The 288,358-nt window shown below is 43.2% G+C and overlaps 5 protein-coding genes, 2 non-coding genes and 1 pseudogene across 17 annotated transcripts; 7 read left to right on the forward strand and 1 right to left on the reverse strand.

Moving 5' to 3' along the window:
• Positions 1–11,069: 11,069 nt before the first annotated feature.
• Positions 11,070–121,867, reverse strand: CX3CR1 (C-X3-C motif chemokine receptor 1). 3 transcript variants are annotated; one of them, XM_074406059.1, is made up of 4 exons: positions 117,076–121,867; positions 38,148–38,304; positions 36,902–37,287; positions 11,070–12,756 (listed from the first exon to the last, which is right to left on the reverse strand). In XM_074406059.1, the coding sequence occupies exon 4, from the start codon at positions 12,745–12,747 to the stop codon at positions 11,689–11,691; it is 1,059 nt and encodes a 352-aa protein (XP_074262160.1). In that variant the 5' UTR covers positions 12,748–12,756; positions 36,902–37,287; positions 38,148–38,304; positions 117,076–121,867; the 3' UTR covers positions 11,070–11,688. The 3 variants fall into 3 exon arrangements, with proteins under 3 accessions (XP_074262160.1, XP_074262161.1, XP_003930934.1); XM_074406060.1 differs by lacking the exon at positions 117,076–121,867 and having other exon boundaries at positions 38,148–38,823; XM_003930885.4 differs by lacking the exons at positions 36,902–37,287; positions 38,148–38,304; positions 117,076–121,867 and adding an exon at positions 25,033–25,204.
• On the forward strand, positions 78,506–83,561 carry CCR8 (C-C motif chemokine receptor 8). The gene is made up of 2 exons (XM_003930884.3): positions 78,506–78,683; positions 81,298–83,561. Exon 2 carries the CDS (start codon positions 81,312–81,314, stop codon positions 82,365–82,367), a length of 1,056 nt encoding a protein of 351 aa, XP_003930933.2. The 5' UTR covers positions 78,506–78,683; positions 81,298–81,311; the 3' UTR covers positions 82,368–83,561.
• Positions 97,970–99,156, forward strand: LOC101035795 (putative elongation factor 1-alpha-like 3; annotated as a pseudogene).
• Positions 121,868–121,884: 17 nt separating the features above from the next.
• Positions 121,885–136,963, forward strand: SLC25A38 (solute carrier family 25 member 38). 4 transcript variants are annotated; one of them, XM_074406061.1, is made up of 8 exons: positions 121,885–122,293; positions 123,549–123,709; positions 128,796–128,917; positions 130,138–130,222; positions 131,145–131,324; positions 131,561–131,729; positions 134,467–134,633; positions 136,147–136,963. In XM_074406061.1, the coding sequence occupies exons 2-8, from the start codon at positions 123,626–123,628 to the stop codon at positions 136,267–136,269; spliced, it is 930 nt and encodes a 309-aa protein (XP_074262162.1). In that variant the 5' UTR covers positions 121,885–122,293; positions 123,549–123,625; the 3' UTR covers positions 136,270–136,963. The 4 variants fall into 4 exon arrangements, with proteins under 4 accessions (XP_074262162.1, XP_039317889.1, XP_003930931.1 ...); XM_003930882.4 differs by lacking the exon at positions 123,549–123,709 and having other exon boundaries at positions 121,887–122,293; XM_074406062.1 differs by lacking the exons at positions 121,885–122,293; positions 123,549–123,709 and adding an exon at positions 124,930–126,843.
• A 7,939-nt stretch (positions 136,964–144,902) lies between these two features.
• Positions 144,903–151,721, forward strand: RPSA (ribosomal protein SA). The gene is made up of 7 exons (XM_039461790.2): positions 144,903–144,985; positions 146,117–146,282; positions 147,125–147,243; positions 149,732–149,977; positions 150,690–150,818; positions 150,941–151,106; positions 151,459–151,721. Exons 2-7 carry the CDS (start codon positions 146,150–146,152, stop codon positions 151,551–151,553), a joined length of 888 nt encoding a protein of 295 aa, XP_039317724.1. The 5' UTR covers positions 144,903–144,985; positions 146,117–146,149; the 3' UTR covers positions 151,554–151,721.
• Positions 146,907–147,057, forward strand: LOC120360886 (small nucleolar RNA SNORA62/SNORA6 family). The gene has a single exon (XR_005577287.1). It is a non-coding gene; the product is annotated as a small nucleolar RNA SNORA62/SNORA6 family (small nucleolar RNA).
• On the forward strand, positions 150,029–150,182 carry LOC120360885 (small nucleolar RNA SNORA62/SNORA6 family). The gene has a single exon (XR_005577286.1). It is a non-coding gene; the product is annotated as a small nucleolar RNA SNORA62/SNORA6 family (small nucleolar RNA).
• Positions 151,722–199,245: 47,524 nt separating the features above from the next.
• MOBP (myelin associated oligodendrocyte basic protein) lies at positions 199,246–258,683 on the forward strand. Of its 6 annotated transcripts, none has more exons than XR_012519265.1 (7): positions 199,246–199,380; positions 211,099–211,178; positions 230,490–230,699; positions 230,909–231,199; positions 243,360–243,583; positions 254,331–254,414; positions 254,523–258,683. XR_012519265.1 is itself a non-coding variant. In XM_039461788.2 (5 exons), exons 3-5 carry the CDS (start codon positions 230,494–230,496, stop codon positions 243,397–243,399), a joined length of 492 nt encoding a protein of 163 aa, XP_039317722.1. In that variant the 5' UTR covers positions 199,246–199,380; positions 211,099–211,178; positions 230,490–230,493; the 3' UTR covers positions 243,400–245,944. The 6 variants fall into 6 exon arrangements, 1 of the variants encoding a protein (XP_039317722.1); XR_005577245.2 differs by having other exon boundaries at positions 230,909–231,160; XR_005577243.2 differs by having other exon boundaries at positions 230,909–231,154; positions 254,498–258,683.
• The last annotated feature ends 29,675 nt before the right edge of the window (positions 258,684–288,358 follow it).

A 288,358-nucleotide genomic window follows, 5' to 3' on the forward strand; every position in this document is an offset into this window, starting at 1 on the left:
GGGAGACGTCTGGTGAATACCAGCGTGGCGAGCAGAGGATTCAAAGAAGGGTAGTTACCGGCTTACTGCAGGGAGCTGAAAGGGGAAGAAAATCCAATAGAAGGTGGCATGAACAAGTGGGAGGCTTTGTGACTCTTGTGCTAGGAAGTCCTGAGCGGGCAGTCCTAAGTGGCTGCAGCACCGTGACACCGTCACCTGGCGCCCAGGCACCTTAGGCCTGTTTGCTCTGCCATTTGCTATGGTTTGAATATGTCCTCTCCAAAATTCAGGTGTTGTCAATGTGACGGTGTTGAGGTGGGGATCTTTAAGAGGTAACTGGGCCATGAGGGCGCCTCCCTTGTAAATGGGATTGTCTCTTATGAGGCTTCATACAGCGTTTGGCTAGCTTGGCTCGACTTTCTGCTGTCTGCCGTGTGAGGACATGGTAAGTAGGGCCGCATCAGACCAAATGCTGGTGCCTTGATCTTGGAATTCTCAGCCTCCAGAACTGTGAGAAATAAATTTTTGTTGTTTATAAACATTCTAGTCTGTGGTGTTCTGTTATAGCAGCACAAATAAGTGGTCTAAGAAACTATTCTTTTATTAGGAAAAAATAGCAAATTGTGGTTTTAGATTTAAGAGATAAATTTAATTCAAGCAAAAGATTCATCCTATAAAGATGAGTCATGAGGACCAAAGAAGTGCATTTTTTAGACATGCTTAAACATAGCCCACAGGTATCAATGCACTGTTGACTATAGCTACTCCCACACCTTCAAGCTACCTTTTACTTAGCCAGATGTCAAGATTTTCTCAGTGAAAACTTAATCACCGTTTTTCTGGCAGCATTAATCTCACCCCAACAAGCCTTTAGTATTTGAGTAATATTTTGCGCCATCTGAATGTCAGCAGCTGAATTTACCCAGCACATGCCATGAAACCCAAAGCCATATGTTTCGAAGGGCCCACTCAGGTTCATCACAGAGCAGAAGGACACCTCATGCCTCCTCAGCTCTGTGTCCTTCATATTCTGCTTCAGTGCAAAACTGTGTTTATGAAAAAGCACGTATAACTTCAGGTCCTACTTCAGCCCCAAGATAGGTTCAAATCGGTATGTGTAGCTTAGGTGCTGCTGGGGACCCCTGTGTGCATGAGGCCTCAGGCTGTACATCGTCATCTCATTCTACTCCTGAAGAGGGAAGAGAAGTCAAGAGTCCATGGGAAGGTTCCTAGACACTAAAAGTAAGGTCACCATGCTGATTTCATGCACAAAAGAGGGGAGACTAAGATGGAGGAGCATGAGCTCACCTCAAGGTGAAAGACAGGCCAGGGACACTGGGTTGTGGGCATGGGCAGATCGCAAGGTCAAGAGATTGAGATCAGCCTGGTCAACATGGTGAAACCCTGTCTCTACGAAAATACAAAAAAAAAATTAGGGCCGGGCACGGTGGCACACACCTGTAATCCCAGCACTTTGGGAGGCTGAGGTGGGTAGATCACTAGGTCAAGAGATCGAGACCATCCTGGTCAACATGGTGAAACCCCGTCTCTACTAAAAATACAAAAAATTAGCTGGACATGGTGGTGCGTGCCTGTAATCCCAGCTACTCAGGAGGCTGAGGCAGGAGAATTGCCTGAACCCAGGAGGCGGAGGTTGTGGTGAGCCGAGATCACGCCATTGCACTCCAGCCTGGGTAACTAGAGTGAAACTCCGTCTCAAAAAAAAAAAAAAAAAAAAAAAAAAAAATTAGCTGGGCATGGTGGTGCACTCCTGTAATCCCAGCTACTCGGGAGGCTGAGGCAGGGGAATCACTTGAACCCAGGAGGTGGAGGAGGTTGCAGTGAGCTGAGATTGTGCCACTGCACTCCAGCCTGGCAACAGAATGAGACTCCTCAAAACTTCTCAAAAGAAGAAGAAAGAAGAAAGAAGAAAGAAGAAGAAGAAGAAGAAGAAGAAGAAGAAGAAGAAGAAGAAGAAGAAAGAAGAAGAAGTAGAAGAAGAAGAAGAAGAAGAGGAAGAAGAGGAGGAGGAAGAATTACAAATGGGGCAAGGAAAGCTTCCTGGAAAATCACCAAGAGCAAGGCTGACATTGTGGTGTATCTGGAAAAAACATAAACAAGCTGGTCCAGTCGACTCTGATAGAGAGAGCAGTGGGGCCTTGGGGGAGGGCCCCTTGACTTTGGGGAAGCTAGCTGTGTCCTCTGGGGCAACAGACAGAAGAAAAGGGAAGTGAGCCTATTCAAAGCCCCTCTGTGGGCGATGCACTGTGCTAGATGCTCTCACTGCCATCTCTTATTTTCTCTTCAATTCTGAATATAAATATTACCACCCCACTTTTCTGAGTAAGCTACAAGGCCCGAGCTAGTTAAGTACTTTCCAAAGACCAACACTCCGAGTGCAGATGTCTAACCTTCAAATTCAAAGTTCAGGCCGGGCGCGGTGGCTCAAGCCTGTAATCCCAGCACTTCAGGAGGCCGAGGCGGGTGGATCACGAGGTCAAGAGATCGAGACCATCCTGGTCAACATGGTGAAACCCTGTCTCTACTAAAAATACAAAAAATTAGCTGGGCATGGTGGCGCGTGCCTATAATCCCAGCTACTCAGGAGGCTGAGGCGGGAGAATTGCCTGAACCCAGGAGGCGGAGGTTGCGGTGAGCCGAGATCGCACCATTGCACTCCAGCCTGGGTAGCAAGAGCGAAACTCCGTCTCAAAAAAAAAAAAAAAAAAAAAAATTCAAAGTTCAGGCTCATCAGCATCAGAGATAGGGTCTGAGGAGGGGCCAGGGCAGATCCCTGAAGGCAAGAGAGTGGCAAAATGGCCTCAGGGCCCTCCTGGTCTCACTGAAGACAGTAGTCGGGGAGTCTGGACTCCACGATGGTCACCTGTAGTACTTGGAGGAAGAGGGTAGTCTGGGACAGGTGTTCCCTTAGACCAGGCTTAAGAGTGATGACCTGGGCTCCTTAGTTCTCTCAAGGTTGTTCTGACACTGTTTTTAGGGTTTGCACAAGGTATTTTCAATTCTTTTTTGCCAGTAAAGGTACAGGAGGTTTCAGAGATACCCTCAACTCTTAATTGCTACGATTACTGGATCCTTAGATTGGGCATTTTAAAAAAATGCTTCCTGGTATAAGGTTTGGCACTGTCTTAGCGGTTCATGCCACCACAGGTAAGATACCTGGATGCCCTGATGAAGTAGCCAAACGGAGTGCGATCAGTACTACAAAGAGTTGGCATGGACATGGATTGCCTATTATTTTCTCCAGCCTGTATCTACCTGCCTGTACTTGGAGTACTGATGCATTAACGCAGTGTTGCTGCTGCCTCTGATCGGTTTATATTCATGGCCATGAAAAGTATGCTGTAACTAAAAGTCATTTCCTTGACTTACAGGTTTCAATGACATCTGGCTAATAGTCTCTGGGCAGCCGTCTTCAATATTCCATTAAAATGCTAATGAATACTTAGGAAAAGATGAAAATGCTCAATAAAGCCACAGATGAAGACTGAAATTGATTGATTCTCTTGTGAGAATCAAGGAGGAATCTGCATTCCATATGGTAGAGCCATTTAAAAAAAGAAACCACTGTGGGTTTTGCCGCACATGCAGCGCCAGGGAAAGTGGAGCATCTAGGGTGACTCCGAGGTTTTTGACCAGCGCAGCTGGAAGAATGAAGCTGTCGTTACTGAGATAGCACGAACTGCAGAGGAGCGGGGTTTGTGACGAGGGCCAGGAGATGCTGATTATACATCCCAGGGAAGCTGCTAGGGAATTACATATACACATCTGGACTTCGGAGAAGTCTGAGCTGGAGAAAAAGGCTTGGACCTTGTCAGTGTGTAGAGAGATGGTTTTGCGACTGGCTGAGATTTCCAGAGGAGGAAGGAGAGAGGACAGAAGAGAAGGGAGGGGAGGGGAGAAAAAGAGGGAAGCTGGAAGGGAAGAGGAGAGGATAAGTCTGGAGACTGAGCCTGAAGCCCGTGAGGCGTAGAGGTTAGGAGGCAGGAAGGAACCCGGAAAGAAGACTGCAGAGGAGCTCCGCTTGTGGGAGAACCGTGAGAGTGGGGTCTCCAACGCTGACAAGAAAAGGTGCATCAAGAAGGAAGGAGCAATCCACTTCGCCTAATTCTGCACATGGGTCGAGTAAGGGGAGGCATGATTACGGATCATCAGATCTGGCAATGTAGAGAACACGGGTGACTTCGACAAGGGTGTGTCTGGGGGAGGGGTGAGAAGAAAGTTCGAGAATGGGAGACAGGGAACTGGGGAGAACTCTTGATTGCCTCTGCATGGACAGGAGATGTGGAGAGAGGAGGCTCCTAAAAATGAGAAGTATTCTGGCCTGCTTGCACGCGGGCCAGCTTACCCAGCGGGGAGGAGAGATCTATAAGGCAGGAGAGAGGGGACAAATGCCGGGGGTGGCGGGGTGGGGGTGGTTGGTGAAGGTAGGAGGAGCTGGGACTTAGTGTGCAGGTGGCAGGTTTGCTTTAGATAAGCACAGGCAGGATTCTTCCACCATGCGAGGAGGGCCAGCAGGGTGCACTGGCACAGCTGCAGGGAGATGGGAAAGTGTGGTTGGGGAGGCTGTGAAACTTCTTTTCTGGTTCTATTTCCTCAGTGAAATAATGTTTCTTTTTGTTTTTGACAGAGCCTCACTCCGTTGCCCAGGCTGGAGTGCAGTGGCACAAACTCTGCTCACTGCAACCTCTGCCTCCTGGGTTCCAGTGATTCTCTTACCTCCAGTCTACCGAGTAGCTGGCATTACAGACCTGCACCACCATGCCCAGCTAATTATTGTATTTTTAGTAGAGATGGGGTTTCACCATGTTGGCCAGGATGGTCTTGATCTCTTGACCTCGTGATCCACCCACCTTGGTCTCCCAAAGTGCTGGGATTACAGGCATGAGCCACCGTGTCTGGCCTAATAATGTGCTTTCAAAGGGAGACTCATGTAGTAGAGCTGGAAGCGTAAATGAGCCTTTTAGTATGAGGCTTCCCAGTCTAGCTGCTGGGCGTCCTCCTCCCCAAAGCAAGGGCACCTGGACATGCCAAGGAGTTCTTAGAGCTGGAACTCACAGACTTCTCTGATATAGGTTGTCCACAAAGTCACTACGGTTTGAACTTTTAATAAATTTCACTTCCACACAAAGTACAAATAATTTGTGAAATGCAATCCAGAGAGAATTTATTTAAATAAAGTTGCTAATGCTTGATTTCGTTCTTTCTTTTATTTTATAGGTGTGAGCTCCAGAGTATGCTGAGGGAGCTATGGGCAAGTGTATCCAAAGTGACGGTGGATGCGTTGGAAGTCCAATCAAGTGTGCTAAACCTGGAACCGAGTGTCTCTGATGCCTTTAGCAAGTTGTTCATGTTTTGTACAGAAGCAGATGTTTTGAACATTCACACTGCACAGGGCTTTCTGGTTGCTCTGCTCACCTCCATTTCTTCCCCTGCTAGGAAGCCCCTCTCTCCCCAGCACCAGTGTATCCACGTCTTGCTCTTACCTGGTGCTGCGTGGCTCTGATGGTCTCTTCTGTGTCCCCTTAGCCCGGGTGCAAAGTAGTCTCTCTGTTTCCTTAAAATAACTGTCTTATGATGTTATTGGTCCCTTTAAAAAAAAAAAACCCTCATCCCTCTTCTTCTCCCTCTCAGCCTTGCCATGCCCTTTTAAGAACAGAAGTCTTTTCTTTCTGCCTCTTACAGTCAGTGGCTGGTTTGTTACCCAATAACAATATCCTAACTTCAAAGATCAGGAAGGTAGGTGGTGCTAAAGCCAGGAACTGGGAGTCTTAGACAGCCAGCAACACAGTGTCATCTCTCCGGACAGGAAATTTCCAGTAGCCAGCAAGAGACTTACAAATACTCAAATCCATTCGTCTACTCATTCCTTTCATAGGATCAGAGATATGTGCAAAGACTTATGTTCATCATAGTGCCATTACTCAAAGTGAAAAAGTGGGAGTAGCACCCATGCCTGTCAGTAGGGCTTGGATGGATAAAGTCTATTATTGAGTCCTATGCAATCACTCAGAATCATGTTTGAGTATAACAGATGAGAAAATGATCATACTATAATGCTAATTGGAGAAAGAAGATATAAAGCTGTGTGTATGTTCTGATCTCAAATCTTTTAAAAATAAAAATGTGCTTATGTTATATGTTTAACTCTGAAATTTGTCTTTTTAAGAATATATTATGGACATAGCTTTAGGCTCATATTTATAGAATGGACTAATTCTTTTAAATTATACAATATTTTATTTTATGGCTGAACTGAAGTTTACAGAACCATTTCCTTATTGATGAAATTCAAGTGCCTTGAGGTTTTGTTCAGTTTTTAAAATTGTAAATGGACAATTTATGATTGTATAGAATTATGGAGTAAAAAGCATCATTTCAATTTATGAATACAATGTGAAATAATTAAATCAAGTTAGTTAACATATTCATCATCTCAAATATTTAATATATTTTGTGGTGAGACCATTTGAAATTTCCTCTCTTAGCAATTTTGAAATGTGCAATACTCTATTATTAACTAGATTCGCCACACTGTGTAATAAAACTCCAAAAACAAAAAAAGCAACATATTCCTTCTGTCTAACTGAAATTTTGTGCCCTCTGACCATCAGCTTTCTCTTCTCTCCCCACCTCCAAGCGTCTGTAACCACCATTCCACTCTCTGCTCCTATGAGTTTGATTGTTTCAGATTCCACATATAAGTAAGAACAGGCAGTATTTGCCTTTCTGTGCCTGTCTTATTTCATTTAGCATCCTGTTCTCCAATTCCATCCATGTTGTGGCAAATAGCAGAGTTTCCTTCTTTTTAAAGGCTGAATAGTATTCTATTGTGCATATATACTACATTTCCCTTCTTCACTCCTCTGTTGATGGACACTTAGGTTGATACTAAAACTTGGCTATTACAAATAGTGCTGCAGTGAACATGGGGGTGCAGGCATCTCTTTAACAAACAGATTCCACATCTTTTGGGTAAATACTCAGAAGTGGTATTGTTGGATCATCTAGTAATTCTATTTTTAGTTTTTGAGACACCTCTAAACTTTTGTCCATAATGGTTGTATTAATTCGTATTTCTACCAACAGTACTCAAGCGCTCCCTTTTAGCCACATTCTTGCTGACATTTATTATCTTTTGTCTTTTTGATAAAAGTCATTCTGACAAATGTGAGATGTAGCTCATCATGACTTTAATTTCCTAATAATTAGAAATGTTGAGCATTTTTCCGTTTACCTGCTGGCCATTTTTATGTCCTCGTTTGAGAAATGTCTATTCTTAAATATTTTTTAAAAAATATTATGGGCATGGAAGAAAATAACCTCACTGTTAAACCACAGTTATCTCTGGGAGGTTGAATATTGTGTAAATAAAAAATTTTAGTTTTAAATGGTATATTTTTCATATTTTCCATAATGAGTATCTTTCTTTTAGAATCGGAAAAAGATACAAATAATTTAAAACACGCACCTTGAAAACCGAACAATCTTACCTAGTATGCAAAGAAATACAGACTAAATGACATGTTTGTATCTATCTCAGTAAATAGGAAAATCTGGAGTAAAAGAGTAATTTTCCTGCTGAGCATGTTCTGCGGTTGCCAGCGCTGCTGGGTGTGTCTGGAGGAGCTCTCACTGTTGCCTAACAACGTGCTGTAATAGAACAGAAATAGAAACATCACACCACACATCCCTCAGAAAATGACCTGGCCCTTGGCCCTCCCGTGGATGCTGAGTGTGTTGAAGAGAAACTGGATATTTCTAAATTCGCTAAGATCCACTTTTCTCACTTGCTGTCAGATCACACTACTCTTAAGTGGCCCCAGATTTTGTTGCCAACTCAGCAAGTTAGGCAAACAATATGACAAGTCATGTGGAATCTGAAGTGGCCCCCCTGGGCCAGTGAGTTCGGTGCAGGTGGGGAAAATATTAGCTATGGAGACAGGACAAATGCTCCAATTTTGAAGGCACACATGGGCATCATCTTGGGCCCAGGTGCTACCCAAGGTGGACCTCTCCGTCAGGCTGCTATGCTCCCATCTGTCGTTATTGGACTTGGTGGCCAGAGGTGAACTCTCTCCCTGGATGCTCAGAGACAGCATCTCAGAGAGAGGTGAACGGAAAGACCATGAGACCCTGTACACACTCTAGGTGCAGTGGATTACAAGGGTTGATAGTTCTTCTTAGTAACTGAAGGCATATATGCTCCAGCTTTCTTGATGGCAAGGTCCCTGGGAAGGAGACACTCCCTTAGAATGTCACTAAATGAGCACAGAATAAGCATGAAGTGAGTGGAATTATCTGTCCACATGCAGATTGATTCTGTTAAACTCTGCAGCCACCTTGCGGGCTGCTCTTCCCTGCCTCATTCTCTGCCTGCAGACCTTCCTTCTGTGCTCTCTGCTCTTAGAGGCCCGATTGCTCTGTATTTTTATCAACATGAGAAAGGAGATGGTAGACTGTGAATCAAGGATCTGCATCTCTCTGCCCAAGGTGGCACCTTGGGCCACCTCCTGACCCTCTCTGGGCCTCTGTTTTCTAACCCACAAAGTATGGATTTGGACCCAGTTATCTCCAGTCATCCGAGTCTGCGAGTCTGCTACTAAGAAAAGTAAAAGGCAAGAGAGGACAGGACAGTATGCATGGAGTTGCTGGGAGAAGCTCAGTCTAACAAAAATAACAAGTATAAAAATAATCGCCACCGTGAATTTGAGCTTGCTTCACCAGGTCTGCACTGTGATCTTTGCAGGAGTAATCTTACTGAATCCTCTGCACCAACCCTAGCAGGTGGGAACTACTTTTATCTTAATTTTTCTGATGAGGAGACTGAGTCTCAGAGATGTTAAGTAACCTGCCCAAAGCAGAGAGTTAATATGTCGGGATTCATCCCAGATTCCTCTGCTCTTGGGAGGCCCAGAGCTCAGAAGCAGGAGTGGATCTGATTCAGGTGTGCTCTGAGGGCCGACTCTCCTTTCCAAAATGCCTTCTTTTGTTTAGACACCAACATCCTTGCTATTTTGGGGTTTTCAATATGAGCTTCCTTATTTTCTCCCTATTCTGTCCTATTCAGCAAAATGAATGAATAAATAAATATAGGTTTCTAATGAGACAAAGTTAATTTTCTTCTAGAAATGAAGGTGTTTGTTTCTCTTACTTATCAAGCCAAAATAAATATTTCCTCTGTATTGAAAGTCCAGAAATAGGTTAAACTTTAATTAGAGTCTCATGGTTCAACAGTTGGAATGAGGATCAGATAATAATGAGGAAACTCGTGAACACCCTGAGGAGAACCAGCGCCCCCTCCGTTGGATGTGTTAGCTCAGCCCACACCTAACAGCTCAGCTCAGAAGGTTTCTACCACCCACTCCACTTCCAATGCCTTTTAATATCCGCACAAAGTCTTCTCGCATTGTGAGCTCCTCATGCTCTCACACACTTCCTTTACACGTGCTGCCCTCTCAGGCTGGAATGCCATTACCTGGAGAACTCCTTTCCCCTGAAGACTCAGGTCAGAAGTCACGTAGCACTCCTGTGCTACTAACGCGAAGCGTGATTATTCCTTCTCTTCTCTTCTGCATTTAAATGTTAAGCTATTGAGGGAAGAGGCTTGGCCTCATTGTCTTTGGAATAGCCTCGTCTGTGTTCACATTTCATATATAATGCAACTCAGTAAAGGTTCTGTAATACATGATTTTCATATGTGTGTATCAAAAGCTAGCATGTTCCCATGTCCTTTGGCTCAGTTATCCCCATGGCAATGAATTTATCCACAGGAAATAATTGAACAGGAGAAAGAAAGTTACACAGATGGAACTTCTATAAAATATGTATTTGCTAAACATTGGAAAAAAGTTAAATGTTTATCAGCAGAGTCAGGGTAAGTAAATTGTGGTACATGACCTTGAAGAAACATGACTTGTTCTCTCATTCATTATACAAACATATAGACTGCCAAAGAGCTATCGGATGTACAGCAATTTATCAGATACCACATCTGCCTTCAGTGAGTGCACAGTCCGGTAGAGTCTTCTAAAATAATTACCAAACTACACAGAAACTGAGCACTATTTGTGGTCTAATGTTAAGAGGAAAAAAATGAGATTATAAAACCATCTGTACATTATGATTGCAACTCTAAACATGTAAGAGTGTGAACAGGGTCTGGATGAATAAATGCAGGAAGGACAAGATGACATTTTCTTTAGCATGATCACAGTAGTTTTTCAAACTTTAAAGTTTTAGATTGTCCCAAACCTTTCTAGGAAGAAAAAAAAAAAGCTGTTCCCGTGGCCCTGGCTCCCCAGGTTGGCAGTGGCATGAATGACAGGATATTTTTCCAGAGGGGCAGGGGTCTGCCACAGGTGATTGGGAGAGAATATTCAAGACAGTCCAGGAGAGTCGCTTAAGGAAGGCTATCACTTGGTAGGCTTGGGAGTGCTCACTGGGTGCCATTGTAAGAACTGACCTCTTCTGTGTCTGGGCTACGTCAGGCAGCCGCACCTGACGCTCCTCCAAGTTTCGTCAGCATTACCACTTGGGCATGGTGCAGCAGCGCCAGGTGTGGGGATAGCAGAGGTCTAAGAAGCAGACAAAAGCGTTGGACCTGTGAGAGTTGGTAGCTAGTTCCTCATGCTGGAAAGGGTGATCTCTATGCAAAAGGTACCTTATCCTTCCTCTACAGACAAGGAAACTGAAGCTTGATTGGCCTCAAGCTGCCCAGGGGGCCACTGACAGAGTTGGGGTTGGAATCCATCCCTTCTTATCTGGGGTCAGAGTTCTTTCTATTTCCCCTACTGTCCTGGGAGCAGATGGAGATGAATGAGGTCGTATGGAAGAGACGGGCTGATAGGATGGGTGGAGTCCTTTGGGAAGGAGGAGGCAATGGGGAATCTGTTGGTGGGAACCCATGGTGGGGGTATGAGAGGCCAAGCATTTGAGTTTGGACTTGATGCAGTAGGCAGCGGGGAGCCCTTGTACGTTGGGGACATGATGGAGGAGGGCTTGATGAAGAGGAGGCTGGTGTGATCAGGGGAGAGACTGGGCCAGGCACATGGTAAGGGTGATGTGTGGCATTTGTTCTGTGTAATCAGAATAGCATCCACCCACCCAACTTCTTGGAAATATGTCTTTCTGCTTCTCTATTCATGAGATTGAACTGGAAGCTTCCCTCTTATATATCCCTTCCCCATGGAGAACAGCACCTTCCAGGATGAGCACTTGATACAAACTTGGCCTATCAGAGCACTTCCCTGGGAATTTTGCCTTTGTAGCCAGAGAAGCATGGGTGTCCGTCCCTCTCTGGTGATAAAATTGTGTCATGTAAGTCTGGGGAATCTATAATGACTAAAAGATTCAAATGAGGGAAGGGTTCAGGCCCTGGTTTCCCCTCACTTTGAGAGCTCAGACACCCTTTTGCCTATGCCACAATATGAACAATATTCATCACCCCCTTTTAACTAAACTAGTCTGAGTTGAATTTTTCTCATTTGTAAATAAAAAAGTCCTGACATTTGCAGTAAGAGACATTCACATTTTGAGCATGATTCTCAAAAACACTCTAGGGTTGTTTTGTGTGCATTGGGGCCATCATTTTGTGCTTGTAAGAAACAACAACAAATATCTTTCTTCATTATCCAGCATCAGATTTAGGAACTCGAGGTTCTCTGTAGACACAAGGCTTTGTGAGTCCCGTCAGAGGAGGGACACACCTCCGTCACTGGTGTGGTAGGTAAAACTGCTGCTCAGAACACTCCCCTGCCTGCTCCTTTGTGATCTAGCTGGGGACAAACCAACGTGGACTGAGCGTCCACACAGGACGGCCAGGCATTTCCCATACAGGTGGTAGAGGTATCTTCTGAACTTCTCCCCAGCAAACGCATAGATGAGAGGATTCAGGCAACAATGGCTAAACGCAACCGTCTCGGACACACTGAGGGCCAGCTTCAGCTCCTTCCTCAGCTCACAACTGGGAAAGAAGTCGTAGAGCTTAAGCGTCTCCAGGAAAACCATCACGTTGTAGGGTGTCCAGAAGAGGAAAAACACGATGACCACCAGAAGGATCAGTTTGATGGCTTTGGCTTTCTTTTGGTTCTTGCAGGAAAAGAGTGTCTGGATGATTCTGAAGTAGCAGTAACTCATAATGAGCAGGGGGAGCAGGAAGCCGAGAAGATTCGCTTCCACGTTGCGGAGCACAGGCCAGATTTCCTGGAGGACCTCGGGGTAGTCACCAAGGCATTCGTTTTCTTTCTCCTTTGTGAACATGAATTGAGGGGCTGCCACCAAGATGGCTGCTGCCCAGACGCCTAGGCTGATGGTGACACCCTGCTGCACGGTCCGGTTGTTCATGGAGTTAGCTGCCAGGACGATGGCCAGGTATCTATCAATGCTGATGACTGTGATGAAGAATATGCTTCCAAAAAAGCCGATGAAGAAGAAGGCAGTAGTGAGTTTGCACAAAGCATTGTGGAGGCCCTGTTCACTTATCACATAGTGAGTCCAGAAGGGCAAGGTGGCTACAAACAGCAGATCAGACAAGGCCAGATTCAGGAGGTAAATGTCGGTGACACTCTTGGGCTTCTTGCTGTTGGTGAGGGCAAACACCACCAACAAATTTCCCACCAGGCCGATGGCAAAGACAAGGCAATAGAATACGGACAGGAAGACAGTCCCAAAGGCCACGACGTTCCCAATATAACAGGCTTCAGCAGAATCATCATACTCAAAGTCTTCTGGAACGGAATCAGTGGGCATGGTGAGGGCCTGGATCAAAAAGAAAAGCAAGTAACTGTGTTAGTTCTCAGGGAAACGAAGTTAGAATTCTGTGTGGTCCATATGTTAGACAGGCAGGAAGAAACAAATATAGGCTGGGTGCAAACTACATTTCCCAACTTCCCACTTGCCATCTTGTTTAATCCTCACAGCAGTCTTGGGATGAAACAGCAACAGACTCCTTTGACAGGAGAGGAAACTCCTTTGACTTGCCCAGTGCCATGCAGTAAATGGCTCTGTGGGCATTTGGCTCTGGGCTTTTTTTTTTTTTTTTTTTTTTAATGAAGTCTCACCGTGTCACCAAGGCTGGAGTGCAGTGGTGCGATCTCAGCTTACTGCAACCTCTGCCCCATGGGGTTTAAGCAATTTTCCTGCCTCAGCCTCTTGAGTAGCTGGGATTACAGACTTGTGCCACCACGCCTGGCTGATTTTTGCATTTTTAGTAGGGACGGGGTTTTACCATGTTTCCCAGGCTGGTCTTGAACTCCTGACCCCAGGCAATCCACCCGCTTTGGCCTCCCAAAGTGCTGGGATTACAGATGTGAGCCACCGTGCCTGGCCAGCTCTAGGCTTTTTGAAGCTTGAGACAGATCCATATTTCTTTGACTGTCCAAAGTCTCTCCAAAACCTAGCTAGTTTGACCACGGTGTGGATGAGCAAGGGAGAACTATGGGCAGGAGGGGAGCGGTGAGATGGGCTGAATTAGGGGTGTAGCCGCAATTCACACTTCCAGCCCAAACTTCCCCAAAGCAATTCTCCATCCTCTTCCTTTATTTCCACCTTTCCCCCGCTCTGGCCCCTCACTTCTCCATGAAGCTAGGCCTGGAGAAAGAAGTATCAGACCCAGAACCCTGGGCAGGACAGCACCCAGAAGCCCTCACCTTTGTTTTTTGAGAACCATTTCACTTCCTCTTCTCCTTATAACCAACAAGTCCTTCTCTTTCTTAGCAGGTATCAGACAGAGTCATTCACTCTAGAGGAACACTGTGTTTGGGTTGCCCAGGACTTTCCTGGTTTCAGCCCTCAGAGTCCCACCTATTGGAAACCCCCCAGTCCCAGGCAAATCAGGACTGCTGGTCATCCTACAACTCTAAGTGAGGAGGAGGGGTTGGCACCATTCAGGGTTCTGTGGTCATAGAGGGGCTGCCTGATCCAAGATGGAGGCTGGGGCTCGGTTAGTCTGCTGTGCTAGGCTCTCGGTCACGAACTTCCCTACCATTACCAGCCTCATACTTCATTGTGGTCTGGTCTTCCCCACTATTCTTATCTCCTCTTTCTCTCAAGTATTCAAAAAAGAGGACGTTTCTGCACAGACTGCACTCCCCTTTTCGCAGCCATGACTTGCTGGTCATTCCCTGCAGAGCCGGCTGGGAGGCAGCCCTTTCACACTGCTCCTCCTCCCTGTGACACCACAGATGGGTCCCCCAGAAACCCTGGGGCTGCTCAGAACGGGCCTCCTGGGTGCCATTGCCTCCCTCCTCACCACAACTTACAGCAAAGCTCACGTTTTAACTGAGGGAGTTTTCACGCCCCACTACACCCTTTCCATGATGGTTTCACCCAGGCGTGTCTCACCAAGATCAGGGCCCACCCAGCCAGGGTGTCACTTCTCCCTTCCCAGCCTCTGCTTCAAGCCCTGTATCTCACCCAGACTCTCCCAGGGTAAGTGGGCCAGGGCTTTACCCCCCGAGCTGTCACAGGGCGTGGAGAGTTCTCAACCCCAGGGCAAGTGTGCGCCTTCTCTGCTTCAGGCTGCAGTGCCCTTTTCTCAGAGAAGAATATCTGGCTGTGGTATTAACTAATAATATTTAAATCAAATGGTCTGATGTGGCTGGTACACAGCTGTTTTTGAGCCACATCCACATCAGTTTCGTACAACTCAAGCTGATATGTGGGGAAACAGGAATTGGTACCTCCTGCCTGTAGCTTGTCCCAGAGCATGATCTTCCCAGACACGCTGCTGTAGGAGGAAAACTAGGCAAGTCCTAGGTGGTTCTAGGTTAAAGACCTGGAGCTAGCGACTTCCTCCCTCCCCTTGCCCCAGTGAAAAGAGCTGGCAAAGCTGACTCAAGAGGTAGCCAAATCCAATAAAAACCGCCCTGCGTCTCCTTGTGCCTGTGGTCAGTCCTTCAGCCCAGGAACTTCAGCGGACTCGGGCACTCCCGAGATTGAATTCTGCAGCTGTCCTCTCTGGCCAAGTGATGGGTGAGCTTGGACCATCTGAGCCCAACAGTCCTTGTCTGCAAGATCGGGATCAATCCTCGTGCCTGCCCACAGAGCTGTTTTAAATGTAGCGCCTGGCACAGTGTCACATACAGCAAGCACTTAATACATGTTTAGTTTGTTTCCTGCATTATATGAGGAAGAAGCAGCCCTTTGGATCTTTGGAATCATCGAGGCTGCCTGTGGGCTCCTATGTTTCACCTCTACCTGGGTATCCTGGGAATTTGGTCTTTAAAGGTCACTTTATATATTTTTTTCCCTGAAATGAGACATGCTTTCTTTTCAGATTATTCTGGAGGGAGGGGAAGGAAGCCACCCTTTACTGAGCTTTTACTGTCAGGCTCATGGCTCTACTTGCATCATTATTGATCTAATCTTTTCTGCAAATCTGAAAAAAAAGTTCTATATTGAATTCACCTCCCTGCTGAATGGCTGTGGGGATATTTATGATGAGAGGAAGAGGAGGAGTGGGACAAGAATGTGTGAATGCAGGGAAAGTTAGAACTTTCCAGCAACGGACTGCCTGGTTGAGTGGCAGAAGGGTCCCAAATCAGGCTGTTTGCCTGACTGGGTGCCTGGGCTCGGGGCTGCCACCTGCACAGGGACATCTTCTCTAATTTGCACCAAGTCTCCATATAAGCTGGGGTTGGTTCTGGCTTGTCAGGGAGCTCATGGAAAGATCAGCCAGGACAGTCTAAGCCAGGAAGGGGCTTGTCTTCTCAACAGGGAAAATTTGCATAAGACTTTGATGGAGCAGGTCAATGCATCCTCTGCAGATGGGATGCAAATTCAGATATGCTCTTGGATGGAGGGCTTTGCCTAACTCTTGGTAACATTATCTATTGAGAGCCAAATGGCTGGTTATGGGCATCCATCTGGCTTGGGACTGCAACCTGCCATCCAAGGGGTCTGCTCAGCGAGGGCAGAGGAACACTCTGCAGCCCTCATCCTGGGTCCCTGCTGTCTCAGAATCCCCAGTGAAGACCCTAGAATCGCTGTGACTCCCACAGGAGTCTCTCAGTGCTGGCACAGTGGGTGGTCACCCAGCATGTCGTGGTCCCTGCTGTGAGCCATCCGGACCACACAGGAAGGAACAGGACAGATATCCCTTTCTATGAGTTCCCCTGTGACCCTGAGGCATGGCATGGGTCATCGAAGGACATTGTTGATCTTCATGGTCACATTTCCATTTTGCACACATCATGCCTCACAGTGGGCACAGCTGGGTGAAGTACCCAGCCCAGTCCACAGCTAGAAGCAGGGGGAACATGACTGGAGCCAAGGCCTGTGCTCTTCCCACTCTCCCTCAAAGAAGAAGGAGACTCAGGCCCTGGGCTTAAGGGCCAAATCCTGGCATGGGAGAAGAGTCAAGGAAGCAATGACTACCAAACAGTTGAGCCCAAAATCCAGTGGTTAAAAAGGCATCAAAACAACAGCCTCAGCTTCCTCTAAAAAGTAATGTCTTTGGTTTGCTGAGAGCATAAGAATAAAATTACATTAAATTGCTTATTGGGATTTATCCTAGACACACACACACACACACACACACACACACACACACACACTCCAGCAAGTGTGTACACTGTCACTGCAGCAAGCCTGAAACATAAATGAAGGGAAACAACCCCAAAGTCCATCACTAGGGACAGATCAAAGTACAATAAATCTAATTAATGGGACAACAAACAGCTGCTTAAGAACACGGTTTCCAGCTCTTAGAAACAGGAAAAACAACAAAAACAGACAGATCTATATATTCTGTTAGGGGACAAACTCTAAGACACACTGGTAAGTGAAAAAAGCTAGGTGAGGTACCATGTACACATAGTACGCTGCCATTTGCGGGAAAGAATGATGTGTGTGTATTTTCTATAATTTATGCTTTTCTCCCTGGAGGGGAAATCTGCAGGATACTGTAGGCAGCTTCTCTCCAAGCAGAACCGATAACAGTAGACCCAGCCTCCTTAAAAGAGACTGGTCCATGATGCATCCCTGAATTGGCTGGGTTTCTCCCCTCCGGGCTCATAATGCAGCGGGCTGACCCTCAGGGACTGGTGAGTGGAAAGTGGGAGGTGGGATATTATTTGCCCTTCCAGCCACCACTAGGTGGTCCTCACTGCTAGACCCCCAAGAATCTAGCTCCCATCAACGATGCTGAGGAAACTGGGGTCATTTTCTCTGGAGAAGAAAAGGCTGAAGGCTGAAGGGTTAGCCTACTTTCTGCCTTCAAATAGATGACAGTGCTTTTAGGAGCCACATGTTTCACAGAAGCCCACACATTTCAAAGCCAGAATGTCTGAGAGACCCTGGGCAGGTCACTCCGCTCTGCTTCAGTTTCTTGATGGATGAAATTAAAGTATTGGACCAGACCACTCCTAGGGGCCTTGCCAGCTCCTGCATGCTCAATTTTTCAGCAAGAATCAAACAGTTTTTTTTGTTTGTTGTTTTTGTTTGTTTGAGACAGGATCTCGCTCTGTTGCCCAGGCTGGAGTCCAGTAGCACGATCATAGCTCACTGCAGCCTTGAACTCCTGGAATCTAGCAATCCTCCCACCTCGGTCTCCCAAGCAGCTGGGAGTGTAGGCGTGCGCCACCATGCCCAGCTATTTTTTGTAGATATGGGGTCTTACTATGTTGAGCAGGCTGGTCTTGAACACCGGGTCTTAAGAGATTCTCCTGCCTGGTCCTCTCAAAGGGCTGGGATTACAGGTGTGAACCATTAGGACTGGCCAAGGAAGCAGTCTTAAAGAACAACATGAGTCCTAGGTCAGCAAAAGTGTGAGCTATTGTCAACAGAGAGGCTGCCAGCAGCCTGCCCAGGGAACATGAGATTCCCGGGGCACTGCCTGTGAGCATTCAGATGAGGCGCTGTTTGCAGACAGAGTGCTGGAGCAGTTGATCAAGTCTTGGCAAATCTCATTTTCCTTGTACTAGTCGGTGCCCAGACCCCTGACTGTTTGGGAAGCCAAGTTTTACCAGGTCCTTACGGTTTTCTCATTTACGATGGCAGCAATTTTTATAACACACACTCCTCGGATTGCAGAGAGAGCTGAGGCTGATGGGGAGAGGGATGCTGAATTCCATGTGAAGGAGCTGTAAGGAAACATTTTACACCCCAACTCCTATGCAAGTAAACGGAGTGACTGTCTATTCCTATAGCAATGAGCCCACCTAGAACCGCGTGGCGTTATCTACCCACCAGGTTTTCACACAAGCCAATGCACACCCAAACCCCGCCTCCAAAAAAATAAAGAAATAGCAACAGCAGAACCCTGTTGGGTTTAGTAAGTTCCCCTTTACAAAAGCTACCATTATTTTGTGTTTGACACCCCTCCCTTTCCTTCCCTCTTCATAATACTTTATGGTATTTATTTATTTATGTCAAAGTAAACTGTGAAATTTTGAAGGGAAATACTTCATCACGTTTTTAATAATCGAGAAAGAGACGGACTTGTTAATTGTTTAATTATTAATTAAGTTGATATTTTTGAGCATCTGTACCATATTTTAGTTTAAGGATAAGTAAAAATTAAAAATAAAAGTCTTTAATTCTTCTTGTTAAAAATAAGGAAAGAGATCTTCTCACCTCCTTTTTTTCTCAGAGCATTTACTTTAGAAAACTTTCTTTCTTTCTTTTTTTTTTTTTTTTGACACTGAGTTTCATTCTTGTCACCCAGGCTGGAGTACAATGACGCGATCTCAGCTCTCTGCAACCTCCACCTCTGGGTTCAAGTGATTCTTCTGCCTCAGACTCCTGAGTAGCTGGGATTACAGGCACCCACTACCACACTCAGCTAATTTTTGTATTCTTAGTAGAGACGGTGTTTCACCATGTTGGCCAGGCTAGTCTCGAAATCCTGACATCAGGTGATCCACCCACCTCAGCCTCTCAAAGTGCTGAGAATACAGGCGTGAGCCACCGCACATGCCTAGAAAACTTTTAAGTACTTTCTCCTCTCTTTGAATGTAAATAAATCCTTTTGAAACTTGATAGGTTTTTTGTCAGCTTTTTTTTTTTTTTTTTTTTTTTTTCCTGAGACGGAGTTTCACTCTTGTTACCCAGCAGGCTGGAGTGCAATGGCGCGATCTCAGCTCACCGCAACCTCCGCCTCCTGGGCTCAGGCAATTCTCCTGCCTCAGCCTCCTAAGTAGCTGGGATTAACAGGCACGCGCCACCATGCCCAGCTAGTTTTTTGTATTTTTAGTAGAGACGGGATTTCACCATGTTGACCAGGATGGTCTCGATTTCTCGACCTCGTTATCCACTAGCCTCGGCCTCCCAAAGTGCTGGGATTACAGGCTTGAGCCACCGCGCCCGGCCTAAGAGCTAGGCTAGTCTCTTCCAAGGACCTGGGCATCGTCTCTTTGACATATAAACAAACAGAAGGGAAACAGTATTCCTGTCTCCTACTTTCTGTGGGAAGGTAGTAACCTAAGTTAAGAGCCTTGCTCCGGGCTGCAAAATTACCCCTTGTCTTAAAGATAAATTTGTTTCTCCTCTGGGTAGAGCCAGTTAGCTAACATGAGCAGTTACTGTAATTACCGGCTAAATTTAGAGTGAAGCTTATATGACCAATGGTGCTGGCAAGACCTCTTACCTGAGGAATGGTAATTGCTTGTCTCGATAACATGTATGTAACAGGTTGCATCTGCTTGGCTGTATAAAAGGAGATTTCTTTCTGTCCTTGCAACCTCTTAGTAGACAGCCGGTAATGCACAGCTCATTTTGCTTACTGCTTATTCAATAATAAAACTGTTCTTTCTCTACTACTTTTGTGGAGAGAATTTCTGTGTTGAAGGAAGATTTTGTTAATTACATTTCACCAATACTAGGCACTGCGCTAAATTCTGTAGAGGCAAAAGTGTTTAAGATACAGTACCTAGAAGTGTTTATTATTGTTAGTAATAGAACATAAGAAAAGTTACAGGAAGCTCAAGGATTGGACCTCTGTATCTGTCTCCTTAAAAACTGGGGGAAGGTGATCCAGAGGCTATCACATAAAAAAATTAAATAATAATAATAATAATAAAGCTGTCATTTAAGCTGATGTTTTAAGGGTGGGGGAAGTCTTCCAGGTTGACCAAGATGGAGGTGGCAGCAAATAGGGTTTGAAGGCAAAGGCACAGAGGGTCTAAGCGTAGGAAGGTTTCCTGGGGCTGAGACCAGGCAGAGGGAAGTAGAAACGGAAGGCAATGAAGGTGGTGGAGTTGGGAGGGGCCCACAGGCTCCCGGCAGTGTTCAGGAAAGGCAGTTTAGGCTAGTGCAGGGCTTCAGGGAAGGATGCAGAGAAAGCCAAGGCTGAAAAGGCAGATGAGGACCAAAGAGAGGCGTCTCAAATTCCACACTAAGAAACTACAAGGAAAAATGATGAAAGACTTTGAAATAGGCACAGCCTGAAGATCAACGGGAGTCCTTTCTAGTATTCTATTCGGGGCTACCTCCCCCTTTTATTGCCTGAGTTAATTTTACAGCACTGTAGATTATAGAACACAGACAGCAGTGCCAATGACTCTTTCTCATGCAAATACAAATTGTGTCCGGTGGACTTGCACTGAATAAGTGCCCTGTGGATAAGGACCAATTTTGCCTTTTTCTGTAAATTTGTCTCAGTATTTCTGGAAGCATCTCACCCATGATGTTGGCGTGGCTGTAAACTGCTCATTCTCGTTGCTGCATAGGATTCCACTGTGTGACTAGTCCATCATTTATTATCATTTCTACTGCTAATGCACACATAGGTGGCTTTCAGTTTGTTGTTAGTTTGGACAATGTTGCCGTGAAAATTTCTGTGTGTGTACATCTCTTACAACATGGATGCATTTAAAAAGTTTAGTGTTGGCCAGTGTGGCTCATACCTGTAATCCCAGCACTTTGGGGGGCCAAGGCGAGTGGATCGCTTGAGATCAGGAGTTCAAGACCAGCGTGACTGACATGGTGAAACGCTGTCTACACCAAAAATACAAAAATTAGCCAGACATGGTGGCGGGCACCTGTAATCCCAGCTACTCAGCAGGCTGAGGCATGAGAATCACTTGAACCCAAGAGGCGGAGGTTGCAGTGAGCCAAGATCACGCCATTGCACTCTAACCTGGGTGACAAGAGCAAAACTCTGCCTCAAAAAAAAAAAAAAAAAAAAAAAAAAAAAAAAAAAAGTTTAGTGTTGAGTCAAAAACCAAAAAGTAGTCCTACTGTTTGAATCCAAATATGAAGATCAAAAATAAGCAAAGCTAAACTATATAGTTCAGGGATATTTAAATTGAATCGAACTACATGGAAAAGCAAGGAAGTAATCACTATAAAAGTCAGACTTGTGGTTCTTTGTGGGAGAGGAAGAGGCTGTGGTCAGGTAGGGACATGAGAGAGGCTTCTGGAGTTCTCTTTCTCAGCCTGGATGGCAGTAATGTGAGAAATTAAATCTAACACTTTGCTAACCTGGAGTTTATTGCAAAATACGACACACTGGAAGGAGACTTTCCATTTTCTCCTGAAGCACACTTTAAGGGAAAAACAAAGGTGGTCTGGAAGATGTTTAAAGACATTTAATAGAGCCTTTCCTCCCTACTCATGATCTAAAGACACGTAATATAGCTTTTCCTCCCTACTTACAATCTAAAAAGCTGCACTTCGACCAAACAAGATGAAGTGGTTGGAGCATCAGCTGTGGTCGGCGTGCCGTGAGGATCCCACCTGCACAGCAGCTAGCGGATTCCCAGTCCCTCAGAGGACAGGTGGGATCAGGGTTCAGCTAGAAACCCCAATTTTCCCTTGGCTCTTCTGGGCCAAGTAATGATGCCAGAGAACCTGACCTATTGGAATTCCTGGGCTGTGCTGCTGGGAAGGAATCAGAACAAGTCCTGGAAAAGGCAGCTAAGATCTGGATTCTGCCATTCTGGTTCCACTCCCTCCCATGACCGGGACCTGCCATGGAGCAGCAAAAAGTCCCCTCCTTGTTCAGCTCCTCCATTACAGGTGCTGGTTCCAAACGTCTCTGGACTCAGGACTCTGGGTCAGAGGCTGGGGCTGGGGAGGAGGAGTTGGATGCCTGGATCCTGGGAAGGAGTTTCTTTGAGGATAGGGTCTCTGGCTAGGGAGGACCGTACCTGACATTGCCACTGTGGCATAGCTGCCCAGGGCCGGGCGGAGTTCCTCGTGGGCTGAAGTGGGGTGGAAAGGGGATAGACGATCGTCCTGACTGGGTCAGCTCTACCACGTTCTTTGCTCTCCTGCCCCTACAGCTCTGCGTTCTTCACAACCTCATTCAATAGTAGTCAGTGTTTGTCAGGTATCCAAACGTTCTGAGCCTCAGTTTCCCCATGATAAACAACATATATCGTTTCTTGAGCACCGAAGGTATGCCAGGCAGTGTGTTTGGGACATTCTATACCATGCTCTTAATCCTTGCAGAAAGTCGACACACCCATTACATGGCTTCAAAGGCTGATGGACAATCTCCATTTTAAAAGCAGGAAACAGAATTAGCAAGTGCTGTGCACAGTTACCACGTGCAGGACTTTATTCAAAAGCCAAGCTGCCTATGTCCCCATCTGTGGAGCAGGGTTCAAGGGCAGACTTTGTGGAGACTGGCACGTGGCTGAGGGATAGGAGGTGCTCCCTTCTTGGAGGTGTGGCAACTGCCAGGTCAGTCCGAGTGCTAAGAAGAACCACACTGAATTTGGGCTGAGACTCTTTCCGGCCCTGCCTTCCTTTGTGAAAATAAAGCCAAGCAAAGAGGAAGATGAAAGAATCCCACCCTAGCCTTCCCGATCTCATTCATCATTCCCAGGGGTTTTGAACTCTAACCCACTGCCCCCATGCCCAGCCCGCAGCGGTCCCCAAGGCTCTGCGGCACAGGTCCACCCCAAAGCGCCCTCGGGGCCTGCAATGAACTGTGCCCCCAGCAAGACAAGCTTTCTTGCCTGCTTTCACATGGTTCAATTTTCCTTTCTTTGGCTCCATTTTTTTCTGCCTCAAGCTTTCTACCTCAAGTTTGAGAATGGGAGGTTGGAAAAAATCCTACAATGTTTTAGCTGTTCTCTGGACTGAGCTATAAACTCAGAAAGCAAGGACTGCAGGCTGTGTGAGGCCCTGAGTGCCAGAGGTGAGGTGAGGGAAATAGCGACAAGCCCGGGGGGTCCTCAGCTGGGCCCGGTGGGTTTCCCTGTCTTGCACTCATAGTTTCTTTCTGAAGACCATGTTTTTCACCCACACAGACCTGAGCCTGAGTGTCCTCACAATGGCTATGACAGCATATATCAAAATTGAAAATTGAAATTATGCTAGCAATTTATTAATTAAAATAGCTTTTATTATAGATTCAATATACACTCATTATAAAAAACTCTAGATGGTACGAAAAATGGAAGAAAAAGGGAAAAAATCCATAAAACTATCTGCAATGCAATTTCCTGGAATCAACCACAGCAAGCTTTCAACTTTTCTCTATCTAAATTTTATATACATGTTTTGTATTTATATTAAGTGCATTTATAGTTATATTAAAATGCAGATACAATTTTAAAAACTCTTTTTTTTTTTTTTTTTGAGACAGAGTTTTGCTCTTGTTACCCAGGCTGGAGTGCAATGGTGCGATCTCGGCTCACCACCAACCTCCGTCTCCTGGGTTCAGGCAATTCTCCTGCCTCAGCCTCCTGAGTAGCTGCGATTACAGGCACATGCCACCATGCCCAGCTAATTTTTTTTTTTTTTTTTTTTGTATTTTTAGTAGAGACGGGGTTTCACCATGTTGACCAGGATGGTCTTGATCTCAACCTCGTGATCCACCCACCTCGGCCTCCCAAAGTGCTGGGATTACAGGCTTGAGCCACTGCGCCCGGCCCTTAAAAACTCTTTATTACTAAATTTTCAAATAAAAAGCAACTTTTCGGCCAGGCGCGGTGGCTCAAGCCTGTAATCCTAGCACTTTGGGAGGCTGAGGCGGGTGGATCACGAGGTCAGGAGATCGAGACCATCCTGGTCAACATGGTGAAACCCCATTTCTACTAAAAATACAGAAAATCAGCTGGGCATGGTGGCGCGTGCCTGTAATCCCAGCTACTCAGGAGGCTGAGGCAGGAGAATTGCCTGAACCCAGGAGGCGGAGGTTGCGGTGAGCCGAGATCGCACCATTGCACTCCAGCCTGGGTAACAAGAGTGAAACTCCATCTCAAAAAAAAAAAAAAAAAAAAGCAACTTTTCAAATAAAAGCAGTGAGACCCTCCTTGTACCCATCACCAGAGTTCAACAATTAGCAACTCATGGTCAATACTTCCTCAGCTTCCCACTTAATTTCTCTCCTAAGATTAATTTAATTTCACCCATAAACACATGTGTGCATCTCTAAAATATAAGGACCCTTTTTAAAAAAACAACCTTTAATACAATTTTTCATCTCAAAAAATGAGCAGCCAGGTGTGGTGGCTCACACCTGTCACCCCAGCCCTTTGGGAGGCTGAGGCGGGCAGATCATGAGGTCAGGAGATTGAGACCATCCTGGCTAACACAGTGAAACCCAATTTCCACTAAAAATACAAAAATTTAGCCAGGCGTGGTGGTGCGTACCTATAGTCCCAGCTACTCAGGAGGCTGAGGCCGGAGAATCACTTGAACCCAGGAGGTGGATGTTGCAGTGAACCGAGATTGTGCCACTGCACTCCAGCCTGAGCGACAGAGCGAGTCTCCATCTCAAAAAAAAAAAAAAAAAAAAAAAAAAAAAAAAAAAAAATTAACAATAGTTCCTCAACAGCATCCAGATGCAATTTTATATTATGCTCTTTTCAGTTGGTGTAAAATCATGAGCTTTTCTCCACGTCTCTAAACTGTAGTTACAAATGCTTCCAATCTTACTCCATCAGGCTGAGTGTATTATAAATAATCCCATCACTCCCTGCCTCCCACTCCTCCATCCCCTTGGACATATTTAGGCTGCAACATCCCCGGGATGACGGCTTCCGTTGCCTCCACATAAGGGAGATGAGCATTACTATCCTGCTGACTGTGCACGGCTCCACCCCACCCCCAGGTACCCAACTAGTCCTGTGCACCTACCTGGCGTGGACTGCCAAGGGAGCCTCTAGATGTGCCAGTCAACCACCCTGTCCTGTGCAGACGCTACCAGACACGAGTATTTCCCTTTTCCTCCCTCTAAGGGCATTTTATTTGCAAAGTTAGCCAATAGTATCTGGTTTCCTGTGAGGGAGACTATCTTTAGATGCCACCACAGCCAAGCTCACAGACTCCAGGGTGGAGGCCAGCTGTCAATGGGAGGGCCTGACTTTACAAACCTGGAAGACTTGGACCTCAGGGAAGACTGCAGAGCTGGAGGGAGAGAGGTGTCACTTACCCCAGCCTGGAGGTGGGGGCAGGGAGCAGACCCTGCAGTCAGCACAGCACAGTCAGCTCTCATCAGTGGGGAGCCTTCAGGAGCTGGGAGAGCTCCTGGGGCCCTCAGCTTCCCTGTCCACAAGTGGGAGCCCATAGTACTCACTAAACTACATTGGGGCACACACAGCTCTTCTTCTCAAAGTGTGGTCCCAGGCACTGGGAGCTTATTAAAGACAGCGCCTCAAGCCCTGCCCTGTATCTACTGAATTAGAATCTGCATTTTAGAGAAACCCTAAGAAAACTGCTATGCAACCCGAGTCTGAGAAGCTGCGGTACTGAAAGCGTCTAGTGAGCATCTTGCACCTGGTGGATACTCGATAAATGTTTTTTCCTCACCTCTCTGCCCCAAGGCATTTCCTGGCTCCCTGTACCCATCAGTCAAGCCTGGATCACTTGCCTGAGGACACAGCTGTCACCCAGGACCTGGCCTCGGCTCCTCTCACAGTCTCTCCCCTGCCCCTCCTGCCCCGCAGTGGGGCGCCTGGTGGGCTCCAGCGTCCAGCTGTGCTCCTGCACCCTGGCCTGGCCAGCGTGGCCCTTTGACTGCAACATGAATCTCAGCCGCCACTGCCCCCACCTTCCCATCACTTCTTACTTGCCCGGCCCCTCCCTGCGGCATGGCAAGGCACGTGCTGTACAGTTCTCGGCCCGCTGTAGGCCTCCAATACCAATACACCTTCATTTGGTGGCCCATGACTCCCTTGAGTCCCCTCTGGCCCATTGCTGCCCACATCCCAGCCCATGCCCGCTGCTCTCCTGGCTCTAGTCGCCGCGGTCTTCTGAGGACAGGGGGTGCTTTGTGTACTCCCCACCTTGCCCCTCCTCGTGCCCCCCAACCCCAGGACAGAGCTGGGGGCTGCAGTGCAGTGCCGAGGGCAAGGCGGGCTGCTCACTGCCGAGGAAGTCCATCGGTTTCCCTTCTTTGTTCCTGGCCTCAGTGTTTGACCACCTTTCCCTGCCTTTGGCCAGAAGTCTGCAGGACTAAAAGCCGCTCCCCATCCACTCTCTGGCACTGGTCCCTCCTCACCCCACGCCACCCCATGGCACAACTCCTGGGGTCCACTCAGCAGGGCCGGCTGCCCCAGCCCCTTCCTTGCCTCTGACTCCCCTCCTCTTCTGAGGGCTCCTTTCTGGGATCTGGCTGAGATTCTCCCTCTCTTCCCATCCCACACTCTTGAGGACAGTCTCATCCACCCACGTCAGTGACACGAGGTCACAGCTCTACCTCCAGTGGGGCCTGGATAACTTCCCAACCCCACCCAACCTTCTTCGTTTTCTGTCTTTCCGCTCACCATTTACCCCACTGGCCGTTCTGCACCCAGAAGCCAGAGAGCTCTTCCTGAAACCCAAGTCCGCCAACTGAAGAGCCTGCAGGGGGGCCGCCCCTCTCACTTCCTACTGCGCTCGCTTCCACTTCCCCACACTGTGGTGGGCTCTCTTCCCTTCCCAAGTCACCTGGCTGTCCTGTGCGGGATGCCATTCTCCCCTCTTTTAAAGCTAACGAAGAAGCCTTTATGCTCCACAGCTGCTGGCAGCAGGTAGGACTTCCTGCCGGGCAGGCGTGAGCACCAGCGCCCAGCGCCATTGCCCTGTCCCCCAAGCCCCAGAGTGATGCCATGGCTCAGGCAGATACCTGTGCATGTGTGAGGGGTGGGGAGGTTAGAGGAGGGAAACGCTGAGCTTGGGGAATGGACCGTTTTATAGCAAGCAGTAAGCATGTGTGTTATTTGGCCCTGAGTGAGATGTCAGCTGAGCCCTCAAGGTTGCTCACTGCAAGCTCAACCCTGCGGAATGGACCACGTAAAGAGCGTGAGTGCCTTGCGTTCTTGACACCCTCACGGAGATGGAGAGAGCCTCGGCAGCCTTCCCCCTCCCTCCACGCCTCCTTGGGCCTCTGTAAAGCAGTCTCCGGCTCTGTGCTGGGAACGCTCTCCTCCCTGAACTCTTGTTCACCCCTCCCCAGTACTCTCACCCTGTACACCCTCATTTCTGAGGCCCCCGACTTCATCTCTCTTTCTGCCCAGCCCCTTTGGCTTAACTCTCTGTTGGAGCTGACCCTTGCTCACAAGTTCTTGGCCATTCTCCATTTCTCTTCCAGTTGAGACATTACATGCAGAGAACAGTCTGGTCTCTGCTGAACCGAGAAATGAGAGTGTGGTGGGCTAGCTCAGAGGAAGGAGGCCAGGCAGAGAGGCTGTGAAGATGGAGGGACACCCTGGACAGTGAGGGGCTCACACCACGCAGGTGAAGACCGGAGACTTGGTGTGAATAAAGCTTTGTGGGAGTGTGGGGTGGAGAGGCAGATAAGGGAAGTAAGAGCGTGATCCATCTCAATTGTCAAGCCAAGGGGCGTCCACACTCTTCTGTGGGCTCTGGAGACTTTGGGAATATGAGCAACCGTGCAGCACTGGGTCTGCCTGAGGCATTGTTTTAAGTCCTCTATGTACATGAACTCATATAGTGTCCCCAGTGATCACATGAGGCAGGTGCTAATTTTTTTTTTTTTTTTTTCAGACAGGGTCCGGCTCCGTTGCCCAGGCTGGAGTGCAGCCACATGATCACAGCTCACTGCAGCCTTGACCTCCCGGGCTCGAATGGTCCTCTCACTGCAGCCTCCCAAGTAACCGGAACTAAAGGCCACCACACCCAGCTAATTTTTGTATTTTTTTGTAGAGACAGAGTTTCACCATGTTGCCCAGGCTAGTCTTGAACTCCTGAACTTGAGCGATCCTTCTGCTGCAGCCTCCCAAAGTGCTGGGATTACAGGCGTGAGCCACTGTGTCTGGCCTCAGGTACTACTGTGACCCTCATCTTAGGTGTGAGGGGTCTGAAACAAGGAGAAGAAGTTACGTAACTTGCACAAGACCACACAGCTCATGTGTGGAGGGCCAAGATTTGCACTTAGCTTTGAGGTTTTACAGTCTATGCTGTGCATTCCCAGTGGAGGCGGTGCTACTTCCAAGGCTGTGAAAATTGGTTCTGAGGGTTCTTGTGCTTTATGTATAAAACGCAGATACACATACAGTAGCTAAAGCAATAGCATATCTATGTAATAAAAGTCCATGGTAGAGGGAGGCAATGAAGAATGTAATATGTGTGGGGCATGGTGGTTCATGCCTGTAATCCCAGCACTTTGGGAGGCTGAGGCAAGTGGATCACAAGATCAAAAGTTCAAGACCAGCCTGGCCAACATGGTGAAACCCCATCTCTACTTAAAAAAAAAACAAAAACAAAAACAAAAATTAGCTGGGCATGGTGGCATGCACCTGTAATTCCAGCTATTCAGGAGGCTGAGGCAGGAGAATTGCTTGAATCCAGGATGCAGAGACTGCAGTGAGCCAAGATCGTGCCACTGCACTCCAGCCTGAGCGACAGAGCAAGACTCTGTTCTCCCCCGCAAAAAAACGATGTAAGGTGGTTAATGGGTACAAAAAATAGAATAAAAAAGACCCAGCATTAGCAAGCACAACAGGGTGACTATAGTAAAAAAGATTAATTTACGGCTGGGCACGGTGGCTCAAGCCTGTAATCCCAGCACTTTGGGAGGCCGAGGCGGGTGGATCACGAGGTCAGGAGATCGAGACCATCCTAGTCAACATGGTGAAACCCCGTCTCTACTAAAAATACAAAAATTAGCTGGGCATGGTGGCGCGTGCCTGTAGTCCCAGCTACTCAGGAGGCTGAGGCCGGAGAATTGCCTGAACCCAGGAGGTGGAGGTTGCAGTGAGCCGAGATCGCGCCATTGCGCTCCAGCCTGAGTAACAAGAGCGAAACTCCGTCTCAAAAAAAAAAAAAAAAAAAAAAAGATTAATTTACATTTGAAAAGAACTAAAAGAGTATAATTGGATTGCTTATAACACAAAAGACAAATGCTTGAGGTGATGCATACCCCATTTCCCCCGATGTGATTATTACTCGTTACATATCTGTATCAAAGCATTTCATTTAACCAACAAATATATACCTGCTCTCTACCCCCACGCCACACACAAAAGAACATAATATCTAAAAGGACTTGTTGGGGAGTGACAATGAAAAAAAAAAAGTTGAGAAACCTTTGTCTAAGATTTTTTTTTTTTTGAGACAGGGTTTCACTCCCATCACCCAAACAGTGCAGAGGTGCGATCCTGGCTCACTGCAACCTCCACCTCCCAGGTTCAAGAGATTCTCACGCCTCAGCCTCCCGAGTAGCTGGGATTACAAACACCTGCCACCACGCCCGGCTAATTTTTGTATGTGTAGTGGAGATGGGATTTCACCGTGTTGGCCAGACTGGTCGCGGACTCCTGACCTCAAGTGATCTGTCTGCCTCGGCCTCCCAAAGTGCTGGGATTATAGGCATGAGCCACCACTCCCAGCCAAGAAACCCTTGTCTAAGGTCTTAATCAGACCATTCTACTACCTCCCATTTTAAAGCCTGGGGGTTAAAGGGTAACATGACAAAAGCAGTCTCTTCAGAAAAATAAATCAACGGGTGGGTGTGGGGGGAACTGCAGGATAAAAGGGAAGGAAAGGACATATATCAAGTGCTTCTCTGCACCAGGCCCTGCATGAGGCACATTGTCCATGATATCTCTTTTTGACTTTCACCTTCAAGTTAGGGATTATTTTTTCAGATGATGAAATGAGGAGAAAAGAGCAATGAATCCTAGGCCACATAACTGAAAAAGGGTCAAGTCAGGATTTGAACTTCCTGCCCAAACGCAGGTGGGGAACAGCGAGAGGGCAGCCGAAGCAGTGGGTGGCGGAAGACAGAGAAGGGACCTCGCTAAAGGAAAATGCATAGAATTGTAAAGAACCAGACATGTTGAGGGTCAAGTGAGAATCCAAAGGCTGTGTTGCCATTGACAAGTCAAAAGCCACATGCTAGGAGATTTCAGAAACAGAAAAAGTCTCTCTTTCCTCTTCTCCCCTAAGAGGACAAAAGATCTTCTCCTTCTAAGAGGAGAAAAGATCAGACTTAGAAAATTGGAGGCCAATAGACAATTGGAGGTGGCTCATGCCTGTAATCCCAGCACCTTGGGATGCCAAGGTGGGAAGACCACTTGAGTCCAGGAGTTGGAGACCAGCCTGGGCAACAAAGGGAGACCTCATCACTACAGAAAATTTAAAAAAAAAAAAAAAAGCTGGGCGTGGTTGCACCGACCTGTAGTCCCAGCTACGGGAGGCTGAGATGGGAGGGGCTTGAGCCCAGTATTCCAGGGTGCAGTGAGCAGTGATCCTGCCACTGTACTCCAGCCCAAACGAAAGAATGACTCCAACTCTTAAAAGTAAAGAAAAGAACAATGGAAGGCTGGAGAGGAGTAAGTCTAGACAAGTCAGTGCCATTTACTACCTCATTCTGTCCTAACGTTTACATTTAACATCATCTGCTGCAATTTCTCAGGTTTGTCTCATGGATTCTGCTCGACAGGGATTAAAGCACTTCCCCTTTGGAACCATAGCAAACAGGATCTGGCAAGGAACTCCTGGAGTACTTAGGATAATTTTTTTTTACGGCATCATTAAACTTGTGCTTTGCAATACTTAAAAATATCTGTCTGCAGACAGTATACGTCATTTTTTAAATTAAAAAATAAAAAAATCTGCTTTCTCACCAAATAATGGCATGTGTTGCTACTGAAGTGGAACTTACCAATGGAAGAATAATGGAAGATGAATAAATGAACTAACAATCTTGAATTTTAAAATATGCCTGTTTTAGCCCTTTGAAATACACAGGTAATTCAGATTAATTGCTAATCATGTCTTTATATTGTTTGCTGATGTTCTGGAGGATCTACTTTTAAAAATAGAGAAAATAGGCTGGGCGTGGTGGGTCATGCCTGTAATTCCAGCACTTTGGGAGGCCGAGGCGGGTGGATTGCCTGAGCTCAGGAGTTCAAGACCAGCCTGGGGAACATGATGAAACCCCGTCTCTACTAACAGTACAAAAAATTAGCCAGGTGTGGTGGTGGGTGCCTGTGACCCCAGCTACTTGGGAAGCCGAGACAGGAGAATTGCTTGAACCCAGGAGGCGGACGTTGCAGTTAGCCAAGATCACACCATTGCATTCCAGCCTGGGCTACAGAGTGAGACTCTGTCTCAAATAAATAAATAAAGAAATTTCTAAAAAGAAGGAAAATAATAGTTGTCTCTCACAAATGTCTTTAAAACAGCCTTTTCTGTCCTGACTATACAGATATATAATGTTCAATACCTAGGAAAATAAAATATCAGAACTCCTGAGTCTATATCATTGGCCAGATACTGAAAAATAAGCTGTTTTTCAGCTGGCCAGGGTATAAGTGCTCCTATAAGATGACCTTACACGTGGCATCGTGTGATTATAGAAGTGACAGGTAGATTTCCTAAGCTACTGTTTTCAGAATTTTACTTATTTTGAAGCAGGAACGGAGGGAACAAACCTCTCGAACACCGAACTGAGGAAGGAAGTGGCTTTTTATTCAGCCAAGAGCTACGGGGGGATGCAGGCTCATTCACCGAGCTCTCTGAGCTGCAGCTTCCTCCCGTTTTACAGGCTTACAATGCTAACGGGAAACTGAGGCAGAACTATGTCACTGTCCATTTGCTGGATGTCCAACCTTACAATCTTTTGGCTTCAATTATTTGCTAATTCATATGCAGCGTGAGCAGGAACCAGAAGGGGAGGGGACTTACAGAGACAAGACAGAAGCAACAAGCTGTTTGTTGGCAGAGGTGTTTCCAGGAGGGAGCCTGATCCGTGGAGACGTGGGGGCGTGGCAGAGACAGCGTTCATTTACGGCTCTTTCAAGGTTAACAGATAGCAGAGATGCTGGTAACTAAAGAAGGAGTCGTTTTCCCAGCTCTTTGGTATATTATTTCATTTTTTTTCCCTTCTTCACCCTCCTTCCCATCTGGAAGGGGGAAGGGAGGAGGTGAAATTGAAGGAGGCGAGGGGGGGTCTCCCCTCTCGATTTCAAAGGGTAACTCCAACGACAAAAGCCCAGGGACTTAATAGTGTTGTACAGAGTGAGGAACATGTCCAGAGGCAGGCTGGCACTCGCTGACACAAATGCAGCAGGTTCACTGACACGAAGAGACTAACAACAGGTGATCTTACGGGAATTTGGGGGCTGCAACAAATGCTGTTTAATATAAGACGATAATTGGACCACAAATGAAGCTGGCAGGTGGGATTCTGGGTCCCAGTGTAAGCCAAATTAGCTTCTGATAAACTCCCTCGGTTGGACAAACTTGAACCAAGAATTTTAGACGTCTCAGGCATGCTTTTTCATCCCTTGGAGGATTAAGTAATCCTTCACTTGAACTGAAACTTGTTTCAAAAGTACATTACAAGATGTGAAGACAGCAAAGGCTGTGAAAGAAGCACTTGGCCATCTACTTTCTTAGCGTTCAGAATATCCGAAATAAGCAGATACTTGGCTGCTATTGTCAATGAAAACTTGAACAGTATGAAACTGTAGCTGTGGCTGCAACTGAATGCAGGTGACGCCAGAAGCCCTCCCGTGGGTACTTTTAGAGATCTCTATTCTTTTACAACAACAAAAAAATTGCTGTGCTAAGTAAAACAATTCAGAGCCAGCTCCTAACCTACTTGACTACAACAAAATATCAGTTTGTTTCTGCTCGGTCTAGTTGCCAAAAGACTCTATGTAATTCACAATCATATTTTCATCTGTGTTTGAAGGTAATGAAGACCTGCGTCTGGATGTGGCTGTGGAAGGTATTTATTTGGCTGTTTACTGTGGTGCAGCTGTAATCGGTAGAGCAAGCGACAGACCTCAAGTGGCCGTTTGGCCGGGAGGGAGTGCTTGGGGTCCAGCAAGCAACCCACTCATTCACTCAGTACACTTGGTGATGGAGCCTGCAGTAAAGCTTCTATTGAGAAAGACCACATGTAGACGCTGTGCTCAGTCCGAAGCTTCTGACACTCTACTCAGTCAAGAGACTTCAGATTATTTTAGTGCCTTCAGTGCATTTATTTTTGACAAAGTTGGAACATCCTTGAAGCTGAATTGGGCACAAGGAGGTATATCTTTTAATAATTTGAATGGGTTTAATGGAAGGTTCATTTATTCTCCTTTCAAAAGTGTTTTAGATCAATGATCAAGATTTTATAAATACAATGTCAACTTCATTTTACCCGCACACAAAAGAGGCTGAGAGGGATACTTCCTTGAAGCCAGTACCTAGTGTATATTGTAAGTGTATGTCTGGGTTCCAGGAAGAAGCTAATGTTTGTTGAAATCACACATTCCCATCATGGCTATAATTCCTGGGTTGTGACATTTCACCAAAGGAAGCAAGTCAGGATGTGAATTAAGCAACGGTTGTCATATTCAAAAGCTCACGTATGTGTGTGTGAGAGAGAGATGATTTAATGGCTTGTTTTTTTTTTTTTTTTAAGTAAGTGAAATCCATCTGTGATTCCTATGTGAAAATGTGTCTGTCATTCTCTGGGAACCTAGCTTGGGTTGAATTATTTTTAAGCCTCAATATGTTGAGGCAGAAGTCCTAAAATGCTCATTGCAGACTAAAACAGAAGTGCCCCTTTATTCCCCAGTGAGCCATCACTTGCCCCATTAACTGTTTAATACTTACTGGTCATTGCTACTATTGTGTGTCACTCTTGTACACAAGCCTTGCGTCACCCGACTGCTGCTCGCTCACTCACGTGCCAGGTATTTAGAAAGCACACGTTACCTGCCTACCTCCTGCTCAGGGCTGCTTGTTGAGGATACAAAGATTAATAGGGCAGGGTGTCTGCCCTTTCCCTTGATGGTCTTCATTTGGCCTCCACTCTTCCAGGTAGCTCAGGAAACTTAAGGTAACCTACAGTCATCAGAAAGATACAGGAGTGAGCTGCCCTGCTTCTGTCCCCTGAGCCCTGTCTCCCCCTCCTGGTGTCTTTGGTTCTCTTCAGAAACAGCTAGTAGAGCAGCCAATCAGCAGACATGGCCCCACTTGGTGGGCAGCCCTTTGGCTTCAGAGCACCCCTCTGATTCACGGGTTTTGCTCACAGCACTTGGCTTTGCTGACAAAGATGTCTGTGGTCGCTGCATTTCTCTAGAGGGAGTGGTGTGTGCAGGCGGGTCTGCAAGGCTTTGGGTTACAGTTTTGTGATGAGACAGCCGGCCCACAATTACCTGCAGTCCCACTCTCATGGTTCAAATCCTGACCCTGCTACTCTCAAGCTGTGTGGCTTAGGGTAAGTTATTTCTCTAAGCCTGTGTTTCCTTATTGTTAATATGAGGGTAAACTTATGGGGCAAAGTTGGCATGAGGATTAATGCTGACATGTATAAAGTACTGTGCATGGAGCTCCAAGTAAGGTATTAAGGGTAATAGAAATCTGTTACGGAGATACGCAGAAGGATCAATCCCTTCCAAAGAGTCTTGGTGAATGCATTCATCTGGGCTGGACGTGCCAGGAGAGGGATCAAGTTGTACAAAGGGTCAAGAGGGTAAAGGAGCCTCCCTCATTAGGGGGGCCTCTCAGAGAAGCCCCCTTCTAGGATCTCTGGGGCTTTGCTGAAGCGCAGCTGTCCCCCCAGAACTCACTGCACTGCCTCTGGTCGTGGTTCCCTCTTACTCCACGTGCTTGGCAAGAATTTCTGAGTGACAGCTCCCTTTACTTGAACCTGTCCCTCTCCTCTCCTGAATGGCCTTTTTACTGTCCTTAGATAAAAATTAAAATCCAAGTGTATGGACTGAATTGTATCTCCCCAGCTCCCATTCATATTTTGAAGCCTTAACCCACAATATGACTGTATGTGGAGATGAGGCCTCTAAGGAGGTCGTTAAGATTACATGAGGTTAGAAGAGTGGGACCCTAATTCGATAGGACCGGTGTCCTCATCAGAAAAGAGACAGCAGGGATGTGCGTGCATCAGGAAAGGACGCCGTGAGAGGCGGCGTCTGCAGGCCAAGTGCGAGGCCTCAGGAGAAATCAAGCCAGCTGACACCTTCATCCTAGACGCCCAGCTTCCAGCCTGTGAGAAACACAATTCTATTTTTTAAGCCAGCCAGTCTGTGGTATTTTGTTATGGAAGCCCAAGCAGACTGACCCCCAACTTTCATGTCAATTAATCAGGGTGAAATTCTTTCTCATAGTGTGTGGGCTGAAACCATGAGGAACATCTAGATTTAAAAGTTAGGTTTGTTTAGCTTACTGCAGCAAGAGAAGACACGCACCAGAGGAGCCAGGGAGGTGTCCTTCGGGGGAATGGGGCTTGTACTGGACATGGTCTAAGGGAGGATTCGGGAAGCGGAGGCAGTGCTGCATCAGGTGCTGTCAAAAAGCACGGGCAGTTGAGTGACTAGGAGTCTTAGTGGATTTTATCTGGGAGGACTGAAGTGGGCTAGAGTCATCAAAGCGAAAGAAACAGCAGTCCCTCGTGCTGATCAGGGTGGGGATGTTTAGCTGTGTGGTTGTGGAGGGGTCTTGTTTCAGCCTTTTCCAAACATGGTCTTGGCGTGTGGGAACATCACAGTCTGGCAGCTGACAGGCAAGTTTTCATTTTCTTCTTTCATATTAGGGAGCCCATGTAGTACAATCTGCCAAATGTGAATGTAAAAGGAAAATAAAATCTTAGGACCTTAATTCACTGTGACAAAGGGAGAGATTAAGCTGGAAGCTGAGTACGCAAGAAACTGCCTTCCTTTTGCTCCTAAGCAGACAGCCACAGAGAAACGGTCAGATAGATGGCCAGGTGTCTCCACAGGTAGCTACCTTATGCTTACTTTATTTTAGGTAAACATTTACTGAGCACTGGATAAATACATAATTGACTTTTTTTTTTTGCTCTTACCACCCAGGCTGGAGGGAGGGCAGTGGTGTGATGTTGGCTCACTGCAGCCTCCACCTCCTGGGTTCAAGCGATGCCCCTGTTTCAGCCTCCCAAGCAACTGGGATTACAGGCGCCCGCCACCACATCCAGTTAATTTTTGTATTTTCGGTAGAGATGTGGTTTCACCATGTTGGCCAGGCTGGTCTCAAGCTCCTGACCTCAAGTGATCCACCCACGATGGCCTCCCAAAGTGCTGGAATTACAGGTTTGAGCCACTGCGCCCGGCCCATAATTGACTATTTTGAAACTCCCCCTTTTTCACTTGCAACATGTGGATTCAGTCATGTGACCATACATGTGACCATACACCCCCTCTTTCCCCTCCCGCCCACTTGTCCTCTTCAAATATTGAAGCCCTCAAAATCCTCTTGGAAAAAAGCACAGATCACACGTTGTTCTTGGGATTTTATGTTCCTTTTGTTGGGGGCACATCCCTAAGCTGGGCAAAATAATTCTCTAAACTGATTGAAACCTGTCTCCGAATACTTTTTGGTTTACAAGGACAATGAAAAGAACAGTTAGGAAATGCATGTGCAGCGCACGCCATGGTTTACAAAGCACTCCCACAGGCACCGGAAGGGATTATTTTCAACTCTTCCTTCCAGGTGAGGAAACTGAGGCCCAGGGAAGTTAGAGAAGCAAGTCCAAGTGACTCAGCTGGTAGGTTGGTGGGAGGACCACCCCAGGTCAGCAACTTACCTACATGCAGTGTTTGGAAACCAAGGCCGTTTCTCTAAGGGCCACTGAACCTCGAGCAGATGCCTTCAGGGTCTGCAGACGTCCTTTCCAAAGGGCCTTCTCCTGGGCCTAGGACAGCAGCAGGGGTGTGGGAGGGAGGGCTGAAGGAACGGGCCCATGGAATAGTTCAGGCGAGTGGAAAGCTTGGGGCGCTCCCTTGTGGTAATCACATGAACTGCTGCTCCAGGTTGGGACCGAGACAGGTGCGGGCGTCAAGGTCGCCCCGCAAGGCAGCAAGAGCAAGCGCCAGGGATTCGGCACCCATCTGGGGTCAGGCCCCGTGCACGCGATGGTCAGGGACTCCTTTGACCCTCAGCCCGCTGACCTGAGAGCTGGGTATTCTCAGCCTGTGTGAGAGAGGAGGAAACGGAGAAGAAGGCAGAGTTTATCCATGGAAAGAGTGCTGGAGCTAGGCGGATAGACGCCGTCCAGCGGCAGAGCCGCTGCTGTCAGGCGGAAGCCCCTTCCCATTTCTTAGTTCCTCGTGACTTGCTAAAGTCAGACCCTCAACTAGACTGTAGCACTGAGGAGCTGCTTCTGACTTTATAAAGGGTCTCCCGGTTTTTGTTTTGTTGTTTGAGACAGAGTCTCGCTCTGTCACCCAGGCTGGAGTGCAGTGGTGCGGTCTCGGCTCACTGCAACTTCTGCCTCCCGGGTTCAAGCGATTCTCCTGCCTCAGCCTCCCCAGTAGCTGGGATTACAGGCACATGTCGGGCTATTTTTTTTGTATTTCTAGTAGAGACAGGGTTTCACTATGTTGGTCAGGCTGCTCTTGAACTCTTGACCTCAGATGATTCACCCGCCGCGGCCTCCCAAAGTGCTGGGATTACAGGCGTGAGCCACCACGCCCGGCCATGGGCCTCCTGGTTTTACAAGGTTGTTTTCATACTCGTCATCTCTAATAAACCACACAGAATCCTGTAAAGCACGTTTTTTTAAGGGATGATTGTCTCCACTTGAAAACCAAGACAACAGAGGTACAGAGATAATAACAGGTAAAACATAGTAATAGACACCGTTTATTAAATGTTTGCCATGTGCCAGTGCTTTCTGCTTGCTATGTTGTTGAATCCTCCAACAACGTTAGTGCTATCCTCACTTTACAGACGAGGATAAGGAGGCTCAAAAAAGTTGAGTGTCTTTCCCAAATTACCCAGCTCAGGACCGGGAGCCGCAGTCTGACTCTGTAAGCTGAACTCTTGCTTACCACACTGTGCGGACAAGTGTGACTCATTCTAGGCACCAGTCTGGTAAAGGATGGGCACAAACTGGCATCTGTCTGCTTTGACACTGTAGACAGTGTTCTTCCCACCACATCACACAGGTTCAGATGTCCTCTTTCAGTATCTGGAGGGAATGTCATACTTAGAAACAAAACAAAACAAAAGACCAGTTACAGTCAGTTCTTTGAGGGAAAAATGTTGGAAAGACTAACGGGGGAGACTCAGGGCACCGGGAGGGGCGTGCTCTTGTGCCACTATGAGCGAGAACAAAGGTCTGGGTCAAGCTCCAGGCCAAGCCTCTGACCTCACCCGGCTGCAATTCACATCAAGCTGCTGCGTGTGCCAGCTGCTTCCTTGAATGTTGTCCTAAAGCACCTCTGGCAGGTGACTGAAGCCTGTGCCAGTGAACCAATCTTTCCGAAGCAGTGGTTGCAATATTATGGTAGTCACTGGCTACTGACCCCTTGAGATATGGCTAGTCTCAGTCAAAATGTGAGACAAATGTAAAATATTTGCCAATTCTTTTTTTTTTTTTTTTTTTTTTTTGAGACGGAGTTTCGCTCTTGTTACCCAGGCTGGAGTGTAATGGCGCGATCTCGGCTCACCACAACCTCTGCCTCCTGGGTTCAGGCAATTCTCCTGCCTCAGCCTCCTGAGTAGCTGGGATTACAGGCACGTGCCACCATGCCCAGCTAATTTTTTGTATTTTTAGTAGAGACGGGGTTTCACCATGTTGACCAAGATGGTCTCGATCTCTTGACCTCGTAATCCACCCGCCTTGGCCTCCCAAAGTGCTGGGATTACAGACTTGAGCCACCACACCCGGCCTATTTGCTGATTCTTAATGACTCAGTATTTAAAAAGAAATGTAAAATGTCCCATTAATTTTTATGTTAATGATGCGATTATACTAGATAATATGCCTTCCATTTAATAAAATACTTTATTAATGTTAACTTTACCTATTTCTTTTTACTTTTTAAAATTTATTTATTTATTTATTTATTTTTGAGACAGAGTCTCGCTGTGTTGCCCAGGCTGGAGTGCAGTGGCACACTCTCGGCTCACTGCAACCTCTGCCTCCCGGGTTCAAGCGATTCTCTTGCCTCAGCCCCCTGAGTAGCTGGGATTACAGGCACCCGCCACCATGCCCAGCTAATTTTTATATTTTTAGTAGAAATGGGGTTTCACCATGTTAGGCTGGTCTCCAACTCCTGACCTCATGATCTACCTGCCTTTGGTCTCCCAAAGTGCTGGGATTACAGGCATGAGCCACCACACCTGGCCTCCCTTTACTTTTTAAATCACTACTAGGAAATTTTAAATTACCTACATGGGCCCGGCATGTGTAGCCACTATGAACTCATTTCAGTTTTCAAACTCCCAAAGCTTCCTCCAGCCTTGGCCCCTTCCCCTCCATCCTCACTACTTAGGTAGCTCCTTAGGTGGCAAGTCTGTTCTGCAGAGACCTCCTGGGACCCTCTAAGCTATATTAGGTCCCCCACTCTGTCAGTCTCTCAGTCTATTATTTCTTCTTTGTGAAACTGACCATACTTCATCACCACCCTTTTGTGTGTGGCTGTGTGTTCAATGTTTGTCTTCTCTACTAAACTGGAGCATCATGAGGGTAGGAATGGTGTCTGTGTAGCTGCGTCCTGGTGTTCACACAGTCGTTCTCACAAGGATTTGTCCAGGACTCCTTGCAGAATTAGGAGAGAAGCTGCCACTGGCTATCATCCAATCTGAGCCAGGCGCTCTGCATGCCTTATCACTTCCCGAGGCAACCTTCAGGGCAGCACTGCCGCACTTCTGCTGTGGAGCAGCCCAGCGGCTTGGGAAGGGAAGCCACGTGCCCAGAGTCTCCTTGCGGGGGAGTGCCCGGGTGGGACTGGAAGCCAGCCCTGGCTGCTTCCCACCCTGTGTGCCTCCCTCCTTGCCAAGGGTACCCCCGTTTTCAGGTCCCATCTCAGAGAGGCGGCACTCATCCTGGCCAGCCTTGACTCTGCTCTGTTCTTTGGGAGATCCCAGCTCAGAAGACTATAGGCCAGGTGGGTGATGGGTGGAGACGCTGAGTGCATGGGCGGGGAGCACTGAACCCCAAGCTTGGAGTTGGTTCCAGCCAGATAGGAGCAAAGGAGCTGGCAGCAGGTCCGTGCGGCCTCGCTCCTCCCAAGTGCAGCCCTAGGGGCCCCACACAGTGTGCTGAGGTGCCTGCCCTCACCTTCCACTTCCTCAGGGGAACCAGTCCGCGAGAAGAGTATGGGATGCGTGAATGACTGGGCTGGCAGAAAGCAACCTTGACGGGCTGGAATGTGAGCAAAAATGGCTCCTCGATGGCAGAAGAGCAAGGACCTGGCTTGAAAGGGCTTCTTTGAGAGGAGACTGAAAGGGATGTTCTGAGACCTACTGACAAGGAGAGCCAACCACTTCACGAGGGCCCCCGTCTTCCTCTCAGTGGGAGCCTACACAGGCCCACTCCGAATCCACACGCATCTTAGAACCCGCTGAGCAGGCCCTGCAGTCCTGCCTTCCTAGTCCCCTCCCTGGCACAGAAACACTCGAGGAGACAGTCATGTGGACTCCAGTCGGCCAAAACAGCAAAGAACCGCAGCGATCTGCCAGATACCGAGGGAGGCAGAGACCCTCCCAGAGGAGGGGACACAGGCGCAGAGAGGCTAGAGGCCCCGGCCAGGAGAAGCATGGAGCCCCGAGCTCCACAAGACAGGCTTCCCAGTGTCCTGGGTAATGTCTTGGGACCTGCTCGTGTTCTGGGCAAGGGGTAAGGCAGCCAGACGGGGGAACAACACCTGACCCTGTGCTGTCTGGAGTTATCACTGGAGGCCCAGAGGGAAAAACTGCATGAACCGTCTTGAGAGTTTCTTGAATTCAGCTTTGCACATAAAACTCCTGTTCCAGAGCTAGGCTTTGGAGATCCCACACAGTGAGTGACCAGGCAACAAAGGCATGTCCACTCAGGTGACACCTAGGCTGCAGGGCCAGCCAGAAAGGCCTTTGGAAACCCCCTCTCATGGACAGCCGGCACACAGAGGCTTCATGAAACTCCATTTGCTCAGGGTCATTGATTATGAACAATGGGCAATACTGGGGTTCAATGTATGACTTCATCTGGAGTTTCACTTTGAGTGAATAGCACACTGTATGTGTTTTCTTTTCATGGTGAATAAGAGCTATGCACGGGTTGACTGGGAGGCGGAACTGACAGCTATTTTAAAAACTGCTTTTTAGTTATTCTTTCAACCCTTCTCACGGCTGTATGCAAGGGGCAGGTTCTGGCTGGAGTGCTGAGCCCTGATGTGCCATGCCTCAGTTCCCTGCTCTGCACAATAAGAGGAAGGGGCCATGTTCTTCCCTAGAGCTTCTCCAGCTCTACACCACTGGCCTGTATGCCCTCCTTTTGCCAGATCACCTAGTTCTAGGAAACCTAGGATATTCTCTTGTAGATGCACTGCATGAAGTATTTATTGAGCTAGGCTGAGCGTGGGATGCAGAACTCTGAATTCCAGAGAGTCAGTCTGGAAGCCTCTGAGACCCCAATGCCATAGCCTGGGAGGGATAGAAGACTGGCCTGTGGAAAAGAAAGAGGGAGAGAGAGAGAAAATAAAGGAGAGAAGAAGCAATCTCCAGATAGTAAAGGTGCAAGAGGTCTAGCGTCCCCTTTTCTGGTATAGGACAACTAGGATACTGGATAATTACTCAAAAATACCTTTTAAATAAATGATTGGTTTGGAAGAAAGGTAAGAAGAATCTTCAGAGGACAGAATGGAAAGCAGGTGGGAGAAGGGAAGGCTGGAGCCTGCATTCGCCCTGGGCCCTCTGTGGCCGCTCTGGCCGGGAGCCTGCTCTTCACGGGTCATGTGCCTGCAACGTGGAAGACAGATACGTTTTGGGCTAGGAAAGGTGAGATTCTATCTGAAGCCCACACAAAACCATTATCTCCAAAGGGCATCTCCTTTTATGGGTGAAGTAAGAGCTCCACCCCTCTCTCACTCCCACACAGAGGGGAAATTATGTGATGATGCCTGTATTGGGTTTTTCTACTCCAGTGAGTAGAAAAAAAGAAAAGTCCTCTCCAGAACTTTCAGCCACAAACCTGTGTTCATGAGTATTGGGGCTGAATTTTACACTGCCTGTGTGGCCAAAAAGCCAAACACAGAGGTCCCAGGTTGGAAGGACCCCAGAACACTGGCTGAAGTAAAGGCGAGTCCCCTCGGGAGAATGCACTTTCCAGCTGGGCCTCAAGGAATAGCACCGTTTCCTCCGGGGCTTGCTTAGCTCCTTCCCTAGGCAGCAGAGGCTGAGGCAAGGCCTGCATGGTGATGCCATGTTGGAATGTGCAATTCAACGGGAACAAAGTGAAGGAAGAAGGGAAGTGAGGTGGGGAAAGAGGGAAAGCAAACACTGGTGCATTCCTGAGCTGGACATCGCTACAGCGGGAAATGCAGTGATTACGTAGGCTCTCTGCAAAAGGCCCGTGGAATGGCCCAGTGCAGTCACTTACACTTGTAATTCCAGCACTTTGGGACAACACAGTGAGACCCCATTGCTACAACCAGCTGGGACAACATAGTGAGACCCCATTGCTACAAACAATTTAAAAACTAGCCAGGTGTGGTGGTACACACCTGCAGCGCCACTTACTCAGGAGGCTGAGGTGGGAGGATCACTTGAGCCCAGGAGTTTGCGGCTCCAGTTAGCCATGATCATACCGCTGTACTCCAGCCTGGGTGACACAGTGAGGCCCTGTCTAAGAACCTCAAAAAGCCCATGGCATCACTGCTTCTTGGAACTGTTGGCTGTGGAAACACAGGACAACAATTTATTCCTCAGCCCTTTCTCTTCTCTTAGGTCTCTTTGGTCAACATTTTCTTTATGGAGCATTAACTTCCCTGAACTTTTGCGTTGTGTTACCTGGGCTCTCTAGTTAGCCACTAGGAAAATCAGAGCCTCCACGGGTGCAGGCAAATCAGGCCTAGAAACCAGAGCTATTGTGTCTCCCAGAGCTGTGGGAACAATGGAGGCTGTGCCAAAGCCTAGCCATCACCCCTGGGGAAATGAGACAAGGGAGGTGGAGGCCTAGACCTGACAATCCTGGAGACCGCATGAGCTACCTGGGAATGCCGTGTCTGCAAGCAAAGCAAGCAGCCAAGGTTCAGAAGGCGAGCAGGGCTGGGCGGTCCTGGGGAGGCACTATACCTATGCCTAGTATGGATGTTGGCAAAACAGATAACACACTCGGGAAAATTCAGGGATGGTTTCTTTATAAAGAGCTATTTATAAAGACATGGGCAAGTCAAGGAACTGCAAGGACCAGTGCAGTAGCTCAAGCCTCACAGTAGTAACTGTACTACTACTGTGCCACTGGTGGTAACAAAACAATCTGTTGCCACCTTTAGGCTTAAAACGACAAAAGGACACTGCTGGGTGCTGCTGTCAGGACCCAACTGTAAGCCACTGGCATGACCCTGCTGCCCCCAGTAGCAGAGCTGCTATACATTTACAAGTACCTGGGGAACAAACAGGCTACCCTGACTGCATCTGCCACTTGCAGGTGAAACGTGCAGTCTCCAGCTACCTGACTATGGCTGCTGCCACTGAAAGCAACCCTGTCCATCCTAGTAGCAGGGCCACAGCTCAGCCACTGCTGCCCCATTCTGAGCATTTTGCCAGGGATCTGGAATCACCTCATTCAGCACCTGCACACACCACCAGGGGCCTGAGAACCCACTGGCCTGGCCCAGCACCATACCCCTGCAGTGACCAAGCATGTTGTCTGGGGGTCTGGGGATTACCCAGTGCCATCCACCATCATTGGCACCTGAGCATGCACCCTGGGAAGCAGAGAACAGGCCAAACCCAACTTGCTATCATCACCGCAGCTGATACCACCCCATGTGCCACCTGTTGGCCTGAGCACTTTCCTGCACAACCCATCTCAGCCACCACCAACACCAGTGCAAATTGTTTTGGGAGCCTGAGAGTTGTCCTACCACTACACTGCAACGGCCTATACCAGGCGTCCCCAAACTTTTTACACAGGGGGCCAGTTCACTGTCCCTCAGACCGTTGGAGGGCTGCAACATACTGTGCTCCTCTCACTGATCACCAATGAAAGAGGTGCCCCTTCCTGAAGTGCAGCGGGGGGCCGGATAAATGGCCTCAGGGGGCCATAGTTTGGGGATGCCTGGCCTATACTATGCCTGCTGCCAAGGAGCCTGAAGACTTGTCCACCTGCCCAGCCTGCCACTGCAGCTACTGGCACCTAAGAAAGCCACCTGGAGCCCAAGAATCAGCTCACCTGGACCCAATAAAAACAGTGCTGGTATATGACACTCTGGGGCCCAAGAATAGCCACACTCAGCCTGCTACTGCCCCCAGTGGGGCCTGACAGACTGGCCCACCTGTTTTCTCCAACTCCAACAAAACTTCACCACAGCCTCCAATAACAACTGCACCCTAAGCCACTGAGAAAATCACAGACATCACGAATGATGTTTACAGCTGAAGAAATCACGTGACTACACTACTGCACACACTCAGAATCACAGCCAAAGTACCTTACACAACCAGCACAACAGGGACATTTTGAGGAAAAAGTCCTCCCCTATGAAAGGAAATTCAAAAGGTTGGAAAAAGTGACTCCTGCATCACATGCACAGATAACAATGTAAGGACACAAGGAACATGAAAAAGCAAGGAGAAAAGACACCTCCAAAGGAACACAATACTTGGGCAACATATTCCAATGAAAAAGAAATTTATGAAATCACAGAAAACAGTTCAAAATGATAATGTCAAAGAAGCTCAATGAGATGCAAGAGAACACAGATAAACCATACAAAGAAATCAGAAAAACAATTCAGGATGTAAATGAGAAATTTCACCAAAAGATAGATATCATAAAAAAAGAACCAGACGTAAATTCTGAAACTAAAGAATTCATTGAGTGAAATATACATTCAAAAGATTCAACAGTACACTTGATCAAGCAGAAGAAAGAATGTCACCTAGCTAGAGCAATTAGACAAGAGAAAAAAAATAAAGGGAATTTAGATTGGAAAGGAGGAAGTCAAGTTATCCTTGTTTGCAGAATATATGATCTTATATTTGGAAAAACCTAAAGACTTCACCAAAAAAAAAAAAAAAAACTATTAGAACTGATAAACAAATTCAGTAAAGTTGTAGGATAGAAAATCAACATACAAAAATCAGCAGCATTTCTATATGTCAACAGCAAACAACCTGAGAAAGACATTTTTTAAAAATACCACTTAAAATAGTCACAAATAAAATTAAATACCTGGGAATTAATTCAGCCAAAGAAGTGACAGGTCTCTACAATAAAAACTATAAAGCACTGATGAAATAAATTGAAGAGGACAGCAAAAAATGGAAAGATATTCCATGTTCATGAAGTAGAATAATCAATATCATTAAAATGTCCACACTACCCCAAACAGTCTACATATTCAATGCAATCCCTATCAAAATACCAATGAAATTCATCACAGAACTAGAAAAGAGAATCCTAACATTTATATAGAACCACAAAAGACCCAGAAAAGCCAAAGGTACCCTGAGCAAAAAGAACATAACTGGAGGAATTATATTATCTGCCTTCAAATTATACTACAGAGCAATGATAACTAAAACAGCATAGTAGTGGAATAAACACAGACACATAGACCAATAGAACAGAACAGAGAACCCAGAAACAAATCCGCACACCTACAGTGAACTTGTTTTTGACAAAGGTGCCAAGAAAAGACACTGAAGAAAAGACAGTCTCTTCAATAAATGGTATTGGGAAAACTGGATAAACATGCAGAAGAATAAAACTAGACCCCTATCTCTCACCATATACAAAAATCAAATCAAAATGGATTAAAGACTAAGTCTAATACCTCAAACTATGAAACTACTATAAGAAAACATTGGGCCATGCATGTTGGCTCATGCTTGTAATCCAGAACTTTTGGAGGCTGAGCCGGGCAGATCACCTGAGGTTAGGAGTTTGAGATCAGCCTGACCAACATGGAGAAACCCCATCTCTACTAAAAATACAAAATTAGCTGGACGTGGTGGCACATGCCTGTAATTTCAGCTACTTGGGAGGCTGAGGCAGGAGAATTGCTTGAACCCAGGAGGCAGAAGTTGTGGTGAGCCGAGATCACACCACTGCACTCTGGTCTGGGCAACAAGAGCAAATTCAAAAGAAAGGAAGAAAGGAAAGGAAGGAAAGAAAGAAAAGCAAGGAAGAAAGAAAGAAGGAAGGATGGAAGGAAGGAAGAAAAGAGAAAGAAAGAAAGAGAGAAAGAGAAAGAAAGAAAGGAGGGAGGGAGGGAGGAAAAAGAAAAGAAAAGAAAAGATTGGAGAAACTCTCCAGGACATTGGTCTGGGCAAAAAAATTTCTTGAGTAATACCACTCCATAAGCATAGACAACCAAAGTAAAAATGGGCAATGATCAAAAAACCACATCAAGTTAAAAAGCTTTTGCTCAGTCAAGGAAACAATCAACAGAGTGAAGACACAACCTACAAAATGGGAGAAAATATTTGCAGAGTACCCATCTGACAAGGGATTAATAAGAAAAATGTATAAGGAACTCAAATAACTCTATAAGAAAAAATTTGATAATCCAATTTAAAATGGGCCAAAGATTTGAATGCACATTTCTCAAAATAAAACTTACAAATGGTAAACAGATATCTGAAAAGGCACTCAACATCACTGATTATCAGAGAAATCCAAAACAAAACTACAATGAGATATCATCTTACCACAGTTGAAATGGCTTTTATCCAAAAGACAGGTAACGATAAGTGCTGAAGAGGATGTGAGGAAAAGGAAACCCTTGTACACTATTGGTGGGAATGTAAATTAGTATAACCACTATGGAGAACAGTTGGGAGAGTCCTCAAACAACTGAAAATAGAGCTACCAAATGATCCAATAATCCCACTGCTGGGCGCATGCCCAAAAGAAAGAAAATCAGTATATAGAAGATATATCTGTACTTCCATATTGTGGCGCTATTCACAATAGCCAAGATTTGGAAGCAACGTAAGTGTCTATCAACAGGTGAATGTGATACGTATACACAATGGAATACTATTCAGCCATTAAAAGAACAGGTGAATGTGATACATATATACAATGGAATACTAATCAGCCATAAAAAGAATGAGATCCTATCATTTACAGAAACATGGATGGAACTGGAGGTCATTATGTTAAGTGAAATAAGACAGGCACAGAAAGACAAACATCACCTATTCTCACTTATTTGTGTAATCGAAAAATCAAGACAATTGAATTCATGGAGATAAAGAGTAGGAGGATGGTTACCAGAGGCTGGGAAGGGTGTTGGGGGAGGAGGGAGGTGGGGATGTTTAATGGGTATGCATAAAAAAATAGAAAGAATGAATACCTGCTATTTGATAGCACAACAGAGTGATTATAGTCAAAATTAATTGTACGTGTAAAAATAACTAAAAGAGCATAACTGGATTGTTTGTAACACAAAGGATAAATGCTCAGGGAGATGGATACCCTATTTCCCATGATGTTATTATTATGCATGGCAAGTCTGCACCAAAATATATCATGTAATCCCATAAATAGATATGCCTACTATGTTCCCACAAAAATTAAAAATAAAAAAATTTTGGCTGGACACAATGGCTTATGCCTCTAATCCCAGCACTTTTAGAGGCCAAGGTGGGCAGATTGCTTGAGCCCAGGACTTCAAGATCAGCCTGAGAAACATGGAGAAACTAGCCAATTCCAGCAAACCTGCAGCAGAGAGGCCTGACAGTTAGAAGGAAAGCTAACAAACAGAAAGAAACAGCATCAACATCAACAGAAAGGACATCCACACAGAAACCCTATCCAAAGGTCACCAACATCAAAAACCAAAGGTAAATGAATCCACAAAGATGAGGAAAAAGCAGAGCAAAAAGGCTGAAAATTCCAAAAACCAGAATGCCTCTTCTCCAAAGGATCACAACTCCTTGCCAGCAAGGAAACAAAACTGGACAGAGAGTGAGTCTGATGAATTGACAGAAATTGGCATCAGAAGATAGGTAATAACAAACTCCTCCAAGCTAAAGAAACATGTTTTAACCCAATGCAAGGAAGCTAAAAACCCAAGCAAGGAAGCTAAAAAAAGGTTAGACAAATTGCTAACTAGTATAACCAGTTTAGAGAATAACCAGTTTAAATAACCTGATGGAGCTGAAAAACACAGCGCGAGAACTTCATGAAGCATACACAAGTATCAATAGCCAAATCAATCAAGTGGAAGAAAGGATGTCAGAGACTGAAGATCAACATAATGAAATAAAGTGTGAAGACAAGATTAGAGAAAAAGTTATGAAAAGGAATAAAAAAGCCTCCAAGAAATATGAGACTATGTAAAAAGACCAAACCTATGTTTGATTGGTGTACCTGAAAGTGACAGGGAGAATGAACCAAGTTGGAAAACACTCTTCAGGATATTATCTAGGAGAATTTCCCCAACCTAGCAAGTCAGGCCAACAACCAAATCCAGGAAATACAGAGAACTCCATAAAGATAGTCTCAAGAAGAGCAACCCCAAGACACATAATCGTCAGATTCACCAAGATTGAAATGAAGGAAAAAATGTTAAAGGCAGCTTGAGAGAAAGGTCAGGTTATCCACAAAGGGAAGTCCATCAGACTAACAGTGGATCTCTCTGCAGAAACCCTATAAGCCAGAAGAGAGTGGAGGCCAATATTCAACATTCTTAAAGAATTTTCAATCCAGAATTTCATATCCAGCCAAAGATTTATAAATGAAGGAGAAATAAAATCCTTTATAGACAAGCCAATGTTTAAAGATTTTGTAAACACCAGGCCTGCCTTACCAGAGCTCCTGAAGAAAGAACTAAATATGGAAAGGAAAAACTGGTATCAGCCACTGTAAACACATAACAAATTGTAAAGACCTATGAAGAAACTGCATCAACTAATGGGCAAAATAACCAGCTAGCATCATAATGACAGGATCGAATTTACACATAACAGTATTAACCTTAAATGTAAACGGGCTAAATGCCCCCAATTAAAAGACACAGACTGATAAATTGGATAAAGACTCATGACCCATTGGTGTGCTGTATTCAGGAGACCCATCACACATAGGCCCAAAATAAAGGGATGGAGTAAGACTTACCAAGCAAATGGAAAGCAGAAAAAAGCAGAGGTTGCAATCCTAGTCTCTGATAAAACAGATTTTAAACTAACAAAGAGACAAAGAAGGGCATTACATAATGGTAAAAGGATCAATGTAACAAGAAGAGCTAGCTATCATAAATATATATGAACCCAATACAGGAGCACCCAGATTCATAAAGCAAGTTTTTAGAGACCTACAAAGAGACTTAGACTCCCACATAATAATAGTGGGATACTTTAACACCCCACTGTCAATATTAGACAGATTAATGAGACAGGAAGTAAGCAAGGGTATTCAGGACTTGAACTCAGCTATGGATCAACTGGACCTAATAAACATCTATAGAACTCTCCACTCTAAATCAACAAAACATACATTTTTCTCAGCATCACATCACACTTACTCTAAAATTGACCACATAATTGGAAGTAAAACACTCCACAGCAAATGTAAAAGAATGGAAATCATAACAATCAGTCTCTCAGACCACAGCGCAATAAAATTAAGAAACTCACTCAGAACCACACAACTACATGGAACCTGAACAACTTGCTCCTGAATGACTACTGGATAAATAATGAAATGAAGGCAGAAATAAAGATGTTCTTTGAAACCAAGGAGAATGAAGACGCAACATACCAGAATCTCTGGGACACATTTAAAGCAGTGTGTAGAGGGAATTTCATAGCACTAAATGCCCACAAGGTAAAGGAGGAAAGGCCTGAAATCAATACCCTAATGTCACAATTAAAAGAACTAGAGGAGCAAGAACAAGCAAATTCTAGCAGAAGACAAGAAGTAACTAAAATCAGAGCAGAACTGAAGCAGATAGGGACATGAAAAACCCTTCAAAAAAATCAATGAATCCAGGAGTAGGTTTTTTGAAAAGATAGATTGCTAGCCAGACTAATGAAAAAGAAAAGAGAGAAGAATCAAATAGACACAATAAAAAATAATAAAGGGGATATCACCAATGATCGCACAGAAATACACACTACCGTCAGAGAATACTATAAACACCTCTACACAAATAAACTAGAAAATCTGGAAGAAATGGATAAATTCCTGGACACAAAGATTAAACCAGGAAGAAGTCAAATCCCTGAGTATATCAATAACAAGTTCTGAAATTGAGGCAGTAATTAATAGCTTACCAACCAAAAAAGCCCAGGATTCACACCCAAATTCTACCAGAGGTACAAAGAGGAGCTGGTACCATTCCTTCTGAAACTACTCCAAATAATAGAAAAAGAGAATACTCCCTAACACATTTTATGAGGTCAGCATCATCCTGATACTAAAACCTGGCAGAGACACAACAAAAAAAGAACATTTCAGCCCAATATCCCTGATGAACATCGATGCAAAAATCCTGAATAAAATACTGGCAAACTGAATCCAGCAGCACATCAAAAAGCTTATCCAGCACGATCAAGTCAGCTTCATCCGTTGGATGCAAGGCTGGTTCAACATATGCAAATCAATAAACGTAATCCATCACATAAACAGAACCAATGACAAAAACCACATGATTATCTCAATAGATGCAGAAAAGGCCTTCAATAAAATTCAACACCCCATTATGCTAAACATTCTCAATAAACTAGGTATTGATGGAACGTGTCTCAAAATAATAAGAGCTATATATGACAAACCTATGGCGAATATCATACTGAATGGGCAAGAGCTGGAAGCATTCCTTTTGAAAAACAAGCATAAGAAAAGTATGCCCTCCCTCACCACTCCTTTTCAATGTTGTATTGGAAGTTCTGGCCAGGGCAATCAGGCAAGAAAAAGAAATAAAGGGTATTCAAATAGGAAGAGAGGAAGTCAAATTGTTTCTGTTTGCAGATGACATGATTGTCTATTTAGAAAACCCCAACATCTCAGTCCAAAATCTCCTTAAGCTGATAAGCGACTTCAGCAAAGTCCCAGGATACAAAATCAGTAAGCAAAAATTACAAGCACTTCTATACATCAATAATAGAGAGCCAAATCATGAGTGAACTCCCATTCACAATTGCTACAAAGAGAATAAAATACTTAGGAATACAACTAACAAGGTATGTGAAGGAACTCTTCAATGATAACTACAAACCACTGCTCAAGGAAATAAGGGAGGACACATACAAATTAAAAAAATGTCCATGCTCATGGATAGGAAGAATCAATATAGTGAAAATGACCATACTGCCCAAAGTAATTTATAGATTCAATGCTATTCCCATCAAGCTACCATTGACTTTCTTCACAGAATTAGAAAGAACTACTTTAAATTTCATATGGAACCAAAAAAGAGCCCATATAGCTGAGACAATTCTGAGGAAAAAGGAAAAAAGCTGGAGGCATCATGCTACCTGACTTCAAACTTTATTACAAGGCTACAGTAACCACAGCAGCATGGCACTGCTGACATAACAGATGTATAGACCAACGGAACAGAACAGAGGCCTTAGAAATAACACCACACATCTAGAACCATCTGATCTTTGACACACCTGACAAAAATAAGCAATGGGGAAAGGATTCTCTATTTAATAAATAGTGTTGGGAAACCTGGCTAGCCATAGGCAGAAAATTGAAACTGGACCCCTTCCTTACACCTTATACAAAAATTAACTCAAGGTGGATTAAAGACGTAAACATAAGACCTAAAACCATGAAAACCTTAGAAGAAAACCTAAGCAATACTATTCAGGATATAGGCATGGGCAAAAATTTCAAGACTAAAACATCAAAGAGGAGGTACAAAGCTAAAATTGACAAATGAGATCTAATTAAACTAAAGAGCTTCTGCACAGCCAAAGAAACTATCATCAGAGTGAACAGACAACCTACAGAATGGGAGAAAATTTTTGGAATCTACCCATCTGACAAAGGGCTAATATCCAGAATCTACAAATAACTTAAACAAATTTCTATTTTAAAATCAAATTTTATAACATATTATATTTAGACTTCTAAAAATAGCTAAGGATTTTTTAAAACTTAACTTTGCATTATGAGTTTATGTCATTGAAAATTTTATCATACATGTTATCTCATACATTCTCATACATCATACAGGAGTCTCTAACTTTATTTAACTGCTTCCTTACTTTGGAATTTGAATTGATTTTTTTTTTTTGCATTATAAATAATGTTGTAAAAATACATTTAATGATATATTTTTGAATATGTTTCAACAATTTCTTGAGATTCCTGGCTTTAAAATAATTTAATGAATCAAAGTAAATACTTGTTTCTAAGATTTTTGATATTCCCTATCAAATTGCTTTCAGAGGCCAGGTGAGGTGGCTCACTCCTATAATCCCAGCACTTTGGGAGGCTGAGGTGGGCAGATCACCTGAGGTCAGGAGTTCAAGACCAGCCTTGCCAACATGGTGAAACCCCATCCCTATTCAAAAATATAAAAATTTGTATTTTTATATAAATTTACAAAATTCGGCCAGGTGTGATGGTGGGCACCCATAATCCCAGCTACTTGGGAGGCTGAAGCAGGAGAATCTCCTGAACCTGGGAGGCAGAGGTTGCAGTGAGCCCAGATCACACCACTGCACTCCAGCCTGGGTGACAGAGTGAGACTTTGTCTCAATAAAAAAAGGCAGCGGGGGGTGGGGGGGAATGGGAACCAACAACAACAACAAAAAGCACAAATTGCTTGCAGAAAGCCTTCAGTAGTTTTTGCTCTCACTGGAAGATCTAAGACTCTGCCAGCACTGAGTATTATCAACCCAGGAGGTTCAACATCTCACAAGTCAGAGTTCCAGGAAGGAAAAAAAGAGAAAACGAAAGAAGAAAATTATCAGGGGGCAGATGCGGTGGCTTCAGCCTGTAATCCCAGCACTTTGGGAGGCCGAGGCAGGTGGATCACTTGAGATCAGGAGTTTGAAATCAGCCTGGCCAACATGGTGAAACTCCGTCTCTACTAAAAATACAAAAAATTAGCCAGGCATGGTGGCAGGCACCTGTAGTCCCAGCTACTGGGGAGGCTGAGATTATGCCACTGCATTTCAGCCTGGGCAACAACAGCAAAACTCTACCTCAGGGGAAAAAAAAAAAAAAAAAAGGAAGAAAGAAAGAAAGAAAGAAAAAGAAAATTAGCAATGATATTGGCCTGAAAAATATCAAGTTGCCATTTTTATAGGTCAAAAAAAAAAGTTAAATATCAGCACTTTCATGTACGTCAACCTACTATATTAGCGGAAAGATTTGTCAGAACCAAAGGGCATGAACCACGAGCTTGAAAATGCCAAATGAATAAAAGAAGAATCACATTAAGGCACAATATTATGACATTTCAGAGCACTAGGGATAAAGGAAAGATCCTGGGGAATGCATCGGAATCAGGGGGGTGAGGCAAGGGAAGACAGAGAGAGAGAGAGAGAGAGAGAGAGAGAGAGAGAGAGAGAGAGAGAGAGAGAGAGACTATGTTACCTTAAAAAGGTAAAGAATTCTAATGCATCAGACATCTCAAAAGCAAAATGCCAGTAAATGCTTGAAAACACTGGAGCAATGTCTTTACAATTCTAGAGAACCTAGAAGTTGCCCAGAGAATTATTAGCCAAGTGCAAGGGTAGAATGAAGGTTTTTCAGACATGTAAGAACTAAATGAAACTACCTCCCAAGTGTCCTTTTGTAGGAAGTTACTGCAGGGTGTGCTTCAGAGAAACAGAAAAGAAACCAAAAAAGCAAAAGATATAGGGTTTAAGGAACAGTAGAGTTCCAGCCCAGGAGAGTAGAGAAAAGGAAAAATAAGGATAATAACTATTACTTAAAGAGCAGATTAGGGTGGAAGAAATGAGGGCCAGCAGGGCCTGATTCAAGGGAGGAGGGCGGAAGAAACCAAAAGCACATTAGGCATATAGAAAAATTACTAGTCTCTGACTGGGCAGACCTGCAGAAACATTGAGAAAAAGTAATTGTAGACACAAAAAAGACTAAGCAAATAATTTAAAGTGAGATAACAAAGGGAGAACAAAAAGTAGCTTAAGAAAGGAAACAATACTTTTTGTGCTATAATCATTCTGAAAGTGGGGAAGGGTAAGAGAACTAAATCCTCAACCATCTCAATAGGTAATCAATAGAAAATAAAAGTTCTGAGCTGAAAAATGACATGGTAAGCATACTATTTAGAAATTTTGATGGTAAATCCCAAAAGAAATAAAAGAGCAGAAAGTGCTATTGGTCATCTTTTCTGGAGTGTGGAACTAGTGTGGGAACTGGGGATAAGAAACAGCTATATTTTGTTATAAAACTTACGGTACTGTTTAATTTTTTATATATATTACTTAGAAAAAATTTAAAATTTAGTACAGTTTAAAAATCCCCTGCTTACCCCTTTTTCCCACCTTAGAAAAAGCATGTGAACTAACCTTTATGTACTCCACAGGTCAGTCATTTTTATTTCTGTGCTGATGTTTATCTGGAAATAAAACTGTTTTGGTGTTCTCAAAGAACTCTCTGACTCATACCTGGAGATGTATCAGCACATCTGACCTCAGAGATTTCTAGATCTGCCCCATTATTACAAGAAATAATGTAAAGGATTTTATAATTTTCCTCTCCCTTCTTTGAATTTTCTTTCTGGCATTTGTCAATGGCTGGAGAGAAGGCCTGTTTCACACCAGAGATGGGGCATAGGGTTTTGGTAAAAGTATTAGGATATTACAGCTATAATAGGGTTGGCTAGGGTAAGGGTTCTCATCTACAACAAGTCCCCTAAACTCCCCTAAAACTGTAATTGCCCAATGGGCTCTTCCTGCCCACTGCACAAACAAAACCAGTTCACTGAGACCATGATCTTACAGTAAAGAGAGTTTAATTGACTTGAAGCCAGCCACATGGGAGAGGGAGTTATTACTCAAATCCATCTCCCTGATGGCTTGAGGCTTAAGGTTTTTCAGAGACAGTTTGGTGGGTAGATGTAAATGAAAAATACAATTCGAATCCCCCAAGCCACTGGATGGACCCTTCCTCTCAACCAAGGACATTCAAAAGTAAACGTGAAACACTAGTGCAGGCCATGATGGAAATGGGTGGTTGGACATGACTCATTATTCCCTCCTTCCTTTGGAAGTCAAGCACAGCTGACCAACATTAACATTAAAACAGAGCCCTTAAGACCGATAAAGGGCCAGGCACAGTAGCTCGCCCCTGTAATCCCAGCACTTTGGGAGGCCAAGGCAGGAGGATAGCTTGAGCCCAGGAGTTCGAGACCAGCCTGAGCAACACAGTGAGAACTTGTCTCTACAAAAAATAAAAAATTAGCCAGCTGTGGTGGCTTACACCTGTGGTCCCAGCTACTTGGGAAGCTGAGGCAGAAGGATTACTTAAGCTCAGGAGGTCAAGGCTGCAGTAAGACCCCTGATCATCCACAACATTCCAGCCTGAAAGACAGAGTAAGAACGTGTCTGAATTAAAAAAAAAAAAAAATCAGTTATCTTTCACATTTTTCTTATTTTTTTTGTAATAAAAAATAAAAAATTTAAATTAAAAAAAAAAAGACTGGTAAAGCAGACTCTTTGTAGCAAGAAGATACCACCATGACAGCAGGCTTTGACAGATTTTGAAATGTCCCTGCAAAGCTGTCACTTGTGGGGAAAATCTACACTGTAGAGAATCTTCTTCCCTTTCCAGGTCTTCTTCCTGATCCAGAAGAGAATTAACTGAGTCTGACACCTTTTTAAAACAAGAAGCATTTACAGTCTATTTTCTAGAGAGCCTGGTACCAGAAGTTTTCATCTGCATGATAACTTTGGTCTCTACGACCTCTCATCCTAACCCAGACACTCCCTTCTAGTGACTCCAGGTCTTTAGGTAAACTCTTTCAACCAGTGCCAGTCAGAAAATCTCTGACTCCACCTATGACCTGGAAGCCCCCACTTCAAGTTCTCTCCTTTCTGGACTAAACCAATGTACATCTTACATGTATTGACTGATGTCTTATGTCTCCCTATAGTGTATAAAACTAAGCTGTAGCCCAACCACCTTGGGCACATGTTCTCAGGATCTCCTGGGGCTGTGTCACAGGCCATGGTTACTCATATTTGACTCAGAATAAATCTCTTCAAATATTTTACAGAGTTTGGCTCTTTTTTGTCAACATAGGGGACTAGGGAATGGGGAATGCTACTTGGTTGGGGATGCCATTATTGGGGTTAGGGTTAGGAAAATGGATCCTGTGCACTGAGCCCACCTCTTGGTGGGAGGACACAGGACTGGTTGAGTCATGAGTCATGAGTCATGATTTCAAAAGACTAGTCTTAGGTTCTACAATAGTGATGTTATCTATACGAGTAATTGGAAAAGTTACAAATCTTGTGACCTCTGGAAAGTGGCTGGTTACTGTTTAACTACATCTTAGCAGAATTCAGACTCCTTTCATAATCCTAACCTTATTGACTTCCATTAGTTTTGCAAAGGCAGTTTAGTTTTAGAAAGAGCTATTATCATTCTTACTTTAAGGTTAAACTATAAACTAAGTTTCTGCCAAAGTTAGCTTGGTCTATGGCCAGGAATGACCAAGGACAGCCTGGAGGTTAAAAGTAAGGTGGGGTCAACTATGTCAGATTCTCTTGCTGTCAAAAGTTCGCAAAGGTGATTTCAAAACCAAATATTTTTATAACTTTGGTGCCTCAGCAGCTGGATTTGAGCTGATCCTGCCATTTATTAACTTCCTTGACTTAACTTATCTAAGCATCTATATTCTCATTTAAAAATAATAACCTCTCCTTCTTAAAGTTTTGGTGAGGACTAAATGGAAGAATATATGTGATAATACGTGTAGCATATTTATCTGGAATGGTCAATACATTAGCTATGATGAGTATTATTTTAAGAACAACATTGACCTTATGCAAATCACCTACATATGCATAAGCATAAGTGGTACTGAAAATGAAAAAAAAAGTGGTACAGTAAAAAAAAAAAATCATGGAGTTGGCATCAGACAGATTGAAGTGCAGATCTGGGCTCAGTTACTTGCCTTTTTATGATTCAAGTGAATGATCAAACAAAGGTGAGGTAGTCAATGCACCACACTGGGGGTCATGGCATGCCAGTAGCTCACATAGCTGTGTCTAGGATAACCAAACCAAACTCAGCTGCTAAGTTTTTAAAGTTTTATTGAATAGAATTTGAAAATCAGCTGTCCTCTTAGAGTCATACAAATAACATATTCAGTGCAGTATAGTTCGTATATATAAAGAGTTCTTACATATCATTCAGAAAAAGGCAACTAAGTGGAAAAATGGGCAAAAGATATGTCAGAAGAAATAGGCCACAATTATAGATATGTACAAAGATTCCTAATATGCAATATTCAAATAAATAGAAAATAAAACAATTATATAATTGGTTGTTTCTGGTATATAGGAACCAAATAAATGTTGGTGTATTTGTTTATTTTTATTTTATTTTGAGATAATCATACATTCACATGGAGTTACAAGTAACAATTCAAAGAGATCCAAGGTATCCTTTACCTAATTTCCACCAATAAAAATCTTCTACAAAACTGTAGTAGAATATCACAACCAGGATGTTGACATTGATACAGTCAAGATGCAGAATAGTTCAATCACTGTAATGATCTCTCATGTTGTTCTTTTATAGCCACATCCAAGAATGTTACATAAATGAAATATGAGATTTTGAAATATGAACTTTTGAGACTGAATTTTTTTCACTCAATCTAACTCTCTAGAAATTCATCTGAGTTGTTCAAGTTCAATGATGAGGAGCCCCCTCCCCTGCCTCCCTCCACCAAAAAAAAAAAAAAAAAAAAAAAAAAAAAAAAAAAAAAAAAACCAGAAAAAATAAAAAAGAAAAAGAAAAAAGAAAGAAAAAGAAATTCATCCCAGTTGTGATCTGTCTCAAAAGTTTGTTCCTTTTTATCTCTTGATTACTGAATAATGTTGAATAGTATGGATGTAACATAGTTTAACCATTCACCCACTGAAGAATAATTAGGTTGTTTACAGTTTTTGACTCTTAAAAATACAGCTACTAGGAATCTTTAATTTTCATGGGAATGTAAGTTTTTATTTCACTGGAATAAATACCCAGAGGAACATTGCTGGGTTACACAGTAGTTGCACATTTAGCTTTTTAAAAGAAACTACCAAACTATTTTTCAGAATGGCTGTATCATCCTACATTTCTATCAGCAGCATATAAATGAACCAGTTTCTCTGTGTCCTTGCCAGCATTTAAAAATGTTAGCCATTTTAACAGGCATTGTAATGAGATACTACAAGTAGTATCTCATTGTGATTTTAATTTGCATTTTCTAATGACTAGTAATGTTGACAATATTTTCTTATGCTTATTTGTTACTTGTTTATTTTCTTTGGTGACATGTATCTTCCTGTCTTTTGTCTACTTCCTAGTTGGATTGTTTGTTTTTTCACTGTTGAGTCTTGAGAGTTCTTGTTGTATTCTAGACACTAGCCTTTTGTTGGATATATGGTTTGCAAATCTCTTCTTTCATTCTGTAGCATATATATATTTTTGGTTTTCTCTTAACTGTACCTTTCACAGAGCAAAAGTTTCTTATTTGAATAAAGTCCAGTTTATCAATTTTTCCTTTTTTGAATTGTGCTTTTGGTATCATGTCTAAAAACTTTTTGCCTAATCATTAAATATTAAAGTTTTTATCTGTTTGTTTTCCCTAAAAGTTTAATAATTTTGAGTTTTACATTTACATTTGTGATTCTTAATTTTTCATAAAGTGTGAGGTTTAGGTGGGGTTTACTTTTTGCTATGGATGTCCAGTTGCTTCAGTCCTACTTGTTGAAAACATTATCCTTTCTCCATTGAATTACTTCTGCATCTGTGTAAAAAATCAACTGTGCATATGTATGTGGCTCTATTTCTTGGTTATATAGTCTGTTCCATTAATCTTATTTGTCTATTTCTCTAGAGTACCACAGAGTTTTAATTACTGTAGTTCTATAATAAGCTTTCAAATCAGGTAGTTATTCTTCCAATTTTATTCTTTTTTCTTTTTCTTTTTCTTTTTTCTTTTTTTTTTTTTTGAGATGGAGTTTCACTCTTGTTACCCAGGCTGGAGTGCAATGGCACGATCTCGGCTCACCACAACCTCCGCCTCCTGGGTTCAGGCAATTCTCCTGTCTCAGCCTCCTGAGTAGCTGGGATTACAGGTACGTGCCACCATGCCCAGCTAATTTTTTGTATTTTTAGTAGAGATGGGGTTTCACCATGTTGACCAGGATGGTCTCGATCTCTTGACCTCGTGATCTACCCGCCTTGGCGTAGTATTGTTATATTATCCTTTTGACGTCTTCAGGGTCTGTAGTGATATTCTCCATTTCATTTCTGATACTGGGAATTTGTGTTCTCTTTTTTCTTGGTTAGCCTAAGTAGAGGGTTGTCAATTTCATTCATCTTTTCAAAGAATGAGATTTCTCCCTTGATTTTACCTACTATTTTTCTGTTTTCAATATCACTGATTTCTGTTCATATCTTTATTATTATTTTTCCTTCTGCTTGTGTTGGGTTTATTTTGCATTATTTCTTCTAGGTTCCTAAGATGAGAACCTAGATTATTGATCTGAGACTTTTTTCTCTTTTCTAACATAAACATTTATTACTTTCAATTTTCCTGGCTGGGGACAGTGGCTCATGTCTATAATCCTAGCACTTTGGGAGGCTGAGGCAGACAGATTACTCCTGAGCCGAGGAGGTTGAGACTGTAACTGCCCAGTGGGTTCACCTTCCCCACTGCTTAGACAGAGCTGATTTATCTGGACAGGGGGATTGCAATAAAGAAAGAATAATTCACACAGAGCTGGCTGTGCAGAAGACCAGAGTTTTATTATTACTCAAATTAGTCGAGGATCTGAGATTTTTTTTTTTTTTTTTGAGATGGAGTTTCACTCTTTTGCCCAGGCTAGAGTGCAGTGGTGCAATCTCTGCTCACTGCAACCTCTACCTTCTGGTTTTCAAGCAATTCTCCTGCCTTAGCCTCCCAAGTAACTGGAATTACAGGTGCCCACCACCATGCCCAGCTGATTTTTGTATTAGTAGAGATGAGGTTTCACCATGTTGGCCAGACTGGTCTTGAACTCTTGATCTCATGATCTGCCTGCCTCAGCCTCCCAAAGGAGGATCAGCGTTTTTTAAACAACTTGGTTAGTGGCAAAAGCCAGTGAGCCAGGATTTGTTGATTGGTTAGGTAGGAGACAAAATTGTGGGAAGTTGAAGTTGTCCTGTTGTGCTGAGTCAGTTCCTGGCTGGGGGCCACAAGATCACATGAGCCAGTTGGGTGGTGCCAGCTGATCTTCAAGTGTAGGGTCTGCAAAATACCTCAAGCACTGATCTTAGGAACAGTTTAGGGAGGGTAAGAATCTTGTAGCCTCCAGCTTCATGACACCTAAACCATAACTTCTAATCTTGTGACTAATTTGTTAGTCCGACAAAGGCAGTCTAGTCCCCAGGCAAGAATAAGGTTTGCTTTGGGAAAGGATTGTTATCGTGTTTGCTTTAAACTATAAACTAAGTTCCTCCCAAAGTTAGTTCAGCCTACACTCAAGAAAGAACAAGGACAGAGTAAAGGATAGAACCAAGATGGAGATGGTGGGCCTGGTGGGTGGCTTATGCCTGTAATCCCAGCACTTTGGAAGGCTGAGGCAGGCAGATCACCTGAGGTCAAGAGTTCAAGACCAGCCTGGCCAGCATAGTGAAACTGCATCTCTACCAAAAATAGAAAAATGGCTAGGCGTGGTGGCTCACACCTGTAATCCAACCACTTTGGGAGGCCGAGGCTGGCAGATCATGTGAGGTCAGGAGTTTAATACCAGCCTGGCCAACATGGCAAAACCTTGTCTCTACTAAAAATACGAAAAGTAGCTGGGCATGGTGGCGGGTGCCTGTAAACCCAGCTATTTGGGATGCTGAGACCTAGAATTGCTTGAACGCGGGAGGCACAGGTTGTATGAGATTGTGCTACCGCACTGCAGCCTGAGGGGGAAAAAAATTTAGCTGGGCCTGGTGGCAGGCACCTGTTATCCCAGCTACTTGGGAGACTGAGGCAGGAGGATTGCTTGAACCTGGGAGGTGAAGGTTGTAGTGAGCCAAGATCACGCTACTGCACTCCATGTATGACAGAGCAAGACTCTGTCAAAAAAAAAAAAAAAATGAAGTCAGTTAGGTTAGATCTCTTTTACTGTGTCAGTCATAATTTTGTGAAGATGATTTCAAGGCCAGCCTGGGCAACATGAACAACCTTGTCTCCACAAAAAGAATACAAAAAATTAGCCAGGCAGTGTGGTACATACTTGTAGTCCCAGCTACTGAGGAGGCTAAGGTGGGAGGATCACCTGAGCCTGAGTGGTCAAGGCTCCAGTGAGCTGAGATCACACCACTGCACTTCAGCCTGGGTGACAGAGTAAGACCCCTGTCTCAAAAAAACAGTAGAAATAAAAAATAATTTCCTTTTGGCACTGCTTTAGTTGCATCCCACAAATTTTGACAGTTTGTACTTTCATTTTCAGTTCAATTCAATTCAGCGTGTGTGTGTGTGTGTGTGTGTGTGTGTGTGTGTGTGTGTGTAAAATTTCCTGTAAAGGAGGAAAAATAATTTTCTTTCTATTCTTCATAGTTCTTAGTGGAAACAAACTTTGATAGCAAAAGATAAATTAATAAGAGGAAAGAAAATAGAAGTTATAATAATGTATATACTTCATGAATACCTAGGGAAAATGAGTAAGTCTCAAAGAAGTGGCTTTGAGTTCATGCTTAACTACCATCTTCAACTGAAATAAAGGAAAGGTGTTGGGGAGGTCATTAATAGGGAGCTGGCCAGAAAAAGTATAGTTAACAAGGGTAAGGTTTGCTATGCAAATTTATGTTAGAGCCTTCTCCATTAATAAGACTGTGGTAATTTAGAGTCACCTCTTCCTGATACAGAGGAGACACCTTGCAAATGGAGATTTCCTTTACAGATGTAAACTTCTCTTGCAAAAAGAGCAATTTCTACTCTTGTTTTCAGAGCTAGTCTTGTGTATGCTGTTTGCCAAAATAATCATCTCAAAATTAATCTTTATGCCAAAAAAGGTATATTTGGAGTGACATATTCTGATCTCCTTCAGTCATATTTTGGGGTGCCATGTTCTGACCTTTATCATTCCCTTGAGATCACCTTCTTGAAACATGAGTTATTTAGAAGCACGTGTTTTTCTGTTCTTGTGTCAGTTTGCTGAGGCGGGTGTTGAACAATGAGAACACATGGACACGGGGAGGGGAGCACTACACACTGGGGTCCATTGGGAGGAAATGGGGGAGGAATGGGGGGTGGGGAGGTGGGGAGAGATAGCATGGGGAGAAATGACAGATATAGCTGAGGGGAAGGAAGGCAGCAAATTACACTGCCATGTGTGTACCTATGCAACAATCTTGCATGTTCTTCACATGTACCCCAAAACCTAAAATGCAATAAAAAATTAAAAAAAAACTATCTCAAAAAAAAAAAAAGCAGCATGTGTCTTTAATTTCTAAGTGTTTGATGATTTTTATTTTCTTTCTGTTACTGATTTCTAGTTAAATTTCCATCTTGATCAGAGAACACAGTCTGTATAATTTAAGGTCTTTTAAATTTGTTAAGGTTTGTTTCATGGCCCAGAAAATGGTCTCTATTAATATTAATATTTGATCTTGGCAAACTTAAAAAGAATGTGTATTCTATTGTTGAGTGGATTATTCTATAAATGTCAACTAAATTTTGCTAGTTGGTAGTGTTGTTGAGTTCTATATTCTGATTTTCTGTCTAGTTGTTTTATCAGTTGTTGAGGGACATGTTAATGTCTCCAATTATAATTGTCGATGTGTCTATTTCTCTTTTAGTTGTATTGAGCTATGCTTCACATAGTTTGCAGCAGTGTTGACTACTATAAACCTAATTATAATTTCTATGTCTTTTTGGTGGGTTGACCCTTTTATTGTAATTTAATAATGTCATTTTATGTTTCTGGTAATTTTCTGTGCTCTAAAGTCTACAGTGTCTGATATTAATATATCCACTCCCACTTTCTTTTGATTAATGTTTGCATGCTATATCTTTATTCATACTTTTACTTTCAACCTGCCTACACCATTATATTTGAAGTTAGTTCCTTATGGACAGCATATAGTTGGGTTATATTTTCTAGTTATTTTAATTGGTATATTTAAATAATTTATTAATGTAATTATTATTTTAAGCATTAAGTATTTTAATTAAACACTTTATTTTTGTTTTCTGTTTGTGCTGATTTTTATTTCTCTGTTTTCTTTTTTCTAACTTCCTGTGAGTTACCTGACACTTTTAGAATTATTTTTTGATGTATTTGTAGACTTTTGACTGTATTTCTTTGTATAACTTTTTAAGTGTTTGCTCTAGGCGTTAACATTATATATCCATAACATTAAAGTCTACTGGCAAACAACATTTTACAAGTTCAAGTGAAGCATAGGAATCTTACCACCCTTTCCTCTCCCTGTTTATAATATAAGTGCCTTAGATAGTTCCTCTATATCCATTTAGAAATATATCAGACAGTGCTAGAATCTTGCTCCAACAATCAAATAACTGGGAAAACTCAAGAGGAGAAGAAAAATGTATTTATTTACTCATATTTTTACTCTTTTTATTATTCTTTCTTCCTTCCTGATGTCTCAAGCTTTTTCTTTATCATTTCTTTTCATATATACATGCGTGTACAGCAAACCACATGACTATGTATGTACATATGCAACAATTCTGCACGTTCTGCACATGTACCTCAGAACCTAAAGTGCAATATATATTGCACTTTATATTGCCTCCATCCCCGTCACTTATATCTGGCATTTCTCCCCATGTTATCCCTCCCCAACTCCCTACCCGCTGCTGTCCCTCCCCTAGTCCCCCGCAACAGACCCCAGTGTGTGATGCTCCCCTCCCTGTGTCCATGTGTTCTCATTGTTCAACACCTACCTATGAGTGAGAACATGTGGTGTTTGATTTTCTGTTCTTGTGTCAGTTTGCTGAGAATGATGGTTTCCAGATTCATCCATGTCCCTAAAAAGGACATGAACTCATCAGTTTTTGTGGCTGCATAGTATTCCACGGTGTATCTGTGCTACATTTTCCTTATCCAGTCTATCAGCGATGGGCATTTGGGTTGGTTCCAGGTCTTTGCTATTGTGAACAGTGCTGCAGTGAACATTCATGTGCATATGTCCTTATACTAGAATGATTTATAATCCTTTGGATATATACCCAGTAATGGGAGTGCTGGGTCAAATGGAGTTTCTATTTCTAGGTCCTTGAGGAATCGCCACACTGTCTTCCACAATGGTTGAACTAATTTACACTCCCACCAACAGTGTAAAAGTGTTCCTATTTCTCCACATCCTTTCCACCATCTGTTGTCTCCAGATGTTTTAATGATTGCCATTCTAACTGGTGTGAGATGGTATCTCAATGTAGTTTTGATTTGCATTTCTGTAATGGCCAGTGACGATTCATATGTTTGTCGGCCTCATATATGTCTTCTTTTGAAAAGTGTCTGTTCATGCCCTTTACCCATTTTTGAATGGGTTTGTTTGTTTGTTTCTTTTAAATCTATTTTAGTTCTTTGAAGGTTCTGGATATTAGCCCTTTGTCAGATGGGTAGATTGCAAACATTTTTTCCCATTCTGTTGGTTGCCAGTTCACTCTAACGATTGTTTCCTTTGCTGTGCAGAAGCTCTTGAGTTTAATTAGATCCTATTTGTCTATTTTGGCTTTTGTTGCCAATGCTTTTGGTGTTTTGGTCATGAAGTCCTTGCCTATGCCTACTTCCTGAATGGTTTTGCCTAGGTTTTCTTCTAGAGTTTTTAGGTGTTAGGTCTTATGTTTAAGTCTTTAATCTATCTGGAGTTAATTTTCATGTAAGGGGTCAGGAAGGGGTCCAGTTTCTGCTTTCTGCACATGGCTAGCCAGTTTTCCCAGCACCATTTATTAAACAGGAAATCCTTTCCCCATTGCTTGTTTTTGTCAGGTTTGTCAAAGATCAGATGGTTGTAGATGTGTGGTGTTACCTCTGAGGCCTCTGTTCCGTTCCTTTGGTCTATATCTCTGTTTCAGTACCGGTACCATGATGTTTTGATTACTGTAGCCTTGCATTATACTTTGAAGTAAGGTAGTGTGATGCCTCCAGCTTTGTTCTTTTTGCTTAGAATTGACTTGGCTACAAAGGGCTTAACAAAGAGTTATTAGCAAAAAGCAAAGAAGCTTGAAGAAAGTTAGTTTTTAAAAGAAATTATTATTTAACAAAAAGGGAAACTTTGAAGAGGAACGTTTTACTTTTTACAGATTCCTAGCTACATGCTGTTGCCCGAGGTGATTTCCTTAGAATGCAGGTGGGATGTGGGGGTTGCAGTGAGTCAAGATCACACCACTGCACTCCAGCCTGCCCAAAAAATTTTTTTTAATTAAAAAATAAAGAAAATTATCAGAATAGCCCATCTCTGTTTCTGGAAAGTGTGTGTCTGTTCTCTTGCAGGACTTCCTGTTTCTGCAGGTTCTTCCTCCACCCCCCGAGCTTTGGAAGCCACTGGATGCCCACATCAATCTGTCAGCAATCACCCAGCATCCTTGCTAACTCTCTTCTTTTCTTCTCCAGGGACCCTGCCATTGAGACTGCTGTGTCCTCCTGGCACAGTTGATATTTCTCATAATTTGCTGGGTGTGGCTACTGTATTCAGGTATCAAGCAGTGGAGATACAGGGAATCTCACTTTCATTTTATTGTATAGCCTTCAAATATACCATCTCCACAATGACAATTTGTTATATTTTTAAGGAGCAACATATTTTCCTAAGCACGTTTACACATATGATTTCATGAAATCACAATGTCCTCATAAAGGCTTCTTCTTCTTTTCTTTCTCTTTCTTTCCTTCTTTCTTTCTTTCTTTCTTTCTTTCTTTCTTTCTTTCCTTCTTTCTTTCTTTCGAGACAAGGTCTCACTCTGTTGCCCAGGCTGGAGTGCCATGGTGTGATCATGGCTCACTGAAGCCTCCATCTCTCTAGGCTTAGGTAACTCTTCCACCTCAGCCTCTCGAGCACCTGGGATCACAGGCATGTGCCATCACACTCAGCTAATTTTTGCCTTTTCTGTTGAGACAGTTTCACCATGTTGGCCAGGCTGGTCTTGAAGTCCTGGGCTCAAGTAAATATCCCACCTTGGCCTCCCAAAGTGCTGAGACTACAGGTGTGAGCCACTGGACCCAACCTTCATAAAGGGTTTATTCCCATTTTACATATGAAGATCCTAGTCCCTTGTCAAAATGTGAGCAGCCACACTGGCATCACCTGGGAGCTTATTAGACGTGCAGAATCTTAGGCTCAGACCTGCTGAGTCATAATGTGCCACTTAACACAGTCCCAGGTGATTTGGGCACACATTAAAGTTTGAGAAGCACTGGACTAAAACTCAGAAAGGTTTGGTGACTTTCCCAGGATTTCAGAGCAATGTGGTAGCCCAGTTGGGACAAGGCTCTGGAGACTCCGAGAAATGCTTTCCTTAAAATAATGCTTCATACCCTGCTGGAAGGAACACCTATTCTTTAGGGGCAGCTCCCAGATATCCTCCACATTCTTATCCTGAAGACCCAGGCAGAATCAGCAGTCCTTTTTGCTCCTGAAGCCCCTCATGTATTCCTCTGTCACAGTAATAAATGCATTTGGTCTTGTAACAAGATGGAGAATAAAAGGAAGAATAAAATAGTATTTCACACACCGCTCTTCTATGCAAGGAACAGGGTGAATATTATCAGGAGTGAAAAAGAAAAGTGTCTTGACATTCTATGTTTACCCTTAACTTGGGAGCATTTTTCCTCGGGGAGGGGTGGAATCTTCCTAGTATCCCCTTAAGAGTTCTTCATGTGGCCCAGGTACTGAAAGTAAGATAGACTTGGAGAGGCCATGGGTTCTGGAGGCTTAGCACTGCTTTGGCCTCATAGTTTTTTTCTTTTTTTCTCCCCAACTTTATAATGATAAACTCAGGCTTCCTTTTGTACTATTTTTGCAATGCAGGTGCTTTTTGCAAGTCAATGGGTGAGAATTACAAGTGAGGCTTAGTAAATTAATCTATAATTTAATCAATAAATCATTCACAAAAAGAAAATGTCTCTGCTTTGAATTAGTTCTTGATAGCAATTTTCTATTTCTTAAAAACTTGTAATTGAAATAATGGCATGTCTTTATTAAAGAAAACTTTGAGAATAAAAAGGAATAACCCTATATAATATTATTTTAACTTCTGCCTGTTTCATTCTAGACGTGCCCACACTCATCCAGGCTTCACAAAGAGACAGTCATAGTATACGTGCCACCTTAATCATAAAGATTTCTCTGGGTTTCTACATAGTTTTCACAATGATACTTTTTTCTTTCATTATTCATCATTCTTCAGAGGACCATTACCTCCCAGAACTTCTGTGATAAAAGTGCCATGATTGCTAAGCTCCTTAAGTGGGGAAATCATATAATTTAATCTTTTTATACCTTCTAATGGCAAATCAGTTCTGAGAATATGCTATGCACTTAAGTGCTTGTAGCCTTGGAAAAAAGGTGCTGAGCATGTTTGTAGAAGATAAATTCGGGGAATAAAGCACCATCAAAGGGCTAAGAGATTTAGTGAGGCATGGTGGCATGCGCCTGCAGCCCCAGCCACTCTTGAGGCTGAGGCAGGAGAATCACTTGAACCTGGGAGGTGGAGGCTGCAGTGAGTCAAGACCATGCTGCTGCACTCCAGCCTTGGTAACAGAGCAAGACTCTGTATCAAAACAAACAAACAAACAAACAACAACAACAACAACAAAAAACAAACCAAAAACCGCTAAGAGATCTAATCAATTCTAAAAGGTAGTATGAATTTCCTGAAAATGCTATATCCTTTTTTGCATGCTGACAGTTGTCCTGACTACTCATATGAAGGAAATAAATAGTAGTTAAAAAAAAAAAATCTGTTTCTTGCTACGCTTTTTTTTTTGTCATCTATGTGGGAAATTAAATTATATAGACGGCAAAAGCTTTCCTGATAAACTGGCTTTACTATTAATAACATACAAGCTTTTCTTAAACTCTGGGTTTGTCTAGCACTTTTTGTTAAGCAAATGCGTTTTCACCCTACAAATCAATGAGGGACTGACTTACGGTTGAAAACTATAGAAAATACAGAAAGGCTTCCTCTAGTCTTATCCAAAACTCTTTTTAATGCTATTGCATGAGAATTTTTAATGTGGTGCAGTAAGAAAAGCACCCCTAGCAGTGCTTCAGAAGACCTGAGTTCTGGCTCTGGCTCTACCTCTAAATTACTGTGTGATTTTGGATGAGTCAGTTAGCCTCTCTGGACTTAAATATTACCACTTTGAAAGGAAGGGAGAGAGAGAGAGAGATCAGCTAGATGATCTGAGGTCATTTTCTACCTTAATACTCTATGACAAGTATCTGTGATAGTAGTAATTTCTACATTTACACTTAGGGTGTATTTAAATACAGTCTTTTCTTTCTCTTTATTTTGGGGAAAAGGGGGTCAAATATGCTGCTAGTTTCCTTTTCCCTTTGACATGAAATATAGTCTTTTGAACCTTTGGAGAGACCTAGTAAAACTGAATTTAGGGGGGTTGGATCTAAGATGGCTGATTAGGAGCAGTTCAGGATTGCAGCTCCCAATGAAAGCACAGAGGGTTAGTAGACACTGCATTTCTAGACAGATTTTTATTGCCCACAGACCAGGAGATTCCCAGGTGGAGGAGCCCCATGGGTCACCATCGTGGCTGGTTTGGCTGGTGTGGCTGCTTTGCCGCCGTCCTGGGCAGCAGTTCTCCGAACAAAATACATGGGTCTGGGCACTGTTTTAGCTGGTGATCCAGGAAGGCAGAGTCACCCATTCATCTGATTAAAAAGGGAATTGAAACAGGGAGCCAGGCCAGGAGATTCCTGGGCAAAAAAATGCCACGAATCTCAGTGCTGTTGTTTCAGCTGGCACAGTGGGTTGCCCCACGGGAAATCACACAGATCCCTGCGCCTTTTCAACAGGCGACTGGAACACCTGGGAGAGAGTCTACTGTTCAACTAAAAAAAAAGGCTCTGAGGCAGGGAGCCAGGAGATCAGGCTCAGCTGGTCCCACCCCCCCACAAAAAAAACAGCAATTGGAAATGCTCTGGGTTGAGAGATTCACAGCAAGCACAGCTGAACCCAGAAGGTCCAGCTCTGTGGGAGAGGGGCATCCACCATTGCAGAGGCAGTCCACCACTATGGAGGTAGTTTGCCATTGTTGAGGCAGCCTGCCATTGCTAACGCAACCCAACATTACAGAGAGAGTCTGCCACTACAGAGGTGGGCTAGCTTTGCCAAGGGAGCTCTAACTATACCTGTATAAACAGGACTGCAGGGAAGTTCACAGGCCAGCTGGGCAGAGCCCACAGCAGCTCAGCAAAGCCTCTACAGGCAGACAGTGACTAGGCTGCCTCCTCGCTGGGCAGGGCAGCCCTGAAAAAAAGGCAGCAGCACAACAGAAACTCATAAATAAAGCCCTAACTACCTAGGACAGAGCACCAGGGGGAAAAAAGCGGGGGCGGTTATGAGTTCTGCTGCAGTAGACTTAAACGTACCTGCCCAGCAGCTCTAAATGAACAATGGAGCTCACAGTTCAGCACTTGAGCTCCTATAAAGGACAGTCTGTCTCATCAAGCAGCTCCCTGCTCCCTGTATATCCAAAGAGTCACCTCATAAAGGAGAGCTTAGACTGACATTTGGTGGGTATCCTTCTGGGACAAAGATAGCAGCAGAAGAAACTGGCAGTAACCCTTACTGTTCTGCAGCCGCTGAAGGTGATCCCCAGGCAAGCAGGGCCTGGAGTGGACCTCAGCAGACCTACAGCAGAGGGGCCAGACTGTTAGAAGGAAAACTAAGAAACAGAAGGAAATAACTTCATCATCAACAAACTGGACGTCCACTCAGAGACCCAATCTGAAAGTCAACAACTACAAAGATGACAGGTGGATAAATCCACAAAGGTGGGAAGAAACCAGTGCAAAAAGGATGAAAGCACCCAAAACCAGAATGCCTCTCCTTCTCCAAGGGATCACAACTCCTCACCAGCAAGGGAACAAGGCTGGAGGGAGAATGAGTGTGATGAATTGACAGAATTAGGCTTCAGAAGGTGCATAACAAGAAACTTCTGTGAGCTAAAAGAACATGTTCTAACACAATGCGAAGAAACTAAGAACCTTCAAAAAAGGTTTGATGAAATGCTAATGAGAATAGACAACTTATAGAGGAATATAAGTGAATTGATGGAGCTGAAAAACACGAGAACTTTGCAAAGCATGCACAAGTTTCAACAGCCGATTGACCAAGCAGAAGAAAGGATATCAGAAGTCAAAGATCAACTCAATGAAATAAAACGAGAAGGCAAGATTAGGGAAAAAACGGTAAAAAGGAATGAACAAAGTCTCTAAGAAATATGGGACTATATGAAAAGACCTAATCTATGTTTGATAGGTGTACCCGAATGTGACAGAGAGAATGAATCCAAGCTGGAAAATACTCTTCAGGATATCATCCAGGAAAACTTCCCCAACCTAGCAAGGCAGGCCAATATTCAAGTCCAGGAAATACAGAGAACACTACAAAGATATTCCTCAAGAAGAGCAACCCCAAGGCACATAATCATCAGATTCACCAGGGTTGAAATGAAGGAGAAAATGCTAAGGGCAGCCAGAGAGAGAGGTCGGGTTACCCACAAAAGGAAGCCCATCAGACTCACAGCAGATCTCGCAGCAGAAACCCTACAAGCCAGAAGAGAGTGGGGGCCAATATTCAAAATCCTTAAAGAAAAGAACGTTCAACCCAGAATTTCATATCCAGCCAAACTAAGCTTCATAAGGGAAGGAAAAATAAATTCCTTTGCGAACAAGCAAGTACTCAGAGATTTCATCACCACCAGGTCTGCTTTATGAGAGCTCCTGAAAAAAGCACTAAACATAGAAAGGAACAACCAGTACCAACCACTCCAAAAACTTACCAAATGGTAAAAAGCATCAACACAATGAAGAAACTGCATCAACTAATGGGCAAAACAGCCAGCTAGCATGAAAATGGCAGGATCAAATTCACACATAACAATATTAACCCTAAATGTAAATGGGCTAAATGCCCCAATCAAAAGACACAGACTGGCAAATTGGATAAAAAGCCAAAATCCATTGGTGTGCTGTATCCAGGAAACCCATCTCACATGCAAGGATACACAAAGCCTCAAAATAAAGGGATGGAGAAAGATTTACCAAGCAAATGGAGAGCAAAAAAAAAGCAGGAGCTGCGATTCTTATCTCTGATAAAATAGACTTTAAACCAACAAAGATCAAAAGGGACAAAGAAGGCCATTACATAATGGTAAATGGATCAATGCAACAAAAAGAGCTAATGATCCTAAATATATACGCACCCAATACAGGAGCACCCAGATATATAAGGCAAGTTCTTAATGACTTACAAAGAGACTTAGACTCCCAAACAATAATAGTGGGATACTTTAATACCCCATTGTCAATATTAGACAGATCGATGAGACAGAAAATTAACAAGGATATCCAGGACTTGAACTCAGACCTGGAACAAGCAAACCTAATAGACATTTACAGAACTCTCCACCCCAAATCCACAAAATATACATTCTTCTCAGCACCACATCGTACCTACTCTAAAATTGACCACATAATTGGAAGTAAATCACTCCTCAGCAAATGCAAAATAACAGAAATCATAAAAAACAGTCTCTCAGACCACAGTGCAATCAAGTTAGAACTCAGAATGCAGAAACTAACTCAGAACCACACGGCTTCACGGAAACTGAACAACTGGCTCTTGAATGTTGACTGGATAAACAGTGAAATGAAGGCAGAAATAAAGATATTCTTTGAAACCAACAAGAACAAAGACACAACATACCAGAATCTCTGGGATTAAAACTGTCTCTGGATTTAAAGCTGTCTCTAGAGGAAAATATATAGCAATAAATGTCCACATGAGAAGCAAGGAGAGATCCAAAATTGACACCCTATTGTCAAAATTGAAAGAGCTAGAGGAGCAAGACCAAAAAAACTCAAAACCTAGCAGAAGACAAGAAATAACTAAGATCAGAGCAGAACTGAATGAGATAGAGACACAAAAAAAACCTTCAAAAAATCAACAAATCCAGGAGCTGTTTTTTTGAAAAGATCAACAAAATAGACAGACCACTAGCCAGATTAATAAAGAAGAAAAGAGAGAAGAATCAAGTAGATGCAATAAAAAACAATAAAGGGGATATCACCACAGATTCCACAGAAATACAAAACATCATCAGAGATTATTACAAACAACTCTATGCACATAAACTAGTAAACCTGGAAGAAATGGATAAATTCCTGGACACTTGCATCCTCCAAAGCCTAAACCAGGAAGAAGTCGAAACTCTGAATAGACCAATAACAAGGTCTGAAGCTGAGGCAGCAATTAAGAGCCTACGACCCAAAAAAAGCCCAGGTCCAGATGGGTTCAAAGCCAAATTCTACCAGACATACAAAGAGGAGCTGGTACCATTCCTTCTGAAACTATTCCAAACAATCCAAAAAGAGGGAGTTCTTCCCAAATCATTTTATGAGACCAATATTATCCTGATACCAAAACCCAGCAGAGACTCAACAAGAAAAGAAAACTTCAGGCCAATATCTATGATGAACATAGATGCAAAAATCTTCAATAAAATACTGGCAAGCTGATTGCAACAGCACATCAAAAAGCTTATCCACCATGATCAAGCAGGATTCATCCCGGGGATGCAAGGCTGGTTCAACATACGCAAGTCTATAAACATAATTCACCACATAAACAGAACCAAAGACCAAAACCACATGATTATCTCAACTGATGCAGAGAAGGCCTTTGACAAAATTCAACAGCCCTTTATGCTAAAAACCCTCAATAAACTAGGTATTGATGGAACGTATCTCAAAATAATAATAGCTATTTACGACAAACCAACAGCCAATATCATACTGAATGGGCAAAAACTGGAAGCATTCCCTTTGAATTCTGGTACTAGACAAGGATGCCCTCTCTCACCACTCCTATTCAATATAGTACTGAAAGTTCTAGCCAGAGCAATCAGGCAAGAAAAAGAAATAAAGGGAATTCATATAGGAAAGGAGGAAGTCAAATTGTCTCTATTTGCAGATGACATGATTGTATATCTAGAAGACCCCATCGTCTCAGCCCAAAATCTCCTAAAACTGATAAGCAACTTCAGCAAAGTCTCAGGATACAAAATCAATGTGCAAAAATCACAAGCATTCCTATACAACAATAACAGACTTAAAGAGAGCCAAATCAAGAATGAACTGCCATTCACAATTGTCACAAAGAGAATAAAATACCTAGGAATACAACTAACAAGGAAAGTAAAGGACCTCTTCAAGGAGAACTACAAGCCACTGCTCAATGAAATAAGGAGGACACAAACAGATGGAGAAACATTCCATGTTCATGGTTAGGAAGAATCAATATTGTGAAAATGGCCATACTGCCCAAAGTAATTTACAGATTCAACGCTATCCCCATCAAGCTACCAATGACCTTCTTCACAGAACTGGAAAAAAACACCTTAAACTTCATATGGAACCAAAAGAGAGCCACCCACATAGCCAAGTCAATTCTAAGCAAAAAGAACAAAGCAGGAGGCATCACACTACTGGACTTCAAACTATACTACAAGGCTACAGTAATCAAAACAGCATGGTACTGGTACCAAAACAGAGATATAGACCAATGGAACAGAACAGAGGCCTCAGAGGTAACACCACACATCTACAACCATCTGATCTTTGACAAACCTGTCAAAAACAGGCAATGGGGAAAGGATTTCCTGTTTAATAAATGGTGTTGGGAAAACTGGTTAGCCATATGCAGAAAGCAGAAACTGGACCCCTTCCTGACACCTTACACTAAAATTAACCCCAGATGGATTAAAGACTTAAACATAAGACCTAACACCATAAAAACCCTAGAAGAAAATCTAGGCAAAACCATTCAGGACATAGGTGTAGGCAAGGACTTCATGACCAAAACACCAAAAGCATTGGCAACAAAAGCCAAAGCAGACAAATGGGACCTAATCAAACTCCACAGCTTCTGCACAGCAAAAAAAACAGTCATTAGTGTGAATTAACAGAACGGGAAAAAATTTTTGCAATCTACCCATCTGACAAAGGGCTGATATCCAGAATTTACAAAGAACTAAAACGGATTTACAAGAAAAAAACAAACAAGCCCGTTCAAAAGTGGGCGAAGGATATGAACAGACACTTTACAAAAGAAGACATACAGGAGGCCAACAAACATATGAAAAAATGCTCATCATCACTGGCCATTAGAGAAATGCAAATCAACACTACAGTGAGATAGCATCTCACGCCAGTTAGAATGGCAATCATTAAAAAATCTGGAGGCGCCGGGCGCGGTGGCTCAAGCCTGTAATCCCAGCACTTTGGGAGGCCGAGGCGGGTGGATCACGAGGTCAAGAGATCGAGACCATCCTGGTCAACAAGGTGAAACCCCGTCTCTACTAAAAATACAAAAAGTTAGCTGTGCATGGTGGCACGTGCCTGTAATCCCAGCTACTCAGGAGGCTGAGACAGAAGAATTGCCTGAACCCAGGAGGCAGAGGTTGCAGTGAGCCGAGATCACGCCATTGCACTCTAGCCTGGGTAACAAGAGTGAAACTCCGTCTCAAAAAAAAAAAAAAAAAAAAAAAAATCTGGAGGCAACAGATGCTGGAGAGGATGTGGAGAAATAGGAATGCTTTTACACTGTTGGTGGGAGTGTAAATTAGTTCAACCATTGTGGAAGATAATGTGGTGATTCCTCAAGGACCTAGAAATAGAAATTCCATTTGACTCAGCAATCCCATTACTGGGTATATATCCAAAGGATTATAAATCATTCTAGTATAAGGACACATGCACATGAATGTTCATTGCAGCACTGTTCACAATAGCAAAGACCTGGAACCAACCTAAATGCCCATCGATGATAGACTGGACAGGGAAAATGTGGCACATATACACCATGGAATATTATGCAGCCATCAAAAACGATGAGTTCGTGTCCTTTGTAGGGACATGGATGAACCTGGAAACCATCATTCTCAGCAAACTGGCACAAGAACAGAAAATCAAACACCACATGTTCTCACTCATAGGTGGGTGTTGAACAATGAGAACACATGGACACAGGGAGGGGAACATCACACACTGAGGGACCTGAGTTCTCCATTAGCTCACCATTGATCTTTTCTTATCACATAAAACAGTCTCATAAAAAAGCTGGGTTTTCCCCAAACTGCGTCAAAACATGAATGATGGTGAGGGAGATTACCAAGGTATAAATTCAGGTACCAGTAGATATTTCCTTTTATTTTTTCTTTAGAAACAGGTCAGTGGTGCGATCATAGCTCACCTCAAACTGCTGGACTCAAGTGATCCTCCCACTTCAGCTTCCCAAGTAGCTGGGACTACAAGGGCATGCCACCAAGCCTGGCTAATTTTATGAAAAAAATTTGTAGAGACGATGTATTAGTCCATTGTCACACTACTATAAAGAAAGACTGAGATTGGATAATTTATAAAGGAAAGAGGTTCAACTGACCCATACATAGTTCTGCAATGCTGGGGAGGCCTCAATAAACTTACAATCATAGCAGAAGACAAAGGAGAAGCAGGCACCTTCTTCACAGGTCGGCAGGATGGAGTGAGTGCAGACAGGGAAATGCTGGATGTTTATAGAACCATCAGATCAGATCTCGTGAGACTCACGCACTATCACGAGAACAGCATGGGAGAAACTGCCCCCGTGATCCAATTACCTGCACCTGGTCCTGCCCTTGACACATGGGGATGATGAGGATTATAATTCAAGATGAGATTTGTGTGGGGACACAGAGCCAAACTGTGTCAGATGGGGTCTTGCTATGCTGACTAGTCTGGTCTTGAACTCCTAGGCTCAAGCAGTACTCCCGCCTCAGCCCCGTAAAGTGCTGGAATTACAGGCCTGTTCCAGGCCTCCAGCAGATATTTCTACAGCATTCCTCCAGGAATGAGTGGGTTGGAGATGAAGTTGGAACTTCTGTGGTTTCCTTCCAACAATTCTGGGACTCATGTTCAGTTTCCTGGGTTAGAGGAAACTGACTTAAAGAGATTTTCAAAGGGCATTCCTACTAAAAGAGCTAATCTCTGGATCTTACGTCCATTTTTTACTCAACACATACTGCGACCCAAAGGCCCTGACACTTGCCGATTTTAACATGATGAAATTAAGAGTTTGGGCATTGTGATCTCTTGGATGGAACTTGAAGTCTAGCTTTCAGTTTACTAGTTGGGTGACAACAGGCAAGTCACCTAATTTCTCTGAGCTTCAAAGGTCAAACTTCTCTGAGATCAAAATGTGTGATTCTCTGAACCTATCACGGTGGACAAGGAGATGAAAAGTTCTCATTGATCAGACTTGAGTCAGGGGTCTCCCTTTTGATGGCGTGTGTTGCAGTGTGATTGGCAGCATGACCATTAACACATAGAATGGAGGTGGCATGAATGCTCCCGCATCCCAATATTCATTTAAAGAAAATATGTTCAACAGCCATTACATTATAATTCTTGTTGCCATAGGATGAAAAGAGGGAAATTTTAATAATGATTATGATATTTTCAATGAACAATTTGTGAATAATGGCATCACTTTAACAGAAACTATTACTGCTACGATTATAATTTGAATATACATACACACATACAACATACACACACATTTGTATACGCTGCATATCATGGAGGAAAGCCAGTCCTGGTATAAATTATACAACTTAAAAATAATAATGGAATTATAATTTTATTTTAATATCATTTTCAATTAAAATTTTTAATGGACTGTCTTTTAGAGGTTTCAAGTTTACAGAAAATCTAGGTAGATGGCCAGGCATGGTGGCTCACACTTGTAATCCCAGCACTTTGGGAGGCCGAGGTGGGTGGATCACCTGAAGTCAGGAGTTTGAGATCACCCTGGCCAACATAGAGAAAATCCCGTCTCTACTAAAAATACAAAAAAATTAGCCAGGCATGGTGGTGGGCGCCCGTAATCCCAGCTACTTGAGAGGCTAAGGCAGAAGAATTGCTTGAACCCGGGAGGCAGAGTTTGCAGTGAGCCGAAATTGTGCCACTGCACATTAACTGGGAGACAGAGTGAGACTCTGTCTCAAAAAAAGAAAAAGAAAATCTAGGTAGACAACACAGAAAATTCCCATTAACCCCTGTATTTGTCTACTAGGACTTCCATAACAAAGTACTACAGGTGTGGCAGCTTAAACAACAGAAATGTGTTTTCTCACAGTTCTGGAGGCCAGAAGACCAAGGTGCCCACATGTTTGGTTCCTAATGATGCCTGTTTACCTGACTTGCAGACAGCCACCTTCTCCCTGTGTCCTCACATGGCCGTTCCTCTGTGCACTTGGAGGCGATAGGAAGGGCACAGAGGAATCCCCTCCTAAAGCGCTGGGGTTACAGGTGTGAGCCACCATGCCTGGCCATCTACCTAGATTTTCTGTAAACTTAAAACCTCCAAAAGATAGTCCATTAAACCGGGCACAGTGGCTCATGCCTGTAATCCCAGCACTTTGGGAGGCTGAGGTGGGTGGATCACAAGGTCAAGAGATCGAGACCATCCTGGTCAACATGGTGAAACCCCGTCTCTACTAAAAATACAAAAAATTAGCTGGGCATGGTAGCGCATGCCTGTAATCCCAGCTACTCAGGAGGCTGAGGCAAGAGAATTGCCTGAACCCAGTAGGCGGAGGTTGTGGTGAGCCCAGATCGCACCATTGCACTCCAGCCTGGGTAACAAGAGCGAAACTCCATCTCAAAAAAAAGAAAAAGAAAAAAAAAAAAAAAAGATAGCCCATTAAAATTTTTAATTGAAAATGATATTAAAATGAAATTGTAATTCCATTATTATTTTTAAGCAAGCTCTGGTGTGTAGTTCTCTACCTAGAAGACCCCAGTCCTACTGGATTAGGGCTTTAACCTTCATGAGGGCGGAGCCCTCCAGAGAGACTGCCTTCTCTGCTCTGTCATCTCCAGAGAAGCTGCTGTTCATTGAGCTGCACTCACACATGAGGGTACGGACTGTGAAAAAGGAATTGGCAACACTGAAACTTCTAGAACAAAGGCTGTCACTAAGGTATGTGCTATAAGCATCCTTGGGGAAGAAGGGCATGAGTAGGCAGGGGCATTTTTCTATCTTTAGGGGATAGGCAAAGGGAACACCAATTCAGAGGTCTAGCACAAGAGGTAAAAAACTTTTTTATCTTTGCATTTCCTCTGAGCCCACAAACATGCGTGTGTCTCAGTGGCTGCCACGCTCTGGCTGAGGGGAGCAAGCTATGCCATTTTCTCTGGAGGCCTTTGGGAAAGAGTGAAAACTCCAAGAGTGGGAAGGTAGATAAGAAAAGATCCTTTTTGATACCAGGCATCTGGGAAGATCTGTCCTTGTGCTGGGTACAGGGCTTCTATCAGGTAACTGAAGGACACCTGGGTACTGTTCTTAAGGAAGGAAGCCAGCAAGCAAATTTCATATGACTGAAGAAGTTGCTGATGTGTGCCTGTAGTCCCAGCTACTCAAGAGGCTGGGGCAGAAGGATTGCTTGAGGCCAGGAGTTTGGGGCTAAAGTACACTGTGATCACACCTGTGAAGAGCCACTGCACTCCAGCTTGGGCAACAAAGTGAGACCCTGTCTCAAAAAAAAAAAAAAAAAAAAAAAATTGTTTGCTGGCTTGTGCTTTCAAATTATAGAAAGGTAGCAGAGTAGATACGGATATCTGAATGTAAAGCAAACAAATGCCTTGGGAAAATATGTCTAGATTGAAATTAAATATATATATCAATTTGAGAAGAATTTTCAAGTTTTATCATTTTTATGTAACTGAATTGCATTTTTATTAGGTTTATTCCTAGTAATGCTAGTAATTTTCATTGCTAGTATAGCTGGGATCATTTTCCTGTTATAATTTTTTTCTGGTGTTTAGGAAAGCAATTAAAAGAATAAACTGAGGAATATTATACAGATACATATCTAAAACAATAACCAAAATATAAAAGGAGAAACAATGTTATATCATTTATGTAAGTTAAAAGTAAACACACAAAAATATATATTATTTATGGAGATATATATGTGTATATATATATATATATATATATAAAATATAAAAGTACAGGGGGAAATTGTTTGGAATGATACAAACCAAATTGGTTTCAGTGGTTGTTTCTGGGTATGGGGATAAGTTGTGTAGTTAAAGGGAACATTAGCTTAATCTCTATTGCATTAGAAAGAAAAAAAAGGAAAGAGGGATGGAAGAAAGGAAGAGAGGGAAGGAGGGAGGGAGAAAAAAAGAAGGAAGGAAGGGAAAAAAAAGAACCCAAAGCACTGTGACAATATGTTAGCAGCTGCTAATTCTAGGTGACGGAGCTATAGGTATTTACATTTTCTTTGTAAGTTTTGGTTTTTCTCATCTCAGCTACCTCTTCTGTACTAACTTGGGTTTACATAACAAAATGCAATAGAAACAACAGAAAATGTTGTTTAACATACTTCTGAAGGCTGGAAGTCCCAAGACCAAGATGCCATCGTGGTTGGTTTCTGGTGAGGTTTCTCTACCTGGCTTGCTGATTTCAGCCTTCTTACTGTGTCCTCACATGGTCTTTTTTCTGTGCACAAGGAGAGAGAAATTTCTTGTGTCTCTTTCTCTTCTATTAAGGACACTAGTTCTAACAGATCAGAGCCCTGTCTTTTTTGTTTTTGTTTCTGTTTTCTTTTTTTTTTTTTTTTGAGACAGAGTCTCACTCTGTCACCCAGGCTGGAGTACAGTGGCATGATCTCGGCTCGCTGCAGCCTGTTTCCTGGGTTCAAGCAATTCTCATGCCTCAGCCTCCCGTGGTAGCTGGGATTACAGGTGTGTGCTCCCATGTCTGGCTAATTTTTGTAATTTCAGTAGAGACAGGGTTTTGCCATGTTGGCCAAGCTTGTCTCAAACTCCTGGCCTCAAGTGATTCACCTACCTCAGCCTCCCAAAGTGCCAGGATTATAGGCATAAGTCACTGCAACATCGAGGGCCCTGCCTTTATAACTTCATTTACCTTTTTTTTTTAAGTCAGAGTCTCATTCTGTCAGCCAGGCTGGAGTGCAGTGGTGTGATCTCAGCTCACCCCAACCTCCGCCTCTTGGGTTCAAGCAATTCTCTTGCCTCAGCCTCCTGAGTAGCTGGGATTACAGGCACCTGCCACCACATCTGGCTAATTTTTATTATTTATTTACTTTTAAGACACAGTTTCGCTCTTGTTGCCCAGGTTGGAATGCAATGGTGTAACCTCGGCTTACTGCAACCTCTGCCTCCCAGGTTCAAGTGATTCTCCTGCCTCAGCCTCCCAAGTATCTGGGATTACAGGCACCTACCACCATGCCCAGCTAATTTTGTGTGTGTGTGTATTTTTAGTAGAGATGGGGTTTCACCGTGTTGGTCAGGCTGGTCTCAAACTTCTGACCTCAGGCGATCCACCCACCTCAGTTTCCCAAAGTGCTGAGATTATAGGCATCAGCCACCATGCCCGGCCTATCATTTAACCTTAATGCTTCTTTAAAAGCCCTATCTCCAAATAGTCACGCTCACACTGGGGGTTTAGCACTTGTGAATCTGAATTTGGGGAGAACTCAATTCAGTTCATAACACCCCCCTAATTTTTTAAAAATAAAAATGTTTTTAAGGAGTGAATGTCTTTTATGTTTCTCTGTGACCAGGTCCTGCTGACTAGATGGATTATACACTCGAGCCCAGTGGGACAATGACCGACTACTACTACCCTGATAGCTTCTCAAGCCCCTGTGATGGGGAACCTATCCAGAGAAATGGCAAGTTGCTCCTTGCTGTCTTTTATTGCCTCCTGTTTATATTCAGTCTTCTGGGAAACAGCCTGGTTATCCTGGTCCTCGTGGTGTGCAAGAAGCTGAGGAGCATCACAGATGTATACCTCTTAAACCTGGCCCTGTCTGACCTGCTTTTTGTCTTCTCCTTCCCCTTTCAGACCTATTATCAGCTGGGTGAGTGGGTGTTTGGGACTGTAATGTGCAAGGTGGTGTCTGGCTTTTATTACATTGGCTTCTTCAGCAGCATGTTTTTCATCACCCTCATGAGTGTGGACAGGTACCTGGCCATTGTCCACGCCGTGTATGCCATAAAAGTGAGGACGATCAGGATGGGCACAGTCCTGAGCCTGGCAGTATGGCTAACCTCCATTATGGCTACCATCCCACTGCTAGTGTTTTACCAAGTGACCTCTGAAGATGGTGTTCTACAGTGCGATTCATCTTACAATCAACAGACTCTGAAGTGGAAGATCTTCACCAACTTTGAAATGAACATCTTAGGCTTGTTGATCCCATTCACCATCTTTACATTCTGCTACATTAAAATTCTGCACCAGCTGAAGAGGTGTCAAAACCACAACAAGACCAAGGCCACCAGGCTGGTGCTCATTGTGGTCATTGCATCTTTACTTTTCTGGGTCCCATTCAACATGGTTCTTTTCCTCACTTCCCTGCACAGCATGCGCCTCTTGGGGGGATGTGTCATGAGCCAGCAACTGATTTATGCCACCCATGTCACAGAAGTCATTTCCTTTACTCACTGCTGCGTGAACCCTGTTATCTATGCTTTCATAGGACAGAAATTCAAGAAACACCTCTCAGAAATATTTCAGAAAAGTTGCAGCCATATCTTCTTCTGCCTAGGAAGACAGACACCCAGGGAGAGCTGTGAAAGGTCATCATCCTGCCAGCAGCATTCCTCCAGCACAGACTACATTTTGTGAGGATCAGTGAAGACTAAATATAAAAACGTTTTCTTGAATGGCATGCTAGTAACAGTGAGCAGAGGTGTGGGTGTGAAAGGTTTCCAAAAAAAAGTGCAGCATGAAGGACGCCATACATATTGTTACCAACACTTGGAACACAACAACTAAAGACATAGTTGTGCATGCCCAGCACAACCTCGGGCCTGTGATTGTGTTTACTGATGATGCTGAAGAAGTGGTAACTTTGAAGGATTCTGTATGCCAAGAAAAAAAAAAAAAAAAAAAAAGTCTGATCCCCTTACATATGCAAAATATACCCCCAGAGCCTGTCAGTAGGCTGGAAGAAGTGGATATTGAAGCTTTTGACATCAATGCTGAGGCTCCAGTTGTTCATGCATTGACTGATGGTGAAACAGCTGAAGTGGTTCTGAATCAAGGTGACTGAGCTTACAGTGACAATAAAGATGATGCTGTTAACTGCAAAAAAAGTGCCTGTAGATGACATGGTGAAAATATGTGACGGGCTTATGGAGGACTAGAGCAGCATGCATTCATAACAGAACAAGAAGTTATGTCCGCTTATAAAATCAAAGAGAGACTTCTAGACAAAAACCACTGTTGATGGGGCAGATGCCTCCAGTGGAGACATTTAAAAGCCACCCAGCAGAATGCCTCATCCTCCCTGGAGGACCCACTTCCTGATCCCTCGACTGTGTCTGGTGTTTCTTCTCATGTAAGGAATTAAAATTAAAAATAAAATAAAATATATTGGTATGTAACTACGGAAAAAAATAAAAACTATATATTGGACAGTAACCTTTCAATCAAAACTCAGTATCCTAAGTAGAGACTGAAAGCTTACTGCTGTTGGGTGAACAGCTGATACAGGTATTCTGCTGATGCTACTTCTGCTTAGTTACCATGAACATATTGCTTTTTCACTATTAATGCTGTGTCATATTTTTTACTATTAAGTACTTATGTGAAAGTAAGTGTAATAAAATGATTGCTTATCAGTAGGATCAATGATTAACTTAATATCTGAATCACTTTACTTCAGAACCATTTCAGCTATTTCACCATTAGTCAATGAATGAATAACTGCAGCCTCGTTATTTATGTCAAAAACCTCAATATCCACTTCTTTCAGCCTACTGCAGACTCTGTAAGTATATTTTTTGCATGTGTAAGGAGATCAGCCTTTTTTCTTTTTTTTTTGCCTGGCATACAGAATTCTTCAAAGTCATTTGTTCAACATCATCTGTAGACACAACCACAGGGCGGAGGTTGTGCCAGGCATGCACAACTATCTCTTTAGTCATTGTGCTCCAAGTATTGGCAACTACATATATGGCATACTTCAGATGAGTTCAGAGTCAGGAAAGATGACGATGCCAAACAATCACAAATATTCTACATGGGTGGCTGAGGCAGTGACACCTTTGTTTTCTGATGATTCAACATATACAGACTTTGTTGCATGCACAGAATTATTTAAAAATTTGGCTGGGCACAGTGGATCATCCCTGTAATCCCTAATCCCAGCAGTTTGGGAGGCTGAGGATGGCAGATCACTTGAGGTCAGGAGTTTGAGACCAACCTCACAATATGGCGAAACCTCATCTCTACTAAAAATACAAAAATTAGCCTTTCTGCCTGTGGACGCTGCTGAAAAAGTATGGCTAAAGTCTCTCTTCTCCCTGCCATCATGTCTAAGTCAGTCTCCTAAAGAGCCTGAACAGCTGAGGAAGCTCTTCATTGGAGGGTTGAACTTTGAAACAACTGATGAGAGCCTGAGGAGCCATTTTGAGCAATGGGGAACACTCAGGGACTGTGTGGTAATGAGAGATCCAAACACCAAGCACCCCAGGGGCTTTGGGTTTGTCACATATGCCACTATGGAGGAGGTGGAGGCAGCCACGAATGAAAGGCCACACAAGGTGGATGCAAGAGTTGTGGAAACGAGAGCTGTCTCAAGAGAAGATTCTCAAAGATCAGGTGTGAAAAAGATTATTTGTTGGTGGCATTAAAGAAGACATGAAGAGGGGCCGGGCGCGGTGGCTCAAGCCTGTAATCCCAGCACTTTGGGAGGCCGAGGCGGGTGGATCACGAGGTCAAAAGATCGAGACCATCCTGGTCAACATGGTGAAACCCCGTCTCTACTAAAAAATACAGAAAATTAGCTGGGCATGGTGTTGCATGCCTATAATCCCAGCTACTCAGGAGGCTGAGGCAGGAGAATTGCCTGAACCCAGGAGGCGGAGGTTGCGGTGAGCCGAGATCACTCCATTGCACTCCAGCCTGGGTAACAAGAGCGAAACTCCGTCTCAAAAAAAAAAAAAAAAAAAAAAAAAGAAGAAGAAGAAGACATGAAGAAGAACATCACCTAAGAGATTATTTTGAACAGTATGGAAAAATTGAAGTGACTAAAGTCATGACTGAGACAGGCAGTGGCAAGAAAAGGGGCTTTGCCTTTGTAACCTTTGACAACCATGACTCTGTGGATAAGATTGCCACTCAGAAATACCATACTGTGAATGACCACAGCTGTGAAGTTAGGAAAGCCCTGTCAAAGCAGGAGATGGCGAGTGCTTCATCAGCCAAAGAGGTCCAAGTGGTTCTAGAAACTTTGATGGCGGTCGTGGAGGTGGTTTTGATGGGAATGACAACTTTGGTCATGGAGAAACTTTCAGTGGTCATGGTGGCTTTGGTGGCAGCTGTGGTGATTGTGGATATGGTGGCTGTGGGGATGGCTATAATGGACTTGGTAATGATGGAAGAAATTTTGGAGGTGGTGGAAGCTACAATGTTTTTGGCAATTATAACAATCAGTCTTCAAATTTTGGACCATGCAGGGAGGAAACTTTGGAGGCAGAAGCTCTGGCCCCTGCGGTGGTGGAGGCCAATACTTTGCCCAACCACAAAACCAAGGCAGCTATGGCAGTTCCAGTAGCAGCAGTAGCTATGGTAGTGCCAGAAGATTTCATTTAGGAAACAAAGCTTAGCAGGAGAGGAGAGCCAGAGAAGTGACAGGGAAGCTACAGGTTACAACAGATTTGTGAACTCAGCCAAGCACAGTGGTGGTGGGGCCTAGCTGCTTCATGTTTTAGACAAGAAGACATGTTTTAGACAAATACTTATGTATATGGGCAAAAAACTTGAGGACTATATTTGTGACTAATTGTATAACAGGTCATTTTAGTTTCTGTCCTGTGGAAAGTGTAAAGCATTCCAACAAATGTTTTTTTTTTTTTGGCACCCATGCTGTTGATTGCTAAATGTAATAGTCTGATCGTGATAACTGAATAAATATCTTTTTTTAAAAATGTGCTGAGTAAAGTTAGTCTACTCTGAAGCCATCTTGGTAAATTTCCTCAACAGTGTGAAGTTAGAATTCCTTCAGGGTGTTGCCAGGTTCTTTTTGGAATTTATATACAACCTGCTTGGGTGAAGAAGCCATTGTCTTTAGAAACCTTGGTGTGGTTGAACTGATAGTTACTGTTGTGACCTGAAGTTCACCATTAAAAGGGATTACCCAAGCAAAATCATGGAATTATTGGTTATAAAAATGCAATCCTATACAATGTATCTAAATTGAATAATGGTACCAGATAAAATTATAGATGGGAATGAAGCTTGTGTATCATCCATTATCATGTGTAATCAATAAACGATTTAATTCTCTTGAAAAAATACAAATACAAATACAAAAATTAGCCAGGTGTGGTGGCTTGTGCCTGCAGTCCCGGCTACTTGAGAGCTGAGGCAGGAGAATCACTTGAACCCAGGAGGCAGAGGTTGCAGTGAGCAGAGATAATGCCCCTGTTCTCCAGCCTGGGCAACAGAACGAGACTCTGTCTCAAAAAAATAAATAAAATAAAATTTATAAAACTACTGTGATTGTTAATACTGTCAACTTGATTGGATTGAAGGATACAAACTATTGATCCTGGATGTGTCTATGAGGGTATTGCCAAAGGAGATTAACATTTGAGTCAGTGGGCTGGGAAAAGCAGACCCACCCTTAACCTGGGTGGGTACCATCTAACTAGCACGGCAAGAATAAAAGACAGGTAGAAGAAAGTGAAAAGAGAGACTGGCCTGGACTCCCAGCCTACCTTTTTCTTCCATGCTGGATGCTTCCTGCCCTCGAATATTGGACTCCAGGTTCTTCAGTTTTGGAACTCAGACTGGCTCTCCTTGCTCCTCAGCTTGCAGAAGGCCTATTATGTGACTTTGTGATTATGTGAGTTAATACTTAATAAATTCCATATATGTGTGTGTCTGTGTGTGTGTGTGTGTGTGTGTGTATATATATATATATATATATATATATATATATATATATGTATGTATATATATTTCATTAGTTCTGTCCCTCTAGAAAACCCTAAGTAATACAAATTTTGGTACTAGGAGTGGTTCTAGAGGAACAGAATATTAAGGATAGAGTTCTTGCATTAATTTGGGGGTTTCTTTTCTTTTCTTTTTTTTTTTTTTTGAGACAGAGTTTCGCTCTTGTTACCCAGGCTGGAGTGCAATGGCGCGATCTCGGCTCACCACAACCTCCGCCTCCTGGGTTCAGGCAATTCTCCTGCCTCAGCCTCCTGAGTAGCTGGGATTACAGGCACGTGCCACCATGCCCAGCTAATTTTTTGTATTTTTGGTAGAGACGGGGTTTCACCATTTTGACCAGGATGGTCTCGATCTCTTGACTTCATGATCCACCCGCCTCGGCCTCCCAAAGTGCTGGGATTACAGGCTTGAGCCACCATGCCCGGTGGTTTGGGAGTTTCTAGAGTTGATTGCTTAATATGATTAGACCCCCAAAATGCTAAGGACTCTACTTCTATAGTACGGAGAACACTGATAGTCCTTGGTGTGAATTGTTTAAAGAGTTATGCAAAAATAAATGTATTTGACACTTGGAATTCGTTACTCATAAGAGGCAAGGAGTTTAGTGACTCTATATATAACATCTTTGACCATATGTGGAGAACCAAGGAACATAATGAAGCTGGTTGGTTGCTCCTAAGTTCAGTGAGCAAAGTGATGAAAGAAAATGATGAATTCAGGAATTCTGTCTCCCAGCTTCAGAAGCAGATACTGAGCCTCGAATCTGCTAAGATTGCCCTGAGTGATAGTCATATCTCCTGCAGAGAAAGTGCTGAAATTGTGGAAAAGCAGACACAAGCTCTTATCATGTGAGTGGCTGACCTGCAGTGAAAGGTACATGCACAGCCTCGCCAGGCGTCTACTGTTAAAGTGAGGGCATTAACTGGAAAAGAATGGGACCCTGCAACTTAGAATGGGACATGTGGGAGGCCACTGATAAAGCTGGAGACACTGAGTTTGTAAACTCTGATGAACCCGTTTTGCCAGAAGACACAGCTTCCCCATCCCTAGTAGCAGCAACATCCCTTCCTTGACCCAAGCCGCCATGAGCCTTTCCACCTTTGTCTAAGGAGATGAACCGTGAGCTGCCTGAGGCAACAGTGATGGCCTCCTTTGAGACAGTTGCCAGGAAAAATAATGTTGGTTCTCCTCAGGAACCATCCCCACACCCTAGACCTATAACTAGACTGAAGTCTTGGCGGGCCCCTAGAGGTGAGGTTGAGAGTGTGACCCATCAGGAGGTGCACTACACTCAAAAAGAACTGCTTGAGTTTTCTAATTTATATAAACAGCAATCTGGAGAACAGGCATGGAAATGGAAATCAAGGGTGTAGAACAATTGTGGAAAGAATACAGAGTTGGATCAGCCCGACTTTATTGACTTGGGCCCAGGGAGTTTAAAAACTTCTAACAGTTTATTTGCTTGGTTAGCTAAAACATGGATTAGAAGATGGGTCACTGTGAGCAAGCTGGAAATGCCTGATCTCCCTTGGTTTAATGCAGAGGAAGGGATCCAAAGGCTTAGGAAGATTGAGATGGTGGAGTGGGTGAGACCTACTCATCCCAGCTGGCAGGGTCCATAAGATAATACCCTTAACCAACGTCTTTTAATCTTGGTAGTACCAAATGAAGCATGTCAGACTAGCCTTTCTATTGTGGAAAGAGAAAAAGCTAGACAAACACTTAAAATACATGTGTATCCAATTACTTGAAAGTTAATGGATAATTATGAGATCTTGGAAAAGACATAAATCCAGTATTTGGGTCTGTTTTTCCCCTGAAGATATTGCCAATTTCAGATAAAGCTTCTGCAAGCCTGAGAGTCTCAGTAGGATTTTTGACTGACTCACAGGGGTAGGAGATTAAAGTTGGCCCTCAGTACTTTCCAAAAGTGGATGCTGGCAAATCACTTCTGTCTTAGGTTGCGACCCTTAGAGCTAAACCTTAAGATTAGTGTAAATCAGAAATAGGGCAGCTTTTGGAGGAACTGGCACCTAACTTCCAGTTTTCTCAATCCTTAGAAATGGATTTGAGGCCATCTCAGGTTGCTATCATTCGCCCAGGAACCAGACAGAATCAAACATTAATCCCCTCTAGAGGAAGATAATACCATTCTATACCTCAATCATTACTACAGTTTTCTAATTATTTTTGAAAATTTCTATTGTGTTTTTGGCACACGATAAAAATAGCCAGGCACATGAAGAGACAGGACACCATAAACAAGAAAGACTAGAAGCAAAAAACAATAGGGGCAGAACTACAGGAGCGACAGATACGGGTGGGCAAAATTAAAATTTAAAAACTATGCTAAGGAGGAATGAACTGGCCCAAGTGGGAAATGAAGGAGGTCAAAGTTCTCATGCTCAGTAGTTGGATCTCACCTGTGAATAGCCACTCATCACACTCTAGCCGAGGCAACATAGCAAGCTCTTATCTCAAAAACCAACCAACAAACAAAAAAAAAAAACCCAAAAACAAAACAAAATAAGTAACTATGCTTTCTATGTTTACCTAGATAAAGAAAAAACTTGGCCAGGTGCAGTGGCTCACTCCTGTAATCCCAGCCCTTTGGGAGGCCAAGGCAGAGGATCACCTGACATCAGGAGTTTCAGACCAGCCTGGCCAATACAGTGAAACCCCATCTCAACTAAAAATTTAAAAATTAACCGGGCATGGTGTCGTGCGCCTGTAATCCCAGCTACTCAGGAGGCTGAGACAGGAGAATCACTTGAATCCAAAAGGTGGAGGCTACAGTGAGCCAAGATTGCACCACTGCACTCCAGCCTGGGAGACAGGGCAAGACTTCAACCCCCTTCTCCCCCCAAAAAAGAAAAGAAAAAGGAAAATCTTGATAATTTTGGCAGAGAACTGGAAATCATAATTTTTTAAAAGCACATATTTGAAGGGCACTAAATAGAAAAATCTCAAACTAAAAAATAAAATGATTAAAATTAACAACTCTCTGGATGAGATTTTCCACAGAGTGGGCATAGCCAGACAATTAGTGAACTGGATGACAGGCAAGAAGAAAAGATCATGAATAAAGCATGGAGGGACAAAAGAAGAAAAATAAAAATACAATAGAGAAGGTAAGAGGCATATAGCATAAGATGATAGAGTCTAACATATGTCTTCAAGAGCTTCAAAAGGAGAAGAAAGAACGAAGCAGAATCAATATTAGGAAATATAACGACTGAGAATGTTCCCACACTGAGGAAAGACATCAAGAGACAAATTCAAGAAGTTTTACAATCCCAAGCAGAATTTTAAAAGCCCAACAATAGGCATACCAAAAACTGGTGGAAAACAAATGTTTTTCAGATTAAGAAAGTAAAATTTTAAATTCAGATTTTAAAAAGACACAGTCTTCAAACAAGCAGCAATTAAAGTGAATCAGACTTCTCAATAAAAATAGTAAAAGCCAGTAAGAAAGGAATAATACCTTTAAAGAACAAAAAGAAAATTACTGCCAAATTAGAATTTCACATCCAGTGAAGATACTCTTCAAGAATAATGGTGACATAAAACATTTCAGAATTTGCTGGGCTCGGTGGCTCACACCTGTAATCCCAGCACTTTGGGAGGCCGAGGTGGGTGGATCATGAGGTCAAGAGATCAAGACCATCCTAGCCAACATGGTGAAACCCCCGTCTCTACTAAAAATACAAAAATTAGCCAAGCATAGTGGTGCATGTACCTGTAATCCCAGCTACTCGGGAGGCTGAGGTAGGAGAATTGCTTGAACCCAGGAAGCGAAGGCTGCAGTGAGTTGAGATGACACACCTGCACTCCAGCCTGGGTGACAGAGCAAGACTCCGTCTCGAAAAATAAATAATAAATAAATAAAATAAAAAATAAACAATTGTACCTACACAAAAAGTCATGAACACATCTGACAAATAAGATATTTACCATAAGAAGGCAGACACAAAAAGAAACACATTATATAATTTCATTTATATGAAGTTTAAAAAGTAGGCAACTAAACTATAATGCTTAAAAATATATGCTTAGGAGGTGATGAACTATAAAGAAAAGCAAGGATGAGATCACTACAGAAGTCAGGACACTGGGTATTGGGGTGGGAGTAGGTGGGGCAGGGAAAGAATGAGGTAGTAGCTCAAACAGGGAACTGGGGGCTTCTGGGATGCTGGCAATATTATGTTTCTTGATCTGTGTAGTGGCTACACAGGTGTTACCTGGGAAATATACTGTTATTTTGTGTGTTTTTCTGAATGTGTGCATATTTCACAATTTTAAAAGTTTTATACAACTATTGTTTAAGTCACTTGTAAGAAGATCTCATTAAAAAGTTTATTTTGTTATTTTTATTCAATAGCATCCTTACAGAGTCAATGGCTTAGTCATTCCATGAAAACTAATGCCCAAGCATGTTTTTAGATGCTGCAGTCTTGAACTGAAATTTGATCCCATTAGATATTGCATAAAGAAGTGACTTCTTAGGCTAGGGAAGTGTAATTTGCAAAACATCACAAGAAAAAGATTGACTTCTTTCATGACACCATAAGGAGCTTTGCTGATCTGCTTCCCAATGAAACTGATGAAAATGGCAAAGAAAAGTAGTCATTTAAAGTCTCTGGAAATGGTTCCAATTACAAAGAACAAATGAAGAAACATCTATTCAAAAAAACCTGCGAAAATCTGATGAAAGAAAGCAAAAGTCTATGGCAGTTGAGACCCCGCCACCCCAGCTCAGTATGGTGGAGACTCCACTCGACTGCTACAGCTAAAAAAAATACAGATTTCCTCTCCACAACTTTTGAAACCACCTTTGCAAAATTATGACTGAGACAGTGAAAGAGATCTAACCTAACTGACTTTATCTTGCTTTTAACCTTGAAGCTGTCCTTGTTCCTTCCTGGGCATAGGCTGAATTAATTTTGGGAGAAGGTTAGTTTATAGCTTGCAGTGTAAAACAAAGATGATAACAGTCCTTTCTGAAAACAGAACTCTTTCTTGCCTATGGACTAGACTGCCTTTGTAGGACTAACAAATTACCCACAAGATTAGAAATTATGGTTTAGGAGTCATGCAGCTGGAGTCTGGAAGATCAGGCTGTAAAACCTAGATAATCAACTCTAGCACAGAGAGAGTGCTTTCTGGGTAATCACCAAACTTCACATACATATGATGAGTCCCAATAAAAATAGTGGCCTTAGTGAGCACATTCCTTTCCCTTTTTAGGGAGCACACTAAGATAAGAAAGCTGGAAGTTTGCATGGGGGTTGGGGGATGCCTGCAGCTGCAAGGAGGTACCTAGGACCAGGCATAGAAACTCCCCCTCCTCTTTAACACATGCACAGTGGGAAGGAGACAAGCAGCATGGAGTAGCCCAAGCTAAGAACCCACCTGCATGATAAAAGAGTGGCATGGGGGTTGCCAGAGATTCTGCTCTATGCAGATGGCACACCTGATCCTAACCACTCTTTCATGCCCTAAATAGATAAGATACCCGCTCCTCACTAGCTCATTTATAAAACCCCTTACATTTTACTGCAGTATGGCAACCCATATGCAACCCCTAACTGTAGCAAAGAGCTGTTCTTTTCCTTTTGCCTATTAAATTTCCGCTCTAACCTCACACTGTGTGTGTCTGTGTTCTTGAGCTCCATGACTGTGAGACAAAGAACATCAGGTGTTATCCCAGACAACGAGGCTGTTTCAGAAAGAGGCAGGAAAAAAGGCAGCTGACAGGAGCTTTTCAGGGAGGAGAATAAACATCAAACACTGACCTCAGAAACTATTCATTGGCTTAGACAGTAAAGCAATTTATGCCCTAGGGTATTGTTGAAAACAGAAGAGCAATTAGCAGGCAATTAGTGAAGATTAACATCTAGGTGTGGTCAGAGAAAGGAAAATGACCTTTACCAATACCGCTGTCACTGAGGATAACTGTAGGTGTACCCAAAACTGTGTCTTTCTGAGGAGCAACATCAGAGACTTCATTAATACTGCGGGGATTAGGGGAGAGTGTTTAAACTTTACTAATATAATCCAGAGAGCAAATAAACAGCTAAACAAATAACAATAGCAAGCTCCTGGGGGTGGAGAAACTGGTACCCAGAATTCACATAATACATAATCTGAGAGGTAAAATTTCCAACAAAAAATAACAAGGTATACAAATAAACAGTAAGGTGTGATCATACGCCACATTAAAAAACAAAAACAGGCAACGTAAATGGCCTATGAGAGCAACCAGATGTCAGATCTAAATTCAGAACCATTCGAAGTAACTATTATAAATATGTTCACAGAACTGAAGGAAAACATGATTAAAGAAAAAAAGCATGATGACAATTTTGCATCAAGTAAAGATTCAATAAAAAGAAATTATTTTGAAAACAACAAAATGAAAATTCTGGAGTTTGAAAATACGGTAACAAAAATTCACTATCAGGACTCAATAATATATTTGAATTGACAGAAGAAAGAATTTGCAAACTTGAAGGTAGATTGATAAATATCATGCAAGCCAAAAAATAGAAAAAAGAAGGAAGATAAATGAACAGAATCTCAGAGAAACACGGGATAGCATTAAGTTTGCCAACATATATGTAATAGGAGTACAAGGGTGGAAGAGAGGAAGAAGAAAAAAATGAAGATATAATGGCTGGAAACTTCCCAAATTTATATCCAATAACCTATAAACCCAGAAATCTTAACATAAGTAGGACACAAACAGAAAAGTCATAGTAAAAGTGCTGAAAGTCAAAAACAAGAGAAAAAAATATGCAATCCTCCTCTAGAAACAAAAACAAACATAAAAACTCTTCAACATGGAATATAAAACCCTATAAAAGGATTTTATATTCCTGTCCAGCTTTCCTGTCCACCATTCCTCCTCACATTACCTGACTCCTCTCATTACTTGCATTTCATATGACATTTCAGAAACTCTGGCTTTTCTTTAACTCTGAGAGATCTCCATTATTTATTCAAATAATTCTTCCTTTCTATTCTCTCTCTCTCTCAATCTCTCTCTCTCTCTCTCTCCACTTGAACTTTAATTATATAGGTATTAACACTTTTATGCTCTCAAATAATAAACAGAGAGGCTCTCTAAAAGAAGATATTTATTCAGGAATGGAGCATTGCAATAGAAATACATGTGCCATAGTAAACTATGTGCATGTGCATCTTCAGGGGGGTAAAGAAAGACAAAGGTTTTTAAAGGAAATATGAGGAGGATTACAGAATTGTTTTGAGATAATTATCCTTGGCTACAATAACCAATAACAAGGTGATGCTAGTTTCAGGTTAAACAGGAAGTTGCTGGGCAGATATACTCAAAGGCAGTTTTTTGTGTGAAGTTGTGTTGGCCTTGGTACAAGCTTGTGGCTTTTGCACAATCTTTTGTGATAGTTATTAGCAGGCATTTATGCATGAGACCCTCCCTTTATAGACTTCCCTGGCTCTGTTTGTCAGGGTTGTTTTTTCTAACCCTTTTCTAAGCAACTGCATTTTGATTCTGACAACTTTCACATTTCATCTTTTGATCAAGATCTTTCTTCAAAACCATCATTGATTAATTATCCTGTAGTTAGGTTTTGATTGTCCCTCGATCCTAGGATGAACCTGTCCTGGTTTGGACTGGTTTAGTGCAGTGAGCCAAGATCATGCCACTGCACTCCAGCCTAGGTGCCAGAGTGAGACTCTGTCTCACAAAATAAATAAATATATAAAATACTAGCAAACTGAATTCAACAACACATTAAAAAGATTATTCACCAGGATTAAGTGGTATTTATTCCAAGGATGCAAGAATGTTTCAATGTATGCAAATAAATAAATAAATGTGATACACCAAATTTACAAAACCAAGAACAAAAATAATATGATCATTTCAATAGATGCTGAAAAAGCATTTGCTAGAATTCAACACCCTTTATGATAAAGACTCTCAACAAACTGGGTATAGAAGGAACATACCTGAAACTAAAGAAGACGACCGTATATGACAAGTCCACAGCCAACATTGTACTGAACAGGAAAAACTGAAAGCCTGTTCTTTAAAATCCGGAACAGGACAAGGATGCCCGCTTTTACCACTTTTATTCAACACAATACTTGAAGTCCTGCCCAGAGCAATCAGGAAAGAGAGAGAAATAAAAGGCATCCAAATTGGAAAGGGAGAAATCAAATTAGCCTTGTACTCAGAGGGCATGATCTTATATTTAGAAAAACACAAAGACTCCAAACATTGTTAGAATACATGAATTCAGTAAAGTTGCAAGATACAAAGTCAACATGCAATATGCGTTGGGGTGCTGAAGTCCCTACAATTACTGTATTGCAGCCTATCTCTCCTTTTAGATCTATTAATATTTGCTTTACATACATAGGTGCTCCAGTGTTGGGTGCATAGATAGTTATAATTGTTATATTCTCTTGCTGAATTTACCTCACCATCATTATAGCATTTACATATGGCAACGGCAAACAATCTAAAAACAACAACAACAACAAGAGAGCAATCCCATTTATAATAGCTACAAGGAATAAAAAATACTTATAAATCAATTTAACCAAAAGATTGAAAGAAAATTTTTGCTCAGGATTGTTTTGTTGATTTGGCATCTTTTGTGGTCTCACACAAATTTTAGCATTGTTTTTCCCATTTCTGTGAAGAATATCACTGGTATTTTGATAGGGGTAGCATTGATTCTGTGAATTTTCTTCTATATAAAAAATTACAAAATGCTGATGAAAGAAATTGAAGAAGACACACAAAAAAAGGATATTCCATGCTCAGGAATTGGAGGAAGAATTATTATTGTTAAAATGACAATACTACCCAAAATGATTTATAGATTCAATTTAATGCTGTCGATATCAAAATATCAGTGATTTTTTTTTTTTTTTTTTTTTTTTTTTCAGAAATAGGAAAAAAAATTGCGAAAATTTGTATGGAACCACAAAAAATGCTGAATAGCCAAAGCAATCCTGAGCAAAAAGAATGAAGCTGAAGGCATCACACTATCTGACTTTAAAATATAGGACAACGCGCCGGGCGCGGTGGCTCAAGCCTGTAATCCCAGCACTTTGGGAGGCCGAGGCGGGTGGATCATGAGGTCAAGAGATCGAGACCATCCTGGTCGACATGGTGAAACCCCGTCTCTACTAAAAATACAAAAATTAGCTGGGCATGGTGGCGCGTGCCTGTAGTCCCAGCTACTCAGGAGACTGAGGCAGGAGAATTGCCTGAACCCAGGAGGCGGAGGTTGCAGTGAGCCGAGATCGCACCATTGCACTCCAACCTGGGTAATAAGAGCGAAACTCCGTCTCAAAAAAAAAAAAAAAAAAAAAAAAAAATATATATATATATATATATATATATATATATATATATGACAACGCTATATCAGCATGGTATTGGCATAAAAACACAGACCAATGGAAAAGAATAGAGAACCCAGATATAAATCCACACATTGACAGCCAACTCATTTTTGACAAAGGCACCAAGAACATCCAATAGGAGAAGGAGAGCCTCTTCAATAAATGGTACTAGGAAAACTGAATGTGCAGAACAGTGAAACTAGATCCCTGTCTCTCACTATATACTGTAATCAACTCCATCTAGATTAAAGACTTAAATATAAGGCCTGAAATTATGGAGCCACTAGAGGGAAACATAGGAGCAACACTTAAGGACATTTGTGTAGGCAAAGATTTTATAGCTAAGACCTCAAAAGCACTGGCCACAAAACCAAAAAGAGATAATTGGAACTATATTAAACTAAAAAGTTTCTGCACAGCAAAGAAAACAATCAACAAACTGAAGTGACAACCCAGAGAATGGGAGGAAATATATGTGAACTACTCCTCAGACAAAGAATTCATAACCAGCATATATAAGGAGCTCAAACAATAGGAAAAAAGCAAATAATTACATATTAAAATGGGCAATAATCCTTGCATTTTGGGAGTCTGAAGCAGAGGGATCATTTATGCCCAGGATTTCAAGGTTACGGTGAGCTATGATCATGCCACTGCACTCCAGCATGGGCTACAGAATGAGACCACATCTCTCAAAAAAAGGGGAGAAAAGTGAAAGATCTGAATAGACATTTCTCAAAAGAAAACATACAAATGGCCAAGAAGTATATATATATATATATATATATATATATATATATATATATATTTTTTTTTTTTTTTTTTTTTTTTTTTTTTTTTTTAGATGGAGTTTCCCTCTTGTTAACCAGGCTGGAGTGCAATGGCTCACCGCAACCTCCGCCTCCTGGGTTCAAGCGATTCTCCTTTCTCAGCCTCTTGAGTAGCTGGGATTACAGGCACGTGCCACCATGCCCAGCTAATTTTTTGTATTTTTAGTAGAGATGGGGTTTCACCATGTTGACCAGGATGGTATCGATCTCTTGACCTCGTGATCCACCCACCTTGGCCTCCCAAAGTGCTGGGATTACAGGCTTGAGCCACCGCGCCTGATCCCAAGAAGTATATTTTTAAAATGCTGAGCATAACTAGTCATAAGAGATATGCACATCAAAACTACAATGAGGCCAGGCACAGTGGCTCATACCTGTAATCCCAGCACTTTGGGAAGCTGAGGTGGGCAGATCATTTGATGTCAGGAGTTCAAGATCAGCGTGGCCAATATGGGGAAAAAAACCCTCTCTACTAAAAATACAAAAAATACCCAGACGTAGTGGCATGCACCTGTAATCCCAGTTATTTGGGAGGTGGAGGCAGGAGAATCGCTTGAACCCAGGAGACAGAGGTTGTAGTAAGCTGAGATCATGCCACTGTACTCCAGCCTCAGCAGCAAAGCAAGCCAAGAAAGATAAGGAAGAAAGAAAGAAAATAAAGGAAATAAAGGAAGGAAGGAAAAAAGAAAGAGAGAGAGAAGAAAGACAGAACAGACAAAAAACGTACAATGAGATATTACCTCACCACAGTTAAAACGGCTTTTATCAAAAAGGAGCTTTTTCACAATGGGTTTGCTGCCAGAACATAGGTGTCATGAAAACTACCTCTAAAAGCCAAAATGGAAAGGAAAAGATTCATCAATATTGTTGTCATTGGACATGCAGATTTGGGCAAGTCCGCCACTACTGGCCATCTGATCTACAAATGCGGGGGCATCAACAAAAGAACCATTGAAAATTTTGAGAAGGAAGCTGCTGACATGGGATAGGGCTCCTCCAAGTATGCCTGGGTCTTGGAAAACTGAAAGCCAAGCGTGAACATGGTATCACCATTGATATCTCCTTGTGGAAATATGAGACCAGCAAGTACTACATGACTATCATTGATGCCCCAGGACACAAAGACTTCATCAAAAACATGATTACAGGGACATCTCAGGCTGACTGCACTGTCCTGATTGTCGCTGCTGATGTTGGTGAATTTGAAGCTGGTATCTCCAAGAATGGGCAGACCTGAGAGCATACCCTTCTGGCTTACACACTGGGTGTGAAACAACTAATTGCTGGTGTTAACAGAATGGATTCCATTGAGCCACCCAACAGCCAGAAGAGATACGAGAAAATTGTTAAGCAAGTCAGCACTTAATTAAGAAAACTGGCTACAATTCCAACACAGTAGCATTTGTTTTCATTTCTGGTTGCAATGATGACAACATGGTGGAGCTAAGTGCTACATGCCTTGGTTCAAAGGGTGGAAAGTCACCCATAAGGATGGCAACACCCGTGGAACCCACTGCTTGGGGCTCTGGACTGCATCCTATCACCCACTTGTCCATTTGACAAGCCCTGGCGCCTGCCTCTCCAGGATGTCTACAGAATTGGTGGTATCGGTACTGTTCCTGTTGGCTGAGTGGAGACTGGTGTTTTCAAACCTGGTATGGTGGTCACCTTTGCTCCAGTCAACATTACAACAGAAGTAAAATCTGCTGAAATGCACCATGAAGCTTTGAGTGAAGCTCTTCCTGGGGACAATGTGGGCTTCAATGTCAAGAATGTGTCTGTCAAGGATGTTCGTTGTGGCAACGTTGCTGGTGACAGCAAGAACGACCTACCAATGGAAGCAGCTGGCTTCACTGCTCAGTTGATTATCTGGAGCCATCCAGGCCAAATCAGTGCTGGCTATGCCCCTGTACTGGATTGCTACATGGCTCACATTGCATGCAAGTTTGCTGAGCAGAAGGAAAAGATTGATTGCCATTCTGGTAAAAAGCTGGAAGATGGCCCTAAATTCTTGAAATATGGTGATGCTGCCATTGTGGATATGGTTCCTGGTAAGCTCACGTGTGTTGAGAGCTTCTTGACTATACACCTCTGTGTGGCTTTGCTGTTCGTGACAGAAGACAGTTGCTGTGGGTGTCATCAAAGCAGTGGACAAGAAAGCTGCTGGAGCTGGCAAGGTCATCAAGTCTGCCCAGAAAGCTTAGAAGGCTAAATGAATATTATGCCTAATACCTGTCACCCCAGTCTTAATCAGTGGTAGAAGAACATCTCAGAACTGTTAGTTTCAATTGACCATTTAGGTTTAGTAGTAAAGACTGGTTAATGATAACAATGCATTGTAAAACCTTCAGAAGGAAAGGAGAATGTTTTGTGGACTACTTTGGTTTTCTTTTACGCATGTGGCAGTTTTAAGTTACTAGTTTTTAAAAACAGTACTTCTTTTGTTTTTTTTATAAAGACAGGGTTTCACCATGTTGGCCAGGCCGGTCTTGAACTCCTGGCCTCAGGTGATCCACCCGCCTCGGCCTCCCACAGTGCTGAGATTACAGGCATGAGCCACCACGACCGGCCAAAATCAGTACTTCTTAGTGGAAACAACTTGACAAAAATCTGTCACAGAACTTTGAGACCCATTAACAAGTTTAATAAGAAAAAAAAAGAAAGGAAATAACAGATATTGGCATGGATGAGGAGAAAGAGGAACCCTCATACACTGTTGATGGGAAGATAAATTAGTACAGCCATTATGGAAAATGGTGTGGAGTTTCCTCAAAAAGCTAAAAAATAGGCCTAGTGCAGTGGCTCACACCTGTAATCCCAGCACTTTGGGAGGCTGAGACTGGTGGATCACCTGAGGTCAGGAGTTTGAGACCAGCCTGGCCAACATGGTGAAACTCCGTCTCTACAAAAAATACAAAAAAATTAGCCGGGCATGGTGGCAGGTACCTGTAATCCCAGCTGCTCAGGAGGCTGAAGCATGAGAATAACGAACCTGGGAGGTAGAGGTTGCAGTGAGCCGAGATGGTACCATTGCACACTCCAGTCTGGGCGACAGAGCAAGACTCCATCTCGGGAAAAAAAAGAAAAAAAAAACAACGCTAAAATATAGAACTACCAAATGATCCAGCAATTTCACTATTGTTCACTACTGGGTATATATCTAAAGGAAAGGAAATCACCACATCAAAGAGGTATCTGCATTCCCATGTTTATTATGGTGCTCTTCACAATAGCCAAAATATGGAATTGATCTAAGTGTCCCTCAGTGGATGAATCAATAAAGAGAACTGGTATATATACACAATGAATCATTATTCAGCTATTTAAAAAAATGAAATCCTGTCATTTGCTAATGCTGGTTAATGATAAGAATGCATTGTAAAACCTTCAGAAGGAAAGGAGAATGTTTTGTGGACTACTTTGGTTTTCTTTTCCATGTGTGGCAGTTGTAAGTTGTTAGTTTTTAAAATCACTACTTTTTAAGGGAAACGACTTGACCAAAAATCTGTCACAGAACTTTGAGACCCATTAAAAAATTTAATGAGAAAAAAAAGAAGAATGGAAATAATAGATGAAAAAAAACCCACTAAAAAATAGAATCATTACCAGATGATCCAGCAGTTTCACTGTTGCATATATATCCAAAAGAAAGGAAATCAACATATCAAAGAGGTATCAGCAGTCTTCTTGTCCACTGCTTTGATGACACCCACAGCAACTGTCTGTCTCATCCCACAAAGAGTAAAGCAACCCAGAGGTGGATAGTCTGAGAAGCTCTCAACACACGTGGTCTTGCCAGGAACCATATCAACGATAACAGCATCATCAGGATTCATCTGCATCAACATGGATGGAACTGGAGGTCATTATGTTAAGTAAAAGAAGCCAAGCACAGAAAGACACATATCACATGTTCTCACTCGTATGTGAGAGCTATAAAAGTGGATTTTATGCAGCTAGAAAGTTGACCGGTGGTTACCAGAGGCTGGGAAAGGTACAGGTACAGGGGGAACGAAGAAAAGTTAGTTAATGGATACAAATATACAGTTAGAGAGAAGATGTAAGGCATGGTAGTCAATAGATCATCAAGGTGACTATAGTTAACATTAATCAATTGAACATTTCAAAATAGCTGCAAAACTATAATTTGAATGTTTCTAGTGTGAAGAAAAGGAAAATATTTAAGATGATAGATAGCCAAGGATTCCTGCAGGTAGTTAGAAGGAGACCACAGGCATTAAGGGAAACCCACTCAGGATCTGCTCCTCACCTGTCTCTCTGGTAAAATAGTAAGTGAGGTGCTGTGCAGCATGAGCTGCTTTGTGGTTTCTACTGTGAGCATCCCTGCCCCTTACTCAGTGGTTTGTCCTGGAGTGGTGATACCCGAATAGGAGCAGCTGTGGTCCACAGCACTCACAGAGACTAAGGAAAGCAGCAAGTGGATTCAGCACCTTCAGCTGAAATATCCAGGTTCTCACATTGGGACTGACTAGACAATCAACTTGACTCAAGGAGAATGAAGAAAAGCAGGTAGGGGCAATGGCCCACCAGGAAGTAGCACAAAACCAACAGAACCCCCACCCCCAGCCAAAGGAAGTAGTGAGTGATCGTGCAACCCTGCCCAGGAAACCATGCTTCTCCCACAGATCTCTGCAACCCACAGATTGGGGGATGCCCTCATCAGCCCACACCACTAGAGCCTTGAGTCCTATACACAGAGCTGTGTGGAGTCTTGGCAGAGCAGCCACTCAGGAACTCACAGAGACCCAAGACTTTTACATACTCCAGCCCTGAAATCCCTGGTGAGGCAGCAGATCTGTTCATACATTCCCCTAGGAAGGGGCCTAAATCCAGAAAGCCGAGCAGTATCATTCTGCAGGCCCCACTTCCACAGTACCTCACAAGTTAAGACACACTGGCTTAGAATTCCAGCCAGCCAGGGGCAACAGGCTGAGTCTGCCTGAGACAGGAAGAAGTTTCTGGGGAAGAGGTGGCCACTTTCCATAGTGCAGTCAACTCAGCATTCCTGCCTGTTGGCTCTGGAGAGTGTAGGTGGTCAGGACAAGGAGGGAGCCCCCTAAGGCAGCACATCTGCCTTGCCAGATTGTGCCCGGACTGCTTCTTTAAGCAGACCCCCATCAATTCCTCCTCACTGGGTGGGGCAGTGGGACCTCTCTGTGGGGAGCCTTCAGTTACTCCAGCAAGGTTTATAAAGACCTGATATCTCCTTGGGAGGGAGTTTGGTGGGGGGCAGGGATGGTGTCCATATCTGCAGTTCACTCAACTCAGCTGTTCCAGCCTGCCAGCTCTGGAGAGTCTAAGCATCTGGACAAAGAAGAGTACCCCCACCAACACAGCAAACCTTCTCTACCAAAAAGCAGCCAGACTACTTCTGTAAGTGTGTCCCTAAGTCCATTCCTCCTACTGAGTGCGACCTCCCAACAGGAGTCCCCAGACACCTCCTATAAGAGCATTCAGGCCAGGAAAAGGTCAGTAACCATCTGGTACAGAGCTTCCAGAGGAAAGAGCAGGCTGTCCTCTTTGCTGTTTCACAGTCTTCACTGGTGATTCTTCCAGGTACAGAAAAAACTGAGGTGACTAGGCTCTGGAGTGGACCCCCAGAAAACCATAGCAGCTCTACCATTGCTAAGTTCATGGCACGTTAAGAGAAAAAACAAAAAGAAAAACAACAACATCAACCAAAAAGACCCCATAAAAATGCATTCAAAGGTTACCAACCTCAAAGATCACAGGTAGATAAGCCCACAAAAATGAGACTGAATCAACAAAAAAATTCTGAAAACTCAAAAAGCCAGAGTGCCTCTTCTCCAAATGACCACAACAGCTCTCCAGCAAGACAACAGAACTGAGTGGAGGCTGAGATGGCTGAATTGACAGAAGTAGGCTTCAGAAGATGGATAATAAAAAACTTTGCTGAGCTAAAGAAGCATGTTATCATAATAAAACAATACAGGTGCTAATTACCAGAATAGCCAGTTTAGAGAGGAACATAACTGACTTGATGTAGCTGAAAAACACATGAGAACTTCACAATGCAATCACAAGTATCAGTAGCAGAATAGACCAAGTAGAGAAAAGAACCTCAGAGCTTGAACGCTATCTTTCTGAAATAAGACAAACAAAAATGAAGAAAAAATAATAAACAATTAGCAAAACCTCTGAGAAATATGGGATTATGTAAAAAGACTGAACCTAGGTGTGATTAGGGTACCTGAAAGAGACAAGGAGAACAGAATCAAGTTGGAAAATGTACTCTTTATTTATTTATTTCTTTTTCCATATGCTGCTTACACAGAAGAAAACATACTTTAGGATATCATCCAGGAGAACTTCCCCAATCTAGCAAGACAAGCCAACATTCAAATACAGAAATCCAATCTAAGCTTCATAAGCAAAGGATAAATGACATCATTTTTGGACAAGCAAATGCTGAGGGAATTTGTCACCACCAGGCCTGCCTTGCAAAAGCTCCTGAAGGAATTGTTAAATGTGAAAAGGAAAAACCATTACCAGCCGCTACAAAAACACACTGAAGTACACAGACCAGTGACACCATGAAGCAACAACATCAACAAATCTGCAAAATAACCAGTTGACATCATGATGACAGTATCGAATTCACATATAACAATATTAACCTTAAATGTAAATGGGCTAAATAAATGCCCCAATTAAAAGACACAGAGTGGCAAGCTGGCTAAAGAGCCAAGACCCATTGGTATGTTTTCTTCAAGAGACCCATCTCACATGTTAAGACACACATAGGCTCAAAATAAAGGGATGGGGAAAAATTTATCAAGCAAATGGAAAACAGAAAAAATCAGGGGTTGCAATCTTAGTTTCCGACAAAACAGACATGAAACCAAAGATCAAAAAAGACAAAGAAGGACATCACATAATGTTTAAGGGTTTGATGCAACAAGAAGAGATAACTATCCTAAATCTATATACACCCAATACAGGAGCATCCAGATTTGTAAAGCAAGTTTAGGGTCCTACAAAGAGATTTGAACTCCTACACAATAATAGTGGGAAATTTTAACACCCCACTGTTAATAGTAGACAGATCATTGAGACAGAAAATTAACAAAGATATTCAGCATCTGAACTCAGTGCTGGATCAAGTAGACATGATAGATATCTAAAGAACTCTCCAGCCCAAAACAACAGAATATACATTTTTCTTATCACCACATGGCACTTAATCTAAAAATTATCACATAATCCAAAGTAAAACCTTCAGAAAGTGCAAAAGAACTGAATCATAACAGTCTCTCAGAACACAGCAAAATCAAATTAGAACTCAAGATTAAGAAATTCACTCAAAACCATAAAACTACATTGAATGACCTGGTCCCAAATAACTCCTGGGTAAATAATAAAATTAGGCAGAATTCAAGAAGTTCTTTGAAACTAATAAGAACCAAGAGACAATGTACCAGAATCTCAGGGATGCAGCTAAAGCAGTGTTAAGAGGGAAATTTATTGCACTAAATGTCCACAATAAAAAACTAGAAAGATCTCAAGTTAACAACCTAAGATTACAACCAAAAGAACTAGAGAACCAAGAGCAAACAAACCCTAAAGCTAGCAGAAGACAAGAAACAACCAAGATCAGAGTAGAAATGAAGGAGAAAGAGACATGAAAAACTCTTTAAAAAAAAAAAATCAATGAATCCAGGAGGTAGTGTTTTGAAAAATTAATCAAATAGATTGACTATTACCTAGACTAATAAAAAAAAGAGAAAAGAATCCAATAAACATAATTAGAAATGATAAGGGGGATATTACCACTGACCCAACAGAAATATAAACAATCACACAAATATAAGCAATACTATAAACACTTCTATGCACACAAACTAGAAAATCTAAAGAAAATTGATAAATTCCAGGACACATACACCCTCCCAACACTGAACCAGGAAGAAACTGAATCCCTGAATAGACCAACAGTGAGTTCTGAAATTGAGGCAGTAATAAATAGTCTACCAACCAAAAAAAAAAAAAAAAAGCCCAGGAACAGATAGATTCAAAGCTGAATTCTAACAGACATACAAAGAAGAGCTGGTACCATTTCTACTGAAACTCTTTTAAACAATTAAAAATGAGGGACTCCTTCCTAACTCATTTTATTAGGCTGGTATCATCCTGATACCAAAACCTGGCAGAGATACCACAAAAAAAGAAAACTTCAGGCCAATATCCCTGATGAACATTGATGCAGAAATCCTCAATAAAAATACTGGCAAACCAAATCCAGACATTTATACAGATGGCAAACCAAATCCAGCCAACAAACATATGAAAAGAAAGCTCAACATCACTGATCATTAGAGAAATGCAAATCAAAACCACATTGAGATACCATCCTATGCCAGTCAGAATGGCAAGTACTAAAAAGTCAAAAACAATAGATGCTGGTGAGCTTGTGGAGAAATGGAAATGCTTTTACACTGTCAGTGCGAGTGTAAATTAGTTCAACCATTGTAGAAGACAGTGTAGCAACTCCTCAAAGATCTAAAGGTAGAAGTACCATTTGACCCAGCAATCCCATTACTGGGTTTATACCCAAAGGAATGTAAATCATTCTATTATTAAGATACATGCATGCATATGTTCATTACAGCACTACTCCCAGTAACAAAGACATGGCATCAACCCAACTGCCCATGAGACTAGATAAAGAAAATGTAGCACATGTACACCATGGAATATTATTCAGCCCCAAAAAGGAACAAGATCATGTCTTTTGCAGGGACATGGATGGAGCTGGAGGCTGTTATCCTCAGCAAACTAACACAGGAACAGAAAATCAAACACCACATGTTCTCACTTATAAGTGGGACTGGAATGATGAGAAGACAAGGACACATGTGGGGGAACAACACCTACTGGGGCTTGTTGGGGGTGGGAGGTGGGGGAAGGAGAGCATCAAGAAGAACATCTAACGGATGCTGGGCTTAATACCTAGGTGATGAGATGATCTGTGCAGCAAACCATATGGCACACGTTTATCTATGTAACAACCTGCACATGTACCCCTGAACTTAAAGTGGAAGAAAAAAAAGATGACAGATACCTCATCAACCTTGATTCGATTATGTGAATGTATCAAATTATCACACATACTCTGGAAACTTGTACATCTATTATGTATCAATAAAAGAAATACTGAGTTGAAATGATGAGAAGAGGAGGAATATGTGGAAAGGGAGAAAGGAACACTTACATTTTTAGACACCTACTGTGAGCTAGGCACTTATTCAGCATTTTCTCACTTATTCTTGAAAAAGTCTTTCCTGATTATTATTGTTAACCCAGGAGGCTGTCAAATTGGAAATGAATCTGTGCCTCAAAACTTAAAAGAAACCAGTAACTAACAGAAATACTTGTGTTTGCAGGATGGCAGGTAAGAAAAGAAACAACTTGCTGAAACACTGAAACTCTCTCCAATTATGAGATAAAGTAAATGACTAACACCAGTTGGAATCAATATGGCCAGTGCAAGTCTGTTCAGAACCAGCTTGCTGACAGCACCAGCCTGAATTTACACCATGTTTCATACTAACTCCCCTGGAATTTGTACAGGTGATCCATGAGGTATCATGAAGAGACAACTGCATGTGCCCAGAGACTTTCCAGACCTCCACTTTTCATCTACCAATCACCCGCTAATCTCAAAATCCACCCCCTGAACTTTTTCCTATAAAAATACTACTTTGAAGACAGCACAGAGAGACAGATTTCAGCTTGACACTCCTGTCTCCTTGTGAGTTAACTTCCAATAAGAAGGCTTTCTTCTCTCAAAACCTGGTATCATAGAATTGGCTTCTAGTGCATTGGGCAGCAAGCTCCCTTTAGCTTGATAACAGTCTCAGAGTAGAATGTCTTGAAAGCCATCTCTACCCTGCCTCCTGCATCGGCCAGCTAGTCCATAGTCACACATGCCCTGTGCTTTCTTGGCTTTGCTGTCCCACCCATTCTGAGTGCAGCCAGCCCTATGAAAGGCACCGCCACACTGGGCACAGCAGGATTGGATGAGCTCCATGGTTTGGTGAGATTGGAAGAGAGGCGTCCTCCACCTTCTGCCAGACTGCTGCCTGCCAGGACTCTTCTCTCTCACCCAGCAAAGACCATTTGGAATAGCCAACACTTGTGAAGTGAAAGGTATTGCTGGATCTTCAATCATTCCAAATATTCCTTAGGGGACACTGCAAGGGATATATTAAAAGACCTGACCTGAACCCTGCTCCTTTACTTACAAGCCAGCCTGAACTAACCTCTTTGAGGTTAGTCATTGGTAAGATAAGGATGATGAAGATGGTGATGATATGCTATCTCTCCTGCCTGTTCTATAGAATGGCCTGAGATCCAATCTGTAACCACAAAACCCTTTGTACACACACAAAGGTTATTATTATTTTTTTGCGCTAGAAGCTACACACAAAAGTTATTATTAATAAACAGCATATAGCCTTTTACTGATAGTGTAACTTTGGGCAGCTTATTTTAACTGTTCTGGGCGTCAGTTTCTTTATATGTAAAATTGGGACAGTAATAATGTATTCCTCTGGTCTATGCGTTCAGGGTTATGAAGTCATGTTCTAACATCACCTACTATTCACTGGCTAGCAGTACCACTACTTGCCTACAGCAGAATAGAAAGAATTGGCACTCATTCCTGTATGTATCTGTGTGTACACATGTGGTATGTTAAGAATATATCTGTCGGCTGGACGTGGTGGCTCACACCTATAATACCAGCACTTTGGGAGGCCGAGGCAGGTGGATCATGAGGTCAAGAGATCGAGACCATCCTGGCCAACATGGTGAAATTCCATCTCTACTAAAATATACAAATATTAGCTAGGAGTGGTGGTGTATGCCTGTAGTCCCACCTATTTGGGAGACTGAGGCAGGAGAATTGCTTGAACCCGGGAGGAGGCTGCAGTGAGCTGAGATCGTGCCACTCCACTCCAGCCTGGCACCTGGTAACAGAGCAAGACTCTGTCTCAAAAAAAAAAAAAAAAAAGAAAAAAGAATACGTCTGTCAAAAAAAGGATAAAGAACTGTTCCAGATGAAACTAAAAAGACATGACATCTCACTGAAATATTAATATATAATTCTTTTTTTTTTTTTTTTTTTTTTGAGATGGAGTTTCACTCATTACCCAGGCTGGAGTGCAATGGCGCAATCTCGGCTCACGGCAACCTCCGTCTCCTGGGTTCAGGCAATTCTCCTGCCTCAGCCTCCTGAGTAGCTGGGATTACAGGCACGCGCCACCATGCCCAGCTAATTTTTTGTATTTTTAGTAGAGACGGGGTTTCACCATGTTGACCAGGATGGTCTCGATCTCTTGACCTCATGATCCACCCGCCTCGGCCTCCCAAAGTGCTGGGATTACAGGCTTGAGCCACCGCGCCCGGCCTATTAATATATAATTCTAAATTGGATTCTGGATTGGAGAGAAAATGCTATGAAGGACAGTTTGAGGATAATTGGTGAAATTTGAATTTGGACTGTATATGAGATCTTACAAGTATTAAAAGAGATAAAGCAGAAACATTTATAACAGCATCTGGGGTGTAGAAAGCACAATTAGTTATTACTTACAGGATGTAAGCCCTATCTGTTTTATTCACTATCATATCCCCAGAGCCTGGAACACATAATATATGCTTAATTAATATTTTTTTGAATGAAAGAATAAACTGGTCTCCTACAATAAGACAGAGCTAAAAACTAGGGTGAGGTAACCAGGGCCAACCGTCCTTACATGCAGGGACTGATTGTCATGGCTGTTTCCTAGTCATTGTTGGTTACCTTAGTGACCCTTGGCATGCAAAACGTTCTAAGATTGATCCAATTATTCCAGGTGCCTGGTTAACACAAGAAGTCCTGGCAGCTCTACACACCAAATGCATTTGTAATTTACTAACTTAACAATTGCTTAGTGTTTTGCCCAGCAAGGGAGGAGGGGGTGGATTTTGCTGCTAGTCCTCTGCCTCTCAGAAGACAGACAGGCTCTGCTTGGCGGAGGCAGAACGTCAGGTCAATGTTTATCTAATAGGAGAAAGGCTAGCCTTTGTGAGGACGTTCAGTCGGCAGATCTCAGCTGGACGTCATGCTGCAGAGAGGTCTCAGATGGCTGGTGGGGCGCTGACAGGCAGCGCCCCTTCTCCAAGCTCTGGATGGCCAGCACCTGCTACCCAGATCAGCCTGGATGCCGGTCCAGCTCATCACTGTGAGTATCCTCATCACCAGATGCCGGGCAACTGAAACTGGTCATAGAGCCCCAGAATGAGAGAGCTGATCTGCTGCTCTCCTTTGACAGATGAGGGAAATAAGGCCTGGAAATACAAGTTGGCCTGCCCGAGACCACAGCAGATATTGGCAAAATGAAGACTTAGGGGTAGAGCTCCTGATTCCTAGAAGGTGCTCATTACACTTGACTCTGTTACCCTATATTGAGGGGTGAGGCTCTCAAAGTGCGGCCATTCAGGGCTTAGAGACAGTAGCTAGAGGCCCCTTCTCTCCTACCTACTCTGTAGCCATTTTCTAGCTTTTCTTGACAATTTCTGATGTGGAAAAGTTGAATTGCCAAACCCTAGAGTAGGTAGAATTGGGGAAAGAAAATCCGGGCAGTAGCACCTGGAGGGAAGGCAGCAATTACATTTTAATACGATAATTTTTCGGCTGGGCACAGTGGCTCACTTGAGGTCAGGAGTTCAAGACCAGCCTGGCTAACATGGTGAAATTCTGTCTCTACAAAAATACGAAAATTAGCTGGGCATGATGGCAGGCGCCTGTAATCCCAGCTACTCAGGAGGCTGAGGTGGGAGAATTGCTTGAACCCGGGGGGTGGAGTGCGCCAAGATCATGCCATTGCACTCCAGCCTGGGGTGACAGAGCAAGACTCCATCTCAAAAAAAAAAAAAAAAAAAAAAAAAAAAGGCAGAATCAAAAGTGAATTGTATGCAATTTAAGTGCTAAGAAGTAGCATCAACTGGATGTCATCCCTTTCACATCTTCATGAGTAACCTCATCCCACAAAGGATTTCAGTCCAGGCTTTGTTAATATAATCATTGCTAAAAAATATTCTTTGGGCTCAAACTGGAGAAGGAGAGATTTTTTTTTCTGTTGATTTCAGATGAAGCTAGCATCTTGGAATGCTTGCTCTGGCAGGTACTGAGCCAGGCACATTCACATTGTGCAGTTCCCACAGTAATCTGCAGGGAGGGTGGCATTATTCTCATTTTTACAGGTTTGAACATTGATGCAGAGCAGTGAAGTGACAAGCAGCAGTAAGTGTGGCATATTAATGGGAAAAAGTTTTGGAGACTGAATTCAAATGCCGCTCTACCATCCACTAGCGCACAAAAGAAGAGCTTCCTGCAGAAGGGTAGTAATAATCGTTCATCATTCCTTCATCCCTGACCCTGGCCCTTAAGAGCTTGTCTGTTTATAAATAATTTAAGAAGCTATGTTTCTGTCCATCTGTTTAGGTAGAGAAGGGCATATAGAGGGAAGTGTGAATAAGCCAGATTAATGCACTAGAAAAAGCAGAAACTGTACCAAGAGCAGGAAGGACTGACTGGCACCAGTGAATTCAGTGAATAACCAGGTAGAAGATACAAGAAGGTGTTGCCATATGATGGATTATCCAGAATTCCCAGGAAGGAGGGCTAGCTATCTGGACTCAGTCATCTACTCTGTCTCCCAGAAAAGGGAGTCTCTGGTTGAGCCTTCTGATTGTAATAGGACAGTAAGGAGATACATAAACTAAATAGTCAAACAAGGTGAACTGTCTTAGAAGCAGAACCTGAAGGACTTGGGGAGCAGGAGAGGGAGGCACAGAGGAGCTGGAAGCTGAAAGGAAACCAGGAGGGGAAATAATGTGTCTTTGAATTGTACATCAGCAAGGCTGCCCAGTGTCAGTGAGACTTGACCAGTTTGCAACTTCCTGTGTGCAGACATCCCTCTAACATGCACATCTGACCTTTCATTCTCCTGCTGAAACCTCTTCAGCATAAAGCCTGCATTCTCCTACATGGTTGATGGAGGGTATTAGGCTTTCCCTCTGGCCTCCTCCCTTCCATTCCTTCCCTCCTACTAGACGGTTCCATATTTACAGTCTAGGAATATGACATGCTCTCTCTTACCTCTGGACATTTGTAAGTGCTCTGCGAGAGAAAACAGGCTCATCTATTAGATAAATGCTTGAACGAATGAGTCAAATTGGAAGGTACTGGGAGCTGGAAGCTGTTATCCTCAGCAAACTAACCCAGGAATAGAAAACCAAACACCACATGTTCTCACTTATAAGTGGGAGCTGAATGGGCACAGTCCACCACTTCTTTTGGACTTTCCAGGTCTCAAGCAACAGCTACGTCCAGTCTGATACAAAAGATTATTCCCTCCCCAATGCCAGCTGGTTCCTCTCATGGTGAGGTTATATAATGAGTTCATGGAGAAGACAGAAGACTGTGGATGGTTCATGGACAAGACTTCCAGGTTGCTGGCACTCTGTGCAATTCCTTAAAGAATCAGATCTTGCTAAGATTGCAAAAGCTGTCCCTGGTGTGTTGAAACCCCCTCTATCAGTAGTGTTTAACGGGGCTTGCGGGGGTGCTCTACGTAATACGGAACTGTTGGCAAAGTTTTGTATATGCACATGCATTTTCCTCAATGCAATCTGTGCCCCAGCCCATCTCCTATATCTCCAGTGTGGCTTGCATTAGCCTGAAAGTCAGGACCAAGGGAGTCTGGAGATCACAATCCCAGATTCATATGTTATTAGCCCAGAAAAGGAACTTGGAGCCACTTCATTCAAGGCCCTCATCTTACAAGTGAGAAAGCTGAGGCCTAGAGCGATGACAATGCGTTTTTGGCAGAGTTTGGACTAGCATCAGAAACTCCCGACTTCTAGTTCGGTGCTCTCTCCACTCCCATCCGAAGCCACTCTTGGCATTTCCTTATACTTGTCCACCACAGTTGGTCTTCTGTATAGACCAGACAGGTGAAGCGTAAGTGAGGAATTGGAAAGGGGCAGGGTCTGGGACTAAGGGCCAGTGCCTTCACCCTGCTGCACCCAAGGCCGGTAGCTGTGACACTGCCAATGGGACTATCAGGTAGTTTACAGACACCTGAGGCTGGGACCCAGCACCTGTTGGGGACAGGACACATGTTCCCTCTAGTGGTCAGTTTGAGCTGAGCTTCTGAATGGGTGAAGGAGAATGGATGGGAAAGAATGGCAGATGATGGAGTGCCACATGTTGTTAAGAGACAAAGAGGCCAGCGGGAAGACTTCTAATTTATATACCTAATCTGTCATTAGAAATCCTGCTTTGAGATTTTTGGTAAAAGTGCAGGTGTTTGGTAAGTATTTGAATTAAAAAAAAATAGACACAAGTGAATGGGCACAGTGGCTGATGCCTGTAATCCCAGCACTTTGGGAGGCTGAGGCGGGCAGATCATGAGGTCAGGAGTTCAAGACCAGCCTGGCCAACATATGAAACCCCATCTCTACTAAAAAAATAAATAAATAAATAAATAGATAAATAAATAAATAAATAAATAAATAAATTAGCCAGGCATGATGGTGGGCACCTGTAATCCCAGCTACTCAGGAGGCTGAGGCAGGAGAATCTCTTGAACCTGGGAGACAGAGGTTGCAATGAGTCGAGATTGTGCCACTGCACTCCAGCCTGGATGACAGTGCAAGACTCCGTCTCAAAAAATAAAAATTAGCCGGGCGCGGTGGCTCAAGCCTGTAATCCCAGCACTTTGGGAGGCCGAGGCAGGTGGATCACGAGGTCAAGAGATCGAGACCATCCTGGTCAACATGGTGAAACCCTGTCTCTACTAAAAAAAATACAAAAAAATTAGCTGGGCATGGTGGCGTGTGCCTGTAATCCCAGCTACTCAGGAGGCTGAGGCAGGAGAATTGCCTGAACCCAGGAGGCGGAGGTTGCGGTGAGCCGAGATCGCGCCATTGCACTCCAGCCTGGGCAACAAGAGTGAAACTCCGTCTCAAAATAAATAAATAAATAAATTAAAATTAAAATTAAAATTAAAAAAAATTAAAAAGACACAGAGTCTTGCTCTGTCACTCAGGCTGGAGTGCACCAGTGCAATCATTAGCTCACTGCAGCCTCAAACTGCTGGGCTCAGGAGACCTTCCTGCCTCCACCTTCTGAGTAGCTGAGAGTACAGGCTCACACCACCACACCTGGCTACTGTTTTCATTTTTGTAGAGACAGGGTCTTGTTATATTGCCCAGGCTGGCCTTGAACTCCTGGGCTCAAGAGAACCTCCTGCCTTGTCCTCCCAAAATGCTAGGATTGCAAGCCTGAGCCACTGAATCTAGCCTAAGTATTTAGATTTTATATATGGGAGACTTCACTCTTGACCTCTAATTAAGGCCCATAAACTGGCCAGGCACATTGGCTCACGCCTCTAATACTTTGGGAGACCGAGGCAGGCGATCACCTGAGGTCAGGAGTTTGAGACCAGCCTGAGCAACATGGTGAAACACCCTCTCTACCAAAAATATAAAAATTAGCTGGGCATGGGCCGGGCACGGTGGCTCAAGCCTGTAATCCCAGCACTTTGGGAGGCTGAGGTGGGTGGATCACGAAGTCGAGAGATCGAGACCATCCTGGTCAACACGGTGAAACCCCGTCTCTACTAAAAATACAAAAAATTAGCTGGGCATGGTGGCGCGTGCCTGTAATCCCAGCTACTCAGGAGGCTGAGGCAGGAGAATTGCTTGAACCCAGGAGGCGGAGGTTGCGGTGAGCCGAGATCGCGCCATTGCACTCCAGCCTGGGTAACAAGAGTGAAACTCTGTCTCAAAAAAAAAAAAAAAAAAAAAAATTAGCTGGGCATGGTGGCGTGCGCCTGTAATTGGCTACCTAGGAAACTGAGGTGGGAGAACTGCTTCAACCTGGGAGGCAGAGGTTGCAATGAGCCAAGGTTGTGCCCCTGCACTCCAGCCTGGATGATAGAGCGAGACTCTGTCCCCCCCAAAAAAAAAACCCATAAACCCCTTCCATCTTTCTTGAGGTCATACTGCTTAGACAAATCTAACTTGAACAAATCTCAAACCTGTGGGGATTAGAGGAGGAGACACATTTGTTTATTTTTCAAAAGGGTCTTTTCCTATTTATTCCTTGATCTGCCCCAATCAGTGCATTTCAGATTAGTATTTCTGATTCTGATGATAGAAACAGCTGAATTCTGATTTCATTGGTGGTTCACTCCTCCTCCCCTTCCCGGAAGCCGTCCTCTTTCTTCAGATAATATGGGTCTACTCCAGAGGTACAGAGGGGATACTGAGGGCCGTAGGTCTTCCTCAGGACTTCCTCTGGTCTTCCGCCCTGGAGGTCTGCTCCACTCGGAGGGCCAGACTCCAGCCTGAGGTCCCTCTCACTGACTTGACTCTTCTCTCTAGTCCAAATGATAGAAGACACCCACCTCTTTCTCAGGATTACAGAGGAAAGACTTGGCTTTCAGTATGTCATTTTCCACAGTGACTTGAAGAAGTGTGTCTGCCTGTTCCAGACTGGGCCCTCCCTCAAGGGACTGCCTAGGTAAGGCACGGAGGGCCATCCCAGCTGGCAGCTCAAGCATGGTTTTACTCAGTATAAAGCAGGGAGGGAGAGGCCAGCTGGTAGGTCTGTGGCTGCCTTCCATGGGTTCTAGGTTACTGAAGCACAGGGAAGAAGAGGCTTCACACTACTGACTCCCTAGGCAAGGAGTGGCCTCTTCCTATTAGGGAATTATTCATTAATCTTCAGCTGCTTAAACTTCAGGGGAGCAAGCATTGGGTGTTAAAAATGAGAAGGGAGAAAAACTCTTCTTGTTCAGTGGCTGGTATATGCCAGAACCTGTACCGTGAGCTTTCGCTGTGTTCATTTGACACTCACAAAAATTCTTAGAAGCAGATAATTACTTTTTTTCTGTTTTATAGGTGAAGAAACAGATGCCTCTAGTGGTACTGTGACTCAGGTCACAGGGCTGGAAATGTGGGATTCAGAGCTAGGTCTCTCTGCCTGCAAAGCCCATGCTGTTCTCGCTAAACCATTCTATTTCCACCTGAGATGGACCCAGAGAGAAAATAAGAGATCAGAACTTGAGGCTGAGGCTGGCAGTGAGGTGGGGGGCTTCTTCTGTCCCCTTGAAGAGCTCATCTCCTAAGCAGGGAGAACGTACTTCAGACAACCTTGCTTGTCTCCCCTTGCATTTATTTGCTCTCACTTGTCTGCTTCACACTGAGTGATGCCAGACTCCGGCCATGGTTTGCAGGGAACTAGTCAGCATCTCACCTCACCAGCACCTGGCCGTGAGGAGCCGAGTGATGATGACTTTCTCCCCTCACCTGGCTCTGCAAGATTCTCCATGGAGATGTGCTGGGGACCATGCTAGACCCCACACTTTTCATGGCAGCATATCACAGTGCCAGTGCAGTCTTTACAGGGACAATGACCATCACCTTCAAGAGGTCTGTTTTCCTTGCCTGGGTTCAAGTTAGGAGCAAGCTGGTATGAGATTATTTGGTGTATTATGATGGAAAATATGGATGCAGCAATCTTGATTGCAAAGAGAAGTTTTTACTTCTGATTTTCACATGAACCAGTCTAAAATTTTTAGACGTTCCTTTTTCATCCAAGGACAAGGTAACAAGCTTGAAGATGGTTGACGTGTTCAAAAATAAAAATATTCTACATAGGATGATGATGAGCTATTTTTGGCCACCTCTGGTTTAAATAAAGCTAACAAAGTTGCCTGTAAATATTTAACTCAGTCCATAAATAATTACACAAATATCATTACTTTACTTGTCAGGGACAAGCTGCCCCGCAAAACCCCCTCAGCTGACCTCCACCCTGATTGTTCTGCAGCTGCATTCCTAAACTCTTATCTAGGGGCCGCAGCAAGGCTGCCAGACCTGCCACGCTGAGCGAAGCCTGATAACAGCCATCTGGCAGTGATAACAGCCATCTGGGCAGTGCGGGAGAGGTCATGGGAAACAAACCTTTGTTACATGTACTTGTAAATTCTTGTTTTACACATACCTGTAAAATCCTGTTTTTTTTAACTGCCGCCACAAAAGTCACAGGATGATGTAAGTCTCTCACAAGCTGATAACCAATTTGTGCTTGTTACAAGCTGATAGATTATCTTAGTCTGGAGACTCCCTTAAGCCCCTCTCACCCCACATAAACCCCTTGTTTTGTAAGCTCAGGGCTGCCTCCTCTGATTGTTACAGGGCAGCCTGGCAGGTCAATACACTTGCTTGCCTGACTTTAGGTCTATTTGTCCTTTCTCTTGGCTAACCTTACATTACCGTACTTATAATTCCTTATATTTAATTAGCTCTTTAGGAAAACACTTCCATAAACATTCTTTCATTTGATTTTTACAATAATCCTGGGAGGCAGGTAATATCATCTCCAAGTTGACAAATAAGAAAGCTGAGGTGGGCCAGGCATAGTGACTCATGCCCGTAATCCCAGCACTTTGGGAGGCCAACACAGAAAGACTGAGCCCAGGAGGAGTTCAAGACCAGGCTAGGAAACATGGCAAGATGTCATCTCTACAAAAAAAAAAAAAAGTTTTAAAATCAGCCAGGCATGGTGGTGCGGGACTGTAGTCCCAGCTACTCAGGAGGCTTAGGTGGGAGGATCGCTTGAGCCTGGGTGTTCAAGGCTGCATCGGGCCACGACTGTGCCACTGCACTCTGTAAGGTCCAACCACGCCATGGATGCCATGGCAAGCCCTGCAACATGCATGTACACCTCCGGATGGCTCCTGCAATTAGAAAACCTGAAGTAACTGGAAGACCATGAAAAGAGGAAGAAAGAACCCCTGCCGGCGCCTACTTAACTCTGAGACAGTCTCTATTGTTCCTTATTGCCCCAATTGATAAGGCCATTGGACTTTGGTCAACCTTGTGACTCCAGAACCCATGACCCATGACGCCCTCCCGGCTTGCAAAAACCGCCCAAAGCTATAAAAGCAACTCCTATCCCACTGCCCTCCACTGACTCTCTTTCTGGTCTCAGCCCACTGGCACCTGGGTGAATAAACAGCCATATTACTCACACAAAGCCTGTTTGAAGGGTCTCTTCATTCAGAGTACAAGTTTTAACACACTCCAGCCTGGGCAATAGAGCAAGACCTGTTTCAAAAAAAAAGAAAAAAGAAACAAAAATGAAAACAAGAAAAGCAGGCTGAGTGTGGCGGCTCATGACTGTAATCCCAGCACTTTGGGAGGACAAGGTGGGTGGATCACATGAGGTCAGGAGTTCGAGACCAGCCTGGCCAACATGGCAAAACCCCGTCTCTACTAAAAATACAAAAATCAGCTGGCCGTAGTGGCATGCACCTGTAATCCCAGCTACTCAGGTGGCTGAGGCAGGAGAATCACTTGAGCTCAGGAGGCAAAGGTTGCAGTGAGCTGAGATTGCACCACTGCACTCCAGCCTAGGCAACAGAACAAGACCTGTGTCAAAAAAAAAAAAAAAAAGAAAGAAAAGAAAGAAAGCTGAGGTGAATACACAGCTAGCAGGTGACAAAACCAGGATCAGATACAGAATCAGTTCCTCATTCCAAAGTCCACTTTCTTTTTTACAGCATTATTCTGCCTCAGTGGTCTCTTAAGGACACACAGAAAAGAGCAGGAGATATCCTCTACCCTTTAAGGGGGGAAACAAGGAGGATCCGTCAGGAAAATGTGTGTCCTGATTATCTTTTCAGCCAGACTCTGAAAGATAATCTCCTTTACTTAAAGCCAATCAATTACAGAGGTTAACCACATCTACAAAATCACGGGCAGATCACAAGGTCAGAGGTTGGAGACCAGCCTGGCCAACATGGTGAAACCCCGTCTCTTCTAAAGATACAAAAAATTAACCGAGCATGGTGGCAGGTTCCTGTAATCCCAGCTACTTGACAGCAACACCTGGATTAGCGTTTAATTGAATCTTCACAGCAACACCTGGATTAGTGCTGAACTGAAAACTGGGTATTATAGTCTAGCCAAATTGACACATAAAACTGTTACACAAGATGCTTGCTTATAAATAAAGTCATTCTGCTAAAGATTAAAAAAAAAAAAAACCTTCCACATATGGATAGAGCTAGAAGCAAATCGCAGGTGGCTCCTACTCACCCCTATCGGAAGTTCAGATCAATCAATACCTAGAAGAATTGTGACCAGAAAATATGTGCTTTTGTTTATAAACTTTTAGCCAAAACGTTGCCTGTTTCCTCATTGCGAAGACAGCAGGAAAACAAGAGGAGTTTGATTTTTCCAGAAGATGGGGAACTGGTTTGTCGAAATGTTGACAGAGTGACTTGTGGCTTCCATATATTTGATGGCAACACACAAAATGCCACCCCGCCTGGGCAGGCATCACAGCTCCTCTCCCTTCCACTGCCCCTGAAAGCTTGGTCCTTGGAGTAGAACCCGAGGCCCTCACTCCTGCGGGAACACATCCATCCCACAGAGTCACCTGCCCCTCCCCTGGATACCAGCTTGTAAGCCCCTCTAACTCTCGTAGCCCAGTTACCCTTGACTCGAGGGTGAGGTTAGAGGCAGGAGTCACTGGCACAGAGGAAGAAAGGTGTTGTTTTCTTGTGAAGCCCAAAGCAGTGACAGGACCATCCTCTTTGTGGAAGCTTCTGTAAAAGCCCTTAGAATTCTTTTTCTGCAGTATTCACCCATCCTTGTGATCAGGCAGAGAGCGGTTTCCGCCCACCCCTTCCCCCGCTCCCAGTGAAGACAGTGCACCTGCAGACTCAGGCTTCTATTTCAGGTTGTATGTGTTTTGAATGGGAGCGGATGTTCAGATGGAGAGGAGCCTCCATGAATTAAAAGATGAAGACCATCATAAGATGCCCATAAGACCTGACAGGCCAATAGGCATAGAGAGGCTTATGAAGATGGACAGCAGGGGACGTTGTGGCAGAGAGCATGCACAGCATCTCCCCTCTCAATCCTCTACTGGTTTCTAAAAGGCAAAGTCTGGCCTCATTGTTTTGGCATCAGTAGAAGAATTTAGATATTTCCAGAAACAGTTCTGGCTCCAGGTGGGTAGAAAGATCTTGCTGAGCTGGTTTTCTGGAAGCATAGGGGGTGGGGGCAGTGATTTACCTATGTGCTCTTCACCATTCCAGCCATCTTCTTTTTTTTTTTTTTTTTTTTTTTTTTTTTGAGATGGAGTTTTGCTCTTGTTACCCAGGCTGGAGTGCAATGGCGCGATCTCGGCTCACCGCAACCTCCGCCTCCTGGGCTCAGGCAATTCTCCTGCCTCAGCCTCCTAAGTAGCTGGGATTACAGGCATGCGCCACCACGCCCAGCTAGTTTTCTTTGTATTTTTAGTAGAGATGGGGTTTCACCATGTTGACCAGGATGGTCTCGATCTTTCGACCTCATGATCCACCCGCCTCGGCCTCCCAAAGTGCTGGGATTACAGGCTTCAGCCACCGCGCCCGGCCTCCATCTTCTTACAAATGAAGTGACACAGATGTAAGGCACAAGACCCACCTCCTCCCGCTCTGACAGGCAGACAGGAAGCCAAAGCCACTATGTGACCAGCCTCTGTCTCTGCTGTTCACCTCCAGCTTCCTCTGTGGACCGCAGCCTTTTCCTTCTCAGATAGTGGAAACTCCTCAAGATGTCAAGACTTGCTGGAAATAAAGTTTTAAGAGGAGGCCATGTATCCAAACTGATACATGTGTATTTCTTCCTGGGTAGAGGGTGTCTGCAATCCTTGGGATGGGAAAGCATCATGTAACCCGATTATACAATCCAGAAAACAAGAGCCACTTTGGGTCTTTGAGGGACTCAGTGTGTAATTGGGGGAAGTTAGGTCGTAAGAGCCAAATCACCTTCCCCTGACTGCAGATAAATCCATTAAGGCTTGCCTTACTCTAATGACCTTGTTTTGAATTAAGGTCATACACAATGTTTTCTTTTTTTAAAAAAGTCCACTCCTCCAACCTTGCAATTTAGTAAATACTGCTCCAGAACTCCCACTCCTCATCTGCCGATGAGGATGAGCGATGCTCCTTTCCCATGATCATTATACACCTCTGCATCCCACAAGCATCCAGGGGAGAAGATGGGGGAACAGAAGGGCCTGTGGGCTTTAGAGTTATGAGTAAGCATGGAGAAACAGACACAGAGGGAAATCTGCCAGCTGCCACCCTTGAAAGCCAGCCCATTTCTTCTGAGCACATAGCTAAGCAGGCATACGTGGAAGGGTGAGGCAGTGGACAGCCACCTTTCACTCTAGGTCCCACCTATGCTCCACACCCAGAGTGGCCAAAAGCAGTCTCTAAAATATGCCAACATATGATTTCTCAAAAGTAGGAATTCTTGGCTTATGGAATTGGCGCAGGGAGTGGGGCAGGTGTCAGGGTGGAATTAGGTCTTCCTTTAAAAAGAAGTTTCAGGCTGGGGGTGGTGGCTCACACCTGTAATCCCAGCACTTCGGGAGGCCGAGGCAGGCAGATCACGAGGTTGGGAGTTTGAGACCAGCCTGGCCAACATGGTGAAACCCCGTCCCTACCAAAGATATAAAAAATTAGCCAAGCATGGCAGTGGATGCCTGTAATCCCAGCTACTTGTGAGGCTGAGGCAGGAGAATCACTTGAACCTGGGAGGTGGAGGTTGCAGTGAGCCGAGATCTTGCCATTGCACTCCATCCAGCCTGGGTGGCAGAGCAGACTTTCAGTGCATAGTTATCAACATCAGCACTGCACAAGGAAAATGAACCTTGCAGCTTAGAACAAAAGGTAGCAAAGTATTCGACCACCAGGCAGGTTTGTAATTTTTAAAAAATGTTTATACTTTCCTTAATCCTCTTTGGAAATAATCTCCTCTAAGACCACTTTCTTGCCAGTTCTACGTACCTCAGCAGCACAGGAATTAAGCCTCAAAAAATATTATCTTGCTCCCTAAGTCATCAGTTTCTTTTCTGCTCTAGAGTTCTTGGGTGATGAATGCATGTGGAAAGTGGCAAAGGTTGCTATGAAAAGCTTGGACTTTATTCTTCAAATTCCCAGGGTCACTGAAGGTGTATGCTTGAACTTTGAATAAAAGTGTCAGGATCCCAGCAGTAATACTTTTCCATGGATCAGCCAAACAGGCATAAGGGGAATTGGGGAGACCAAAAAAGCTATTGACAGATTCCAGGTGAGCAATAAACCAGAATTTTAACCAACTAGACCAGCGCTATCCTACAGAAATGTAATGGGAGCCACATGTTAAAGCTTAAATGTTCTACTAGCCACACTTAAAAAGAAACATGTGAAGCTATTATTTGTTTTAGAGACGGGGGTCTCGCTTTGTTGTCCACACTGGTCTCGAACTCCTTGGCTCCCTCAAACGATCTTCCGGACTGGGCCTCTCAAAGTGCTGGGATTACAGGCCTGAGCCACCGTGCCCGGCCTGAGGTGAATTTTAATAATATATTTCAGCTAACCCAATATACCCACAATATCATTTCAACATATAAAAATCACTGAGATTTTACTTTATCAGTCTTAGCTATTCAGCGTACGGTTTATGCATACAGTACACATCAATTCCTGCGCTAAGTTTTCAGCATTTAAAGGGAAATATGGTCCTGTCAAAACAAAAACGCCTGTTAAACGAGAAGCAGATTTAAAAGATTGATTGGTCAATCAATAGCCCCGGTCGCCTAGTGTTACCCCTCACTGGGGCAGACCGGGTCTGGACTATAAATACGTTCAGACGTTCCACGCAAAAGCAAAAGTTGCCCGCAGACGCCCCATCAAGTTCTGGGTGCAGGGACCCTGCAGTCCCGGGCGTTCTCACCAGGGGGCACTAAGAACACCCTCACGTGACGAGCGTCCCACCCGGAAGCGAAACCTCCCGTTCTGCAGAGTTCCTCCAGCTCGGGATACACAGAAGCTCACCTCCAGTGCCGAGGCCTGCGGCGGGGCAGGATGGGCAGGAGAGCAAAGCCGCGAAGTCTGCGGCGCGGGTGAAAAGCGGCGCGTGGTTCCCGCGGCGGGATCGTTCCGCGCCCGCAGCCTCGGGACGCGCAGGCCCAGAGCCCGGCGGCTGAGTGCTTGCAGGCGCAGGCGTCAGAGAGCCCGCGGCTTGGAGCGCGTCTCCCGGCCGGCGCCATCCCCCGGCCTTCCTCTAGGTCTGCAGGGCGGGGTCCGAGCGCCCATCCACCGCACCCTGGGCCCAGAGCACTCGCGGGCCTCCTCTCCGATGATTCAGAACTCACGTCCGTCGCTGCTGCAACCGCAAGATGTCGGAGACTCGGTGGAAACGCTTATGGTGAGGGCACTGCGGGGCAGGAAAGGCAGGGATCCGAACCGCGGGCTCGCGCGGGAGAATTTGGAGCGTTGCTACGGCTCCGCCACCCTTTTCCGCGCCCCAGCTGCGCTCAGGGTCGAGGATGCAGCGGGGGAGGAGTTTGACAAAGGAGACTGAGAAGGGTGCGGGGAGGGAGGAGGGGGCAGCAGCTGCAGCCCAGTCCTGGGGGCAGGAGCTGCGGGGCCGGAGTCCCGGTTGAGGGCGGAATTGCCCCGGCCTGAGCGGGGAGTGTGCCCGCGCGACCCCCACGAGGCGCCGGTAGGATGCCAGCAGTGGCGGAGGTGGGAGGGCACCTGGGCAGATTTGGGATGGTCACAAGGCCTGGTCATAGCGCCGAGAAGCCGCCGGGAGCCGGCCGGGTACCGCTGCGCTCCCGCGGGCGGCGGTGCTGATACCCGCGACACTGGCTTGGCTGCACCTCCGAGTGCGGGCTCAGGCGGCGCGCTGTCCGCGGACGACGCCACGCCCCCTCCGGCGTTCGATTGGTCGCCGTGGCCGGGCCGCCGGGCCGCTATTGGCGGAGGCGGAGGCGGGGCTGGCTGGTGGGTGGAGTCCGGGTGCCGCCGGTCTTGGGCGCTTAAGGGCTGGGGCCCGGCGGCTGCTGCTCGCTCCGACGTCTGGCGCCGGAGGTGGGGGCAGAATGCGCCTTTTTTTTTTTTTTCCCCTTCGAGGACCAGACGGCGGCAGTGGTGACTATGTTGACGTCTTTGCAAACCTGAAAACCTGCTTACCTTTTTCAGAGCTCTCCAGCGCTCGCCTCCAGATCTGAAATGAACTTAGGGTACTTTTTTTAAGGGGAGTAGGAAGTGCTTGAGGAGCTGGTTTGCACTTTTATGTGTTACTTATTTCTTTTGTGTGTGTATCATTGTTTATGCCCTCCTCTTTCTCCCCTTGAAAACAAACTGCATTTTTATTTACCTTGACTATCTTTGAGCTACCCGTTTTCTTGAGACGGAGTCTCGCACTGTCGCCCAGGCTGGAGTGCAGTGGCGCCGTCTCAGGTCCCTGAAACCTCTGACCCTCGGGTCCAACCAGTTCTCCTGTCTTAGCCATCCAAGTAGCTGGGATTACAGGCGTGCGCCACCCCGCCCGGCTAATTTTTGTATTTTTAGTAGAGACGGGTATGAACCAGTTAAAAGGTATTGGTTTGGTTGGGTTTTTAAAATTATGATTCAATGAGTATTAATGACAACAGCACTCCAACTCCACCCACCAGGCAACCACTCCACCAGCCCCGCCTCCATCAATAGCAGCCGGGCCGTGGGTGGCGACCAGTCAAACGCTGGAGTAGGCATGGCGTTGCCTGCGGACCACTGGCCGTCCCAGCAAACCGTTGGAAGGCGGGCACTTAGAGGTGCCGTCACGCCTGGCCTGCAGGTATGTTAGCCAAGCTGGTTTTGAACTCCTGACCTCAAGTGATCTGCTCGCCTCAGCCTCCCAAAGCGCTGGGAATACAGGAGTGAACCACCCCGCCTGGCCTTGAGCTCCTTTTTAAAAATTAAGTTCACTCGCAAAGGATGTGTGCCATTCACCATTGACAAAATCTTAAGACCATTCAATATTACCTGTTGGGAGGGTGGTTTTTTGTTTTTGTTTTGTTTTTGCCTATTAGAGGTTAATCTATACCGCTAGTATAAATAACATCATCTGCGAATGGACTTGGAAAATTACAAAGCTAAAAACATTATTGGCTCAATCATTTGAGTCAATAACATATCCAGTCACTGTGCTGTAAAATTAAAGAGATTATGAAGATATTTCCTGCAATCAAGGATGGGAAGGTGAAGGACAGAAGCCTTAAAACAAATTGAACACAACACTTGTGTGAGCACTGGGGCAGCAGCGCCTAGAATTGCCGGGAAACTGTAATTGCAGTCATTCCTATAGCCTTGCTAGAGCAAGGGTCCTGGAGGAAGGTGGGGAGATTAACATCCTGGAATGAGGCATACAGGGTCCACTGAGCCTTGTCCTGTGGGATTGTGCTCAGAGGGAGAGCATGAGGTTTCCTGCTAGGTGGCAAGATTTGTTTCGTTGTCAGTGTTGAACACCTACTGTGCACCAGGCTCTGAGGTCAGTTCTTGAGATACCACCATGAACAAGACAGGCGGGAATGTGACCTCTCTGTCTTGGACACACAGCCATAAGGGAGATGGGCCTAGGTGCTGCTGCAGAAGCCCCAAGGAGAGGCACTGAACTTGGACATGGAGGAGCTAGGAAGCAAGAGAGGAGCTAGGGCATCACAAGGAGTCAGTTTTCAGAGGTGAAAGCAAGGTGAGTCCGCCAGTATGGCTGCGGAGTGTGTGGGCGGGAGGGCGAGAACAAGAAAACAGCAAGCAGGAGCCCTGTGATTCATGAAAGGCCTTACGACCAGCAGTGTGGACTTTATCCTGAGAGGAATCTGAACCAATTAAAGGATTGGCTTGGTTGGGTTTTTAAAGCTATAATGCAGTAAGTATTAAAGACAAATTTGTGGGATATTCTGTAGTTCCTAATACATTTGTCATTACTTGTATTTGGTTTTTTTGTTGTTGTTTGGTTGTTTTTTTTTGTTGTTTTTATTTTGGTTTTTTTTTTTTTTTTTTTTTTTGAGTCACAGCCTTGCTCTGTCACCCAGGATGGAGTGCAGTGGCACAGTCTCGGCTCACTGCAACCTCCACCTCCCGGGTTCAAGTAATTCTCTGCCTCAGCCTCCTGAGTATCTGGGATTACAGGTGCCTGCCACTACGCCCAGCTAATTTTTCTATTTGTAGTAGAGACGGGGTTTCACCATGTTGACCAGGCTGGTCTTGAACTCCTGACCTCATGATCTACCCACCTCGGGCTCCCAAAGTGCTGGGATTACAGGCATGAGCCACCGGTGCCTGACCATTACTTGTATTTTTATTCCTTTTTTTTTTGTTTTATTTTTAAGCTAGTAACTTCAGATTTCACAAAACATTGTCTTTCATTGAAGGGTTTTATTCCTGAAAGCAGTGTGATCAAATTTGCAGTTTTAAAAGATGACTCAGGCTGGGCACGCTGGCTCACGCCTGTAATGCTAGCACTTTAGGAGGCAGAGGTGGGTAGATTTCTTGAGTCCAGTTTGAGACCAGCCTGTGCAATGTAGCAAAACCCCGTCTCTAGAAAAAATTAGCTGAGCATGGTGACACACACCTGTAGTCCCAGCTACTCGTGAGGCTGAGGTAGGAGGATCGCCTAAGCCCCCGAGAGGTCATGGTTGCAGTGAGCCATGATTTTGCCACTGCCTCCAGCCTGGGTATCAGAGCAAGATCTTGTATCTAAATAAATAAATAATAACATAAAAGATGCCTCTGGCTGCAGGGTAAAGAGTGGATTAGAGGGGTCATAGAGGTGACAAATGGGTGAAGAAGTGGTAGCAGTCACCAAGGCAAGAGATGACAGGGCCCTTCGCTGGAATAGGTAGGTAGATTTGAGAGCTGTTTAGGAGGTAGAATGAACAAGTATGGAGAGGCCAAGTCCAAGGATGGTGCTCAGGTTTCTGGCTGAGAAAAACAGAGAAAGGGCAGGGCATTCACTGGGACAGGGCACCTTGGAGGAGGAGCTGGTTGGAGGTGTGGGAGAAAGATGAGTTCAGGTTTGGAAACGTCATCTGAGGTGGCTGTGGGACATCTGTAAGTGGCCGTGTGAGTCTGGGGCTCCAGTGAGAGGCTAAGCATGTGGAGGGGAGGGTGGAAATGAACCCCTGGAAGTGGATGAAGGGCCATGGGAGTATAGTTCACTTAAGGGAGAGGCCAGAGAAGTGGGAGGAAAACCAGGGTGGTTTTAACCTCTGAAGCCAAAGGAAGACAGCATTTCAAGAAGGGAGTGCTGGAGAATAATAGAACGCCCTGGGTGGCCTAAGTGTCCTGGATTTTCACTTTAGACTGAGCTATATGGTGAAAAGAATATGAACTTTTAAGTCCTGGCCAGTGGCTTCCACCCCTGTGATGTAGGACACATTTGTAACCTCTGTGAGCGTAAGATGCTGTGAGATTTTTGAGGTGATGTATTTAGATGCCTCGCCCAGTGCTACTCGGGGAGCAGAGTTGAGGCTGGAGACTGCCACAGAGGTTGTTAGGATGGATCAGTGGAGGCCAGACTGGGAAGACTGAGGGCTTAGTCAGTGGAACTTGTGAAGCAGCAGGCATAGTGAGTTTTATGTGTCCCTGAGGTTTCCAACAAGATTCCTGGAGTATCCCGGCATGGATTGGAGAAGAGACAAATGCGTGGAGAAGTGTTGACCAAGTTTCCCATTTTGGACATGTTGAATTTGAGATGTCTGTGGGCCATCTGAGGCAAGACAGAGATATTAGCAGAGTCAGGGGAGAGCTGGCCTGGGCTGGAGATGTGCACGTCACCAGCATGTGTGTGAAGCCTGGGTGTGGGTGAGGTTACTCTGATAGGAGATAAGAGGAGCAGTGCTATGTGAAGGGCAGCCGGAGGGAAGGAGAGAGAAGCCAGCAGCTATGAGGAGAGGAGCTCAGCCATATGGCATGCACCAGAGAGGCCAAGTAAGATAAGGACAGGGACAAGAAAGGAGTCTTGGGGTGCAGCAGGTGCTTGGCGAGCCCTCAGAGGCTGCGTTAGTGGAGGAGATTTGGCTGGACAGCACACTGTGGTGGAGGAGGGGGTGCTGCGGAGAGACTGGCATAGAGCAGGTGGAGATGGTGTAGTGTCAGGCTGGAAAGATGGATGCTTTGGAGCATGTTGCCTGGCAGAAGAGGAGATGCCAGTGGGATTGAGAGGCCCAGTGTGTGAGCAAGTGGGGCTCAGTAATGCCACAAAGTCTTGGGGAGACACAACTCATGGGAATATTGGCTGGCAGAAGAGCAGGGCCCATCTGGGGGAGAGGGAGTCGATGTGGATGGACTTGCTGAATATGCAGACCTTACTTGGTTCTACCTGTTGTCTCATCAGACCACCCTTTGGTACTTCAGAAATTATTGGATTGTGGTTGTAAACTCCAGTTTTTAATGACCTGAGTTCCCTGCCACTGCCTCCAACAGTCTTATGAGGAATTCCAGTTATAACTGGCTCCTTTGGTGGAATTTGAGATGCACTGTCTTCTCTGTTAAGCAAATACCACAGATCACAAACATTTCAGTTCCAGTTAAGTAGTTATGTGAAGTGTATAATGGAAACTTTATATATGTTCATCTTAATATTGTAGGGCTACAGTGTGTTATTTAATTAAAAATAATATGCCATTTAATAAGGGAAGAGAAGATCTTTGAGGATGAATTTGCCAAGCATTTTTGGAGAAAATAGCTATCTATTTATTTATTTTAGGGAAGGGGAGGAGGGGGAAGAAGGTCACTGGTTGTGTTTTAAGTATGTTTTTGTAGTCAATTGTGATTCTACTGGGTTCTAGGGGTCTGGAAAGAGGATGCTGTCCTGTAATGGTAGTACCAGTGCTGGAAGCTGCAGCTCCTGGAACATGCTTAAGGGAGGTGCATTTAGTCTTTGAAGGAGTTCCACCCTTCCAGGTGGTGTCTGTAGATTAGCCAGTGTGTATGACAGTCCATGGGCTGAAGAAGAGGCAGCAAAGCCAGGAGAGGCTATTACTGGTCTGTAAGACTCTGTGATCTGCTGAGGGTCCAGTGAGATGGATGGTTTAAGAGACGGGGAAAGTGGCTGGGCACGGGGGCTCACACCTATATTCCCAGCACTTTGGGAGGCCAAGGCCGGCAGATCACCTGTGGTCAGGAGTTTGAGACCAGCCTGACCAATATGGTGAAATCCGTCTCTACTAAACATGCAAAAATTAGCCAGGAGTGGTGGCGGATGCCTGTAGTCCCAGCTACTTGAGAGGCTGAGACAGGATAATTGCTTGAACCCAGGAGGCAGAGGTTGCAGTGAGCCGAGATCACGCCACTGCACTATAGCCTGGGCGACAGAGTGAGATTCCATCTTAAAAAAAAAGAGAGAGAGAGAGAGAAAGAGGAAGTTTTAAATAAAAGAAATACTACAATCTACAGGAAGTGGCTCTTATATTTTACACAGTGGTAAGCTTAAGGTTTCATTTGCTTTGGCTTGGTTCTATAAATATCTACAGGTCCTATAGCCAAGGGAGCCTGCACATCAGCCATTCCAAGTGAAAGCACTACGCTGAATTGACTTTGCTTTTGCAGAGGTAGGGAGATGACCAGTAATTTTTTGAGTCAGAACAAATAGGGAAGTGTGGTCAGTGGCATGGAAGTAGCTTTGCTCCCACTGAGCAGCATGTCTACCAGCAGCACTAAGACCAGAGATACCTCTTGCAGCATACAGTGTCCTCAGCAACATTCTGGTATTTTAAATTTCTGGCTGGCTATGCTTTTCCCCTCTCCGAGGTATGATGATAACATGAGGCACACCAGTTAAGTTTCTAAGAGACATTATAAAAAAATTCACTGGTCAGGTGTGGAGAAAGGTGAGGCTCACACAGGCAGAGCTGCTGACACAATATTGTCTTGTCCTGCAGTTACATCCGGTGGTCAAGGCTTTCCTGTGCGGCTCCATCAGTGGGACCTGCTCTACCCTCCTTTTCCAGCCTCTGGATCTCCTTAAAACACGACTACAAACTCTCCAGCCTTCAGATCATGGGTAGGCCCTGCATTTCACTGGGGAACTGATTTCAGCAACTTCTCAGACACAGGAGCATCTTTACTGTGTTAAGTCAATTTCCATTCTGTTGGATGTTCAGGGAGAAACACAGACCATGCCCAACTTTCATATGTTCTGTGAATTTTTATATTTGACATTTCTTTTTTTTTTTTTTTTTTTTAAGACGGAGTTTCGCTCTTGTTACCCAGGCTGGAGTACAATGGCGCGATCTCGGCTCACCGCAACGTCCGCCTTCTGGGTTCAGGCAATTCTCCTGCCTCCGCCTCCTGAGTAGCTGGGATTACAGGCATGCACCACCATGCCCAGCTAATTTTTTGTATTTTTAGTAGAGACGGGGTTTCACCATGTTGACCAGGACGGTCTCGATCTCTTGACCTCGCGATCCACCCACCTTGGCCTCCCAAAGTGCTGGGATTACAGGCGTGAGCTACCGTGCCCAGCCTTATATTTGACATTTCTTATTAATTAAATGGGGTCCTTTCCTGAGCCACTTCCTGGAATCTGCCTCTGACATTTACAGTTTATTGTGTTAGCTTGTGATATTATTAACTGTATTGTCTGGCATGAGTGTAGCAGGTGATTTTCTGGAAATAACATCAATATTGTCTGGTTTTGTTTTTGTTTGTTTTTTGAGGCAGAGTCTCACTCTCTTGCCCAGGCTGGAGTGCAGTACTACCATCTTGGCTCACTGCAACCTCTGCCTCCCAGGTTCAAGTGATTCTCCTGCCTCAGCCTTCTGAGAAGCTGGGATTACAGGCACACACCACCATGCCCAGCTAATTTTTGTGTTTTGGGTAGAGATGGGGTTTCGCCATGTTGGCCAGGCTGGTCTCAAACTTCTGGCCTCGAGCGATCTGCCCGCCTCAGCCTCCCAAAGTGCTGGGATTACAGGCGTGAGACACTGCACCTGGCCTGTATTGTCTGTTTTGTGCCCTGATACTGAGCTCTGTGCTGCGGGAAGTATACAAAATATACATAAAATGGGAGGTAATCCCACTGCTTGCAGTGTAAATAGACAAGCAAATATGCGTGTGCCATCCTATGAACGCACAGTAAGTCAGAGTACCTCCGACGTGTGTTGTGGAGATTGTTAAGTGTCATAGAAATGAGTCTGCAAAGGAAGTCTTTGGGGAATTGTTTTGTGAGGAAGTGATCTTAGTGATTTTTTTCTTTCCTGTCTCCATTTTGTCTGCTTTCAGGTCTAGACGTGTTGGGATGTTGGCTGTGCTCTTGAAGGTGGTTCGCACAGAGAGTCTTCTGGGCCTTTGGAAAGGGATGTCCCCTGTAAGCTGCTATCTGGGTCTAGGTTCTCTTGCACACACTCCTTGCTAACCTGCCGTTTCTCATCCACTTACCAGCTCTTAGGGATGTGTGAGAGTAAGAAGCAGTGGACGTCACTACATGGTCTTCCTGCCCATCTCTCATGCTACCACTAACTTCCGTTTGCAGGCTCAGGGAGATGTTCCATCCGCACATTATGCTCAGATGTGACTGATTATTGCAGCACAGTCTCTACAGCAGAGGTTCTAGTGCCCCACCTGTCCGTGCCCTTATCACTTCCGTCAAAGTGGGATGGGGCCTCCACACCAGCATTTGTTTGCTCAAAGGCTTTTTTCTGGCCTTAGGGACTCACTTTACTGGAAGTGCCAAGGAATTAGTGCCCAGCCCAAACCTGAATCAGAAATGCATATACTGATTTCTCTAATTATCCCTATAATGTACTTCAGAGTAATTTTGTGTTTTGTTTTCAAGAGTATAGGCCAGTTATATAACTCTGTGGGTTTCTTTGCAGTTCCTTTGCGATTAGATTTAGTTCTACCTTTTCAGCAAGAGGACCACTTAAGTGAAGTTGATTTTCTAACCCGCAGCAGTCCCCAACCACTGAAAGACGAGAGTTGATGTTTAAAATCCCATGTCCCTCCTTGTTCAGGTAGAGGGATAACTCTGAGGTGTGTTCTACACTGATTCCCAGAGTTCCCCAAAGGGATTAAGCTGCCCACAGCAGTAACTGGTTTTATAACACGCCCTTTAGTGACTGCCTTCCCTCCTACCTTATGTTCCCCCACTTCCCTATTGGTGTTCCTTCCATACCTTAAACAAAGTACGTGCATACACATCATCTTGGGGTCTTTTGAGAAAACCCAGCTGAGACAATACTTAAAGTGTTGGGTCTTCGATTTTCTTTTCTCTGTGCTCTTTTCTGCAGTCCATTGTGAGATGTGTCCCTGGCGTTGGGATCTACTTCGGCACTCTCTACTCTTTGAAGCAGTATTTCTTGCGAGGCCATCCCCCTACTGCCCTGGAGTCGATCATGCTGGGGGTGGGCTCTCGCTCAGTTGCGGGGGTCTGTATGTCACCTATCACTGTAATCAAGACTCGCTACGAGGTGAGTTCAACTGCTTTAAGGCCTCAGGATACTTCAGTTCAGCCACTGGGCTCTTTGGGAGTGACCACTGATGTCAACTCCTGATTTATAATCAACACAGTCTGATGAGGTCAACCAAGCCATATGTGAACTAGAGCCCATGGTTTCCTGGTAATGCCCCATAACCTGCAGTCTGCTTGTTCAGTGCTCAAGTGCAGGTCTCCATGCGAGTCACTGGTTCTGTGCTCTCTTTGCAGAGTGGGAAATATGGCTATGAGAGTATCTGTGCCGCCCTGAGGAGCATCTATCGCAGCGAGGGGCACCGGGGCCTCTTCAGTGGCCTGACAGCAACTCTCCTTCGGGATGCGCCCTTTTCAGGAATCTACCTGATGTTTTACAACCAGACCAAAAACATAGTGCCCCACGGTAGGGATAAAGGAAGGTGTGGGGAAGAGCTATTCTTGAGATTTCAGATCCTCACCGTTTTCTCTGGGTTATGAGACTATTTGTTTCTCTTAGCAGAGTGTTAGGAACTGAGCCATATTATGATTATGTTAGGAACTGGGATGCAAAGGTAGATATGACAGACTTGGTCCCTGCCCTTTGGAGTCTACATCCTATTAAAGAAAACAGTATTGGGCCGCGCCCGGTGGCTCATGCCTGTAATCCCAGCACTTTGGGAGGCCAAGGCGGGTGGATCACGAGGTCAAGAGATCGAGACCATCCTGGTTGACATGGTGAAACCCCGTCTCTACTAAAAATACAAAAATTAGCTGGGCATGGTGGCACGTGCCTGTAATCCCAGCTACTCAGGAGGCTAAGGCAGGAGAATTGCCTGAACCCAGGAGGCAGAGGTTACGGTGAGCCGAGATCGCGCCATTGCACTCCAGCCTGGGTAACAAGAGCGAAACTCCGTCTCAAAAAAAAAAAAAAACAGAAAAGAAAACAGTATTTATACTACTATAATTTGGGGGCTGAAGATAGGGTGAGGGAGAGGGAAATAAAGCATGCTCTGCAGAGTTCCTGCGACAATACTTAGCAAATTTGATCTGAAGATTGCTGGGACCCATCCAAGGTCTCTTAGATGAGAAACGTTGGGGTATAACCTAGGAATCTGTATTTTTCAAGAAGCACTTGATGTGATTCTCATTAAAGTCTGGGAAACAGTAATCAGTTAGGAGTTTGAAGAAAAATAATATTTTCATCTTCCTTGCTGTTCCCAGTTAGCATGGTTTTGAGCCCTCCATTTAGGTGGAGATGTAGGTGCCAAACTCCAGGCATGGGGGGAGGCCCACCCCACCCCACACACCAGTTAGCTCATGTTCATGTTAGGCCAGACATGGACAGAATTGGTGGGCAGTAAACATTGACCCGAGCAGAACAAAGTAGTGCTAGAAACACATCCATAGAGTGAACCTGCATGCAGTAAGGTGTCTATGGATAATTTCAGCAAGTTAAGATCAGACTGGCCAACATGGTGAAACCCTGTCTCTACTAAAGATACCAAAAATTAGCCAGGTGTGGTGGTGGGCACCTGTAATCTCAGCTACTCAGGAGGCTGAGGCAGGAGAATCACTTGAACCTGGAAAGTGGAGGTTGTAGTGAGCCGAGATCACACCACTGCACTCCAGCCTGGCGATAGGGCGAGACTCTGTCTCAAAAAATAAAAAGTAAAAATTCTGAGGCCCATTGCTTCTTGGCCTTTTGGCTAAGATCAAGCGTGAAAATTTCTGAGGCCTGGTGTGATGGCTCGCACCTGTAATCTCAGCACTTCGGGAGGCCAAGGTGGATGGATCTCTTAAGACCAGGAGTTTGAGACCAGCCTGGCCAATGTGGCAAAACCTGGTCTCTACTAAAAATACAAAAATTAGCTGGGCGTGGGTGGCACATGCCTGTAATCCCAGCTGCTTGGGAGGCTGGGGCACGAGAATTGCTTGAGCCTGGGAGGTGGTGGAGGTTACGGTGAGCTGAGATTATGTCACTGCACTCCAGCCTAGGTGACAAAGCAAGACTCCCTCTCAAAAAAAAAAAAAAAAAAAAAAAAAAAAATCAATCTGGTATTTGGAAATAAACTTACAAAAAAGCCAGAAGAATAGTACAATATATGTATTTTTTTTCTGCCCTTTGAGGGTAAGGTAGAAACGTGATGCCCTTTTAAGTACCTCAGTGTCTATTTCCAACAAATAAGGACATCCTCTCATACAACCATCTTACGAAATTCAGAAAGTTTAACCCAGATAATGTTTTTTTTTTTTTTTTTTTTTTTTTTTTTTTTTTTTTTTTTTTTTTTTTTGAGACAGTCTTGCTTTGTTACCTAGGCTGGAGTGCAGCAGTGTGATCTCAGGTCACTGGAACCTCGTCCTCCCAGGTGCAAGCAATTTGTGTGCCTCAGCCTCTGGAGTAGCTGGGATTACAGGTGCCTGCCACCATGTCTGGCTAATTTTGTATTTTCAATAGAAACAGGGTTTCACCATGTTGCCCAGGTTCAAGTGATCCTCCCACCTTGGCCCCCCAAAGCGTTGAGATTATAGGCATGTAGCCCAATTCTTTAACCTATAGTCTGTATTCCGATGTCTCTATTTGTCCCAATAATGTACTTCGTAGTAATCTTGTGTTTTATTTTCAAGAGTATAGGCCAATTGCATACCTCATTGTGGGTTTATCTGCAGTTTCTTCATGATTAGATTTTTAGCAAGAGGACCACATAGGTAATGTTGTATCCTCACTGACTTGTATCAGGAGGGTCATGGCATCAATTTGACCCATTATGAGTGATAGTAACACTTTATCACTTGGATAAGATACTGACAGGTATCTTCCCTGAAAACTCACCTGTTTTTCTCCTTATAATGTCTAAGTATCTTTGTGGGAAGGTAACTTTGAATCTATATAAACATCCTGTTTCTTTTTCCCACACATTTTAACATCGAGTAATGATTCTTGCCTGAGTCAATTACTGTGATGGTGTTTTGAAAAAGGTGCTTTTCTATCTCTAGCATTCCGTCTACATATAGTTACTAGTTGTACCTTTTAAGTTTTTAATTCTTAGCCTTATTTGAATTCATACCTTTCTTGGTTTGAGGAAGAATTAGCGGGCAACTTTCATTGACCTTTATGTGATGAATATAAGATCTATAATCACGTTACCCTTGTTCTATTTCAGACCAGGTGGATGCAACCCTTATTCCTATTACGAATTTCAGCTGTGGGATATTTGCTGGTATTCTGGCTTCACTGGTAACTCAACCTGCAGATGTTATCAAAACCCATATGCAGCTTTACCCACTGAAGTTTCAATGGATTGGCCAGGCAGTAACATTTATTTTCAAAGTAAGACTATAGAATAAGTACTGGTTCTTGTGGTGTTTAAGGATCTCTTTCTAGAGCAGTAGTTCTTACCCTTCTTTCACATTAAAGTCTCCTCTAGGCCTGGAGAGCTTTTAAAACCCCCCAAGCCCAGGTTAAAATCTAGGCCAACTATATCAGAATGTCTAGGGGCATGATACCCCAGTTTTTTTTTTTTAACTGTTCCTCAGTGATTTTAATATGTTTTAAGGTTGAGAACCACAAAACTGGTATTTTTTGGGGGGTGGAGACACATTAGGAACAACTGTGATATCTGTTAAACTTGCAAATTGCTGAACTCTACCCCAAACTTATTGAATCAGGAAATCTGGGTGAAATTAGTACTCTAATTGAGGGCCTAGGGTAAAATACTATATAGTCAGAGGGGGAAAAAACACAAACACATTATTTTATTCTAGCAGTTTGCTGTAATATATAGGTGTCCAGTCTTGTGGTTTCCCTGGGCCACAATGGAAGAAGAATTGTCCTGGGCCACATATAAAATACACTAACACTAATGATAGCTGATGAGCTAAAGAAAAAATGTCACCGAAAAAAAATATCTCATAATGTTTTAAGAAAGTTTACGAATTTGTGTTAGGCTGCATTTGCGGGCTGAAGAAGTTGGACAAGTTTTCTCTAATATAAATGGACAAATGGTATAATTGAAGATAAAAAGCGCAGTAGAGGCTGGGTGTGGTGGCTCATGCTGGTAATCCCAGCACTGTAGGAGGCTGAAGCAGGAGGATCCCTCAAGCCCAGGGGTTCAAGACCAGCATGGGCAATATAAGGAGACCTTGTCTCTATTTAAATTTAAAAGAAAATTACAGTAGATGAATAGTGCACTAAGTACTATTTATAAGCCACTGGATTGGCTCTTTTAGAACACATGTTGTTATCACAAAGCAGATATTCTTGCTAAAGGTAAAAGTGAATTTGTGTTTTTATCTCTATATCTAAAATCATAAAGTTTTAAAATATTTTCTTTAGTATATGTGAAACCCAGATTATGAGGGAGGAGGAAGGAGCATTTTGTCTTTAATTCATATGAAGATAGGGCCCCAAAGAGCATACAGTGAATTACAAAAAGATACTCCCTCCTGATTGACAAATAACAAGAAGGCACCTTTTCCTTCAGCCCGGATCCAGGATCCAGGGCTTGGCAAGCAGGTCTCTGCCTGGATTTCATCTGCTACTTGGCCCTTAGTACTTCTGTACAGTATACAAACTGCACAACTACATAGCAACCCTGCATAAAGATTTTCAGCTAAGAAACTCGCCTAGACAGCAGGCCTAAAAAGGTAAGTACAGCAACTACAAGAAAAAAAAAAAAAGGCTTTTAAGTTCATTAGTTGTGTTCTTGGACCCATTATTCATAATTTGGGCATGAAGTAAGTCTTAAACATGGAGTAGCAGAGACTCTCACTCTGGTACCAAGTGGATAATTAATTGCATTGCTACTTTGCTTCCAGAGTTCTGACATTTATTTTCACCATAGGACTATGGACTACGTGGCTTCTTCCAAGGTGGCATCCCCCGAGCCCTCCGCAGAACTCTGATGGCAGCAATGGCATGGACAGTGTATGAAGAGATGATGGCCAAAATGGGCCTGAAGTCCTGACCAAGAGAGGCCTGGGAAGGGGTGACACCTATTGCCCTGCTTGGTTTCTGCAGAGGGCTGCTGCTTCTCTCTACCTGCAGTAAGATGAAGTCCTACCTGGAAAGCCAGGCAGAAATTGTGTTGCCTTTGCCTTTGGTAACTGAGAAAATAGCTGGACCTGATTTGACCCTTCAGAATCTCCAAAAGAGGAGTCACTAATACATACAGCACACTGGGGAGTCAGGAGAGAGCTTTGCATACCCTCAGAGGCTACTTGGAGAGGCGTTTTCCGAGAGCTCTGTCAGGTGGCTGCACTTCAGCCTCCCACCTACACCACAGGGTCTCCTTGGGTACATTCTTGGGCAAGGAATCGCAAAGCCAGAGAAGCTGTAAGCTGCCTGCTGGGCCTGAGGAGCTCCAGCCAGGGAGGACTGGATGTGAGGAGAGGAGTCACTGTCACCAGGTCACAGACTGACTGAGGTGATGGTAGGATGAGGAGGAAGAGATGCCCTTTTTGAACTGCTTCTCAGTCCACTTCTCAGAGGCTCTGGAGAATGGGACAGTGGCTTTCTAGCCTCTGAATGTCCAAATAAAATTTTCTGGTCTAGGCCCCTGTACTGTTTTACCTCTAAATTCTGGCATTTCTTTTTTTTCTGTAATTAAAGTGCTTTATTTATTGAACTTTATCATTGAAAGCTGTTTGGAAAACCTAAAAGATGTCATACTTCTTTTTTCCTTACTTGTGCCTTATAAAAAAAGACAACCCTTTTCTAAAATAGTTTTAGGGTGGCTGGTTCTTGACCTATGTAGGTCCCTAAAACCTAATTAAAAAAGAAAAAAAACGGCTTTACTGAATGATGCTGTACCATCCTATCAATCAGTTTGAGAACATTTTTATTCCCCAAACAGATCTCTTGCCATTTGTAATTAATCCTCATTCCCAGCCCCAGGCCACCACTAATGTACTTTCTGTCTTATTAGCCTTTTCTGGATACTTCATATAAATCCAGTCTGTAGGGTGGGTGGAGTGGCTCATGCCTGTAATCCCCGCACTTTGGGAGGCCAAGGTGGGCAGATCACATGAGGTCAGGAGTTCAAGACCAGCCTGGCCAAGATGGTAAAACCGTCTCTATTAAAAATACAAAAATGAGCTAGGTGTGGTGGCATGTGCCTGTAATTCCAGCTGCTTGGGAAGCTGAGGCACAAAGAATCACTTGAACCCAGGAGGCAGAGATTGCAGTGAGCCAAAATTGTGCCACTACACTCCAGCCTGGGTGACAGTGAGATGCTGTCTCAAAAAACAAAACAAAAAAAAACAAAGTGACTATACCATTTTACATTCTCAGCCACAGTATATATGAGAGTTCTAATTTCTCCACATCCTTGTCAACACTTGTTACTGTTTTTTTATAGCATTATTGTTGGGTACTGAAATCTTTTCTTTAAAATTCAGGAAAGATGGCTGAGCGCAGTGGCTCATGCTGTAATTCTAGCACTTTGGGAGGCTGAGGCAGGTGGAACACTTGAGGCCAGGAGTTCAAGGCCAACCTGGCCAAAACAGCAAAAACCCATCTCTATTAAACATACAAAAATTAGCCAGCATCCTGGGGCACGACTGTAATCTCAGCTACTCAGGAGTCTGAGGCAGGAGAATCACTTGAACCCAGGAGGTGTAGGTTGCAGGTCATGCCACTGTACTCCAACCTGGATGACAGAATGAGACTCCATCTCAGGAAAAAGAAAAAAAAATCAGAAACAGCCATTACTTATGCAAGAAGTGCAAGAGGGGGGATGTTTATATTTTGTTCTCCTGGTTAAGAACATGGGCTCTAATCCAGGCAGCCCAGGTTGAAAGCTACTCACTCTCCACATACTTAGGCATGGTACTGAAATTGTGCCTAGGAAATGGGATTAGTTTGAGGTTTTTTTTTTTTGAGACGGAGTTTTGCTCTTGTTACCCAGGCTGGAGTGCAATGGCGCGATCTCGGCTCACCGCAACCTCCGCCTCCTGGGTTCAGGCAATTCTCCTGCCTCAGCCTCCTGAGTAGCTGGGGTTACAGGCACGTGCCACCGTGCCCAGCTAATTTTTTGTATTTTTAGTAGAGACCGGGTTTCACCATGTTGACCAGGATGGTCTCGATCTGTCGACCTCGTGATCCACCCGCCTCGGCCTCCCAAAGTGCTGGGATTACAGGCTTGAGCCACCGCGCCCGGCAGTTTGAGTTTTTTTGAGGGGATGGGAAACAAAGTCTCGCTCTGTTGCCCAGGCTGGAATGCAATGGCATGATCGCAGCTCGCTGTAACCTCCACCTCCTGGGTTCAAGCAATTCTCCCACCTCAGGTTTCTGAGTGGCTGGGACTACAGGCACATGTCACCATGCCCAGCTAACCTTTTATATTTTTAGTAGAGACGGGGTTTCACCATGTTGGCCAGACTGGTCTTGAGCTCCTGACCTCAAGTGATCCACCCACCTTGGCCTTCCAAAGTGCTGGGATTACAGGCGTAAACCACTGCGCCCAGCCAGAAATGGGGCTAGTAATATTTCCTACCTCCTCAGGTGGTGGTGAGAGTTAAGGAATAAATGTTCCAGGAATGTGGTATTAGCTTCATAGGACAGCCACAACAAATTACCACAAACTGAATGGTTTATACGCTCAATCTGGAGGCCAGAAGTCTGAAATCAGTGTGTCAGCGCTGCACTCTCTGGAGGCTCCAGGGGAGTCATGATTTGCCTGTTTGACCTTCGAGTGGTGGCTGGCGTTCCTTAGCTTTTAAGTACACCACTCCAGTCTCTGCCTCTGTCTTCACATACTTTTCCCCTTGTTTATCTGTTTCTGTGTCAAAATGTCTCTCTTAAGGACACCAGGTATTGGTTTAGGGCTCATCCTAATCCAGTATGACCTCATTTTAATTTGATCACATCTGTTAGACCAGGCGTCCCCAAACTTTTTACACAGGGGGCCAGTTCACTGTCCCTTAGACCATTGGAGGGCTGCCACATACTGTGCTCCTCTCACTGACCACCATTGAAAGAGGTGCCCCTTCCTGAAGTGCAGCGGGGGGCCGGATGCGGCCCAGGCTGTAGTTTCGGGACGCCTGTGTTAGACCCTATTTCCAAATAGGGTCACATTCGCAGGTATTAGGGGTTAGAATGCCAACATATCTTTTGTGGGGGCATAAACCCATAACAGATTGTTTACTCTTATGTGTAAGTTAAAACTAACACCAGATTTAAAATAGTAATTTGGGAAGGGGTGTGGGAGAGGATGAAGCAGAGTCCTGATCTTAGAGTGGCACCCATGCCTCCAGTGCTGTGACCTGTAAGTTGTGAGGCCTCGTGCTATGGGAAGCAGGGGAGAATTCAGGATGGGAAAGGGGAGAAGGGAAGGACAGTTGGATGGAGTGGCTGCCTCCTAAGAACTTAGACTCTGGAGCAGGTGTTCCATGTCCTTTGCCTCCTCAGCGTCCTTTGACCCTCATCCTGAGCGCAGTGAAGCTAATGCCAGTGAGGCCTCTTAGGGAGGAGGGGCAGAAATAAGACCAAGAGCAGTGGACTTCTTCCAAATGCAAATCTCCTGGCCTTAGGTTGGCAGGTGAATTTCGGCCACCAGATTCCCCTCACGTTTTCTTCATTTGTTTTTTAGGGGAGCAAATAAACATTGTAAGTCAGGAGAAGTCATCTAGTTTTCTCTAAACATGGGGTAGAAAATTTGTCCTGTGAATCCCGATTACCGTGGCAAGTGGCCTGTTTTTTCCTGTCTCACAGTCTCAGTATTAAAGCTCAGAAAAGAACTGGCTAGTGAGCATGGAAACATTGCCCATTGCACTTTTTTTTAAAAAAATGATTCCTTCTTGACTGTCTTAGACTTAAAGCACTTAGAGGCAGAGCTCTATGGGAGGAAAATAGTCTTGTGGTGACTAAAGATAAGGCAGTGCAGGGCTAGGGCCAACAGACACAGAAGCAAAAGTTTCAAGCTGCATTACACTTGCTTTCTAAGAATACATGATCATGAAATCTTTCAAGCCATCACAATAGGAAAGCCAACGGACTACTAGCCCTTCATTCATATGGCTCAGATGGAGCAATTGCCAAGATTCTGCCACACCTGCTTCTCTCTCCCAACTCTGGCCCCCACCTCCCACCCTTTTTCTTTCTTTTATAAAGCTTTTAGAGGCAGATCCCAGAAATCACATTTCACTCTTGCATACTTCAAAAATATATCTCTAAAAATTATAGACTTTTTTTTTTTTTTTTTTTTGAGATGGAGTTTTGCTCTTGTTACCCAGGCTGGAGTGCAATGGCGCGATCTCGGCTCACCGCAACCTCTGCCTCCTGGGTTCAGGCAATTCTCCCGCCTCAGCCTCCTGAGTAGCTGGGATTACAGGCATGCGCCACCATGCCCAGCTAATTTTTTGTGTTTTTAGTAGAGACGGGGTTTCACCATGTTGACCAGGATGGTCTCGATCTCTCGACCTTGTGATCCACCCGCCTCGGCCTCCCAAAGTGCTGGGATTACAGGCGTGAGCCACCGCGCCCGGCCCCGACTTCTTTTTTTAAACAAAAGTACAATGTCATTACCTCACCTGGAAAATTTTAACACATTTTTTGCTTATCATCCATATTCATATTTCCCAGATTATCTCAAAAATTATTTTTTAGAGTTGGTTTATTTCAATCAGAATTCAAACAAGGTCCACACAAGGCATTTAGTTTTTTATTATGTTTTTTTTTTTTTTTTTTTTGAGACGGAGTTTCGCTCTTGTTACCCAGGCTGGAGTGCAATGGCACGATCTCGGCTCACCGCAACCTCCGCCTCCTGGGTTCAGGCAATTCTCCTGCCTCAGCCTCCTGAGTAGCTGGGATTACAGGCAAGCACCACCATGCCCAGCTAATTTTTTGTATTTTTAGTAGAGACGGGGTTTCACCATGTTGACCAGGATGGTCTCGATCTCTCGACCTTGTGATCCACCCGCCTCGGCCTCCCAAAGTGCTGGGATTACAGGCGTGAGCCACTGCGCCCGGCCAGTTTTTTATTATGTTTTAAAGACAGAGTCTTGTTCTGTCACCCAGGATGCAGTGCAGTGGGATGATCATGGCTCATTGCAACCCTGACCTCCCTAGGCTCAAGCAATCCTTCCACCTCAGCCTCCCAAGTAGCTGGGACTACAGGTGCACGCCACCACACTGGGCCACTTTCTAAAAATTTTTTTGCAGAGACAAGATCTCACAATGTTGCCCAGGCTGGTCTCAAACTCCTAGCCTCAAGTGATTCTCCTGCCTCAACCTCCCAAAGGATTGGGATTACAGGTGTGAGCCACCACACTTTGCTGGCAGTTGGTTTTTTTCTTTCTTTCTTTTTTTTTGAGATGGAGTTTCACTCTAGTTAACCAGGCTGGAGTGCAATGGCGTGATCTCGGCTCACCGCAACCTCTGCCTCCTGGGTTCAGGCAATTCTCCTGCCTCAGCCTCCTGAGTAGCTGGGATTACAGGCATGCGCCACCATGCCCAGCTAATTTTTTGTATTTTTAGTAGAGACGGGGTTTCACCATGTTGACCAGGATGGTCTTGATCTCTTGACCTCATGATCCACCCGCCTTGGCCTCCCAAAGTGCTAGGATTACAGGCTTGAGCCACCACGCCCAGCTGGCAGTTGGTTTTAAAAATCTCTAGGCTTGGCCAAGTGCAGTGGCTCATGCCTGTAATTCCAGCACTTTGGGAGGCAGAGGCAGGTGGACCACAAGGTCAGGAGTTCGAGACCAGCCTGGACAACATGGTGAAACCCTGTATACTTAAAAAAAAAAAAAAAAAAAAACACAAAACAAAAAACAAACAAACAAAAAAACTCTAGGCTGGGGACAGTGGCTCATGCCTGTAGGTCCAGCCCTTTGGGAAGGCAAGGCTGATGGATCGCTTGAGCTCAGCAATTCGAGACCAGCCTAGGCAACATAGTCAAACTCTGTTAGCCAGCCATGGTGAGGTGCACCTGTAGTTCCAGCTGCTCAGAAGGCTGAGGCAGGAGAATCACTTAAGCCCTGAAAGTCAAGGCTGCAATGAGCTGTGATCAGGCCACTGCATTCCAGCAAAGGTGACAGAGAAAGGCCCTATCTCAAAAAAACAAAAACGAAACCCTCCTTGTTCCAGGACACCACCCATTCTCCCCACTTTTTTTGTCCGAAATTGTCTTTGTAGGGACTGAGGAGATGGAAGAACAAGATGAGCTTAGAGGAACCTCAATTCTGAAGGAGTGTCTAAGGCCTCTTTAGGCATATCCAAGGGCCTGTCTTTGAGGGAACGCTTTCTCAGCCCCAGTATCCTGTAAAATGTCCCATTTTCTGAATTTTGTTTTCTGATGGTTTTAGCTCATTCCTCTGTTTCACATATGTTCTACAAACAGGATGTTAGCTTGGATGGCTTGACTGTTTAGGTCTATCCAATTTCTTAGGCGGAGGAAAGACCAGAAGCTACAGATACTAAGCAGTGGAAGGTCTGAAAAGGCATAAGATGGTTTCTCACTTGGCAAATCTGTGAGTGCAAATGAAACATTCTATTCACTTCATTCAGTTGCTTATTCCCAAGAGAAATGAGGAGAGGCTGAAATTTCTTTAACCAGCAGTTAGAAAGGATGAATAATTTTGAGGCAAACTAAAGTTAACAGTGAGTCAATTCTGAGGGCCCAATCAAAATAGGGAACCCAGCAGTGACTCTGGGAGGTTGCAAAACTGAAATCTGCTCACCAAGGTTATGCCTTATGCCCCTTCCATATACTCCTGGCTGAGCCGTGTGCATTTATAACTTGTTGTCGGTTTCTTTAAAGACAGCGTCTCTATTCCACAGGCTGGAGTGCAGTGGCACAATCTCAGCTCACTGCAACCTCGACCTCCCAGGATCAAGCAATCCTCCCACCTCAGCCTTCCAAGTAGCTGGGACTACAGGCATGCAGCACCACACCCAGCTAATTTTTTTTGTATTTTTAGTCGAGACAGAGAGACAGGGTTTTGCCATGTTGCCCAGGCTGGTCTCGAACTACTAGGCTCAAGGGATCTGCCCACTTCAGCTTCCCAAAGTGCTGGGATTATAGGTGTGCACCACCACGCCTGGCCTTCTAACTTATTGTTGATATTAAATTTAACAACCAGCAGGACACGGTGGCTCACACCTATAATCTCAACACTTTGGGAGGCCAAGGTAGGTAGATCACTTGAAGTCAGGAGTTCATGACCAGCCTGGCCAACATGGCAAAACTGTCTCTACTAAAATTACAAAAAATTAGCCAGGTGTAGTGGTGTATACCTGTAGTCCCAGCTATTTGGGTAGCCAAGGCACAAGAATTGCTTCAATCTGGGAGGCAGAGGTTGCAGTGAGTTGCAATTGCACCACTGCACTCCAGCCTGGGTGATAGAGACTCTGTCTCACAAAAAAAAAAAAAAAAAAAAAAAAAAGAATTTAATAACTCACTGTATCTCAAACCTCAGCTTTTGTCATGACTTCCTCCAAAAAAAGCTGCCTCAATGCAACAGCATCTAGGTGTTCTTCAGCTTCTAAGTACTCCTTCTCTGCTGGGAGCCATTAGCTTAGGTAGTCAAGAAATACTCTAGGCCGGGTGCAGTGGCTCATGCTTATAATCCTAGCACTTTGGGAAGCCGAGGTGGGCAGATCACTTGAGGTTAAGAGTTCAAGACCAGCCTGGCCAACAAAGGAAAATGCCATCTCTACCAAAAATACAAAAATTAGCCAAACGTGGTACGTGCCTGCAGTCTCAGCTACTCAGGAGGCCGAGGCAGAATTGCTTGAGCCTGGGAGGCCGAAGTTGCAGTGAGCCAAGATCACGCCATTGCACTCTAGAGTGAGGTCCTGTCTCAAATAAATAAATAAATAAATACTCTAGAGTCTAAGATTGTAATTTTTAAACTCAATATGGCTGCACATTGGAATCATCTGGAAAATGTTGGGGCTCAGAAAATCATACCCCAAATAGGGCACTTTGGCATGCTCAGTGCTTTGAATTAAAGAAAATTGAAACGCGTCTGAAATAAGCCTCAGAACCAAGGTTTCTTTCTGACTTTCCCCTGACCCCCATCTCTCAGTCCCCTCTCTTTCTCAAAGCAACTGAAGGGGCTTTGTCTGAAGTTCCCTTATCTGAATAAGGAAAGTTACTCCAAAATAAACACAACAGTCTTTTTTTTATTATTATTGTTTTTTTATAGATACAGGGTTTCACCATGTTGACCAGGCTGGTCTTGAACTTCTGACCTCGTGATCCACCCGCCTCGGCCTCCCAAAGTGCTGGGATTACAGGTGTGTGCCACTGCACCTGGCCAACACAATAGTCTTAAAATTTCTTCCCTAGAAATCTTATCAGGTAACCAGGAAATATTAACCACTGGGAAGAGAAAAGACTAAAAGTTATCACCATGCTTCAGTTCCGCGCTCTGGACAGGAATTATGGGTAGGAGACGGCACAGGGCGTCGCTGTGGCACTAGAAATCCCAAAGTCACAAGCCCCGCAGATCCGACAAGCCCCAACCATCGGCTACAGCCCGGGAGTCCGCGCAGGCGCCTCAAGGCCCCCTTCCGGAAAAAGGAGCTCAGTTCCGGCGGCGTTCAGCCCCGGCTCCGCCCTTTTTCCGCTCGACTTTCTTTGCCATTGGCTGACAGCGGAGTATATAAGGACGTCACTTCCTGCGGCCTGTCCTTTCCGCGCTACCCGCTGAGGGCTCCAAACGGCGTTGTTCACGGTGAGTTCGTTGTGACGACCCTCCCAAGGCCAGAAGAATGAGCTTTTTCTGCTCAAAGGAGGGGTGCGTAGAAAAGTAATGAAAGCGGTCAGACCGGGTCTGTCTCTCGCTCGGCGCGCGCCACCTTAGGTCCTGCGGCCCTCGCGTGGCCGTGCTCGGGCCCGCGGATTTCCACGTTGCCGCAGGAGCTGGTGAGGCCGCACCCCATACTCGGAACTGGGGTTCCGGCCGGGCCGCGGGTGGCCGGGGGTGCAGAAGCGAGCTAACATCTCGTACCGCCATCCCTTCGGACCCCCGACACGGCGATGAGTCGAGGCTCAGGCGCTGATTTACACCAGCGACTTGGACTGGTCTGGCTTTTCGTTTGAACCGTGCAGGTCAGGAGTTAAGGTTCTTGGATTTTGAGACAAGTCGGGAGAGCACAACGAAGTAATCGCGAAGCAGCCGCCTGCAATCTGTTTGAAAATAACTGAAACCAGTTCATACATTTCTTTGCCTTTAGTTTGCATCGCCCAAACGTGGCTGCTCTTATTATATCTAGGTGTTAATTTGGCGCATCCGCAGATTTCCTTAACCCCTAAGAAGTGTTGAATTTGTATTCACTAATTTCGTCTAGGTTGGCTGGTTTGTTTATTTTGAGACAGTTTCAGTGGCGCGATCTCGGCTCACCTCAACCTCCGCTTCCCAGGCTCAAGCGATTCTCCTGCTTCAGCGTCCCTAGTAGCTGGGATTACAGGCGTGAGCCACCACGTCCCGATTAATTTTGTATTTTTAGTAGAGACGGGGTTTCTCCATGTTGGTCAGGCTGGTCTCGAACTCCTAACTTCAGGTGATCCGCCTACCTCAGCCTCCCAAAGTGCTGGGATTACAGGCATGAGCCACCGCGTGGGGCTTTCTCTGGGTTTATTATTTCCGTTATTCTGCCGTCCACACCATTTCCTCAGTAAGATGTGCTGCTGTTGTATAATACACGGCATGTATCTGTTAACATTAACGTTTTATTGTCTTAACCCCTTCACTACTCAGTGCTTGACACTGTAGCAGATGGAGTCCTTGGTTGTTTTTAAGGATGTATCCCTAACGCACTTAACTCACTGGAATGAAAAGAAATATATTGCTCTTTTCTTTCAGATTCCCGTCGTAACTTAAAGGGAAACTTTCACAATGTCCGGAGCCCTTGATGTCCTGCAAATGAAAGAGGAGGATGTCCTTAAGTTCCTGGCAGCAGGAACCCATTTAGGTGGCACCAACCTTGACTTCCAGATGGAACAGTATATCTATAAAAGGAAAAGTGATGGTTAGTCATTGCTTTAATTTTTTGTTATTCCAGCTGTAAGTACAAATTTTCACCTTGTTATTCTGATGGTTAGTTCTGGGTAATTTCTTGGTATCCTCTTGCTCAAATGAAGCCAGAACCCTAGGTTGAAAACATACTCCAAGTAAATGTTACTGGAAGAAAAGATTTCTGCTTCAGGGGAAGAAAACATCGGTTGCCTGTGTTGTGGGACTTGGGTTGGGTCGTGAATGTGACAAAGTTTATTAGCTGAGTGTGTGATGTCTCCCGTAGTGCGCTCAATTCATAGGTGCTTTTACAGCTATTGGACTGACTTGAGTGGAAAGTGGGGTAGGAGGTGGGAATAAACAATACGGCTTAGAAGAATCAGAAGAGGGATGGCATTAAGTTGGCTAAGACACTTATTTTAGAGAGAAGGCTACCGACCACTTGGGAGTGGCATTCTATAAAGGAGTTTGAGGACAAATCTTGCGTCAGTGCTGATGATAAAAGGGAGAGGGGCAGAAAGCCAGGAAGTGGATTCCCTGCCCGCTTTTTTAATGTTCAGAAAGTGTATTTTTAAGAATCGCTGATGGACAGTAGGTACAGGCAAAGTAAAAGGAAAGATGGAATTAGCCAACTGACCAGGCTGCACACTGTTAAAGCTCGGGGTGGAGGCCTGTCTTGGCTCGTGAACTTCCGAGTGTCGGAGGTGTGCTACAGTAATGGCAGGGTGCTCGCTAACCCCAGTAGAGCTTGCCTCTGTGGCTGGAGTTTGGTAGGACTCGCTGCTACATACACTAAACTTCTGTGGAGAATGTTTTCACAGCAGGTCAAGTGTTAAAAGTCCTTCTGCCTTCACCTAGGCATCTACATCATAAATCTGAAGAGGACCTGGGAGAAGCTGCTTTTGGCAGCTCGTGCCATTGTTGCCATTGAAAACCCTGCTGATGTCAGTGTTATATCCTCCAGGAATACTGGCCAGGTTTGTGGAACAGTTTTTATATTAAAGAAATAAAGCTTACAGATATTGTGAGACATACAGAAAGGTAAAGAAAAATTATTCAGAGATCTTAAGTTGGACTGAGCCATAGAGATTAGAGATGTCCTTTTCCTTTTTAGAGACGGTCTTCCTCTGTTACCCATTGCCCAGACTGGAGTGCGGTGGTGTGATCTGAGCTGACTGCAACCTTTGCCTGCTGGGCTCAAACGATTCTCCTGCCTCACTCAGCCTCCCGAGTAGCTGGGATTACACCATGCGTAATTTTTGTATTTTTAGTAGAGACATGGTTTCACCATGTTGGCCAGGCTGGTCTTGAACTCCTGACCTCAAGTGACGCCCCCCCACCCCTCCCCGCGCGCCTTGGCCTCCCAAAGTGTTAGGATTATAGGTGTGAGCCACTGTGCCCAGCCTATATGACCTTTTCAACATACGTGTTGGCCATCTGGCACTATGTTGAACTTACATTTTCATTTTGTATAGGCTTATGCCACTAAATATGTAGAAATTACCCCATTTAAGTGGTTTAACACATTTTTACATAATTGAGAGGCTAAGGCAGAATATCCCTCAAGTCTGGGAGTTGGGGTCTGCAGTAAAAATCTGGTCATGGGTCACTCATGCTTGTAATACAGGTACTTTGTGAGGCTGAGGCGGGTGGATTACTCTGGGCAAGGTGGCAAAACCTTGTCACTACTAAAATTAACAAAAACTAGCTGGGTGTGGTAGTGTGCACCTGCAGTCTCAGCTGAGGCTGAAGTGGGAAGATTGCTTGAACCCAGAAGGTCGAGGCAGCAGTGAGCTGAGACTGCCACTGCATTCCAGCCTGAATGACAGAGTGATTTTTTTTTTTCTCAAAAAAAAAAAAATGTGCCAACTCGAATGAAAAATACATTAATCTATGTTTTTGAAAAATGACTAGTTAATGGCCGGGCGTGGTAGCTCACGCCTGTAATCCCAGCAATTTGGGAGGCCCAGGTGGGTGGATCACGAGGCCCAGAGATCGAGACCGTCCTGGCCAACATGATAAAACCCTGTCTCTACTAAAAATACAAAAAATTAGCCGGGCATGGTGGTGGGTACCTGTAGTTCCAGCTACTCGGGAGGCTGAGGCAGGAGAATAGCTTGAACCTGGGAGGTGGAGGTTGCAAACGTGAGCCAAGCCACTGCACTCCAGCCTGGCGACAGTGAGACTGTCAAAAAAAAGGCTACTTAGTAGAACTTGAATCTTCTTTTGCCGCAGCTCCATTAACAGTCTTTCTGTTGAGAAAACTAGTGGATTTCTTGAATTGTGAGAGTTCTAACAGGGATTTCATTCATCTCAACAAGACAGATTTTAAAATTGTGTGGTAGGGGCTCTATTTCAGTGTTGACACGGCAGGTTCCTGTGAGTGTTTTTTGGAGGGTTATTCCTCGAACTGACTTGTTACTGGGACCACATAGTTTGGTACACAGTAGAAAAGGGGCAGTTTTCATTATTGCTGTAGAATGAACTGAGTGACAGTACTTCCTTGCTTGAGAAAAATATACTGAGCATCTAGATGGGACCAGACAGTATTGCTAGGTGCTTGGGATGTAGTAGAAAAACAAGACTGCCTTTTTTAATACATGGGGAAATCTCTGGAGAAGTAAGAGGTTAAGAAAAGCTGGTGTTGGCTGCTTTACATGGAGTAGTGGTGATTAAATTAGCCGGTGCCCAGAAGTGCTTCCTGGGTGCCAGGCATTGTTCTGTGTTAGGTGTATTTAATACTTAACTGTATGAGGAACTTGGAGGCCTGTGAATGTCTTGCTCAGTTTAACTCAAAAAGTCACCCATAGCCGGGCGCGGTGGCTCAAGCCTGTAATCCCAGCGCTTTGGGAGGCTGAGGCGGGTGGATCACGAGGTTGAGAGATCGAGACCATCCTGGTCAACATGGTGAAACCCCGTCTCTACTAAAAATACAAAAAACTAGCTGGGCGTGGTGGCGCGTGCCTGTAATCCCAGCTACTTAGGAGGCTGAGGCAGGAGAATTGCCTGAGCCCAGGAGGCGGAGGTTGCGGTGAGCCGAGAACGCGCCATTGCACTCCAGCCTGGGTAACAAGAGCGAAACTCCGTCTCAAAAAAAAAAAAAAAAGTCACCCATTTGGTTCTTAGAGCCTGGTAAGTGTGGTTCTGGAGCCTCCAGATATGAGGAAGCCAGTGAACCAGACACCTGAGGGAAGAGGGTGGGAAGCGCATTCCAAGCAGAGGGCCTAGAGGTGAGGGCATGTCTAAGGTGTTTTCTGGCTAGTTTTTAAAGTACTTTTCAGTTTATATAGAAAACAGAAGAATTCATGCTTTTAGTGTTTAATTTTGATGCTTGCATTTTTGGGGAAGTGGGTATTTGAGGGTTTTAGCCAGATAGGCTCTTGCATGTGGTTGCAGAACCGGGTGTCGGCATATGGGGAGTTGCTGTGAAGTGTCTCTGCAGTACTAACTTTTAATTCTTCAAAGAGGGCCGTGCTGAAGTTTGCTGCTGCCACAGGAGCCACTCCAATTGCTGGCCGCTTTACTCCTGGAACCTTCACCAACCAGATCCAGGCAGCCTTCCGGGAGCCACGGCTGCTGGTGGTTACTGACCCCAGGGCTGACCACCAGCCTCTCACGGAGGCGTCTTATGTTAACCTACCTACCATTGCTCTGTGTAACACAGATTCTCCTCTGCGCTATGTGGACATTGCCATCCCATGCAACAACAAGGTAACAATTTTATCTAGAGTTTGCGAGCGTGTGCTGTAGAACAACACTTCCTGTGCACATTGTTAGAGCTTGGAGTTGAGGCCAGTGACTGGCCGATGAACTCACAAGTGTAGGTAGTGTGCTACACGAGGGGCAAGTTTTTCGCTAACACCATGAGGGTCTCTGGCCCGATGAGTGGAGTTTGATAGTAATTCTTGCTACAGTATAACATTACTGCATGACAGATTTCTGGAGAGATGAAAACGTTTGGAAAACAGTGTGTTTTCTTCTGCCTTTGTCCATGTTTCTTGCTCAGGCCTCTCAGGCACTTGGCCTTTCTGTTTTCACACCAACTTGATGGGTTCTACTATAAGATTCTAAAAAGGTGGGTTATGTGGTTCAAATTGGTTGATTTGTTATGTTCTGAAAACCCTCTTGTGCATAATTGCCCAGAGGTTTTTTTGTTTTTTTGTTTTTTTTTTTTAATGCTAGTGTCCAGGCATTTCTCCCAGGGATCTCATTTTGTTGTGTGGGGTGACGTCCTGAAAACTGTATGGCTTTTTTTTTTAATCCCTGTGATTCCAGTGTGCAGGCGAGGTTCCTTGTTACAGTTGTTTTTAAACTAAGATGGCTGTACTTTTGGCACCTACCTAGATGATGTAGGATCCAGGAGGGTGCTTGCTGTTCGGGTTTGACCAAGTGTCACTTGTTAATAATCTGTCACTCTTGGCAGGGAGCTCACTCGGTGGGTTTGATGTGGTGGATGCTGGCTCGGGAGGTTTTGCGCATGCGTGGCACCATTTCCCGTGAACACCCGTGGGAGGTCATGCCTGATCTCTACTTCTACAGAGATCCTGAAGAGGTAAGCTTTTCCAGAGGCCTGTGGTTACATAAGCAAATTGGACAACTTGGTCTGTGCTTCTAGGAAGCAAAATTTGTCAGTTCCTATAAGTCTCTCTCATCCCCCCTTTTTTTAATAACCAGATTGAAAAAGAAGAGCAGGCTGCTGCTGAAAAGGCTGTGACCAAGGAGGAATTTCAGGGCGAGTGGACCGCTCCCGCTCCTGAGTTCACTGCTACCCAGCCTGAGGTTGCCGACTGGTCTGAAGGCGTGCAGGTGCCCTCTGTGCCCATCCAGCAGTTCCCCACTGGTATGTATCAAGATAGAAGTGCATCACGGTGATATTTTGCAACTTCCCAGTTTTGTTCTAACTTAAATGACCTCTGGCTTTTTTTTTTTTTTTAAATAGAGGTGGGGTTTCACCATGTTGGCCAGGCTGGTCTTGAACTCCTGACCTCATGATCCACCCATCTCGGCCTCCCAAAGTGCTGAGATAACAGGCGTGAGCCACTGTGCCCGGCCTGACCTCTGGCTTTTATACTAGCATTAAGAGGTTTTCATCCTAGCATGCTATAGCATCTGTTAGATTGCTGTTGGGAGTGGGGCAAGGAAAATCCTACTTTGAGGACAGCGCTGATGGCTTTTTTGGTATTTCTTAACAGAAGACTGGAGCGCCCAGCCTGCCACGGAAGACTGGTCTGCAGCTCCCACTGCTCAGGCCACTGAATGGGTAGGAGCAACCACTGAATGGTCTTAAGCTGTTCTTGTGTGGACTCTTAACATACAAGATTCATGGAAAATAAACACCGAGTTTCTAAAAGTTGTGTTCGTTTGTTTTGGTTTTTTATTCCAGATCAGAATACCTGGGATTTCATACCAAAGAATAACAATAAATATATGTCTTCACATGAATTGTACTTCTAAAGTTCACTGTAGTGTATATTGCCTTTCACTTGAGAGTTTTCCTGAACTTCCTTTCTGTGTAGAGAACATCTGTCCTGAAAATAGATGTAAGTGGTTACATGTATTTAAGTGGCCACTTCAGGAATATTTTTCCAAATCCCTGATAATGTTGACTTTTATTACCATCAGTGTAGGTAAATTCTGTAGAGCTAAGGTTTTTATTTATTTTTGAGACAGTGTTCCTCTCACTTAGGTTAACTATTCCTGGAAGCCCTGGAGAGGCAATGGCCCTTCCCCACGTTGAGAGACATTCATTGCCCCTCTTGTCAGCTTGCCTACAGGTTCTGTATGAGGGAGGTTTGTATGTATGCATGAAAATGACTGTAATGCTCTCCATATTTGTCTTTTTTGTTTGTTTTGAGACAGTCTTTTCCTGTTTCCCAGGCTGGAGTACAGTGGTGTGGTCTCAGTTCACTGCCACTTCTGCTTCCTAGATTTAAGCAATTGTCCTCAGCGTCATGCCTAGCTGGGAATTTTGGTCTGTACCACCACACCTGGCCCTTTTTTTGAGAGGGAGTCTCACTCTGTCACTAGGCTGGAGTGCAGTGGTACAGATCTCATGCTTGCTATGACCTCCACCTCCCAGGTTCAAGCAATTCTGCTTCAGCCTCCTGAGGTGCTGAGATTACAGGCAGATGCCAGCATGCCCAGCTTTTTTTTTTTTTGAGACAGGGTTTTGGGAGGCTGGTCTCCCCAACCCCTGGCCTCCTGGTGACCCACGCACCTTGGCTTCACAAGTCTGGAATTACAGGCCAGAGCTGCTGTGCCTGGCTGTGTTTGTCGTCTTATGTATTAATACCGGTGGCTTCATCCTAAACTGATTTCACAATTTTCATTGCCTATTGAAAAATACTCTTGGCTGGCATGTTTGGCTGACCTGTAATCCTAGCACTTTGGAGGTGGAGGCAAAGTGATTGCTTGAGCTCAGGAGTTAGGACCAGCCTGGTCACCATGGCAAAACCCCATCTTAAAAAGATACAAAAAACTTGGCAGGTTGTGATGGCATAGTCTTGTAGTACCTCAGCTACACAGGAGGCTGACGTGGGAGAATCACCTGAGCCCATCAGGTAGAGGCTGCAGTGACCTGCGATCCAGCCCCTGTACTCCAACCTGGGTGATGAAGTGAGGCCCTGTCTCAAAAGGTAAAAAGATAAAGACATTTCCATAGATTGGATTGAATTCAGATTTTGAGGTCCCTGAACTTATTACATGGATTCATATATATATATATATATATATATATTTTTTTTTTTTTTTTTTTTTTTTGGAGATTAAAAATACATGTATGTGTGACCACATTCCCAGGGCTCCCTCCAGTGGTGCTGAGGCTGTGGAGACCCTGTCGTCTGAAGCATTGTCTTAGCCTGCTTGTGGCTTAAAGCAAGATTGGGAAAATCTGCCCTACTGTGTCTCCAAGTCAGTGAACTTTATGGTTCCTGGGGCTGCAATTGGTTAGCAACACTGGTAGAGATTGCTGGAATCAGGGTGGTGGGAAGCAGGGACAGTTTACCAGAAGCCTATTTGCCAACAGGGGAGCTGGAGAAGCTTTGTAAGGTGGTGTGAGCTTGGAGTAAGGTATACCAAGCTCATTTGTCAGTCAGTTCTGGGTATAGGTGTCTGTTCAGGGAACAGAACCTTGGTGTTATATTGACACTTGATGACCATAGGAAACATCCTGTTGTATCAGACATGTCAACAGCGGCCTTCAAGACTACCCCTTTCTGCTGTGGTCCCACGCAAACCCAGCATCTCTGTAGACTTGTGTCCTAGTGCCAAGTACCTCCAACTGTGAGACCTTGGTAGCGTTCTTAGAGCAGTTCCACAGTCTCTGGATTCTAAGGTTAGGGAGGAGGTAGTCTCTCTCAGCAAGGTTCATTCATGTGGAAGCCAGAGAATATTAGAGGGGATTTCTATCCCAGACCTACTCAGCTGGGGTTAGCCTTCCCTGGTGAGCTTTAACCTTTTCATAACCTGTATACCTGAAAATAGGATCCTCTTCCCAACTCACTTCCCTGGCCCTGCCCCACGTCACCAACTGCTGGTGGATTCTGGCTCAGATCCGAGGTCACCATGTTACGGGACCCAGCAGCTGCCATTGCTGCAGTCAGTTGCCCCCAAGCTGTCACCATTTGGAATAGCTTTCTTAAACTAGCCAATTCAAAACTAGTTTTGCCTAGTGGTGCCCACCTGACATGGGGCAGCTCATAAGCGCTGCTGAATCAAAGTGACAATCTGTGTCCCCCTGGGTGTCAGCAGCCTGCTCCTGGCCACTTACCCCCACTGGTGGTTGCAGAACTGAGTCTTCCTGTCTGCTGTGGGCCCATGTCCAGCATGAGGCCATTGCTCAGGTGAAGGAGAAGCCGCCACCTTCACTCCCAGGCACAGCTTCTGCTTTGGCCCTGTGAGCCACTTCCCTTCTTCCCCTGACACTTTAACATTGTCTTCTACACAGGAATTGGCTTTCCCTCATTAAGCTATTGTTTCCTTGTTCAGTCTGACTTAGAAATGCAGCTTCCTCTAGATGTTACTTGCCTTAAGATTTCACCTGTTCACAGCTTCAAGCTCTTGATATGCAGTTTGTCTTCTATGCTTAATAGAAACTCTGACTCCCACACAGAACTCCAGTTTCTCCTCTTCCTCTACTTTCCTAAGTAGCTTAGGGACTCCTTTCATAGGAGTGTATACAATAAACACATTTTTAAAAATACATTCCTAATATAAGGGCAAATCCAAGCATCCTAATTGGAATCAGCTTATAACAAAAGCTGGCACTTGGTAAATACTAGTAAGTACTGAGTGAATAAAGATAATAAGGCCAGGTGCTGTGGCTCACAGGTGTAATCTCAGCACCTTGGGAGGCTGAGGTGGGCGGATCATGAGGTCAGGAGTTTGAGACCATCCTGGCCAACATGATGAAACCTTGTCTCTATTAAAAATACAAAAATTAGCTGGGCATGGTGGCACACACCTGTAGTTCCAGCTACTGGGGGGGCTGAGGCAGGAGAATCACTTGAACCTAGCAGGTGGAGGTTGCAGTGAGCCGAGATGGCGCCATTATATTTCCAGCCTGGGCAGCAGAGCAAAACTCTCTCAAAAATGAATGAATCAATGAATGGATGAATCGGGCTGAGTGCAGTGGCTCATGCTTGTAGTCCTCACACGTTGGGAGGCTGAGGTAGGAGAATCACTTGAGGCCAGGAGTTTTAGACCAGATTGGACAATATAGTGAGACCCCATGTCTACAAAAAAATTTAAAGATTAGTCAGGTGTGGTGGTGTGCACCTGTAGTCCCAGCTACTTGGAGGGCTGAGGCAGGAGGATCACTTGAGCCCAGGAGTTGGAGGCAGCAGTGAGTTGTGATGGTGCCACTGCACTCCAGTCTAGGCAACAGAGCAAAACTCTGACTTAAAAAAAATAATAATAAAAGATAAATTGAGAGACTTAATGAATATTCAAAAAAAGATAGGGAGAGGTAAGTTTCATTTGGCAAACCTGAAGCTCCCGACAGGATTCAAGGTTCTTACTCTTGCCTGTTCAGGAGCATATCAACATGGTTCACGGGTGGCCACATCACCTGCTCTCAACTTGGATGTTTGATCAAGTTCCCTACTTGGTCAAAGACACCAGCTTCACATAGTGTTTTGAGAACACACGGCACTCCCTGAGGTCAGCTTGGGTGTGTCTCCTGGTGAGTTAGTGGGTGGGACTGGGTCTGGTCTTCGCTATGGCCCAGCACTAAGGACACCTTGGCACAACCAGTTGGCCTGTGAAGGGACTGGCCCATTGTCAACATTGACATGATGGGCTGCATAGAGAGGTGGATAGTGTGGGCTTTAGAGTTGGATATACTTGGGTGATGAAAGCCCTGCTTGGCCCACTCCTAGTGTGTGGTTCTGGGCAAGAGACCATGTCTCTGGCCCAAGTGGCCTCACCGTCTAATGAGGGCGATTGTGCACTGCTGCTGTTCACTGAGATCATCCTGCACAGCAGTGAGTCTGGGTTTCGCATGTAGCAAATGCTGTTCGTATGCATTGCGTTGTCTTTCCTTAGTACTTACTTTGAAAATAATTTTTATTGTAAACTGGATCATAGATACAGATAATTTAAGAGCCATGTCAGCCAGGCGCGGTGGCACATGCCTATAATCCCAGGACTTTGGGAGGCCGAGGCAGGTGGATCATGAGGTCAGGAGTTCAAGACCAGCCTGGCCAACATGGTGAAACCCTGTGTCCAACAAAATAAAAATTAAACAAACAAACAAACAAACAAACATATCTATGCCTTCTTGAAGAGTAAGAATCAAGTTAAAGCCTCTGCAACTGTGATGCAGGTTATGAAAGGGAGAAGTTCCAGGACCAGAGAAAGCATCTGTGTGTTCCTCCCTGCTCCTCTCTGAGGTCAAAGGGGTCCTGCTCCTGTGATACCCTGGCTGACTCTATTGTTTCCCCACCTATGTATGTGCTTTAAATCATGCATTGTTTAATTTTCCTGTTCGTTTTTGAGCTTCCCCTAAATGGAATCTTAGCACATATTCTGTGTGACCTGCTTCTTTCCCTCATTGTTATCTCTGTGCTTTTTCTTTTTTGAGACAGAGTCTCTTTTGCCCCTGCTGGAGTGAAGTGGTGCATTCATAGCTCATTACAGCCTTTATGTACCGGGCTTAAACAATCCTCCCTCTCAGTCTCCCAAGTAGCTGGGATTACAGGTGCGTGCCACCATGCTCAGCTAATTTTTAACTTGTTTTTTGTAGAGAGGAGGGCTCACTATGTTGCCGAGGCTGGTCTTGCGAGCTCAAGCCTGGACCTTGAGTGTCAGCCTGGGATTACATGCATTAGCCACTGTGGCCCACCATTTGGAACATTGTTGATAGATTCCTGTGCACAGTTTTCCCCTGTTGGTTTTAGACTCTAGTTTCACCAGATAACATCAGGTGGTTTCACAATCACATATTAAATCCTACAAAAACGTAGCCATAACCTTTAGCACTGTCTGTTGAAAACACTGTCTTCACCGTTCAGAATTGCTGCTTCTCAAAAATCAGGTCCATCCCTGCAGTCTGATCCTGACCTCCCCATTTTCCTCCCTGCTCTGAGTGTCCTGAGTCAATGCCACACTAGCCTATGTACTAGAACTCTATAATCTATTGTGGCAACAGGTAGGGCAATCCTCCTGTCTTCCTCCTTTCCTCCAAGAGAGTCTTGGCTATTATTGATGCTTTTGCATCGTCAGATACATTTCCAAGCCAGCTCCAGTCAGTCCAGTTCCCCTACAAAGCCTGCTGGGATTACATTGATTCTATAATTTAGAGCAATACCGACTGATTTGCACTACTGGGTTTTTCAGTGAGTGGGCAATCTATGTCACTCCATTTTCTCATTTCTATGTCCCTCAGTAAGATTTTATAATTTTTCCTGTAGAAGTTTTGCATATCCTTTGGTAAATTTATTTGTAGATAACGGAAACTTTCTAAAATTGTTCCCTTTTGGGAAACTAACATTAAGGATCCTGTTGGAACAGCTCAACCTCATATTCTAAATAACACGATATCCAGTGGTAAATGTCATTATTTTCATGGGGCTTCTGACCCAGCCTGAGCAATCCAGAGCTTTTCTGCAAGGCAGGGATGAGATTGCTAAACTCCATCCATGAAAAACCTGCTTCAAGCCTACAGGTAAAACATTCTATTTGTTTAATAGGGCAGGGCCAGCTGTACTTCTGAAGATGCTCAATTCACCAGGCTTCACTTAGGAATTGTGCCAGAATTAGCCAATTCTATTTTGCAAAGAATCTCAAGTAAAATAATAAGAACTCAACATTCAGCAAATATGTATTAAGCACGTACTCTGCACCAGGCGTTATTACAAGCAATGGGGATAATGCAGTGAATGAAGACAAAGCCTGTGACCTTGTGGCAGTTATCTGGAGAGGAAGATAAGTGAACAATTTGTTTACTAAGGAAACAGAAGTAAGGATGTTGGAAACATGAGGAAAGCTTTTGTCTAAAGCAAGAACCACAGGCGTCAGCCTATAGAAACAGGAGACACATGGAGAAAATCACTGGAGAGAACAAAATGACAGCAAAGAAGCCTCTCCAGAGAGAAGAGGTCTCAGTCCAACCTCACACCAAGTACAGCCTCATCAAGACGTTCCATTCTTGTGGGGAGTTGGGGTCTGTACCAGAGGCCAGGAAGTCTCTTGGAGTCCATGCTATGTGAGTGGTGCACGTCTCCACTGCCCAACTCACAGAAAACTCACCTAAGTTTTCTCTCTTCTCTCCTATAGACAGTTTTGGAAATGAGCTGGGGAGAAGGAAAAAGCTGTGAGTGCACAGACATCTAGCCCAATTCTGCCTCTTGCTGCACCCTCACTGAAAGACAATGGTCCAAGAAGCGAGTTCCCCTTTCCGTGACTGGCCAGCTCGGTTCACACTGTGCAGAGCATTCGACACTTCTAGAAGTGTGCATCGTCATGTCCGCACTTTAAGGCCCTCTCACCACCTCTCAGCGACTCAGCTCTGCGTTTTCTTCCATCCAATACTCTTATCTCAACCCAAGGGGCATCTTCCATGTATGATTTGCAAAAGAAAGTACAGTCTTTAGCATGAGAAACTAGTGCCTTAAGCCATCGTGGTGGTACACAAGATTCTGCACAGGCCATCAAGCCCGAAGAAACGAATGGGCTAGTTTGACATTTGTTTCAAAATCCCTTATAGGGAATTATTTTTGGTGTTACTGTATATCGTTTCATATAGATGTATTTCTTTTAAATAAGTTATCTTTTTAAGACAATGTCTATAGGCCGGGCACGGTGGCTCAAGCCTGTAATCCCAGCACTTTGGGAGGCCAAGGTGGGTGGATCACGAGGTCAAGAGATCAAGACCATCCTGGTCAACATGGTGAAACCCCGTCTCTACTAAAAATACAAAAAATTAGCTGGGTGTGGTGTCGCGTGCCTGTAGTCCCAGCTACTCAGGAGGCTGAGGCAGGAGAATTGCCTGAACCCAGGAGGCGGAGGTTGCAGTGAGCTGAGATCGCGCCATTGCACTCCAGCCTGGGTAACAAGAGCGAAACTCCGTCTCAAAAAAAAAAAAAAAAAAAAAAAAAAAAAAGACAATGTCTAGTTATTGACACTGTGCTTTTGCCATTTAGAAATGAAGAATATGATCATTACAATTTAAAACTCAATGAGCAGACAAAATAATAAAACACTGTTATAGAAAGGTTTGATGAACTAGAAAAAATATATGAAAAATTACGAGCAGAACAGAGAGAGGAGGAAAGAAAATACAAAAGAGAAGATATAGAAAGAGTAAAATTAGAGTCAAACTGTCTAACTGGAGTTCCAGAGGGAGAGAAGAGAGAATAAAGAAGTCACTATCAAATAGATATGACTGAGAAATTTTCATGAATCTACAAATAGATATGATCTGAAATTCTCATGATTCTACAAATTCAGGAATTTCAATGTGTACTAGTGGAATCTTTTCTTTTCTTCTTTTTGTTTTTTTCTTTTTCTTCTCCATATCAGATTCATGTTTGGATGGAATCAGTTTTTAAAAACCCATTCTTATTCACACTGTTAAAGAATCATGAAAACGCCAAAACCAAAAGTGTTCTTGAAAGAAGCCAGGGGGAAAAAGGACACCTGACTGTTCCCCAACAACGGTGGCAGCTAGAAAACAGAAAAATGAGAAAAATGAATGGTTAACCGGGTTCTGTCATTCAACAGTTAGGACAACATAATGACTTTTCCAAAAAACGGAAGTCAAGAAGGAAAAAAGAAAGTGAAGCACCAATGTTCATCCTCCCTTCGTCCATAGTAACAGAGCCTGTGATTGATTGATTGATTGATTTTTTACTGGGAACAGGCTGAAAAGCTGGTGCCTCACATTACGTGGTGGTAAAATGGTCAGATTTTGGAGCCTGCATTACTTTGGAGGGTAGACCAAAATTTGACCAAATCTGTGGCATTAGGAAGATCGTAGCAGCGATCCAGAGTGATGGCCTGGGTGACTCTGGGCTGCTTTAAGCACAATCCTGCGAGAGGCAAGAACTCTGGCTAGATCTGGCCAGCCTGCAAGCTGAAGTAAAAGGACCTGCAGTTGGGCTGATGCAGGTCTTCTTTCTCAGTCTGCCATACACAGAGCCACCCACCTCAAGCAGTTCAGAGCCCTGTATCTGAAGGGGCAGACTCCAAGGGAGATAACACTCTCGCTCTTTGGAAAGGTGGCATGCATTAAGGTGTGATTAAGGTAGAATTAAAGGAGTTGTTTTCCACGGCAAATCTACCGTACACAAGAAAAAAGTCCCAGCCTGGCCACCATGGCAAAACCCCGCCTCTACATAAACATACAAAAATTACCCGAGTGTGGTGGCAGGCACCTGTAATCCCAGCTACTCAGGAGGCTGAGGCAGGAGAATCACTTGAACCTGGGAGGCAGAGGTTGTAATGAGCTAACATCACACCACTGCACTCCAGCCTGGGTAACAGAGCAAGACTTTGTCTCAAAAAAAAAAATAAATAAACAAATAAAGGATATATATTAGATAAATTTTTATTCCTTAAAATAAGGAATAAAATAAATGGGCCTGCTCTTGGTGTGGGAATAGTTTTTGTAAGGATTTGGCTTAAAAAGTCCTTTATTGTAAGGAATTGGCTCATGTGCAGGTACACGCCCAAAATCTGCAGGTACAAGTCCAAATTCCTGTAGGCTGCTAGGAAACAGTTGAAATTTGTCTGCCAAAGACAATCTTATGGTAGAAATCTTTCTGGCTTTGTCTGGAACTTTGGAATGGCTTCCACCAATAGGCCCTTCCTCAAGGAATTAAAGCTTTTACTACTCAGCTGAGAGCAATGACTAACGAACTCAAAAGCACTCTTTCTAACACCTTCTTTTCTACTTGGAAAAGGGTTTCATAATGTACAAAACAGGCTAACTGCAGCAGGATATATAGATTAACATCACTTTGCTACCAGCTAAGTGGGAATAGAGAATCGTCATTCATTTGCCTTTTCTCCCCCAAGTACTTTTTTTTTCTTTTTTTTTCGGGGGTGGGGGTGGAGTTTTACTCTTGTTGCCCAGGCTAGAGTGCACTGGCACAATCTCAGCTCACTGCAACCTCTGCCTCCCGGGTTCAAGCGATTTTCCTGTCTCAGTCTCCTGAGTAGCTGGGATTATAGGTGCTCGCCACCATGCCTGGCTAATTTTTGTATTTTTGGTAGAGATGGGGTTTTACTATGCTGGCCAGGCTGGTTTTGAATACCCCACCTTGTGATCCACCCACTTTGGCTTCTTAAAGTGCTGGGATTACAGGCGTGAGCCACCGTGCCTGGCCTCAAGTTCTTTTTTGACCTCAACATAGTAGCTTTCAGAACCTTTAGCCCTTGTTGAAAAAATTGTAGGGACTAGGAGCTCCCAACTTCAATTACAGTACTTCTGCCAACCAGACTAGTCTCAGAGTATAAGGATGAAATTCTTGGTTGTGATCCTAAGCAAGTCATTGCCTCTCATTTGTGAAACGAAGACAGTAGTATTACCTATCTCTTGGAATTCTCGGGAGGGCAAACGAGACTTCATGTATTTAGCAAAGGGAACGGCATATAGCTAGAATTCATGCTTTACCTACTAACATGAACTTCAAATGCTAGCTGTTGCCACAATCTCTTTGACTTCAGGGCAGGGAAGTAATGGAGAAAGGCACCAGACAGCACTCAGGAACCGGCTTACAGGAAAGGTCTCTGATAACACTGAGCCGCTTCATAAACTCCTACTTACCCCAGGAACACAGAGGAGATTAGAGATGGGATTTTGGTAGCACACACTTGGGAAAGGCTGCTGGCCATGACCTGCACACAAAACAAGGGTCTGGTATAGCTGCCCTTAAAATGTGCATTGCTTTCTGCAGATGAGTTCATTTTCTAGGTTGCTGTAGTTTGGTCTGCCACCCAGGATCGTTTATGATCTCTCTATTGATTTTGAACTAACTTCACCACATAACATCAAACGGTTTCACAATCACATGTAAAATCCTATGAAAACACAGCCACAGCCGTTAGCATTTTCTGTTGCAAGCACTGTTTCTTCTTCACTACTCAGAATTGCTGTCTCAACTCGAGTCCCTCCGTGGCCTCTCTATTTTCCCTGCCCTTTGTGTCTGTCCCTGGGCCAATGCCACATTTGCCTAATTACTAAAGCTTTAGAGTTCATCATGACATCTGGCAGAGCAAAATTTTTTGCCTATGAGAGAAAACCAGATATTTTGCATAGTGTGAGTCTGGATTTATCTAAGGCATTGATTAGAACCAAGGCAAGGTGGTTTGGGGGGACTTCCATGAGGGAGGCTTGAGCAGGCGTCCTGCAGGGCCCATCGCCCCAGGGTAAAGTAAGAGCTGAGGTGCGAAGGACCCCTGATGCTGTGTTGGCCGGAAGGCTGGTGGCGAAGAACAGAAGGCAGAGGTCTTGGAGTGAAAAGAGAACTGCCTGCTGTCTTTTGCCCCTCCTCCTTGTGGTCTTTCCCTTTGCAGCTTCTCAGAACGCGCAGGATGGTCCAAAATATTTCCCCCGGCTCTTTAGACTGGCCCCATCTCTTTTCCAGAATCAGGAAACTGAAAGAGTATCCACATCTCAAAAAATGATAACTAATATAGAAGGAAAGGTAGTTTGGGAATTTTCTATTAATCAAACATTTTAATCAGGGAGGATCATTACTTTATACACCATAAAAAATGGAACTCATAAACTCATAGCAAAATTCCCTGATGTTGGTCATAGAAACACTTACTAATTTCTCCACTTTCCAATTAATACAGGAAAGTAATATTCAAACTACAGGGAGTGAGCACTTAATCTTTGTTTAATTCAGTTTAAACAGTTCAACTTGCATCTTTATAATGAAAGAATTATTATGGGCAGTATTATAAAATAGAAAATACCAGAAAACTGGCTGCGTCCAGTGGGCGGCTTGTGCCTGTAATCCTAGCATTTTGGGAGCCCAAGTCAGGCAGATCACTTGAGGTCAGAAGTTCAAGACCAGCCTGGCCAACATGGTGAAACCTCATCTCTACTAAACATGCAAAAAAATTAGCCAGGTGTGGTGGTACATGCCTGTGGTCCCAGCTACTTGGGAGTCTGAAGCAAGAGAATCGTTTGAACCCAGAGGTAGCAGTTGCAGTGAGCCAAGAAAAGAAAGAAAGAAAGAGACAGAGAAGAAAGAAAGAAAGAAAGAAAGAAAGAAAGAAAGAAAGAAAGAAAGAAAGAAAGAAAAGAAAGAAAGAAAAAGAAAAGAAAGAAAAGTAAGACATACCAGAAAATCACTTCTGCTATTGTTGAGAAGAGTTTGGCAAAATTTTTGTTCAGTTATTAATAACCCAAATGAACAAATTCAAGATGCCAAATTCATTTTTTAGTGTGAGTATTGTCAAAGTGACATAGTTAAATACAGAATCCTAACAATAGACCTAGGTGTCAGCTTTGGCTGGAGAAACTTCTGAGTGGCTGGGTTGTGTTCTATCCATGGGGGTCCCAAGAGGTGGCTGGGTTGTGTTCTATCCCACGGGGGCCCTGAGAGGTAGCTGGGTTGTGTTCTATCCCACGGGGACCCTGAGAGCCCGCTCTGACTGATGGGTGGGACGTACACAGAGGGTCACCTTGGCTTTCTCTTCTCTTCATTAGATAATGTCTATAAGTCATATGTGGACCAGTAAGAGACCTCTATCTATATGTATATGGGTAAATGAGGTCAACAGGAAAAATGTCCCACTTCTCTCCTGTGGCATAACAAAAAAATACATTTGGTCTTTGTTCTCAGTTCCCAGCACAGAGCTCTTAAAACCCTTATGATTTTATGAATGATAGGAAGAGTGTCTTTTGTCTGCTAATAGATGACTCAAGGTGAGGACCCCTAGATAGCTTCAGGATGGAGGCTGGAAACCAGGTAAACCAACCAGGTGATTAGAAGGTCAGAACTTTCAGTCCCCTCAGCTTCTGGGGAGGGAAGAGGGGCTGGAGATTGAGTTCAGTCACCATTGGCCAATGATTTTAAACAATCATGATTATGTAATAAAACTTCAATTAAAACCCATGAGCAATGGGGTTTGGAGAGCTTCTGGGTTGATGAACACATTAATGTACTTGGAGAACGATGTCCCAAAAAGGGGACAGAAGCTTTCAGCACCCACCCCCCGTACATGGCCCTATGCGTCTCTTCCATTTGACTGTTCCTAAGTTGTGTCCTTTATAATAAACCAGTATTGTAAGTCAAGCACACCCTGAGTTCCACGAGGTAATCTAACAAATTATTGAACCCGAAGAGGGTGGTTGTGAGAATTCTCAAGTTGGTAGTTGGCTTGGCAGAAGTGTCAGTAGTCTGAGGACCCCATTTGTGGCTGGCATCTAAAAGGGGGAGCCTTGTGGGACTGGGCCTGGCTTATGGGATCTGCACTGACCCTGGGCAGTTAGTGTCAGAATTGAAATAAATGATTGGACACCCAGTTGATGTCAGAGAATTGGGGATTCGGTGGTTGTTTGGAAAACCATCATCTCTTCCTCTCGTCCCATGGACGTCTCCACCTGCAGCGTCTCCTGTTTCTACTCTGAATCACTGATTTGGATCCTATCTCTGTGCAGGGCTGAGAAGGGAGCTCCTCCCTGACTTAGGTGCTCAATTTTTTTTTTTTTTGAGACAGAGTCCCACCGTGTCGCCCAGGCTGGAGTGCAGTGGGACCACCTCAGCTCACTGCAACTTCCGCCTCCCAGTTTCAAGTGATTCTCTTGCCTCAGCCTCCCAAGTAGCTGGGATTACAGGCACTGGCCACCATGCCCAGCTAATGTTTTTGTATTTTTAGTAAGAGGTGGGGTTTCTCTTTGTTGGCCAGGCTGATCTCAAACTCGACCTCAAGTGATCCACCCGCCTCGGCCTCCGGAAGTGTTGGGATTATAAGCGTGAGCCACCACACCTGGCCCAGTGCTCACTCTTTCTCCCCACAGTACCTTGGCCCCATTTCTGCCCGTGTTTTGTCCTCACTGACAGACAGTGGCCCAAGGAGCCCTGTCCCCAGTCCTTCCTTGAGTGGTGGGCTGGTTTGTGCTGTGTGAAGACCCCCATCCCATTATTGCCCTCTTCTTAGGAGGCCTCCAGCTCTACTCAGACAGTTTGGGTCAGCTCCTCAGCCACTAGCCTCCATTTTCATCTGCTTTTCAGCTGGGCTTTTATCTACAGAAATAGTATATTCTACCTGGAACGTTAGGTTCACCTCCTAAACAGGATACTAGAGATACAGGTATTTTAGGGCCCTTGCCCCATTTGCTATCTGGTCTAATTAATGCCTTCTCCTTGCCCAGGAGGCTTCTCACTTTTACTGTATGCATAGGAAATTTCTAGCCTTCAGCCTCAAGAGAGGAGCCTGCAAGTCTGGCTGCACACAGGGTGCCACCAGCTTTCAGCCTCATAGGATAATGGAACATTTTAAATGCTTCCAACTCCACAGAAAACGTGAGTTACTGTAATTGCCATTATTCAGATCTTACTTCATTCCTCTGATAGCCCTTGTTCGGTCTCTTCCATGTGACTGTCCCTAAATTGTGTCCTCATCATCATTCTTTATCATCGTTAGTTGAGTGATTTGAGTAAAGTGGTTAAATTCTGCTGCTTTTAGAAAAATCACAGATTTGTATTTGCATCTCTTGAGAGAAGAACTGAACCGTTGCTTTGAAAATATGAATTTAAAGCTTATTTTAAAATAGAGATGGGGGTTTTGCAATGTTGCTCAGGCTGGTCTTGAACTCCTGGCCTTAAGAGATTATCCCAATTTGGCCTTCCAAAGTGCTGGGATTATAGACTCAAAGTCTGAATTTATCAGTGGAGGAGTGAGGAAGAAACGAACTCTTTGAAGAAAGTGATTTGCTGAGGGAATACTCTCTCTCTACAGAGGGCCACATGGACAGGTTCCAGAAGACCTCAGTAAAGACACAGGGTGTGAGAACTGCAGCATCTGTAAAGTGAGTCCTCATGGTGTCTTTTCCCCACTCCCCGGGATACCGCCTTTGTGCTCATATTCCTTCTGATTTCTAATTACATGTATTTGTGCTTTTTCTCTTAGTGCAGCATTAGTGAATAGTCCACAGACCATCTTCACTTCTGACATCAATTTCAAGTTTGGGAGGTCCCCAAGACCACCCCAGGTCTTTGTTTTGTTTTGTTTTGAGACACAGTCTCTCTCGGTCATATAGGCTGGAGTGCAGTCGCATGATCTTGGCTCACTGCAATCTCTGCCTCCTGGGTTCAAGTGATCCTCCCACCTCAGCCTCCCGAATAGCTGGGACCATAGGTGTGTGCCACCACACCTGGATAATCTTGTATTTTTAGTAGGGATAGAGTTTGACCATGTTGGCCAGGCTGGTCTTGAGCTCCTGACTTCAAGTGATATGCCTGCCTCAGCCTCCCAAGTGCTGGAATTATAGGTGTGAGCCACCAAACTCGGCCCGCCCGCAGGTTTAATGATTCCCCAGAAGGACTCTTAGAACTCACTGAAACTGTGATCCTCATAGTTAGGGCTTATTACAGTGAAAGAACACAGATTAAAATCAGCCAGAAGAAGACCTGCATGCGGCAGAGTCCAGCAGAATTCCACACTTGGAGCTTCAGTTGTCCTCTCCCAGTTGTGGCTCACAGACAGTGCTAAAGGACCCCTGTGACAATGTGTGACAGTATGCAGGAAGCATGGCCAACCAGGGAAGCTCACCTGAACCTTGGTGTCCAGGGTTTTGCTGGAACCTGGTTATGTAGACACAGTTGACTGTCCATGTAGCTGACTTTTAGTCCCTTGCTCCTCCAGATACAGAGCAGGTACTGTGTGGCCTAAAGATTCCATCACAAATTAGTGTGAGACTATCTGGCATGGGCAAAGCTCCCAGATAAACAAAGACATTGTTTCTTTTTCTTTCTTTCTCTTTCTTAGATCACTCTCAGAACTAGTAAAACTCTATCCCAAAGATGTACTCCAATATGTCATTTATTGTCAAAGAAGGAAGTTTTAGAAAGCTTACTTGTGTTCTGCCTTCCAGTGATCAAAGTTTCAGAGAGAAAAATCACCTTACTACCCAGTTAAAAAAAAAAAAACCAGAAGCACAAAACAAGAATTACTTCATTGCCCTATTGTATTTAAAAAGTATTCTTTAATAAAGCAGGAGCCAGAAAGAAAGAAAAAAGGAAGGAAGAAAGGAAAAAGGAAGGAAAGAGGAAGGGAGGGAGGGAGGGAAGGGAGGGAGAGAGGGACGGAAGGGAGGGAGGGAGGGAGGGAGCCATGACTGTGCTACTGCACTCCAGCCTGGGTAGAACAGTGACACGTTGTCTAAATAAAAAAAAAAAGGTTTCAACAAAAATGAAACATCACATGCTGATAACTCTAATAAAAAGAAAAAATATAATAGGTGTTTGCTTTAAAGATATATATATTTTTTCTTTTGAGACAAAGTTTCACTCTTGCTCAGAGTGAAATGGCTGGAGTGCAGCGGTGCGATCTCGACTCACTGCAACCTCTGCCTCCCGGGTTCAAGTGATTCTTCTGCCTCAGCCTTCTGAGTAGCTGGGATTACAGGCATGCATCACCACTCCTGGCTAATTTTTGTATTTTTAGTAGAGATGGGGTTTTGACATGTTACCCAGGCTGGTCTCGAACTTCTGATCTCAGGTGATCCACCCGCCCTGGCCTCCGAAAGTTCTGGGATTATAGGAATGAGCCACTGTGTCCAGCTCTAAAGATATTATTGAAAAAAATCATAAATGCAGTTGTTTACATTGTTGTGTTGATAGCTCTGAGTTATTATGCTCAAATTCTTTATTCTATGTAATATGTGTGGAAAAAATTTAAATCCTAAGTTGCCCCTGGTATAACTCTGTAGACTCAACATCTGGAACTCTGCCTCCATTTTCATGTTAATATATTCTCAGAGCATGAAAAATAATTTGAATGATTGTCTAAGGAAGCACTAATCCGTGCTGAAACATTATGTTTTCTATAGCTAAAGAGCCCTTTGCAGCCAGTTTTTTTTTTTCAATATTCCTAGAATATAAGAGCTGGTTGAACTGAAAATACTGATAGTATAATCAATAAGTTACACTTGTTAAACGAAAAGTCGGGAAATATAACATCTGAATTCTTTAAAACCACAAGCCTGAGGAACATATCTGAAGCACTGACTACTTAAGGCATTTTCTATCTTCACCCTTCTAGAAAAACAAATATTACAGAAGCTTTCTGTTCTATTTCAGAAGTCTGGATTGGTTTGAAGTTAAAGAAAATCAAGACACTAAACAAGTCAAGAAAAAGCCTTAAATACCATGAAATATTTATTAAAAAGGCACTATAATTTGCAATGTATTTTGCAGGGAAAAAAATGGAAGCAGGAACTGAATGCCTAACTATGAAACCAGGAGGCCTCTGAGAGTTTCACTTTATTTGCAAAATAAGGGATTTGGTTATGTGATCTCCAAGTTTTATTTTCTGCCAGATAGTCCGTGGGTCCGTAGGCATTAGAGATCCCCAGATGATCTGATGAAACAATGTGGGAATGAACAAAGAAGTGAGGCCTCCCAGGGTCACTCAGCTGCTTGGAGGCAGGATGGAGCCTGGTACCCGGCCCTCTGAAAAGAACGGCAAAGTCTTCTGTGCATCGCACTTCCAGGCGTGGATCACACTGACGCAGCCCAGTTCATTTTTCCCTCGCTGTGCCCTCAACAGCAGCTGCCAGGTGATGGGACAGGTCTGCTACAAATCACAGCCCTAATCATGATTGGGACCTGCAGTGCTCAGATCTGCACAAAGGCTGATGACACTGGTAATTAGAATGCAAAGTTATACTCTGTGTGATGAACAAAGCTGCTGCAGCTGCTGAGAGATATAACGAGCTCCTTATTTGCATGCCTGGATGCTAGCCCTGCCTCTCACTGTTTAGCTTTTCCAGTCTCTGGTTCCGTGAGACCGGGTCTGGCGTTTCCAGTCTCTGGTTCCGTGAGACCGGGTCTGGCGTTTCCAGTCTCTGGTTCCGTGTGACCGGGTCTGGCTTTTCCAGTCTCTGGCTCTATAGCTTCACATGTAATGCCTTTGCTCTGCTATGTATCACTGGAACTGGGTGTGAATGTATTTGAAATCTCCAAATGTTCAAGCATAACATAACATTTTTCCTTTAGTAATCAAAGAGACTGTTACACATTTGTACGATCTATTATATGCTATATGCATGATCTGTTTACGTTGTTTTTAAAAATAGAGTATTTCTCACAACTAATAATAATAAACTAAAATGGAAAGACTGGATAACATTCAATTTCTTATTCATTTAGTCTCTGAATGATTTTCCTTTAATAAAAGTATCATGTTTGTTAATGATTCCATTCATAATCTCTCTTGAAAAAAACATAGGCCGGGCATGGTGGCTCAGGCCTATAATCCCAGAACTTTGGGAGGTTGAGGAGGGCAGATCACTTGAGGTCAGCAGTTCGAGACCAGCCTGTCCAACAAGGTGAAATCCTGTTTCTACTGAAAAAAAAAAAAAAAAAAAAAAAAGCCAGGCTTGGTGGCAGGCACCTGTAATCCCAGCTACATGGGAGGCTGAGGCAGGAGAATTGCTTGAACCTGAGAGGCAGAGGTTGAAGTGAGCAGAGATTGGACCATTGCACTCCAGCCTGGGTGACAGACTCAAGAAACTCTTGAGTTTCTATGTATATACAGACTCCATCTCAAGTATATACATATATATATATATATATATATATATATATACACACACATATATAGTATCCAGGCCGAAGGAGGGAGGTCACTTGAGCCATGGGAAGGTTGAGGCTGCAGTGAGCTGCGATTGCATCACTGCACTCCAGCCTGGGTGCCACAGCGAGACTCTGATTCAACAAAAAGGAAAAGAAAAAAGAAAAATATATAGTATCTGATACAGAGACTAGATAAAATTTCCAGTGTTAGAACGAAGTCACCAATACCCAAATGTGGTCCTTTGCTCCCTTGGCATTGGAAGCTGTGGGCCTGTCACCCCCGGACTCCTGAGGCTGTGTGCAGAAGGGGGTGACCTGTAGAGCATTGCTGGTCCTGCACTGCAAAGTGATGGAAGCCTGAGATGAGGCAAACAGGGAAGACTCCCTCATTGCTGGAGGACACCAGAGTGGTCGCCATTTCACAGTGCTGTTGGAAGAGGCATTTGTTTAAGCTCAGCAGAGGCTGGAAGAGTTTCTTGAACCTGTAGTTCTTACCTGGGTCTGTGGTCAGGCTCGGCACTGTGAGGGTCAAGAGCATCCTGAGGCAGATGAGGCAGCAGGGAGGGGTGGGGCAGGGAGAGGGAGAACTGGATCTCTCCTGTGAGCACCTCTGTTCCGGGCACTGGGTCCTCCCTTCCCGTCAACCCCTGAATGGGGCTCCAGAGGCCAGAACGGGAATGGGGAATCTGAGTGTGTCCCTACTCATTCCTTCAGACACAGCTTGGAAATCTTTTCCCAAGAAGATTTCGGACTCCCAGCTCCCTGATGAATGAAATGCCCTCTTCCACATTCCCACAACATCCTTTGCTAACACTGACGAAAGCTTCTATCCAGGCACACAAGCTGTCTCCAGGGCTCTTTGAGGCCAAAGACTTTGTTGTGTTCATCTCTCTGTCTCCAGAGATTCAGATAAGGCTTCGTCCATGGTCATTCTTCGATTGCTGATGGAAAAACAAAGGAATGAATGAATGAGTATAATCCAGTGACTTGCTTTTGTCCTTGAAGTACTCCCAAACTTTATTTTTCTTTGCCGTAGGAAGGGGAGGAAGAAAGTGATTTGAAATTTAAAAGATCAGGAGTCCTGGAAACCCAGAGGTATGCCCCATGGCAGAAGCAGTACAGGATTCAGTGTGGGCTCAGGAGCCAGAGAGCTCGAGTTTAAATCCAGGCGTTGCCATTTGGTCTTGTGACCCTGGGGATGTGATTTAACTTCTCTGTGCCTTGGGTTCTCCATTTGTAAATTAGAGAATAGTAGTGCCATATCATCGAGTTGTCAGGAGGAGCAAATGAATTCATATTTCTAGAACCCTTAGAATATTTTCTGGCAGGGCGGGTGTGGTGGCTCATGCCTGTAATCCCAGCACTTTGGGAGGCTGAGGTGGGCAGATCACGAGGTCAGGAGATTGAGACCATCCTGGCTAACACAGTGAAACCCCGTCTCTACTAAAAATACAAAAAAAAAAAAAAAAAAAATTAGCTGGGCCTGATGGCCTGCACCTATAGTCCCAGCTACTCAGGAGTCTGAGGCAGGAGAATCACTTGAACATGGAAGGTGGAGCTTTCAATGAGCCGAGATCATACCACTGCACTCCAGCCTGGGAGACAGAGTGAGACTCTGTCTCAAAAAAAAAAAAAAAAAAAAAAAAGAATATTTTCTGGCATGCAGCAGTGCTCCAAACATGTCAGCTGTTGCTGCACTTCCATGTTTAATATGTGATCATTCTTTTTTTTTTTGTTAGAGACGGAGTCTCAGTCTGTTGCCCAGGCTGGAGTGCAGTGGTGTGATCTCGGCTCACTGCAACCTCTGCCTCCCCGGGTTCAAGTGATTCTTCTTCAGTCTCCTGAGTAGTCGGGACTACAGGCACGTGTCACCATGCCTAGCTAATTTTTGTATTTTTAGAAGACTGCTTCAGTCTCCTGAGTAGCTGGGACTACAGGCGCGTGTCACCATGCCTGGCTAATTTTTGTAATTTTTGTATTATAGGCATGAGCCAAACGTGCCTGGCCAGCACTTTGATTTTTAATATGTGATCAGTCTTTTTTTTTTTTTTTTAAAGATGGGATTTTACCACGTTGATCAGGCTGGTCTTGAACTCCCAACCTCAGGCCGAATATGTGATCGTTCTTAATGCCTAAGCAGAGATGAGTGTTAGGCCAGGAACTGCATTCCTTCATTGTTTATCACTAAACACAATTCGACAGTGAAAAGAAAACCTTGCTTCACTCAAAATTAGATAATTTCCTCCAGAGACTAATAAATGAGAGACTGTCTTAACTTGATTAAAGGAAGCTTGGGGAAAATGAGAGTAAACCTCTCACTTAATGATAAAACAGTAGACTCTTTCCCAAGATAAAAAGGAATGTTACTTAGGCTGCAAGGATAAATGACAGATGAGTTGAAATTGTTGCATAAAGGGCCAGGAATGGGCAAATTCTAGACAGAAGATTGGCTGGCCAAATTGATGAGCCCCATTTCTTTTTTTTTTTTTTTTTTTTTTTTTGAGACGGAGTTTCGCTCGTTTCCCGGGCTGGAGTGCAATGGCGTGATCTCGGCTCACCGCAACCTCCGCCTCCTGGGTTCAGGCAATTCTCCTGCCTCAGCCTCCTGAGTAGCTGGGATTACAGGCATGCGCCACCATGCCTAGCTAATTTTTTTGTATTTTTAGTAGAGACGGGGTTTCACCATGTTGACCAGGATAGTCTCGATCTCTTGACCTCGTGATCCACCCGCCTCGGCCTCCCAAAGTGCTGGGATTACAGGCTTGAGCCACTGCAACCGGCGATGAGCCCCATTTCATAAGACATTGTGTCTTAGTAAGTGGGAGATAAGACATAAGAGAGAAATTCCTGATACTGCTTTGAGTGAAGGGCTCAGATAGACCATTTTCTATAACTTTGAAAAGTCATCTTTTAAAATTTCAGATTTTGACCATCAACATAAAATATTCAAGACACTTGATGCTATGTAATATATAGGCAACGGAAGAAGAGAAACAAACCTATTTTGAGTATGTAAATATTATCTGCCACATTAAGGTAGAGATTTCTCATAGCAATTTTACATAGTGTTGGATGGTACAATGATGAAAGAGCGTCATTGACAGAAACAGGCAAAGAAATCCAGGTCTTTTTTTTTTTTTTTTGAGATGGAGTCTCATTCAATTGCCCAGGCTGGAATGCAGTGGCGTGATCTTAGCTCACTGTATCTCTGCCTCCCCAGTTCAGGTAATTCGCCTTGCCTCAGCCTCCCAAGTAGCTAGGACCACAGGCATGCACCACCACACCTGGCCAATTTTTGTATTTTTAGTAGAGACAGGGTTCCACCATGTTGACCAGGCTGGTCTCAAACTCTTGACTTCAAGTGATCTGCCCACCTCAGCCTCCCAGAGTGCTGGGACTACAGATGTGAGGCATCATGCCCAGCCAAAACCCAGGTCTTTTAGAAATGTTTAAATAGCTCATCTGATCACAGTATTTTCATGTGAATATTTTCTAACTTTTTCAACTGAATTCTATATTGAAAAATAAGTTACTTGGCCTGGAACAGTCCCTAGATGGTTTTAAGAACAATTTTTTAAAAAATTAATTTTATTTTGAATAAATTATAGTTGTATACATTCAAGGGCTGTATTGTGATGTTTTGCCATAGGTATACCATGTAGAATAATTAAATCAAGCTAATTAACATATCTGTCATCTCACTTAATTTTTTCTGATGAGACATTTGAAATGTATCCACTTAGTAATTTTGAAATACACGTTATTTTTTATTTTATTTTATTTTTTGAGATGGAGTTTCGCTCTTGTTACCCAGGCTGGAGTGCAATGGCGCGATCTCGGCTCACTGCAACCGCCGCCTCCTGGGCTCAAGCAATTCTCCTGCCCCAGCCTCCTAAGTAGCTGGGATTACAGGCAAGTGCCACCACGCCCAGCTAGTTTTTTTTGTATTTTTAGTAGAGACGGGGTTTCACCATGTTGACCAGGATGGTCTCGATCTCCCGACCTCGTGATCCACCCGCCTCGGCCTCCCAAAGTGCTGGGATTACAGGCTTGAGCCACCGCGCCCGGCCTGAAATACACGTTATTATTGACTATAATCGCCCTGATGTGCAATAGATCTCAAAACTTACTCTTTAAGTAAGTTAAGTGGGGCAGTGAGACAGGGGTGGAAACAAGGCCAACAAAGGTACATTATTGAGAAGGTAAAGCTGGTCAGCTGGGATTCCATGCACTAGGAGCTCTGGGAGGCCATGGGGAATTGAAAGCAGCAGCGAGGGGGCAGATGGGGAGAGCAATGAACACGTCCCTCTGATTTGGTGATCATTGTGTTTTGCTGAAAGCTTCAAAAATGGAAGTTTTTGGGTGCTCCATTCACTGAATATTTTGGTTAAAGGGTTTCATGGGTTTTAAGCAAAATTTAAAATACTTATAAAAATGAGCAGGGGCCCAGTTCGATTTACATAGTAGTTTTTCAAAGGCTCAAAAATTTCTCCAATCTGGTGATCAGTACCAAACTTCAAGTAAAAAGTTCAAACTTCATTTCAAAGAACAGTAATTAAATAGAAAGTCACCTTCGTGGTGTGATCTGTAAGTGTGTGTTCTGTAGCTGCACATTTTAAACTGTCATTTGAGGGCACAGTCTTCTTAAAATACCGACTTATTTTTGGAGTGGACATTGAGGCTTCCTCAGCAGGTTTCCGTCTCTCTGGGGGAATGTGGGAGGTGGGAGGATCAGTGAATCACCACAGCTCCCACATGACAGCCGAAGTTTATGCACACTTTGTGCAAGTTCCGCAAGTCATCACCAACTTTCTGGAGAAACAGGTTTAACACCTAATTTTCTACTAAACCTTGATTTCCGTTCATTAGCTCACTGCCACCAGGAGCTTTATTTCAAAATGCAAAATCATTGCCAAACAGTGGAATCAAGAGTTGCAGATCTACATTATATAGAAAAATGATAAAGCCAGCACAGCAAAAGCAGAGCACTCTGCTCTCGATGGCAGGATTTCTCAGCTTCCTTCTTACCTGTAATTTCCTACATTTCCCACCTACCCCAGCAACTGACTGTCCAGCTGTTTGCATTTCACAGGCCGTAATAATCGTCACTGTGCATCTGGTTGGTACTCACGTTGCAGCAGGAACAGCAGTTGGCATTGCTTTCATCTGTATCTGAGACAAATAGGAACTGACTGTCTCTGGGCCTCATGTCCCAGCACATTCTGTAATTTTAGCAAGTGTCCTGAATGCTGTCTTTGAAATGGAGGTATTGGTTAAGTGGCTACATTTGGAAAGAATAGAGCAAGCAGATGTGATTACTGCTGATCAGCTTTCACTAAGCATGTCTAAGTCAGGGTTCCTTTTACTGCACGTGTGTGTCACGTGCCACGACCAGAAGAGATAATGGCTCAAGTTGGGTGGACAGGTGAATGCTTACCAAACCCAGCCTGACTTAACTTTAAAGCAGCAATTAAATACTATTTTGGGCTGGGTGTGGTGGCTCACACCTGTAATTCCAGTACTTTGGGAGGCCAAGGCAGGTGGATCACTTGAGATCAGAAGTTCAAGACCAGCCTGGTCAACATAGCAAAACCCCTTCTCTACTAAAAACAACAACAACAAAATAGCTGGGCATGGTGACGCGGGCCTGTAATCTCAGCTACTCGGGAGGCTGAGGAAGGAGACTCACCTGAATCCAGGAGGTGGAAGTTGCAGTGAGCCACGATCGGTCAACAGCACTCCAGCCTGGGTGACAGAGTGAGACTCCATCTCAAGAATAAAAAATAATAAAAATAAAAACGTCACAAAACGGACAATCTTGGACCAGTCATAAACTGGAAAGGACACAGGGAAAAGAAATCTAAATCAGCCCTGTCCCAGACCGTTGGGATGTTTGCTCCCCTGTCATGCACTCCATCCAGCTGGAGCAGCTGTGGGCCTTGGAGTGTGAACGCTGGTTTGGTTAGTATCTCAGCCTCCAGTTGTGATGCAGCAGCGAGGACTGAAATCTAGGAAAATCCCATTCCCAAGCCAGCACTCCTCATTGCCTGGGTTCCCATTCCCAAGCCAGTACTCATTGCCTGGGTGACACCTCTGTCCTCGGAGCCTGCGATCACTTTCAGCCGTTTCTACTGACTCCTTCTGGCCACAAGGGTGCAGTATAGCGCAGTGATTACGAGCACAGACCCGTCAGACTTTCCGAATTCAGGCCGCATTTCCTCCCCTGACTTCGTGACTGGGCAAGTTCCTGAAGATCTTTGAGTTTAAGTTTCAACATCTATAAAATGAGAATAATAAAAACATCGAATAGGGTTGTCGTAGGGAACAGATGAGACAATATGCATGAAGTGCTTGAAGAATATACAGTCATACGAAACTTAACGATGGGAATGCTTTCTGAGAACTGTGTGGTCAGGCCATTTCACCATCGTGCAAACATCACAGAGTGTACTTACGCAAATGATACACCTCGGCTATGACACAGCCCACCGCTCATAGGTTACTGTCTTAGTCTGACTGTGTTGTTATAAAGGAATATCTAAGGCTCGGTCATTTATGAAGAAAAGAAGTTTATTTGACTCACAGTTCTGCAGGCTGTACAGGAAGCATGGTGCCAGCATCTGCTTCTGGTGAGGGCCTCAGTTTGCTTCCACTCATGGCGGAAAAAGAAGGGGAGCCATCATGGGCAGAGATCACATGGCAAGAGGAGCAGCAAGAGAGTGAGAGGGCGAGGCAGCAGGCTCTCAGGGAGACTCAGACTGAGAACTCACTCATTACTGCAAGGGTGCACCAAGCCATTCATGAGGGGTTCTCCCCACCATGACCCAAATGCCTCTCATTAGGTTTCGCCTCCAACGCTGGGGCTCAAATCTCAACCTGAGGCTTGGGGAAGACAAATACCCAAACCACAGCCACTATAAACGTGTACAGCATGTTACTGTCCTGAATACTGCAGGCAGTTTGAACACAATGGCGTTTGTGTATAAAAACATTTAAACACAAAATCGGCAGGAAAAATGCAATAAAAAAGATGAACACTAGTACACCTGTATGGGGCACTTAACATGAGTGGGGCTTGCAGCATTCACCCTGGGTGAGCAAGTGTGAAGGCCCAGGACATTACTGTACTCTGCTGTTGACATTATAAACACTGCACATTAAGGCTACACTACATCGATTGATTGACTGATTGATTGATTAATTGAGACAGAGTCTCCCTCTGTCACCCAGGCTGGAGTACAGTGGCATGATCTCGCCTCACTGCAACCTCCACCTACTGGGTTCAAGCGATTCTCCTGCCCCAGCCTCCTGAGCAGCTGGGACTACAGGCACGTGCCACCACGGCCAGTTAATTTTTGTATTTTTAGTAGAGATCGGGTTTCACCATGTTGGCCAGGCTGGTCTCAAACTCCTGATCTCAGGTGATCCACCCACCTCAGCCTCCCAAAGTGCTGGGATTACAGGCATGAGCCACTGTGCCTGGCCTTCTTAGTGTAGTGACAGGGTTTCACTATGTTGCCCAGGCTGGTCTCGAACTCCTGACCTCGAGTGATCCATCTGCCTTGGCCTCCCAAGGTGTTTGAATTACAGGTGTGAGCACTGCATCTGGCCTCTAGCAGTCGTGCTCTGAGGCTCTCACAGTCCCACCTTCTCTCTGCAAGAAGCTGAAGCATCGGAATGAAGAACGAGAGGAGATGTGTGTCATTGCATGTTATTTCCAATTTGAAATTCTTGCTTTGATTGGAGCATTTACCTCATTTACAGATAGTGTAATTACTGAATGATACAATGGACTGAATTTTTATGTTCCCCAACTCCAATTCAAATGTGGAAATCCTCACCCCATCATGACAGTATTGGGAGGTGTGGGCCTTTGAGAGGTCATTAGGTCATAAGGGAGAAGCCTTCATGAATGGGATTAGCGCCCTGATAAAAGGAACCCCAGGAAGTGGTCTAGCTCTCTTTCTGGTGTATGAGGTACAAAAAAAAAAGTTGGTAGTCTGCAGGCCAGAAGGCCCTCATCAGAATCTGGGGCCACACGGGCATCTTGATCTAAGCATCCCGAACTGTGAGAAATGAATTCCTGTTTGTAAGCCACCCGCTCTGTGGTACATTATTATGGCAGCCTGAATGGACAGTGACAATATATTTTGTTCATCTTATTATGTTCTATTTGTCTTGCCTGCATTTCTTTATCCTCTATTTTAGAATTAACCTTTTTTAATTAAAAAATTTAGAATTGAGATATGATTTGTATACAGTAACATTCACTTTTTGTTGTTTAGTTCTAGAAGTTTTTAAATTTTTTAAAAAAATATTTAAAATTGTTTTTGAGACACAGTCCCACTCTGTCATCCAGGATAGAGTACAGTGGTGTGATCATGGCTCACTGCAGCCTCAGCCTCCCAGGCTCAAGTGATTTTCCCACTTCAGCCTTCCAAGTAGCTGGGACTACAGGTGCACGCCACCATGCCCAACTAATTTTTGTATTTTTTGTAGAGACAGGGTTTTGCCAGGTTGCCCAGGCTCAAGCAGTCCTCCCGCCTTGGCTTCCTCAAATGCTGGGATTACAGGCATGAGGTTTTTTAGAGACAGGATCTCACTCTATTTTCTCGGCTGGAGTACAGGGGTGCAATCATAGTTCACTGCAAGCTTGACCTCCTGGGCTCAAGCAATCCTCTCACCTTAGCCACTTGAGTAGCCACCATGCCCAGTTAATTTTTTTTTTTTTTGGTAGAAGTTGGGGGTCTCACTGTGTTGCCCAGGCTAGTCTCAAACCACTGGACTCAAGTGAGTCCTGGGCTCCTACCTTGGATTCCCAAAGTGATGGGATCACAAGTGTGAGCCACCATGCCCAGCCTAGTTCTTTTTTTTAAGGAAAAAAAGAAAAAGAAAGAAAAGAAAAAATAAATAAATAAATAAAAGAATTAAAAAAAAAGAGAGAATGAAGGAGAGGAAGAAAGAGAAAGAGGAAGAGGGAGAGAGAACGGGAGTGTTGCTTTATTGCCCAGTCTAAAAATGGGTATTGAAAACATCTTTTATGCCAATAATTGTGCTTAATAATGGAGACAGGAAAAAAATGAGGGAAGAAAATAACAAACAAGCAGCCAACTAATATTTCATTTAAACCTGTGAGTAGGTGTGATGTGGTGCTAATAAGAGTGTATATTTTGTGTATTTAAAGTGGAGAGTTCTATAAGTGCTTTTTAAGTTTACTTGTTCTGGATCTGAGTTCAAATCCTGATATCCTTGTTAATTTTCTGTCTCGTTGATCTGTCTAATATTGATGTTGAAGTCTCCCACTATTATTGTGTGGGAGTCTAAGTCTCTTTGTAAGTCTCATGTATCTGGGTGTTCCTGTATTGAGTGCGTATATATTTAGGATCGTTAGCTCTTCTTGTTGCATTGATCCTTTTACCATTATGTAATGTCCTTCTTTGCCTCTTTTGATCTTTGTTGCTTTAAAGTCTATTTTATCAGAGGTGAGAATTGCAACTCCTGCTTTTTATTTATTTATTTATTTATTTATTTATTTATTTATTTATTTATTTTTGCTCTCCATTTGGTTGGTAAATCTTTCTCCATCCCTTTGAGTCTTTGTTTATCCTTGCATGTGAGATGGGTCTGGATGCAGCATACTGATGGGTTTTGGCTGTGCCTTTTGATTGGGGGATTTAGTCAATTTAAATTTAGGATTAATAATAATATATGTGAGTTTAATACTGCCATTTGATGTTAGCTGGCCGTTTTAGCCATTAGTTGATGTAAATTCTTTATTATGTTGATGCTCTTTACCTTTTGGTGTATTTTTGGAATGGCTGATTCCGGTTGTTCCTTTGTATGTGCAGTGTTTCTTTCAGAAGCTCTTGTAAAGCAGGCCTGGTGTTGATGAAATCTCTGAGTACTTGCTTGTTCACAAAAGATTTTATTTTTCCTTCGCTTGTGAAGCTTAGTTTGGCTGGATATGAAATCCTGGGTTGAAAGTTCTTTTCTTTAAGGATGTTGAATATTGGCCCCCACTCTCTTCTGGCTTGTAGGGTTTCTGCTGAGAGATCTGCTGTGAGTCTGATAGGCTTCCCTTTGTGGATAACCTGGCCTTTCTCTGGCTGCTCTTAGTATTTTCTCCTTCATTTCAACCCTGGTGAATCTGATGATTATGTGCCTTGGGGTTGCTCTTCTTGAGGAATATCTTTGTGGTGTTCTCTGTATTACCTGGAGTTGAATATTGTCCTGCCTTGCTAGGTTGGGAAAGTTTTCCTGAACAATATCCTGGAGAGTATTTTCCAGCTTGGATTCATTCTCTTTGTCACATTCAGGTACACCTATCAAACGTAGATTAGGTCTTTTCACATAGTCCCATATTTTATGGAGACTTTGCTCATTCCTTTTTATCCTTTTTTCTCTAATCTTGTCTTCTTGTTTTATTTCATTAAGTTGGTCTTCGACCTCTGATATCCTTTCTTCTGCTTGATCAATCTGGCTGCTAAAACTTGTGCATACTTCACGAAGTTCTCGTGTTGTGTTGTTCAGCGCCATTAATTCACTTATATTCCTCTCTAAATTGTCTATTCTCGTTAGCATTTCATCAAGCCTTTTTTCAAAGTTCTTAGTTTCTTTGCACTGGGTTAGAACAAGTTCTTTTAACTCACGGAAGCTTCTTATCATCCACCTTTTGAAGGCTGCTTCTCTTAATGGAACACACTCGTTCTCCATCAGACCTTGTTCCGTTGCTGATGAGGAACTGTGATCCCCTGTAGAGGGAAAGGCGTTCTGACTTTGGGTATTCTCGGCCTTTTTAGGCTGGTTTCTTCCCTTCGTTATAAATTTATCCACCTGTCGTCTTTGTAATTACCGACTTTCTAATTAGGTTTCTGAGTGGACGTCCAACTTGTTGATTCCCAGTGCTGGAATCTGAGCAACCCACTGCACCAGCCAAAACAGCAGCATTAAGATTGATGGTGCTTTTCTGCCCGGGAATCTCGGGTCTGGCTTCCTTCCTGAGTCCGTCCTTCCATCAGCTGAATAGGCGACTCTGCCTTCCCGGAGCTCGAAACATCGGCCAAAAGGGGACCCAGTCCCGTTTACTCTGCACCAAGAACCGCCGCACCGGCCACAAGAGTCACGCTGGCGACCCGTGGGGCTCCTCCGCTGGGAATCTCCTGGTCCGTGAGCAACAAAAATTCGTCTGAAAGTGTGGCGTCCTCTCGTTCTCTGCGCTTTCACTGGGAGCTACAATCCTGAGCTGCTAGTGATCAGCCATCTTGGATCTCTCTCCAATGTTTGTTTTCAACAGTAAGTAAAAAGAAATTCAGCCTAGTTCTGTGAGTTTCTACAACACATACAGCTCATCACCACTGCCATGATCAAGATAAATGATAGTTCTGTCACCCAAAGCATTCTCCCACCCTCTTTTATAGCCTTCCCCAACCTCCTCCTACCCCTGCTCCTGGCAACTGCCAATACTTCTCCATCACTTTAGCTTTGCCTTTTCCAGAATGTCATATAAGTGGAATCGTGCACTATGCAGACTCCTGTGTCTGGCTTCTTTTAGTTAACATAATACATTCAAGATTCATTCCTGTTGTTGCCAGTTCCAACGGTCTGTTCCCTCTTACTGTTGACTAGTATTCCACTGTGCGAATGTACCAGAGTCTGTTTATTCACTCACTAGTCGAAAGACATTGAGTTTCCAGTCCTATTTTCAGTATTTGGTAATTATAAATGAAGTCATAATAAACATTTACATATCAGTTGAGTTTATTTCTTTAGGGAAGTTCAGCAGTGGGACTGCTGGTTCGCATAGTAAGTATATTTAGTTTAACTTTTTGAGAAACTGCCAAATTGTCTTCCAAAGTGGCTGTACTATTTTGCAACCCCACTAACAATGGTTAAGAGTTCTGGGTCAGGCGTGGCAGCTCAAACCTATAACCCCAGCACTTTGGGAGGCCGAGGCAGGTGAGTTCACTTGAGGCCAGGAGTTCGAGACCAGTCTGGCCAATGTGGTGAAACCCCGTCTCTACTAAAAATACAAAAACAAGCTGGATGTGGTGGTAGGCACCTGTAGTCCCAGTTACTCGGGAGGCTGAAGCAGAAGAATTGCTTGAAACTGGGAGGCGGAGATTTTTGCAGTGAGCTGAGATTTGCACCACTGCACTCCAGCCTGGGCAACAGAGTGAGACTCTGTCTCAAAAGAAAAAAAAAAAAAAAAAGAATTCTAGTTGCTCCGAAACCTCACTTGCATTTGGTACTGTCTGAAATCTTTAAAAAGAGATTCAATGGGTTTATAGTGCAGCATCATTGTGGGCATAATTATAGTCCCCTAATGATTAATGATGTCGAGTATCTTTTTTCCATTTGCCACCTGTATTAATCTTCTTTGGTAAAGTTCCTTTTGATTGTCTTTTCATTTGAAACTGGGTCATATTTTTTTATTTCTCTATGTGCCAAGTAGTTTTGGATTGCATCCTGGACTTTTGATTTTATTTTATTTAGAGACGAGGTTTTCCCATATTGGCCAGGCTGGTCTTGAACTTTTGGCCTCAAGTGATCTACCTACCTTAGCTTCCCAAAGTGCTGGGTTCGTTGTTATGTTGTGTTGATTCTGAGTCTTGTTACAGTCATCTGGAGAACACTGATTTTGGGGGATTCATTTTAGAAGGCATTATTCAGCAGCTTTTATCCTAATTATTTCTTCCTTGAAGATAATGCCTTTTTTTGTTTGGCTGCTTCTCTTTGTCTAGTTAATTTTTTCCTAAACATTTTTAATAAGTGTGTCAATTTGTGAATTTCTTTTTACTTATCATGCTGAGGGTGTTAGCATATCTTTAGATTTTGAATTCATGTCTTCCAATATTTTGAGATACAATTTTTATCTATCCCTCTGGGATTCCAGTTAACTACATGCCGCACTTTTTTTCTATTTCCTTCAGTTTTTCTTCTGTGTGTTTCATTCTTTTTTCTCTCTGTGCTGCATTCTGGATGTTTTCTTTTAACTAGTTTTTTTTTGTTTTGTTTTTTTTTTTTGTTTGTTTGTTTGTTTTGAGACAGGGTCTCACTTTGTTGCCTAGGCTGGAGAGCAGTGAGTTGCTAGGCTGGAGTTACCTAGGATACAGATTTTGGGTCACTGCAGCCTCAATCATTTGGGCTCAGGTGATCCTCCCACCTCTCAGCCTCCTGAGTAGCTCAGACTATAGGCATGTGCCACTATACCAGGCTATTTTTTTTTTTTTTTTTTTTTTTTTTTGTAGAGATGTGGTTTGCCATATTTCCAGGCTGGTCTTGAGCTCCTGGGCTCAAGCAGACCTCCTGCCTCAGCCCCCACAAAGTTCTGAAATCATAGACATGAGTTACCACAACCTGCCTCATATAGCTTTTTGATTCACTAATTCCCTCTTCAGCTGTGTCTAATCTGATTTTAGACTAATCTGTTTAGTTGGTAATTTGCATGATTTTACTTTTGAGTTTTAAAATTTCTATTGTTTTTTCTTTTTGTCCAATTTCCCAGGAAGTTTTTGTAGTTTTCAGGTCACAGTCAAATTTTTCAATCTTGTCTTTTATCTCCTTGTTCATAATAAGCATAGCTACTTTGAACTTTGTGTTAGATAATTCCATGATTAGGATCCTTTATGTTTTTTTTTCTGGTGCACATTTTTTTCCTGCAACTTCTCATTTGTGTTGCCTATTCACATGCTTTATTGTCTTTGAATATGGATAGGGCCTTTCATTTAAAAACTTGTTTGAAGAAGTAACTTGACAACTTGGAGGTTGTTACCTCTCTCCAGAAAACATAGTCTCTTTTCCTTGCTTGGGTATACTGTTAATCTATGTTTATCTCCAGGAACTGAGAATTTTCTGGGTCAACCAAGTGACTGCAACGTTGTGCCAGAACTATTTTACTTCCTATTTGCCCCTTTTCTTAGGGCAAACTCTTGTGTTCACAGTCTACAAATTTGGCAGATTTATCATTGTTAGTGGGCTCTAATCAAACTTTTGTTCCCATAGTCTGGTGAAGGTGCTGTGGTGGGCTAAATAATTGGTTCCCAAAGATACCCATGTCTTAATTCCTAGAACCTGTTGAGTATGTTACCTTATGCAGAAAAGGCATTTTGCAGATGTGATTAACTCAAGGATCTTGAGGCGGGAAGAAGATTCTAGATTATCTAGTGGGTCCAATAGAATCAGAGGAGTGCGTATAACAGGGAATTAGGGGTGAGACACTGAAAAAGATTCGAAGCAGAGGCACGTGTGGGCACAGTAGAAAGGGCGGGAGAAGATGGAGAAGATGGTACACTGCTAGCTCTGAAGACAGAGAAAGAGGCCACAAGTCAAGTGCTGGGAAATTCAATTAAAAATAAAATCTACCACCCTAGAAAAACCAGTCCAAAGAGTTAAAGAAAAAGAAAATAGTTGCTGGGCGCAGTGGCTCACGCCTGTAATCCCAGCACTTTGGGAAGCCAAGGCAGATGGATCACGAGGTCAAGAGATCGAGACCATCCTGGTCAACATGGTGAAACCCCGTCTCTACTAAAAATGCAAAAAATTAGCTGGGCATGGTGACACGTGCCTGTAATCCCAGCTACTCAGGAGGCTGAGGCAGGAGAATTGCCTGAACCCAGGAGGCGGAGGTTGCGGTGAGCCGAGATTGCGCCATTGCACTCCAGCCTGGGTAACAAGAGCGAAACTCCACCTCAAAAAAAAAAAAAAAAAGAAAGAAAGAAAAAAAATAGTTTTAGTATCAAGTAAATATTAAAGCAGATGTAATGCACATCATAGGCAATCTACTAAGATTATGAGGACAGAAAGATATCTCACCCTTTTACACAGTGTACAGACACGTACATAAATGTCTTTCTTTCTTTCCTTTTTTCTTTCTTCTTCCCTCCGACCCTCCCTTCCTTCTCTCTCTCTTTCCCTCTCTTTCGTGCGCTCATTCGTTCATTCTTTCTTTTCTTTCTTTCTCTCTTTCTTTCTTGCTTTCTTAAAAGATGGAGTCTCCCTCTGTCACCCATGCTGGAGTGCAGTGGTGTGATCTCAGCTCACTGCAACCTCTGCCTTCTGGGTTCAAGTAATTCTCTTGCCTTAGCCTCCTGAGTAGCTGAGATTACAGGTGTGTGCCAGTACGACTGGCTAATTTTTGTATTTTTAATAGAGACAGGGTTTTGCCATGTTGGCCAGTCTGGTCTTGAACTCCTGACCTCAGGTGATCCACTTGCCTTGGCCTCCCAAAGTGCTGGGACTACAGGCATGAACCATCACACCTGGCCAGATGTTTTCAAGATAAATAATAACTACTCCTCTAGCAAGAGGACTGAACAGCACCTCTTCAATGACTTTAAGCAAAAAAATAAAAAATAAAATAAAAGATTGATTTATTTCGGTTGCAATGATTCAAAGTGTTTCTCTCCCTCTCCAAATACTTTAGAAAAAAGAAAATGACACTGTCACAAAACTTTCAAAGATATCATAAATACAATTTGTTTACAGACTTTGTCACACATAGTTCGTCCTAAATTCACCTGATAATTGGGGTAGCCATCCGCGTAGCTAATTGCTATATCCAAAGGACAAGTAAACATCTCTTATCTGTAAGACAGAAGTTGTTTTGCAATTTGGAGTGAGGCACCCACTGAAGTCAGGCTGCCATCCTCCCATAGGAACTGGGAGATGCAGGGGCCATGTCCCTTGATATTTACATTTCAAAGAGATGATACAGAGATCCTTGAGAAGGACATTCCCGGGCTGTGATGCTGGCTTTTTTAGCTTTTTTTTTTTTTTTGAAACAGAGTTTCGCTCTTGTTACCCAGGCTGGAGTGCAATGGCGCAATCTCGGCTCACCGCAACCTCCGCCTCCTGGGTTCAGGCAATTCTCCTGCCTCAGCCTCCTGAGTAGCTTGGATTACAGGCATATGCCACCATGCCCAGCTAGTTTTTTTTGTATTTTTAGTAGAGACGGGGTTTCACCATGTTGACCAGGATGGTCTCGATCTCTTGACCTTGTGATCCACCCGCCTCGGCCTCCCAAAGTGCTGGGATTACAGGCTTGAGTCACCGCGCCCAGCTTTTAAAAAGATTTATACACATCTTAAAGAGGCAGAGGAAGAACTCAGAATTATGGTTTCTTTTCTTTTCTTTTCTTTTCTTTTTTTTTTTTTTTGAGATGGAGTTTCGCTCTAGTTGCCCAGGCTGGAGTGCAATACTGCCATCTCTGCTCACTGCAACCTCCACCTCCTAGGTTCAAGTGATTCTCCTGCTTCAGCCTCCCAAGTAGTTGGGATTACAGGCATGCACCACAATGCCCGGCTAATTTTGTATTTTTTAGTAGAGATGGAGTTTCTTCCTGTTGGTCAGGCTGGCCTCAAACTCCCAACTTCAGGTGATCCACCCACCTTGGCCTCCCTAAGTGCTGGAATTACAGGTATGAGCCAACTTGCCTGGCCTAGTATTACAAGTTTTCTAAAGTAAATGTTCTTAAAAAGGGAGAAGTCTTTTCCTTTATTTTCTTTTTCTTTTTTTTTCCTCTTATTTGTGTTTATTTATTTAGTCTCATAGCTATGAAATTCTAGCTCATTGCAGCCTGGAACTCCTGGGTTCAAGAGATCCTCCCACCTCAGCCTCCTGAGTAGCTAGGACTACAGGTCCATGCCACACACTTGGCTAAGTGTTTTTATTTTTTTGTAGAGGCGGGGTCTTACTATGTTGCCCAGGCTGGTTTCAAACTCCTGGCCTCAAGTGCTCCTCCCACCTTAGCCTCCTAAGGTGCTGGGATTACGAGTATGAGCCGCTGTGACTGGCCTGATGGGTAAGATAGAACAGGTGGTTTACTGAGGAGACTGGACCTGCCTGTAGCACAGGAAAAGTCTTACAGAAGCCTTGGGGCCCAAAGAGAATTCAGAAATGGGACCCTGGGGACCAACCAGGCCCAAAGGAGGTGGCAGGAAAGGAAGGTGAGACCTGGCAAAGTAGCTGATTGTTTCCCTGAATGTGTGATTGGCTAAATCTCGTGACTGGGAAAGTTTTTTCTGTGCTTTTCAGAGCTCAATTTTTGGGTGCCCATGCCTTTGCTTTGAAAGGGTTTTGTCTGTGAACTTAGACATCTTTCAGTGACGATTTAAGTTACTCAGAAAACTGGAGCCCCTGGAGTGAAAGGAAGAGATGAAAGGGGAAAAACATTCGTGGAGCAGTCGTGTTTTGTTTGATCGGGAAGACCCCGGCAACACTGGAAGACTGCGGGAGATGGAGATGCCTGGTGGCTGGATTCTACCACCCCGAGCCACATGTGCTGTTTGGCTTTGCAGACTTGAAACACGATAGGGATTCCTAATTATGATTCCCTTGGCGCTTAAGGCGAACAGTCATTCCTGGGTGAGATTGTCGCAGGTCCCATCCTGGACACGGGCTTACCTGTGTGCTTTCTGAAGATGACTGCATTAATTGTAGCCCTCACTAATGGAAAGGAGCCTGTTTTTTTTTTTGTCCACGTGGTCAAATGAAGCTTGGGGTGGTCACTTAGCTCTGGGGGGTAGGGAGGGCAAGATTTAGGCTTTGGGGACCAGGACCCCACAATCTGACTCCTCCTATTTCTAGGCTTCCCGGGATCTCCCAGAATCTGAGATCGCAGGCAGTGAACAGGATGTAAGGGTGCTGGTGGTGGTGGGGATCCCGTCCTTACAGCATTGCGCCCTCAATTCACTCCTAGTTAACCCTGATATTGCCAACTTAGCGAAAACCTTGCCTCTGTCTCCATCACACACCTGCCACCTCCAAGTGATGGTTAAGACTATGGGAGAGAGAAGCCTGGGCCCGGAGTGCAGGCTGGTGGTGATGAGGCCCGGGAAGCGCGGTCCCCATCCTCACCCCTGGCAGTGCTGTGCGGCCACTTCCTCCCCAGGCCCGCTGCAGCCCTCCCTGTCCCCGCAGCGCTGCTCTGACCCATCTCCCCGTTTTGCAAAAGGGAAAGCTGAGCCCCTTTTTCTTTTCCTTTTTTTTTTTTTTTTGGTTTGTTGTTGGTTTTGTTTCATTTTGTCACTTTGTCACCCTGGCTGGAGGGCAGTGGTGTGATCATGGCTCCCTAAGACCTTGAACTCCTGGGCTCAAGTGATGCTCGCTGTCTGGCCTCCTGAATAGCTAGGACTACAGGCAGCACTACCACACCTGGCTAATTTTTATTTTTAAATTTTTATAAAGACTGGTCTTACTGTGTTGCCCAGGCTTGTCTCAAACTCCTGGCCTCAAGCAATCCTTCCACTAGCCTCTCAAGGTGGGAGCCACTGCGCCTGTTTTTTTTTTCTTTTTTCTTTTCAATTTGTACTGCCTTTACGGCAGCAGCATAGGCAGCCTCCTGAAGAAATGCAGGCTGAAAAGGGGAGCATGTTATTCCCCAGTCTGCAGAAGAAATACAGCCCTGCTGATTGATATCCTGATCGGAGTCCAGAGAAGCCAATGCTGGACTTCCACCTTCAGAACCGTAAGATAAGGCAGCTGCTTCAGGTAGTGCTGTTTTAAGCCATTAAATTTGTGGCACTTTGTGGCATCAACAATAAGAAACTAATACCCTGGCCAGGCGCGGTGGCTCACGCCTGTAATCCCAGCACTTTGGGAGGCCGAGGCGGGTGGATCACAAGGTCAAGAGATCGAGACCATCCTGGTCAACATGGTGAAACCCCGTCTCTACTAAAAATACAAAAAATTAGCTGGGCATGGTGGCGCATGCCTGTAATCCCAGCTACTCAGGAGGCTGAGGCAGGAGAATTGCCTGAACCCAGGAGGCGGAGGTTGCAGTGAGCCGAGATCGCGCCATTGCACTCCAGCCTGGGTAACAAGAGCGAAACTCCGTCTCAAACAAAACAAAACAAAACAAAACAAAAAAACAAAAGAAACTAATACCCTAATCAATATACTCCTTGTTAAGTGATAAGAAAAAAAAAAACTATATCTGCACACTAGATCACTATTGTAGCTGGTTACTGTAAGAGAATCACTTCAGAAACACACTGAGTATATCTGTGATTGCTTTTTTATCATTTACTCTGTCCACTGACCTAGGTTACAGAATTTGGGGTGAGATACAGTTGATTTAATAGTTGAAGTGTTAAAATGTTATGGCATGAATATTTAATACATAGAGGTTAATTCCAACCATGTCTCTTTCATTCCTTGTGGAGACCTGTCTGTATCTTTAGAAATTGTCTGGCTGCCAGTTACAGAGGCCTAAACTAACAGGGGCTTAGTGAAGACAGGGGCACATTTTTCCTTGTAGAAAGTGAATCACAACTATGCAATCCGGAGATTGCACAGAGGCTCCAGCTGTTTTCTATGTTTCAGAGTCCTCTGTGTGCTCTGCCTGGCTTAATTTTCATTCTCATGGTTGCAAGATGTCCGCCTTCGCGCCATTCGAAGCACCCCATATTACAGGCAGGAAGAGGGGAAAGGGAAAGGGTAGAAGGGTGCCTGCTGGTGGAGCAAGTCTAACCCTGAAAGAATGTTCCTGAAGGCCCAGCCAGGCCCCCACATGCACATCACTCATCCTTGGGCACAACCACGTGCAGGGAAAGCTGGGCAGTGTAGCTTCTTTGTAAAGCTAAGCACGTTGCCCCCCAAGTATCAGAAGGGCTCTCGGACTTAAACAAAAAGGAAGTAGAGGCCAGGCGCAGTGGCTCAAGCCTGTAATCCCAGTATTTTGGGAGGCTGAGGCAGGTGGATCGTGAGGTTAGGAGTTCAAGACCAGACTAGCCAAGATGGTGAAACCTCGTCTCTACTAAAAATACAAAACTTAGCCAGGCATGGTGGGTGGCACTTGCAATCCCAGCTACTCAGGAGGCTGAGGCAGAGAATTGCTCGAACCCGGGAGGTAGAGGTTGCCGTGAGCCGAGATCATGCCACAGCACTCCAGCCTAGGCGACAGAGCGAGAATCCAACTTAAAAAGAAAAAAAGAAAAAAGAAAAGGAAGAGGAGGCATCAGGTAGTCAATTGGTTTCTGATGGGCTGTTCTTTCCACATAGCTCAGGGTATTTGGGTGCTCTCTCCTGCCCACCTGCTACCTAACCTCGGGTGAGATTCGTGTGTCTGGATGACAGGCTGAGAAAAATTCACGGTTTTTAGTTGTTCATACTGTTCTTTGAGGAAATATAGGGGATTTTTCAGAATTGCTTCAGGGATTCTACAGACAATATATATTTTTCTTTTAAAAGTGAAGGTTTAGGCTGGGCGCAGTGGGATCACATGTCTGTAATCCCAGCACTTTGGGAGGCCAAGGCGGGTGGATCACTTGCGGTCAGGAGTTTAAAACCATCCTGACCAACTTGATGAAAACCTATCTCTATTAAAAATACAAAAACTAGCCAGGTGTGGTGGCGCATGCTTGTAATCCCAGCTACTCAGGAGGCTGAGGCAGGAGAATCTCTTGAAGCAGGGAAGCAGAGATTGCAATGAGCCGAGATAGTGCCACTACCCTCCAGCCTGGGTGACAGAACAAGACTCTGTCTCAAAAAAGAAAGAAAGAAAGAAAGAAAGAAAGCAGAGTTTTAATGTTCCCACAGAGCACAACTATTTTTTTTTTTTTAAATAATTTATACCAGCAATTCTTAAGCATCCTTTTTTTTTGGTCTTATTTTTTGTCACTATAGCAGAACAGATTTTAAACATTCTTGATTCAATTCTTCGTGGCCATAGTCAAAAGAAATATTTGATAGCTCCTTTTATGAAGTAACTCGGCTTGAATAACAAATAACTTTTATGTTCTAACAGCTTAGAAGTGATTTGAAAAAATCATAGATATAAATTGAAAAGAACAATAATGTTTTTGTTTTATTCTTTTTTTTTTTGAGAAAGGGTCTCACTGTCACTTGGATGGTGAAGTTCGAAGACCTGAGACCTGGAGAGCTGATGGTATAGATTCCAGCCCAGGTCCAAAAGCCTGAGAACCAGGAACACTAAGGGTAGAGGCCAATGTCCCAGCTCAAGCAGTCGGGCAGGAGTGCAAATCCAACCTTCCTCTGCTGTTTTGTTCTATTCAGGCCCTGAACGTTGGGTGAGGCCCACCCGCACTGGGGAGGGTGATCTGCTTCACTCAGTTCAGCAATTCAAATGCTGATCTCTCCTGGAAGCACTCGCACAGATACACCCAGAAGTAAGGCTTAGCCAGACAGCTGAGTATCCTGTGACCCAGTCAAAATGATGCATACATTTAGCCATCACAGCGTAGTTTACCATGGTTCTAGCATTTACTACCTTAAAGTTCTAGTAAAGTTATTTGGCTGGTAAAACAATTAACTGTTAAAACTGTGAAGAATGTTTGGGAGGCCGAGGCGAGTGGATCACAAGGTCGAGAGATCGAGACCATCCTGGTCAACATGGTGAAACCCCGTCTCTACTAAAAAAATACAAAAAATTAGCTGGGCATGGTGGCACGTGCCTGTAATCCCAGCTACTCAGGAGGCTGAGGCAGGAGAATTGCCTGAACCCAGGAGGCGGAGGTTGCGGTGAGCCGAGATCGCGCCATTGCACTCCAGCCTGGGTAACAAGAGCGAAACTCCGTCTCAAAAAAAAAAAAAAAAAAAGAATGTTTAACATTTTTCCTCCATAAGGCCCCTCATAAGCAATTATCCATGCAACTCCCTCTCTGGGACTCAGTGAAGAATTATTCAGGGCACACCTACTCAAATTTTCCTTGAGTGAAAATTTACTGGTTCCTGGCCCTGCCAGGCATGGAACTCTTAGGACAATTATTATTATTATTTTTTTTTGAGATGGAGTTTTACCCTGTCACCCAGGCAGCAGTGCAGTGGCGTGATCTTGGCTCACTGCAACCTCTACCTTCTGGTTTTAAGCATTCTCATGCCTCAGCCTCCTGAGTAGCTGGGATTACAGGCACCCGCCATCACACCCGGCTAATTTTTGTATTTTTAGTAGAGATGGGGTTTCACCATGTTGGCCAGGCTGGTCTTGAACTCCTGATCAGGTGATCCGCCCACCTCAGCCTCCCAAAGCACTGGGATTACAGGCATGAGCCACTGCGCCTGGCCCCTTAGGACAGTTTTAATTGGTGGAGATCCTTTTTATTAAAAAGAAATCTTGCTGGAGTTGTGTTGTAGTCAGAGCCCTCTTAGAAATCCACCCAGTGAAGTTAATCTTTCTCAAATTCGGTCTCCAGCTCAGAATCGAAATTTGGAGTAAATGGGGTTAACAGAAACTTCAGATAAAAAAAAGATTAAGTTAAAAATGGGCTGTTGTCAGCTTAGCCACAGGTGCTGTTGACACCTTATTGTGGATTTCAGATCAATAAGATCAGAAATCAAAATTTTAGTTTATCAAGGGGCAATAACTTAGAGAAGGTAGCTTTTATTAGTTTAGCAATAAATTAGAGAGGGGAGCTTTTATTCATAAAGATCTTATTGTGTCCAGCAGTGTTAAAACAGAGCCTTAAACAGCAACAACAAACAGAGCCTGACAATAAATTCCAATGTATTAACTCACAGTGGTTATCAATTACTTGGGATATGTGATTTTCTGAAGACACTTTCTTCATAAACTACCAGATCACAAAGTGACGAAATGTTTGGCTGCTTGGTAAGCACAGAATTAAAATAATGGTGAGTCTTCTTTTCAAAGGTTAGTTCCATTAGTGTGGGGTCCTGCTCACAGTACATATTTCTTGTCTAGTGAAAACCTGGATCAGGAATTGGAATTAGGGCGCACACCACACTGATACATTCTCATTCTGGGTCTCCCCTCTTGCTAGCATCCTTGCATATTGCTACCCCACACCACACTTTCCTTCTCTAATGTCAGCCTTACACAGAGCACCAAACCTGGACTGGGCACCGGAGGTCTGACAGCAGTGGTATGGCTCCTGCAGAGTGAGTTTTAACGCTGCGAATTGGATAAAACCTGGCCCTTAAGTAGGGAACACGATGTACATTATTACACAGGTCACCACTGGCCAGAACACAATTGTGACTGGGCCCTAGCAGAGCAGAGGGAGAAAGACGGAGATGTTGGGCGTGGAGCTTGGGACACACAGAGGCTTTGTCTGAGCGGCTAGCAGCTCAATTGGTATCATATTCCTCTGTTCACAATTGAACGCTGGAGAACATGTTGCTAAAAATATGTAAGGTTAAGGTCAAAATCTTGGATGAGACAGACTTACACTGAAAGAGAGGATTGAAGGGCAAATGAGGAACCGTTTAGGATTATTTTCTCTCAGATTTGATCGACCAGTCCATTATTATTTACTTTACAATAATTAAATGGTCTTATTATTACTTTTCTTTTTTAAGAGACAAGGTCTCTATGTTGCCCAGGTTGGTCTTGAACTGAGTTCAAGTGAGCCTCCCGCCTTGGCCTCCCAAAGTGCTGGGATTATAGGCCCGAGCCACCATGCCCAGCTGGTCTTACAATTATTTATAAAATGAAACATTTGTTTTTCATATTTATCAGGAAAAATAGCATTGTTGTGAATCTGAAACTTTCCGGTCTGTCTTCTATCTTTCTGCTTGAAAAAAATCCACTTTTACAACACATATTTGATACATAATTTTGCTAAGTAAACAATAATTGTCTAATTGTGGATAAGACTTTACGTATATTTAAGTTTTTAGGTGAAATATGGGAGATGTTCTTATCTTACCAGTGGCATGCACATCTCCTTTCTTAAGGAAATGCTCTTTGGCAAATAATGTACTCATCTATATTAATTTTCAATTATCTCCCTGACAAAATATTTTCTATTCCTTCTAACCCTTTTTATGATTGACTTTCTCTCTTTGCTAATATAAAACAGTATTGTGACTGCTTTTGACTTTGGGGTTTCTTTTCTTTTCTTTTCCTTTTTGGAGATGGAATCTTGCTCTGTTGTCCAGGCCGGAATGCAATGGCGCAATCTCAGCTCACTGCAACCTCCACCTCCTGGGTTCAAGCGATTATCCTGCCTCAGCCTCCTGAGTAGCTGGAATTACAGGCATGTGCCACAATGCCCAGCTAATTTTTGTATTTTTAGTAGAGACGGGGTTTCAACATGTTGGCCAGGCTGGTCTCAAACTCCTGACCTCAAGTGATCTACCCACCGTGGCCTCCCAAAGTGCTGTGATTACAGGCATGAGTCACCGTGCCTGCCCTGGGGTTTCTTTTCAGAGTGATGAACATGTTACCAAGTTAGACGGTGGTAATGGCTCCACACCCTTGTGAATATACTAAAAATGCTCTCTATTTTGCAGCTTAAAATGGTGAGTTTTATGATATATAAATTGTATCTTGCTACAATTACTGTCCTTTGGTAAAGTGGCAGATAACCTACATGTGGTTATTTTATCTACTCTCCTTTCCAAAAAATTACTAAAATTATAGTATTAAAATATGTGTAAAAGCTAAAGGACTAAAAAATATTTTCCTCCACAAAGGCAGTAGAGCATTTTAAAAATGATTTTAACTCCCAAAGAGAAAAGAAAAAGAGGCAAAAAGATGAGAGATGAAAACCCAATTCTGGGAAACATGAAGTGGAAGGAGGGTGTCAATGGTGGAGGAAGGTTCTGTCTGAGCGCTTGCAGGAGCGACGTCCGGGAAAAGCACATCAGAAGTTACCTGTCAAAACACTGAGGGGCTCCACACTTAGAGCGTCCCGGTACAGTGGAAGGAAGGATCAGGCCTAGACAAGCCGCACTCTCAGAATGGATTCTCAGGGTCATTGCTGAGACCAACACTAACTCACTGTGGTCACTGGAAGTTTATTATGGAGAAATTTCCTGATTCAGGAACAGTGAGAATGAGGGGTGATGGGCAGGGCTGATAAACAAAACAGGTCCACACACTCAGGTGGGTCCCTCAGATCCCTTTTCTACTCTGATCACAGAATATCAACAGCGTGGTGTTCAAACTTCTGTATCTTCCCTGCCCCTGTCAGGCTGAAAACTAGACAGCTTTTCTTTGAAGAAACTGAATGACCTGTTATCCCAGCTACTCGGGAGCTGAGGGGGGAGAATCGCTTGAACCTGGGAGGCGGAGGTTGCAGTGAGCCAAGATCACACCATTGCACTCCATCTAGCCTAGGCAACAAGAGCAAGACTCCGTCTCAAAAAAGAAAATAAATAAATAAATATATATATATATATTATATATAGCATGCCCTACAATACCTTTCTTAGAAAGAGTATACATCTATACTTCTAAGAAAGGTATTGTAGGGCATGCTTCAGAAAAATGAGAAAACAAACCAAAGACGAGGATGGCGTGGGATCCAGGACAGGGTGATCTCTCCCAGCAAAGCCTGGAAGGGAGGACCCAGGCCTGCACCTGGTCTAGAGAGCAACCAGCCTGAAATCCGAACGAGGTGATAGAGGGTTACAAAAGACAAAGATGTGTAAGATCATTCAGTGTGTCAGAATGCTTAAACATTATTAATAGATAGTTGACAGATCTGTTGGAGTGTTTGGGAAAAAATGAGTGAAAAGTAACATTTAAAACTAAGCAGATTAAAATAAATGAATAAAATTAAAAAGGGGGCAGTTATTAACAAGAAAGGAACAAGAAAGTCATACAAAGAAAGGAACAGTCATCGTTAATCTAAAAGTTCTGTAAGAAATAATACTTACATATTTATTGTACTATAAATACTAACTAACTATGTTCAGTAGGTAAGGGAAAAGGGAGAGGAAAAAGTAGAATGTAAGAAAACTACACCCTCAAAAGGGAGCCAATAACCTGCCATACATAGGTATATAAATGGGTATTTGTGTGAATTATTTAGCAATTGGAAATAAATAGAGAAAAGATCGCTACGGGAAGTTAAAAATGGTTGCCTCTGTGGCTGGGGTGCTGAGTGGGGTGAGGCGGCACAAGGAACTATTATTTTCCAACATAAGCCTTTTGATATTATTGTAACTTTGCACAAATGTTATTTTGATAAATGTAGAAACCAGTTAAGATAGTACTTATTGTCACTGTGGCGTATTCGTTTGCTAGGGCTGCTGAAATAAAGCACCACCAACTAACTGGATGACGTAAACAGCAGAAATGAATTGTCTCACAGCTCTCAAAGCTTGAGGTTTGAGGTCAAGGTGTGGGCAGGGCTGGCGTCCTCCGAGGGCTGTGAATGAAGGGTCTCTTCCAGGCTCCCTCCTTGGCTTGTAGATGATCATCTGCTCCTGGCGTGTTCACATCGTCCTCCCTCTGAGTGTGTCTTTCTGTCCAAATTTCTTCTTTCTGTAAGGACACCAGCCATGCTGCATCAGGGCCCACCCTAACGACTTCCTAACTTGATCATCTCTGTGATCTGTCTTCAAATCCTTCTTTGAATCCAAATGCTTTTTTCTTTCTTTCTTTTTTTTTTTTTTTTTTGAGACGGAGTTTCGCTCTTGTTACCCAGGCTGGAGTGCAATGGCGCGATCTCGGCTCACCGCAACCTCCGCCTCCTGGGTTCAGGCAATTCTCCTGCCTCAGCCTCCTGAGTAGCTGGGATTACAGGCACGCACCACTATGCCCAGCTAATTTTTTGTATTTTTAGTAGAGACGGGGTTTCACCATGTTGACCAGGATGGTCTCGATCTCTTGACCTCGTGATCCACCCGCCTCGGCCTCCCAAAGTGCTGGGATTACAGGCTTGAGCCACCGCGCCCGGCTTCTTTTTTTTTTTTTTTTTTTTTTTTAAGACAGAGTCTTGCTCTGTCGCCCAGGCTGGAATGCAGTGGTACAATCTGGCTCACTGCAACCTCTGCCTCCCAGGTTCCAACGATTCTCAATTCTTAGCCTCCCAAGTAGCTGGGAACTAAAATCCTCTGTAATGTTAGGTGCATGCCACCACACTCAGCTAATTTCTTTGTGTTTTTAGTAGAGACGGGTTTTTGCTCTGTTGGCCAGGCACTGGTCTTGAATTCTTGGCCAAAGTGCTGGGCTTACAGGCATGAGCCACTGTACCTGGCCTCATTCCAAATTCTGAAATACTAGGGGTTAGGACTTCAACAGAGGAATTCGAGAGGTGGGGGATGGGACCCTTTATTTTGTTTTATTTGTTTATTATTATTTTTTGAGGCAGAGTTTTGTTCTTTGTTGCCCAGGCTGGAGGGCAGTGCTGTGATCTCAGCTCCCTGCAACCTCCGCCTCCCAGGTTCAAGTGATTCTCCTGTCTCAGCCTCCCAAATAGCTGGGATTACAGGTGCCCACCACCATGCCTGGCTAATTTTTGTATTTTTAGTAGAGATGGGATGTCACCATGTTGGCCAGGCTGGTCTCTAACTCCTGATCTCAGGTGATCTGCCCACCTCAGCCTTCCAAAGTGCTGGGATTACAGGCATGAGCCACTGCGCCTGGCCAGATGGGACACATTTTAACTCATAACATGTGGGGATTGTCAATTGTAACCAAAGTTTATGTGGGAAAATCCTCTGTAGTCTTAGCAAGTTTCTTAATTGTGACTGTGAGTTCACTTGGAGTCTGGGAGGTCTTGCTCTACGTGGAACACTGGCTGCCATTCAAGAAGAGTGACACTGACTCAGACGTGGCCTCCCCTGCGCCGTTCTGGGAATGAGAGTGCTGCTGCTCAGAGGGCAAACACCGTTTAAGTAGGAATAGAAAGAGATGCCATTACGAGCCTTTTGTGGAACCGCCATACTTTGGATGCATAAACTGTGTATCATTCTATATGTGGTGGAGTAGATCAAAGGGGTGTCTTCCCCAAAATGTGTCATTAAGAACTTTTGTTGGAAAGGTTTGAGAAGCAGAGGATACTTTAATATAAAGATGGTGCTTTATCATATATCTACCAGATCTTGTATTTTTTAAATAGCCTGAATTAGTCTCCAGTTATTTTGTGAATAGAAAGCAAGTCCTTACACCTGTTTGTGACCCACCCCTGTTTGTGACCTTCTTTAGGGTCAGGGCCATAAGAGTGACATTGGTGCAGGACTCTGTGTGCCAGGCATTCTTTTCACCAGTGCACACATCTTAACGGATTAAGTGTTCACGTGAATTTTTGAGGTAGGGCCTGTGACAATCCCAGTGTCAGGGCCTCCAGAGCCCAAGCTCTCAATGGTCTAACTCGACTCCCCAACCCTCAGTCACAATCACTACAACACAAGCAAAATACAGGCCTCACAGTGGGAGCGAGACAACCAGCATACACCTATCACTCATTACGCAGAGAAAGAATGTTTAACTAACTACAAAATTAGTGTATGAAGAGGATAGGCACAGTGGCTCACGCCTGTAATTCCAGCACTTTTGGAGGCCGAGGCAGGAGGATCACCTGAGGTCAGGAGTTTGACATCAGGCTGCGCAACATGGCAAAACACTGGTTCTACTAAAAAATACAAAAATTAGCCAGGCCTGGTGGTGGGTGCCTGTAGTCCTAGGTGGGTGCCTGTACTCATGAGGCTGAGGCAGGAGAATTGCTTGAATCTGGGAGGTGGAGGTTGCAATGAGCCAAGATAACACCACTGTACTCCAGCCTGGGGGACAGAGCGAGATTCTGTCTCAAAACAAAAGCAAAAACAAATATGTTAGGGTTCAAAGAGATTTACAGTCAATGTTTGCAGTCTCAATAGATTACCTCTTCAAGGTTTCCTGGCTGATTCTTTACTGAGTTAAGAGCCTAAAGAGAAACTTGGTGGTAATGTTGACATATTCCACTGTCATGCAGGGGGCTCTGGGAATTCAAAAGGCAAGGCTGCTGTTTGTTGGATTGGTTTCAGAAGTAAGCTTTCATCTTTCAAATCATTAGTGGGTAGTTCTACATATATAAAATAGACAGCAAAAGCAGAGTTTACAGGACCTATGACATTTAACAGAGCACAGAAAGATGTGGCCCCACATTTTAGGATAATTATAAGAAAATGCCAGTGTCTAAGACTGAAGCCAATAAAATGTTGATTGAATGAGATTCATCGTTTGCAGAAAGTATTCAACATAAGAGATGACTTATACATGTTTTTATAAATGTGAATGCGTAGGATAATAGTCATAGAACCCTCCAATTTCAATGTTAGTTGTAACTGGACTGGATTAGACTCTTGCTAAATCAAGTGTACAAGGGCATGTGAATTTTAGTTTTGGGGTGTATCTACGGGTATATATGGGTGTTTTAGGGAAGGAAGTGTGTGGATGAGTATCTAATCTACATGGAGTATAGAAACTCCTGGAATTTGTCAGTGTGATTGCAACTGTGTTCATGGCTTATGGGTATGGCTTGTGATGTGTGAGTGAGGTGTGGGGTACTGGGTGGGATGGCACTGTGGTGTGTTAGCATGTTGGTGGGAAGGGTGTGTGGTTTGGTGCGGTGAGCTGGTGTGTGGTGTGGTTGGACCTAGCATGGGGCTTAACTGGACTTTTAACTGGGGATGTTAATGGAAAAACAAAGCCCAAATCTTGGAATTTCACCCTCTGTAGACCAACAACCTTACTGAATGAACCTTGACGTGTGAGTTTTCACGTGCGGTGTTGGTTCTGTGGGAGGTGGGAGGCTGGAATACGTGAGTGTTGGGGGGCTATAGAGTGAAGGTGGGGGTGTGTGTGCATGTGTGGGTGGTATGGGTGTAGCTTAGCTTAGCTTTTGTTTAGATTTTCTTTTGCTCTTTGTTTTTGTCTTTGTTTGGCCTTTGTTTTGTCTCTGTTACGCTCTTTGTTTAAACTTTCTTTGGCTTTTGTTTGGTCTTTCTTTAGCCTTTTGTTTAAACTTTGTGTGGCCTTTTTGTAGTCTTTGTGTAGCTTTTGTTTTTAAGTGGATCTTGGCTGAGGACTCATCAAAAACACCTTGTGTAATGAAAAACCCAGATCTATAACCTCTCCCTATATATTCTGGATGCATTGAGGTAGGCTCAAACCCTCGGGGACCTGGTATAGGCGCGGAATCTGTTTCACACAACTGCTATTTGAAGGTAAGAGGATGCCACTGGTTTTTATTCTACTTCATTTTATCCTTTCATCTTTAAGTGACAAGTTTACGTTTTTGTATGGGGCTTTCATTATATCCCAGGGAAAACTTTCTGTAAGAATAGTCAAGACTGGGAGGACGCGCAAGGATGGGGGCAACAAGAACAGATGACACCACGTTTGTTCTGATGTGGGCAGGGGGCCTCGTGGCACGTTCCTGCCAATGTTTGGGAATTGTCTAAGCCCAAAGAGAGGCTCTGAGCCCTCGCTCAGATTTCCTCAGATTCCTGGAGCTAGATGGATGGTGGTACATGCTGCTGCTGCTTTTTTTTCTGTTCCTTTTTTTTTTATTATTATTATTTGTCATGATTTAACAAAGAGTTTATCTTTTTATCTAGGAACAACTTTTTTCCTCATATGGTTAGATTTATGTGTGGGGGGTGTTACCAGAACAACAAAGCCCAAATCTTGGAGTTTCGCCCCCTGTAGACCAACAACCTAAAGCTGAAAGGCGCTAATGCTTTGTCTGATACAGAATATCTTAGAAACAACAGGGAGTTTTCAGTTCTATGGATGACAGAGAAAGGAAAAAATATTATGTGTCCCGGAGGCAAGTAATGAACTCGGCCTACAGTACTAGCGGGAAAATGGGGAAAGGACTTTTTAATGCTCTGTAAATAAATCAGGGAGACAGAGAGCGGGCTGCTGCCGGGTGTGTGGATAAGCTGTTCTGTGATGATTTAGAATGGCAGGAGGCTTGTTGGTGAGCGGGTTTCAAAAATTGTTTCAGATTTTCAGGAAAGTTGCAAACAATACCAAAAATTTCAGGTGCACCCAAATTACCCAAATGTTCCCATTTTACCATATTTCCTTTATCATTCTTTTTTTTTCTCTCTCTCTCTATCTATATGTGTGTGTGTGTATAGATATACACACACCCATATATATTTATAGCTAATTAATTTTAATTAAAATTAAATTAATATTGAAAAAGACTATTTTCTAATCTGGAGATATCTAGATTTCCTCAGTTGTCCAAGGAGCCCACTGAGGACCATGTATGGCCTTTACTTGTCCTGGCCCTTTAGCCTCCTTTTTTTTTTTTGAGACAGAGTTTTGCTCTTGTTACCCAGGCTGGAGTGCAATGGTGCGATCTCGGCTACCGCAACCTCCGCCTCCTGGGCTCAGGCAATTCTCCTGCCTCAGCCTCCTGAGTAGCTGGGATTACAGGCACGCGCCACCATGCCCAGCTAATTTTTTGTATTTTTAGTAGAGATGGGGTTTCACCATGTTGACCAGGATGGTCTCGATCTCTCGACCTCGTGATCCACCCGCCTCGGCCTCCCAAAGTGCTGGGATTACAGGCTTGAGCCACCGCGCCTGGCCTTTAGCCTCCTTTAATCTGGAACCAAACCTGAGGCAGCTTTGACCTAGACGGTGTTGAAGAACATAGGCCACCTATTTTGCTAAATGTCCCTCGATACGGGTTTTGTCTGCAGTTTTCTCGCAATTATGCAGATTTCAAAGGAAGATGCTTGCATTTTAGATCCTACATATCCAAATTCATACTTGAATCTGATTATACACTTTTTAAATTCAAGGTCTTGTTTACCTAAGTTACTAGTATTTTAAATTAATACCTAAAATCTTTGTACACCAAATCACCAAAAATTAAAAATCTAGAGCTTTTACGGATAATTCCCAAGCAATCACCAAAAATGTATAACTGTCACTCTTGGATTATAAATGGCAATTATAGTGATATGTACATGAACTTACAGGCTTAAAGTGAGGTATTCAATTTGGATTCTTTGTGTGTGTTGGATTCATGTCCACTGCTCTCTGAGTATTAGTTTCATGTAATTCCTTTCTAAGTGCAACCAGCTGCTGAAAGCAGATACAGCTCAATAGCGTTTCCCTGGGAAGCCACTCCAGGCTGGCTGGCGTTCTTCTGCAGGTTGATAGGACGTCTGCATTATGGAGGAAGCAGGCCTCTGGCAACGCTGCAAAAAGTCTCGTGATCAAAAGTGTTTCCTACCTGTTCTAGTGCTCACATCTCAGCATTGAACTACAGACCACACCCATATTGAGGGACAACTAGCAAAATAACTGGCCCAAACTGTTCAAAGTTGTCCCCTAATGGGGACAGGAATCAAAACTCTGAGATCCTTAGGCTGTACCAGGCATTCTCAAAACAAGTCTTCTCAACAAAATGTGTGAGGTAGGGACTATTATTCACATTTTACAGAGAAGAAAAACTGAGATCCAGAGACTAGCCTGTGATTACACACAGCTAGTGAATGACAGAGCCCAGTACTCAAGTATGACATAAGCCTTTTAATATTTTTATGGACGAGATGCATTATTCCTTTTAACTAATACACTTTTACTTTAAGGTTAAAAAAATTGAAGTTAAAAAGATGAGCTGAAAATGAACTAAGCAATATTTTAAAATAATTTCTATTAATGGTATAAAACTGTTTGTTCTCACTAAAAATATCAGTTGTATTTTTAATGAGAGTAATTGAGTTCAATGTCAAATCTAGTTTTTCCTCCTCTTGGTTAGTTTAACAAAAAGATCTTCCTAGTAGTAGGGGCAGAGTTAACTCTGCCTATTAAAAAATTAATTTGGGCTTATACTACTACTTGTATGATCTTAAAATCTTAAGTTATTCATTGGTTTCTCATGAAAGAATAAGTTCAGCTAAAGCAGCTAAAAACAAAAAGATATAATCAACAAATTCACTCACCAGGCTCAATCTGCAGTAATTTTCAGTGTACTGAGAGCAAAGGGACAAGCGAAGGCTCTCAGATGCCTGTCTAGGGTTCAGGGCAAGGTCTAGCTAACCTGTGCTGGGTGAGGGTGGCAGAATCAATGCAGGCATTACATGTTAAATGTGACAAGCGAAGGCTCTCAGATGCCTGTCTAGGGTTCAGGGCAAGGTCTAGCTAACCTGTGCTGGGTGAGGGTGGCAGAATCAATGCAGGCATTACATGTTAAATGTAACAATCTCATTGTTTTAGATAACACATATAAAAAGAAAAGTTTTTTTTTTTTTTTTCTTGAGACAGAATCTCCCTCTGTCGCTGGGCTAGAGTGCAGTGGTGCAATCTCGGCTCACTGAAACCTCCGCCTTCTGGGTTCAAGCAATTCTCCTGTCTCAGCCTCCTGAGTAGCTGGGACTACAGACACGTGCCACCATGCCTAGCTAATTTTTTTGTATTTTTAGTAGAGATGGGGCTTCACCGTGTTAGCTAGGATGGTCTCGATCTCCTGACCTCATGATCTGCCCTCCTTGGCCTCCCCAAGTGCTGGGATTACAGGCTTGAGCCACCGCACCTGGCAAAAGAAAAGTCTTATACCTCATCTTCCTGACCCTCAGTGAAACATCTTGGGAACTCTCATGGGGTAGGCACATCTGCTTTAAAGGCCACTGGGCTGACCCTTCCACATTAACAATTCAATTACACCAGGATACGATGGGCTGACACCAAACTCCTCTTGGCATTTCAGTCTTTATCAACCCCAAGTCTGGGATATCACCATTGCAAGTCCTTTCCCAGCCCCTCCTCTGGCAGGAGACACGCATCCTTTCCCAGCCCCTCCTCTGGCGAGAGACACGCATCCTTTCCCAGCTCCTCCTCCGGCAGCAGACATGCGTCCTTTCCCAGCTCCTCCTCTGGCAGGAAACATGCATCCATTTCCAGCCCCTCCTCTGGCAGGAGACACGTGTCCTCTCCCAGCTCCTCCTCTGGCATGCTGGCATGCCCCTCCTGCACTTGTTTCTATTCAGCTCTGTGTTACCTGCTACAGTGACCCAGTGGCAACACCCAGAGAGCTAGTGATTACAGGTAGAAGGAATCTAAGTGTACTGAGATACAGACACCATAGCACTCCCAAGAAGCAGCAGGTGTGTAGAGACATTGACTCAGCTACTAGATCCACTACCTCTGCAAGCACAGAGCAGAGCTCACTTCTCCACATGATGTTTGCACTCAGGTGGATGAGGGCTTCTGTGCCTTCAAGTCCAGTGGGTTTTCTATAACTACTATAGAGAAATTTGTGGTGGTTTCCTCAGAATCACCAAGGTTAACTTCAAGTCCCTACCCTTGAGAGGGGTATCTGATAAAGACAGAACTCTCATTTCCCTTGTAAGTGGGAGAACTTCTGTTTGGAAGTGGCTGGCAGTTTTATCAGTCTGGAGATAGGGGCTTTGACTTCCTTTACTTTGAGACAATTCCTAAAATGAATTCCTTAGATTAACACATACAAAATATCCTTTTTTTTTTCCCAGAGAAAATACTGGAGTCATAAAAAATCTAAATGCAGGGCAGTTGGTTAACCTATTATATGATCTTTATAGTACAGTGAATAGACATAATGTGGCTTTAATAGGACTGTTCTCTGGATGACATAAACTTTTTTCTCCTAAATATGGAATTAGGTTAGGATTTCGGGGTTCTGTACATAGTGCTATTTAATAATAAGGAACTCAACTGCTGGGAAAACATGGCATTAGCTATTATTACTGTTTCGTCTGGGCCATGAAAGTTACTCTGTAGTTTGATAAAATGTTTTCTACTTAAAATACTACTCAAAGGATATTCCCATGATGGATCATCCCAGAGTGATGAATGAGTGTCCCCTTCTCACTCAGCCAAAAGAATTGGGGGCCACTGGCCAGGCGCAGTGGCTCATTACTATGTAATCTCAGCACTATGGGAGGCCAAGATGGGCAGATCACTTGAGCTCAGGAGTTTAAGACCAGCCTGGACAAATGGGGAGACCCGCATCTCCACAAAAAATACAAAAATTAACCAAGTATGGTAGTGTGTGCCCATAGTCCCAGCTACTTGGGAAGCTGAGGCTTGAGGATCACTTGAGCCTGTGAGGTCAAGGCTGTACTGAGCCATGTTCTTGCCACTGTACTCCGGGACATGGAAGGGTTGGGAGGCCAGAGAGTCTTGTGGATAGGGGTTAAGCTACTTCCCACAACCTGGAAGTCTGCTGGGCTGGACTAGGCCCTGGGATTAGATCCCATCATGTGGGCTCCAAGAGTGACTTCTTATATTGGCTGTGCAGGCCACTCTGGCTTCTGTTGCTCTGTCACCCTTAAAGCATTAGGTAAATACCTGGTGTCGGCTGTGCTCTGGGTGGGTAAGGAATCTTCCTGTTTTAAGATGTACTTGTGGTGGGGCGTGATGTCTCATGCCTGTAATCCCAGAACTTCAAGTGGGGTGGGTCATGAGGTCAAGAAATCAAGACCATCCTGGCCAGCATAGTAAAACCCTGTCTCTACTAAAAATATAAAAATTAGCTGGGCATGGTGGTGTGCACCTGTAGTGCCAGCTACTCAGGAAGCTGAGGCAGGAGAATCACTTGAACCTGGGAGTTGGAGGTTATAGTGAGCTGAGATCATGCCACTGCACTCCAGCCTGGTGACAGAGTGAGACTCCGTCTCAAAAAAAAGTACTTGCGATTTTGTTTTTGTTCAGGCATGGTGAAGCCAACCAGATCAGGAGATGGTTGCCATTGAAAAGACAGTGTTCTCTCATCACTCCCAGGAGGCAGGGGCATATGGGGAAGGGCCACCTGGCCACTTGGGGAAGCACCAAGGTCTTAGGTCAGGAGTAGGAAGCAGTGAGGGTGAAAAAGCGCAAGTGAGAGACTTTATTGTGGTTTTTGTTGGGAGAAATGGGCTAGGCAGAGTAAGCAGAAGAGGTATGTTTGAGATTGGCTAGTTTGAATAATTTCATGGGGCTCTGAGGTGTAGGAGCTGTCTGGCATCTGGTCCTGGAGTGATAAGGGCAGAATATTAGTTCAACTTGTAAGAGCTCAATAAAGGAGGTAGTTGGTGGATCTGGGTTCTGGATTGGTTGATTTGCATACAAATGGCAGCTCACAGGGGAGTCATTTGCTATCTCTAGGAATCAGCTGGCCCTGGGAGGGGCTTTGCTGACCCTGAAAGGCAATACAGAAAATATGATCATTTCCCACAGAATATATGTATCAAAACATCACACTGAACCCCGTAAAAGCAAAGGAGAAGCGGCACAGGAAGCTGTAAGGTTGTGTAATAAGGGCGCTTGATAGTTAATTCGGACTAAGTGGCTATGAACATTTTCACGGAGGGAGGCATATTTGACTTGAAATGTTGTATTCTTGGGCAGGTGTTACACAAGAAAAGTGAGCTAGGGAGAGTATTTGTGGAAAAAGAAATATTATTAGCAAATGTCCAAGGTAGAAGGAACCATAATGCATTGAGGCAATTGATTATGGCTGAAACGCAGAGACAGGAGCTGCATATGTTTTTTAGCTCTGTTTTTCTTCACTTGGCTGGTTTTCTGAATGTTCCAAAACAAGGGAATTGAGAGTTCCTACTCCACTCACTGACACTTGATGGTTTTTGTAAGTTAGTGTAATAAAAGCATGTGAATGGCATTAATTTAAATGAAACGATTCGAATTACAGTGATGTATTGGTTAACAATGAAAATACATTCTCAGAAATGAGACATTAGACGATTTAGTAATTGTGTGAACATCATATAGGGTACTTACAGGAACCTAGATGGTACAGGCTACTTAATACGATGATAAATATTTGTATGTCTAAACATAGAAAAGATACAGTAAAAATACAATATTATAATCTCCTGGGACCTTTGTTAGTTAAATGATCCCTCATTGACTGAAATGTGGTTATGTGGCATGTGACCATACATGGAACACCTAAAGTATACCCAACATTCCCCTAAGAAGTTATTTTTCCCTAACTGCTTCTCTCTCTCTCCATGAAATTTTAATACTACAGATGTTCAGTATGTCTGTTTACATATTGTACATATGTATGCTTTGCACATAAAAAAGTAAGAATCCTCACAGAGGTCTGAGAGTTTTAAAAAATATCCAAAAAATTAGCCAGGGATAGTGGCACACACCTGCAGTCCCAGCTGTTCAGGAGGCTGAGGCAGGAGAATCCACTGAACCCAGGAGGCGGAGGTTGCAGTGAGCCAAGATCGCTCCTGGGCGACAGAGTGAGACTCCATCTCAAATAAACAAATAAAAATAAAACAAAAGGATTAAGATTTTTTTTTAAACCCCCCTTAAGATCCAGTTTTCATCTCTTGGAGGTGATATTACATTGCAAAGACAGTATGCCCTTTACATGGCTTTCTTTAATGTTAACATCTTCCATAACTGTGTAGCACAACTAATAAAACTAATAAATTAACACTGATACATTATTAACTATAGACTCTATTCATATTTTACAAGTTTTACTAATGTCCTTTTTCTGTCAGGCACAAATCCAGGATCCTGCATCACATTTCGTTATCAGGTCTCTTCAGTTTTCCCTAAACTGTGACAATTCTTCAGTTTTTCCTTATCTTTCATGACCTTGAGACTTTTGAAAAACATTGGTTGGTTATGTATAGTGTCCTTTGATTTGAATTTTTCTGATGTCTTCTCATGATTAGGTTGAAGTTGTATGTTATTGAAAAGAATTACATGGAGATAATGTGTAACATATCAGAGAATAAAGGGGAATGATCTGTCTTCTTAGTGGTGATGCTAACCTTGATCATTTTGCTAAGATGGCGCTTTTCAGATTTCTCCACTTTAAAGTGATTATTCTTTTTAATTAGTAGATATTTCTTTGGGGGGTGGTATTTTCAGATGAAGCAAATACTGTTTCTCCTTACACTTTCACTTACTAATTTTAGCATCCATTAGTCAATGATGCTTGTAGAAATTATTGTGGTATTCTAATAGTGCTTTTCTATCTCCCTTATTGTTTCTACATTTATTAATTGGAATGATTCTTTAAGGAAGATTATCTCTTCTACTCCATGCATTTATTCAGTTAAGCATTTATATCAGTATAGGCCCAACAATATTTATTTTATTCCTTGGTTTATAATTCAATACTGTTTTTATTTACCTTCTTGCTCAAAAAACTTTGGTAGGAGCTCTTTCAGATTAGCTCTTATGACCTTTCCGCATGTTGTTATCCTCTTTGAGCATTTTCTGACATCACAATTTGTTCCAGGATAAACTTGTATTTTCTCTGACTCAGCCTGAAATCAATCACCTCCTCCGTGAGCCATGGTGCCTTTTACCGGACACTTTATCAGTCTAGCCTAGGACGCTGAAGGAGTTAAAAAACAAAATTTGGGTATTACTTGTTGTATCAGTTCATTCTTGCATTGTTATCAAGAAATATCTGACACTGAGTAATTTATAAAGAAAAGAAGTTTAGTTGGCTCACGGGTCTGCAGGCTGTACAGGAAGCATAGCAGCTTCTGCTTCTGGGGAGGCCTCAGGAAACTTCCAATCATTGAAGAAGGCAAAGGGGAAGTTAGGCATTTCAGATGGTGAAAACAGGAGGGAGGGAGGGAGAGAAAGAAAGAGAGAGAGAGAGAGTAAGAGAGGGAGGGAGGGAGGAGGTGCTGCACACTTTTAAGGAACCAGATATCATGAGAACTCACTCATTATGGCGAGGATAGTACCACGGGGGATGGTGCTAAACCATTAAGAGAAACCATGATCCAATCACCTCCCACCAGGCCCCACCTCCAACACTGGGGATTGCATTTTAACATGAGATTTGGTGGGGGACACAGAGCCAAACCATATCAGGTGTATTCCTTGCTATTGGGGTGTTACCTCTTCTAAAGATCGTGCTCCTTCTACTTGTATTAAAAAATGGTAGCTGTAAAACAGCCTCAAGCAGGTTCTTCAGGAGGTGCTCCCGAAGAAGACATTGTTGTCATAGGAGATGACAGCTCCACATGTGCTACTGTCCCTGAAGAACTTCCAGTGGGATGAGAGGCGGAGGCAGAAGACAGTGATATTGACAATCTTGACCCTGTGTAGGCCTAGGCTAATGTGTGTGTTTGTGTCTTAGTTTTTAACAAAAATGTTTAAAAAGTAAAAAATAAAAATCTTAAAACTAGAAAAAAGCTTATAGAATAAGAATATGAAGAGAAAATACTTTTCTACAGCTATAGAATGTGTTTAAGCTAAGTGTTATTAAAAAGAGTCAAAAAGTTAAGAAAATGTAAGTGCATAAAGTGAAAAGTTACAGTAAGCTAACATAGTTTTTGAAGAAAGAAAAAATTTAAAAAATAATAATTCCAGTGTGGCCTAAGCGTACAGCATTTATAAAGCCTACAGTAGTATTCTGTAATGTCCTAGGCCTTCATATTTACTCACTACTCATTTGCTGATTCACCCAGAGCAACTTTTGGTTCTGTAAGCACCATTCACGGTAAGATTTTAAGCTGTACCACTTAAAATCTTTTATACTGCATTTGACTGTTCCTTTTCTATTTTAGATACGTTTCAATATGCAAATACTTAAATTATTGTGTTACAGCTGCCTACAGTATTCAGTACAGTAACATGCTATACAGGTTCATAGCCTAGGGGCAATAGGCTATACCATATAGTCTAGGTGTGTAGTAAGCTAAGCCATCTATGATGTTTGTACAATGAAAAAATTGCCTAATGACTCATTCCTCAGAATTCATCCCTGTGATTAAGCAACACATGACTGTATATTTTCTAAGTGGCTCCCTACTGTCTGTTACTCTCCCCTCCACCCTTCCAGATTCCTGCAGTCTTAGCATCTCCTAACTCCTTCCTCTGTTTCTTCCTGTCTTTCCTTGGACTCCTTTTTCCTGGATAGCAGACTGAAAAACATCTTCATGGAAAAACCCAGGATGAATGTGGGGTTTAACTACTTTGCTTCCTTTCTCTCAAGGATCATAGTTCTGCAATGATTGACATCCAGTGCCTAAGAATAATTCTTCCGTATATTTTTTCAGCTTTATTGTTTCAGCAGGAGTTTAAATTCAACACTTGCTACTATGTCATTACTGATCATTTTCTTTTGAGACAGAGTCTTGCTCTGTCACCCAGGCTGGAGTGCAGTGGTGTGATCTCCGCTCACTGCAACTTCCACCTCCCGGGTTCAAGTGATTCTCCTGCCTCAGCCTCCCTAGTAGCTGGGATTAGAGGCATGCACCACCACACCCAGCTAATTTTTGTATTTTTAGTAGAGATGGGGTTTCACCATCTTGGCCAGGCTGGTCTCAAACTCCTGACCTCATGATCTGCCCACCTTGACCTTCCAAAGTGCTGGGATTACAGGTATGAGCCACCACACCCAACCCTGATCATTTTTCTAAATAAGAAAGTTTGTAGACTCATAAGATTTCAATTATTCTGTCAAGCAGAGGGGAAAAAAGAAACATGCTATGATCCTTATCTGATTTTACTTAAAACTCTTAAGAAGATTTATATAGTTAATTACACAAAGTTTTCAATTACATCATTCTTACTAGAATAAAAATGATCAGCTAAGAGAACCCATGAAAATTACAGGGTTGCTTTGGAGGCTATTTTTGTGTCTAGAATCTTCATAATCTTATAAGACCTTTTTGTTCAAACAGCCCTTCCAAGATCTGATATATATATGGAATAGGATGAAGGGTTATGAATAATCACATAAACTTCCATATTTCACAGGAAAACAAGATTGACATCCCCTGGAAGTACTCAATTTAATGCTTTATCAAATTGGATTTTTTAATGCAATTCACAGCACCAAAAACACATCTCTAGAGCTGTAGAAAAGGAGGAGGATATTCCTTAAGCTCCTTTCTTGGCGTGATGTGACGATTTGTATTTTTAGAGCCAGACTCTGGAATTTCATTTATCAAGTTTATAAGCAAAAATTAGGCTCATACAATTTTAACATCTTATTGGTTTTCTCAGTAATCGATTGATTAGTAATTAAATAAAATCACTGGCACAAGATTTTATAAACTTAGGTAAAGTCACAATATTACCTTTATGAAATTTTATAAATTTCTATAAAGTTGCAACATTATGTTTATGAAAATTGCTCTTTAGGACACTAGTTGTTGAATCATGGTTGATATTGGTGTTATATCCAAATTTATAGTCATTTTATGAGTAAGATAATACTTTTTGTTAATAGAAATCCAGACTAAGCAGTAACCTAATTTAACAATGGTGCTAATCTAATATTTTCCTCACATAAGTTGTAAGAATAAAATAAAGAAAATTCCATTATGTATAAAAAAAGCAGACATTTTAAGAAAATTTTCTAAGATTGTACAATTACTCTTCGGGAGTGAGGAGCTCATCTGTTTGGAAGAATTTGTTAAAATCATTTGATTTTTAAACACATATATGTAACAGTGTATTTCTTGTGCTGGAAGTATTTTAGGTGATTCTCTTCAAGTTTTCAAACTGAATAGATTCGCCCTAACACTGTTTGTAAAATGCAGACTCCTCGGTTCTACTCCCAGGAAATTTGATGATTGAGTAGTTCTATTTGAAATAAATAATTTTGAATCAGCCTTAAAAAAAATTAGGCTCATAGAGCTCAAATTTACTAGGAAAAATGAAAAAAGAACTGCAGATATTTTACAGAATGACAGTGAATTAACTGGACATACGGCATTTTTTTCTGTATAATGTTAAGGTGGTTTTTAAAAGTTTACATGTGATTTCGTGACTATTCTTTCCCCCATCCCTCAGCTGGCAGACGGCATCCAGCTCAAATGTCATAATCCTCCCTAGCGTTGTGAGAATGCAGCTCCATGTGTAACACACTTGAATTAACTGCAACCTGAGTAACCAAAACACTGTATTAACCAGAGCATATCCTATTGCTTCACTTGTAGGAAAAAAAAAGAAGCAAATGATACCAAGACAAGCTCCTAAGAGAGATCTAATCAGCAGATGTGTACGGATGAAAACACAGGTACAAATGAATCTCTTACAGGCTTTTGGATCTGCACCTACATTTTTGCATAATGATGACTGGTATTCAGAATGTCACAGTAGAATGCAGAATCAGCAAAAGAATGAGCAATCACATTTTCAGTAAGAGTTAAACACTTGTTTAGTATGTCCAGGTGGCTCACCGTATTCTGGGTTCTGGGAGTAGAAATATAAAAAAATTTTCTCTACCTCAGAGAGACTATGACCCAAGTCACTATGACCCAAGTGTGTTGCACTTGACAAACCCACATACCATGCACAGAGGAACAGCCATTCTGTGATAAACGACTTCCTGCCTTTAGATTCCCAAACTCTCGGCGGGAGAGCCCTTCCATCTTTTTGTGTTAACTGAGTCCAGCCAGTTCTCTGAGAACAAGGCTTCATCTGTTGGCCTCTCAAATAGGGACCACGTTACATTCCAGGTAGCTCCAGGCTTGAGAGTGGGGTCAGTGTCCCCGTGTTGCCACTTTGAGGGCACTACGCCTTCACCCTCTAGTTAAAGCTCTGCATTTTGAAGCTCGTGCTCCATTCCTGCGGCAGCCTTCACCGGGCCTCCAAGCCACACCTCCTCCTTCGCTGATGGGGTGTTGCTGGACTGCCCACTCACTCTCCACTTAGGTGACTTTACTATTTACTTGAATAAACTATTCACCACTCCAGTGAATTAGCCACTCAGCTCATCCATCTATTGTCCTTCTGTGACCACTGTCCATACTTGAAACTACTCCAGCAACCAAGCAGTGCAAAAAACACCTAGTATCTCATTCACAGTCTTCCTTTTTCACTTGCTACACATATGCCATTACAACTCTTCTTTCACTAGGCGCTTCTAGTTGACTTGCCCTTCTATCTCCCATTCATTTGCCTATCCATTCATCTAACAGCTTTTTCTACCTTCTGTTTTCTTTGTATTACTGATAGATCCTAAGATCCATTACTTCAATTCAACTCTTGCAAATTGTCCAGCAATTTCCACCCCGATCAACCCATCTATCTTCTCTATGTCTACACCCAGGCTGCTAAGAAAAACTGAAGAAAAACAGAATGGAGCAGATTTGTATTTCTGCAGATTAATGGTCAGTGACCTCAACTAGAATCTCAAAACTGACCGGTCTCCTAGTTTCAACAAAATCTCTCTTAAACCCATCCTATTCCTCTCACATCTCCAGCTCTCTTATTCTCAGCCTTTTTCCATTTCACTGGAAAAATGGAAACTATTAGATGGAGACTTCACATAGTCAAAAGCTTTTTGTCTTCTAACAAAGGCCAACCATTTTGCATGTGCTCTGCACTCTAGCTCCTCAGGTTTTTCTCAAGAATATTAATTATTTCCTCTCTTTCTGATTTTATTTCAATTTCTTCCTTTCTACTTCCTATTAGCACTTACGCATGCTCCACTTTGTCTCATTACTACAAATGTCTCAACAAACCAGCCAAACATCTCCTTCTGCCCCACAAAGGACCCTTTGCAAACCACATGATTCTCTAGCTACTAGCGTCTCTCCCACTGTTCTCAACTCTCTGGGCTGAGATGCCTACAGTTTCTTTTTCTATCTTTAGCCGGCCGCTATTCCCTCCATAAACTCTCAAATTCAGCTTCTGTTTCAGCCACTCCATGGAATCAACTCTTGCTAAAGTCACCAGTTATTTTCATACCACTTAATCAAATGTACTCTTGTAGTCCTCGTATCATGCCACCTCTCAGCATCATTCTATAAAGTTGACTATTCTGTCTTTTGAAATACTCTTTCCCCTTGATTCCCATGGTGTCACATGCTCCTAGTTTCTCTTTTACCTCATTCAGCCAGCAAGGCAATCCCATCTACTCTCATGACTTCAGCTGCCACCTATACTCCAGTGACTTTCAAATTCTATCTCGAGCAAACTTCTCCTCTGAACTATTCACATGACATCTTCATCTAGAAGCCTTCAAACACCTCAGCTTGAATGCATTAAAAGTAAACTCATGCTTCTGTTTACCCCCCAAACCTTCTCTTTCTCCAGCAGTTACTTTCAACACCCATCTAGTTGCTCAAACGACATACCTTGGATATACCCTTGACTCCTCCTAATTACCACTTCTTATGTGCAATGAATTACCAAGTCTTGTTAATTCTACTCTTAGAGTATTTTGTCACTAACATCAGTATTCACATGGCTTCCTGGAATGGGCTTTGCCCATGAAAACTGTTTTCCTTAAAGCTATGGAAGTGAGCTTACAAAAATGCACCTCTGATTATGACACATTTCCACTTAATATCCTTCACTACATTCAGGATTTCCCTCCCTTCTAGTATTTTTTTGATCTACCAAGCATGTCAATTCACACCTCAGCCTCTGATTTCATCTCCAGCCCATCCTGCTCCACTCTCCTTTTTATATTCACTGTTACAGTCGAACTGGTTTTTTTCTAAGTCCTCAAATGTACCCCCCCCCCAACTCCAACTCAGAGTCTTCTGTCTCAAACACTCTAGGCCTACTCCTCTCTCTGCTGCAATAACATTGACTCACTCTTCAGCTCCCATCCTCCAAGAAACCTTCCCTGACCTCTTATCCTAGTTAAGATCCTCATCTATATGGACTCATTACCAACTGCACTTTTCCTTGAAGGCACTGGTCACAACTCTAATTAAACAAGTACTTCTAAAGATGATACTTGCTTAATGTGGGTCCTCCTTGCTAGGATGTGCACTCCCTGAGGTCAGGGTCTTTGTTCACTGTCATATTGTCAGGGGCTAACACTGTGTTTGGCTTATCATATGTGCTCAGTGACTGCTTTTTTGAATGGATGAATGGTTGTAATACAACATGAAAAATATAAAGATGGAGGCAGAGATTGCAAAATGAAACAGATAAGTGGCATTTCCCTTAGCCAAGGAAGTCAACTAGTGTAATTGTTACTGTGTGACTCAGATGATGGTGTTGGACAAAAAATCGGCTTGGCCAATTCTGTCTCTGGCTTGGCCTCTTCTTTGTCTCTCCAAGAATGGAACCCCTGAAAAACCCAAGGCAGCTTGGTAGCTATCACTGTTCACTAGTTGTAGGTGGAGCAATAAACTAGCCCATCAGGTAATCTGGGTTCTCTTCTTAAGTCCGCTGCTATGACCACAGATCATTTAGGTTTTTCTGTAAAACAATACAATTAGGGGCCGGGCATGGTGGCTCACTCCTGTAATCCCAGCACGTTGGAAGGCCCAGGTGGCTGGATCACGAGGTCAAGAGATTGAGCCCATCCTGGCTGACATGGTGAAACCCCACCTCGACTAAAATACTAAAATTCAGGCATGGTGGTGTATGCCTGTAGTCCCAGCTACTCAGGAGGCTCAGGCAGGGGAATCGCTTGGACCTGGGAGGCAGAGGTTGCAGTGAGCCAAGATCACACCACTGCATCCCAGCCTGGTGGCAGAACAAGACTCTTGTCTCAAAAACAAAAAACAAACAAACAAAAAACCCCACAATAATATGATTTGGGAGATTGGTTGTCTTCTCCATAATTCAGGAAAGAACTATAAGAGGATTTGTTTAACCTACATATTTGTACATTCAAAATCCCACCATTTTCATAGGGGGAAACATATCATCCTTATTTCCCTATTTCTTACGTGACAAACACTGGATTAAGAAAGACAAATAATTGTAAAACCTAGTACTCTTTGAAATTATAATACTTTCTATGGAGAGACCATTTTATGCTAAACCTTAATTTTTAAAGTACCAAGTCCTACATACATCCCATGGGACAGAAGAACTTGGGGATTTTTAAGACACTTTCAATCCGATCAGTGTCAGCGTTCATTCATTGAGTGGATGGTGCAATAGAACCCTGAGGATTCAGACAGAAACTCTGTCCTCAAAGAGCTCATGCTGAGATCACAGACATACAGCTATGTTATGATAATGTAGTCCACAAAAAGAAGTATGTACAAGTTATAAAGATGGCCCAGAGAGGGACTTTTATGTCTTTTGATGTACAGTAGTTTTTTTTTTTTTTTTTTCTTTTGTGACAGGGTCTGGCTTTGTGACCCAGGCTAGAGTGCAGTGGTGTGATCACAGCTCACTAAAACCTCCAACTTCCAGGCTCAAGGAATCCTTTCATCTCAGTCTTCCGAGTAGCTGGACTACAGGCATGTGACATCATGCCCTGCTAATTAAAAAAAAAATTGGCCGGGCGCGGTGGCTCACGCCTGTAATCCCAGCACTTTGGGAGGCCGAGGCGGGTGGATCACGAGGTCGAGAGATCGAGACCATCCTGGTCAACATGGTGAAACCCCGTCTCTACTAAAAGTGCAAAAAATTAGCTGGGCATGGTGGCACGTGCCTGTAATCCCAGCTACTCAGGAGGCTGAGGCAGGAGAATTGCCTGAGCCCAGGAGGCGGAGGTTGCGGTGAGCCGAGATCGCGCCATTGCACTCCAGCCTGGGAAACAAGGGCGAAACTCCGTCTCAAAAAAAAAAAATAAATAAAATAAAATAAATAAATAAATAAATAAAAAATTGTAGGGATAGTCTTTCTATGTTGCCCAGGCTAGTCTCAAACTCTAGCCTGGGCCTCAATTGATTCTGCCTCAGCTTCCCAAAGTACTGGGATTACAAGCATGAGTTACCATGCCCAACCGGTAGTTTTAAATTTTGATGTAATCATATCTCCTTGCAAGTTAATTTTATAAACATTATTTGTTGATAAAAATCAACAAATTTGTTGAAGAATCCATCTGCCCCCTACCTATTTGTAATAACATCCCTATCATATATCAAGTTCTCTTGTTAATATGAATGTGTTTCTGAGTTCTATTTTTGACCCCACTATTCCACTTGTCTATTTCTGGGCAATGCCACACTATTTTAATTAGTATTGCTTAGTAATGTGTTTGGATATCTGGTATGAAAAGTCCTGCCATTTTTTTCAGACTTTTCTTAGTCCTTTGATTCTTGCTGCTTTGCTCTTCCATCAAATTAGATTATCATGTGCCACAAAAGAACATTGGTGATTCTAGTAAGAAATGCATGAAGTTATGAATTCACTTTGGAAAAGTTGACATCTTTATGATAAATATTTTTTCTATCTATGGATAATTTTTCCTTCTATTTGTTGATACATGCTTATACTTTCATTGAAGTTTTAAATTTTTTTCTCAAAACAATCCATACATTTTAGTTTTTGATTTATTTCTAGGTATTTCAGGATTCTTGTTGCTATTGTGAATAATTTTTTTTTTCAGTTATCAATTTTTCCATACTCCCTGTCTCCCTGGGTGTTCTCATATGTTCCCTTGGCTGTAAATCTCATGTGTATGTCAAATACAGTTCAAATGATTTCTGCCCCTCTCTCTTGAGATTTCTCAATCCTCATGACCAATCATTCCCTTTTACAGACACTTGGAGGTTTCAGAAGTATCTCAGACTGAACGTGTCTAAGATTGAACTCTTGATTCTTCTCTCCTCCCATCCTTAAATCATTCCTCCACCTTAGAAAAATAATTGGTCATCTACCCAACTTCTCTTGGAGACATCCTGGATGTCTGTGCTTCCTTCTGACATTCAGTGTGACTTCATGTCCTATTCATCATTAGGTTTCTTTTCTTGTTCATGCTGTACTCTGACCTTCCCAAGACCAGTCTATTAGGTGGCATCATCAGCACTTAGACCTTTAGAAGCATCTCAGGCTTAACCTGTTTGGAACATAGTAGGTGCTCAATTAATATTTGTTGAATACATAAATGTCCAAAACTGTACTCTTACCTTTTTCCCCCAGCCTTCTCTACCTCAGTAAATTGCTTCATTGGGCATCTGCCTAAGTCGTAAGTCTGACAGTCATCCTTTCCAATAAACTGCACGTCCAGTCTGCCCTCATGTTCTATTAATTTTGCCTCTAAAATCCACCTCCACTGCCAATGCCCTCGTTAAAGTCTCTTTTCCAGATTCCACTCCTGCTTACTTCCAATCTATGTTGCAAGGCGCTTGAGTGTTCTTCATGGAACCTAAATATGAAGATTTATCTCCTTTAGTCAAGACCTTTCAGCACCGTCATATATCTCCCATTCCTTAGCTCACCTGCCTGGTCTTGCTTATGCCTTGCCTAACCTCAACGTTCCCTCCCTCACTGTGCTTCAGCCACCCTGTTCTCTGGTTTCCTGGGCACATCAAGTCTCAAGGCCTCTTTCCAGAACTGTTTTCTTCCTCATGTATGGATGGCTGCCATGTAACTTTTGGATCTCAAAATCAAATTAATTGCATTTCTTCAGGAATCCTTCCTTGGCCCTCCAATATAAATTTTCTCATTGCTATGTTGTTTCCTGCCACCTAGTTCCTTCCTTTTAGAGCCTTAATCACATTTTTGTTATATATTGGATATACTACTCATGGGGTAAGAGATGGTCTATTAATATCTTCTTCTCTGTACCCTAAGCTCTGTGAGCATAGGGACCTTCTTTGTCTTGTTCACCACTTAAATGTACTCAATAAATCTTCAAATGGATGACTGTTAGTATTGTATTTAGCTGCATTTACCTTCAGTCATCTTATGTGTATGTTCTTTGCACACATAGCCTGATGTCATCTGCCTTTCCTGTTAATGGGGTCTATTGTGCTCATAAATAAATAGTCTCAGTAGCTTCTATCTACTGTTCAGAGGATCCTTGTCAGCCTTAAAATTAGCACCAAGAATTGCTCTCCAGGGTACTAATATCTCACCTATTCAAGGCAGGATCTGGGTGTACGGTTCTCCCCCTGGCTCCTGGCCCAGCCCCTGGTGAAGGTGCTACCTCTGGAGGTGCCTGAGGGTAACAGAGGAAGCTGTAGGTTCTCTCTAGCTGATTGCCACATTGACTCTTATCTGGCTTCAGCTGAGATGGCTGGCCACCCCAAGTTTCTGCCATATAATTAATGATCTAGCGTACTGCTGCTTTCAGTTTATATTAATAGAGGTATTTTCTTATGTCAATACAGCTTCTTCATGAGTATCTTTAAAAATGGATGGCTAATATTCAGTTGGTCTTCAAATGACTACCTAATATTTCTGTAATTAGCTAATTATAAGAATATTAATAATTAAATAACAATCAAATCCTTACTGCTTACATTGTATTTGCATATTTTGCAAATATGCAAGATCTCCTCACTCATCTTCTCTTCTTTAATAAGTTAGGCTGACTTTAAGAAAGATACAGAATAAGCCGGGCGCGGTGGCTCAAGCCTGTAATCCCAGCACTTTGGGAGGCCGAGGCGGGTGGATCACGAGGTCGAGAGATCGAGACCATCCTGGTTAACATGGTGAAACCCCGTCTCTACTAAAAATACAAAAAATTAGCTGGGCATGGTGGTGCTTGCCTGTAATCCCAGCTACTCAGGAGGCTGAGGCAGGAGAATTGCTTGAACCCAGGAGGCGGAGGTTGCGGTGAGCCGAGACCGCGCCATTGCACTCCAGCCTGGGTAACAAGAGCGAAACTCGGTCTCAAAAAAAAAAAAAAAAAAAAAAAAGAAAGATACAGAATCATGAATGCTTCCCTTTTTCTGTTTTGGTAATTTCTTTACTACTCCTGTTTCTGGAGAATATGCAGAAATTAAGTTTGGGATTCTCCTACTATTCTCCCCCTGTCCTCATTGGTAAGTAAAATTCCACTTAAAATTTTCCATTCATATTATTACTTTCTTACTGAAAATATATTTTATTTCTGTTTCTCTTCACAGAATGAAAGGTTAAGAGATTTTATTGCTCTCAAGGGCATTGATATTTAGAGAGTAAATATTAAATTGTGAAATGGAGGCAAGGTTTATAAAAAACTCATTGAAGATTTATAAATAGTTTAAGACTCAGTTAATTCTTCATGCTTTGAAATAATTCAGTATTTTAAATGTTGACACTTCATCTTGTTCTTAAAACCAATTTACAAAAATTGTAATTCCCAGTTACTTCCATCTCTTTCTTGCAATTTTTTCATTTTTTTTTGAGACAGAGTCCCTCTTTGTCACCCAGCCTGGAGTGCAGTGACATGATCTCAACTCACTGCCACCTCTGCCTTCTGGGCTCAAACGATTCTCATGCCTCAAGCTCCCAAGTAGCTGGGATTACAGGCGCGCACCACCACGTGTGGCTAATTTTTGTACTTTTAGTAGAGATGGGTTTCACCTTGTTGGCCAGGCTGATCTTGAATGCCTGACCTCTCTTGATCTGCCCACCTCGGCCTCCTAAAGCGCTGGGATTACAAGTATGAGCCACTGCACTTGGCCTTTTCCTCAGTTTTTTCTAATCAATTGAAGGCATGGCGGGGATGGTGTGGATTTTGAGAAATTACAGCCATGTGCTAGAAAGAATTAGGAAAAAGGAAAGGGAAGGCTTAGGAGAAACATGACCTCATTTGCTCAAGTCTTCTCTACTTTGTGAATTTACGGGGGATTCTGTGTCCTGTGGAGAGCATACTTAGGTCATTGAAGGGAACTCTTCCATTCTGTTCCTTAAAATGGGAACGAAGAATGAAGCCTGGGACAGGTAATTTACTATAACCGTCTTCACCTTTCTCTAGTGTCAGGCATGTCACAGTGATGTCATCCTCTGGACTGTGAGTGACCAGTTGATATCACTGAGGCCCCGTCTCCTCTGCATGGACAGGGTGGCATGGATTATAACAGACAATTGATCTCACCAGTCACTCATAAGTTGTGCTGATTCTTATTTACTTACCTTCTCTGGGCCTCAGTTTCTTTATCTGTAAAATAAGGATACATGTAATCTACCTCCTAGGATTATTACCAGGGTTAAAAAGATTAATAAATGTCATCAGCTTGGAAGAGTGCCTGACTCACAGTCAATCAATAGTACTATTATTTGCTGTTGTTAATAACTTATACTTCTCAATGGATGTGATTTAGCAAATAGTAAAATAACATATTTTTGGTTTTTGTAATCCTTAATTTCACATGGTCTGACATACCAAGAATCATGCCAGACAACTCAGATCATCGAGTTTCCTCTATGGTGCAAATGCACATCCTTTCTGCAAAGAGAGCTGAGCCCAGGTTTCGTGCCTGGAGGTGAAAATGGGATATGCTAGAGTCTGAGACCGCCAGAGAAGGAGGAAGCAGAAAGAAGAATCTTTCTATCCCAAAGAAGAGTGGGAAAGTAGAGAGAAAGAGAGAGAGGAAGCTAAGGAGACAGACATTTGTTTTTTCTTTTCTCTAGGTGAAACCTCGATACCATGGTGGAGGATGTGGTATGGTGTGGTAGAATCATCCAGATAGGTTTGAAATTGTTGGTGTGTGTCTGAGGGGCAGTGACACACTTCAACAGGAATAGTGTAGTGGGGGCACTGCAAGCCTCTAGAAAAGGCTGCCCTCAGCCTCATCCGGCATGACTGTGAGTCACTGCACAGCTTTGGCTGGCAGGCTGTCTAAGCCAACGGCCCAGAGTAACGCTCTTGTTTCTCATTTGTAGTGCATAGAAACCAAACATTTCCTCAAACAGATGTGAAGGAGCTGGGAGGACAGCTGGACCAGAATAGGAGGCTACTGAGTCAGGAGCCTGGTGATCAGTGGCTTTGGTTGGATCAAGTGGTCAGTAGCAATGTGTGTCATTCGTGCTAAAAGGCGGGTGAGACCAGATGAGGCACCCCATGGCAGAGCCCAGCAGGGAAGGACACCACCCAGACAGCCACCCCTTCCCTCACTGCCATGAAGATACTCAGCTTTCTCATAGTCTTATCCACCTTGAGAAGGAAGAGAGGGAGGTGAGAAATAGTCATGTTAGGGCACTGAACTCTGACTACAAAGTAAGAAGGGATGGTTTCAGCTAGAAGTGATCAAGGCACTATAAATTTAGAGTTTTGGTTCCTCTCTCCCTTCCACATTCTTTCTCAGCCAATATTCATCATGGGATGGGCTTGTAATATCATATGAATTCTACAATTACAGAGAAATAAAAAAGTGTTTTTTTTTTTTTTTTTTTTTTTTTTTTTTTTTTTTTTTTTAGTTAAGTCAATCTCGATTTGAATAAATTTGAAGTTTCTTTCTTTATTAACCTGAAGTTTTCTTCTTCAGTATATATTAAGCGTTTCATTCCTTAATTCACGTAATAGATGTGGAGCCTGATCATTATTTTCCTGTGGAGTTTTGATATGTAAAGCCAGCGTGTTGATCTCACATAGGGGTTCAGGTCCTGGGTGGATAGTGAAGGTCGAAGCTTGTCTCATACTCTTCCCATGTTGAGTTTTTTATACCAGGAGAAGAGCAGACCCTTGCTTATGGTTGTGAGGGAGCTGAGTGAAAGAATTGAAAAGCTATTCTGCTATCAAAATAGAGACCTACGTCTACCCTTCATTCTGCCAACTCCATACCCATTTGCATGTCTGACTTCCTGTGATGCCATGCAGATATGAAGGGGATGTGGGCTGCAGCATGTCAGCTTACCGCTTGCATTGTCTTTCCTTTCCAGAGGATGCCCAGAACTGAGAGCCACCTGTGGCTTTCATGACACGATTATGCCACATCCCACTGCTTTGTCAGAAAAGATGATAGAAAGGAGGAAGGATGGGAAGAAGGGCAAAAATCCACTTTATACTCATGATTTTAATTTCCACTTCCAGTCTCTTTAGGGAATGGCGAGGCTGTGTTTAAACATGCCATGCCACTGGTGGTTACATAGATCTTAATGCCATCTCTAGGACGTGTAGTGAAATGTGTATGTAGTGATTAAAGCTTGCTAATTAATTTGCACAAATTAGAAAAAGGTATAGTGTGTTTTCCCCCCTAAAGAGCCCAGTTTTAGAACTTTCAAGGTTAGTTAGGTCCTTTCCTCTGTTGAGCAGACATTTTTGCCTGAACCCGAGCAGAATCCCCAGTGAAACACGGGGCTGCTAGAGAGCATCTGGGGACAGGGAGTCAGTGACTAAGGGCTGTGCCGCTGTTGTGAAGGACACCCTTTGTTCATTCCCTCATTTTTAATCAAACATCCTCTGAACACCTGTTTTGAATCAGGCACCGAACGAGGCTTATGGACAACAAATTTAAGGAGATAGTGAAACAGTAAGGGTAGCACTGAAGTTTCTAGATGCTTTCCTAGAATTATTCACAGGACACAAAGGAAGGAGGCATGATCATTACTCTCTGGGGGAAGGGAAAGATCTGGGAAGTCTCCACAAGGAGTGTCTTGACTTTGAGCTGAACTTTAAGGCAACGGAGGTATTTGCTGTGCAATTGTTGAGTGGTAAAAGACAGGGGAAGGCGCCCTTTGGACAAGTTCCAAAGGCATGAGATAATCTTGTCTCTTAGGGGCTAGGAATGATTGGGTTGGGCTGAATGCACTTACCAGAGGAGGGTTCCTTCTTGAATTAAAAGCCTTATTATTAAAGAAAGATCATCTTCCCATAGACTTTTTGCCTACCTTTTATTGACTAGAATGTGGTCATATGGGGGAGCTGTATAGATTAAACCAGGCATATAGCACAGCCAAACAAAATCAAGGTTTGTTACTGAATAACGGGAGAGTGGATATTAGGCAGTCTACTACTCATAGTAACCATTAGGAGTTTGCTGTTTCAAAATTATTATTGTATGATGTTGGGGGTTTTACTTAAATTCTTCTGGCCTTGATTTCTCATCTGTAAAATGGAGATAGTAGGAACTACCTAGAGGGTTGTTTTGGGGAATCACAAATGTTAGATACGAAGTATCTGGAACATCCTAGGTGCTCAATAAATGGTGGAGAGGTTTTTGTTCTCTTTTCTTCGGATCCTTCCATTCGCTTTCTTCTCCTTCTTTGAATGCTTGCTTCACTTTTCTCTTCTCTTTAGTTTTGGATTATATGGAAACATCTGGAAAGCCTGGAGATTATTTTTGACAATTTCAAATTTGGTTGTTTTTCTCTTCATCCTGCCAGAGAGCTCATAATCATCTTTGCTTGCAATTAGGTGGTATGTTTTGTGAAAACGTCATGCAGTGTTTATAATTTGTTTTTAGCCACTAAAGTGAATAAAGATGTGATTAATGCTTCAGTATCATCAGAGGTAGAGTGTGTCTAAAAAATTCAGTAGAAGTAGACAGGTCATTTGAATGAATTCTCATCAGCAAGGAAAATGGAATTTCTTAAGCAAGTTATTTACATTAGTTACAGTGCTAGGTTCAATTTTTTATTTACTTTATTTCATTTCATATCTCATATCCCCCTGAATTAAGTATTATTATTGTTACAGGAACTGAGTGTACCAGTTAGGAATGTATTTGGTTACTTGTAACTGAAATAATAGTGGTTTATACAAGGTGGAAGTTTGTCTCTCACGTAAAAGGTGTTCAGAGTTCAAGAGTCAAGGCCTGAAGCAGCAAAATCCACAGCCCTCCAGGATTCAGGCTCCTCCAGTCTTTTTCTCTACCACGTCACAGGAAGTGGCTTCACCTGTGAGGTGGAGCTGTGGTCCAAGACTGCTGCTGCACCCAGGAGTAAACTGCTAGACCACAGTTTGTGCACATTTTTATCCTCACTAGATAATCCTAAATTGTTTCCAGAAACGCACAGTCTTTGCAAACACACATAGAACAAGGTCATAAAGCAAATTTGAACAACTGCTGGAGTCATTGTCATAGCGACTGCCTTCTCTAACTGTGTTAAAACTAGAAGCCAGGCCAGGCGTGGTGGCTCGTGCCCGTAATCCAAGCACTTTGGAGGCCAAGATGGGCAGATCACCTGAGGTCGGGAGTTCAGGACCAGCCTGACCAGCATGGTAAAACTCCGTCTTAAAAAAAAAAAAAGCAACTAGAAGCCAATGTAACAAAAATAACTCCATATATTTGGGAATTTTACAACAGGTTTTGTAATAACTGATGAATCCAAGAAGAAGAACTCATCCATAATTAAAATGAAGTGAAGATTAAAAATTTATATTAATATTTGTGTTACGCAGCTAAAGTTGTACAGTGGAAAAGGTTATAGTCATATATGAAGCATTTGACTGAATAAGAAAGAAAAAGCAAGAACACAAAGATAAAGAAAATGGAAGAAAAAACTATAGGCGGGGCACAGTGGCTTACACCTGAAATCCTAGCACTTTGGGAGTCTGAGGAGGGAGGATCACTTGAGCCCAGGGAGATCCTGTCTCTACAGAAAAATAAAAATAATAGCCGGGCGCGGTGGCTCAAGCCTGTAATCCCAGCACTTTGGGAGGCCAAGGCGGGTGGATCACGAGGTCGAGAGATCGAGACCATTCTGGTCAACATGGTGAAACCCCGTCTCTACTAAAAATATAAAAAATTAGCTGGGCATGGTGGCACGTGCCTGTAATCCCAGCTACTTAGGAGGCTGAGGCAGGAGAATTGCCTGAACCCAGGAGGTGGAGGTTGCGGTGAGCTGAGATCGCGCCATTGCACTCCAGCCTGGGTAACAAGAGTGAAACTCCGTCTCAAAAAAAAAAATAAATAAAATAATAATAATAATAAAAAGCTGGGTGTAGTTGCACGCACCTGTAGTCCCAGCTACTTGAGAGGCTGAGGCAGGAGGACTGCTTGAACCCAGGTGATCGAGGCTGCAGTAAGCTGTGATTGCACCACTGCACTCTACAATGGGCTACAGAGTGAGACTTTGTCTCAAAAAGAAAAAAAAAACAAGAAAAGAAAAAAAAAGTTATAAGTGCATACAGAAATGAATAAACCAGGGGAAAAACAAAGACAAGAAAACAATTTCCTTACTTTTGAAAAAAGTAACGAAGTAGATAACTTCTGACAAGAATACTCAAGAAAAATGAGAGAAGATACAAATATAGAATATAAACTATAAAGGGGATTATAATTACAGATTTTACTACAGATTCTAAAAACTGTAAGAGAACACTACAGAAAACATGAACTTGAAAAGTGAATGATTTTTTTCAACAATATAGATTTGAACAATGTGTAAGGTGTGGTCCCACTTTTTATTAACTATGTATTTACATGTAAATATTCTCAAAGAAAAAAAAAGTTAACATATTTTACAAGTGACTAACCATGGGGTAAGCATTTAGGAATTTGTATTATTTTCTTTTTATTTCTTTTTGTTTTTTGAGACTGAGTCTCACTGTGTTGCTCAGGCTGGAGTGCAGTGGCACAGTCTTGGCTCACTGCAAACTCTGCCACCCAGATTCAAGCGATTCTCTTGCCTCGGCCTCCCAAGTAGCTGGGATTACAGGCGCCCATCACCATGCCCAGCTAATTTGCATTTATTTATTTATTTTTGAGATGGAATTTTACTCATGTTGCCCAGGCTGGACTGCAATGATGTGATCTCAGCTCACCATAACCTCTGCCTCCTGGGTTCAAGTGATTCTCCTGCCTCATCCTCCCGAGTAGCTGGGATTACAGGCATGTGCCACCATGCCTGGCTAATTTTGTATTTTAAGTAGAGATGGGGTTTCTCCATGTTGGTCAGGTTGGTCTCAAATTTTCAGCCTCAGGTGATTTGCCCTCCTTGGCCTCCCAAATTGCTGGGATTACAGGCGTGAGTCACTGCACCCATCCTGGCTAACTTTCATATTTTTAGTAGAGACACGGGTTTCACCATGTTGACCAAGCTGGTCTCAAACACCTGACCTCAAGTGATCTGCCTGCCTCGGCTTCCCAAAGTGCTGGGATTACAAGTATGAGCCACAGCACTGGGTGTATTATTTTCATCCATCCGAGTTTTCTAAGTTTCAGCAGGGAACATAGATTTTTAAATCCAGTGACTGGAGGCGAGGAGCTACAGAAGTGCCTGTGGGTCACACTCACTCAGGGCCCATTCCAAGCTTACTACTAGTCCCTGACAGGGACCCTTCTGGGTGGTGAAGTCTCCAGACTCCATTCTCTACCTTTCTCTTCTGGAGTGATTTGTTTCCCCAACCTTCAGTCTTTTTCACCCTAGGACATAGACCCACGATCTCTGAGCCTTATCCCACCCCTGGGTCCATCTCTAGTCCCCCGAAGTCTAGTATGGCCCTGGAACCGGGACTCCTATTTCTTGGGAGGAGGGTTGAGTCTTTAAGAAGCACAAAGCAGTGTTGGACCTGGTTAAAGTGCTCGGGATGTTGGAGTCACACAGATGGGGATTCAAATCCCTTGCTGTCTCTCATGGCTTATGGACTTAGTCGTGTTCCTTAGACTCTCCATCTTTAGTCTGTTGATAATACCATGTTATAAAATGAGATAAAGTATGCAAAACAACCATACACAATGGTGCTCAGTAAATTGTTACTTCTTTGCTGTTAGTATTTGCTTTATTAAAGGAAAAACTTTTAACAAAAAAATTCGGTTTAACAGTGTTTAATTCAGCAAAGAACAATTCACAGATCAGACGGTCCCCAGAACCAGAATAGGTTCAGAGGGACTCCAGAGCTGCCACACGGTCAGAAAATGTTGATGGACAGAGAAAGGAAAGTGACAAATAGAAACTGAAAGTGAGGTACAGAAACACCTGGACTGGTTACAGCTGGAACTTTTCTTATTTGAACACAGTTGGCTGTTTGTGATTTGCCAAAGCTCTGTTATTTGCCATTACTTGTGATTGGTTTAACACTGGGTTATAATGTTATTTGCCATTACTTGTGATTGGTATAAGACTGGGTTACAATGTACACACCCAGTTAGGTTACAGTTTACTATGTACAAATAAACCATTAGGCAGAACTTAAAATATGTAAAGATGTGGCTTTAGGCTAAAGTTAATTTAACAGCCTGTATTTCCAAGGAATTTACTAGCAGTGCTGGTGTGTTAGGAAACGATGCCTCTTGTTTAGCATGTGGGGCTTAGTGGTTTGAAATTGGAGGGTGGCATGGGGCCAACAGTTGGGGGAGGCAGTATATAGAACCACTTAACCAGGTACCCCAACTAAGTGCTGTATTTCTGCCACCGGGGTAAAGAGTTAAGAGCCTAGTCTTTTCAAAAATATAAACATTTTACTAAAGGAGGGAGAAAATACTATTTTGAAAGTAAGATGCATTTCAGGTGGCTGTGCTAGGAATGGCGGGGTTCTTCCCAGGAAGAGAATTGCTTTTTTCCTAACCACGTGTTGATGGATAACTAGAGGTGATGCTGCCCCCTGGCGGACATGGTCGGGGAGACAGTGAGGGAAGTTGTCACGGAGTAAGAAACAACTTTCCCCTGAAGTGCTGGGGGAAAAGATGGCTGGGGAGGGGTGCAGATGGGCACACAGTGACTCAGGCATCACATCAGCGAGAGCAGTGAATGGGATTTGAGAATTCAATTAGGGAAGGAATTCAGAGTCACAGTGGACTTCGGATCTCCTTCTTATCCCATACTAGTTATTTCTTAAGTTGGGGTAAGAGCTAGATTTTTTGTTATTTGTGATGAGTACCTGAGACGTTTGGGAAAAGGTGACCCTAGCAGGCTGGAGGAATTGGGGATATCTGGGTTGCCCGTGAAAAGCTAAGTAACATTGTCTCCACGTGCTGGGCACCTGAACAAATTACTCTTGAAGGTTAGTCCTGAAGTGTTTCATTATTGCCCATGGGAGGAGAAACTAGCTGAACTTAGCGACCTATGTAGGACTTGGGGAAGGGCTTAGTAGACATTTAGGGTCTTTGCAATGAATCTGACCCTGTAAGTCAGCTGCAGCTTCTCACTGGTCTATACATACCTGTCCGGATAAAGGGCTCCTTTGAGTATATCTGATCATCTCCTCCTTTGGAAATTCAGCAGTTTCTTTCCTAGGAGACTGCTACTCACCCTGCCTCTCTGAATATCCGTTATGCCTTCTTCCTGCAGCTTGAAGGCAGGTCCAGTCCTTGTCCTGGGAGCCTTCCCTTGCCTGACTCCTCACTAAGAACATATCTTATCCATGTCCAAGGTTGTGCCCCCTTCCATGAGGTGAACGGCTCTTAAGATGAGAGCTTTAGGTCCGGAGTTTTGGGTGCCCATTTCTCCATGGATGTCCTTGGCTCTTTAAACTCACAGTGTCTCAGACCAATAAGATGATCTCCCTCCTTCTCATCTAGTTAGACCTCTGATTAGCAGATGGCACGACTGTGTTCCCAGTCACCCGGGCTAGACACTTCACAGTGAAAGGTAACTCTTGTCTTGCCTTATTGCCTGTATCCTGGCTCTATTACCTCTCCCTGACACGATGAGGGCTCGCAGGGTAATGCAATTCACCTCTGTGTATCTGCTTAGCTATCAGCCATCCCCAAGCCCTCACTTTCAGCTAGATGAAATGCTTCTGCCCATGAAGTTTTACCTTGTTCTTTAACCCATCATATTGCCCTCTCTTCTGTGACTTTTCATGCCATTGCACCAGCACATTCTTATGTTCTAGAGCATGCTGCCTTTGTATTATACTTACTGATGTCTGTGGACATTCCTCTACCTACAATGTGAGCTAGTTGTGAGCAGGATGCTTATCTGATCTACCCTCTTCTTCATCTCAGTGACTTGTAGTTATTTAGTCTCAGTAAATGAGAGTTTTCTGGTCATTAGCATATTATGTGCGTTCTAATCACTTGCCTGTATCTCCACTGGTGAATAAGTTTCTTGGGGACTGGACTAAGCATGATTTAGCTTTGTGTCCAGCATGCGAACTGAGCGCTGTGCCATGCACAACTAAAGTATGAAATAAATGTTAAATTAAATGGGTGAAGGTAACTTCATTAATCATTTAGTCTTTACTATGCCTTAAATAACTATAACATTAATAGTTTAGGATTTAAAAAAAATTAAAGGTTTGGCGAAAGCAGATGAGCCTATAAGGGAAATGGATGAGGAGAGGCTAAAGATAGAGGAGGAGATCTAGGAGAATGTGGTGTCACAGGAAAGAGTTGAAACGCAGAGAGACCAAATGTGAAGACAACTGGTTTAGCAGCATGGAGGTCCACGGAGAGCTATGTAGAGCCATTTTTCCTTGGGAGGAAAGGACCAGGAGCCAGAGTGGGGTGCGCTGATGAGTGAGTGAGTGGGAGATGTAAAGATGGAGGAAAAAAGTATTAGTAACTTTTCAAGAACTTGGCCTATATTAAAAAGGAAGGTAATAGGGGAGCAAAAGGACATGGGAGCAGGACCCAGAGAGGATTTTCTTTTAAAATGGGGCATCATGAGCATCTTAAAAGCTGATGAGTGGGGAAAACTTCCTGGGAAAAATATAAAACCTTTAATAAGAACTAAGGTACTTAAACATAAAACTAATTATTGTTGCATGATAAAAGCAGGTGAAATATTGGGAAAGAATATTTTTAACCTACATAACTGATGTGACACATAATTTGGAAGATCACAAACAGAAGTGCCAAAAAATGTGTTTGTAACTGCATTCTACCTGCTTCTCAGCTGTCATTTCTATTTGCAGCAGAAGACAACCACACCAACTGACGAAAAATTAGAATATCCCCTCAATGTTATTTAGTTTTCTGTATTTGTCCTTAAAAACCCAGATTATTGGTTGTCTTCAAGGAATCCATCCCTTTTCCATGCTTTCCTTGACCTTTGCACACACCTGCATTGGTCAACATAACACTGTTTGTAATTACATTCTGCACATCTGTGTCTCCAACCTGACCCTGAGTTTGCTGAGAGCAGAGACATTGTCAGTATCCAGTTTATGCCCATAAACTATGCAGACTCTTGTTGATTCTTGTTGATTGATTGTTACCTGAGTCCCCTGTGGGCTTTGGCATTTTGTAATGATAGGCAGGACTATTTCTGCGTTTGTCACATTCCTAGAAGGAATGTTTTCAGTCCCCAGCTAGCTCCCCTGTTGCCCCTTGAGTCAGAGCCCACCTTCTTCAAATATAACTATGCTCTGATTTCTAGCACCATCCATCAGTTTTGCCTGTTCTTGAATCTCAGACAAAATCAGCTATACAGCTTGTTTTCTTTTGTTCAACATTGTCTGCCACGTCAAATGTGTTGATGTTTGTCAGTAGTTTGTTCTTTTTCCTTGTTGTGTAGTATTTTATTGCATGAATGACGATTGTTTTAATAATAAGCTGTTTTTTTTTCTTTTTAGAGAAAAGATTTTTCCTAGCTCTAGAACATTAGTCAAGGATATGTTTTAAACATTTTCCTGTCTTACATGGGTCTCTAACACATAAGGAAAACATAAGAGCTCAAGTTTCTTTTTCTCCCAGAAAACACGATTTTTAAAAATACACCAATGAAAATGAACTCTCTCTCAGTTGAGCTCCTTTCCACGGAGTTGCGGGGAAGCCGGTCCTGCAGGGTTTTGCTCGCAGGACGTCCCTGAATGTCACCCTGGACTCCGGGAGCAGCAGGGGGTGGGCTTCCTGAGTAGCGGGCTCCCTGGCCTGACGCGCGTTTCTGTCTCCTCCCGTCTCCCTGCATCGGCGATTTCCAGTGAGATGAGTCAGAAAACGCCCAAGGAGGGTCCCAGACTCTCCAAAAACCAGAGGTACTCCGAGCACTTCAGCATCCGCTGCTGCCCGCCGTTCACCTTCCTCAACTCCAAGAAGGAGATAGTGGATCGGAAATACAGCATCTGTAAGAGCGGATGCTTCTACCAGAAGAAGGAGGAGGACTTGATCTGCTGCGCCTGCCAGAAGACCAGGTGAGCCGCCCGCCCTCCCCGCTCCGCACCCCGCTCTTCCCGCGGTCGGTAGGCTCCGGGTCAGGCTCCGACCCGGAAGGCGGTCCAGGGCGACCGGAAGCTGGGTGGGGGAGCAGGGCCTTCCCGCCAGTTTCCAGCTCCAGCCAGCGTCGCTTCAGCAGCCGAGGCGCGCCCTGGCTCCCGCCTCCAGCTTCTTTTGGCCCTCTCAGAACCAGCCGCCGCGCCACGTCCCCTCAGAGGCCCAAGAAACAGCCAGCTGCGCCCCCCGCGGTGGTCAGAGCGCCAGCCAAGCCACGGTCCCCTCCGAGGTCAGAGCGTCCGCCCCGCCCCCGCCCAGAGGTCCGCCCGCCGCCCGCCAAGCAGCGTCCCCCTCAGAAGGCCAAGCAACCGCCGCGCAGCAGCCCCGTCCGAGGGCCGGGCGCCAGCCGCGGGGGGTCCCCCGTCAAAGCTTCTAGGTTCTGGTAACACCATCTCTTCCCTTTTGCTCCCCCAGCCCTAAGGTTAGTAGCTGCCTCCTGAGTTTACTAACACGGGCGGTCCCCACGGCCCCTTCCGCCCCGTCTCCGAGCCCGTGACGTCAGCTCCCTGCGTCCGGCCCCCTCCGCGACACACCTGGAGTGGTCCCGGCTTCTCCCGGAGCTCCCGCGCCTGCTCCGGGAGGCCGTGGCCGTTGGTCCTCTGTCTAATGGGACGGGACGTTGCGTCCATTGAGACGACTGACCGCGGTGCCAGGTTGAATAAGCGCGTTCCTCCATGCCCGTGCCTCAGGGCGAGGGGGAATGGTGACTCTGACCAGCATCCGTGTGTGTCAGAGGAGACGGTGATGATCCCGCGGACCATCCATCCGTCATCGGATGACGTCAGCCTCCGCGGCGGTGCCAATCATCCGCTCGCTCGCTCGCTCAGCGGACCCCACTGCACCCCGGAAGAGTTCCGCGTGCTGTACTGGGGGAAGGGGCTGCGGTGGCGAGCAAGCCGCGCGGCGTGGGATTCACCGGCACTAAATTCAGGAGATGTCTTGTTCAAATAAGAGAATAGCTGTCGGCTGGGCGCGGTGGCTCACACCAGTAATGGTAGGCGGATCACGAGGTCAAGAGATCGAGACCAGCCTGGCCAACATGGTGAAACCCTGTCTTTACTAAAAATACCAAAAAAAATTAGCCGGGCGTGGTGGCAGGCGCTTCTGGTCCCAGCTACTCGGGAGGCTGAGGCGGAAGAATCGCTTGAACCCAGGAGGCAGAGGTTGCAGTAAGCTGAGATTGCCTCACTGTACTCCAGCCTGGCGACAGAGCAAGACTCCATCTCAAAAAAAAAAAAAAAAAAGAAAGGTGTCATGGTGTAGGCATCCGTGCCCTAATGTCCTCATAATATGCATGCACCCTGGACCATGAGAACCATAAGCAGGGTGTTATTGGCTCTGCCACAGGAGTTTGGGGCTTTACAAGGGACATTAGGCTAGGATGAGTGACGGCAAAGGCAAGGGGGACCCATGTAGACAGAACAGGAGAGCCAGAGGTGCACATTTACCTACCTTATTTTAATAGGCCAGTTTGTTTTTTTCTTCAGATTTTTTTTTTTTCCTCTTTGGAATGGAGTCTCGCTGGCTCGCCGAGGTCGGAGTGCAGTGGTGCGATCTCGGCTCACTGCAACCTCTGCTTCCCAGGTTCAAGCCATTCTTCTGCTTCAGCCTCCCAAATGTGTGGGACTACAGGGGCCTGCCACCACACCCGGCTAAATTTTTTGTGTGTTTTTAGTAGTGATGGGGTTCTGGTCTTGAATTCCTGACCTTGTGATCCACCCGCCTCAGCCTCCAAAAGTACTGGGATTATAGGCATGAGCCACTGCACCTGGCCTATTTGGCCTACCTTTTTTTTTTTTTTTTTTTTTTTTGTTAAGAGCAGTTTAAGGTTCACAGCAAAATTAAGGGGAAGGTACAGAGATTTCCCCTATAATTCTTGTCCCAACACACACATGCCTGGCCAATTTTTTTCCTGCTGTTCTGAAGGTATATCAGCATGCTTAATTTTTAGTCCCTTTACTATTTGGAATTGAATCTGTCTATAAGTTAGTAGTGGGTAAGTTCACCGTATTTCAGATTCTTATGTCTACTCTGATAGCCAGCACGTGTATAGCATCAAAAGATGTCATGTGATGCTAACTGATTCAGTTGGAAGAAGAGTCAATGGGGGAGAATGCTAAAGATGCCCCTAGAGAATGTGGTTTTTTTGGTCACCACTAAGGCCTGGATATCTGCATTTTTAGCAGGTACTCACCCCCACAAGGTACAGTTACATAGACAGTACGCAGACTACACAATGAGCAACGCTGACCTAAATGATCCACAAATGAATATTTCAGATAATTTGTGATATGAAGTAAAGAAATGTGGAAAGTGACAAATTTACAGTACCAAAAGTGAAAACACGAGAAAGGCACAAAATTAGGAGAGTTTAATTTGTAAAGGAAGTAACTAGTCACTAAAACTTTAATAGCTAGTTGTATGCCAGGTTACGTAGTCATTAACTGAGACCCTCTATAGGAGCCTGAATAGAAGGGGCCTAGGACAGGTAAGTATTGATATATGGAAGTAGTTAGAAAATATATGAAACAGAGGAAATTAATTGTATAAAAGGCGTGTCACCTATGGTGGCTTTGGGTGGCTGGAGTTCAAGCAAGACATGGAAAGGAGTTAGAAGACAATGAAAGTAAACTTCACCATACCCACAGATTTGTCTGGCCTTAACCTAAACTTAGGAGATACCCTAGTGTTGGCATGCTTTGACTCCTCAGTGGGTATCAGAGAAGGTGCCTTCACAGGCTGTTATTACCTCCTCAGCCATGGTCCCTTACCTGGGAACAGAGGATCTGAAAGGCTTCATTAATAATGTCCCATGACTTCACTTATGCACCATCTGAGTCCTACTTGAGACATTCATTTTTCCTCCTTAGGTTTCCAAAGGTCTTCAGGTAACGTATTAGAGCCACTTCTTCACCATATTGCCTTTTCCTTTGATTGATACTGATTGACTGTTTTGAATCAAAGGAGGAGAGGCAGGTTGATGGGAAAAATTTGCTCTTAAGCAGAGCTACTAACTTGCACATGAAGAAAGAGTAAAACAGATTTTCTGAAGCCAACTTGCTTTCTGAAATGGTGCTATTTCTGAGGTACTGCTTTTAAAGGTTAAATAATTTTGGCAAAGGCCTAATTGGGTTCTTAATAACTCCCTTGGATAGGTCTTCTCAAAAACCAAAGAATGATGAAATCTTAGAAACCGATTATACAATTTCCAGCATCCTGATTAAACATGGTAGCATTCTTAATATTTGACAGAAGGAAACCCAGGCATCTCCCTCTTAGTTTATTCTGTCCTCTCAATTCTAAGATTTTAGAATTTCATAATGTTGTCCTTGCCTTTGGGTTTAACAGGTATATTCTGGGCCTCTTTCAGTTTTAGTGCTCTGCTTTTGGGAGGTGGGGAATTTGTGGTTCTTTGAAAACTGCCGTGGCTGTGGGTGGTTAATTTGGAGTCAATCAGTCACATATATGGGGCAATGCTGTGTGTGTGCCTTTGACTCATTTTTTTCTGCACAGCGTGTTTTATTAAATTGAGCCCTGCACATAAGCAGCCTGGAAGGCTGTGATTTTCCAAGTCACAGCAGAGTTAGGGAAAAGGCCTGAGTTCTTTGCTTTCTGTTCAGGCTCTTGTTCTGCCTGTGCTTCAGGTTGTATTATTGCTTTTATGTGTTTGGGTGACTGAAGTCTTGAATCTTGCCCTACGTATGCCATATAGTCTATCCTATCTGGGAGCAGGCCTTTATACATCCTGGTGGTCCTTATATCACAATGCATATGCAAAGCAGATGCTTTTGCAGAGGCCTGGGTTAGCCAGAGAGGCTTTCGGTCCTGGGAGCTGTGTGTTGTTTTGCAGTGTAATAGCCTCTGCCTGGTCACAGGTCCTTACCAGGTCCAGACCACATGGTTAACCACTCCCTCTCTGATAGCCTTAACCCAATTGTCTCTCATCCTCCTTCAGCACTCGTTTTATAAATCCCCGAATCTAGATCAAGCTCACAACCTGCCTGCATTGGTTTTTCAACTGCTGAGCATGGTCACGTGTGCACAGAGCGGCTGAGCAGTTTGGGGAAAGCTTTGTAGCCTGGTGGGTTGGTGCCACCACAAATGGATGAACCCCAGCCACTCCCCAGACTATCTTGGCTGCACCAGCCCCCACGCATTCATCAGAATATGCATCTGTCTTTAAATACTTCCCCTTGGCTTCAGGAGATGAAGGCTTCATTTTCTGATGAGGCCAGTGCCCCACCCTCCCTGTGATCTTCCTCCGTCTTGTCTCCTTTGGTGTCTTGCTGTGCTGCACAACTTATGTACCCCTCTGACCACTTCAGCCTCTGTATCTTATCTCTTTCTCATTAAAATTTCAACATGTTTTGCTCTCTCATATTGACTGTGTGTTCATGTCTAGCCCTATCCAGTTTTCTTTCTACCTTAGACAAATTTTAAAATGAATAGTGTAAATGCGTCATCTTTACTTCCTCAAATCCCATTTGCTCTTCAATTAATCGTGTTCTGATTTTTCCCATAGGACCTCCTGATCCTGGAATTCCTCTTGTGCAGATTCCTCCAGATGTAACGATGCAAGGGCAAGAAGTTTATTTGGGAGGTGAAGGGGACACTAGGGGAATGTGGGAAGTAAGACAAGGAAGGGAAAGAGCCAATTAAAAAAAAGCATTAACCAGTTATCACCATGGGTTCCTGGAGCATTAGTCCTGCTGAGGATCCCTGGGGAATAGTGTAGACATGTGCATCAGTTATCTCATCAGAGAGGTGGAGGAACTGGGATATTTATAACCAGTTCTTGTCAGTCATTAGTCAACCAATGCTGCTTGGAGAATAGGGGCATTTATTCTTTGACACATCTAGCTTGTTAGACAGCAAAGTGGACTGCAGCAGCAAGGTATAAGCCCTCAGGAAAAGAAAGGCAAGTGCTAGCACCTGGAAGTGGGGCTGAGCACAAAAGCGGTAAGGGCAAGGGGTTGTGGGCAAGGCACCAGTAGTGTCTGCTCTGATGGTTACCTGTGACCTTCATGTTGCTTTTCCTAGTGTAAGCTGAATCCAGTCTATATATCAACAGTGGTTTCTGTTGGATTTGTTGGGCTGCTCTCTCATTCAGTCTTTAAACTCTCTGTTCTCTTGGTTTCTGTGACTCTCTTCTCTGCAGGAACTTTCCTCCTCCATCTTCTTGTGAGTGCTTCCTTTTCTGCCAATTGCTTAATCTTGAGGTGCCCTAGGATTCCATACTGAGTTCTCTACTTATATGATTTTGCCTTCTCTTGCAGTTTTGTGACTGTCATGCTGATGACTTCTAAACCTTAATTCATCCTTGACATTAATATATGAGCCTATTCACTCAGCGTATCAGTTTGATGTTGGAAAACTTAATCTGTCTCCACCTGACTTCATTCCTACAAAGACTTGTTCTTCTTTTTGTTTGCTGTCTCAAAAAATAACACAGCTGTCCAACTAATCCTCAAAGTTGGAAACCTTAGCACCATTGTAACTTCTGATTTTCCCCTGCATATAAATGTCTGCCAATTTGACTTTCTGATGGGAGGGGGTGCAGGATTGAGAACAGGCTAGAAACAAAGTAGAGGGAATGGAGATAGTTGATAAAATAGGGCTCCTTCATAGCACGTATGGAAAAGTTGTTAGATTGTATGAAGTAGAGACCCTTTAATGGGCATTAAGATAGAGGCAGGTCATGCCAGAGAATGAGTGAGCTAGTAGCTTAAGAAGGTTAGGGTACACTTGGAATGTTAGAGACCAGGCTTCCAGGCAGTAGTTAGGGCTGGCTGACCTCAGCTCAACAGAGCTGTATATGAATCATTTGTTCTTAAGGAGCTCCCTCTCCAATAAAGGAAACAGATTGCCACCTCTGAAATCATCAGTGGAATCACATAACTCCACATCCACACTCTGCTTCTCTTCCAACTTTGTTTGCCAAATGCCCTCACAGCAACTGTTCGTAAACTTTACCATGCTCCTCCAGTGCTCTGACTCCTCCACTTCATCTATCAGATTCTTCACTTTCCTCCCTTTCCAAATTAGAAATGATATCCCAACGTTTTAATCTCTTTCCCAAATACCCTAGAATCCCCTGCCTTCTGAATATCTGTTTTATACTTTTACACCACTGGGAAAACCCCAGCCTTGGATGAACCCAACTATCTACCTTCACCGTATTTGTTTGTGGGCAGCAATAGTAGCTGGCTTTAAGCAGAATTGTGTTTATCCTATCACTAAGCAGTGTTCTTCTAGGCAGTTACAGTTCAATTGCATGCATTCAGACAAAAAAGGAAGCATGTACCTCAAAAGTATGCATGTGTAGTTTATATGTACACACACATACTCCACATGTATCAGGCTTACTGAAGTTTAATTTACATATGGTAAAATTCAACTCTTTAGACATACATGTCTATGCATATAGTCATGTGACTACTGCCACGAGTAAGATATAGAATATTTTATTGCCCTTCAAAATTTCCTTATATTGGCCAGGCGCGGTGGCTCAAGCCTGTAATCCCAGCACTTTGGGAGGCTGAGGCGGGTGGATCACAAGGTTGAGAGATCGAGACCATCCTGGTCAACATGGTGAAACCCCGTCTCTACTAAAAATACAAAAAACTAGCTGGGCATGGTGGCGCGTGCCGGTAATCCCAGCTACTCAGGAGGCTGAGGCAGGAGAATTGCCTGAGCCCAGGAGGCGGAGGTTGCGGTGAGTCGAGATCGCGCCACTGCACTCCAGCCTGGGTAACAAGAGTGAAAACTCCGTCTCAAAAAAAAAAAAAAAATTTCCTTATATTTCACCTTCACAGTCAACTCTGTAGCCCCTAGTAACCACTGATCTATCTTCTGTCCCTATAGTTTTGCCTTGTCTAGGATTTCATATAAGTGGAATTATATAGTATAGCCTTTTGAGTCTGGCCTCTTTTACTTAACATAGTGCTTTTGAACCATATTGTTGCATGAATTAATAGTTTTTTCTTTTTTTATAGTGGAGTAGTTTATATGTGTGCATATATTATATATATGCACACATGTATATATGGAGTATATATGGATGCATATATATATGCATCCATGTGCAACCATGGCCCAAGATTTTAATCTCTTTCACAAATACTCTAGAGTCCCCTGCCTTCCAAACATCTGTCTTACACCCCTGGGAAAACCCCAATCTTTGATGAACCCAACTATATATATATACATCCATATACAGTTTATAGGTATACAGTATATATATATATATATATATATATATATATATATATATATGCATCCATATATTCTCTGTGTATGTGTATGTTTAGATGTATGTGCATATATGTATATACATACATGCTCATGTGTGTGTGTACATACATATATATGTATATAGTATATATCTGGATTCATGTACCATAGTTTTCTACTCACCGGTTGGAAGACATTTGTTTCCAGTTTTGGTGATTATGAATAAAGTTGTAAACATTATGTGAACATAAGTTTTCCTTTCTACTGGGTAAATAACTGGGACTGGTGATGCTGGGTAATATGGTAGATATATGTTTAAGCTTATAAGGAACAGCTAAATTATTTTCCAAAAGAAGTTGTAACATTTTGCATTCCTACCAGTAACCTGAGCTTACTGTTAACACTTGGTACTGTCAGCTTTAAAAATTTTATTCATTCTGATAGGTATGTAATGATATTCATTGTAGTTTTAATTTTCCATTTTCTTAATGACTAATGAAGTTGAGTATCTTTTAATGAGCATAGAGATAATCCATTGAAGACACTTATTTGGTGAAATCTCTGCTTAAATCTTCTACATATAAAAATCAGGTTGTTTCACTATTGTGTTTTGAGGGGGTTAAAAATATTCCAGATACAAAACATAAACAATATGTTTTGCAAGCATTTTCTCTAAGTCTGTGACTTGCCTTTTTCTCTTTTTTCTTCTTTTTTTTTTTTTCTTTTTTGAGACAGAGTCTTGCCCTGTCACTGGGCTGGAGTGCAGTGGCTCAGTCTGGGCTCACTGCAACCTCTGCCTCTCGGATTCAAGCAATTCTCCTGCCTCAGCCTCCTGAATAGCTGGGACTACAGGCATGCGCTACCACACCCGCCTAATTTTTATATTTTTAGTAGAAGCAGGATTTCATTATGTTTGCCAGGATGGTCTTGATCTCTTGACTTTGTGATCTTCCCGCCTCGGCCTCCCAAAGTGCTGGGATTACAGGCATGAGACAATTACAGACAATAAAAACCACGCCCAGCTGTGTTTTTATTGTCTTAACAGTGTTTTGTGAAGAGCCAAAGTTTTGACAAAGTCAAATTTATCGAAGCTTATTATCAAACTGGTCTTTAAAAATAAAAAAAAATATTTTTGATACCCTGTTCCTTCACCTCTCCAGTGAGATAACTGATGTACATGTCTACACTGTTCCCCAGGGATCCCCAGCAGGGTCATACTTTTTGTGTTGTATTTAAGAAGTCTTTTTCTAATTCAAGGTCACAAAGATTTTCTCCTATGTTTTCTTCTAGAAATTTTAAATTCTGGGTTTTGCCTTTAGAGTATTATCCATTTTGAGTTAATTTTTTGTAATGGTGTGAAGTATGAATTGAGGCTTAATTTTTTTGTATGTGGTTGCATGTGGCTCAGTGTTTTTTTTTTTTTTTTGTAATTATTTCAGCATCATTTGTTGAAAAGTTTCTCCACTGAATTACTTTTGCAATCTGGCCAAAAATCAGTTGATTATATATTTATGGGTTTATTTCTAGACTTCTTATTTTTTTCTATTAATTTATATATCTTTCTTTTCACCAAAGCCATACTTTATCATTATAGCTTAGTAGTAAGTATTGAAATCAGTTAGTGTGAATTCTCCAATATTGTTCTTCATTTTAAAAAGTTTTTCTGGTTATGTGAGTTTTTTAACTTTTCCATATAAATTTTCAGTGTGTCAGGTTCTACAGTATATTATGGTAGGAATTTTTTTTTTTTCAGCTGGAGTCTCCCTCTGTTGCGAGGCTGGAGTGCAGTGGCCCCATCTTGGCTCACTGTCTCCGCCTCCCAGGTTCAAGCAATTTTCCTGCTTAAGCCTCCTAAGTAGCTGGGACTACAGGTGCATGCCACTACACCCACCTAATTTTTGTATTTTTAGTAGAGATGGGGTTTTGCCATGTTGGCCAGAATGATCTCAATCTCCTGACCTCGTGATCTGCCCACCTTGGCCTCCCAAAGTTCTAGGATTACAGGTGTGAGCCACCATGCCCAGCCTATGATAGGATTTTGAAAGGAATTGTGTTGAGATTATAGATCAACTTGGGGAGAACTGTAACAATACTGAGTCTTACAATTCATGAACATGGTCTATCTTTCTTTTTATTTAGGCCTTTTTTTTGTTTGTTTTGTAGTTTCTAGTACACAGATCTTGCACATATTTTGTTTGGTTTGTACCTAAGATTTTATGCTTTTTGGTGATATCAAATATAGCATTGTTTTTCAATTTTAATTTCTAATTGTTTGTTGCTAGTATATAAAAATATAACTGAATTTTGGGTATTGATCATATAACCTGTGATTTTGCTAAACTTACCTATTGTAGATTTTTTTGTGGTAGACTCTAGGGTTTTCTATATTGTAAATAATGTTATCTTTGATTAGAGACAGTTTGACACATATTTTTTCAATCTGTATGCCTTTTTTGTATATGTTTTGAATGGCTATTTTATTTAAAACATTTAATTTTTAGAGAAATATTTTAACAAGATTAAATTCTTGCCAAATTGGCTTTCTAGAGTATTACAAAGGATTAGAGCCCAAAGGTCCATGCCTAATAGCACAGGGTGCTTGGGTTTGGTTGTTAGTTCATTCCTATGCCTTCTTCATATCCTCATTTCAAGATATGGCTCAACTTTCCTCATGGCCTATTGACTGATGTACTGTATTATCAAAATAGAGAATGGACATGAGCCTTCTTTGGATATAAAGAATCACAGAGGTCCTAAATACTGTTAGAATTACTATGGTGGTAATTGTTCAAAATTGCCAGGTACTGATGTCATCTTAATGGTTACGAGATATGGTTACCAAAGCTCTAGGGATTGGATTTACAAGGTGGTTTCAGTTCCAGGTCACACTTGGGGATAATCACAATCTTGGAGGGAGTTAACATTTTGCAGAACAGTCATGTGGTAGTTGTGCTTGTGTGGGCCAAAGACTTATGACACTTTCTTCTCAAACCCTACATGACCCTGCATTATCTGTTTCCTCTATTCAGCTATGTGGGCAGTCTTTATAATTTTAACCTTTCAAGCTGTGCTATAATATAATGACTAGAGCATTTTATATAGGACATGACTTTTGTGTACTAGTGACCTATGACTATTTTCCTATTTGGGGTTTGTCAGGGTGAATGATGTGGGGTATTTTGTGGAAACCGTCTAAAGAGTCATCATTATTGTCAGTGGTAAGGGGTCTTGGCATAGCCTTCTGACTTGAGAGCCTTCACACTTCTTGCTGAGCAGATGGTCGCTCTTTCTGTGAGCTCCCTTGATACTTCCACTGCTATAATTTGGACATTTTTGCCGATCAGTTCACTTACTTGTCCATCTTTCTTGCTGGATGGAGTGTGCATGAATCAGGATCAGGGAATCTTACACTCATCCCCCCAGGGCCTGACTCAGGGCTTGGCTGATGTTATTGACTGAATGAGCTCTGTAAATACACTTGCAGTCAGTCTGGCACAGTGGGAAGGGCAGGGATTCTGGCATCATTCCAACAATTGGAAATTAAAGTGAAAAAAAGGCATGAATTGAAAAGGTTTGAGTCTGAGCTCTGCTGCCTGTGGATTTCCTTTGTCTGAATTACTTATTCTAAGTCACAATTTTCCCATTTGTAAAATGAGGATATTATCTACTTCATTAGTTCATCATATTATAGTACTAGGTAAGTGAATGTTATTGGAACAGTTATTTAATGGGTACATCGTGTCATTTAACCCTAACTACTAGCATATTATTTCCAACTCAGTTGCCTCTCCTGGTTGATTTCAGGGGCTGTTGCTATATAAACTAGTTATCCGTATTACCATCAATGTGGCTGCCATTGCTAGTAAAGTACCAGTTAGGTAATTCGATGCTCATATTATCTGGGATGCCACAGTGGCCGATTGCAGTGATATTTGCAGAGGGTGATGCCTGGGGTCTGTGGGCTTCCATGCTAGTCTCAGCATTTGGGTTTTATATCCAGCAGTATCTATGGGTAGTTTGAAAATACACAGGCTGCCACATGTCTGGAGGTCATACAGCAATCCAGAAAGTGTAAAGAGAGTCCTTCCTCAAATCTCAAGGATTGTGTTCCAACCTTCCAGGCTACAATTCACTCTACAAATTTTAATAACATATTTCTGCAATTACTTTTTCTGGCATCCTCAATCCAGTTTGAAGGGCATCAGCATTGCTAGCTTGATATATAATTTGGGATTTTAAAAATGCTATTGCTAATACCTGAATATGAATTTTATTTCTAATATGAAAAACTTCCCGAATTACAAAAAAGCTGTGATCCTCATAAGTTTTGGTTCTAGAATAAAATGAAGTGACACTCGTAATCCATGCATTTTGGTTTTTGTATGTTTGTTTTTTAAACTAAGAACTTTGATGATGCACTGAAACTATTCAACATAGCCTCATTTCAAAGGCAGCCACATAGAGTTCTGCTGTCTGAATAAATTAAAGCTGATATCACACAACATTTCCGTTGGGTAAGCTTGCCGGCAGTGCTTGTCTGGGCCATATGTTTGTAATGTCTTTATTGGATGTTGTTTATTTCCTTCTTGAACACGATTTATTCCCCCATCAAAACAGGAACATGTCAATACGTTCACAATTTTATAAGTGCATGTACTCTATGTGTATATGTATGTACATTCACATTTTTTATGTCTGTAAGTAGTGAAACTTTTTTTTCCAGGAGTAGGTGTACTTTAATTTCCTTTGTGTTTTTCCTTTTTTTCTGAGACGGAGTCTCCCACTGTTGCCCAATGGCGCAATCTCAGCTCTACAACCTCTGCCTCTTAGGTTTAAGCGATTCTCCTGCCCCAGCCTCCTGAGTAGCTGAGATTACAGGCACCCACTACCAGACCCAGCTAATTTTTTGTATTTTTAGTAGAGACAGGGTTTCACTATGTTGGCCAGGCTGGTCTTGAACTCCTAACCTTGTGATCCGCCTGCCTCGGCCTCCCAAAGTGCTGGGATTACAGGCGTGAGCCACTACACCTGGCCTCCTTTGTGTTTTTCTGTGTTTCAAAATTATCTACAATGATTAACCAGAAAATTAATATTATAATAATAATTATACATAAAATAGAACTTTTAAAGAGAATCTCTTTTCTAGGCTTGGGCCAGGAAAAAATATCGTATTTTTTTAGCCAGATACTACCAGAATTAAGAAATTAAAGAGAGGGATTTTGCAGAATAACCTCAAAGCTAGTCTCAAAAGTCACAATTATATTAACTGAGCTCAGAGAGAGAGAGAGAGACAGAGTATATATCACCTACCAATGTAATGTATTTTTCTTTTTCTGTTTATAAACCAGATTGAAAAGAAGGATTAGGCCAACCCCAAAGAAGAAGTGACCAAGGAGGAGTTTAAAGTGAATGAATGGCCTGGGCTCCTGGACTCATTGCTTCACAACCCATCTACCCTTGGACGAGTTAATCTGGCTTCAAGTATTATGCAAGGGCAAACACCTGCTGATGCAGCAACTGCTGATGCTCATGGTCCGCATGGCATGGGGGCCTCAGAGCAGCCTGCCTGGAGGTGAGCAGGGGTATCTCTCTGTCTTATACTCCAGTCAGGGGGTTCCAGCCACACCTGCAGGCTCCAGAGCTCAATGCACAGATCTTCTTGTTTCACCTGCAGTCTTTTCTTCCCCAGGGTGTGCACAGGGCTCCAGGGTCTTTCATGACTCAGGGTCAGAGTGGCTCACGTACCAGTCCACATGTTGTCCTCCAGATAGTCCCTTCCATCCCTTGCATCCTGTTGCTCAGCCTGACTTTTAATTTTTAACTTTCTCCTTTGTAATTAATCTCTATCTGGGTTTCTCTCTTCCTCTGTGCCATTTGGTTTCCTTAATTAGTTCCCTGTGCCAGTCCATAGTCAGAGCCATAATTGGCTCTGGGGAAGATCCAAGTTATTTTCTGAGTAAGATATTAGGCTGCCATATGATCCAGAGATGCAAAGAAATCCCCAGAGAGTGTAGGAGTTGTCTAAATCCATGTGTCAGATGTAGCCAGCGAGTTGTGTCAGAAGCAGAGAGAAAAGGCATGAAAAGCAATCCTGTTCCGCTCCTCAGGCCCCTGTCTCTGTCCTTACATGGGGCTTTTGAACATCTCCTCCTGGCCCAGCTAGGGTGAGAGCAAGTCCTCTAAGGCACTGCCTTTGAGCCTTGTTCAGCCCATCTGAACGATCCCTGTTCTAGAATTGACTGCTTTTAAATTGTGTGACCTTGGGAATGTTATCTGGCTTCAACCACAATGCCCTACCTTAAGTCCCTCTCCCAAGTGATCCTAGATACAGGGCTGCTTCCCCCCAAACCCTCTCCACCTCAGGACACAGGCTCATGGCCTTATGACACTTTACAACCAGAAGTGGTGCTCAGAGTTCCTATTGACACATGTAACCCCCTAATTCCTGGGAAAGCCCGTGGCCTGCTTCCCCAGTGCTTTCTCTGGCTGGTCCCTCCATATTTTCATCTGATGGTGGAGTGAGATCAGGAAAAATAGGAGAGGAGCTTTACCTTGGGGGAGAAGAGAAGTATGGAAAGGATGAGTTATAGGAGGTTAAGCAGTCTAAGATTCCTCTCCCTATGTAGGAGGCCATTTCCTCCTGTGAGGGGGTTTGAACCAAATTATAATGGGACAGGGTTGGGTATTGACTTCCCATATCTTCTCGCTGTTTTGTTCCCACTATCTGTAGCCCAAAAATCTTGGGGAGGACTTTGATCTTTAGTGTGGGCTCTTGGTCAGGGCCATAGGAACTAACCCCAATCCTTATTCTACCTGGCTCTACCACATCCCCTACACACAAACACATGCTGCGGGGAGGGAGTTTGCCCCTGGGTTAAGTGGACGATCCTTAGATCACCTTGTGCTCCTGTGGACTTGGGTATGTGTGTGTTGGGAAACTTGGCTTTGAAAGGATGTCTTTGGGCTCTCATTTTCTCTCCCAGGCACAAATACGGGGTGGCGGGGTGGGGGGGCTTCTCCAAGTCCCACGTCAGCTGCTGCCCCCTGAGGAGCTTGACCACTGAAGCCGATCGTGAGATGACTGTACGCTGACACACCTTCAGGGACCTGGCCTTGACTTAGGGCTCCGCTGTATCCTCAGCAATCTTGGATTGCCTTTCCTATTCAGCCTAGCGTTGGGGTGGTGGGAGAAGAGGGGTTGGAGTGAATCCATCTCTGTTCAAATTCCAGCTGGGATTACTCGAGGAGTCTTCCTGGCTTATTTTGGGCCCAAATTTGGCTGCATTGTTTATTGGCTCCCAAAGTAGGGGTTGAGGAGTGAAAAGATACAGGCAATGAATTCTTCCGCACACTCCTCCCCAACCTCTCCAACGCTTTTCTACTTAGGAGGCCAGTGGAAGGGAGGAGAGGAGGCCTTGCCCTAGCCCACAGGGGACAAGGCTCATTGTTCTTCCAGGCTTGGTCCACTCTGCTTTTGATTCTGAAGTTCTTCCCCTACCCAGCAGACTACGCTTTCTTGCCTTCTTTCTGTTCTTTCTTTTTGTACATGTAGATGGTATGTTGCGATATATTCTCAGTGCCTGTGCCCACCTTGGAACTCTGTTCTTGCTGTTCATTCCGCATGTGATACTCTGGGCCAAGATCTTTGCACAGGTGCCTCAAGTATCATCTCAGAGGTGCTTCTCTTGAAAACTCGGTGCTATTTCTGTAGTTGCTTTATTTGATCACTCTAAGTTTTGTTGTCTTCATAGTGCTTATCACCCTCTGGAACTATTCTATTCATTTATTTACTTGTTTAATGCTTGGCCTTTTTCCTGTTCTAATGTAAACTCTGTGATTGTCAACACCTGTTTACTTGCTACAACACCCCCGTGGCCTCCCATCCCCTCATTCCTGGCACTAGTAAGAACTCAATAAACACTTGTTGATGGAATGAATGTTTGTTTGTTGTTTTTTATAGGAATGTTTTTTTCAAAAGTTCAGATATTTTTAAGAAGTCAAAGGTGTCTATTTAGCAACAGGGAACTGTTGATGACTGTGTAGGACACTCTCTGTATGACGTAAATGGGAGGCGAGGAACAGGAATTTGCAATTGTAGATGCAACTTTCTCCACTAGGCTTGACTTCGAAGGAAGGCAGAGGGGTAGGGCAAGGGCTGGAGTGTTGCATTTACCGAGAAGGCACTTGAGCACGGGGAAGTGCTGCTGGGAGGGCGGCGGTGCAGTGGGTGTGTGAAGAAGGAGGAGTGGATCACTGATGGAGCCAGCAGTGGAGGTGTTGAGGGGACCACATCGGGGTCAGTGAGGATCAGGCATGGGGCAGGGGTGCCTTTTCACTGGAAGAGAGGAAAGGAGAAAAGGAGAGTGTGGGTTCTGGTGGATTTGCAGACTTAGTAGCAGGACATTGAGGCAGTTTCTGCCTGTGGTTTTGATTTCCTCTGCAAAGTAGGAGATGAGGTGGCCTGATGGGGTGCTGGTGTTGGGGTCAGAGGCATGAGGATGGGGGAGAGGGTTTTAAAGACATCATTTCAACTCATGTCTTTGAAATCGTCTATGTAATTCTTTCTCCAGATGAATTTTTATTTTTATTTATTACAAATTCAAGATAACATTTTGCCACTACATTTTTGCCCATAATCTTATATTTAGATCTAAATCCTAGATCTAAGCTTGAGGCTCATATGGTTTCAGGTGGAAGAAATAGGGGTTGGAGAAAGAAATGCAGAGTCTAATCTTCCCAGTGAATAAAAGTTCATGAGGAAACTTTGATGAGGGGAAGCTATAAAAATTCCACCAGATTACAGGGAGATGGAGCTGTGCACTGAGACAGTAATTTGCTCCCTGTCCATCTAGGCTGCTGTTCTTACACCAAAGAGTGAGTTATAAAAGGTTAAGCAGTCCAATATTTCTCTCCCTGTGTAGGAAACCATTTTCTGATGTGAGGTGGGTTTGAACCCAATTATAATGGAGTTAAATTTGGGGCTGGAAGGGCCCTGGCGGGGGAAGGAGGCTTCCTGCCTGACTCCACTGCACATGTCTCTGTCCCGTTAATACCACCATTGCCAGGTACTTACTATTTCTGGTTGAGTAAAATGAATTGTCCTCAGTGGACAAAGATGATACTGTTGACACAAGAGTAGGGTGTGCAGTTGTTACTTGGAGAGAATTTGCATCCTCTTTTTATTGTAGTACAGGTACACACTTGCAGGAATGCTTGGGTAAGGGGAGTGATAAAAACTTCTTATTGAGCATCAACTATGCATTCACCTTATACCACAGGGTACTTTGTGTTTGTAAACGGGAAACAGGAGAAGTTGTCATGACACCCATGGCCACTGGAACCATGACCTTTACCTTACTACCACCGTGTGGCAACCCAGAAGTTCCTAAACAGAGAATGGTTTAGAGTACCCAGGGGTACTTGGAGATACCACTGTATGAGATAAGAGGAAAGTGGAGCCAGCAGGACTCCAGGCCACACCTTCACATCAACAAAAGTAGTGTTTAGTGTCTGTGTTGACTTCTAACTTTATGTAGATAAAGGATTCCACTGGAGCAAAAGAGTCTGACTGCATTTTCACAAATAGAACAAATATTGATAGAATCCTTACGTTAAACAAATTTCTAAATGGTTTACTGAATTAAAGAGTGCACTCTGACATTGCAGGTTTCAGTTTAGTTGGCTGGTATTTCAGAGACTATTCATTTCCTCTGAGGCAACAATTTACCTATCACCAAGTTCAGTGCTTTGACTTTGATCAACTGACTGGGTTTATCCAAAGTGCAGATGAGCAAAAGAACACCGATTAGAAAACAGTCCTGATAATTAGTCCTGTCATTTTTAGTTTTACACAAATTTATATAAAAGCATTATATTTTACAAGGCACTAAAATCCATTTCTGTTGCATAAGCTTCATTGACATATAAATGACATTGGTAAACACAAAATAGGTTTGAGGAGAGTGGAGAAAATAGGAATCTACAGCTTAAGTCGTGGTCTTACTTCATAGCAAATCTGTTACCTATCAGATTTCCATCATTTGGTGCAAAAAGATCTCTTAATAAAACTAAGTTCTGGCCGGGCGCGGTGGCTCAAGCCTGTAATTCCAGCACTTTGGGAGGCCGAGGCGGGTGGATCATGAGGTCAAGAGATCGAGACCATCCTGGTCAACATGGTGAAACCCCGTCTCTACTAAAAACACAAAAAAATTAGCTGGGCGTGGTGGCATGTGCCTGTAATCCCAGCTACTCAGGAGGCTGAGACGGGAGAATTGCCTGAACCCAGGAGGAGGAGGTTGCGGTGAGCCGAGATCGCGCCATTGCACTCCAGCCTGGGTAACAAGAGCAAAACTCCGTCTAAAAAAAAAAAAACAAAAAAACTAAGTTCTAAGAAAGTATTAAGTCTGATTACCAACATTCATATTGGATTTTGAAGCATATGAGCTCTCTTAAGAGTCAATTCATAATCTGAGGCTGGAGATCTGTGGGACTCAGTAGTGGTATCTGGAGAGGCTGGTGGGTCCCTCTCTAGAACCCAAAAGGTGTAAGGATTTTGTAGAGGGAAAGGTAAATAATGCCAAGTAGCTGGGGTCTAGGAAGAACGTTTTCTCTTGGGGCAAGAGGGTGTAAGTTCCTAAAGTTCCTTCAGCAGGGATGTTGGTCCTTTAGTTAGGAGGTTTAAAATCACCAGGAAGAAAGGGTGAGGAGAAACGTCTGGGCCCATGTTTGAGAAGATGGCTGATGGTGGTGGAAGTCCTTTCTTTGATGAGTTAATGATGCAGATTTCTGATAAAGATAGGAAGTTATTTACATCAGCATTAACTAAATCTACCCTTCATGCCGAAAGGAAGCGCTCTTGGGCCATTCTCTATTAATGAAACCATACCAGGGTCAATATTAGAGTGTCTCTGAAATACACTGAAAATACTTCCCTGGCTCAGGTAGTGGCCAATGCTACCTCCAGGCAGTTTTCCTTGATTAATGATGCAATGGAGGTCTCCTATTGCATCCACCATCAATGAGAGTTGGGCAGTCTGTCATTCAGAGGAAGTGGGACTCAATAGACATTCTGACTATTAATTCAGTCATGTTTACATGCAGATCAGAGGGTAAAGTTTTTCTTTACACCCTATATGTCCTTCTCTTCCTAGGTGAAAGTCCATTCACAACCAATTCAGTGCTAGCAGATCTTTTCCTAACAAGAACAGGTGGAGGGCATAGTGGGGATTAGAGCACCTCAGCACTCACAGGGGCATCCTATGAGAGCCAGGCTGGCTTCTAGGACATCTTATTGATGGAAGTTATTCAGTGGATCTTCCTGGATTTGATTTTATTTTTCTGATCTCTTGAGAACATCAGTCTTTGGGTTTATTACCTGTAATTTTTGTCTTAGGAAGGCAGCATCCTTCTTTCCAGGAAGAAATCTTGATGTATGAAAAAGAAAAAACCTGGTATCCTGCCCTGTTTTTGTTCTCATGGAGATTCAGCAGATTTTTACATAATCTGTTTTTGCTATAATTCACCCTCCACTTCTTGAATTCTTTGTGAACATCCCTTTCTCCTGTGAGCTGACAGCTTCTGTTCTTTTTTTTGGAGCTTATGAGCTTTTTGAGTTAGATCCTTTAGCAAAGCCCTAGTTTTCTGCCGATGGAGATCATTAAGGATCTCTACCGCCAGCTGCAAGATTTTGCATTTATTTTCAACTAGAGCATCGACTGGCTGCAGTAAAACAAATTTTTCCAAGTTTAAAATTTTTTTCTTCCAGCTGATGCCTTGCTGGCAATTATTTGACTTAGACTATAAATGGCATCTTTTTTTTCCTTTTTTTCCAGTTGTTGTTAATGTGGATTTTGGCATTGTCTGATGACCCTAACTTTTCATCATCTTACCATGGTAATCTCCCAGTTAACCCTTTATTTTCGAATCATCTAGTTTATTTCCTTTTCTGTGAGTTTCTCCTCTGACTCAAAGATCAAGATCACGTGGTTTCAGTTATCTAGTATATTTATTCATAACTACAACTGCATTATTTTCCTAAACCACAGCTTCTTTCTGAGACTTGAGATCTTATCTGATCTGCTCACTATCTCAGTAGGTAGGGGTCAGGGAGGAGCAGTTAGGGGCAGAAAGAGGCCACAGCCTTCTGTTTACTGCAGCCTCCACGTACCCCTTATGTAAACAATCTGTCCTGCCACCTCTTTCTCTTCTAACTCCTATCTTCCATCTCTTTCTTCACCTCAATGCACACACATCTCCAATCACAGTAACTGTTTTTTTTTTTTTCACAACTTAAATTTGCAGATCTTGGTTTATAGATTTGTAGCAGAGCTACTTAACAACCTTTCTGTATTTTTATTCCCCTGGACTTACACCCCCTTCATGCTTTCTCTCTCCAGATCTTGTCCCTGGCTGTTAACTCTGATTCTTCCCAAACCAGCCCTACTCTGACTTACGCAGTTTCCTACCATCAAACTGCCAGCAATGACGCCTGGTAAGGGTGCTGACCCACAGCCAGGTGCATTCTTTCTCCCAGTCTCTCTAATTCCCAAATGGCCTGGTGACACAGTTACATTAGATTATGTTGGATTAGTTCTATCACTGCTAAATCTGCTTCCTTAACTTGTGTTCAACTACAATTTTAACTTACTATTACTTGCATTATTTTAAGTCTTCAAAAGTCCTCAGTTAATACTTGAACACAGCATCTCATGTGACACTTTTCCTCTTCTGGTCTAAGTTTCTTTTTGGTGAGCTCTTGGGGTACTAGTAAGAGAATTTCTGCAGTGCAGAGGAGGAGGGAGCATCTGGTGCCAAAGTACCACATGTATTCATGAGTGTGTGGGGTGTGTGTGTGTGTGTCTGTGTGTGAGAGAGAGAGAGAAGAAGAGAAAGAGAGAGGGAAAGAGATTGATCTTTTTACTTCTTGTAGCTTTCTTCTTTCTGCTGCTGCTTGTGTTTTGGGAGAGGTGAATTTCCTCCCTTCAATTCCCTATGTCTCCTTGCTCAAAATCATGCTGACAGGACGTCATGGCTCCTGATATAGTAAACCTCAGGATAGTCCTTACACATGCAAGAGGTTTGGCTGGCAATTCACTCTCATTTCTTCTCCCTTATGACTTGTAAAACTCAAGTACTTGGGAAAATGAAAAAACTTTAGTGTACATATCTCACGCAACAAGGCTTTATAAAGCTGCTTCTCTCTCTTTCTCTCTCTCTCCCCCATTTTTTTTTTTTCTGTTTTTTTGGGACGGAGTCTTGCTTTGTTGCTTAGGCTGGAGTGCAGTGGCACAATCTTGGCTCACTACAGCCTCTGCCTCCCAGACTCAAACAATTCTCATGCCTCAGCTCCCGAGTAGCTGGGATTATGGGCGCGTACCAACACACTCAACTAATTTTTTGTATTTTTAGTAGAGATAGGGATTCACAATGTTAGTCAAGGTTGCCTTGAACTCCTAGCCTGAAGTTAATCCTCCGGCCTCAGCCTCCCAAAGTGCTGGGATTACAGGTGTGAGCTACACACCTGTCTAGGCAGCTTTGTATTCTAAACATTAAGGTACCATTAGGATAGAACTAATTTAGAGCAATGTTATATAGTGACTTTCTCATACAGGGAGTGCAACAGCCAGGTTGGTTATACCAGAACATTATTTATACAGGGGAAAAAATCAGGCTTATGTGTATATGTGAATACAGAATTTATTTTGTCTTGAAATCTGAGCCTCCTGTTTAAAGTTTTTTAAGGGACTAAGCAACTTTTGCTCTTCACTCATAATGCTTTTTCTTTCAGAACCCACCTTTCATGGAACCCTGCAGCACTAAACACTTTTACATTTGTAACATATTTAAATGATAGAAATAAAAGCGTCTGCTCCTAAGCTCATGGGCAAGTCCACTCATCACAAGTGCTGCTGGCCAACAGGGTCAATATTTGCTGACTGAGTAAATAATGAAATAGTATTAAAGATAAAGTCATTTAGGGTTTTACTGAGAATGTAAAAACCCAAAAATGAAAATTCTAACAAAAGCAGAGGATCCAAACCATAACTTGATGCCAAAACTCTTGCAACTACCTCAGAGCATAGGTGAGCACACCTAAGTGTATAATACCATCTTCTCCTCTTACACTGCCATCTCTTCCACCCACATGGGGCTTGATGCCAAGAATCACAGGTACGCTGCACATAACCTGTGTTGACAAGTGCTCACTTTAATTGGTTGATGGTCTTGTGGTGGTGAGTGGGTATGGGAGTAGGGTGTGTCTGGACTAAGGGTATGGGATCAGGCTAGTTCTCACGTTCTCACCAGAAATAGGAGTTGACCACAGCTGCTATTGCTTTTCGAACATTGGGAGAGGTAGTATGTAAGGCGGTTCAGAGTGAGGAACCTGGAAACAGACATCCCTGTCATGGATTTCCTGTTTGAAGATTATTACTTGTGTGAGCTTTGACAAAGAATTGAAGGTCTCTGAGCTTTATTTTACAAGCGAAGACAATTAAAAAAAATCAATTAGCATAAAGCTTGCATGTAGATAGTGCTCATAGAGTAAGATCAAAAAAATGTTGCTTATTCATATAGCACTATTTACTGTTTGCATTTGCTCTTACACTTATTTGCATGCTTATTAATTACTTGTCCCCACCACTAGAATGTAAACCTCATAAGAGCAAAAACCATGGCTTTATGCCTTGATGTTGTTCCTCGTTTTCCATCCCAATTATTTGATATGGACAAGTGTTGTTTCCTGGAATATATGGAAACAGTTTTGAAAGCATGGCCTTAAATCCCCTTCTGATCTACTTCTTAAGCCATGATGCTATTGATTTGGCAGAGTATGGACTAGGTTTAATTTCTACTTTAATAAGCAGACTTTGCCTAGAAATGTCCCATTTTTGTAATTTACTTTTAAATGATAATTATAGCAAGAAAGTAATTATTATAAAAGTAAATATCTCTTTCTTAAGATGCCCGCAGTATCAGCTTTTACGTAAAAGGTTCCATACACTATAAGATTTGCAGTAAGTTGCCAACCCCTTTTCTAAAACTTTCAGGTTGTTTTTGCCCTCCAGCTCAATCAGTTATTTAAGAATTACATCTGTGATTTAGGCAAAAATATGACTTACATGCCCTGGTCCCTAGTGGGGAATAAAGCACTTGAGGGGTTGCAGCTAGAGACCCTGTGGTAGCCTAGAACCAAGTGCAAACTAATGTCACCCATTAGGAGCAAAAGAAATGGGCAGAGTCTTTCTGCTGTGACCAGTGAATTTGGATGCACTGCAGTTCTCTGCTTTCATTATTCAGAATATCTAGAAGTAGATGATTGATACAAGTCAGATCTTCCACAATAACCCTTGCCACTATTCCACAGAATAACTCTCATGATCAAGGTGCTTGGTGCTACTTAAGCTAATGAAAAATTGGCTTTCACCAAACAATAATCAACTAATCTGAAATCCTTGGATGTTACAAATCATCTTTCCTCTGCCCTGAGCAATATTTCTACAGGTATTTTTATATAGGCTTATCTGCAATTAATATTTATAAAGTAAGATTTCATTGGAGTATATTAGCCTCTCAAAATAGTGTAGAGATTAGTATAATCTGATATATATTTTGATTTTTAAAAACATTATCTGATTTGTAAACATACACTCAGTTTCTTCTTAACATATGGCCTAAATCTTGACTATTTTACTAAATTTTAATGCCTTCCCACAAGAGCAGATTTAGTACATTAACACACCTTCTAGTTGTTGGCATTTTGAAAGTATTGGCTCAAAGAAAGTGTCAGGAAAATGGGCAAGAACACTGTAATCTTGGAAAGAGCATGGAGTTATGTAAAAAAACTGGGCTGGGACATGGTTTTATTTCTCACTAGCTGTATGAGTTTGGGAAAGTCATTTAACCCATCTGTGCCTCAGTTTCTTAATGACTGACTGACTTGCCTTTCCCACAGTACATTTGTACAAACTGAGAGAAATTAAAGTTTTAATTTATCCCTGCGGAGTCCTGATGGCTAAGAAAAAAAAAAAAAAAAAGAAAAGGAAAGAAAGAAAAATTTAATAACATTAAAAAAATTTTAATCTAAAGGCTTAGCACACCTAGATGAAAATATGTTTTCTGAGGGGATATCATAAAGGGGGAGGACTGGGATTGCCATCCTTCAGACACCTACCCACCATTTTTGGTCAAGGAGCAATATCTATTTGTGAAGAAAGGAGAGAGGCCAATTGGGGGTACTCAGATATAACCACTGGGGGAATTACTGTGGGTTGAACAGCTGCATATAGAATTGTAGTTTGACAGGTTTTCCTGCCCATTAGCACTTGGAAGATACCATCCCATTGTCTTCTGACCTCTATAATTGCCACTGAGAGATCTGCTGTCAGTCTGCTTATCCTTCCATGGTAAGTAAATTGTGTTTTCTCCTTGTTTTTAAGATTGTTCTCTTTGGTGTTCTAAAGTTTCACTATAATGTCACTAAGTATAGATTTATTTTTATTCATTCTGCTCAGGACTCAAGTTTCTTCAATCTGAAGATACATGTCTTTCTTCAGGGACATGTGGAAAAAAAAAGATGTTGCACAACCATCAAAATGGCAAAAATAAAAAAAAATCAAGTGTTGGCAAAGATGTGGGGAAAATTCTCATAAGCTACTGATGAGAATTTATAAACTATTATGACACCTTTAAATTGCAATCTGGGGATACTAGCAAAGGAGGAAATTGTATAACCTGTGATGAAGCAATTATAATTTTAGGCACCCATTCTAGAGAAAACTTGAATTCATAGAAAAAGGAGACACACATAAATCTGTTCAATGAATCATTGTTTGGCATTAAAAAGAGAAGAGACAGTTAAAAAAATTTTAACCAAAATGTCCACCAATAAAATGAGTGAATCACCTGTGGTATATTCATAAATAAAAATCTTAAATAGCAGTTAAAACAAATCAGATATACACACATTAAACAGATAAATTTAGAGCACAAAATGAACATAAAAAACCAATAGTAGATGGCAAATGTAATATAATGTACTATGCATACATTTTAACAAAGCACAATAGTATATTGAATATTGCCCAATAAGCAGAAGCCATAAGGTCTCACACTTTCCTTATAATGCAACAGAATAAAAATGACAACAAAGTAAAAGGGTATCCCAAAAATAAAACTATCCTTTCAGGAAAAAAAAAATTGATTTTTTTGGTTTGAAGAAATAACAGAAAGTAAAAGCTATCTATAAATGGTTAATAATATTAGGTGGACATTATTTGTTTGAAGAGATGGGTGAAATATAGATGACAAGCCTTGGGTATCTTCAAGGTTATACGTCTTAGAAAACAAAAATACTTGTCTGGGTTCAGTTTTGGATCTGGTCTCATTCTTGTGGCTCCAGATGATTTCTGACATGGAGAAAAATGGGGAAGAGTTGAAATACATCCTTCCACCCAAACCCTCCTTTAGTAATAGGTAAGCAAATGCAGAAGAAAATAGAATGTTGCAGAATGTGGAGGGATGTAAAATAGACAGTACTAGGGTAGAGGGAAGCTCAGATTACAGGAAAGAAAGAGTATTAGGAACCATCTTGTGCTAGGAACTGCTGTGGCCAAGCACACTCAGATGTCAAAAGATCCAACAAGGCCATGGCTCTGTGCCCTTGAGTGAGCACAACCATCCCTAGCCAAACTTAAGAGGCAAGTAAAAATATGGGGGCAATGTCAGACAAAGTCTTGTTCAAGTTATGGGGCTAGGATGAGAGAGAATGCCACAGAGTAGGGAGGAAGAGTGATAGATCCAGGTGAAATACAGCTCAGAGTGCCATGACCCCAGGAAGAAGAATCAGGCAAGTACTGTCCCAAGGCAGCTGGAGGGTGAGGCCAGAGTGTCCTGGCTTCCTTACTTGGGGATACCATGGCTATCTGTGGAAATTCTAATAAAAAGGCAGGAAAATTTGACTGGATGGAATCTTCACGTAGAAATGTTTCTCTTGCCTAAATTCAGGTGCTAAATAAACAACAAAACGGTAACCTCTACTATGAAGCGTTTCCAGTGATGGGATATCTGAGGCCATTACATTCCTGGGAATAGCATGGTGAGGTGCAGGGTGGTGGTGGTGGTGGAAACATACGCCAGACCACTGTAAGTGAGAACAAATTACTGGCCCGGCCCAACCCACATCTAATAAGAAATTTAATATCCCTTTGGCCTGTTTTAGATTTTGGCAAAGCTAGGCCCATAGTCAGCGCTTCCTGGGCTCTCTTTTCCACATCATCCAGAAAACATACATTTACTATGGAATGATTGTGGAGGTGAGAGTATAGTGCATATTAATTCATGCAAAAAGTTAGATGTTAGTGCAGAAATGTAAATGAAAAGAAACTACTGAACTCTCTGTCGTGGAAATAAAACCTTCTGGGGATGAATCAAAACTATCTGACAATTACTTGAAACAGGTGGATAGCTAACTGTAATGTGCCTTGGATATTATAACTAAAAGGTGCTATAATCCAGTTTTCTTTTTGTCTTTTAAGGATTGGTTCTGAGGCACACTACCAGTAAATATTGCAAAAATTACATAAAGTTCCAAAAGCTACTCTGTGTAAACTTTTTGAGTGGGAATTTTCAACCATAATGTCTGGCATATGACTGATATTATGAATGTTAACTGATTTTATGTTCTGATGTTTTGACTGGTTTTGGGGAAAATTTTGGAAAAAAAAAAGAGTTATCCTTGTAAATACCGAACAACCGGGTCTCTGGGTAAAAAGTCCTAATTTATAGAGATTGCTAATTTCCATAGTGTAAATATTTCCACAATGCAGATTTATTTATTCTTTCTTTCTTCTTTCTGTCTTTCTTTTTCTTTCTTTCTTTCTCTTTCTTTCTTTCTTCTTTCTCTTTCTTTCTTTCTTTCTCTCTCTCTTTCTTTCTCTTTCTTCTTTCTTTCTCTCTCTCCCTTCCTTCCTTCCTTCTTCTTTTTTTGAGATGGGGTTTCACTCTTGTTGCCCAGGCTGGAATGCCATGGTGTGACCTTGGCTCACTGCAGTCTCCACCTCCCAGGTTCAAGTGATTCTTCTGCTCAGCCTCCCTCCTGAGTAGCTGGGATTACAGGTGCCCACCACCATGCCTGGCTAATTTTTTAGTTTTAATAGAGATGGGGTTTTACCGTATTGGCCAGGCTAGTTTCAAACTCTGGACCTTAGGTGATCCATCTGCCTTGGCCTCCCAAAGTGTTGGGATTACAGGCGTGAGCCACCACACCTGGCCTACAATGCGTATTTCACACTATGAACATGATGTCTCTGGAGTTTACCATTTATCTTTTAATTGGTAAATTTGATGCAGAATTGGGAAGAGAAGCACACAATTGACTCTTGTCAACTGGCACAGGCCAGCGCCAGTGCACCACTGTATGTATCCATGGCCCTCGGTGAAGTTAGAGTTTACTACTAAAATTTCTGCTCCATAAATATACAAAGGCACTAGCAAGAGAAAAAAATATAAAGGGAATATAAACTAAATTCAAACTGGGACCTCAAATGGAGAAAATCGACATAGTATTTTTGTGACTTTGAAAAGTAGCATTTGTCTAGAATTACCTTTTATTGTCTTTTTTTGTTGTTGTTTTTTGAGATGGAGTTTTGCTCTTATTGCCCAGGCTGGAGTGCAGCGGTGCGCAACAGCTCACTGCAACCTCTGCCTCCCGGGTTCAAGCAATTCTCCTGCCTCAGCCTCCCAAGTAGCTGGGGTTACAGGCACCCACCACCATGCCCAGCTACCTTTTTGTATTTTTAGTAGAGATTGGATTTCGCCATGTTGGCCAGGCTGGTCTCGAACTCCTGACCTCAGGTAATCCACCTGCTTTGGCCTCCCAAAGTGTTGGGATTACAGGCATGAGCCACTGCACCTGGCCTATTACTATCTTTTATTAAGCAAACAGGATATCTATGTATCATACTAAGTGTTCTGAGCTTTTAGTTTCTTTGGTGTTCACCTAGGTGGAGGCTGGGGCTTCCTTCTTTCAGATATTGGTGCTAACGTGATGCTGATCAAAGAATTGATGGGACCTGCACACTGTAAAGCTGGTTTCGGGATGGCTGAGCTGAGGGTCAAGAAAGAAGAGAAGATACGAACTGCCTGAATTTTGGGATGGTGGCACTGAAATTATACTTGTGATTTGGCGTGACAATATATAGCTCTTTGTGGTTGTTAACATTAATGAAAACAAGAAAAATTAGTTGCTCAAAAGTTGAAAACAATGAATTTATAAACTTTTTATTAGAGTAAGGCAAAGATATTAAAATAGAAGTAAATTAGAAATGTCAATAAGAACCCATGGCCATTTTTTAAAAGGAGACTTTATCTGTTCTGTCCCTACAGTGATTTATGTGCTCAAATATTTTTTCTGTCATCCTGACAAATTCCAGTTGGAATGTGGAACAAGCTTATTTGTAGACCCAGTGCTAGTGGCTTCTAAAACAATTCTCTGAAAAGAGAAACCACTGCCCATTGGAAGGATAGTTGATTCCATACCTCGAGCTAGGGAAAATAATCAGAATTAGTCTGTGAATTCTAGATGTTGAGGGAAAGCAAGGTTGCATTAGAGCATCAGAGTCATAAGTCCATAGGATGCAAAAAAGAAGATGAAATAAAATTGCCTGAAAAACGCACCTGAATTTCTGACATTGTTTACCGAAAAGGCTGGGTATTGATAAATCCCAATTATGTGAGGTCTACACTTGAGAATTTATAACCAACAGTTTGAAAATGCAGGGTGTTGTTTTTTTCTATGAGGAGACAAAACAGTCAGACGTGAGTGTTGCAGGACATTATCACAGTATCAAAGATCTTCGTGAAATGTGGTTCATTTGCTAGAAAATAATGCAAGCCTATTGGAGAGAATCAAGGTTTCTGTGTTGCTGCTAGGGATGACCTTAGGGGTTGTAAGTCACACTTTTTCCTGAGTCTGCCAGCAGCAGCTACACAGAGTACGCCTGCCTCTTCCTATGAAAGTCACACTGAGGCCGGGCGCGGTGGCTCAAGCCTGTAATCCCAGCACTTTGGGAGGCCGAGGCGGGTGGATCACGAGGTCGACAGATCGAGACCATCCTGGTCAACATGGTGAAACCCCGTCTCTACTAAAAATACAAAAAATTAGCTGGGCGTGGTGGCGCGTGCCTGTAATCCCAGCTACTTAGGAGGCTGAGGCAGGAGAATTGCCTGAACCCGGGAGGTGGAGGTTGCAGTGAGCCGAAATCGAGCCATTGCACTCCAGCCTGGGTAACAAGAGTGAAACTCCGTCTCAAAAAAAAAAAAAAAAAAAAGAAAGTCACACTGAGTCTCATCAGCTAGTAGTGTCTGGGCACTATTGCAAGTTATGTCGTGGTGTTTATGGCCATTTATCCAACAGTGCTTTTTTCTGTGCAGGGGGCTCTGCAGCCTCATTCTATGCTATTTTTATTACTGTGTCTGTGTGCCTCAGGTGGCAAAGCAGAACCAGCTTCTCTACCCTCAGCAGGGCTCACTATGACTCACTGTAAGGGAAGAAAATCTTATAGATGTCAGAAAATGTTAGGTAAGTGGACAATGATAAAGCACCAAGTGGTCACTATTAAAGAGAAAAACAGTAAATTGGTGAAGGAGAGGTATCAAAGTTAGTTTTAAAAAAGTAATAGGAGAAATATAAAGGAAAGGAACAATACTCCACAAAAATTTAGATTGTAACTGAACTTCTCCTAAAGAGATTTAAAAATTAGGTAAAGGAAATACATGAAGAACGAAGGTAAAATGTTGAGGGGTAAATTTCACCATGAATACCTAAGGGAAAACATACTTACACTAAAACAACCGAATATACAAAAATCAAGTGGAAAAACAGGTCAATACAATACCAGTTGATGTCTATAAGAACTAAATGTATAAGAAGTGAAAAAAAAAAATGGTCAGTTTAACACTAGCTCGTGCCTGTAATAACATGTTTATTTGCAACATCCGCATTTTACACACATACTGTGGTTTACACAAAATTGGAAGGAAACCAACTAACAACAGATGTGTCATCAACACAGGGTAGCACAGCACTGAACATGCCCAACTAGGCGGTCAAATCACTTTCCCCACAGGAGGCGGCAGGGGGAGCCTGATGCTAGCAAGAAGTGAGTAGCACTGCGGGGTGGTCCAGAGGACAGCGTGATGGAGGTGGGAATTGGGTGGTATCAAGCGAGGGATGCAGAAAGCAGGCTTTGGTGTTGCATACATGCATAAATCCTGAATGGGCGTGTGGGAGCTCGGAGCCCTGCCATGGTCCGTGTTGCCTTCCTTAGTCACTTCCTCTTCTCTCCCATGTCACTGGGACAACACACCTAGGGCTTACTAGCTAAAATGGGTTTGGAGCAATCAAGATAGCCTCCTGCTCCAAACAAACTGCTCTCCTTGCTCCTAACATTTATGAAGAAAAGGTGAGACTCCTGGAGAGAGGGTGAAAAGGGAGGCTGTCAACATAGGAGCATCTGTCCTTAACTGGCTCTTTAAATAACTGTAGGTAATGTGTGGGGATTTGGGACATTCTGCTCTGGACACCATTGAAAACCTATTTCCTGGATGTATGTAAAAAATCCAGAAGGTTCTATCTCTAGATCTTCAGCAAGTGGGAGTGACGGGCCTGGATGAGACAAGAGACTCGTCTTGCCTTTGCAGACAGTGAATGTCAGCTTGAGGAGAAGAAAAGGTGGGCTTCAGTGGTAATTACTGGGGTGGGCTGATTTGTCAGCTTCACTGTGAACACCCAAAAACAACTTAGGGGTATTTTGAGGACTTCAGATTCCTCTCTTCACAGGTTGGGGACTCGAAGTCAATTTCTATAGTCACAGGCAGGTGAGTTCATAGTCAAAATCATGTTCCATGTAGAATTCACTCATTTCTGCTACTCACTCTTCAACCTCCATGGCTTTGCTGTCTTACTCAGACGTAAAGGATTTCTATCATGGAGCTTTTTGATGTTGCTCTTCTTCTTCCTGGCTCTTGCTATCATGATCTGAACCTTATGGAGCCCATAAGGTTCCTGGGGACATACGGTGTCTCTGGGGACAAGGAGATAATGCTGATGGAATGGGAGACAAGAACTCAGGGGAGCAGTCCCTAAGCACAATGGCTCCCTAAAGCACAATGGCCCAACTGGATGGAGCGTCCACTTGTCCACGAGTTCAAAGGTCCTCAACAGCACCAGAACAAACTCACCACGCAATGGACATTGTTAAGTGTTCAGGCACAACCAACAATGCTTCCAACTGTTGTTTTTAGAAAACAACTGAATTGTTCTCATCCAGCCACTTAACCATCACCATAGATCCTTAAATACCATTTTCCCACTTCCATTGACATGTGTTAAAGATTTACTTTGCTATGCCCTGTTAGGTATTTTATAAGATCACGTTATCTTGTTTAGCCATAATGCAATAGTAGCTTACAGATGAGAAAAAAAATAAGATTTAGAGATCTACCTTAGAAGTGACACAGCTGACATTCAGAGCACTTGAGATTCTGACACCCATGCAAACTCTGCTTCTCATTCCTTATTTCCCAGTGAATCTCAATGAATTGAAACTGCCTAGTGTTCCCCTGCAGGGCTGGGGGTCTTAGGGTGCCTTCCTAACAGGTGGTTGGTTCCTGCTGTTGCCCTCTCCCCCATGTGAGTGGCCAGGATACTACTATGTGCTGTCTGGCCAGTGCTGGCCACTTGGTGAGTCACAGAGGCTTGCAGGGAAAGTGGCATAATGCAATTACTCCACACTTGGACCTTTCAATTCCAGGTAGAACAAGACCAAATGTCAAAGGCCACAGCTTCAAATGGAATCTCCGTATTGAGCAAAACCCTGGTTCTCAACCTTTTCTGGTCAGGTTTCAGTTTGTGCTGGATCCTGATTCCCCCCAGATTTACTCCATCATCCTCATTCAGCTTAATAAAATGCGGTCACCATTTACCGACTTAATGCTATGTGCCAGACACTGAAGTCCTTTAGATATTTAATTTTTACAAAACATTTTGAGATATATAGCCTTAGTATCCAAATTTTAGAGAGGAAATAAATCAGCCCAATACATTAATAAGTGGCCCGAGATTTCAAATTAGCACGAAATGTGGCAGGGATTTGAACCAGCAGCCAGAATCACTGGCTTTCTTGACTTGCATATTGACCTGCCATCCCTGGGGTACTTGATTCTGCTACCTCGTCTTAACTACGGACATTGACCACAGCTCTTCTTCTTTGTTTTACCTCAATGACTCACAGGCAATGTGGGATCCTCAATTTCCAGCTACGGTTTTGTGTTTTTTGAACTGATGATATCATTCAGCTGGACACTTCCTGACCTGGAAGTTTCCTGATCCCATTGGCAACACCACCCAAATGTTCTGGGCTTAATCTTTTGAAAAATAAACGGACTCCTTGTTCCTGCTGAAACCCACTTCAATGTTGAAAGCCAGGACTAACTCATTTCTAAAGCCAGGCAGGACCTGAATTGGTATTTGCTGGGTCAATGTCTGTCTACACTATTTCCTGCCTGTTAAAAGACCTGTAGAAGTCCAACTATAAAATAGAGGCTTATTGTTCTTTGTGTCAATGGCATGTATTATTTTGGCTATGCTAGGTTGAAGTAACGAATACACTCAAATTGATGAATAGCTCAAAGATAATAAAAACGTGTGCCTTGGCTCAGGTGACAATCCTGGGCAGCTGTGTAGGCCATGAGTTAACAAAAAGTCCAGATTTGCTGGACACTTTTCCTGCAGACAGTCATTTAGCCTAGTTTAAAGAACAAGTCCTGGTTTATATTTAGAACAATGCCTGCTCATTTTCAGGGGAAGGGAAATGGTCAGATATGTATCATTTTTGCTCCATTCCCAAAGAGAAATCCAACTCTTTTATGAGAGTCTCATAATTAGGTTTCCACTCAAGGACTTCCTGAAAAGAAATGCACCTGGATTTCCAATGTAAACATGTTTGTGTGAATCGGTAATCTTTTTCTTCTGTATGTCTTAAGAAAGCAACAGATGAGGTATTTAATGCTAAAATAAAACAAGATTTTAGCAAAACTAGAGACAGATAAAAGTTTCCAAAAATTAGGGCTTCAGGAAACAATTAAAATGAGCACAGGAGCTGAAAATGCATGGTAAACAGCAAGCAATGATAAACTTCAGAAAACACCAAAAGGAACAAACGAAAAACTGAACAAAAGTGCCCATCACCTGCACATGGACAGTTGGGAAAATCCAAATAATTCAATGCTGAGAAAAATAAAAGGTAGCTGACCAAGCGTCAATGGAAAGGTATAATTTAAAAAGTCAGCAAAACCTGTCAGATGAAGAATACCAGAAAAGCTTTGTAACCCAATATTTTGCCATGAGTTAAAAAAAAAGAACCTTAAGAAATCAATTGCCACTATTAAGAAAGATTACCAAGTAGAAATGAAAGGACCCAAGGGAGGCGATAAAATGTGAGCTGTCAAAAAATAAAAAGCAATATCTCAGTACAAAGCAACCCTGCAACTCCCTCATTTATCTTTTAATTGGTAAATTTGATCAGTCAATAATATTTCTAAGAGTTCTGGCCAGGTCAAAACTACCTCAGGCAACCCCAAAGAGGGAGGGACAATAAGCCCATTTTAACTCAACCCTTCCCACAAGCCTTCTACAGAAATAAATACACAAAAAGTAAAAAGACCACAAGCTACAAAACTTAGGAGAGAGCTTATACATTTAATAATAGCAGAACAAAGGCCAATTGCATTTGTTATATTACTAACTGTAAATGGGTTCAATTAACCTCTTAAATGAAAAAGATTTTCAAATTGGATCACAAAGAAAACTATACACAAGAGAAACATCTAGAGCAGAGTGATTCACAAAGACTAAAAAGAATGGGCAAAAGTGTATCTGAAAAATAACTCCCTTCACACACAAAAAAAAGGTAGGAAAGGTCACAATCTTAATATCAAACGAATATTAGTTAATGCCAAAAACTATGAAATAAGACTAGTGTTCTTTATATAATACTAGCATGCAGTTGATACAAAGGTAATGAGTATCTGTGCACAAATAACACAACATCAACATTTATTAAACAGAAATTACAGGATATGAAAGGAAATGAAGATCAAAGTACAGTAGTAGTAGGCAAAAGATAAGCGAAGATGTAGAAGTCTTAATAACAAAAGTAGTAAGACAGATGTGATGTATGTGCATGAATCTATTATTCCTGTGAATATAAGTAACAATGGTAGATTCGAGAAAATGACCATATATTATCCCTCAAATAAAACCTCAATAAATTCCGCAATGGGAAAAAAAGAAGGAAACAAGAAATTAATAATAACAATGAAACTCAAAAGGATCTTTTCCCCTAGATATTAGAAACATTACCATCACCATCACATCTCTCTCAAGCAATTTTTTTTTTTGGTTAAAGAGGAAATACAAATCAAAATTACAATATTTTGAGAAAACAAAGAAAATGAAAACACTACAAGTCATAAGGAATACAGCTAAGGTTAAGCTGAGATGAAAGTTAAAAGCCTTAAGTTCTTGTGTTAGTCTGTTTGTGTTGCTATAAAGGAACACCTGAGCCTGGGTAATTTATAAAGAAAAGAGATTTGTTTGGCTTATGGTTCTGCAGGCTGTACAGGAAGCATAGTGCTGGCATCTGCTTCTGGGAAGGCCTCAGGAAGCTTCTAATTATGGCAGAAAACAAAGGGGGGCCAGAATATCATGTGGTGAGAGAGGGAGCAAGAGAGAGATGCCAGGCTCTTTCAAACCAGATCCAGTGGTAACTCATAGAGTGAGGACTCACTCATTACCACAGGAGGGCACCAATCCATTTATGAGTGGCTAACCTCTGTGGCCCAAACACCTTCCAGGGATCACATTTCAACATGAGATCTGGAGGGGAAAAATCATTCAAACCATATTGGTTCTCATATCAATGAAAAAATAAACAGTGCAAGTACATGAAATAAGCATCCCACTGAAAATGTTACAAAAAACCAGTAAAATAATCCAAAGAAATATAGAAGAAAAATGAATATGAAAACAGAAATTAATGAAGTAGAAAAAACCTAATAAATCTGAAAGTTTATTTCTTATTTTTTTCAAACCCAGATCTCTGATTCTGTCTCGCAATGATCCACACTGTACTCTGGAGCAGCCTCTGAGAGAGGCTGTCCCTACTGAGGAAGGAGAAAGATTGCCACAGCTGTGAGTGGGGAGCACATGTGGGCCTCCTTAGTGAAGATCTGAGGTCTCAGCTTCCAACCCACTAGTCAGAAAAGTCTGTTTAGTAGTTAGTTCTGAGGTATATGTGCAGAACATGCAGGCTTGTTACATAGGTATACACGTGCCATGGTGGTTTGCTGCATCCATCCCCCTGTCATCTACATTAGGTATTTCTCCTAATGGTATCCCTCCCCTATCCCCCAACCCTCTACTATCCCTTGCCTAACCCCCAACCCCCTGACAGGCCCCATTGTGTGATGTTCCCCTCCCTGTGTCCATGTGTTCTTATTGTTCAACACCCACTTATGAGTGAGAACATGTGGTGTTTGGTTTTCTGTTCTTGTGTCAGTTTGCTGAGAATCATGGTTTTCAGCTTTATCCATGTCCCTGCAAAGGACATGAACTCATCATTTTTTATGGCTGCATAGTATTCCATGGTGTTTTACAGTCTTTTATTCAGCATTCTATAACACTTCTGTGCAGAACATGTATTATACAAAATAAAATTTCAAAATTTCTTGTGATTGAGTCATAATTATTAGTACTTTCACTTGATAAAACAATATAAATATACTGTATTTAAAACCTAGTCATTAAACCTAAGTTCTAAAATTTTAAAAATCAGGACCATATATTTCAATAAGATGAAAATAACTGTTTTTTCAATTAGTGCACATTTCTGTCGATAAATACTAATTATACTCAGACCAAGGCAGAATTAAGCATGAGTTTCTTTTCTTTCTTCTTCTTCTTCTTCTTTTTTTTTTTTCTTGAGGTCTGGTTTCATTTTGTCACACAGGCTCACTGCATCCTCTAACTCCTGGGCTCACAGGATCCTCCCCCTCAGCCTCATGAGTAGCTAGGACTACAGGTGCATGTCATCATGTCTGGCAAATTTTTAAATTGTTTTGAAGAGTCAGAGTCTTGCTGTGTTGCCCAGGCTGGCCTCAAATTCTTGGCCTTATGTGATCCTCCCTCCTTGGCCTTCCAGAGCACAGGGATTACAGGTGTGAGCCACTGAGCCTGGCTTTATCTTTTGTTTTTATATAGAAAAGCGCTGATAAGCCTCATTCATGTAAATAGATTTTTAAAAAGTTTTTCAAAGATCATTGTTGCTTGATTTTTTGAAAACTTGAATTACAAATTAAAACTTATCTCTATCAACCAAAATTATTTTCAAGGATCTAGTAGTAGTCAGTTCCATGAAATTTTCCTCTCGTTTTATCAAAAGCAAAGAATAGAAAGCCACCTGAGTTACAAAAAGTTTGTAGATTAGTAAACATTGACTTCCTTGCTCTCACGTTGATATTTTACATAATCTCTCGTTTGTGTTATAGTTGGTGAGTGTGGCAGGCTCTAAGATAGTCCCCAGTGATCCCCTCGTCCTAGCGTTCATGCCCTCGTGCAGTTCCCCCACTTAGGTGTGGGCTGGCTCATTGACTTGCTTCTCACCAATGGACTACAGCAAAAGGGAGAGGATGGACATGATAAGGTTATGTAAGATCCTGACTTATTTCTTTCTGTCTTTGTTTCTCTCTTACAATTATCTTGTCATACTGGGGAGGGTTGGAGGACTGATCTCACCTCCAACCAACAGTCACCAAGGTACTGAGATCCTTAGTCCAACAATACTTGAGAAGCTGAATCTTGCCAACAATCATGAAAGTGAGCTTGGAAATGGATTCTTTCCCAGTCAGTTCATCATGTGAAACCCCAGCTTACCCTAGAGAATATGGTGGTTGCCACCTCATGGAGACTGTGAGGTCAAGGGCCCATGCCTAGATTCCTGACCTGTAGGAACTATAGGATAATAAATGTGTGTTGTTTTCACCAGCTAAATCTTGTGGTAATTTGTTTCACAGCAAAAGTAGACAACTAATACAGTAGGAAATGCAAATAGTAAAAAAAACCTAGTTATTAAAATTGGAAAGGAGGATAGAAAACTATTTGTAGATGATACTAGGAAAACCAATGCTATCAAGTGAAAACTGTGTACTACCAACAATAAGAAGAGTTCAGAGTAAGATTGTTAGATGCAAAATTAATATACAGAAATCAATAGCTTTTAAGCTGACAACTTGATATAAAATAAATAAAATGTATACTATAAAACCATTTACAATAGCAACAAAATAATAAAATGCCTACAATTAAATTTAACAAAAATTGTTTAAAAACTAGATGAACATTTGAAAAGTACACTTGTTGGGAATAAAAGACTTGAACAAATGAAAAGATGTATTTATTGACAGATGTATTGACATCATAAAGATGTAAATCCTACCCTTGTTATTTGTTCTACTTGTTTCCAATAATAGAGGTACATATGCCTTTGCAAAATAAAATTGCTACATATTATTTATGGTGGCAGTGTAAATTGAGTCATTATTGAGAGATTTTTGGCCATAACAAATAAAATTACAAATACATATGGATTTATCAATTGCACTTTGAATTCATCAGTTGCACTTTTGGGAAACCTATGTGTACGAGATACTCATTATAGGATGTTTAAAATAGTAAAAGATTGAAAATTACCCAAATTTTCATCAATAGGAACCTGGTTAAATGAAGTATGGTAAATTCATGCAGGGAATAGTATGAAACAGTAAAAAAATAAGGTTGCTCTGTATGTATAATCATGAGAATATATCCAAGGCATATTGTTGGTGAGAAAACAAAGCAAGCCCTAGAACAATGTATATAAAATGCTGCCTTTTATGTAAAGAGGTGTTAAGAATTTATACTTGCCATTATCTGCATTGAATACAAAACTCTGAAATGACACTCTCATAAGAAAGGATATCTATTTAGGGGTGGGGTATTGGAAGGAACTAAATATAAGTGAGGGTGATAGGATTGGAGAAGACATTTCATTATATATATATTTTTATACTTTTGATTTTTGAGCCATTAAAAGAAAACAAGAATGATTCTGTGAGTTAATAATAAAATAGAGGAAAACTCCCATGTCTTGGCAAGTCATTCAGGTACAAGTACAAGGATTTAGATTCTTTTTTAAAATTTAATAATACTTAATATCAAGCTAGTTTACATTAATAAATACATTATCAGTTTAGTAGATTTTACTTAATGACTTTTTAAATGTAATAATTCAATATGATTTATACTCTAACCTGAAATTACATTATATGCTCTTAGCTCTAATGTATTCATTCCATATTTTAAAATGTGAATGTATATGTATTTATATATAAATTTTCTATATATTATATATACAAATTTACATTTATATTATATATATGCACATAAATGCATTGATTCTTATCAAGGAAAGTGTATGGCATTAACCATGGTAAAGGTTGAATGATCCAATGACTAGTGGAATGACTAGGGCATACATTTGTGAGGTGTGAGTGACAGCTCTGTAAAGACTAGTTCTAACTGTCAGGGATTGTTTTACACGCATTTAAAAATGACCATCTGCTTTAAAAAATGCTCTATCCTTGGCATAGTCATTTTGCTTCTGGAAATTGATTCTAGAATCATTCTAAAAGCCTTTTCTAAAGGAAAGCTTTGGGCACAAAGTTAAATAATCAAAACTATCTAAATGAATAAAAATAGTGGTAGAATCACCTCTACTTAGTGGAACATTATAAAATTATTTGCACTGGAAAATGCTTGTGCTATAGTGTTAAATGAAAAATAGAACACAAAATCACACACACACACACACACACACACACACACACACACACATTTCTTATACATGGGGAAAAGAAACAACTGAAAAAAAAATCACCAAAATGTTATCAGGGGTTATGAAAGAGAAGCAGGAGTATTTTTTCCTTTCCTGTATTTTTCCAAATTTCTTTCAATGTGATTATTATTTAATGTGTTGTGTTTTAAATGAAAGTGATCTGGTGAAGGAGACATGGGTTGGAGATAAAATATGACATTTCTCAGTGTCATGTTCCTGAACGACCCATAGAAAGCTTCAATAATGAGTGGGTCCCCAGCCAAAAGCATGTTGCAAGCTTATACCAAACTTAAAAAAATACCAGGATAAGCCAGGCGCGGTGGCTCAAGCCTGTAATCCCAGCACTTTGGGAGGCTGAGGCGGGTGGATCATGAGGTCAAGAGATCGAGACCATCCTGGTCAACATGGTGAAACCCCGTCTCTACTAAAGATACAAAAAAAAATTAGCTGGGCATGGTGGTGCGTGCCTGTAATCCCAGCTACTCAGGAGGCTGAGGCAGGAGAATTGCCTGAACCCAGGAGGCGGAGGTTGCGGTGAGCCGAGATCGCACCATTGCACTCCAGCCTGGGTAACAAGAGCGAAACTCCGTCTCAAAAAAAAAAAAAAAAAAAAAAAAAAAAAAATACCAGGATAATTCACATTGCCACTTGCCAACTGAAATTCAGTGTCAATTGGCAACTTGCTGGATTATGAAGAGAATGTGTTCAGTCAACAATATTCATCAAATTTATTCCAGTGCTTTGCCAGAGCACCAACAGAATACCAATAATGTTGTGGGCTGAAAAAAAAATCATTAAAAATCAAGAAACCTAAAAGCATCTTTCCTAAAGGTATTTTACAAACTCCAGCTCTTCACTCCCTCAATTATAAACAGATTTGTTCTGTGATTGAACAATTTCGGGGAAAACTATGTACTGTATTCCATTTATGGAGAGTAACAGTGCCCATTAGCATGTTAGAAGCTCCGAGGATTCTACCTTTCCAAGCAACCAGGTTTGTACAGAATCTCCCACACTGATTTGACCACAAAATCCTTTTTACACATAACACCTCTTAATACTCCATGGAGCACATGTTAGGATATGGTGTCTTAGAGTTTACTCATTTTATAACAGTTGATTAGAAAATATATAAAATATTGCTCTAAAAATATTGGGGATAAGTGTTTGATCAATGGCCAACTTACTATATGTGTTGGCTAACAGTTCCCTTAGTCATCTAAGATAATCTGAAAAAGCTACTTTGCAAATTCTCTTCTCCAGGAAAGATAGGTCCTTTTTGGGCCAAATTACTTCTCAAGATATGAATGTGAGTTCAAAAACGGTGAAATGTACTGACCTTTGCTGATTGCCATAACATTAGTAGCCAAATGTGATTTGGAAGGGTGAGACTGAAGCTAAAATATCCCTTAGTAAATGAACATTGAGGATATATACACACATATGTCTCAAAATAAAGCTAGATTTACTTACAGGTTGCAAATAAAATCATAGAAACTGAATGTTATCTTACAAAGGCTTTCTGTTTTATACTACAAAGCAAGATTCTAAGAGCAACTACCCAAAGCCACAGGTATCATTGCTGGGAGCATCAGAACAAGTGTAGACCTAGGACACACAACTGGGAAAGAAAACAGACCCTATCCTGCTCCCGGTGCTTGGAACATGTTGGATATCTCTGTATCCCAGGGAGGATACGTAATCTTCTTGGTGTTTCAGCTGTGTTTGCAGCCCTTACACCAGGCGTCCCCAAACTTTTTACACAGGGGGCCAGTTCACTGTCCCTCAGACCATTGGAGGGCCGCCACATACTGTGCTTGTCTCACTGACCACCAATGAAAGAGGTGCCCCTTTCTGAAGTGTGGTGGGGGGCCAGATAAATGGCCTCAGGGGCCACATGCGGCCCACTGGCCATAGTTTGGGGATGCCTGCCTTACACCATCTTTAGGTAGATGAAGTGAAAGGAACAGCTATTCAGGGTACTGCGATGATAGGATACTGCTAGTCCTAACCCTTCAGCTGATTTGGTTATTTCTGCAGATTACATACCAACATGAGGCTCCTAATCTGCTTCCTATGGACCGTGAACTTTGCATTTTAAAAAAAATCAATAGTGGGCAACTTTCAGGGTGGTGCTGAGATTATGTGGGCTTTGGAACTGAAAGGTTGAGGGACTGGTCTCAGCACCATCACCTTCAGCTGTGAGATGTTGAACACATCACTTCACTGATGTGACCCTCTGTTTCCTCATCTGTCTAATGAAAAATATTCTCTGCTCAAAAGTATGGTTTGAAGAATTAGAAGTAATGAATGTAAGGTGCTTAGCACAGGTCCTGACATCTAGCAGGTATGCAACAAATGATAACCAGATAATTATTTATGCATTCATTGATTTATATGACAGTGTTTATAGCGCACCTGTCCTGTGGAAGGGCTTTGAAGGGCAAAGATTACTAAGATATGCCTCTTGACATATCTTACTGATATGAAATGACGTTTAGTGATATGACTCAAGGGTGTGCAGCTACTTCGCGGCATGGCTGAAATGCACACCTCCCACCTTACCCATTCCATCAGCTTTGGAATGGGAAATTTCATTTTAGCTGGGGAAATAGAACAACTGTTTCACCCAGACTGTTGGGATCCAATTCCCTTTTTGTACAGTGGTGGGGTACATTCAATGTCCATCCAATGGGGGAAAAGTTATTTGTTCTAAACAAAAATCCCAGCTCTTAGCCTCAGATGATTTGCATCCTACTCTAGTCTGTTGTGCCAAGTCAGCTAGAAAATAGCCATTGGGTAGCATCTTTTGGATTGAAGATCATCAATAGCCTTTGTGGTTAGAGAAATAACTGTGATTAGAGATGTTGTCTTGCTGGATTGTGGCACAGAATGACTCAGAGTGATATTGTGGTTGTAATGAAAAAGGCGAAATGTTAGAAGCCAGTTACAATCTGTGGGGATCAGATGGTGAATCTGCGTATTGAGCTTAGGATACTTGCTCTGTCTTTCAGGATTGCTGTGAGGACCAAATCAAAGGTGATGGCAAATGTGAAATGTAAAATGCAATGCTAGTAGAGTAGATATTACTTTTACTGAATTCACTTTACTATTCTATATCATTGTATGTGACACTTTTTAAGATCAGTGATCAAGATCTAAATTTTTTTTGCTCTTCACTGTCGGGGTGACTTGACAACTAAATAGTTGAAACCATCCATAGTGGTAGGTAGACTGAAGCTGCGAGGACTACCCTATACTCTTACTGACTGTGTAACAGCAGGAGTCAAACATTTACAACATTTTATGTTTTCTTTAAACTCCCTGAAATCAAGTGTATTAGTCAGAGAAACAGAATCAACTGGATGTGTGCATGTGCGTGTGAGCGTGTATGTGTGTGTGTGAGCGTGTGTGTGTGTGAGCGTGTGTGTGTGCGTGTGAGCATGTGTGTGTGAGCGTGTGAGCGTTTGTGTGTGTGTGTGTGTGTGTGTGTGTGTGAGAGAGAGAGAGAGAGAGAGAGATTTATTATAAAGAATTGGTTCATATGATTTTGAATGTGGAGCAGTTCCAACATCTGCATTTGGCAAGCTGGAGACCCAGGAAAGCCAATGGTGTAGTTCTAGACTGAATCTGAAGGCCTGAGAACCAGAAGAGTTGATGTTGTCAATTCTGGTCCAAAAGCCAGTAGTCTTAAGACTCAAAAAAAAGATGATGTTTCTGTTCCAGTTAAAACGTAGCTGATGTCTTAGTTGAAGGTGGTCAGGCAGGAGGAGTTCCTTCTTGTTTTCAGAATCGTTAGCGCTTTTGTTCTAGTCTGGCCTTCGACTGATGAAATGAGGCCCATCCACATTAGGACAGTCTCTCTGCTCAGTCTTCAGGCTCAAGTGCTAATCTCATCCAGAAACTCCTCATAAAAACACCCAGAAAAATGTTTCACCAAATTTCTGGGTACGCCATGACCAAGTCAAGTTCACTTGTGAAATTAACCATCACATCAATTAAGTTTTATTTTCACTTACACTGATATGGTTTTTTCAGAGGTGGGAATGCCACGATTTTCTAGAATCTATAGACTGGGTGAGATACAAATGGTCTAGTTGTAAAGATAAATAATGACCCATTAAACATTAAACACAATTTAAAAAAACAGCCCTTCCTAGTTTCAAATGACAATGGAATCTTCTTTTCCTAAGAAGTTGCTATCAAAATAAACAGCCATTAGAGGGAGCTCTGGTTGCAGTTTAAAAACAAAATTAACCTCTGAATTGACAGTGTTTGCTTGGAATGCCAAGTGTCCAGGTTTTAATAGAGACACAGAAATTATTACTTTTTTAAACTAAAAGATATGGAGTATCCTTTAACAACACCATTTTGTATATCTGAACTCAGCAGAGACCAAATATGCTTCTTGGAATATAAGAGCCGAATGATACAGAGACAAAGCTGGTGGCAGGGGCAAGGTTTCAGCCACCCCAGGAAAGTGGCTTCCTGCCCTGAGTCAGCTGCTTGCTCTCTCTCCTAGTCTATTTCCTCTCCCGAACAATGAGGGTAACAGAGATTAGCATTTATCACATTGGAGTCTGCGGACATTTCCCAGCGACTGGAGAATTCTAGGAGAATTGAAAATTTTTTTAAAAAAGTTTTTTTTAAGGCAACTATCTTGAAAATGTTACATTCTCAAAAGCTGACGGTCCTAAAAGGATGATTTTAACCATATTCTCAGTCATGTGGATGATACACTCAAAACCAGCATCTGCCACGAGTTTTCAGGGCTGTGTTGGCATTTGTGTTGACAATTATATTGGTACCAAATGATCCCTTTCTTGAGGTGACAGCATTGAACTTTTAATGTGTTGCTAAGTCTTTCTGGCTGACATTAGGTTGGTGTTGTCAAAATGACAGCAGTTGACTTATCATTACCATTGTATTCATAAAGACAAATTTTCTTTTCAGCAAGGATATTATGCAACTGAAAGCATTGCTACAGAATAAGATTTTAGAAACGTAAGTCATTTTGCAGACTGAGGTTCTGATTTGACATAATGAAAATTCCTGCAGTGGAGGAATGTACTCGCTACTTTCATTTCCTGGACTTGAGAAGAGAACAGAACACTAACGCGTAACTAATAATTTGCACGTGCAAATGAAAGCTGCATGGCAATACAGTGTGCCGAATAAGCCACGCTGTGGTTTGGACATAGTTTGGAAAGAGAAAAGAGGTAGTAGATTGAGTCCTCACCTAAATGATAGACAAGCTGAGCTTGACAGACCTGGATCACAGCAGGCGGAAATATACCGATGGAAAGTGAAAGGCTTGTGCAGATCCTGTTTGTGTGTGTCAACTCCAAACAGTTTAGTAGCAGTAGCTGTGAAGATTTTGCAATACATTCTCATTATTTCTGACTGTACTGCTTTATTGATTGGTTTGTCATAATAATGGATCATTGTTAAATGAAAAAATAGCAATGACTCAGCATACTTAAAAATAAAAATAAAATAGGCCAACAAGTAAAAATCCAAAACAAACCAAAAACCCAGCAAGTACATCTTTGTATTATGATTATAATTATGATTATTATTTTGAGTCGGAGTTTCGCTCTTGTTACCCAGGCTGGAGTGCAGTGGCGCGATCTCGGCTCACCGCACCCTCCGCCTCCTGGGTTCAAGCAATTCTCCTGCCTCAGCCTCCCGAGTAGCTGAGACTACAGGCACGCGCCACCATGCCCAGCTAATTTTTTTTGTATTTTCAGTAGAGACGGGGTTTCACCATGTAGACCAGGATGGTCTCGATCTCTTGACCTCATGATCAACCTGCCTTAGCCTTCCAAAGTGCTGGGATTATAGGCTTGAGCCACCACGCCCGGCCCATCTTTGTATTATTAAATCAACATCAAGCTCTTAGTTTTAGCAAAATGGCACTATCCATTACATTATACTTGTTAATTTAAGTTAAAGCAGTCATATAGTTTTGCCTCTGGACGATTATTCTGAAAATACATCATGTCCAGGGGAAGGGGCTAGTCAGGCATTTCACTTCAAGGCTTTTTGTAGCCCACTGAGCAGAAAGAGTGCTGAGACCACAGAGCAGGCGCTCCCTGCGGCCAGCCTGACTCTCAATGGGCTACAAAGAGCTTTGAAGTGAAACGCTTGACCAGTTCCCCTAGAACCTGCTAAGTGGTAGAAAAAGAGGAAATACTGGGGTCAGAGGAAAGTTCCACAACATGGTTAATCCAACTTACAGATCATTGGGAATGGTTTGTGTTATGCTGACTTGGCACTCTGGTATTTTTTGCCAGAGTACACGATTCTACAGACGATAGTGGAAGGTGTTTTGTAGGCAGACATAGCTTTGTGCTCCTTTTGCTAACTTAGCCTTAACTCAACAACGTCTTAATACATGGACATATAAAGAAGAGGATATGCAGAAAGATGTTAAGCAAAACCTTGGAATTAGAGAAAGAGTTTTGCATCCCCCTACCCCCACTCTCAAGTGTGGTAACGGTTTGAGACTGAAAGGGAGAGGACAAGTGTGGTACACCACAGTTTACCAGGACTTCCTATGTGCTGTGACATTTACATTTAAGAGACGGGCCCTTTCTCCCTTCCACTGCCTTTATTATTTCCAATTCTTAACCTCTTGAGAATTCTTGTATTAATTTTTTGCTAAGGGAGGCAGTCAATCCCATCAAGACAGTGTTTTTGTCTCATAGAATCTCTATGCTACCCCTCCCAGGAAGAAGTTGGGATTAGGTTTTATTAGCCCTTACCACGGGATGGTAGCAAGATGGAACTGGGTCCCTGTGAAGGAAGCACTTAAATAGTAAAAGAAGTAGGAGGAAGCCAAGGGATTAGCGGGCATGGAGTGCCCATTTGAGATATATTCTGTATAGACTGAAGGTGAGCAGAGGGGAATAGTAAAGAAAGCTTTATTCCAACTTCAGGGTCCAAGAATGTTCATTTGATATCAAAACTCTTTGGAACATAATGACAGTTATGGGAGTGTGGTCTTATTTAAGTTTCACAGCAGTACAATGAGGTAGGAATTATTATTGGATATTTCTTAAGTTTCAGGAGGAGAGCTCAATATTGCTTTTTATATACACTTTTTTAAACAAAGGTGTATAAATCATGAGAAGGAAAAATACAAGTTTTACTAAATTTTCCCATTCTCATTTTAGAGTTGAGGAAACTGAGCCTCAAAGAGATTAGGTGATCTCCTAAAGGTCACACGACTAGCAATGACAGGGTGAGACTTTGACCCTGATGCACTTTGGCTGTGTCCCCACCCAAATTTCATCTTGAATTGTAGCTCCCATCGTTCCCACGTGTCGTGGGAGGGACCCGGTGGGAGATAATTGAATCTTGGGGGTGATTTCCCCCATACAGTTCTCATGGCAGTGAATAAGCCTCACAAGATCTGATGGTTTTATAAGGCGTTTCCCCTTTAGCTTGGCTCACATTCTCTCTTGTCTGCTGCCTTTTGCTTCTGCCATGATTGTGAGGCCTCTCCAGCCATGTGAAACTGAGCCCATTAAACCTCTTTTTCCTTGTAAGTTATCCAGTCTCGAGTATGTCTTTATCAGCAGTGGGAATACAGACGAGTACAGACCCCAAATCTATCTGATACTCAGGTTGGTTGGCGCGTGTCCCTCCACACCACCCTTCCTCCCCTATTCTCTATATCTGTCTCTCAGACTCTCTATCTGCATGCCTGAATCTCTCACCTGGGTCCATCTGACTGATGGAACACATGAAAGACAGTTTGGGTACAGCCTGAAACCCTGTGCCTGGAAGATGCTGGCAGTGGTCAAAATCCATCACCCACCCATACACCCATACAAAAACCATACAAAAACCCATACACCCACCCAGGTCTGTAGCAACATGCTGTGCCCCATCCCATGCCCACTAAATCAGAATGTCCATTTTAGCAAGATCCTTGGGTGACTATCCTAAGCCTTAAGGCCTGAGAAGTACTGTTCAAACCTACTCAGCTAAATCACTACATGGAGATAGAGTTCCATCATTATCTTTTAAAAATAGAGAGAAAAGGGTGGGCTTAATGGCTTATGGTTGTAATCCCAGAACTTTGAGAGGCAGAGGTGGGAGAATCACTTGAGCCCAGGAATTCAAGGCTACAGTGAGCTATGGTCATGCCACTGTACTCTAGCCTTGATGACAGAGCAAGACACCCCTCCCCCCCCCAAAAAAAAAGGGAAAAAAGAAAGGAGAGAAGGCTGGGTGTGGTGGCCCGTGACTATAATCCCAACACTTTGGGAGGCTGAGGTGAGCAGATCATGAGGTCAGAAGTTTGAGAACACCCTGGCAAACATGGTGAAACCCTGTCTCTACTAACAATACAAAAAAAATTAGCTGGGAGTGGTGGCACGAGCCTATAGTCCCAGCTACTTGGGAGGCTTAGGCAGGAGAATTGCTTGAACTTGGAAGGCAGAGGTTGCAGTGAGCAGAGATTGTGCCATTGTATTCCAGCCTGGGCAACAGAGCAAGACTCCATCTGGGGCGGGGGTTGGGGGAAGAAAGGAGAGAAAAGCCCATCAGTTTAAAAGCTTACTATCTCACTTAACAAGTACAATGGAGTGGATTGGTTTCCATAAAAAGGTACAAGGCAGTTGTGATGTTAATGGACTTGCATTGAGAATGTCAAGATTACTGTTCATTGAACACCTTCTGTGTGAAAGGTACATATTTGACCTTATTTACTCCCCACAAAATCCTTGCTACATCAATAAGTCTCCATGTTGCAGGTAAGAAAATTGAGGCCTAGAAAGGCTGAGTAACTTGTTTAAGTCTTACAATTGGTGAGTGCCAAGGTAGGAACTTGAACCACAGTGGTTGGCTCCATGCCCCCTCTTCTCTGACTAGTGAGCAGGCACAATGTTTACCCCAGAAAGGATGGATCCAGAAGATTAATTCTGTAATTCCAGAGAATTACAAGATACAGGAATCAGAGTCTCAAAAGTGAAGCTCATGCTCAAGTCACACGGCAAAGGCAGCAAGTAGTAGCCTCTATGGCTGAGCTGACAAGTGCCAGAGCCCACGGGGCTGGCGAAATCCATTCTATTTTGTAATGTGATTTGGAGATGTCTATGAATAGAAATAAAGTACATTCTTGCTGTCACCAGGAAGCAGTCCCCATAATAAACAACATCAAGTATGCTAGGATCTTAAAAGCCTTTAGCATTTCCAGAAAGTGATCAAATGTTAGTTCAGATTTCTGGTAATACAAGCATTCTAGGAAAATGAAGCTTTGGGCTTTTGGTTAAATAAAGCATATTGAACATACGGGTGTATCTCCATTTCCCTCCAAATCCCCAGAATGATGATAAAGAAATAATAAATAAAATGAGTGTAAGTGCTAGAACTCCTATGTGTAGGAAAACTTCTTGATGGAATTTAGGATCTTGAAATGTGAGGACTTCTTAATTAGAGAAGAAGAAAATTTAATTTCACTGGTATATAAAGTAACAGAAATTTCAGAATTGCCCTCTGACTGCTCAAGGTGGGAGAAGTTTGGGAGGTCATGGGGAAGAACCACTGAGATAGAGGAAATCTTGGAGAGAAGGTTACTGGTGAGCAGTGTCCCAGGGAAAAGGACATCAGCCAGATGGTTCTTTGTGGTGGGGGTGAGTGAGTGAGATGATCTGGTTCTGTGTCCCCACCCAAATCTCATCTTGAATTGTAATCCCCGTGTGTTGAGGGAGGGAACCTCATGGGAGGTGATTGGGTCACGGGGGTGGTCCCCCCATGCTGTGTTTGTGATAGTGAGTGAGTTCTTATGAGATCTGATGGCTTTATAAGGGACTTTCCCCCCTTGGCTCTGCATTTCTCCTTCTTGCCACCATGTGAAAAGGGATGTGCTTGCTTCCCCTTCCGCCATGATTGTAAGTTTCCTGAGGATTCCCCAGCCCTGCAGAACTGTGAGTCAATTAAACCTCTTTCCTTTATAAATTACTCTGCCTTGGGTATTTCTTCATAGCAGCATGAAAGTGGACTTACACAATGAGGAAGAGGAAAATGTCAAACATTCTATTTTTGATTTTTTCTATTCCCTGTTCTGCTGAAATCATCTTTCATTTTCCCCAGCTAACCACCCAATAGTTTGGGGTTGGCACTCTGGGAAACGAAAGGGGAGAGGCTATTCCACACTAAGAACAAAGCAGGGAGGAGAGAGGGCAAAAAGGCTGCGGGCAGGTAGGGTGACGGGGAGTCAAGAGAACAGGCTCGTAGGATAAGAGGAAGCCAAAGGGAGGTAAACTTTCTCTCCCTGATTCCTTACTCGCCATGATTCCAGCATCCTTAGTAACGTAATAAAGACCTGTCATACATCTGTTTGGGCTAATGATTCTCTGAGAAGTCTCAATTTTGAGCTTTTTCTTGTTTAGGGCCAAGTGGGGTGAACAGAGGAGGCAAGACAACAAACAGGGCTATCGCAGGAGGAATTTGGTCGTTACCTCCCTCCTTTGCTACAGAAATTTGTGGCTGGAAAGATTGGGGACATTTAGGCTACAGATGAATATTCATCAATCGATCTTGTGAAATTGGCATTTTTATCTTCCCCATTTTACAGGTAAGAAAACTGAGGTTGGTGAGTTTCAGTATGTTGTCCAGTATATTGTAGCTAGAAAGTGACTGAATAAAAACTTGAACCCAACTATGTGTTTCTCAAGAGTTATCTACAATTTGTATTCTGATTATGTTACATAAAACCTTTGCATCTGACGGGGCCTTCCCACCATTACAAAATTGTGTATTGTTAAGGAAGTTTTATTAATGGGTTCCCAAATCTCTCCTCTTTACTTTTGCTTTCTGTGACCTTTTCCTGCTTGGCAGATGGGGCAGAGGGTAAGGAGTTTCAAATTTAAGCATGGTCCTATAAATATTTTCTGTCTTAGTGTTTTCACATGGCTTGTGAGAGATTGGGGAGATCCGGTATAATGAGAAAGCCAAGACGGACTCCTCTCTGGGTCTTAAATAATTGCTCTGTCTTGGGCTTCCAGAGCTTCTGAACAGCTAGGTGCAGACCCCTTGCTCAAAAAGGTCAAATATTCTTGTGTGTCCTTCTCTCCCCATTTAGACTGAGCCCCAGGAGGGTGAGTAAGGACCATGTGTAGCTCGTTTCTTAATCTCCTACAGATTCGAACACACAGCTGTGTATATTCTGTGTGAACAAAAAACACTTGTTGAAATGGAATTGAGTCGAACTCTGCTTCCTTACACGTGAATCCATTTGCCATGTCCTCAGAGCTTACTGCAAAATGATTGCAAAATAATCCTCTAGACCATGAAGGTTTCATAATAATTCCACAAAATTTTTAAAAAACTCTAAAAATTTGCATGCAGGAACACTGTAACACACCCAATTCTCTGCACAAAATAAACATATCTCAGGGCCCTCTCTAGATCTCTCTTCACTTCAGCACCGTTTACTCTCTCTGTAGTTGTGAGATCTTCTGAGTGGGCAAGGCGAGTTGAGCGTACCTGCATGGCAGACTGTTCTGGCTCAGGCTATCCAGATAGAGTATAACTGCTTAGTAACTGTGCTCTTGCCCTTTGCTATTCTACAAGATTATGCTAAGAAAAGTAATAATTTTCTCCCTGGCTCCTCCAAAACAGAGTAAACCCGGAGGCATACCATGTAAGTGATTTCCTGACACAAGCAGAGCTGGTTTTGGCTCCTCTTTGAGGCTCGGTTAGGATTTCACTACTCGTAGCTTACATTTGCTTGCTTGCTAGGCTTCTAGCTTGTGCAAAAGAATCACCTAGGAGCTTTCCTCCGAGAACCAGGAATTTCCATCTTTCTGCCAAAATATTAGAGCACACTGTTCAAATGTATTTTATTTTCAAGGGCAATGATTATTTATAGATGAGTTCATTCCCAAATAAACATGACTCGAGTGCTATTTATCTAAATTCTCAGGTTAACTTGGATGAAATAAAGGACTCAGAGAATCTCATAAAAATTTAAAAGGAGTGTTTTATTTGTGTCCCTGGGATTTGGTTATATTGTCATCAAACTGAAAAGTTTGTGTGGAAAACCTGCAAGGATAGGAAATGTCAGTCAAAAACCGTCAATGTTGCAAACATGATAATAATTTCCACAGGGGAAAAACTCAAGAGGAAAACTTAGAACAGGAGAGAAAAATCGCTCCTTGGGGCTTAACTAAACTCTTCAGATACCAGACCATTCCCTGCTCTTGAACAGCATGAACAATTGTTCTGATTTAATCAGTGATGAATTTTTAACTTCCACCCCAGTGAGGTTGGCTCTCTATACACCATAACTAGGAGGAACTTCACGAGATAGATGTAATGCACACTGTACACTTTATCCTCAGAAGGAAATTCTATTCTCTAACCCAGGAGAAGACATCAATCCAAGTGTTTGTAATGGGGAAGGACACACATTCACTCTGCCTCAGATCTGACATTAAACAAAAACAAGGAATATGCATGAATCCATAGGAAAGAGGTTTAGATAAACATGTAAGCCAGTGAGCTCCAACTCAGCAGCCCCCTCACACCTTGTGACACTGCAGGGTGTGGCACTGTGCTGAGAACTACAAGCAGGATGTGCATGAGTTTTCCCCACAAGAGCAGTCAGCATTTGGATATTATCTTCTGTTGTTTCTACCCAAGGATGAAGAGGCTTAAAAACGACAAAAACCATAGGATCTAATTACTTGCCAGGAGGAGCTTCCTAAATTGCCTCCCACTGCCAGCACTCTGGGAGTCAGGCTGTGGGTCTGAGCCTGTTGTTCCTTGGCTTAAAATCTTTCCACGGTTCAAGAAACCATGAAGTCATGGTTTGGCCTTGGCGGGCCATGCCAGTCACCTCACCTCACAGTTAACCCTCTGGCTACGTCAAACTGCACAAGCTAGGCAGTCCATACCCCTGGGTTTTACTCATGCCATCCCCTGAGACTTAAAAGCCTTCCCCAATCCTGCAATCTCCTATCCTTGTCCACAACGAATCAGCCTTCAAATGGTTGCCTCCTCTTGCTCTCATGACTGGTGAGCCCAAGGAAAATATCTCTGTGCCTGTGTTGCAGAAGGAGTTGGTCACTCCTGTCTTATTCCTTTAGTTCAGTATCTTAGGCCCAACTCCTTCTAGACTCACTTAAAGAAGGTGGACCTGACTCCTCAGATAACAACCCATGTGTAGCTGACTAGACCTTGGTTGCTAGTTCCCTTAGGGCCGTGTCCCATCCTGAGTCAGGGTGGAGACGGGCTAACTGGACAGTTGCCTTGTGCACCTGCAACCAGAATCACTGGAGTGTGACAAGTAATAAAAAGAAAGAAATATGCCTACTGCAGTTTGAGAAGGGAGTGAGATCTGTGCTAGGCTCTCACAGAAGTCCAACAAAAATGACAGATTGGGTTACCTACAGAGTTTTCTTTAACTAAATAAGGTCTGCAAATTTGTGGCAGGGGCTGCATGTCTCCAGACCCTAGGAAGATAGGCCGAAGGTATCAATTCTAGCCATTTTATCTGCCCTGACCTCACACTGAGTGTTCATTGAATGAATGTTTAAAACATATTCTTTTGGGCCCCTAGGCAGGATGGCCGAATAGGAACAACTCCGTCTGTAGCTCCCAGCGAGATCAACACAGAAGGTGGGTGATTTCTGCATTTTCAACTGAGGTACCCAGTTAATCTCACTGGGACTGGTTAGACGGTGGGTGAGCAGAAGCAGGGTGTCATCTCACCCAGGAAGCACAAGGGGTCAGGGAACTCCCTCCTTTAGCTAAAAAAAGCCATGAAGGACTGTGCCATGAAGGATGGTGCTCTCTGTGAAGACTGTGGGAAAAGATACCATGTTTTTCCCACAGTCTTCACAACCCACAGACAAGGAGATTCCCTCAGAGGTCTACACCGCAAGGGCCCTGGGTTTTCAAGCACAAAGCTGAGCAGCTGCTTGGGCAGACACTGAGCTAGCCACAGGAAGTTTTTATTATACCTCAGTGGTGCCTGGAAAGCCTGAGAGACAGAACTGTTCACTTCCCCTGACAAGGGGAAGCCAGGTAGCACCATGGTCTTGCTCAGTGAATCCCACCCCCATGGAGCCCACCAAGCTGAGATTCACTGGCTTGAAATTCTTGCTGCCAGCACAGCAGTCTGAAGTTGACCTGAGACACTTGAGCTTGGTGCGGGGAGGGGTATCCACCATTACTGAGGTTTGAGTAGGCAGCTTTCCCCTCACAATGTAAACAAAGTCCCTGGGAAGTTCTAACTGGGCAGAGCCCACCGCAGCTCGGCAAAGCCACTGTAGCCAGACTGCCTCTCTAGATTCCTCTTCTCTGGTCAGGGGATCTCTGAAAGAAAGGCAGCAGCTCCAGTCAGGGGCTTATAAATAAAACTCCCATCTCCCTGGGACAGAGCACCTGGGGGAAGGTGTGGCTGTGGGCACAGCTTCCAAAGACTTAAACGCTCCTGCCTGCCAGCTCTGAAGAGAGCAGCCAATCTCCCAGCACAGTGCTTGAGCTCTGCTAAGGGATGCTGCCTCCTCAAGTGGATCCCTGACCCTATGCCTCCTGACTGGGAGACACCTTCCAGCAGGGGTTGACGGACACCTCATGCAGGAGAGCTCTGGCTGGCATCTGGCAGGTAGCCCTCTGGGATGAAGCTTCCAGAGGATGGAGCAGGCAGCAATCTTTGCTCTTCTGCAGCCTCCACTGGTGATACCCAGGCAAACAGGGTCTGGAGTGGACCCCCAGCAAACTTCAGCAGACCTATAGAAGAGGGGGCCTGACTGCTAGAAGAAAAATTAATAAAAAGAAAGCAATAGCATCAACATTAACAAAAAGGACCCCCATGCAAAAACCCAATCCAAAGATCACCAACAGCAAAGACCAAAAGTAGATAAATCCACAAAGATGAGGAAAAACCAGTGCAGAGGCTGAAAATTCCAAAAACCAGAATGCCTCTTCTCCTCCAAAGGATCACACAACTCCTCACCAGCAAGGGAACAAAACTGGATGGAGAATGATTTTGATGAATTGATAGAAGTAGGCTTCAGAAGGTGGGTAAAAGCAAACTCCTACAAGCTAAAGAAGCATGTTCTAACCTAATGCAAGGAAGCTAAGAACCTTGATAAAAGGTTAGTGGAATTGCTAACTAGAATAACTAGTTTAGGGAAGAACATGAATGACCTAATGGAGCTGAAAAACAAAGCAAGAGAACTTCATGAAGCATACACAAGTATCAACAGCCAAATTGATCAGGCAGAAGAAAGGATAGGAGAGAAGGAAGGTCAACTTAATTACATAAAGTGTGAAGACAAAATTAGAGAAAAAAGAATGAAAAGGAACAAACAAAGCCTCCAAGAAATATGGGATTATGTGAAAAGACCAAACCTACATTTTAGTGGTGTACCTGAAAATGATGGGGAGAATGGAACCAAGTTGGAAAACATACTTCAGGATATTATCCAGGAGAACTTCCCCAACCTAGCAAGACAGGCATATGTTCAAATTCAGGAAATACAGAGAACACTACAAAGATACTCCTTGAGAAGAGCAACCTCAAGAAACATAATTGGTAGATTCACCAAGGTTAAATGAAGGAAAAAATGTTAAATGTTAAGAGAAGCCAGAGAGAAAGGTCAGGTTACCCACAAAGGGAAGCCCATCAGACTAACGGCAGATCTCTCTGCAGAAACCCTTCAAGCCAGAAGAGAGAGGGGCCAATATTCAATATTCTTAAAGAAAATAATTTTCAACCGAGAATTTTGTATCCAGTTGAACTAAACTTCAGAAATGAAGGAGAAATAAAAATCTTTACAGACAAGCAAATGCTGAGGGATTTTGTCACTACCAGGCCTGCCTTACTAGAGCTCCTGAGGGAAGCACTAAATTCGGAAAGGAAAAACCAGTACCAGCCACTGCAAAAACAAACCAAAATATAAAGGACATAAACACTATGAAAAAACTGCATCAACCAGTGAGCAAAATAACCAGCTAACATGGTAATGACAGGATCAATTCACACATAACAATATTAACTTTAAAGGTAAATGGGCTAAATGCCCCAATTAAAAGGTACAGACTGACAAATTAGCTAAAGAGTCAAGACCCATCAGTGTGCTGTATTCACAGACCCATCTCATGTTCAAAGACTCATGTAGACTCAAAATAAAGGGATGAAGGAAGATTTCCATGCCTAGCTAATTTTTGAATTTTTAGTAGAGACAGGATTCAGCATGTTGGCCAGGCTGGTCTGGAACTCCTGACCTCAGGTGATCTGCCCACCTCAGCCTCCCAAAGTGCTAGGATTACAGGTGTGAGCCACCATGACTGGCTGTCTTTGAGGATTCTTTTAGACTAGCATGGCATTGGTTCTGAGTGTTCTTACACATTTAGAAAGTAAAGCATGAAGGTTTACAGTGTAGGCCAGGCACAGTGGCTTACTTCTGCAATTTCAGCTCTTTGGGAGGCCTAGGTGTTACTAGACAGGGATCCCAGTCCAGACCCCAAGAGAGGGTTCTTGGACTTCACACAAGAAAATTTGGGGCAAGTCCATAGAGTAAGGTGAAAGCAAGTTTATTAAGAAAGGAAAGGAATAAAAGAACAGCTACACCAAAGGCAGAACAGCAGCAGGGGCTGCTCGACTGAGGGTACTTCTAATTGTTTCTGGAATATACGCTAAACAAGGGACGGACTATTCGTAAGTTTTTGGGGAAAGGGACTGGGATTTTCCAGAACCGAGGGTTCCTCCCCTTTTTATACTTTATAGGGTAACTTCCAGGCACAGCCATGGCCTTTGTAAACTGTCATGGCACTGGCTAATGCATTATAATTAGAGCGTAATGAGCAGTGAGGATGATCAGCAGTCACTTTCATCCTCATCTTGGTTTTGGTAGGTTTTCTTTACTGCATTCTATTTTATTAGCAGGGTCTTTGTGACCTGTATTTTGTGCTGACCTCATATCTCAGGCCATGACTAAGAATGCCTAACCTCCTGGGAATGGAGCCCAGTAGGTCTCAGCCTTATTTTACCCAGTCCCTATTCAAGATGGAGTTGCTCTGGTTCAAACGCCTCTGACATAGGTGGGAGAATTGCTTGAAGGTAGGAGTTGGAGACCAGCTTTGGTAACAGTGAGATTCTCTCTCTACACAAATAAATAAAATAAAATAAAAATTACAGTGTTAATAAGACTAAATTCCAAAATTTTATGTTAACAATGGAGGCTTGGTTATATACATTTTTTTTCTCTGAACTGTCCACAAACACTGCTTAAATAAGAGCAAAAGTTTTTAAATGTATTAGCCAGTAAGAACAAAGAGAACTGCAAGGGAAATACTCTTGGAGAGTTCACTGAATTTTTGAAAGAGAACAAAGAGAATTGCAAGTGAAATACTCTTTGAAAAGAGAGTTTACCAAAATTTTGGAAATGAAAATTTAGACAAGAGGGAACAGATTAGCATCACAAAGGATGGTACAATTTAGTGCCTGTTGGGTAGTTATTGACAAAACATGTGCCAGATCTGAAACCCACTAGAAGTTGAACATTTGAAGATATTTGCAATTCCAAAATCCACGAAGGCTGGAACACAGACAAATTCTTTTTTGGAAAGCTCATTTAGCTGCATAAAGTGGTCTGACTTCACTCATTTGGAGAGAAGCTGACTTGAACTGACACGAGGCTATTTATAACCTTTAATTTTTCCACTGAATGTGCACATTTATATGCTTCACTGCAGAAATAATAGTATGTTTGAGAAAAATTTATTTATTAAAACGTCAACAAAAATGGTGATATATCTATTGGGAAGACAGAAGAGAGGTTGTAGGGGGTGAGACTGAAGAATGTAAGAGCTAAATCCTCAACTACCTCAAAAGGAAGTTAAGGCATAATGCTCTAAAACTGGTATGTCAAGAAATGTCAGTGTAAATATGTTATTCAGAAATATGATAGCAAATAACTAAATAGAATATAACCACAAAGAAGACTAAGTGTCCAGAAAACTTCTTTGGTTAACTTCTATGAAACAGTCAAGGCACATATAATCAATCCTAAGTTATATGACCTATTTGAGATAATATAAATAGAAAGCCTGCTTCTCAACTCATTTAAAGGTGATAGCTTAACTTTAATACCAAAATAAAAGAAGACAGCATGAGAAAGGAAAACTTTGGGCCAATTATCCATTATGAACATAGATTTATATTACTAGCAAACTAAATCCACGAATGCATGAAAGGAATACTACATAATGATTAAATAGGGCTAAACTAGCAAAATAATGTTGATTTAGTGTAAGAATTCATGTAATATGTATCTGACCACACTAACTGGTTAAGGAAGAATAATCATGTGATTGTTTCAGTTAATACTGAAGCATCTGATAAAATTCCGCATTAAGTTGTGATTAAAAAATTAGCAAATCTGGATGATAAAGAACTTCCTTAACCTGATAAGGAGTGTCTACAAATAACCCAAAGCAATTAGCAATAGCTTCTCCTTTGAAGCCCAGAACAAGGCAAAGATGCCCACCATCACCATAGCCCTTCAATGTTTTTCTGAAGGTTTTGGCCAGGTATGAAAATAAAGTAATAAAGTTGACATTTTTGCAGATATTTACACAAACAAGTCTGAAGAATCTACAGATACATTGGAATAAGCAAATTTTATAATTTGCTGGATACAGTATATATATTTTTGCTTCAAACTGATTTATAAACTTGAACAAACTTATTTTGCAGAACTTGACAGACTGACTTTAAAATTTATCTAAAATTGCAAATGGCTAAGTATAGCCAAGATAGTCTTGAAGAAGAAGAATGAGGTACAGGACTCGCCTTGCCAGATATCAAGATTGATATAAAGCTTTAGCAGTCAAGACAGGGTGGTGTGGAAACAAGGACAGAACAATAGTGACATGGCTTGTCTGTGTCCTCACCCAAACCTCATCTTGAATTGTAGCTCCCATAATTCCCACATGTGGTGGGAGGAACTCAGTGGGAGATAAGTGAGTCACAGGGGTGGTTTCCTCCATACTGTTGTGGTGATGAATACCTCTCATGAGTTCCGATGGTTTCATAAAGGGAAACCCCTTTTGCTTGACTCTCATTCTCTCTTGTCTGCCACTATGTGAGATGTGCCTTTCACCTTCCCCCATGATAGTGAGGCTTCCCCAGCTACGTGGAACTGAGTCCAGTAAACTGCCTTTTTTTTTTTTTTTTAAATAAATTACCCAGTCTTGGGTATGTCTTTATCAGCAGTATGAAAACTGACTAATGTAAATACCTAATGGAATGGACTAGAATATCTAGACACAGACCCTTTCTTATATTAACATTTTACTTAGGAGAAAACAGACACTGAAAATCACTAGAA

Source organism: Saimiri boliviensis, chromosome 9, assembly GCF_048565385.1.
Source record: "Saimiri boliviensis isolate mSaiBol1 chromosome 9, mSaiBol1.pri, whole genome shotgun sequence".
NCBI classification, from domain to species: Eukaryota; Metazoa; Chordata; class Mammalia; order Primates; family Cebidae; genus Saimiri; species Saimiri boliviensis.

Bases quoted from the DNA above. Each gene is read 5' to 3' on its own strand.
- CX3CR1 (XM_074406059.1), bottom strand. From the start codon at position 12,747: ATGCCCACTGATTCCGTTCCAGAAGACTTTGAGTATGATGATTCTGCT.
- CCR8 (XM_003930884.3), top strand. From the start codon at position 81,312: ATGGATTATACACTCGAGCCCAGTGGGACAATGACCGACTACTACTAC.
- SLC25A38 (XM_074406061.1), top strand. From the start codon at position 123,626: ATGGCGTTGCCTGCGGACCACTGGCCGTCCCAGCAAACCGTTGGAAGG. The intron at 128,918-130,137 runs GTAGGCCCTGCA...GTCTGCTTTCAG, and splicing joins CTCCAGCCTTCAGATCATGG to GTCTAGACGTGTTGGGATGT. The intron at 131,730-134,466 runs GTAGGGATAAAG...GTTCTATTTCAG, and splicing joins CAAAAACATAGTGCCCCACG to ACCAGGTGGATGCAACCCTT.
- RPSA (XM_039461790.2), top strand. From the start codon at position 146,150: ATGTCCGGAGCCCTTGATGTCCTGCAAATGAAAGAGGAGGATGTCCTT. The intron at 146,283-147,124 runs GTTAGTCATTGC...GCCTTCACCTAG, and splicing joins CTATAAAAGGAAAAGTGATG to GCATCTACATCATAAATCTG. The intron at 149,978-150,689 runs GTAACAATTTTA...CACTCTTGGCAG, and splicing joins CCATCCCATGCAACAACAAG to GGAGCTCACTCGGTGGGTTT.
- MOBP (XM_039461788.2), top strand. From the start codon at position 230,494: ATGAGTCAGAAAACGCCCAAGGAGGGTCCCAGACTCTCCAAAAACCAG. The intron at 230,700-230,908 runs GTGAGCCGCCCG...TGGCCCTCTCAG, and splicing joins TGCGCCTGCCAGAAGACCAG to AACCAGCCGCCGCGCCACGT. The intron at 231,155-243,359 runs GTTCTGGTAACA...TTTATAAACCAG, and splicing joins TCCCCCGTCAAAGCTTCTAG to ATTGAAAAGAAGGATTAGGC.